Genomic DNA, 243,793 nt, shown 5'->3' with positions numbered 1-243,793 from the left:
TTAAAAGATACCCAGGAATCATGATCACTGTTATGTGTGGTTTGGAATCTGTGTTCAATTTGACTTTACAACGTTTGAATGAGCTCGGCTGTGGTATTGTATATGGAAATCCTTACTTTCAAGGACATTCAGAGGCTTGTTCCAAAGCCAGTTCTGCATTGTCTTGGCTGTGTGCTTAGGGTTGTTCTCCTGTTGGAAGGTGGACCTTTGCCCCAGTCTGAGGTCCTGAGCACTCTGCAGCAGGTTTTCATCAAGGATCTCTGTACTTTGCTCCGTTCATCTTTCCCTCGATCCTGACTAGTCTCCCAGTCCCTGCCACTGAAAAATATACCCACAGCATAATGCTGCCACCACAATGCTTCACCGTAGGGATGATGCCATGTTTCCTCCAGACGTGGCTCTTGGCATTCAGGCCAAAGAGTTCAATCTTGGTTTCATCAGACAAGAGAATCTTGTTTCTAATGGTCTGAGAGTCCTTTAGGTGACTTTTGGCAAAGTCCAAGTGGGCTGTCATGTGCCTTTTAATGAGGTGTGGCTTCCATCTGGCCACTCTACTATAAAGGCCTGATTGGGGGAGTGCCCCAGAGATGGTTGTCCTTCTGGACGGGTTTTCCAGCTCCACAGAGGAACTCTGGAGCTCTGTCAGAGAAACCATTGGGTTCTTGGTGACCTCCCTGACAAAGGTCCTTCTCACCCGATGGCCCAGTTTGGCCAGGCAGCCAGATATAGGAAGAGTTTTGGTAGTTCCAAACTTCTTTCATTTAAGAATGATAGAGGCCACTATGTTCTTGGGGACCTTCAAAGCTGCATAAGTGTTTTGGTACCCAATGGAAACAAGATGCACCTGAGCTCAATTTTGAGTCTTATAGCAAAAGGTCTGAAAACTTACGTAAATACGGTATTTCTGTTTTTCATTTTTAATACATTTGCACATTTTTTTAACTGATTTCGCTTTGTCATTATGGGTTATTGTGTGTAGACTGAGGATGGCTTTTTAATTTTTTATCCATTTTAGAATAAGGCTGTAACGTAACCAACCTTAGAAAAAGTCAAGGGGTCTGAATACTTTCCGAATGCACTGGATATCCTCCCATTTTCCCATCTCCAACTTTGTTACAACGTGTTTATGCATTGTTATACATCAATATCCATATCCTAGACCTAGAAGACTACTGAGACAGGAAAAACAAATAATTCATCCTCATAGATGTTTGAAGAATAAGGTTAATGAAATTGCAATGTTCAATGGACAAGATATAATAACAAAAATACGATAAGAGAAAAATATAGGCCTACCCTCTTTCCCCTGCCTCTAAAATGCTACTGTTCCACGGAGGTGTGGTTCCTACAATGGAACCTTCTCATACCTAAACCTGGCCTGTTGTTTTCTTGTTAATGCCAATTCCTTTCCTTGACACATTAATCTTTAAAAAGTTTAGTTTAAAAAAACTATGACTCAAGCTGCCAAAACCACAGGTGTAACTGAGCCTCGCTATTGGTGGCCTGATCTTTCCTCTGCCCTGACCAGAATGGTGTTCGTAAGAACCAGAGAAATGGACACATCCAAAAACCCTCCTCAAACCAACCATCATTTGCACATTGTCATTCTACACAGAAAAGCTAAAGATGTCAACCCTTTCAGTAGAAATACTTAAAAGGTATACACAAACACTGTTGTGTTTATTGTAGAACAGAAGAAAGGAACACACTCAAAATATCCCAGACAGGCATTAGCCCCTGACTCAGCACAGTAATCCTATTAACTAAATAGGCATCATATTTCCTTGAAAATTAAAGAATGAGCATCATAGTTGATCAACTATATTTAATATAAGTCCTTATGGAAGTAACGCTGCTCCGGAGAGTCAGGGGGTAATGGTCTCTCTACCAGGTGTGGGTTTCAGGAGTCAGGTGTCCTACAATGCTTTGTACTGCTTATTCATTTAGTTCACCTACAGACAAAATGGCCCAATGTTCCATTGTTAGGGATCAAATCATCTGAGACAAGTTCTGGGTATGTGTCAATGTACATGGCGAATAAAGGTGATTGTAATAGTAGACTGGTCATGGATATAGAGTGGGGCTGGTCTATGGCCTCAGGTCTACAGGGATAGCCTACCACTCATTTCTATTCCATTGACACCACAGATCCACCTCACTAATCCAGCCACGGTGACAATACACACTGCAACATCACTTTAGTGTGGGGTGACACGCCCATGCATGGCATTCTTTACTGTGCCATACAGAGTTAATTCTACAGTGTATTTCTTTAGCAGACTATGCCTTCATGTGTGATCGTGTTTGGCTCTGGTTATTCAAAAGCAGTAGTGTGTTTGTTTGTATTTTAGTTACTGGGTCAACATACTACGGCTGTGTGTGTGTTTAGTTGAGCCTGACTAGCTTTGAGTGTTTGTTGGGGATTCGTTGGCCTACATGCTTTTACACTTTTAGTATTTAAAATTCCTCTCCCCTCATATAGGGCCGTTTGCCATGTCCGTGTAAGCCATGTTGTACTGGACTGCTTATCACCATGGAAACTGTGTTATGGATTGCAGTGAGTTGGAGTACGTGTGTGTGCGCGACCCAGTTCTATGTGTTTATTTGCTGTCCACTTCATTAAATTGTCATGTGAGCTCTATTAAACTGAGGCTACAGTGACAGGCTTTCCAGAGTGGATATGGGGAGGGAAACAAGTTTCTTAGCTACCAGCTAAAGCACAGAAATACATAGGCCTATCTTTTCATGTAGAATGGCAAGCTGGATTCTTATTGTGTTACTTTTTATGATTACTTTTTATTTTAGCCTACTTGGTATTTTATTCTTCTTGAACTGCACTGTTGGTTAAGGGCTTGTAAGTAAGCATTTCACGGTGAAGTCTACACTTGTGGTATTTGATATGCTGTCTGTATCAGATGCTACCTCTGGGATGTACTGGGATAGATTCAGTTTTGGTTGAACCCACATTACACATGGTACATGTGCCTATGAGTATGTGGTGTGGACTGCATGGGTATGAGCATGTGAGTGGCTCAGTGTTTGTCCTGTCTATATACTGCTGGCTTGCTTCTGAAGCTAAGCAGGGTTGATCCTGGTAGGTCCCTGGATGGGAGACCAGATGCTGCTGGAAGTGGTGTTGGAGGTCCAGTAGGATGCATCCATTTCCTCTGGTCTAAAATAATAAATATATATCCCAACGCCCCAGGGGACATTGCCCTGTGTAGGGTGCCGTCTTTCAGATGGGACGTTAAACGGGTGTTCTGTCTCTCTGTGGTCAGAAAAAGATCCCATGGCACTTACCATAGGGGTGCTAACCCCGGTGTCCTGGCTAAATTCCCAATCTGGCCCTCATATCATCACGGTCACCTAATAATCCCCAGTTTACAATTGGCTCATTCATCTTCTTTCCCCTGTAACTATTCCCCAGGTCGTTGCTGTAAATGAGAATGTGTTCTCAGTCAACTTACCTGGTAACATAAGGGTTAAATAAATACAAATGTAGCCAAATGGTGCTTGTTGTGAAGTCATCCAATATAGATCATGATTCATTCATTGAGATTATTATTCATCTGTAAAATAAAACTTCCCTCTTCCATCTCCATGTCCTTTCTTCTTGTGTGCTAGCTCACTGTTTTTCCCCCTTCAGCATTCAACTCCTCCCTTCATATCTGCTGTGTTGGAGTTTGTCCTGGCTGAAAAATCTCTGACATTCTGTTGTTTTTAAACCATTGTTGTGTAAATTAATTCATAACATTGTCTGGGTCCATTATATGATTAATGATGCCCTGGCTTTAACAGGGCATTACATATTAGTGGTCTGTTTATAGCTCAGTCTCCCTTGTCTTTCTCCTGCCATCAGAAAGAAAAACTATTTGTCACAACTTGGAGACAATAGCAACAACACAAATTAATTATCTTGCAATATTCTCTAGTAAAGACAACCCCTCTAAAATAAAACTATGCATAGAAATGCAAAACTATGAGAATAGCATAATTCATTTTTCTAATATTCCATTATTTAGAAAATATCTTAAAAATATAAATGTGCATATTCATTTTAATTTACTTTGTACAAAACTATTATTTTTTAATGTTCTACTTGAATTATATGCTCTTTCGTTATTTACCATCATATGAAATACGGAACTTAAAAATGGAAAATCAAAATGGATGCTGCCAACAGCATATCACTGGAAAATGTCATCCTGGCACATTTTTGCAAAAAGGTACAATGTCACAGTAGCTAGATGGTAGTCAATGAGAACAGGGTTGACGTTTTTGTCAATACATTGCAGTCAATGGGATAAGATGAGTGTCACAGGGTTGAAGTTTTTTACAACACATTGCAGTCAATGGAAAAAGATGAGTGTCACAGGGCTAACATTTTTCTTGTTAATCTCATGTCTGTCTCTCTCTCACTTTCTACCTCCTCTTTATCCCCCCATTCTGTTCTCTCTCCCTCATCCTTCTTTCACCCCCTCCACCCTCTCCCCTCTCTCTCCACTTTTTTCCTCACTCTCCCACTTCTCTCTCTCTCTCCCTCCTCCCCCTCTATTCTCTCTCCCACCTTCTTTCCCTCCACCTCCTCTCATTTCCCTCTCCCTCCTCTCTCTCCCCTGTCCCTTCTTCCCCCTCTCCGTCCCTCCCCTTCACTCACACTCCCCCTTCTCTCTCTCTCTCCCTCCCTCCTCCCCACTCCATTCTCTCTCTCTCTCTCCCTCCCTCCTCCCCCCTCCATTCTCTCTCTCTTCTCTCTCCCACCTATGTCTGTTGACTCTCTCTCCCCCTCTCTTTCTCCCCGTCTCCTCTCCCTCCCCCCTTCCTCTTTCACCTTCTCCCTCTCTCTCTCCCCCTCTCTTTCTCCCCGTCTCCTCTCCCTCCTCCCTTCCTCTTTCAACTTCTCCCTCTCTCTCTCTGCCCCTCTCTTTCTCCCCGTCTCCTCTCCCTCCTCCCTTCATCTTTCACCTTCTCCCTCTCTCTCTCCCCCTCTCTTTCTCCCCGTCTCCTCTGCCTCCCCTCTTCCTCTTTCACCTTCTCCCTCTCTCTCCCCCTCTCTTTCTCCCCGTCTCCTCTCCCTCCCGCCTTCCTCTTTCACCTTCTCCCTCTCTCTCTCCCTCTCTCTTTCTCCCCGTCTCCTCTCCCTCCCCCCTTCCTCTTTCACCTTCTCCCTCTCTCTCTCCCCCTCTCTTTCTCCCCGTCTCCTCTCCCTCCCCCTTCCTCTTTCACCTTCTCCCTCTCTCTCTCCCCCTCTCTTTCTCCCCGTCTCCTCTCCCTCCCCCCTTCCTCTTTCACCTTCTCCCTCTCTCTCTCCCCCTCTCTTTCTCCCCGTATCCTCTCCCTCCTCCCTTCCTCTTTCACCTTCTCCCTCTCTCTCTCCCCTTCTCTTTCTCCCCGTCTCCTCTCCCTCCCCCCTTCCTCTTTCACCTTCTCCCTCTCTCTCTCCCCCTCTCTTTCTCCCCGTCTCCTCTCCCTCCCCCCTTCCTCTTTCACCTTCTCCCTCTCTCTCCCCCTCTCTTTCTCCCCGTCTCCTCTCCCCCCCCCTTCCTCTTTCACCTTCTCCCTCTCTCTCTCCCCCTCTCTTTCTCCCCGTCTCCTCTCCCTCCCCCCTTCCTCTTTCACCTTCTCCCTCTCTCTCCCCCCCTCCCTCAGATTTAGCTGTGACCGTTGATGATGTTCAAAATATTTATTGGTCTGATGTGATTAATAAGGGGCATCCATACACTGTACTTGATGAATTTATGAAATTGCTTCTTCCAATTATTGATAAACATGCACTTGTTAAGAAACTGACAGCTCCATGGATTGACAAGGAATTGAAAACCTGTATAGTTGAAAAAGATGGAGCAAAAGGAGTGGCTAATAAGTCTGGCTTCACATATGTCTAGCTGACTTACTGCAAACTGAGAAATTATGTGACTAAACTCAACAAAAATGAGAAGAAACTGTATTATGACGCCATGATAAATTATATAAATAATGATGGAAAAAAACATTGGAGTACTTTCAATTATATCATGGGCAGAAAGACAAATTCAACTCATCGAATCAGATGACTTATTCATCACAAAACCATTTGTTGGCAATTACTGAAATTATAACTTCATTGACAAAGTGGGCAAACTTAGGCAGGAAATGCCAACAATGAACAGTGAGCCATCGTGTTCTTGCTTAAAAATGTTAAAAAAGAGAAAAAAAATGCATTGTAAGTTCGAATTTTGTTAAGTTAGTATGGGAGAGGTAGAAAAATGATTGTTATTGCTAAAAAATGACAAACCTCCTGGCATTAACAACTTAGATGAAAAGCTACCGAGGATGGTAGCTGACTCTATAGCCACTCCTATCTGTCATATCTTTAATCTGAGCTTAGAAGAAAGTGTTTGTCCTCATGCCTGGAAGGAACCCAATTAAATTCTGCTACTCAAGAGAGGTAAAGAGGACCTATCACCTTGCTGTCAGCTCTTAGCAAACTGTTGGAAAAATGGTGTTTGACCAAATACAATGCTATTTCTCTGCAAACAAAATAACAACAGACTTTCAGCATGCTTATAGAGAAGGGCACTCAACATGTACGGCACTGACACTGATGATTGGTTGAAAGAAATTGATAAAAGAAGATTGTGGGAGTTTTATTGTTAGATTTCAGAGCAGCCTGATGTTATTGACCATAACCTGTTGTTTAGAAAACGTATGTGTTATGGCTTTTCAACCTCTGCCATATTGTGGATTCAGAGCAATCTATCGAAAGAACTCAGAGGGTTTTATTTAATTGAAGCTTCTCTTTTGTCAAACATGTAAAGTGTGGTGTACCGTAGTTCTCTAGGCCCTCTATTTTCTATTTTTACCAATGACCTGCCACTGGCATTAAAGAAGGCATGCGTGTCCATGTATGCTGATGATTCAACCATATCCGCATCAGCAACCACAGCTAATGAAGTCACTGAAACCCTTAACAAAGAGTTGCAGTCAGTTTTGAAATGGGTGGCCAGTAATAAAATGTCCCTGAACATCTCTAAAACTAAGAGCATTGTATTTGGTACAAATCATTCCCTACATTGTAGACCTGCAGTTCTAGACCTAAGTGCTGCAAATCAAATCAAATGTTATTTGTCACAGTGAAATGCTTACTTACAAGCCCTTAACAAACAATGCAGTTTTAAGAAAAAATAAGTGTTAAGAAAATATTTACTAAAACAAAAGAACAAAAAGAAGAAAATATGGGGGGAGGGTGTCAATGCAAATAGTCAGTGTAGCCATTTGGTTAGCTGTTCAGGAGTCCTATGGCTTGGGGATCTAGACTTGGCGCTCCGGTACCGCTTGCCGTGCGGTAGCAGAGAGAACAGTCTATGACTAGGGTGGCTGGAGTCTTTGGCCATTTTTAGGGCCTTCCTCTGCCACCGCCTGGTATAGAGGTCCTGGATGGCAGGTCCCTCCCTCACCCTCCTCTCATGTCTCCTTCTTCCTCCTCTCTCCCTTCCCCTCCATTATCTCAGTCCTTCTTTCCCTCCCCCCTCCCTTCCATGCCTCCCCATCCTCTCATCTATCCCTCTTCTTCCACTCTCTCCCTCCTCTCTCCCACAGACAGACAGACAGACAGACGGACGGACGGACGGACGGGCAGGCAGGCAGGCAGACAGGCTGGTTGACAGATAGACAGACAAACACAGACAGTTTCAAGTCAATACAAAAAAATTGAACAATATCCTCTTCAGAATTCATTCAAGAATTCATAACAAGGCTCTTAGCGTCTAGAACTGTAAGGCCATTGTGTCCAATGGATGTCAAAAATGCTTTTGGGTCGATTTACTTAAAATGTTATATGCCGGGTCCCGCGTTCACAAATATGTAACATTTGGGAAGTTTAAACCTTTTCAACACTTCAAAATCTCCCCTATGACCCCCAATTAAGTCACTTCTTGTAATCTAAGGAAGCTGAAATTCAATGTACAATGCCCTGAGTTTCTACAGTAGACCGTTCTACAGAGGATGGAAGACAGTGTTTTTGTGCTTAAGAGGGTTAAACCAAGGTCTTATACCTTTTTAAAGGGTTAATAAATTATGCTAAAATAAACTGTAAGTAAACTGTAAAATAAACGGTCTCCTCTTCAGGAGATCTCTGTGTGTGTTAAAACCTGTTTTGAGTGTTGTGACCTTTAGACACTATCAGAAGGCGTCTCTCTTCCTGTCTGGATCCCACCGTGGTTATCTGCTTTTCTGAGAACACAAGGCTGCCACAGACCTGATGAAACCAGCCCTCTGTCAGAAGAGGCTTGCACTTGTTCACCTTGTTATGACCCTATACTTGTGATGAAAGGTCAAGTTTCGGTCAAACCCACTTTGAGTTTTTACTTGCTTATAAGATGGTTCCTGCTATCAGGGGGAGGTTAGATGTATTAAAATGTTGTTGCCAGGGAAAGTTATGTGAGGGGGATTGGGGAGGCTATATAAGTTACAGGATGTGTCTTAGACATTTTGCAGAACTTGGGGTGAACTACCATATGCTGTTAAACTGTACTCTGTACCAGTTGTATTACTAAAAGGAGTATTTTAATACTTAAACAAAGAGTCTGTGTTTCCTTTCCATTACTAATGTATGTTTAATAATTATATAGACCTGATCATTTGTTGAGGAAATTTACCAACAGTGCAGCTACAGTGCAGAGCTAACTCTAACCCTGACCCTAACCTTAACCCTCACTTCATCTCTACATCTTGGCTCAACCCTTCTGCCGATGTCACTCAAAAGCACATTAACTCTAGGTCAGGCTTCAAGTGAGGCCTACCTTTCTGCCATGTAGTTGGGGGAGGGGAAATGTATCAACCTAATCTCCAAAGTGAACCCGTTGATATCGGTAGGTCTAGGCTGCGAAACAGAGGGGATTGCAGTTGAGAGGATGAGGGAGAGAAGTAAAGGTCCCGGGGTTGTGAAGGTGGAGTGTCGGTCTGTGGAGGAGAAAGTGGCTCTGTTATGGAAAAAACAAAAGCTGCGAGGCCTTCCTGATTATAACAAAGTCTTCCTTCGATCAGCCAAGTCCCACACCGATCATCTTATAGAACTGAGCTTCAAGATGCTGCTGAGGCAAATACCAGCAGGAAAGGACTATTTCGTCACGGGAAGCGCACAGGTCATGAAACGAGATCAACCAGAAGGACAACGCAGACAAGGACATGGGGTGGACAGACCTACAACATACTGAGGGGCTTTCCATCCCCTACAAGATTCAATTTCAATAGCGTATTGGAATGTTAACAGATGGACTACCTTGAACAATAAATTACGAATAACAATACTAAAATCCTTAGATGCAGACGTTATCTCAATAAATGAAACGCATTTGCGTCGACAAGAAATGATTGATATTGAAGGGTATGTATGGTATGGACACAACAGAAAAACTAATGTGAAAACCCCCAGGGGTTCTGGGGAAGTGGGAATATGTGTAAAGTCTGATATGATGAAAGCATATAAAATTGAAATGATCGATAAAGCCATAGAAGGAGTTATTGGTTTGCGCTTTGAACATAGGGAGTCAGATTATTGTTTTGTTGTGTTTTCATGCTATTTGCCACCTAAGTAGTCCACATGGGGTAGAGATGCATGCTCCTTCTATTGTCATATGTTAAGTCAAGTATACCGAAATGCAGAAGCAGATGCTATTTACATATGTGGGGATCTTAACAGTGGAATTGGGAGGTTAGATGACTATATAAATTATATTAATGATATTCCATCACGGGTTGCTTTGGATGGCTTTGTTAGTCATCATGGGGAAACCCTATTAGAATTCCTTTGGCACTCTACAATGTGTATCATTAATGGAAGGATATGCCCCTTAAGCGATAACTTTACATCCATATCTGGCAAAGGAAAAGCTGTGGTGGACTATATAGTTACCCTCCACGACTGTCTAGAAACGTGTTTGGAATTGAAGGTGTTATCTCCTAGACAGATGGTTGCAGAATGCAGATGTTCTGACTTAATTGGACAAAAAAAGTAGACCTCCTGATCATTCTCTTTTATTTATGATATTTTCTGTTGGCCACAAACTTTCTCATCCAGGTATTAATGTGCATCACTTGGGGCAAAATATACATACCCCGAATAGGCCTAAATGTAAGAAAAGAAATGTGCCAAATGACTTTCTATGTTCTGAAATGGTATGTAGAGCTCTGGTGGATGATTACGCTCCCGGATCCAGGTTTGAGAGTCGCAAGAAGTTAATGTGCATCACTTGGGACAAAATATACATACCCCGAATAGGCCTAAATGTAAGAAAATAAATGTGCCAAATGACTTTCTATGTTCTGAAATGGTATGTAGAGCTCTGGTGGAAATCATCAAAACTCTGCTAAGATGCAAAGAAACAACATTTGATTTAGATGTGTGGTATGAAAAATGTTGTGATATTATATATTCTGAAATGGGGAAAGAATTATGTAAATATAGAATACAGCCCCAAGTCCAGGAAGGTTTACAAACCGAGCAGCCTTATTGGAATGATGAGTTAAGGGATCTATGGTCAGTAATGCGCAAGGCTGAGTACTTATTTTTACAGTGACAAGATAGGAATACAAGAGAACAGTGTAGGAAGGAATTTAAGAAAAAACAGCATGTGTTTGATAAAAGACTGTGCCTATTTAATTAAACAACGATATCAGAGAGGGCAGTTATTACACCTTGAGGAGATACAGACAATAAATCCTCAACAGTTTTGGAGCCAAATTAACAAGTTAGGTCCAAAACGATATAAGAAAATTCCAATGGAAGTCAGGGAAGATCAGGATGGGCTGAACTCTGATATTACACAGGTACCTAAGGAGTGGGAGAAGGGGTTTGCTAGCTTGTTCTCAGGTAAAGAAAATGTGGCATATTTTGAGGAAGAATTTTATAAAGACATATGTTCCCTGAAAACTAAAATGGAAAATACAATGTTAGAACCCTCGTTTTTAAATGAGGAGCTGTCTGTGGCAGAAGTTAAGAAGGTGATTGACGCTGCAAAAATGGGAAAGCGTTTGACATCGATGAACTGCCTAGTAAGATTTTAAAATCCCCTAAATTAATTAATGTCCTATATGATTTGCTCTGAATTTGTTTTGAGTACAATATACTGCCATCCACTTGGTACAAGTCTATAGTGAATCCCATTCCCAAATCTTCTAAAAATTACCGAAGAGTGCCACAAGAGGCAGAAGTTTATAAAGTACGGTTTATACATTACATTCATCCATCCTCAACAATAGGCTAATTTGATTGTTGGAGGATCAAAACATTCTGGTGGAAGAACTAAATGTTTTTTGTCAATCCAGAGCCTGTATAGATCATATCTTCTCGGTCTGTACAATAATCAGAAATAAATCACATGAAGAGAAACCTACTTTTGCATGTTTCATTGATTTCCAGAAAGCTTTTGATCTTGTAAATAGGGATCTTTTAGCATATAGTTTGTTAAAGACAGGGGTTGATGGGACATTTTATCATGCAATCCAGTCTCTATGTGTGGGGTGCTAAGAGGTATTTTAAAAATGCACATGTCCATAACATACTTTTTAGGTGTCCACAAGTTTGCACCTATACTAACTGGGGATATGGGCTGGAAACCCTGTGAGGTGAGATGGAAGGCATGTATGGTGAGACTATAGAATAGACTGTTGGATATGCCAACTGCCAGAATAGCTAGTAAAGTTGTTCAATGGGATCTTTCCCTAGGGGGAGCCTGGACAACTAAAATGTCTGACATTTTTCAAGAGTCTGACTGTGAACATCTGTACGAAAACAAAATGAAGGGAAACATAGATATGATTAAAAAGCAACTGTTGACCCAATATATTTAAAAAATGGTTGGAGGAGATTAATTATAAACCCAAATTGAGAACCTTTTGTTTGATTAAGGGTAAATTCGTGTGTGAGAGATATATTATGTATAACCTACCTAAACGCAAGAGATCGCTATGTGCACAGGTAATATCAGGGATATTGCCTCTGCTTATTGAAACAGGTAAGATCAGGGATATTGCCTCTGCTTATTGAAACAGGTAAGATCAGGGATATTGCCTCTGCGTATTGAAACAGGTCGGTATTGTGGTGAAATGGAAGAGGAACTATTGTGACTGTGAAGAAATAGAGAATGAAACTAATTTTTTCCTCTACTGACCTTTCTACCACGATATACGCTTGCTCTTATTCCAGAAAACACACCAGATACACCCTGGCATTATGTGGCTGAGTGATGAGGAGAAATTGGAATGTTTTTTTGTCCATTGTGTATTTCCATTTGAAGAATATTTAAATAAAGGAATAAAATAAAATTAATTGTAAAAATATATATATTTATCTTCTATGTGGTTAATGTGTGTGTATATAGATTGTGTGTAGGCTTATCTCCCATATGAATCTTCTCTTTGTGCCACACTGGGTTCAAGTGACTTCTGTTTCTTTTTTCTTTTTTATGTTATGTATGTATGTACAGTTGAAGTCAGAAGTTTACATACACTTAGGTTGGAGTCATTAAAACTTGTTTTTCTACCACTCCACAAACTATAGTTTTGGCATGTCGGTTAGGACATCTACTTTGTGCATGACACAAGTAATTTTTCCAACAATTGTTTACAGACAGATTATTTCACTTATAATTCACTGTATCACAATTCCAGTGGGTCAGAAGTTTACATCAAATCAAATCAAATCAAATCAAATTTTATTTGTCACATACACATGGTTAGCAGATGTTAGTGCGAGTGTAGCGAAATGCTTGTGCTTCTAGTTCCGACAATGCAGTAATAACAAGTAATCTAACTAACAATTCCAAAACTACTGTCTTGTACACAGTGTAAGGGGATAAAGAATATGTACATAAGGATATATGAATGAGTGATGGTACAGAGCAGCATAGGCAAGATACAGTAGATGGTATCGAGTACAGTATGTACAAATGAGATGAGTATGTAAACAAAGTGGCATAGTATAGTATAAAGTGGCTAGTGATACATGTATTACATAAGGATACCGTCGATGATATAGAGTACAGTATATACGTATGCATATGAGATTAATAATGTAGGGTAAGTAACATTTATATAAGGTAGCATTGTTTAAAGTGGCTAGTGATATATTTACGTCATTTCCCATCAATTCCCATTATTAAAGTGGCTGGAGTTGAGTCAGTGTCAGTGTTAGTGGTGGCTGTTTAACAGTCTGATGGCCTTGAGATAGAAGCTGTTTTTCAGTCTCTCGGTCCCAGCTTTGATGCACCTGTACTGACCTCGCCTTCTGGATGATAGCGGGGTGAACAGGCAGTGGCTCGGGTGGTTGATGTCCTTGATGATCTTTATGGCCTTCCTGTGACATCGGGTGGTGTAGGTGTCCTGGAGGGCAGGTAGTTTGCCCCCGGTGATGCGTTGTGCAGACCTCACTACCCTCTGGAGAGCCTTACGGTTGAGGGCGGTGCAGTTGCCATACCAGGCGGTGATACAGCCCGCCAGGATGCTCTCGATTGTGCATCTGTAGAAGTTTGTGAGTGCTTTTGGTGACAAGCCGAATTTCTTCAGCCTCCTGAGGTTGAAGAGGCGCTGCTGCGCCTTCTTCACGATGCTGTCTGTGTGAGTGGACCAATTCAGTTTGTCTGTGGTGTGTATGCCGAGGAACTTAAAACTTGCTACCCTCTCCACTACTGTTCCATCGATGTGGATAGGGGGGTGTTCCCTCTGCTGTTTCCTGAAGTCCACAATCATCTCCTTAGTTTTGTTGACGTTGAGTGTGAGGTTATTTTCCTGACACCACACTCCGAGGGCCCTCACCTCCTCCCTGTAGGCCGTTTCATCGTTGTTGGTAATCAAGCCTACCACTGTTGTGTCGTCCGCAAACTTGATGATTGAGTTGGAGGCGTGCATGGCCACGCAGTCGTGGGTGAACAGGGAGTACAGGATAGGGCTCAGAACGCACCCTTGTGGGGCCCCAGTGTTGAGGATCAGCGGGGAGGAGATGTTGTTGCCTACCCTCACCACCTGGGGCGGCCCGTCAGGAAGTCCAGTACCCAGTTGCACAGGGCGGGGTCGAGACCCAGGGTCTCGAGCTTGATGACGAGCTTGGAGGGTACTATGGTGTTGAATGCCGAGCTGTAGTCGATGAACAGCATTCTCACATAGGTATTCCTCTTGTCCAGATGGGTTAGGGCAGTGTGCAGTGTGGTTGAGATTGCATCGTCTGTGGACCTATTTGGGCGGTAAGCAAATTGGAGTGGGTCTAGGGTGTCAGGTAGGGTGGAGGTGATATGGTCCTTGACTAGTCTCTCAAAGCACTTCATGATGACGGATGTGAGTGCTACGGGGCGGTAGTCGTTTAGCTCAGTTACCTTAGCTTTCTTGGGAACAGGAACAATGGTGGCCCTCTTGAAGCATGTGGGAACAGCAGACTGGTATAGGGATTGATTGAATATGTCCGTAAACACACCGGCCAGCTGGTCTGCGCATGCTCTGAGGGCGCGGCTGGGGATGCCGTCTGGGCCTGCAGCCTTGCGAGGGTTAACACGTTTAAATGTCTTACTCACCTCGGCTGCAGTGAAGGAGAGACCGCATGTTTTCGTTGCAGGCCGTGTCAGTGGCACTGTATTGTCCTCAAAGCGGGCAAAAAAGTTATTTAGTCTGCCTGGGAGCAAGACATCCTGGTCCGTGACTGGGCTGGATTTCTTCCTGTAGTCCGTGATTGACTGTAGACCCTGCCACATGCCTCTTGTGTCTGAGCCGTTGAATTGAGATTCTACTTTGTCTCTGTACTGGCGCTTAGCTTGTTTGATAGCCTTGTGGAGGGAATAGCTGCACTGTTTGTATTCGGTCATGTTACCAGACACCTTGCCCTGATTAAAAGCAGTGGTTCGCGCTTTCAGTTTCACACGAATGCTGCCATCAATCCACGGTTTCTGGTTAGGGAATGTTTTAATCGTTGCTATGGGAACGACATCTTCAACGCAAGTTCTAATGAACTCGCACACCGAATCAGCGTATTCGTCAATGTTGTTATCTGACGCAATACGAAACATCTCCCAGTCCACGTGATGGAAGCAGTCTTGGAGTGTGGAGTCAGCTTGGTCGGACCAGCGTTGGACAGACCTCAGCGTGGGAGCCTCTTGTTTTAGTTTCTGTCTGTAGGCAGGGATCAACAAAATGGAGTCGTGGTCAGCTTTTCCGAAAGGGGGGCGGGGCAGGGCCTTATATGCGTCGCGGAAGTTAGAGTAACAATGATCCAAGGTCTTTCCTCCCCTGGTTGCGCAATCGATATGCTGATAAAATTTGGGGAGTCTTGTTTTCAGATTAGCCTTGTTAAAATCCCCAGCTACAATGAATGCAGCCTCCGGATAAATTGTTTCCAGTTTGCAAAGAGTTAAATAAAGTTCGTTCAGAGCCATCGATGTGTCTGCTTGGGGGGGGGATATATACGGCTGTGATTATAATCGAAGAGAATTCTCTTGGTAGATAATGCGGTCTACATTTGATTGTGAGGAATTCTAAATCAGGTGAACAGAAGGATTTGAGTTCCTGTATGTTTCTTTCATCACACCATGTCACGTTGGCCATGAGGCATACGCCCCCCGATACACTAAGTTGACTGTGACTTTAAACAGCTTGGACAATTCCTGAAAATGATGTCATGACTTTAGAAGCTTCTGATAGGCTAATTGACATAATTTGAGTCAATTGGAAGTGTACCTGTGGATGTATTTCAAGGCCTACCTTCAAACTTAGTGCTTCTTTGCTTGATGGGAAAATCAAAAGATTTCAGCCAAGACCTCCGAAAAAAAATTGTAGACCTTCACAAGTCTGGTTCATCCTTGGGAGCAATTTCCAAATGCCTGATGGGACCACGTTCGTCTGTACGAACAACAGTAAGCAAGTATAAACACCATGGGACCATGCAGCCATCATACCACTCAGGAAGGAGACGCGTTCTGTTTCTTAGAGATTAATGTACTTTGGTGCGAAAAGTGCAAATCAACCCCATAACAAAAGCAAAGGATCTTGTGAAGATGCTGGAGGAAACAGGTAGAAAAGTATCTGTATCCACACTAAAACAAGTCCTATATCGACATAACCTGAAAGGGCGATCTGCAATGGGCCAAAATTCACCCAATTTAACGTGAGAAGCTTGTGGAAGGCTACCTGAAACGTTTGACCCAAGTTTAAACATTTAAAGGCAATGCTACCAAATACTAATTGAGTGTATGTAAACTTCTGACCCACCGGGAATATGATGAAAGAAATAAAAGTTAAGTGGTTATCCTAACGGACCTAAAACAGGACATTCTTACTAGGATTAAATGTCAGGAATTGTGATTAAACTGAGTTTAAATGTATTTGGCTAAGGTGTATGTAAACTTCCGATTTGAACTGTATGTATATAAATATTTATATTATTTTACCTCTCTAGGGATGTAATTTACTATTATGTATTGATTTTTACCTTTTTTATTCTTTAAAAAAAAAACATTTTTTACATTTATTTTTTACTATTTATGCAATGCAGAGAACCCCGGAAGCATAATTATCATTTAATTACCATAGTGAATCATTGTATTGTTTGTTTATCTGTCAAATAATCCCATAAGGGATTGGTTGCCAATTGGCGATTTGACACGAAAATACAATTTCATTCATTGCATTGATTCATTCATTCAATTGTTAATTGGATTATGGTTAAGGTTATGTCTTGGATTAAGGCCCTAGGTTCATGTCCACTTGCAGCTCAGCCCTAACCCTAGCCATAACTCTATCCCTCCACATCCTAGCTTCAGCTCTTGGAGTTAGGGTTGAGCGGACATGTGGACAAGAAGTTAGTGTTAGGGTTATGGCTAGGGATAGGGTTGAGCCAAGGTGTAGAGATGAAGCAAGGGTTAGGGATAGGGTTGAGCCAAGATGTAGAGGTGAAGCAAGGGTTAGGGTTAGGGTTGAGCCAAGATGTAGAGATGAAGTAAGGGTTAGGGATAGGGTTGAGCCAAGATGTAGAGATGAAGCAAGGGTTAGGGATAGAGTTGAACCAAGATGTAGAGATGAAGCAAGGGTTAGGGATAGGGTTGAGCCAAGATGTAGAGATGAAGCAAGGGTTAGGGTTAGAGTTGAGGCAAGATGTAGAGATGAAGCAAGGGTTAGGGATAGGGTTGAGCCAAAATGTAGAGATGAAGCAAGGGTTAGGGATAGGGTTGAGCCAAGATGTAGAGATGAAGCAAGGGTTAGGGATAGGGTTGAGCCAAGATGTAGAGATGAAGCAAGGGTTAGGGTTAGAGTTGAGCCAAGATGTAGAGATGAAGCAAGGGTTAGGGATAGGGTTGAGCCAAGATGTAGAGATGAAGCAAGGGTTAGGGTTAGAGTTGAGGCAAGATGTAGAGATGAAGCAAGGGTTAGGGATAGGGTTGAGCCAAAATGTAGAGATGAAGCAAGGGTTAGGGATAGGGTTGAGCCAAGATGTAGAGATGAAGCAAGGGTTAGGGATAGGGTTGAGCCAAGATGTAGAGATGAAGCAAGGGTTAGGGTTAGAGTTGAGCCAAGATGTAGAGATGAAGCAAGGGTTAGGGATAGGGTTGAGCCAAGATGTAGAGAGGAAGCAAGGGTTAGGGTTAGGGTTGAGCTGCAAGTGGACATGAAGCTAGGGTTAGGGTTAAGGCTCAGTTTAGGGTTGAGGTGGGATGTGGACAGGAAGCTAGAGTTAGGGTTAGGGTTGAGCTGGGATCTGGACATTAAGCTAGGGTCAGGGTTTTGTTTAGAGTTTGCCTGCCTGGCTGTCAGTGATTTTATATATCTGTCTGCTTTCCTGCCTGCCTGCCTCTCTTTCTGCATGTGAGTGGAGATGTCTTTCTGTCTGAGATAAAGAGAGATGAGGGAAAAATAGATAGAAGAGAGAGGAGATTGTCATGTCTGTGAAGCCTTTCTCTATGCGTTCATATTGTGATGCTTATCTTTGCCCATTGAATGCAATGTATCCACTTGGGCATCAACCCTGTGACACTCATCTTTTCCAATTGAAGATAATGTATTTACATAAGCTTCAACACTGTTTATTTATTGACCTAGGCAAGTCAGATAAGAACAAATTCTTATTTACAATGACAGCCTACCTAATGACGGCACTGGACAAAATGTGCACCACCCTATGGAACTCCCAATCACGGCCGGCTGTGATACAGCCTAGAATCAAACCAGGGTCTGTAGTGACGCCTCTAGCACTGAGATGCAGTGCTTAAGACCACTGCGCCACTTGGAGTGACAGTCATCTTTTCAACCCTGTGACACTCATCTTTTCCCATTGGCTGCAATGTATTGAGAAAAACATCAACCCTGTGACACTCATATTTTTCCATTGACTGCAATGTACTGAGAAAAACGTCAACCCTGTGACACTCATCTTTTCCCATTGATTGCAATGTATTGAGAAAAACATCAACCCTGTGACACTAATCTTTTCCCATTGACTGCAATATTAAATTAAACGTCAACCCTGTGACACAAACTTTTTCCCATTGACTGCAATATTAAATTAAACGTCAACCATGTGACACAAACTTTTTCCCATTGACTGCAATATTAAATTAAACGTCAACCATGTGACACAAACTTTTTCCCATTGACTGAAATGTATTGAGATAAATGTCAACACTGTGACACTCATCTTTTCCCATTGACTGCAATGTATTGAGAAAGACTACAACCCTGTGACATTCATCATTTCCCATTGACTGCAATGTATTTAGAAAGACAACAACCCTGTGACATTCATAATTTCCCATTGACTGCAATGTATTGAGAAAGACAACAACCCTGTGACACTCATCTTTTCCCATTGACTGCAATGTATTGAGAAAAACATCAGGTACATTTTTACCTTTTTGCAAAAATGTGCCAGGATGACGTTTTCAGGCTGATAATGGGCTGATGCTGTTTATCCCCTCCCCAGTAGCAACTGTGATTGGATATGATTCATGACAACCAACCACAACCACACATCTGAGAGAGTATTAAAACATAAAGGAACCTGGCTTATCCTGTTTTCTGTGTGTAAATATCACCTGTTTGCATAAAACCCCTCAAAAATCAAAAACAAACACATAAGTAAACAAACAAAACAACAACGAATACACTGTACAGAATTGAAAATATTTATCACTCATCACATTTTTCACTATCTCATGCCAGGAATAGGGCATGATGGGAATGGGGAAACAGACAGGATATGACAGTGGCTGTGTCCTCTGTAATAGCTGACCATTACAACAATGATGAAAGTTCACCTCTTAGACAGCATCACAAAATAACAGACCAAAGAAATTATGCTATTTACTTTTTTTTTTTTTTTTAAGAACGGAAAAATAATATACATAAAATGATGTATGCCTGTGTGTGTATGTGTATGTTTATCTGCCTATCATCATGCATAAACATACACTCACAGACATACAAGCACACGCACACATGCTATGCATACACACAGTCGCATATACTGTAACTAAGGCCAGTTTTGGGGAAGAAAACAAACTAAATTTCTCTTAACACAATGTTGATTCAGTAATGGCTAAATCTACAGTGCATGACCTGATTCTGCAGAGTTATGTGTATCCCCTTTGGACACAGCAATGCACCCTCTCTTTCTCAGTCCCACAGTAGCATCTCCCAATGCCTTCAGTAATTTTGCTGCCATCCTGACAGTCTATGCACTCAAGTAGCAGGAAAAGGAAGGAAGTGTAAGCTCCGTCCTGTGTACCAAAAGTTATACTTATTGGGCATTTGTTACAAACCAAAACAAAACGCCAAATGTGTTTTCAGTGCCTTTTACTCAAGGGAGTAGAGGTGCAGCTCCTGGTATGGGTTAGAGTTCATGTTTTCTTTTATTTCTCTGTAGTGTTTGCACCATGTCCTCCTGTTTAGGTGCTCTCTATACTACCTTTTCCCTCCTCCTGCCTCACTTGCTCTCATTATTGGTGTTTGAACAACTCCTCTCTACCCGGGAGAGCACATGGTTCTCCTGTCCCCCCCCTGGCCTGCCCTCCAAGGGGAACACACTATTAGCCAGCATCCTCTGGGAGCCCTCCAGGTGGTTGGCTGCAATGTGGTGGCTGCTATGGGAGCTGAGCTTGGGGCTGGCTTTTCCCAGGAGCCTCTGGGAAGGGTTGGTGCCTGAGCCATCATGGAGGTGCTCCTCCTCGTCTGTGTCAGCGTCGATGAACTTACTAATGGAAGCGTCGTGGAATGTGAAGACTGTGGGGATCAGGGTCTCATGGGGTAGGGTCCTGCTGCTGGCGGTGGTGTAGACAGACACCTCAGGACTCATGAAGGAGTGGTCAGAGAGGGCGGAGCTATCTGAGAGGGCCCCACCCACTGGACCCTGTGTTGAGAAGGAGGAGGAGGGGTCCGCGCCTCCACCTTTGAAGTTGACCTTGAGTGAGCGGTTCTTGAGAGGGTTACTGAAGCGCATTCCACGGGGGCTGTCAGGGAGGCCGCACTTAGAGCCTCGTCCACCAGGGAGCTTGGTAGCAGTGTGAGGGCCGTCCATGGCCTCATCCTCCAGGGTGATCTCAAGCACGGGGTTGGCGCTAACCCTCCCTGGTACACTGGTGCTGGGGCTGTGAGAGAAGCGGGCGCTTTCGGTGAAGTCGGCAGCGCAGCTCATGAAGCTGTCAATACTGGACATGCTCCTCATATCTGTGGTTGGGGCAGGCTCCATGGGGATGCTTCCCATCTCTATCTCATCTCTCTTCTTGGCTGCTTTAGATAAAGGTCCCTTGTTCTTGTTGTTAAGGTTAGGTTGAGATTGGGTCTTGGCCATCTTGTTGTACATCTCCTCCAGTTTCTGAGCGTTGAGGTGCTGAGGGCTTCCAGGACGGGCTTTGTCTGGTGAGCTGGGCTCCAGGGACTTGGCGGAAACCGTCTCTGAGGTAGTCCGCTTGGGAGTCCCTTTCCTGTAGCTGGGAGACATATGGTTGCCCTGCAACTTCCCCATGTTCTCTCCATTATTTTCTACCACTACGTCCATGAGCTCGACGCTACGTGCAAACGCCTCCTTCATGTTCATGGAGACGATGCTGCCGTTTCTCTTGGCTTTCTCCAGGGCCTCCCGCCTCTTGATGGCCTTTTCCTGCCTCTTCTGCTCCTTGTAGAACTCTGAGAAGTTGTTGACGATGATGGGGATGGGCAAGGCTATCACCAACACTCCAGCTATGCAGCACAGACCCCCAATAATCTTGCCCAATAAAGTCTTTGGGTATATGTCGCCATACCCCACCGTAGTCATAGTAATGGTGGCCCACCAGAAGGAGGCCGGGATGCTTTTAAACTTAGTGTCCTCTTCGTCCTTCTCAGCGAAGAAGACGAGACTGGAGAAGATCATGATGCCCATGGCCAAGAAGAGGATGAGCAGGCCCAGCTCGTTGTAACTCCTCCTCAGGGTGAAGCCCAGAGACTGGAGCCCTGTGGAATGCCTGGCTAGCTTCAGAATACGCAGAATACGCATGATCCTGAAGATCTGCACCACCCTCCGGACGTTCTGGAACTGTAGAACACTCTTATTGGATTCAGTCAGGAAGATGGTGACGTAGTAGGGCAGGATGGCCAGCAGGTCAATGATGTTCAGCGGACCCTTGAAGAACTTCCACTTGCTTGGCGAGGAGATGAAGCGGAGCAAATACTCCATTGTGAACCAGGCGATGCACACCGCCTCCACGTGAGCCAGCTGAGGGTTGTCTGTCACCTGGCCAAACTCGTCTATGTCCTGCAGCTCCGGGAGGGTGTTCAGAGACAAGGCAATAGTTGACAGCACGATAAAGAGGATGGAGATGATGGCCAGGACCTGTTGAAACACAACCAAGACAACACGTTTCAGTCAAACTTCAGTGCAGTGACATGTTGAACATTAATGCCAGAGCATTTCAAGGCCTTTTAGTCTGGATCCAAACTATGCGATTAAACAACTTTCAAAGATGCTCTAAATATCCTAAGTACGGCTGCAGCAAATAATAACAGTCATTATGTAAAGCTGACGCCTGAAAAATATGATTAATTCATGACCCACTTAGCTCTCTGACTAATTTCTCCTGAACATAATGAAAAGGCTACGGTCCTATCAGGACTGGCGGGTTTTTAAAGAGAAAAAAATGTCAAAGATAAATATCATCTAGATGGCCTGGTCATTCAAGTCTGACCAAAATAATGTTTAGAATGTCAGTGCCATTCCTTTTAAAAACGTGAACCAAAATACTAGTTTCCCTGGTAACCCACTTTCTTTGCCACCAAATGTTGTATTTTCTGTGGATTGTGATTGACAGAACACACACCATGAGATGAGGGTGCACATTGATCCTCAGATAGTGTGTGTGTATTACCAGCGTTCCCTATCACAGTAGGAGGGTGTGATGGCTGTCAGCTGGCTGTCAGCTGCAATCTCTTCAGCTATGAGTTGTGGTGTGCTATATCCCTGCCAAATGTGTGCCCTTGTTCCTATCCTGCTTTATGCCTCCTTTCAGTCCCTCCTCATCTGCCTCTCTCCTTCAGACTGACTCCCTCAGACTTATTGTCCTAGTTCTTCTACAAAGCACCTTGCAAAGTTAGTGTACTACTAGCAGACTACTAGAGACATAGATTCACAGCACAGTCTGCGACTCCACTGCATGATGAGAGCATTTGGACCTGTAAGAAGGTCACAGGGAACAGGATGATGAGTACTACATGCTGAGTACATCAGGATCTGGATAAGGTATTGTGGATTAACAGAGTGCATTCAGGGCTGTGTGTACCCTGCTTGTGGCACACCTATTATTCCTCTACCAGCCAGTGTGTGTCAATCCAACACAAGGTCACAGTGGAGGCTGTGTCCCTATCCATGTCCCAGGTCAGTGCAGTGCAGGATTACTCCCTGGCAGTGCTCAGCACTCATTAACTTTAATTAATCCTGGCAGGTGAGGTGCCTGCAAACCCACCCTGGCCTTTAGGGAGAGGCTGAGAGAGAGAGAGAGAGAGATAGGGAGAGTCAGAGAGAGAGAGTGCGAGAGAGTCAAAGAGAGACTATGGGAGACAAAGAGACAAAGAAAGACAAAGAGAGGTAGAGACAAACTGGACTAAAGCGTTTCAGTTAAAAGTTAAAGTTAAAGTTAAAAGAGAGTGAATTAAAGGCCAGACACGAGTTTAAACTCAATCAGGGCCACCCCTAACATGTCCTTCGTCTAGTCAGGATCCTGAGGGACCAGAGTGATGGATGAAAATCTACAAACACATTAGATCCAAAGTGGATTTGCTCCCATGAAAGATTCACTCAACCAATCACCATTAATGATTCAAGTTTCAAGTGTAAACTGCACATTACATATTTGCAAGGACAAATACCTTTTGAATATGCAGTATGTCACCGTATCCTTATATTTCCATTGTGTTTATAAGGATACTGTGTAGTGTTTGTGGTTCTTGTTTATTAAACTGACACACCAAAAACCTACACACGTTGGTTGTTAGGCATACTATACCTCATACATGACTAAGTGCACATTACGCCTGACATCCAGACATGAAATACTGTAACTCTGCCAGTGGGACAAACATAAACGACTTTTCACAATGACTTTCTAAAACTTTCCACACAATTTCACACATTGCACACTATATCACGTGAACGGTAACACCTTTAAAGGTGTTATACTACCATGAAATAAAACAGGGATATCTGCTTGTCCTACTGAAAGATTAATCTAACCTGCTCGCTGTGTCTAGTCTAGATGTTTATCTCTCACACAAACATACTCAGTGTTGGGTTACAAAGCAGGGATGGAGAGAGCTCACGATTGGTTAAAACAGACCATGGACCATGTGTAACCGATGTGAAATGCTAGCTAGTTAGCGGTGGTGCGCGTTTAGAGCCCGGGTAGGGACGAGGGACAGACTGAAGTTAAACTGTTACACATGTAATGGCACAGAGCCAGCTCCAGCGCTGCTCCCCACACACTGAGAATCCAGATAAATTATATCAACTACAATCCGAGCAGCACAGTGTGATGTGAATGGGAACTGCATGCACTCACATGCTCATCTCTCTGGCTAGTGTGTGTGATTAGAGTAGAGTACTAGGGATCACAGAGCTCTGGGCTCCCGAGCCCTGGCTCCAAAAAAGGCCTTTGAGGAGAGGCAGCTGTTTATTTTATTTTATTTTTATTTCACCTTTATTTAACCAGGTAGGCTAGTTGAGAACAAGTTCTCATTTACAACTGCGACCTGGCCAAGATAAATCATAGCAGTGTGAACAGACAACAACACAGAGTTACACATGGAGTAAACAATTAACAAGTCAATAACACAGTAGAAAAAAAGAAAAAAAGAGTCTATATACATTGTGTGCAAAAGGCATGAGGAGGTAGGCGAATAATTACAATTTTGCAGATTAACACTGGAGTGATACATGATCAGATGGTCATGTGCAGGTAGAGATACTAGTGTGCAAAAGAGCAGAAAAGTAAATAAATAAAAACAGTATGGGGATGAGGTAGGTAAATTGGGTGGGCCAGCTCAGAGTTACATCCAGCATCCAGCTCAGAGTTACATCCAGTGAGTGCTAGCTAGCTAGCTAGTACAATACTAGCTAGCTAGTGTGTAGTAGCTAGCTAGCTAGTGTGTTGTGACGTAATGTTTATAGTAACGTAATGCTTGTAGTGACGTAATGCTAATGGGCACGGCGTGTTGTGACGTAATGCTAATGGACATTATACTTTTACAAGTACCCTGAATGGCAGTTGGCGCGGCCTGTAGTAGGCGCGCCAACTAGTTAAAGTAGGTAGTTAATGTAGTCCGCAGATAGATATTATTGTAATGAACAAAGACAGTGTGGGCATGGATATGAGGATCTGCAACAGAATACATGTGCTAGAAGTTGTCAATGTAAAAGCTGTGAGACTCTAACTAACGTTACCTGACCATCGCTCCAGCTAGCTAGCTTTCGACAGGTTAGTAATAAGGGCCAACAACAAGTCAAGTCAAGCTAACTAGCTAGCTGCCTTCCTTCAATGCTTTGGTGGCTTACTGACAGACAAGACAGGGAGCTTATGTTAGAAGTCACCAAGTATCGAGCTTAAGGCTACAGCTAGCTAGCTATCATATCAAAGATGTGTGTACACGTGCACGCATGCGTGTTTCTGTCTGTGTGTGTGTACACACTGTCCAAGAATCGATCAAAACTAGCCAGACCCAGCTAACACTGCTTGACATACCAAGTTTTTACCTTCACCCTCTCTCTGACATCAGGTGAGTATGAAGTAATTATCAGCAATTGTCTATATCAGCGAGGGGCAACTCCATTCCTCGGGGGCCTGATTGGTGTCATACTTTTCCCCCAGCCATATAGCTAACACGCCTGATTAAACTAATTGCATTCATAAACAGAAAACCATGATTAGTTGATTATTGGAGTCGGGTGTGTCACTAATCAGGCCCCCAAGGACTGGAGTTGTCCATCCCTGTTCTATATGGTGTAGGTAGCTATAGCGCTCTCAAACACAACTGGACCTCGAAGCCAGTTCCACTGCTTTTTTTCATTGTTTCCCTCTAATCAGGGACTGATTTAGACCTGTGACACCAGGTGGGTGCAATTAGTTATCAGGTAGAACAGAAAACCAGCAGGCTCCTGACCTATAGCTGGTCCTTCCCTCTACCTAATAATGGAAGAGATGAAAGGAGAAGGGCACAGTATGGTATCTGAGCTGATCATCATGAACTTCATGTAATTACATGACCAATACAGTAAGTTAAAATTACTGTAGTTTATTTGCTGACATGACTGTAGTATACTGTAATATTTACTGTAGTGTTTTTGCGGACATGGCTGTAGTATACTATACTGTTTTTGCCGACTGTACTGTTTTAGCATACATGACCATAGTCTACTATAGTATTTACTGTAGTGTTTTTGCAGACATGACTGTAGTACACTTCAGTATTCACAGTAGTGTTTTTGCAGACATGATTGTAGTATATTATACACTGCTCAAAAAAATAAAGGGAACACTTAAAAAACATAATGTAACTCCAAGTCAATCACACTTCTGTGAAATCAAACTGTCCACTTAGGAAGCAACACTGATTGACAATAAATGTCACATGCTGTTGTGCAAATGGAATAGAAAACAGGTGGAAATTATAGGCAATTAGCAAGACACCCCCAATAAAGTAGTGGTTCTGCAGGTGGTGACCACAGACCACTTCTCAGTTCCTATGCTTCCTGGCTGATGTTTTGGTCACTTTTGAATGCTGGCGGTGCTTTCACTCTAGTGGTAGCATGAGACGGAGTCTAGAGCCCACACAAGTGGCTCAGGTAGTGCAGCTCATCCAGGATGGCACATCAATGCGAGCTGTGGCAAGAAGGTTTGCTGTGTCTGTCAGCGTAGTGTCCAGAGCTTGGAAGCGCTATCCGGAGACAGGCCAGTACATCAGGAGACGTGGAGGAGGCCGTAGGAGGGCAACAACCCAGCAGCAGGACCGCTACCTCCGCCTTTGTGCAAGGAGGAGCAGGAGGAGCACTGCCAGAGCCCTGCAAAATGACCTCCAACAGGCCACAAATGTGCATGTGTCTGTTCAAACGGTCAGAAACAGACTCCATGAGTCCATGGAGACAGACACAACAAGTGCAAAAAACATGTATATATTTTATTATTTTCCCCAAACCCTACCACCCCTCCCCTATTGGAGAATAATAATGGACAACAACATTTAGGTGTCTGCTCAAACGGTCAGAAACAGACTCCATGAGGGTGTTATGAGGGCCCGACGTCCACAGGTGGGGGTTGTGCTTACAGCACATAGATATGTTTTTGGCATTTGCCAGAGAACACCAAGATTGGCAAATTTGCCACTGGCGCCCTGTGCTCTTCACAGATGAAAGCAGGTTCACACTGAGCACATGTGACAGACGTGACAGAGTCTGGAGACGCCGTGGAGAACGTTCTGCTGCCTGCCACATCCTCCAGCATGACCGGTTTGGCGGTGGGTCAGTCATGGTGTGGGGTGGCATTTCTTTGGGGGGCCGCACAGCCCTCCATGTGCACGCCAGAGGTAGCCTGACTGCCATTAGGTACCGAGATGAGATCCTCAGACCCCTTGTGAGACCAATGCTAGACCTCATGTGGCTGGAGTGTGTCAGCAGTTCCTGCAAGAGGAAGGCATTGATGCTATGGACTGGCCCGCCCGTTCCCCAGACCTGAATCCAATTGAGCACATCTGGGACATCATGTCTCGCTCCATCCACCAACGCCACGTTGCACCACAGACTGTCCAGGAGTTGGCGGATGCTTTAGTCCAGGTCTGGGAGGAGATCCCTCAGGAGACCATCCGCCACCTCATCAGGAGCATGCCCAGGCGTTGTAGGGAGGTCATACAGGCATGTGGAGGCCACACACACTACTGAGCCTCATTTTGACTTGTTTTAAGGACATTACATCAAAGTTGGATCAGACTGTAGTGTGGTTTTTCACTTTAATTTTGAATGTGACTCCAAATCCAGACCTCCATGGGTTGATACATTTGATTTCCATTGATAATTTGTGTGTGATTTTGTTGTCAGCACATTCAACTATGTAAAGAAAAATGTATTTAAGAATATTTCATTCATTCAGATCTAGGATGTGTTATTTTAGTGTTTCCTTTATTTTTTTGAGCAGTGTAGTATTCACTGTAGTGTTTTTGCAGAAATGCCTGTAGGATCCTATAGTATTCACTATAGTGTTTTACAGACATGACTGTAGTGCACTGCAGGGTTTACTGTAGTTTATTTTGGGACATGACTGTAGTATACTGTAATATTTACTGTAGTGTTTTTGCAGACATGACTATAGTATATTGTAGTAACACCTGTCTACTAAGGTTAGCTAAAATGGCACATCTACCAGACTATGGCAGTTACTGTTTAATGAGGTGAACACCTCAACCAGAACATAAGACACCGGTTAGTAACAGGCCACCTATTGAGTTCGGTCAAAAGTTCTGAGCAATGCAACGGACCATAAAACACCTTAGCAAAAATATAAAATGTGTATTACAATTGCAACATCTAAACATTAGAGGTTCTAGGCCCATTACAGGGAAACAGTACAGAGGGAGAGAAAGAACAAGCAACGTTTATTAAATCTTAGAGGATTAGGTATGCTTGTTTGACACAGATAGATAAATAACACACATTAACAAGAGTAGACCATAATGACTTCTTAGATATTACTTCCACTAGATAGCTTTTTGAAATACAGGGTTTCACAGAGATTCAGCTGACCAAGTTCATAAGATGTCCAAAAACAGTGACAAATAATACTGCACTTCTGAATATACAAAATAAACAGTTAACCACTGCATTTACATAAACAATACATCTTTTTGAAATACAACTGACTTTACTTAAAGACAGTCACCTTATTGGAGGGCGCTACCATAAACTGCCTGGACCTCAAACCAGCAAAGTCTCTCCTAACAAACCCACTGAAAACAAAAGTACATTATAGCAGTGGCTTAACATAATAAACATCAACCACACCCAAAATATTCATTCAAGACAGCATGGCCACAAAATGGCTCACAGAAATAAACCAACAGCAACAACCCCATGCAGCCTGTACACACAAAGGATCTTCCCAGTACAAAGCTCTCACCTGAACATGTACAATGGGTGCTTGTATACATTTCCTGCATGTCCTCCTCTAATAAGGGTGCACAGGGAAACACTGACCAAAACTTTGCTTCCTAGCTTGTCACACAATATTCTTCAGTTACAAGACTGTAACTGATTGAGGATTAGGGGAAGGTTATGGTGATGCCCATCTACTGTGGGATTTCAGTTAAAGAGCAGGCAGAGGCAGAGATGCTTTTCAGTTTAAGAGTCTTATAGATTCAGGTAATCGAGATGATACATGGCAGGGAATGATTGACAGTTGTTGACATGTGATTCGTCTTGAATTGAGACTTGATTGGCTTTGTATGGAGTATGGTTTACCTAAAAGGAGACACAGAAAGGTGCAAATAATAAAGGAAAATAACATCAGTGAACATACCTCATTAATTGGCTGTTAATGGCAATAATAAATTACACTATAGCAATGCAATAAGCATATAACATGGGTAAAGCTATGCATAAATATAGCAGCAGTTAACAATGAACGGCCAGAAAGGGTGTGCAGTAGCATGTGGCATGGTAAGCAGAAGCCAGATATTTAATTTATCAATGGCTTCATAGCACATCATGGCAAGCAAACAAACAATATAAGCTAACAAATAGCAGGCCTAGTTAACATAACAAAGGCAATGCACAACAAGTGCAAAAAACATGTATATATTTTATTATTTTCCCCTAACCCTACCACCCCTCCCCTATTGGAGAATAATAATGGACAACAACACTTAGGCTTCTACTTCCAGCTTGGGGCAAAAAAGTATTTAGTCAGCCACCAATTGTGCAAGTTCTCCCACTTAATTTTCATCATAGGTACACTTCAACTATGACAGACCAAAATGAGAAAAACATTGTAGGATTTTTAATGAATTTATTTGCAAATGATGGTGGAAAATAAGTATTTGGTCAATAACAAAAGTTTCTCAATACTTTGTTAGATACCCTTTGTTGGCAATGACAGAGGTCAAACGTTTTCTGTAAGTCTTCACAAGGTTTTCACACACTGTTGCTGGTATTTTGGCCCATTCCTCCATGCAGATCTCCTCTAGAGCAGTGACGTTTCGGGGCTGTTGCTGGGCAACACAGTCTTTCAACTCCCTCCAAAGATTTTCTATGGGGTTGAGATCTGGAGACTGGCTAGGCCACTCCAGGACCTTGAAATGCTTCTTACGAAGCCACTCCTTCGTTGCCCGGGCGGTGTGTTTGGGATCATTGTCATGCTGAAAGACCCAGCCACGTTTCATCTTCAATGCCCTTGCTGATGGAAGGAAGTTTTCACTCAAAATCTCACGATACACGGCCCCATTCATTCTGTCCTTTACACGGATCAGTCGTCCTGGTCCCTTTGCATAAAAACAGCCCCAAAGCATAATGTTTCCACCCCCATGCTTCACAGTAGGTATGGTGTTCTTTGGATGCAACTCAGCATTCTTTGTCCTCCAAACACGATGAGTTGAGTTTTTACCAAAAAGTTATATTTGGGTTTCATCTGACCATATGACATTCTCCCAATCGTCTTCTGGATCATCCAAATGCTCTCTAGCAAACTTCATACGGGCCTGGACATGTACTGGCTTAAGCAGGGGGACACGTCTGGCACTGCAGGATTTGAGTCCCTGGCGGCGTAGTGTGTTACTGATGGTAGGCTTTGTTACTTTGGTCCCAGCTCTCTGCAGGTCATTTACTAGGTCCCCCTGTGTAGTTCTGGGATTTTTGCTCACCGTTCTTGTGATCATTTTGACCCCACGGGATGAGATCTTGCGTGGAGCCCCAGATCGAGGGAGATTATCAGTGGTCTTGTATATCTTCCATTTCCTAATAATTGGTCCCACAGTTGATTTCTTCAAACCAAGCTGCTTACATATTGCAGATTCAGTCTTCCCAGCCTGGTGCAGGTCTACAATTTTGTTTCTGGTGTCCTTTGACAGCTCTTTGGTCCTGGCCATAGTGGAGTTTGGAGTGTGACTGTTTGAGGTTGTGGACAGGTGTCTTTTATACTGATAACAAGTTCAAACAGGTTCCATTAATACAGGTAACGAGTGGAGGACAGAGGAGCCTCTCAAAGAAGAAGTTACAGGTCTGTGAGAGCCAGAAATCTTGCTTGTTTGTAGGTGACCAAATACTTATTTTCCACAATAATTTGCAAATAAATTCATTACAAATCCTACAATGTGATTTTCTGGATTTTTTTTCTTCATTTTGTCTGCCATAGTTGAAGTGTACCTATGATGAAAATTACAGGCCTCTCTCATCTTTTTAAGTGGGAGATCTTGCACAATTGGTGGCTGACTAAATACTTTTGTCATGTACTGTCATGTTGTGTCTTGTCTCTGTCCTTTCCCTTCACCCTGTCTCCCTCTGCTGGTCGTTATTAGGTTACCTTTTCTCCCCCGCTTTCCCCCAGCTGTTCCTTGTCTCCTCTGACTACCCATTCACCCCGTTTCCCACCTGTTCCCTTTTTCCCTCTGATTAGGTCCCTATATCTCTCTCTGTTTCTGTTCCTGTCCTTGTCGGATTCTTGTTTGTTGTGTTTCATGCCTGAACCAGACTGTCGTCATGTTTGCTGTAACCTTGTCTTGTCCTGTCGGAATCTGCCGGTCCGTCTGAGCCTACCTATGTTTGGTAATTAAAGAAGCTCTGTTTAAGTTAATTCGCTTTTGGGTCCTCATTCACGCACCGTAACAGAAGAATCCGACCAAGAATGGACCCAGCGACTTCGGATCCTCTCCACTCAGCCGTCGGGATCCAGGGAGCGATGCTAGGCAGACACGAGCAGGAAGTGTCTGCTGCTCGACATGCCGTTGAGACCCTGGCCACCCAAGTCTCCAACCTCACAGAACAGGTTCACCATCTCCGCCTCGATCCACCGGCCACTTCCAGGGCTTTCGAATCTCCGGAGCCCAGAATCAATAACCCGCCGTGTTACTCTGGGGAGCCCACTGAATGCCGCTCGTTCCTCACCCAGTGTGATATTGTGTTTTCTCTCCAGCCCAACACTTACTCCAGGAGCACTGCTCGTGTCGCCTACGTCATATCTCTCCTTATTGGACGGGCTCGTGAGTGGGGCACGGCAATCTGGGAGGCAAGGGCTGAGTGTACTAACCAGTATCAGGACTTTAAGGAGGAGATGATACGGGTTTTTGATCGATCTGTTTTTGGGGAGGAGGCTTCCAGGGCCCTGTCTTCCCTATGTCAAGGCAATCGATCCATAACAGACTACTCTATTGAGTTTCGCACTCTTGCTGTCTCCAGTGGCTGGAACGAGCCGGCCTTGCTCGCTCGTCTTCTGGAGGGTCTCCGCGCAGAGGTAAAGGATGAGATTCTCTCCCGGGAGGTTCCTTCCAGCGTGGATTCCTTGATTGAACTCGCTATTCGCATTGAGCGACGGGTTGATCTTCGTCACCGAGCTCGTGGAAAGGAGCTCGCGCTCTCCGTCGCCCCACTCTCCGCATCACTACCATCTTCCTCTGCCGGCTCGGGTGCTGAGCCCATGCAGCTGGGAGGTATCCGCATCTCGACTAAGGAGAGGGAACGGAGAATCACCAACCGCCTCTGTCTCTATTGCGGTTCCGCTGGTCATTTTGTCACTTCATGTCCAGTAAAAGGCCAGAGCTCGTCAGTAAGCGGAGGGCTACTGGTGAGCGCTACTACTCCTGTCTCTCCTTCAAGATCCTGCACTACCTTGTCGGTCCATCTACGCTGGACCGGTTCGTCAGCTTCCTGCAGTGCCTTAATAGACTCTGGGGCGGAGGGCTGTTTTATGGACGAGACCTGGGCTCGGGAACATGACATTCCTCTCAGACAGTTAAAGGAGCCCACGGCCTTGTTCGCCCTGGATGGTAGTCCTCTCCCCAGGATTCAGCGTGAGACGCTACCTTTAACCCTCACTGTTTCTGGTAATCATAGTGAAACCATTTCTTTTTAAATTTTTCGTTCACCTTTTACACCTGTTGTTTTGGGCCATCCCTGGCTAGTTTGTCATAATCCTTCCATTAATTGGTCTAGTAATTCTATCCTCTCCTGGAACGTCTCTTGTCATGTGAAATGTTTAATGTCTGCTATCCCTCCTGTTTCCTCTGTCTCTTCTTCACAGGAGGAGCCTGGTGATTTGACAGGGGTGCCGGAGGAATATCACGATCTGCGCACGGTGTTCAGTCGGTCCAGGGCCACCTCTCTTCCTCCACACCGGTCGTATGATTGTAGTATTGATCTCCTTCCGGGAACCACCCCCCCCCCGGGGTAGACTATACTCTCTGTCGGCTCCCGAACGTAAGGCTCTCGAAGATTATTTGTCTGTAGCTCTTGACGCCGGTACCTTAGTCCCCTCCTCCTCTCCCGCCGGAGCGGGGTTTTTTTTTGTCAAGAAGAAGGACGGGTCTCTGCGCCCCTGCATAGATTATCAAGGGCTGAATGACATAACAGTGAAGAATCGTTATCCGCTTCCTCTTATGTCTTCAGCCTTCGAGATCCTGCAGGGAGCCAGGTTTTTCACTAAGTTGGACCTTCGTAACGCTTACCATCTCGTGCGCATCAGGGAGGGGGACGAGTGGAAGACGGCGTTTAACACTCCGTTAGGGCACTTTGAATACCGGGTTCTTCCTTTCGGCCTCGCTAACGCTCCAGCTGTCTTTCAGGCATTAGTCAATGATGTCCTGAGAGACATGCTGAACATCTTTGTTTTCGTTTACCTTGACGATATCCTGATTTTTTCACCGTCACTCCAGATTCATGTTCAGCACGTTCGACGTGTCCTCCAGCGCCTTTTAGAGAATTGTCTTTTTGTGAAGGCTGAGAAGTGCACTTTTCATGCCTCCTCCGTCACATTTCTCGGTTCTGTTATTTCCGCTGAAGGCATTAAGATGGATCCCGCTAAGGTCCAAGCTGTCATTGATTGGCCCGTCCCTAAGTCACGCGTCGAGCTGCAGCGCTTTCTCGGCTTCGCAAACTTCTATCGTCGTTTCATCCGTAATTTCGGTCAGGTGGCAGCTCCTCTCACAGCCCTTACTTCTGTCAAGACGTGCTTTAAGTGGTCCGTTTCCGCCCAGGGAGCTTTTGATCTCCTCAAGAATCGTTTTACATCCGCTCCTATCCTTGTTACACCTGACGTCTCTAGACAGTTCGTTGTCGAGGTTGACGCGTCAGAGGTGGGCGTGGGAGCCATTCTTTCTCAGCGCTCCCTCTCTGACGACAAGGTCCACCCATGCGCGTATTTTTCTCATCGCCTGTCGCCGTCGGAACGTAACTATGATGTGGGTAACCGCGAACTGCTCGCCATCCGGTTAGCCCTAGGCGAATGGCGACAGTGGTTGGAGGGGGCGACCGTTCCTTTTGTCGTTTGGACTGACCATAGGAACCTTGAGTACATCCGTTCTGCCAAACGACTTAATGCGCGTCAGGCGCGTTGGGCGCTGTTTTTCGCTCGTTTCGAGTTCGTGATTTCTTATCGTCCGGGCTCTAAGAACACCAAGCCTGATGCTTTGTCTCGTCTCTTCAGTTCTTCAGTAGCCTCCACTGACCCCGAGGGGATTCTCCCTGAGGGGCGTGTTGTCGGGTTGACTGTCTGGGGAATTGAGAGGCAGGTAAAACAAGCGCTCACTCACACTCCGTCGCCGCGCGCTTGTCCTAGGAACCTTCTTTTCGTTCCCGTTCCTACTCGTCTGGCCGTTCTTCAGTGGGCTCACTCTGCCAAGTTAGCCGGCCACCCTGGCGTTCGGGGTACGCTTGCTTCCATTCGCCAGCGTTTTTGGTGGCCCACCCGGGAGCATGACACGCGTCGTTTCGTGGCTGCTTGTTCGGTCTGCGCGCAGACTAAGTCCGGTAACTCTCCTCCTGCCGGCCGTCTCAGGCCGCTTCCTATTCCCTCTCGACCGTGGTCTCACATCGCCTTAGATTTTGTCACCGGACTGCCTTCGTCAGCGGGGAAGACTGTTATTCTTACGGTTGTCGATAGGTTCTCTAAGGCGGCTCATTTCATTCCCCTTGCTAAGCTTCCTTCTGCTAAAGAGACGGCACAAATCATCATCGAGAATGTTTTCAGAATTCATGGCCTTCCGTCAGACGTCGTTTCGGACAGAGGTCCGCAATTCACGTCTCAATTTTGGAGGGAGTTTTGCCGTTTGATTGGGGCTTCCGTCAGTCTCTCTTCCGGCTTTCACCCCCAGTCTAACGGTCAAGCAGAACGGGCCAATCAGACTATTGGTCGCATCTTACGCAGTCTTTCTTTTCGCAACCCTGCGTCTTGGTCAGAACAGCTCCCCTGGGCAGAATACGCCCACAACTCGCTTCCTTCGTCTGCGACCGGGCTATCTCCTTTTCAGAGTAGCCTCGGGTACCAGCCTCCGCTGTTCTCATCTCAGTTCGCCGAGTCCAGCGTCCCCTCCGCTCAGGCTTTTGTCCAACGTTGCGAGCGCACCTGGAAGAGGGTCAGGTCTGCACTTTGCCGTTATAGGACGCAGACTGTGAGGGCTGCTAATAAGCGTAGAACTAAGAGTCCTAGATATTGTCGCGGTCAGAGAGTTTGGCTCTCCACTCAGAACCTTCCCCTTAAGACGGCTTCTCGCAAGTTGACCCCGCGGTTCATTGGTCCGTTCCGTATTTCTCGGGTCATTAATCCTGTCGCAGTTCGACTTCTTCTTCCGCGATACCTTCGTCGCGTCCACCCGGTCTTCCATGTCTCCTGCATCAAGCCCGTCCTTCGCGCCCCCGCTCGTCTCCCCCCCCCCCCCCCATCCTTGTCGAGGGCGCACCCATCTACAGGGTCCGTAGAATTTTGGACATGCGTCCTCGGGGCCGTGGTCACCAGTACCTCGTAGATTGGGAGGGGTACGGTCCTGAGGAGAGGAGTTGGGTTCCCTCTCGGGACGTGCTGGACCGTGCGCTGATCGAGGATTTCCTCCGTTGCCGCCAGGTTTCCTCCTCGAGTGCGCCAGGAGGCGCTCGGTGAGTGGGGGGGTACTGTCATGTACTGTCATGTTGTGTCTTGTCTCTGTCCTTTCCCTTCACCCTGTCTCCCTCTGCTGGTCGTTATTAGGTTACCTTTTCTCCCCCGCTTTCCCCCAGCTGTTCCTTGTCTCCTCTGACTACCCATTCACCCCGTTTCCCACCTGTTCCCTTTTTCCCTCTGATTAGGTCCCTATATCTCTCTCTGTTTCTGTTCCTGTCCTTGTCGGATTCTTGTTTGTTGTGTTTCATGCCTGAACCAGACTGTCGTCATGTTTGCTGTAACCTTGTCTTGTCCTGTCGGAATCTGCCGGTCCGTCTGAGCCTACCTATGTTTGGTAATTAAAGAAGCTCTGTTTAAGTTAATTCGCTTTTGGGTCCTCATTCACGCACCGTAACAACTTTTTTGCCCCACTGTACTACATACATTTTACAGACACGGTATATTTTACAATAGTTATCTTTTGTTTGTTTTTAGTCCCATCGTTCAGCTGCCCTCAACCCCTCCCATCTACCTCTGAACACCATCCTGTTTTCATTTCTATTTGCCATATATTTTCCAACTGTGCTGTTTCACAAAAGTTCTGAACCTATATACATTTTACGGACACAGTATTTTTTACATTAGCTATCTTGTTATTTTTAGTCCCACTCTTTAGCTCTACTCAACCACTCCCATCTATCTCTGAACGCTATTTGCCATATATTTTTCAACTGTGCTGTGATGATTCTGTTCTGAACCTTTCTAGTCTCATAGTTTCTACAGATTCTAAATTAAAGATTTTTTTTAAATCTAAGAGTAGTAGTGCAACAATTATTAAAATGCGTCCATTAACACTACAAGTACCAAAGACAACAGGGCCCTGTTGCCCAAAAGCATCTAAAAGGCTCTGTCTTATTCTCGTTAAGTTCATCATTAAAACCTTCGTAGGAGCATCGTTAAATCTCAGAGCCAACCCTGTTCCTTGAGAGCTACCCGCCTGTAGGTTTTCGCTCCATCCCCAGTTGTAACTAACCTGGTTCAGGCAATCAACCAGCTAATTATTAGAATCAGGTATGCTAGATTAGGATTGGAATGAAAACCTACTCTCCAGGAACAGGGTTGGAGAGCCCTGATTTACAGCCTGGTCAATCAAGTTACTATTTCAGACATTTTCAGACTACTAAACAACTATTGATCTAGAACACAGGAGAGTTACTGCAAGTTGCAAAGAAAACAGGACCTACCTCCACTATTCCAGCACTATTTCAACTTTAACATTTCAACATTTTTTTTAATACATGTTTTATTATTTCAATTCATATGATTAAAAAATAATTAATCAAATCACCTATGCTTAGTTTAATTCAGTGACAACTAAAATATTCCAAAAACAATATTTGTAAATGATTTAGTCCAATCAACGTAAACTAAATATCATGTGGCTGTCCATGGTACTGATTTGTGTGTGTGTGTGTGTGTGTGTGTGTGTGTGTGTGTGTGTGTCTGCGTGCATAAGAAGAAAACATGTTGACTCACCCTACTTGTAGAGAAACGCCAATGCCATCCTCTTCTCTTCTCCTCTCTCTCTTTCATTATGCCGAAACAGGCTACACTGAGTATACAAAACATTATGAACACCTACTCTTTCCATGACATAGACTGACCAGGTGAATCCAGGTGAAAGCTATGATCCCTTATTGATGTCACTTGTTAAATACACTTCAATCAGTGTAGATGAAGGGGAGGAGACAGGTTAAAGAAGGATTTTTAAGCCTTGAGACATGGATTGTGTATGTGTGCTATTCAGAGGGTAAATGGGCAAGACAAAAGATTTAAGTGCCTTTGAACGGGGTATGCTCAACAGTTTCCTGTGTGTATCAAGAATGGTCCACCACCCAAACGACATCCAGCCAACTTGATAAAACTGTGGGAAGCATTGGAGTCAACATGGGCCAGCATCCGTGTGGAACTTTCGACACCTTGTAGGGGGGTGCAACTCAATATTAGGAAGGTGTTCCTAATGTTTGGTATACTCAGTGTATACAGTACACTATTCCATACAGTACACGCTTTTTGTTTTTGTTGTCCTACGTTACCTGACTAAAATGCTTGCTCGCTTCCTTTTCATCGGCACCGATGAGCCAGCTAGTTAACATTAGCCAACTACAGCTAGCTACATATTGAACTTCCATCCTCTCAGGCCAGGGGCACAATGTATGAATTTATGGTTTGATGAGAATCATTGTTATAATCATTGGCCAGTATGGAGAATTAAGTAAAACCACAAGTTCATAACCTTATCTCCATCCATGGGTAATTTAGGAAAGGACCAATTTTAGCTAGCTAGCCACCGGTGGACAACAACACAACGAGATGCAACGATTCCATTTTGTTTGTCAATGACGTTTAGCTTTTGATGGGATGCGATTGGTGTGAAGCCAAATCACATCACTTGACACTTTTTTTTTGCTCAACGCTGATTGGCTATTGTTGCATATTTTTTTATCAAGGGAGGCCAAATGCTCACTGGCTTCCCTTACATTCAATGCTACGATTCACATCAATATCATACTCTTTTTGACCAGACAGCATCAGATAGATGGGCTACACATACAGAGACAGGGGAGCGTTTATCTCGCATGCTTTCTCTGGTGAGATACATTTAGCCTTTTTCGAATTGAAGGAAAATTATGAAATACAGAGAGATAAAGGAAAAATTACTTTGTTTAAAAAAATGTCTTCGTCAATTTTTGGGGAAGCCTGGCTTCCCTTGGCAGCCATGAATACACGCCACAGTGTAACTCTGAGATGGATGCTTTATATAACTCTGAGCTGGATGCTGGATGTAGCACTACTTTGAGCTGGAGGCCAGATGTAACTCTGAGCTGGATGCTGGATGCTGGATGTATAACACTACTCTGAGATGGATGTTAGATATAACTCTGAGCTGGATGCTGGATGTAACACTACTCTGAGCTGGATGTTAGCTATAACTCTGAGCTGGATGCTGGATGTAACACTACTCTGAGCTGGATGCTGGATGTATAACACTAGTCTGAGATGGATGCTGGATGTAGCACTACTCTGAGATGGATGCTGGATGTAGCACTACTCTGAGATGGATGCTGGATGTAGCACTACTCTGAGATGGATGCTGGATGTAGCACTACTCTGAGCTGGATGCCAGATGTAACTCTGAGCTGGATGTTAGATATAACTCTGAGCTGGATGCTGGATGTAACACTACTCTGAGCTGGATGCTGGATGTATAACACTACTCTGAGATGGATGCTAGATGTAACACTACTCTGAGCTGGATTCTGGATGTATAACACTACTCTGAGATGGATGCTGGATGTAACACTACTCTGAGCTGGATGCTAGATGTAACTCTGAGCTGGATGTTAGATATAACTCTGAGCTGGATGCTGGATGTAACACTACTCTGAGATGGATGCTGGATGTATAACACTACTCTGAGATGGATGCTAGATGTAACACTACTCTGAGCTGGATGCTGGATGCTGGATGCTCTCCACAAGACATCCAGGTCACTATGCCACATGGCTTGTTTTACTTCCACATCCCACTCAACATCCACTCCAGGGAGGGTGACGTCCATGTGCTCTAGTGTCCGTCTTACAGACCTACTGCCTTTGAGGGGAACTCACGCTCATCAGATTCTGGCTAATGTAGCCTGATGAGCAGACAGGGCTGTAGCAGCGTGCCTAATGAAGTGTGCTAAATAGGAACAACAGCATTGAAACTGACCCCAGGTGTGTGTGTGCTAACTATAGAAGAGCAGCTGAAGTATGACTGCTCTGCCCCTCTAATCTCTCTCCCATAATACATCTTCCCTCTCCAGTCTCGGTGCACTGCCAGCCTCAGCCAGCCAGCTAGGCAAAGAGGAGATTACGGGGACATGGACTCAAAACAGAGAGAAGTCTACCCAAGGCACTTACAGCAAAGACAACTCCACACTACAGGGGTAGAGGGTTTAAAGTGACTGATTGAGGCAGGGAAGCAGGCAGTGAGGCAGAAACGTGTGAGTTTCCTGGAGGAGGAAGTGTGTGGAGATTTCAGCAGGGTCCCAGAGGATGGTGACTCTTGTGGGTCTGGTTGCCAGAGCAGTGATGTGTGAGAGAGGAGTAGGGTTGAGTAGTGGGAGGTATTCCCGTGGGGACTGAATGATGGTATGTTTGTGTGTGCTTGTAAGGTGGACATGCGGGGCAGTGGTGAAAGAACCGCAGGGTTGTCTGAGTGTTACGTAAACAGGAAATGAGACGGGATGTCTCCATGTCCTCACTTTCAGTCATTAGGAGTGAATGATGAGGTAACAGAGCCTGCTGATCCACTAATACAACTATTCCCAACTAAGGTACGCGCAATACCGTTGGGGGTACCTCAAATAAAATGTGATTCACATTTTCAAACAGACCATTTAGATTTTCCAACGGGGTTATACATTTGGGTGATGTTTTTTTCTCACCTGAGTAGCCTTGTTTCACTGCCAAAAATCGAATTAAACCATCTAGTGTTCAGCGAAATAACAACACAATGTCAAATACAGGTAGCCTAGTCAAATAATTAACATCCAATCACATTAACATTAACCGTTACTCTCTCGCGGAAATTCCACAAACGAAATGTAGCCAAACGAAGCTGCTACTCATTCCGTTTGCTCGAAAATTGAAAAGTAAGGCCTGCGTCCATAGAGACACATACCAGCTGTACTGGTAGTACTGCTACTACCAGCAGTACTACATCTGCACTGTTTCACAACGCATCAGTGACATGGCTGGAAGAGTTTTGAAACAATTACTGCTTCGCATACAAGCCAATGAATTATATGTGTTACAGCTGGAAGAGTCAACAGACATGGCGGACCTGGCACAGCTCCTGGTATAAGTCCGTTATGTTTATGCGGGGTCAATTAAGGAAGACATCCTCTTCTGCAAACCACTGGAAACCAGGACAACAGGAGAGGATATTTTTTAAGCACTGGACAGCTTTATGACATCAAATGGACTTTGGTGGTCAAGATGTGTTGGTATCTGAACTGATGGCGCAAATGCAACAAGCGGTTCTGTGAAAATTGAATTTAATCAGAAGCCACTGCCAGATTTCTGGATAGGGCTGAGCTCAGCGTATCCTGCCTTGGCAAATCCCCTGTTAAGACACTGATGCCCTTTGCAACCATGTACATATGTGAGAGTGGATTTTTGGCCCTCACTAGCATGATCACTAAATACAGGCACAGACTGTGTGTGGGAAATGATTTAAGACTGAGACTGAACATTTATTTAAGACTGAACAAATAAGGTTTTATACTGTATGTAAGATGGTTAAATAAAGAGCAAAATTATTGATTATTATTATTTGTGCCCTGGTTCTATAAAAGCTCTTTGTCACTTCCCACGAGCCGGGTTGTGACAAAAACTCATACTTATGTTTAATAAATGTATCGTATAGTGTGTGTGGCAGGCTCACAATGATGGCAGAAAACAACATTGTAGAGTGTGCTGACCCTGGTGCTAGAGGGGGTACAGCTGAAGGTTGAATGTTTGAAGGGGTACGGGACTATAAAAAGTTTGGGAACCACTGCGCTAACACATCTGGTCTATATTCGCACTCAATAAACGACAAACATTCATTCAAGTGAGGTATAGACACATTCATTCCTGTACACTTGTGTGCATACCACAAACAGTACATGTCTATAAATTCAGTACAATACATACACACATGCAATCTCCCCCACTTTGACTACACATACTCTTGTTTTCAGTAATAGAGTGGTAAGAAGGAGCTCCGCAGACCCTCCATGTCCAGAAGTAATTTAGCCGTTCACTGTAGTCCTTGGCGCTCTGTAGAGTTGCTATTTTCTCATGTCCATTAACTTGTGACATTCCTGGATTATTCATTATATGAATAAAGTCTAATATAATCAACAAATCAGTGATTCTTGAAAGATGGGACAATCTCTACCTTTTCTTAATATTAATAACATTTGAAATATATGATCGACCAAAGTATCAGCTATTACACCACGTATTGGAACAACCCTTTAATTCTTACATTTTTTCATAATATGCAACTAAGTGGATTTATGTCAACTCTGTCAGACACCATAAAATACATTTCATTTGTACATGTATTGTCCAAAAGTGTTAAAGACCTTGAAACAATCATTTTAATATTATTCAAATATGTAATACAAATCTCCAAACTTCTTGTTTTATTTTATAGCACTATATAATGCTCCAAGGCTAATTTCGTTAGCATTTTGACATTTATTTTCTAGATTTAGAAATAAAACATTTATAAAGCAAACATTATCCCTTAGATCTAGCACAGCAAATACGTCAATAGTTTAAGCATGTTTCAGAAAAGTGATTAAAAAAAATCTCTGAATATTGAAAAATACATCTTAAGGAGTTTAAACGGGGTTAGCCATCAGTGATGGAGTTGACAACAAAATACTCAAAACAGACATTTTTGCCTTTAAAAATAAAAGTTAATTACAAACATTTGTAAAATATAGACAATTATTAGTTTGAAAATCCCCAATAAAAACAAAACCATTCTGTTAGATTTTTCAGCACTCTGACAGAGTTGACAAGCACTTCACTATTAGTTACGAAGTATGTGATGAATAAAATTTGATTGAATTGATGTTTTACAGCGTTGACATAAATTGCATTTTTCTTCTTCATTCAAGTGGTATAAAAAATATACATTTCTTTTTCCGTAGTTGCTTCATGACTCTAAAACACAAAATGTATATCCTATCAGGGAGATGGAGTTGTTGTGACAATGGGGATTTCAATATATATATTTTTATTCTATCAAAAGTAGAGAACTTTACAGACCATGAGTGGTCTTGTTGCACTACATGTTATGACTACATGAAATAAGGGTGCTTAAGGTGTAGCAGTCCCTACTCACTATTGATTAATTTAGGATTTTAGACAAATCTGACGGAGTTCACAAAATCTCTGGACATAATCTTTTTGGGAATCACAGTTTGGAGATAAATATTATTTGAAGTCAGAAAGGGCTATTTCAAGAAACTACACAAGATCATTTTTCAGTTAATATACATTATTGCAATTTGTCAAATTTTTAAATACTTTTTTTATTTATTTTTGTTTGTTTTGGAGAGTTTGAAAATGCGATCCTTTGCTCCAGACAAGGGCATTTCCCGGGCATAGAGCCAACATGGAAATTAATAATATAGAAAATATTTAGAAAATTACAAAAGCAAATCTTTCCCCTTATAAAATTCCCCTAAATGTAATTTTTCAGCCCAAATTGTCACGCCTGCTCCCGCTCCCCCTCTCTGGCGCTTGATGGTGCCAGAATGCCCATCATTACGCACACCTTTCACTATTGTTATGCACATCAGTGCTTCATTGGACTCACCTGGACTCCTTCACTTTATTGATTGCCTCCTCTTTATCTGTCTATTCCTCAGTTTGATCTATGTGTCAGCATTAATGTTGTTATGTTTCCCTTGTCCAGAAGCTGTCCGTGTCTTGTTTCATGTCTGTTATTTATTAAATATTCACTCCCTGTACTTGCTTCCCGTCTCCCAGCATCTGTCCTCACAGAATGCTGACACTAACATTGGAAGCATCAGGGAGTTTTTCGTTTTGGTTGGTGACGTCAGGTCCACTGCCGAAGGAACTGGGGATGCCTTTGCTGGCTCGTCAGGCTTCCATGCCTTAACTGGCTAGAGGTTTTCTTTCATCGGTTGGCTTGGCAGGCTCCCATTCCACATCATGCCTCAGCCGGCTCGTTGGGCTCCCACGCCTCAGCTGGCTCGTTGGGTTCCCACGCCTCAGCCGGCTCATCAGGCTTCCACGTCTCGGCTGGCTCGTCCTCATCCTATGCCTCGGTCGGCCCGTCAGTGCATTCGGAAAGTATTCAGACCCTTTGACTTTTTACACATTTTTCTATGTTACAGCCTTATTCTGCATTGTCTTGGCTGTGTGCTTAGAGTTGTTGTCCTGTTGGAAGGTGGACCTTCTCCCCAGTCTGAGGTCCTGAGCGCTCTGGAGCAGGTTTTCATCAAGGATCTTTCTGTACTTTGCTCCATTAATTTTTCCCTTGGTCCTGACTTGTCTGCCCAGCCCCTGTCACTGAAAAACATCCCCATAGCACGAGGCTTCCACCACCATACTTCACCGTAGGGATGGTGCCAGGTTTCTTCCAGACTTGACACTTGGCATTCAGGCCAAAGGGTTCAATCTTGGTTTCATTAGACCAGAGAATCTTGTTTCTCATGGTCTGAGAGTCTTAAGGTGCCTTTCGGTAAACTCCAAGCAGGCTGTCATGTGCCTTTTACTGAGGAGTGGCTTCTGTCTGGCCACTCTAGCATAAAGGCCTGATTGGTGGAGTGCTGCAGAGATGGTTGTCACTCTGGAATGTTCTCCTGGGTATTGTGTGTAGATTGATGAGGGGAAAACAACCATTTAATACATTTTAGAATCAGGCTGTAACATAGCAAAATGTGTAATTCTTGGTCACGTCCCTGACCAAGGCCTTTCTTCCCAGATTGTTCAGTTTGGCCAGGTGGACAGCTCTAGGAAGAGTATTGATGGTTACAAACTTTTTCCATTTAAGAATGTTGAAGGCCACTGTGTTCTTGGGGACCTTCAATGCTGCAGACATTGTTGGTCCCCTTCCCCATATCTGTGCTCTGACATGCACTGTCAACTGTGGGACCTTATATAGACAGTTATGTGCCTTTCCAAATCATGTCTAATCAATTGAATTTACCACAGGTGGACTCCAATCAAGTTGTAGAAACATCTCAAAGATAATCAATGAAAACAGGATGCCCCTGAGCTCAATTTTGAGTCTCATAGTAAATGGTCTGAATACTTATAAGTTATTTCGTTTTTTTTACTTTTAATACATTTGCAAACATTTCTAAAAACCTGTTTTTGCTTTGTCATTATGGTATTGTGTGTAGATTGATGAGGATTTGTATTCATTTAATCCATTTTGGAATAAGGATGTAACATAACAAAATGTGGAAAAAAGGGAAGGGGTCTGAATACTTTACAAATGCACTGTATATCCCATTGAGCAAAGCGGGTAGAGGCTGGCCGTTTTCACAGTTCCAAGACCAGTTAGAAATGTCCAGCTAACCCTAGAAGCCGTTGACGCCGGTGAATGTCAATACTTAACTTGGATCCGCACTAAGTAGCAATGATAACCTTCACCACCGTTGTCTTATGACAGACAATTAATAATTGTCAAGTTTCTTTCCATTGAATTTCTTAGTTACATGATTGTATAACTATCAAAGGAGTTTTGATGGTGAAGGTGCAGTATTTATGAAGTTTGGCAATGTGGACGACAACTAACATAGTTCAGCTAGCCAGCTAGTTTAGCCAGAGATACTGGATACAATGACGAGATTCTTGTCTCCACCCTAACAATGGGAAACGTCAACAGCCTGTATTCAATGGAGAGTGAGATGCTATGCTAGCCTCATGAATATGCATAGCCATCTCGAATTTCAACAGCGACAACTCTGATATCGTTTTTTTTCTCTCAAAGTTGCATCATACTTACATCAGTACACCTGTAACAACCTAAGCATTACGAAACTTCTACAAAATTGTTACCTTGAATAAATTTGACACTCTCGCATTGCCCCCCATACAAAAACTCTTCACTTGCTGTGACTGTCAATAGTAAAACAAAGTTTAAAATGACGTTTGAGTGTAAAATGAATCCAGAAAATGAATGGTGGAGTCGCTTCCGGACACGGTAGACTCCTCCTCCTCACCACTTTATGAGACTAAAGCGCCAGTGGCCCCTTCCCCGTCTCCTTGGAGGCAGAGTGAATATTTAATGCCCTGAAGTGTGAGCAGAACCATCCTCCTGTCCTACACAAGGTGTATGTCAGTGGGTTCTTAGTGGGGCATTTAAAAAAAAAAAAATTATGGTACCTTTATTTAACCAGGTAGGCTAGTTGAGAACAAGTTCTCATTTGCAACTGCGACCTGGCCAAGATAAAGCATAGCAGTGTGAACAGACAAAACAGAGTTCCACATTTTGTAAACAATTAACAAGTCAATAGCACAGTAGAAAAAAAGAGAGTCTATATACATTGTGTGCAAAAGGCATGAGGAGGTAGGCGAATAATTACAATTTTGCAGATTAACACTGGAGTGATAAATGATCAGATGGTCATGTACAGGTAGAGATATTGGTGTGCAAAAGAGCAGAAAAGTAAATAAATATAAACAGTATGGGGATGAGGTAGGTAAAATTGGGTGGGCTATTTACAGCTGCAGCGATCGGTTAGCTGCTCAGATAGCAGATGTTTGAAGTTGGTGAGGGAGATAAAAGTCTCCAACTTCAGCGATTTTTGCAGTTCGTTCCAGTCACAGGCAGCAGAGAACTGGAACGAAAGGCAGCCAAATTAGGTGTTGGCTTTAGGGATGATCAGTGAGATACACCTGCTGGAGCGCGTGCTACGGGTGGGTGTTGCCATCGTGACCAGTGAACTGAGATAAGGCGGAGCTTTACCTAGCATGGACTTGTAGATGACCTGGAGCCAGTGGGTCTGGCGTCGAATATGTAGCGAGGGCCAGCCGACTAGAGCATACAGTTCGCAGTGGTGGGTGGTATAAGGTGCTTTAGTAACAAAACGGGTGGCACTGTGATAAACTGCATCCAGTTTGCTGAGTAGAGTATTGGAAGCTATTTCGTAGATGACATCACCGAAGTCGAGGATCGGTAGGATAGTCAGTTTTACTAGGGTAAGTTTGGCGGCGTGAGTGAAGGAGGCTTTGTTGCGGAATAGAAAGCCGATCCTATAAAGGACAGCAGGGCAGCCCAGATAGTTAGCCCAGTTCTCACTCTGCTTCATCAAGCTTAGCCCTGCTTCATAGAGAAAGGAGGCATGAAAAGAGGAAAAACAGCAAGAGAGAACTCAGTGAGGAGAGCTACCCTCCATTCCCCACCAGGGCAGGTTATCGGTACTGGAGGGGATAATAAATATAATAGGATTGTATTGCTCTATAAAGCCTGCTATAGGATGGGATGTTTTCTATTTCTCTTTTTTATGGGCCTGTCTCCTGGGCCACAGAGAGTAAGAATTCAGTTGCACTGCGCTTTATCATGGCCCCGCTCGCTCATTTCACCACCTGATCTTGTCTGTAGAGGGAACTCTCTCTCTCTCTCTCTCTGTCTCTGCATGCTGGGAGTGTTTGGTGCATGCTGGGAATTGTATGAGTGAGTGTGAGTAGAGTTAGATCACCTGTGTTTTCTTCTTTGTTTCCTTTTCTTGGTGGTTTTCCTTTCTATGCATGATTAAGTTATTTATTTTTTATTTGTTGGTAGATTTAGGTATATTGTATTTCTTGTTGGAATTGTCCTGGTTTTGGTGGGGATGGTGACCCACATGGGGACGCCGTCCCTGTCACTTTGGTATGGCTTCAGGTGTGTTACTGAAGCTACTGTCACTGTGGAGGAGATTATGGTCGCCGTAGGAGAGAAGGTAGGCTATGAAAATGTTGCTTATGTGTAGTGGATGAATAAAGCAGTGGTGTTTTTTCTTAAAGTAGAGCGTCTTATCGATCAGATGGTTGAGCATGGCGTACTTCTTAAAGGTATGTTTATTCGAGTAAAGACGCTTTTTTCTACGTCAACAAGGGTAACGATTTCGAATATACGGCTGTTTATTCCCAATGAGCTATTAGAGCGTGAGTTATTGTGGTTTGGGAAGTTTGCAAGTTTAATTAGTTGGGTTGCAAACATCCGGCTCTGAAACAGGTTATGTCGTTTAGGCGACAGGTGTTTGTGTTTTTGGACTCACCGGAGCAGACTTTGATCGTTTAAAGTCAAGTATGACAACAGACTGCAAATGGCTTATGCTAGAATGGGTAGTCAACAGTGTTTTGAGTGTGGGGATGTTGGCCATAAGTGACATGCTTGCCCGAAAAGGAAGAAGGCGGAGGGAGGGACACAGATGGTCTTCGTAACGCCTGGGCCCACTAATGTAGGGAGAGGTGGGCCGACAGCGGCAGAGCAGCCACAAGCACCTGTTGCTGAGGAACAAGTTGTTTGTGTTGATGGTACTGAGTTACAGCTTGTACCAGAGGGGAACATAGCGTCTGATGTGCAGCAGAAAAATATTGTTGTAGGAGGTAAGGACGGATCTGGGGAGCTATTTCCCCAGACTGGTGAGGAGATGCCCTGTATGAGTAATGGGGTACAGGAGGGGGTTCAGGTGGAGCTAGTCTCACAGGTAGTTGAAGAGATGTCCATTATGAGTAATGGGGTACAGGAGCGGGTTTAGGTGGAGCTAGTCACCCAGGCAGTGGAGGAGATGCCCGGTACGAGTGATGGGGTGCAAAGTGGTGAGTGTTGAGAGGGATGTTACAGAGGGGAGTCAGGGGTCTGAGGATCAGGAGGAGGATATGGAAATTTCTGATATCCCAGATTCCCTCAAAATGGCACCGGAGAAGAAGGCAGACGTTTTACGTGTCTCCAACCGATTGTGGTTATTTTCTTTGTTTATTTGCATTTTTTGTAACTTGTTTTGTAAATTATTTTGTACATAATGTTGCCGCTACCGTCTCTTATGACCGGAAATAATTTCTGGACATCAGGACTGTGATTACTCACCACAGACTGGCAGAATCCTTTTTTTCCTTTAACGAGTCTGACGAGCCAGACGCGAACGATATACTGCTTTCTCGGGAACAAGCCCAGAACCCCGGGATTTGCGTGAAGAAAAAAGGGTGGGCTGACATCTGAGAATTCGTAGGCGATCGAATACACTTCCTTCCATTCTGCTTGCAAATTTGCAATCTTTGGAGAATAAAATAGATGACCTACGCGCAACTACCAACGGGACATTCAAAATTGTAATATCTTATGCTTCCGGGAGTCATGTCTGAACGATGACACTATCAACATACAGATGGCTGGTTATACGCTGTACTGGCAGGATAGAACAGCAACGTCTGGTAAGACAAGGGGAGCGGGCTATGCATTTTTTGTAAATAACAGCTGGTGTACGATATCGATGGAAGTCTCAAACAATTGCACGCCTGAGGTAGAGTATCTCATGATAAGCTGTAGACCACACTATCTACCTAGATAGTTTTCATCTGTATTTTTCGTAGCTGTTTACATAACACCACAGTCAGAGGCTGGCACTAAGACCGCATTGAATGAGCTGTATTCCTCCATAGGCAAACAAGAAAATGCTCACCGAAAGGTGGCGCTCCTAGTAGCCGGGGACTTTGATGCAGGAAAATTTTAATCCGTTTTAACAAATTTCTATCAGCATGTAAATGTGCAACCAGAGGGGGAAAAAACTCTGGACCACATTTACTCCACACACAGAGACGCATACAAAGCTCTCCCTCTATTTGGCAAACATTACCAATATTATATCCTCCTGATTCCTGCTTACAAGCGAAAATTAAAGCAGGAAGCCCCAATGACTAGATCAATAAAAAAGTGGTCAGATGAAGCAGATGCTAAGCTACAGGACTGTTTTGCTAGCACACACTGGTATATGTTTCGGGATTCCTCCGATAGCATTAAGGAGTACACAACATCAGTCATTTGCCTCATCAATAAGTGCATCGATGATGTAGTCCCCACAGTGACCGTACGTACATACCCCAACCAGAAGCCATGGATTACAGGCAACATCCTCACTGAGCTAATGGCTAGAGCTGCTGCTTTCAAGGAGCGGGACTCTAACCCTGCAACTTATAATTAATTCCGCTATGCCCTCCGACGAACCATCAAACAGGCAAAGCATCAATACAGGACTAAGATCAAATTGTGCTACACCAGCTCTGATGCTCATCGAATGTGGCAAGCCTTGCAAATCATCACAGACTACAAAGAGAAGCACAGCCAAGAGCTGACCAGTTACACAAGCCTACCAGACGAGCTCAACTACTTCAATGGTTGCTTCGAGGCAAATGGCACTGAAATATGCATGAGAGCACCAATTGTTCCGGAAGACTGTGTGATCCAGCTCTCCGCAGCCGATGTGTGTAAGACCTTCAAACAGGTTAACATTCACAAGGCTGCAGGGCCAGACGGATTTCTAGGATGGGTACTGAGAGCACGCACTGACCAACTGGCAAGTGTCTTCACTGACATTTTCAACCTCTCCCAGTCCGAGTCTGTAATACCAAAATGTTTTAAGCAGATCACCATAGTGCCTGTGCCAAAGAACACTAAGGTATCCTGCCTAAATGACTACCGACCCGTAGCACTCACGTCTGTAGCCATGAAGTGCTTTGAAAGGCTGGTCATGGCTCACATCAACACCATTATCCCAGAAACCATAGACCCACTCCAATTTGCATACCGCCCCAACAGATCCACAGATGATGCAATCTCTATTGCACTCCACACTGCCCTTTCCCACCTGGACAAAAGGAACACCTATGTGAGAATGCTATTCATTGACTACAGCTCAGCGTTCAACACCATAGTGGCCTCAAAGCTCATCAATAAGCCAAGGACCCTTGGACTAAACACCTCCGTCTGCAACTGGATCCTGGACTTCCTGACGGGCCGCCCCCAGGTGGTGAGGGTATGTAACAACACATCTGCCACGCTGATCCTCAACACAGGGGCCCCTCAGGGGTGCGTGTTCCCCATCCCTCTCACACACACTCACATCATCTCACGCAATTTAGTCTGGCAGAATGGGTGCACATAGGTTTTTCGATGACAACATAATGGAAAGGATGGAATTACCCAGCTACTGCCAGTAAACACAGAATTTTTCTATGGCTGATGTGAGAATACCATGGGTTAGAGTACAGTGTAGACAAAAACATTTACACCCATGGGGGACACAGTCTGTTAGGAAAGCTCCATATTGGGAGTGACCTAGGTGTTTGCAAGTCTACCCTCAAACTCCCCCAAACTATTCTCCACTCTTTCTCTCTTACTCCCTCATCGCCTCCCTTGTCACATTGAAGGGCTGACTGTGATTATGCAAATCACTGGGCAATGACAACGAACATCGCCTAAATCAACAAGAACCCAGACCTCATGCACAGATGTGACCCCCACCGAGCACGTATGAACCACCCCAACCTTCCCTTCCCACTTCTGTCCTGACCAATGGGTTGCAGCTGAGCAGCCCCATACAGAGGGGGAGACAGAGAGATGGATGGTTGGGCTCCCAGGCAGTGTCCACTGAAGCTGTGACATGGTGGTGCTGTTGCCGGGAAAAAGGTGTGTGTATTTGTGTGTGTAGGTTGGGTGGGTGGGTGTAACTCTGAGTGCATGCCTCTGCCTCTCAGCTCTGCTAAAGCTCATTAGCGGGTGTAGGCAGGTAAGAGAGAGAAAGTATGTGTTTGTGAATTAATGAGCATGCACCCCTGTGGGTGGTTTGTACAGTAGGGGCAAGGCCTCACTGCATGTCACTGGCCTGCACTAGATCAGCTGTATGACTGGTAAAGGATTTATGACCCCCCCATCTCTTTGTGCTGTATGTGGTATGGAGGAAGTGCCTGTTTGGCTGCCTTTGCAGTGGAAACCCTCAGTAGACTGTGAGTGAGGCTTTCCTCAGGGCGGTGGAAAAACCGACAGATTGTGAGGCCCAGTCTCCCTCTAATGGAAGAAGTAATGTGGCTGTGATCCTGATCTACGTGTGATGGGCGTGTGTCTGAGTAGGCCAGGAACAAACAACACCAGGAGGCTGACAGCACTCACACTCTTCCTGTTGAAAAAGATATCTCACACTGCTGAGACTGTGCTCAGATTGTTCTTTTTTCTAATTTCATGCAGGAAGTGCAGCTGTCTTGTTATGGTTTTGACACCCGTATGGTACACCAGGGCTGGCAGTAGTGTTTATTGCCAGTGTTTCTCTATCCAGAAGTAGTGAACTAAGTGGGACTATGAGATTTGAGTGTGGGCCATCAGATCTTGGAGGCCGTGTATAACATGGGGATTAGATGACTGACAATGTAAGGATTTGATCATGATTAAAGTGACTAAGGCATGTGGAAATATCTGGAGTGACAGAAGGGCTATCAAACACCCACTGGGCACAGATGTCAATTCAACGTCTATTCCAAGTTGGTTTAACATAATTCAATAGAAATTACGTGGAAACAATGTTGATTCAACCAGTATGTGCCCAGTGGGCAGCCATTGAGCCATTGTATGACCACAATAAGGTTCAATGCAAACATTGATTAGAATCAGAAGGCACATACAAGTTAGAGATTAAACTACACAGGGCTAAGGGAAAGGGTCATGACCCATGTTCAAATTTGTTTTGCAATCGCTTAAGATAAGGTACATTTCTTGGAATGACGTGGATGTTAGTGCTGAAGGTTCAGACTTAGATGGGCCGGAAACATTGGGCCAACATCACTTGAGATACAACAGAGACACTTGGTGACCACTAGATTCTTGCCGTTCTGTATCAAATGTAAATCTTAGAGTTCCTGTGACTAAATCCTGTTGTTTGATTACTGATCACAGCCTGCAGGCTATCGCTTGGCAGCATCTTCATCCTGAAGCTCGATATCAGCCACTGTGCCAAGCTGGAAACAACGTCAAGTGATAAGATGCCTCCGCTGATCATGTGCCCGTTGACAGCTAATTAACAGTCACCAATATGTTCCTCTCCGGTGACCCTAGCAACCTGTTCTGTCCTGTTTGATGTTTTTCATAAAGGGACTTGTCACTCGATGCCACAGCAGGTAGTTACAGCAAAACGTAGGATGGATGGACCCACAGAGTTTTTCCTGAAAATGGAGAGAGCTTTGTGCCCCAGAGTGACTAGCTATACAGTATGTGAGACAGGGGAGATGGTCATGGTTGGACACTACGTTTGGCAGGTGCATGATATTTTCCTCTAGATCTCTGACAATCAATGGCCCTGATGAGAGGTGAAGTGTTCTCCTGTCCAGTGAGCTGTAGCCTGTGGAGGGCCCATTCAGGACCGTGTCAATTTACCCCCTTAAAGCCTTATAGAGTTTATTTCAGATCCTCCAATTCACTAAAGGCAGTGTCTCTATAGCAGCCTTAGGGTCCAAATGAGACCCATTATTTCAGTAACACTGGTGTAGAGCTCCCACAGTGGTCTGTAACTATGAGCACATCAGCAGAAAATGATCAAGCTGTTCTCGGTGCCGCACCGGGCCGGTCTCTCATTGTAATCATGACAACCTACTCATGGCTCACCAGGTGGAGTTACTGGATCGTTACTAGTCTGACAACATCACTCTGGTCTTTCTATCTTTATCTCACCACTTTTATTGCTTTCCTATCCTGATGACCATCTTTTCCAGTGTATCCATTCTGTCTCAGATACATTTTCCTTTTCAAAGCCATTGTCTGTAATGGTTGGTATTGAAGCAATGATGGCACTTTACTCTAAGTGTCAGTTTGTCAGCCCTTTATAACATCTGTAATGGGAAGTAAACATGAGCAGACATACAAATAGCCTTCAGTCTGGTTCTGACATGTAAGAGCACTGAATACCTTCTCCGTTGGTATTATAATACCTCTGAACTAAAGACACATTTTACAGTGCGATCTCCTGTTACATGCAGATCAATTGTTCCATTTGTCTCTTACCAAGTCTCACTCTTACATTACTCTAGCCCTATTATTCACATATTTATATTATTCACATCTTGTTCCTATTCACATCTTGATATTATTCACATCTTGTTACTATTAACATCTAGTTATTATTCACATCTTGATATTATTCACATCTTGTTACTATTCACATCTTGTTACTATTCACATCTTGTTACTATTCACATCTTGTTATTATTCACATTTTGATATTATTCACATCTGACATTATTCACATCTTGATATTATTCACATCTGGATATTATTCACATCTGATATTATTCACATCTTGTTATTATTCACATCTGATATTATTCACATTTTGTTATTATTCACATCTGATATTATTCACATCTTGATATTATTCACATCTTGATATTATTCACATCTGATATTATTCAGACATTGATATTATTCACGTCTGGATATTATTCACATCTGATATTATTCACATCTTGATATTATTCACATCTGATATTATTCACATCTGATATTATTCACACATTGATATTATTTACATCTTCTTAATATTTACATCTTGTTATCATTCACATCTTGATATTTTTCACATCTTGATATTATTCAAATCTTGATATTATTCACATCTGATATTATTCACATCTTGATATTATTCACATCTGATATTATTCACACATTGATATTATTCACATCTTGATATTATTCACATCTTGATATTATTCACATCTTGTTATTATTCACATCTGATATTATTCACATCTGATATTATTCAAACATTGATATTATTTACATCTTGTTAATATTTACATCTTGTTATTATTCACATCTTGATATTATTCACATCTTGATATTATTCACATCTGATATTATTCACATCTTGATATTATTCACATCTGATATTATTCACATCTTGATATTATTCACATCTGATATTATTCACACATTGATATTATTCACATCTTGTTATTATTAACATCTTGATATTAAACACATATAGAATATTATTCACGCATTTATATTATTCACATCTGATATTATTCACATCTGGATATTATTCACATCTGATATTATTCACATCTGATATTATTCACATCTTGATATTATTCACATCTGATATTATTCACATCTTGATATTATTCACATCTGATATTATTCACATCTTGATATTATTCACATCTGATATTATTCACATCTTGATATTATTCACATCTGATATTATTCACATCTTGATATTATTCACATCTGATATTATTCACATCTTGATATTATTCACATCTGATATTATTCACACATTGATATTATTCACATCTTGATATTATTCACATCTTGTTATTATTCACATCTGGATATTATTCACATCTTCATATTATTCACATATAGAATATTATTCACGCATTTATATTATTCACATCTGGATATTATTCACATCTTGTTATTATTCACATCTTCATATTATTCACATCTTCATATTATTCACATATTCATATGATTCACATCTTGATATTATTCACATCTTGATATTATTCACATCTTGTTATTATTCACACATTGATATTATTCACATCTGGATATTATTCACATCTGATATTATTCACATCTGGATATTATTCACATCTTGTTATTATTCACACATTGATATTATTCACATCTTGATATTATTCACATCTTGTTATTATTCACATCTTGATATTATTCACATCTGATATTATTATTCACATCTGATATTATTCACACATTGATATTATTCACATCTTGATATTATTCACATCTTGATATTATTCACATCTGGATATTATTCACATCTTGATATTATTCACATCTTGATATTATTCACATCTGGATATTATTCACATCTGATATTATTCACATCTGGATATTATTCACATCTGATATTATTCACATCTTCATATTATTCACATCTGGATATTATTCACATCTGATATTATTCACATCTTCATATTATTCACATCTTGTTATTATTCACATCTTGATATTATTCACATCTGGATATTATTCACATCTGATATTATTCACATCTTCATATTATTCACATCTGGATATTATTCACATCTGATATTATTCACATCTTCATATTATTCACATCTTGTTATTATTCACATCTGGATATTATTCACATCTGATATTATTCACATCTTCATATTATTCACATCTTGTTATTATTCACATCTTGTTATTATTCACATCTGGATATTATTCACATCTGATATTGTTCACATCTGATATTATTCACATCTGATATTATTCACATCTTGATATTATTCACATCTGATATTATTCACATCTGGATATTATTCACATCTGATATTATTCACATCTTGTTATTATTCACATCTTGATATTATTCACATCTTGATATTATTCACACATTGATATTATTCACACATTGATATTATTCACATCTTGTTATTATTCACATCTTGATATTTTTCACATGTTGATATTATTCACATCTTGATATTATTCACATCTTGATATTATTCACATCTTGATATTATTCACATCTTGATATTATTCACATCTTGATATTATTCACATATTGAATATTATTCACACATTGATATTATTCACATCTGATATTATTCACATCTTGATATTATTCACATCTTGATATTATTCACATCTTGATATTATTCACATCTGATATTATTCACATCTGATATTATTCACATCTGATATTATTCAAATCTTGATATTATTCACATCTTGATATTATTCACATCTGATATTATTCACATCTGATATTATTCACATCTTGATATTATTCACATCTTGATATTATTCACATCTGATATTATTCACATCTGATATTATTCACATCTGATATTATTCACACATTGATATTATTTACACCTTGTTATTATTTACACCTTGTTATTATTCACATCTGGATATTATTCACATCTTCATATTATTCACATCTTGTTATTATTCACATCTTGTTATTATTCACATCTGGATATTATTCACATCTGATATTGTTCACATCTGATATTATTCACATCTGATATTATTCACATCTTGATATTATTCACATCTGATATTATTCACATCTGGATATTATTCACATCTGATATTATTCACATCTTGTTATTATTCACATCTTGATATTATTCACATCTTGATATTATTCACACATTGATATTATTCACACATTGATATTATTCACATCTTGTTATTATTCACATCTTGATATTTTTCACATGTTGATATTATTCACATCTTGATATTATTCACATCTTGATATTATTCACATCTTGATATTATTCACATCTTGATATTATTCACATCTTGATATTATTCACATATTGAATATTATTCACACATTGATATTATTCACATCTGATATTATTCACATCTTGTTATTATTCACATCTTGATATTATTCACATCTTGATATTATTCACATCTTGATATTATTCACATCTGATATTATTCACATCTGATATTATTCACATCTGATATTATTCACATCTTGATATTATTCACATCTTGATATTATTCACATCTGATATTATTCACATCTGATATTATTCACATCTTGATATTATTCACATCTTGATATTATTCACATCTGATATTATTCACATCTGATATTATTCACATCTGATATTATTCACACATTGATATTATTTACACCTTGTTATTATTTACACCTTGTTATTATTCACATCTGGATATTATTCACATCTGATATTATTCACATCTGATATTATTCACATCTGATATTATTCACATCTGATATTATTCACATCTTGATATTATTCACATCTGATATTATTAACATCTGATATTATTCACATCTTGATATTATTCACATCTTGTTATTATTCACATCTTGATATTATTCACATCTGATATTATTATTCACATCTGATATTATTCACACATTGATATTATTCACATCTTGATATTATTCACATCTTGATATTATTCACATCTGGATATTATTCACATCTTGATATTATTCACATCTTGATATTATTCACATCTGGATATTATTCACATCTGATATTATTCACATCTGGATATTATTCACATCTGATATTATTCACATCTTCATATTATTCACATCTGGATATTATTCACATCTGATATTATTCACATCTTCATATTATTCACATCTTGTTATTATTCACATCTTGATATTATTCACATCTGGATATTATTCACATCTGATATTATTCACATCTTCATATTATTCACATCTGGATATTATTCACATCTGATATTATTCACATCTTCATATTATTCACATCTTGTTATTATTCACATCTGGATATTATTCACATCTGATATTATTCACATCTTCATATTATTCACATCTTGTTATTATTCACATCTTGTTATTATTCACATCTGGATATTATTCACATCTGATATTGTTCACATCTGATATTATTCACATCTGATATTATTCACATCTTGATATTATTCACATCTGATATTATTCACATCTGGATATTATTCACATCTGAAATTATTCACATCTTGTTATTATTCACATCTTGATATTATTCACATCTTGATATTATTCACACATTGATATTATTCACACATTGATATTATTCACATCTTGTTATTATTCACATCTTGATATTTTTCACATGTTGATATTATTCACATCTTGATATTATTCACATCTTGATATTATTCACATCTTGATATTATTCACATCTTGATATTATTCACATCTTGATATTATTCACATATTGAATATTATTCACACATTGATATTATTCACATCTGATATTATTCACATCTTGTTATTATTCACATCTTGATATTATTCACATCTTGATATTATTCACATCTTGATATTATTCACATCTGATATTATTCACATCTGATATTATTCACATCTGATATTATTCACATCTTGATATTATTCACATCTTGATATTATTCACATCTGATATTATTCACATCTGATATTATTCACATCTTGATATTATTCACATCTTGATATTATTCACATCTGATATTATTCACATCTGATATTATTCACATCTGATATTATTCACACATTGATATTATTTACACCTTGTTATTATTTACACCTTGTTATTATTCACATCTGGATATTATTCACATCTTCATATTATTCACATCTTGTTATTATTCACATCTTGTTATTATTCACATCTGGATAATATTCACATCTGATATTGTTCACATCTGATATTATTCACATCTGATATTATTCACATCTTGATATTATTCACATCTGATATTATTCACATCTGGATATTATTCACATCTGATATTATTCACATCTTGTTATTATTCACATCTTGATATTATTCACATCTTGATATTATTCACACATTGATATTATTCACACATTGATATTATTCACATCTTGTTATTATTCACATCTTGATATTTTTCACATGTTGATATTATTCACATCTTGATATTATTCACATCTTGATATTATTCACATCTTGATATTATTCACATATTGAATATTATTCACACATTGATATTATTCACATCTGATATTATTCACATCTTGTTATTATTCACATCTTGATATTATTCACATCTTGATATTATTCACATCTTGATATTATTCACATCTGATATTATTCACATCTGATATTATTCACATCTGATATTATTCACATCTTGATATTATTCACATCTTGATATTATTCACATCTGATATTATTCACATCTGATATTATTCACATCTTGATATTATTCACATCTTGATATTATTCACATCTGATATTATTCACATCTGATATTATTCACATCTGATATTATTCACACATTGATATTATTTACACCTTGTTATTATTTACACCTTGTTATTATTCACATCTGGATATTATTCACATCTGATATTATTCACATCTGATATTATTCACATCTGATATTATTCACATCTGATATTATTCACATCTTGATATTATTCACATCTGATATTATTAACATCTGATATTATTCACATCTGATATTATTCACATCTGATATTATTCACATCTTGATATTATTCACATCTGATATTATTCACACATTGATATTATTTACACCTATTTATTATTCACATCTTGTTATTATTCACATATTGAATATTATTCACACATTGATATTATTCACATCTGATATTATTCACATCTTGTTATTATTCACATCTTGATATTATTCACATCTTGATATTATTCACATCTGGATATTATTCACACATTGATATTATTCACATCTGATATTATTCACATCTTGATATTATTCACATCTTGATATTATTCACATCTGATATTATTCACATCTGATATTATTCACATCTGATATTATTCACACATTGATATTATTTACACCTTGTTATTATTTACACCTTGTTATTATTCACATCTGGATATTATTCACATCTGATATTATTCACATCTGATATTATTCACATCTGATATTATTCACATCTGATATTATTCACATCTTGATATTATTCACATCTGATATTATTAACATCTGATATTATTCACATCTGATATTATTCACATCTGATATTATTCACATCTTGATATTATTCACATCTGATATTATTCACACATTGATATTATTTACACCTATTTATTATTCACATCTTGTTATTATTCACATATTGAATATTATTCACACATTGCATATTAATATACAATGCTATCTGTCCCCAACCACCCCGCATATCCATCACATTAATGTACCACGAGTCATGACATGTAAGCTACAACAGCCCTTTACATCGACGCCTCTTTCCACCCCCCCCCCCCCCCCCTCCCACACACACACACACACACACACACACACACACACACACACACACACACACACGCACACACACACGCACACACACACACACACACACACACAAAGTGAATATTACATTGTCTAGAAGAAACACACCTCTTCCGTGTAGCAGTCAGACTGTGGTTGAATAATTCAGTGGGAGAGAAATATAGAGAGGATAACTGGGTCTATATTTGAACCCTACTATCCTAGTAAATGGTCATAAATAGAAAGGGGATGTCTCTCTCTCTCTCATGGGTCAGTCTGAGACCACTGCCTCATTGTCTTTCTAATTCATATTCAGCTCCACCAGCTAGACAAGAGATTGAGCTCAGGTGCTCTCTAGTTAGTCTCTAGAAAGAATCCTGCAGTTACAAGTGCACACACAAACTTACACTGGGCTACAACCTCTGTTATACAGTCAGACTATCAGCTTTACATAAGTACATAATTAATAACAAGGACTGCATTGACAACCTGTGTGTGTGTGTGTGTGTGTGTGTGTGTGTGTGTGTGTGTGTGTGTGTGTGTGTGTGTGTGTGTGTGTGTGTGTGTGAGAGAGAGAGAGAAATGTTAGCCATAAGCCCAGCAGTACTTCATAGAAGCTCTTTTCAGGCAGGTGAGAAAAAACCTTTGGAAGTGACAATGAACATTTGAAAAGCAGCTTTTTAAATAATTACTAACCCACCAGCTGATGTAGAGAAGGAAGATAACGAAAACAAAACATGCTTTTTCAAGTATTTTCTGAGCTTATGGCCTGTGCCATCAGGGATGTGTATGGCCTGTGCCATCAGGGATGTGTATGGCCTGTGCCATCAGGGATGTGTATGGCCTAAAAAGAGCTAAAAACGGGAAGGAAAGAGTGTTACTCTGACCTTTACAATGGGAGCAGTTTAGAGGGATAAAACCTTTAAACATGAACACTCCTTGGCTTGGAAAGCAGCTGAGAGAAATGTAGTCGTTCATTACAAATTAGACATTAAAATGGACGTATTCCACATAGGCAGTGACTGTGAAGACAGTTCCCGCTCTGTCAAATACAGAAATTCAAAGACTTTGAGAACAGTCGCTTTGGATAAAAGCGTCTGCTAAATGTCCAGGGTTTTTCTTTATTTTTTGCTATTTTCTACATTGGAATCATGTAGTAACCAAAAAAAGTGTGAAACAAATTCAAATATATTTTATATTTGCAATTCTTCAAAGTAGCCACCCTTTGCCTTGATGACAGCTTTGCACACTCTTGGCATTCTCTCAACCAGCTTCACCTGGAATGCTTTTCCAACAGTCTTGAAGGAGTTCCCACATACAGTATGCTGAGCACTTGTTGGCTGCTTTTCCTTCACTCTGCGGTCCAACTCATCCCAAACCATCTCAATTGGGTTGAGGTCGGGTGATTGTGGAGGCCAAGTCATCTGATGCAACACTCCATCACTCTCCTTCTTGGTCAAATAGCCCTTACACAGCCTGGAGGTGTGTTTTAGGTCCTTGTCCTGTTGAAAAACAAATGATAGTCCCGCTTTGAGCAAACCAGATGGGATGGCGTATCACTGCAGAAAACTGTGGTAGCCATGCTGCTTAAGTGTGGCTTGAATTCTAAATAAATCAACGACAGTGTCGCGAGCAAACCACCCCTACATCACACCATAATATGGACTTGGTCTTTTACCAAATAAGGCTATATTCGGTATACCACCCCTACCTTGTCACAACACAACTGATTGGCTCAAATGTATTAAGAAGGAAAGAAATGAACTTTTAACAAGGCACACCTGTTAATTGAAATGCATTCCAGATGACTACCTCATAAAGCTGGTTGAGAGAATGCCGAGACTGTGCAAAGCTGTCATCAAGGCAAAGGGTGGCTACTTTGAAGAATTTCAAGTATAAAATATATTTTGATTTGCTTAACACTTTTTGGGTTACTACATGATTCCATATGTGTTATTTCATAGTGTTGATGTCTTCACTACTTTTCTACAATGTAAAAAATAGCACACATAATGAAAACCCCTTGAGTATGAGTAGGTGTTTACAAACTATTGACTTGTATATATGTATATATATGTGTGTATATATATACACAGTTGAAGTCGGAAGTTTACATACACTTAGGTAGGAGTCATTAAAACTCATTTTTCAACCACTCCACAAATTTCCTGTTAACGAACTATAGTTTTGGCAAGTCGGTTAGGACATCTACTTTGTGCATTACACAAGTCATTTTTCCAATAATTGTTAACAGACAGATTATTTCACATATAATTAATCCACTGTATCACAATTCCTGTGGGTCAAAAGTTCACACACTAAGTTGACTGTGCATTTAAACAGCTTGGAAAATTCCAGAAAATTATGTCATAGCTTTAGAAGCTTCTGAAAGGCTAATTGACATTATTTGAGTCAATTGGAGGTGTACCTGTGGATGTATTTCAAGGCCTACCTTCAAACTCAGTGGCTCTTTGCTTGACATCATGGGAAAATATAAAGAAATCAGCCAAGACCTCAGAAAAAAATTGTAGACCTCCACAAGTCTGGTTCATCCTTGGGAGCAATTTCCAAACACCTGAAGGTACCACGCTCATCTGTACAAACAATAGTACGCAAGTATAAACACCATGGGACCACGCAGCAGTCATACCGCTCAGGAAGGAGCCGCGTTCTGTCTCCTAGAGATGAACGTACTTTGTTGTGAAAAGTGCAAATCAATCCCAGAACAACAGCAAAGGACCTTGTGAAGGTCCATCAGTACGACCAAGAATATGTTTTTCGCGACGCGGATCCTGTGTTCTGCCTTTCACCCAGGACAACGGAATGGATCCCATGCAGCGACCCAAAAAAACGACTCTGAAAAAGAGGGAAACGAGGCGGTCTTCTGGTCAGACTCCGGAGACGGGCACAACGTGCACCAGTCCCTAGCATTCTTCTCGCCAATGTCCAGTCTCTTGACAACAAGGTTGATGAAATCCGAGCAAGGGTAGCATTCCAGATTCAAATCAGAGACTGTAACGTTCTTTGCTTCACGGAAACATGGCCCACTGGAGAGACGCTATCGGAGGCGGTGCAGCCAGCGGGTTTCTCCACGCATCGCGCCGACAGAAACAAACATCTTTCTGGTAAGAAGAGGGGCGGGGGCGTATGCCTTATGGCTAATGAGACATGGTGTGATGAAAGAAACATACAGGAACTCAAATCCTTCTGTTCACCTGATTTAGAATTCCTCACAATCAAATGTAGACCGCATTATCTACCAAGAGAATTCTCTTCGATTATAATCACAGCCGTATATATCCCCCCCCCCAAGCAGACACATCGATGGCTCTGAACTAACTTTATTTGACTCTTTGCAAACTGGAATCCATTTATCCGGAGGCTGCATTCATTGTAGCTGGGGATTTTAACAAAGCTAATCTGAAAACAAGACTCCCTAAATTTTATCAGCATATCGATTGCGCAACCAGGGGTGGAAAATCCTTGGATCATTGTTACTCTAACTTCCGCGACGCATATAAGGCCCTGCCCCGCCCTCCTTTCGGAAAAGCTGACCACGACTCCATTTTGTTGATCCCTGCCTACAGACAGAAACTAAAACAAGAGGCTCCCACGCTGAGGTCTGTCCAACGCTGGTCCGACCAAGCTGACTCCACACTCCAAGACTGCTTCCATCACGTGGACTGGGACATGTTTCGTATTGCGTCAGATAACAATATTGACGAATACGCTGATTCGGTGTGCGAGTTCATTAGAACGTGCGTTGAAGATCAATCCCTATACCAGTCTGCTGTTCCCACATGCTTCAAAAGGGCCACCATTGTTCCTGTTCCCAAGAAAGCTAAGGTAACTGAGCTAAACGACTACCGCCCGTAGCACTCACTTCCGTCTGCCTGTTCACCCCGCTATCATCCAGAAGGCGAGGTCAGTACAGGTGCATCAAAGCTGGGACCGAGAGACTGAAAAACAGCTTCTATCTCAAGGCCATCAGACTGTTAAACAGCCACCACTAACATTGAGTGGCTGCTGCCAACACACTGACATTGACACTGACTCAACTCCAGCCACTTTAATAATGGGAATTGATGGGAAATGATGTAAATATATCACTAACCACTTTAAACAAAGCTACCTTATATAATGTTACTTACCCTACATTATTCATCTCATATGCATACGTATATACTGTACTCTATATCATCGACTGCATCCTTATGTAATGCATGTATCACTAGCCACTTTAACTATGCCACTTTGTTTACATACTCACCTCATGTATATACTGTACTCGATACCATCTACTGTATCCTGCCTATGCTGCTCTGTACCATCACTCATTCATATATCCTTATGTACATATTCTTTATCCCCTTACACTGTGTATAAGACAGTAGTTTTGGAATTGTTAGTTAGATTACTTGTTGGTTATTACTGCATTGTCGGAACTAGAAGCACAAGCATTTCGCTACACTCGCATTAACATCTGCTAACCATGTGTATGTGACAAATAAAATTTTATTTGATTTGAAGATGCTGGAGGAAACTGGTACAAAAGTATCTATATCCACAGTAAAACGAGTCCTATATCGACATAACCTGAAATGCCGCTCAGCAAGGAAGAAGCAACTGCTCCAAAACTGCCATAAAAAAAACAGACTATGGTTTGCATTTGCACATGGGGACAAAGATCGTACTTTTTTGAGAAATGTCCTCTGGTCTGATGAAACAAAAATAGAACTGAAGAACACCATCCCAACCGAGAAGCACAGGGGTAGCAGCATCATGTTGTGGGGGTGCTTTGCTGCAGGAGGGACTGGTGCACTTCACAAAATAGATGGCATCATGAGGGAGGAAAATTATGTGGATATATTGAAGCAAAATCTCAAGACATCAGTCAGGAAGTTAAAGCTTGGTCGCAAATGGGTCTTCCAAATGGGCAATGACCCCAAGCATACTTCCAAAGTTGTGGCAAAAAGGCTTAAGGACAACAATCAAGGTATTGGAGTGGCCATCACAAAGCCCTGATCTCAGTCCCATAGAAACTTTGTGGGCAGAACTGAAAAGGTGTGTGCGAGCAAGGAGGCCTACAAACCTGACTCAGATACACCAGCTCTGTCAGGAGGAATGGGCCAAAATTCACCCAACTTATTGTGGGAAGCTTGTAGAAGGCAACCGAAACGTTTGACCCAAGTTAAACAATTTAAAGGCAATGCTACCAAATACTAATTGAGTGTATATAAACTTCTGACCCACTGGGAATGTGATGAAAGAAATAGAAGCTGAAATAAATCATTTTCTCTGTGTTCTCGGTGACAATGGTGTTATTCGGCTTGCAAGCTTCCCCCTTTTTTCTCCAAACATAAGAGAGCCGTGCTCTCTCAGCGCTCGGGTATGCCACCAAAGCTCCGCCCCTGTGCTTTCTTTTTTCGAAGAAGCTCAGCCCAGCGGAGCGAAACTATGATGTGGTGGACCGGGAGCTGTTGGCTGTGGTCAAGGCTCTGAAGGCGTGGAGACATTTGCTTGAGGGGGCTAAACACCCTTTTCTCATCTGGACTGACCACCGCAATCTGGAGTACATCAGGGGGGCAAGGAGACTGAACCCTCGCCAGGCAAGTTGAGCCATGTTCTTTACCCGTTCTCTTTTCACCCTGTCCTACAGACCAGGTTCCCAGAAAGCTAAGACAGACGCACTGTCCCGGATGTATGACACAGAGGAGCGGTCCATGGATCACACTCCCATACTTCCGGCCTCTTGCCTTGTGGCACCGGTGGTGTGGGAGCTGGAAGCGGACATCGAGGGGGCGTTACGTACAGAGCCCACTCCCCCTCAGTGTCCAGCTGGGCGTCTGTACGTTCCGTCTGCTGTCCGCGACCGTTTGATCTATTGGGCCCACATGTCACCCTCCTCTGGTCACCCTGGCATCGGTCGGACGGTGCGCTGTCTTAGTGGGAAGTACTAGTGGTCCACCTTGGCCAAGGACGTGAGGGTTTATGTTTCCTCCTGCTCGGTGTGAGTCCAGTACTAGGCTCCTAGGCACATGCCCAGAGGGAAGTTACAGCCCTTACCCGTTCCACAACGGCCGTGGTCACACCTATCGGTGGATTTCCTCGCGGATCTTCCTTCCGTCCAACACCACAATCCTGGTGGTTGTGGATCGGTTCTCTAAGTCTTGCCATCTCCTTTCCTTCGGTCTCCCTACGGCCCTACAGACTGCGGAGGCCCTGTTTACACACGTCGTCCGGCACTACGGGGTGCCTGAGGATATAGTGTCTGATCGAGGTAACCAGTTCACGTCAAGGGTCTGGAGGGTCTGGAGGGCATTCATGGAACGTCTGGAGGTCTCTGGTTTTCACCCCGAGAGTAACGGGCAGGTGGAGAGAGTAAACCAGGATGTGGGTAGGTTTCTGCGGTCTTATTGCCAGGACCGGCTGGGGGAGTGGGCGGCGTTCATCCCCTGGGCAGAAATGGCCCAAAACTCGGTTTGCCACTCCTCCACTAACCTCTCTCCCTTTCAGTGCGTACTGGGGTATCAGCCGGTTCTCGCACTTTAGCATCAGAGCCAGATCGAGGCTCTTGCGGTGGACGAATGGTTTAAGCGCTCCGAGGAGACCTGGGACGCTGCTCATGTGCATCTGCAACGGGCTGTGAGGCGTCAGAAGGCGAGCGCTGATCGCCACCGCAGTGAGGCCCCGGTGTTCACACCAGGGGACCGGGTCTGGCTCTCGACCCTCCACCTGCCCCTCCACCTGCCCTGCCGGAAGCTGGGTCTGTGGTTTGTGGGGCCATTCAAAGTCCTGAGGAGACTGAACGAGGTTTGCTGCAGGTTAACCCCTCATTCCATGTGTCTCTCCTCAGGCCGGTGGTGGCTAGTCCACTCCAGGAGTCTGAGGTACGGGAGGTTCCTCCGCCCCCTCTGGACATCGAGGAGGCCCGGGCATATGCTGTTCGAACCATACTGGACTTGAGGCGTTGGGCGAGGGGCCTTCAGAATCTCGTGGAGTGGGAGGGGTACGGTCCAGAGGAGAGATGCTGGGTGCCGGTGGAGGACGTTTTGGACCCTTTGTTGCTGCAGCATTTCCACCGTCTCCATCCTGCGCCTTATCCTCCGGGTTGTTTCCGAGATCGGTGTCGACTCGCTACTGGAGCCATGCATCGGGGGGGTACTGTCACGACTTCCGCCGAAGTCGGTCCCTCTCCTTGTTCGGGCGGCGTTCGGTGGTCGACGCCAATGGCCTTCTAGCCATCGCCGATCCACTTTTCATTTTCCATTTGTTTTGTCTTTGTTTTACACACCTGGTTTCAATTCCCCAATTACATGTTCATTATTTAACCCTCTGTTTTCCCCATGGTTTTTGTGCATGTTTGTTTGTTGTATTTACGGTCTGTATTGTGGGCTCCATATTATCGACTTGTATTTGAAAGTCTTGAGTAAATTTACGTGTATTACTCATCTCTGTTGTCCTGCACCTGACTCCTCTGCACCAGCTACACCCAGACCCATTACAGGCTGAATGAGCAGCTGGAGGTGTGTTAACAGACACGGGCCAGATGCTGCTGGGAGGAACACAGCTAATATAGCCTGTGTCCAGGTAAATAGACTGGGTCCAATCTCTGCAGTACATCACATCTTCTAGAGGCCCCACTTGAGATAAGACTGTCTGTCATTACAGCGTTGCATAATATTACCTGGAGTAAATCTGGGTTTTTTAGTGTCAAGCACGTCTGAGAGTAACCACCACACCCTTATACAGATACCGCTATCAGTACACCTGCTGCCCATAACTTCCCCTGACCTTTGAACTTGACCCCAAGTCCAAATGTCTTGAAATGTAGAGTCTGTCTGTCTGTCTGTCTGTCTGTCGGTCGGTCGGTCGAGGGGAACTCTCCAGTTGTAGCAGATCAGGACATACAGCCAGCCCAGTGAGCCTTGGACTGCAGAGTGTGGCCAGCTAGCTGTCACAGTCTTTATTTAATCTCTTAAGCAATGCCGAGCCACTCGATGGGATGAGCATGTGATGGGCATGGGGTGGGTTTGTTGTATTTTACTGTGAAATCAAGCTGTGTTTGCCCTCTGAATAAAAGGGTAGGGTCTAATCTAATGAATTGCAATGGAATAAAGAGGCTTTTTGGGTGGCTATTGTTTAGAGTAGGGAAAACAAAACAACCACATGCACACACCATGTGCTACAATTTGGAGCGAGGCCTTCAGCGAGACTGCAGTATCTTGGCTATAATTGAAGTAATAGTTGCCATGGTGATGCTTATTTTGTGCATAGGAAAGGCCTTCACAAAAACGGGACAGAACAAAACAAAACACAGAGGGAAGAGGACGGCCTAGAGCAGGGATGGGCAACTAGGGGGGAACTAAGTCGGGTTCTCAACTTACTGTTGAGAGTTAGAATAATAGAATACACAAGTTACATTTTCAAAATTTGGTTGTGCATCAGCAGTCACTTAATTAGTCCATGTCAGCAATTTTTTTTAGATGGGTAAGTTAGTCTAGCGGTCAGCTATCTAAACCTGTAGTAATCATGTTCGAATTACCGACCAGGGTGGGGCCCATTGATAATCAGTTATCACATTAAAAACGGCAAACATTTGCCTACAACCTATGGCAAAATGTGTAGAATTGCAGGATATTCGCTGTAAAACGGCTAATCTTTGACTCCGCCCCATTGTAAAATGTGTAGAAGTGCAGGAAATTAGTTATAACATTGCAAAATCTTCTCTCTGTCCCATGGCAAAATATGTAGGATTGCAGGGAATTAACTTTAAAATGTGATTTTTTTTCTCTTCGCTGTCACAAGGGGGGCGCTAAAATGTTTTACTTGAAGGGGGGGGGGGGGGGGGGGGGGGACAGAGAGAGGAGTGGGATAAGGAAAGAGAGGGAGAGAGAGAGAGCGCAAGAGAGAGAGCGAGAGAGAGCGTGAGAAAGAGAGAGAGAAGCGCGAGGAAGAACGAGAGAGAGAATTCCACAAAGAATTTGAAAACAAAGCCAATTTTGATAAACTCTCATATCTACTGGGTGAAATACCACAGTGTGCCATCACAGAAGCAAGATTTGTGACCTGCTGCCACAAGAAAAGGGCAACCAGTGAAGAACAAACACCATTGTAAATACAACCCATATTTATCTTTATTTATTTTCCCTTTTGTACTTTAACTATTTGCACATCGTTACAACACTGTATATAGACATAATTTGAAATATCTTTATTCTTTTGGATCTTCTGTGAGTGTAATGTTTACTGTTCATTTTTATTGTTTATTTCACTTTTGTTTCTTATCTACTTCACTTGCTTTGGCAATGTTAATAAACATATGTTTCCCATGGCAATAAAGCCCTTAAAATTGAATTGTATTGAATTGAAATTGAGAGAGGGTGGTGAGATATAGCAGCAGGAGAACACCTCTCAATCTCTACAGAAAAACAAACGAAGGCTAAAAGGAGTGGAAAGAAACTCTATTTAGAGTGGAGGAGAGATTACTGTGATAACTCTGGCTCCGGGGAGCTAGTAGAGCGCTCTGATGAATGGGAGCTGGTAAGTAAGATCAGTAGTACCTAAGTGGACCAGAACACCCTGCAGAGACTGTGTCAGAATGACTTTCTGATCATCTCTCCCAAACCTCAATCTCAATCGAAGATAAAGAAAAAGAGGAGAGTTTTGATTCCGCCACTCAATTAGTGCCCTTGATTGAATGATTAAACCTAAAGCTTCTGTTGCCTCGTTGAGAATGTGACGGCACACACACACACAAATGGAGGTATAAACAGAGTCATTTAATCCTTAAGAGTCTATTGACGCACCTGTGAGTCAATCTAAGTAACATACACCCTCCACCAATGGCTTAGACTTTTAGAGGTTAAAGTTTTCTACTCTCCGTTGCCAATCTAAATCTGGCTGTGTCATATGGTTGTGAGAGTGAGAAGTGGTCGTAGTGGCCCCCAGACTGGCAAGGGGCCAGGGTAGACCATGGCAGGCATCCCGTCTCCAGTCTGAACGGCCAGCGCATCCCGCTTGTATAAAGAGTGAGAAACAGGCAGGGTGATTTGCAAACGGAACGGAACACTAAATTACAACAGGATGTGTGTAATGCAGTTGTCATCGCAAGGATCCTGGAGCTGCTGAGACAGAGGATGGGATGGAGTAGAAAAGGGAGAGGGAGAACGTAACTGTTTAAGAGAGAGAGAGAGATTCGCGTCCCTAAAAATAGGGATACAAGACAGAGGGGGATAGAAAGGCAAGGAGAGAGAGGAAAGCCAGTCAGAGAGCCCTGTTCTCTAGCCCTAACTGTAGCTCTCCAGTCTCCCAGACATAGTTCGCTAAGTGGGGTCGCCACACTCCGTCAGAGGGAAGGTTAAACAGACGTTAGACTGAGGGTGACACACAGCACACTGGTCACATCCATCCAGCAGCGAGTAAACAGCTTGTCACTCCGGCATGCTGGCCCAGACAGCCCATGCCATGGATGGAGACCCCGACAAGGCCGGGCTGTAACACTCCCTCAATAGCCCCCCCCCTCCTCCCCGCCGCGCAGAGACTTTTAATTTGCGGCTGTCATCCTCCTCTCCCACCCCTTCCCCACAAACTCCTACTCATCTGCCTTCTCCCTGCTGTGCTGCTGTGGCACAGACCACTGCCTGCCTGCCAGCCTGCCAGCCTGCTTGTCTGTAAGTCTGAAAGTCTGTCTGATAATATGTATGTTACTGTGTCTGTTTGGTATTTGGGTCTGTCTGTCAGTTGGTCTACCTGTTAGCCTGCTTGTGTTTGTCTGTTTCTGTATCTATCAGATAGAATTTGTCATTCTGCAACTACGACTGGTATCTTGACACCTCTAGCTCTGAACTTTCCTTGACTTACTGCACACAGCAGTGTTCTCACTACATGAACCCATCAACTCACTGCATTATTGGACATTTGTCTTACTTGCAGAGAATGTTAGATTTTGACAGAAAAGTCCAACTACCTGACTTGAAGTGACTTGCCTTGTCAAAATTGTGATGTTAGCTCCTCAGAATGATTCCTTCCCTCACGCTAGAACCCTACATTGGTCATGCTCAAGAACCCTGTCCTGTTCTGAAATCAAGCCACTCCTCTAAGCCCTCTTTCTTAGCCTTGACTTCCTGACTAGAGACCATTATCATTGACCTGTCCTCTCAGAGTGAGATGCTAAGAAGCTGTTGAGAAGCTGTTGATACTGTTACTGTAATCCCTGATCCTCTAGCTACATCTGTTTCTCCTCACAGTCCATCTACGTGGCTTCTCTCTACTTACAAAATCAACATGCTATTTATTCACTCTGTGATCTTAATTTCCTGCCTATTGCTTTCTAGCTCTCATTAGTAACAACTACATATCGTGTCGGCTTTTATTCAAAGCTGTCACTACATTTCTTTCCAAGTAAGATATTATGCCAAAACATGAGCCATTGCCGGCATTTCTCTAATCACTTTTTGGCATTAGACTCAGAGAATACGAGATCAGACTAAGATTAGAGTGCAAATCCTTGGATATTTTGTAACACTGTGGCAGACATAATCCATGCACCCAAAGTTTTCATGGAATAGACCCGGAGGACTTCCCTGTAAATACTGAGTGTGATCTGGGCTGAGGGGTGATGAACACTATCTAATCACCAGCCTTATCCTCTCATTTCCTCAGACCCACGTCCTGTCCTAATGGAAACTCTGCACCAGTGGGCAAAGACTACAGTACACAGCATTACATAATAGCATTATTATGCAAAGTCTTCAGTTAAAGTTGACCTTTCAGTCGCAAGTAAATATTCCCTTTGAGGTGGCTATTCAGTATTGAGGATGAGTAAAATAGATACCAAGAGGGAGATTGACGTGAATGTTTGATGCAGGTCTTTTTGTCCTCTCGTGGGTGACTAGATGACAGTGGAGTGTCCTCTCACAATCATGGCTTTGATTAAGAGGTAGCTCACCAGTCTCTAGTCTCCATGTGGTTACTATGGGCTCAGTCTATACAACTCTGTGGTGTCCTGACAAAGCTATAGATAGTATAGGACAGGGCTCTCCAACCCTGTTCCTGGAGAGCTACAATCCTGTAGGTTTCCATTCCAACCCTAATCTAGCGCGTCTGATTCTAATAATTAGCTGGTTGACAAGATGAATCAGGTTAGTTACAACTGGGGTTGGAGCAAAAGCCTACAGGAGGGTGAGTCTCCAGGAACAGGGTTGGATCGGCTGATGTAAAAAGCTTTATAAATACATTTGATTGATAGGCTAATATGCAGAGACATTTTGTAGAAGCAAACTAGGAACAGACATGCACCAATGTAATTATTGTGATGGCTCTGGGATCTTTATAGAAATGCTAGGCTGTTAGTCAGACAAAATGAGAGAGATTGATCCCTGGCTTAAGCATGTATTGTATGTGACTGTTTATTCACACACGTTCTAATTATTATTTTTTTTTTTAACCTTTATTTAACCAGGCAAGTCAGTTAAGAACAAATTCTTATTTTCAATGACGGCCTGGGAACAGTGGGTTAACTGCCTGTTCAGGGGCAGAACGACAGATTTGTACCTTGTCAGCTCGGGGGTTTGAACTCGCAACCTTCCGGTTACTCCAACACTCTAACCACTAGGCTACCCTGCCGCCCTCATCAGATAAATCAACAAATACTGAAGTTATGTCAGTTATGTCCCAGTTGAGCAGTCCCTCAGCTCTCCATCGGGCTAGATTGTTTGCTCTTTGGGCTACCTCAGGATCCACGCGTGTGCTAATGTAATGGTTGGTAAGGGAGTCGAGTTTCCCACAGATCTCTAACCCTTTCTATTGAAATCACACTGCTCAGTTTACCTAAGGCCCATCCACTCAGAGGTCTCATTCTCCTGGGCTACAATACACAGCTACTGATAGCCTGGGAAACCAAGCTCCACTCACAATAGACTGCCAGACAATGACTTCTGGTCATTTACGAGGACAAATAATAAGAACACCAAATCAATATCTGTAAACACATGCCATATAAGAGATTTGCAGAGCAGCGATATTCAATGCATGTTTTGAGTCAGCAATGTGGCTGTGTAATCTTCACTACACAACTGTCGAGGTGGAGGATAGGCTGGGAAGGAAAATCAGAGGAAAGATATGTAAAAAGGCATAATGGAGGCTGGGGGTAGAGATTGGAAGGGGAGGGAGGGATGCAGGGATGAGAAGGAAAAATGACAGAAAAAAAGAGGTGTAAGACATTCAATAAAGACAGGGAGATTGTTGGAAGAACAAAGAGATTGAGGAATGTACATGAAGAAGAGAGGGGAGAAAAGGGAGAAATATATGGAGAAAATAAAGGGGTGAAGGAGGACAGAAAGACAGAGTGAGGAGCGTGCCCACAGTTCAGGGTCACTCATTGGTCAAGTGCCTCTGCCCATGGCGTTGCAATTCCCCCTTTCTTCTGCTTTCCTCTCTCTCTCTCTCTCTCTCTCTCTCTCTCTCTCTCTCTCTCTCTCTGTCTCTCTGTTTCTGTCTCTCTCTCTGTCTCTCTGTTTCTGTCTCTCTCTCTGTCTCGCTCTGTCTCTCTCTCTCTGTCTCTCTGTTTCTCTCTCTCTCTCTGTTTGTTTCTCTCTCTCCTCTGTTTCTCTCTCTCAATTCAATTCAAGGTGCTTTATTGGCATGGGAAACATGTGTTAACATTGCCAAAGCAAGTGAGGTAGATAATATATAAAGTTAATATATAAAGTGAAATAAACAATAAAAATTAACATTAAACATTACACATACAGAAGTTTCAAAACAATAAAGACAATCCAAATGTCATATTATATATATATAGTGTTTTAACAATGTACAAATTGTTAAAGGACACAAGATAAAATAAATAATCTCTTTCTCTGTTTCTCTCTCTCTGTTTCTCTCTCTCTGTTTCTCTCTCTCTCTCGCGCTCTCTCTCGCTCTCTCTCTATCTGTCTCTGGTTCTGTCTCTCTGGTTCTCTCTCTCTCTCTCTGCCTCTGTTTCTGTCTCTGTTTCTGTCTGTCTCTCTGTTTATCTCTGTATCTGTTTCTCTGTCTCTCTGTCTCTCTATCTCTCTCCCTCTCTCCCTGTCTCTGTCTCTCTGTCTGTCTGTCTGTCTCTCTCTCTCTCTCTCTCTCTCTCTCTCTCTCTCTCACTACAACCACTCTCCTTCCCTCATCCCCAGCCTCCACCACCTTGCCTCCCTCTCTCTTCCTAATCATTCATCACATTTTCCTTTTTCTTTACACCTTTATTCATTCACCTCCTACACTTCCCTCTCCTTCTCTTTATCCTACTTCCATTTTTTCACTGTCCTTCCCCATTTCCCCTTCCCTCCACCTTCACTGTCTCTCTTTCCTTTCTTTCTCTAGAGAAGCATCCTATCTCCGGCCAGCCCCTGATCTTCCACTGGCTACAGGCCCAGCAGTACATAGCACAGTGACAGGAGCTGGCATGGCATGGCCCACTTAGCTCTAGACATGCTCAAAGAAACAGGCAGGAATATCCCTGTGTCCTGGCTGCTCCATGGTGACTAGGGGAGAGGGGTTGGCGGGGGCTGGAGATGGAGATGGGGGGTAGAGCAAAGCCTGAGTGGGATGGAGGCTTTAGCTGTCTGCCTGGGAAGGGAAGGAAGGGGACCACTGGGACTCCTGCCTGCCTTCAGAGTAATGGGATTGTGATTGTGTCTCACACAGTCAGTCCACCCACACTACACTGTCATAGAGTCATACAGACACACTACACTGACTCTCACATATTGTACACTATAGTAACAACATCTTTACCACTGTTTCTAATGGGCAGTCACTTTGGTTGGCTTTAAGAGCACTATTCAATCAGAAAGATAATTGAGTTCGACCTCTGAGAGCATATAATTGAATGAGTAACGCCTTCTGATGTCAATCATTCCCTGTGCAGAGTTGCCTTAGGGTTCCAGGTGGGTAGTACCCTACTTTACTGTAACTACAGGATACTCCTCCCTGGAGATTGCCTTAGGGTTCCAGGTGGGTAGTACCCTACTTTATTGTAACTATAGAATACTCCTCCCTGGAGATTGCCTTAGGGTTCCAGGTGGGTAGTAGCCTACTTTACTGTAACTACAGGATACTCCTCCCTGGAGATTGCCTTAGGGTTCCAGGTGGGTAGTAGTCTACTTTACTGTAACTACAGGATACTCCTCCCTGGAGATTGCCTTATGGTTCCAGGTGGGTAGTAGTCTACTTTACTGTAACTACAGGATACTCCTCCCTGGATATTGCCTTAGGGTTCCAGGTGGGTAGTACCCTACTGTAACTACAGGATACTCCTCCCTGGAGATTGCCTTAGGGTTCCAGGTGGGTAGTAGCCTACTTTACTGTAACTACAGGATACTCCTCCCTGGAGATTGCCTTAGGGTTCCAGGTGGGTAGTAGCCTACTTTACTGTAACTACAGGATACTCCTCCCTGGAGATTGCCTTAGGGTTCCAGGTGGGTAGTAGCCTACTGTAACTACAGGATACTCCTCCCTGGAGTTTGCCTTAGGGTTCCAGGTGGGTAGTAGTCTATTTTACTGTAACTACAGGATACTCCTCCCTGGAGATTGCCTTAGGGTTCCAGGTGGGTAGTACCCTACTTTACTGTAACTACAGGATACTCCTCCCTGGAGATTGCCTTAGGGTTCCAGGTGGGTAGTAGTCTACTTTACTGTAACTACAGGATACTCCTCCCTGGAGATTGTCTTATGGTTCCAGGTGGGTAGTAGTCTACTTTACTGTAACTACAGGATACTCCTCCCTGGAGATTGCCTTAGGGTTCCAGGTGGGTAGTACCCTACTGTAACTACAGGATACTCCTCCCTGGAGATTGCCTTAGGGTTCCAGGTGGGTAGTAGCCTACTTTACTGTAACTACAGGATACTCCTCCCTGGAGATTGCCTTAGGGTTCCAGGTGGGTAGTAGCCTACTGTAACTACAGGATACTCCTCCCTGGAGATTGCCTTAGGGTTCCAGGTGGGTAGTAGCCTACTGTAACTACAGGATACTCCCCCCTGGAGATTGCCTTAGGGTTCCAGGTGGGTAGTAGTCTACTTTACTGTAACTACAGGATACTCCTCCCTGGAGATTGCCTTAGGGTTCCAGGTGGGTAGTAGCCTACTTTACTGTAACTACAGGATACTCCTCCCTGGAGATTGCCTTAGGGTTCCAGGTGGGTAGTAGCCTACTGTAACTACAGGATACTCCCCCCTGGAGATTGCCTTAGGGTTCCAGGTGGGTAGTAGTCTACTTTACTGTAACTACAAGATACTCCTCCCTGGAGATTGCCTTAGGGTTCCAGGTGGGTAGTAGCCTACTTTACTGTAACTACAGGATACTCCTCCCTGGAGATTGCCTTAGGGTTCCAGGTGGGTAGTAGCCTACTGTAACTACAGGATACTCCTCCCTGGAGATTGCCATAGGGCTCCAGGTGGGTAGTACCCTACTTTACTGTAACTACAGGATACTCCTCCCTGGAGATTGCCTTAGGGTTCCAGGTGGGTAGTACCCTACTTTACTGTAACTACAGGATACTCCTCCCTGGAGATTGCCTTAGGGTTCCAGGTGGGTAGTAGTCTACTTTACTGTAACTACAGGATACTCCTCCCTGGAGATTGCCTTATGGTTCCAGGTGGGTAGTAGTCTACTTTACTGTAACTACAGGATACTCCTCCCTGGAGATTGCCTTAGGGTTCCAGGTGGGTAGTACCCTACTGTAACTACAGGATACTCCTCCCTGGAGATTGCCTTAGGGTTCCAGGTGGGTAGTAGCCTACTTTACTGTAACTACAGGATACTCCTCCCTGGAGATTGCCTTAGGGTTCCAGGTGGGTAGTAGCCTACTGTAACTACAGGATACTCCTCCCTGGAGATTGCCTTAGGGTTCCAGGTGGGTAGTAGCCTACTGTAACTACAGGATACTTCCCCCTGGAGATTGCCTTAAGGTTCCAGGTGGGTAGTAGTCTACTTTACTGTAACTACAGGATACTCCTCCCTGGAGATTGCCTTAGGGTTCCAGGTGGGTAGTAGTCTACTTTACTGTAACTACAGGATACTCCTCCCTGGAGATTGCCTTAGGGTTCCAGGTGGGTAGTAGCCTACTGTAACTACAGGATACTCCTCCCTTGAGATTGCCTTAGGGTTCCAGGTGGGTAGTAGTCTATTTTACTGTAACTACAGGATACTCCTCCCTGGAGATTGCCTTAGGGTTCCAGGTGGGTAGTAGCCTACTGTAACTACAGGATACTCCTCCCTGGAGATTGCCATTGGGCTCCAGGTGGGTAGTACCCTACTTTACTGTAACTACAGGATACTCCTCCCTGGAGATTGCCTTAGGGTTCCAGGTGGGTAGTAGCCTACTTTACTGTAACTACAGGATACTCCTCCCTGGAGATTGCCTTAGGGTTCCAGGTGGGTAGTAGCCTACTGTAACTACAGGATACTCGTCCCTGGAGATTGCCTTAGGGTTCCAGGTGGGTAGTAGTGTACTGTAACTACATGATACTCCTCCCTGGAGATTGCCATAGGGTTCCAGGTGGGTAGTACCCTACTGTAACTACAGGATACTCCTCCCTGGAGATTGCCTTAGGGTTCCAGGTGGGTAGTACCCTACTTTACTGTAACTACAGGATACTCCTCCCTAGAGATTGCCTTAGGGTTCCAGGTGGGGAGTAGTCTACTTTACTGTAACTACAGGATACTCCTCCCTGGAGATTGCCTTAGGGTTCCAGGTGGGTAGTAGCCTACTGTAACTACAGGATACCTCCTCCCTGGAGATTGCCTTAGGGTTCCAGGTGGGTAGTAGCCTACTGTAACTACAGGATACCTCCTCCCTGGAGATTGCCTTAGGGTTCCAGGTGGGTAGTACCCTACTTTACTGTAACTACAGGATACTCCTCCCTGGAGATTGCCTTAGGGTTCCAGGTGGGTAGTACCCTACTTTACTGTAACTACAGAATACTCCTCCCTGGAGATTGCCTTAGGGTTCCAGGTGGGTAGTAGTCTACTGTAACTACAGGACACTCCTCCCTGGAGATTGCCTTAGGGTGCCAGGTGGGTAGTACCCTACTGTAACTACAGGATACTCCTCCCTGGAGATTGCCTTAGGGTGCCAGGTGGGTAGTACCCTACTGTAACTACAGGATACTCCTCCCTGGAGATTGACTTAGGGTTCCAGGTGGGTAGTAGTCTACTGTAACTACAGGATACTCCTCCCTGGAGATTGCCTTAGGGTTCCAGGTGGGTAGTAGTCTACTTTACTGTAACTACAGGATACTCCTCCCTGGAGATTGCCTTAGGGTTCCAGGTGGGTACTAGTCTACTGTAACTACAGGATACTCCTCCCTGGAGATTGCCTTAGGGTTCCAGGTGGGTAGTAGTCTACTGTAACTACAGGATACTCCTCCCTGGAGATTGCCTTAGGGTTCCAGGTGGGTAGTAGCCTACTTTACTGTAACTACAGGATACTCCTCCCTGGAGATTGCCTTAGGGTTCCAGGTGGGTAGTAGCCTACTGTAACTACAGGATACTCCCCCCTGGAGATTGCCTTAGGGTTCCAGGTGGGTAGTAGTCTACTTTACTGTAACTACAGGATACTCCTCCCTGGATATTGCCTTAGGGTTCCAGGTGGGTAGTAGTCTACTGTAACTACAGGATACTCCTCCCTGGAGATTGCCTTAGGGTTCCAGGTGGGTAGTAGTCTACTGTAACTACAGGATACTCCTCCCTGGAGATTGCCTTAGTAAAGTCATTGGAACGGAATAAAGTAGACTTAATCATCTTTAATTGCGTTGGGATAGATGAGCCTCACACAGGCCACCCACCAGTGAAATGACAGTGTTTCAGGTATTTCTCTATCTGCTCCAAAGCAGGTCTATCACAGCAGTGACGACGACTGATATACCACACACACATCTCTTTAACATACATACTACAGATAACTGCCAAAATAAAGGAAACATCAACATAAAGTGTCTTAATAGGGTGTTGGGCCACCACGAGTTGCCAGCACAGATTCCATGTGCCTTGGCATGGATTCTACAAGTGTCTGGAACACTATTAGAGGGATGTGACACAAGTTTTCCACAATAAATTCCATAATTTGGTGTTTTGTTGATGTTGGTGGAAAACACCGTCTCAGGCACCGCTCCAGAATCTCCCATTAGCATTCAATTAGGTAACTGAGACCACACACACACACACACACACACCATTTAAACACCCTATGCTTCTTTGAGACCCCTCTTTCAGTCACTGAGATCTATGGTAGCCAAAATAACGAGCAACTGGGCATTTTTACACCCTATGTATGATGGCATGTTATTGCTTAATTAAGAAACAGAAAAATAACATTTACATAACTATTCAGACCCTTTACTCAGTACTTTGTTGAAGCACCTTTGGCAGCGATTACAGCCTCGTGTCTTCTTGGGTATGACGCTACAAGCTTGGAACACATGTTTTTGGGGAGTTTCTCCCATTCTTCTCTGCAGATCCTCTCAAGCTCTGTCAGGTTGGATGGGGAGCGTCACTGCACAGCTATTTTCAGGTCTCTCCAGAGATGTTCGATCGGGTTCAAGTCCGGGATCTAGCTGGGCCACTCAAGGACATTCAGAGACTTGTCCCGAAGCCACTCCTGCATTGTCTTGGCTGTGTGCTTAGGGTCATTGTCCTGTTGGAAGGTGAACCTTAACCCCAGTTTGAGGTGCTGAGTGCTCTGGAGCAGGTTTTCATCAAGGATCTCTCTGTACTTGGCTCCGTTCATCTTTCCCTCGATCCTGACTAGTTTCCCAGTCCCTGCCACTGAAAAACATCCCCACAGCATGATGCTGCCACCACCATGCTTCACCGTAGGGATAGTGCCAGATTTCCTCCAGACGTGACGCTTGGCACTCAGGCCAAAGAGTTCAATCTTGGTTTCATCAGACCACAGAATCCTGTTTCTCATGGTCTGAGTCCTTTAGGTGCCTTTTTGGCAAACTGCAAGCGGGCTGTCATGTGCCTTTTACTGAGGAGTGGCTTCCGTCTGGCCACTCTACCATAAAAGCCTGATTGGTGGGGTGCTGCAGAGATGGCTGTCCTTCTGGAAGGTTCTCCCATAGAGGAACTCTGAAGCTTTGTCAGAGTGACCATCGGGTTCTTGGTCAGATCCCTGACCAAGTGCCTTCTCCCCTGATCGCTCAGTTTGGCCAGGAGGCCAGCTATAGGAAGAGTCTTGGTGGTTCCAAACGTCTTCTTTTTAAGAATGATGGAGGTCACTGTATTCTTGGAGTCCTTCAATGCTGCAGAAATGTTTTGGTCCCCTTCCCCAGATCTGTGCTGTGACACAATCCTGTCTCGGAGCTCTACGGACAATTCCTTCGACCTCATGGCTTGGTTTTTGCTCTGACATGCACTGTCAACTGTGGGACTTTATATAGACAGGTGTGTGACTTTCCAAATCATGTCCAATCAATTTAATTTACTACAGATGGACTCCAATCAAGTTGTAGAAACATCGCAAGGAGCTCAATTTCAAGTCTCATAGCAAAGGGTCTGAATATATATACCTGAATAAGGTATATATATATATTTAATACATTTGCAAACCTTTCTAAACTGTTTTTGCTTTGTCATTATGGAGTTTTGTGTGTAGATTGATTAGGACATTTTTTAAAATCAATTTTAGAATAAGGCTGTAACGTAACAAAATTAGGAAAAAGTCAAGGGGTCTGAATACTTTCCGAATGCACTGTATGTAATTCTAATTGAAAGTAAGTCTAAGACGCTGTAGATCTGTTTATATATATATTTTTTATAAACAATACAAAACATACACACAAACAACAACATCATACAACATCACAACATCACACCTGTCCAGACCCACTAGCCCCCACCTCTATCTCCTGTCCCCATGTCCCTTTCTGCCACATGGCCTAAAAACTGCATAATTTTGTTTCTCTCCGTCGCCCACACTCTTTCAATTTTGTAATAATAAAGCATTTGATGATCTGAAGTGGCTCGGAAAACACACGTTTGTGATTTTTGTAGCTTAGTACAGTATAGGCGCAGTTACGTTCCATATGCGAACACACGCCGTTTCCTACTCACAACACTGATCACCTAGTTGTTAGCTGGCTAGCTAGCATCACTACCTACTTCGATGACTGAAGGCAAAGAAATCTCAAATTCCATTGCTTTGGCAGCGAACATTCCGCCACCAAATCCCATGGTTCTCACAGGGGACTGGAATACTAATTGGGACAACTTCAGGGATGAATTCGAGGACTATGCGCTGGCGACCGATCTACATGAGAAGCCCAACGAGGTACAAGCTGCAACTTTGAGGAGTTTAATGGGCAGCGAGTGCTGGCATATCTACCGGCACAATCTCACCCTCACAGCATGACAATGGTGTGAAGCAAAGGCTATATTGGATCCATTGGAGAATTACTTCAAACCCGCCAGAAACGTCATTTACGAGCGGTTTGTTTTCGGAAGCTGCAAACAGGAAGAGGGTGAGTCAGTACACAACTTTGTAACCCGTTTGAGAGAGAAATCCGCCACTTGTGAATACGGGGGATTGAAAGATGAATTGATTCGTGACAAAATAGTACTGGGAATTGCAAATGAGGATACACGCCGGCGTCTACTGAGAGAGAGAGACTTAACATTAGTAACTGCCATCGAAATGTTCCGCACTGCTGAAGTCACTGACATGAGAATGAGAGCAATGGAAATCGAAACCCCACGCTCCGACGTTGATACTGTTCACGCTGTTGCTAGGCAGACATTCAGACTAAACCAATCGAGGCAGAGCAATTCACCACAAACGGTGAACACAGAGAGCCCCGTAGCATGTATATACTGTGGGAATACACACACACACACGTGGCAAAGAGCACTGCCCTGCCTACGGAAAACCATGCAGAGCTTGTGGAACTAATAATCATTTTGCAAAAGTGTGTCTCAAAAGCAAAAGAAGGGTGAGTGAGGGCAAGATTCTCTGTGTTGATGATGTCACTCAATGTTCAGAGCTGAACAGTGAAAGTGACATTTACATGCATGAATCCATTGGGGCTGTACACTCAAGAGGGAAGAAATGGTTTGTGACACTACGATTACACAACAAGCAACAACAATGTCAACTGGATTCCGGTGCTACATGCAACGTAATGAGCTACAAAGACAAAATCAATCTGGCACCTGACACACATCTATTGCCCAGCGATACTAGACTAAAGCTGTACTCAGGAGAGCTAATGAGCTCTATGGGCACCTTTGAGACCGAATGTGTTATTCGGGGACGCAAACACAAGCTGGGGTTTGAGATTGTAAAAACCTGTCAACATCCTCTCCTCTCAGGCTCTACATGCGAACGCCTGGGACTGATGCAGTTCACTGTACCAAATGACCTGCACATTGTGGATCATGTCAAGCATGGACCCCTGTCCAAAGAACAACTACTCAGCAGATATGATGATGTATTCAACATGCCCGTTGAATCAGTGCCTGGGGAGGTACACTTTGAAGTGGATGAGAGCATCACTCCAGTCCAGTGTGCTCCTCGCAATGTGCCCATTGCAATGAAAGTGGCTGTGAAGGCCCAGCTGGACAAGTATGAGGCCGATGGCCACATGACATCTGTGACTGAACCAACTGACTGGATCAGCAATATGGTCATAGTGAAAAAACCAGAGAAGCTGATGGTCTGCATCGACCCAAAGCATCTGAACCAAGCACTAAAACGATCCCACTGCATCATGCCGACACTAGAGGATGTCCTCTATAAGCTTCCCAAGGCCAGGATCTTCACCTTGGTGCATGCCCGAGATGCATTCCTTCAATGCAAGCTGGGCGTAGAAAGCAGCTTCATGACTACCTTCTGGACCCCCTGGGGTCGGAAACACTGGCTCAAGCTCCCGTTTGGTGTCTCAGTGGCGCCTGAGATATACCAACGCAAGCAGCACGAGATTTGATTTGATTTGATTTACTGGCTGGGCTCAAGGGCATTGAACCCATCGCCGATGATGTCCTGATCAAAGGCTGTGGTGACACAGACGAAGAAGCAGAACGCGACCACGATGTGAAGCTCCTGGCACTGATGGAGCGCTGCCGATCAGTTAAGCTTCGCCTTGGCCTGAAGAAGCTGCAGTTCAAGGTGAAAGACGTCCACTTCCATGGCCACATTCTCTCGGCAAAAGGCCTGAAGCCGGACCCAGACAAGGTCAGAGCGATCCTCGACATGCCAAACCCGTCTGATGCAAAAGGCCTGAAGCCGGACCAAGACAAGGTCAGAGCGATCCTCGACATGCCAAACCCGTCTGATGCAAAAGGAGTACAGCGTCTCATCGGCTTTGCAAACTATCTTGCAAAGTTCATGCTGGACAAAGACACACCATGGCACTGGCTACCCAAGCACGAGGCCGCAGTGCAGGAGATGAAATCTCTGGCTTCATCCATGCCAGTGTTGTGCTACTACGACGTCATGAAACCTGTCACAATCCAGAGCGACTCCAGCCAAAGGGGACTTGGATGCTGCCTTATGCAGGAAGGCCAGCCCGTTGCGTTTGCCTTGAGAGCGCTCACCCCCACCGAACAAAACTATGCACAAATTGAGAAAGAGTGCCTCAGCATCGTCTTCTCCTGCCAGCGATTCCATCACTACTTATATGGGTGAGAGCTGGTCACCGCTGAAACTGACCACAAACCACTCATTGCCATATTCAGTAAACCTCTCCTCAACGCGCCCAAGAGGCTTCAAAGCATGCTCCTGACTCTGCAAAACTACAGCCTGAAGGTCATTTACAAGCCAGGACCAGAGATGTACATCAGCGACACACTGAGCAGGGCAACAACACAATGTACAGGCAGAGGCACTGTCTATCAGCGGCAGGCCATCTGTTTGCTACAGCAGGAACAACAAAATGTTCAACAGATCAATCAGTCAGACTACTTAAACGTCACAGATCACCGCCTAGCCCAGATAAGGCAACACACTGACAAGGACGAACACCTACAGTCACTGAAGTCCATGGCTCTCGCAGGTTGGCCATACCTGAAAGAGGAGACACCTTTCACAGTGAGAGAATACTGGACCTTTCAAGATGAGATCAGCATGCAAAATGGCGTCTTGTTCAGAGGTCAGAAGGTCATTATTCCCAAATCACTACGTCCAGAGATGCTTACCTGCATACACTTCAGTCACGTTGGAGGTGACGCATGCTACCGCCAGGCTCGTGAAACATTATACTGGCCAAACATGCAAGCAGAAATTAAAGACTTTGTCAGCAACTGTACCACATGCAACGAGTACGTTCATGAACAGCAAAAGGAAACCATGATGTCACACGAACTGCCCACAAGGGCCTGGCAAATCGTCAGCATGGACTTATTCAGCCACAGACAAAAGGACTATCTTCTCTTCGTTTATCACTACTCTGACTTTTGGGAAATTGAACTGCTCCCTGACTTGTCTGCAGAGACGGTCATAAAGCGTTGCAAGGCGCAGTTTGCAAGGCAAGGTCAGCCTGACAAGGTAATCACGGACAATGGCCCACAATTCACTGCACAGTTCAAGCATTTCACCTCAGAATGGGAGTTCCTAACGGTAAGGGGCGCAGAATTGAGACATGGGCCAACTGAAGGTGAGGCTTCTACCCAACCAAGCTCTCCAGCTCGTGCCCCTAATCCTACCCCTGTCAGAGCCAATACTTACTCACGGGTGGGTCGGCTGTGCAAGCCACCGGACAGGCTTACTCTGTAAGCAAGGGACTGTTAACTTGCCCTCGGTTAATTAAAATATATATATTTTCTTAAATAATTAAATTAAATTAAAAAAGGAAGATGACAACTGAAGTAAAAAGAAAATGCTTTTTCTATTGTTATGACCTGACTGTTAAGAACTTAATGTTGTGCCTTTATGTTTGCACTTTCTATTGAAAAGGATGATGTTACTTATTGAGTCATTAGTAGTTTTACACTTCAGACATGACCGCCAATGAGCTGTAGAATTAGTGAATTTTGACACTTGTTAATAAATTCTATACATTAATTTATATTGGATTAAGTGTACATTTTTGTTAACTGTAATCTCATTAGTTATTTTCTAACATGTCCTCCATCTTGTGCCAATATAATTTTTTAAATCTTTAAATCTGATGTCCAAAAGATTTATAATCAAAATGTTGTGATATAAAACTATATCTACACTGGTCAACCCATAATCGCTTTTTAAAGCTGTCATGGAAATAAATGTATTTCCCATTACCTAGTTATTTATGCCTTTAGTTTTCCATGTGGGCTATTTTATCGATGAATTCTGAAAAGCTATCCAACGATTGTTCCATGAGGTTCCATAAGTTACATTTTATTCCATGTCATAATAGTGTTCTTAACTGTGAAGTTGTTAATGTTCTTAGCTTTTTTCTTTGAAAGTAGACACTTAAAAATATTCTGGAGATGAGCATGCACAGGTTAATCACCCTCAGGCTTCGGAAGATGAAAAACGTTCCTTTTTATTCTATGAATTTTATTTGCCCATATAAAGTCTGTTATGACCGAGTATTATTTTTTAAAGAATGTGTCTTTGGTGGGACTGTGGATCTGTTCTATGTACACTATTTCTATGCTTCCCATTCTTAAGTTTTGTTTTTGTATCTTTTACTATAGGTTCTGTACAACAACTTCAAACAGCTGAAAATACTATATTTTTGGATAGTGAAACTATATTTTAAGGCAGTTTAGATGATGATACAATGTTTCTCTACACTAGTTATGTCACATAAACTGAAATTAGGCTATTAAACTATTAGAATTGTAGCAACCAGGAAAGGGTTTCTGGATATTATATCTTTAAATAGAAACGAAACCAGATACAACGCTTCCCTGTGCTGACCTAGAAAAGTCTCTCTCATTCTCTCACCCCGTCTCTCTCACACATAGGCACACACACATAGACACACACACACACCATTCTTCATCTTATGATCCATGCATTGTCAGGCTGTGAAGTTTTTCCCTTAATTCTGAGCCCAGTGTTGAATTTTGGCCAGTGTGCCAGCCCCTGCAGTGTGAGCTGAGCTCTGTTTCCAGACAGTCTCTGCTGCCTGTCTGTTTCTCCTTGCTTAATGGCCCCAGGCTGGGCTAAAGTTACCCAGTAGCCAGCTAGTTGTCTATTACCTATCTTGTTGTCTAGACACTTTCCCCTACCTATATGTAGAGTACATCACCCTGGTCTCAGAGAATTTCGTATTATTCTTTACGTAAGTCCCAGATACTCCATTTAGCATGATATGTTACGTTTGGTATGCGACATAAGACAGATGGTTACTTAAGGCAAAAATGAAAGGAAAGTGGTTGGTCGGGGTGAATGGGTAGGCATATATAACTGCATATATTTAACGGGTGGATGGGTAGGCATACACAACGTGACAGTTGCAAGTTCGAATCTCATCAAAGACAACTTTAGCATTTTACCTAATTAGCAGCTTTTGAGCTACTTCCTACTTTTGAGCTACTTTGCAACTACAGTGGCAAGAAAAGTATGTGAACCCTTTGGTATTACCTGGACTTCTAAATTGGTCATAAAATTTGATCTGATCTTCATCTTCATCAACAATAGACAAACACAGTCTGCTTAAACTAATAACACACAAACAATTACATTTTTATGTCTTTATTGAACATGGTGTAAACCCTCAGTGCAGAGGGTGGGAAAATGATGTGGACCCTTGGTTTTAATAACTGGTTGACCCTACTTTGGCAGCAATAACCTCAACCAAACATTTTCTGTGGTTGCGGATCAGACCTGCACAACAGTCAGGATGAATTTTGGACCATTCCTCTTTACAAAACTGTTTCAGTTCAGCAATATTCTTGGGATGTCTTGTGTGAACCGCTCTCTTGAGGTCCTGTCACAGCATCTCAATCGGGTTGAGTTCGGGACTCAGACTGGGACACTCCAGAAGGCATATTTTATTTTGTTGAGGCCATTCTGTCGTTGACTTACTTTTGTGTTTTGGGTCATTGTCCTGTTGCGTCACCAAACTTTTGTTGAGCTTCAATTGGCAGAAAGATAGCCTTACATTCTCCTGCAAAATGTATTGATAAACTTGGGAATTCATTTTTCCATTGATGATAGCAAGCTGTCCAGGCCTTGAGGCAGGAAAGCAGCTCCAAACCATGATGCTCCCTTCACCATACTTTACAGTTGGGATGAGGTTTTGATGTTGGTGTGCTGAGCCTTTTTTTCTCCACACTTAGTGTTGTCTGTTCCTTCCAACAACTCAACTTTATTTACAGCTGTAAACAGAATATTTTGCCAGTAGCGCTGTGGAACATCCAGATGCTCATTTGCGAACATCAGACGTGCAGCAATGTTTTTTTTGGACAGCAGCGGCTTCATCCTTGGTGTCCACCCATGAACACCATTCTTGTTTAGTGTTTTACGTATCGTAGACTCGTCAACAGAGATGTTAGAATGTTCCCGAGATTTCTTTAAGTATTTAGCTGACACTCTAAGATTCTTCTTAACCTCAGTGAGCATTCTGCGCTGTGCTCCTGCAGTCATTTTTGCAGGACAGCCACTCCTAGGGAGAGTAGCAACAGTGCTGAACTTTCTTCATTTACAGACAACTTGTCTTACCATGGACTGATGAACATCAAGGCTTTTAGAGATACTTTTGTAACCCTTTCCAGCTTTATGCAAGTCAACAATTCTTAATCTTGGGTCTTCTGAGATCTCTTTTGTTTGAGGCAATGTGTGTTATTATTTTAAGCAGACTGTGTTTGCTTGTTGTTGTGACTTACATGAAGATCAGATCTTATTTTATTGCCAATTTATGCAGAGATCCAGATAATTCACATACTTTTTCTTGCCACTGTACTTAGCATGTTAGCTAACCCTTCACCTAACCCTAAACCCTTTTAACTAACCCTTCACCAAACCCTAACCCTTTTAGCTGACCCTTCCTCTAACCTTAACCCTTTAACCTAGCTCCAAAACTTAACCCTAACCTTAACCCTAACCCCTAACCCTAACCCCTAGCCTAGCTAACGTTAGCCACATAGCTAGAATTCGTAACATATCATACATTTTGCAAATTCGTAAAATATGGTGTATTTTGTGAAATTCATAACATAGAAAATTAAATGTAATTTGTAACATATCATACGGAATGGGTGATGGACATCCACAATTAATACATACCATATAATACTGAATGGAGTGTCTTGGCTTTACGTACAGAATAATACGGAATGCTCTGAGACCAGGAGTACATCGCTACCTCAATTACCTCGTAAGAGTTCCTGATCAAGTCATGTCGTTAGGCAAAACTCAGGGCCCTATTTTGATGGTAGATTTCGGATTGTGTTATCGTCTGTCATGTCTAGACTAAAGCCTAAGTACCAATGGACATTACTGTGGAGTCAGAGGACATTATTAAATGCCAGAGCCTCTCTTCTGTCACCATGGACACCAGTCTGTCTCAGCCATTAACACCTACGTACAGTCTGTCTATCCATTTTGACTAGACTGCCTCTCTCTCTATCTCTCTGCCAATGAGCTCATTCAGGTGTCATGTTAAAACAGACGCTGTCCCATCTTCGGGACCAATTCAGCAGGCTTTTTACGGTATTTAGTTGAACATGATGTGCTACCTTTGGGAAATCAGGTGATTGCCAAACAGTTTCATGCAGCGTGATCGAATGCTTCCATCCCTGTCACAATGAATTAGTTAAGTTATAACCTGGATGTGTCTATTTATGTGTGTGTGCTTACCTGAGTCTGTATACGTGTGTGTGCGAAATGGAGGGGAATATATTAGCTAGATCTCCACATGTGTGTGTGCCTGTCTACGACTATGTATTTATAGAAGCACCGCGGGAGAGTGTGTTACTTACACACACACACACACACACACACACACACACACACACACACACACACACACACACACACACACACACACACACACACACACACACACACACACACACACACACACACACACACACACACACACACACAGAAGCCTCTCCCAGGTAGAGGCTTGTTGCTGTGTAGAGCTGTCACACCAGGGAGGCTGCAGTCTACAGCAGTAGAATATTTACAGTGCACTCTTGGGATTCTAAAAATTGCCACACAGGGGGATCCTTTCCAGTTCAAAAAGGTTCCTTGTGGAACCCCTCTGAAAAGGGTATTTTAGGAACCCCTGTCCAAAGGTTTAAACCAGAACCTTTTTGTGATGGCAGGGGTTACATTTTTAACCTTTTTAATAATATATTGTAGAGGTGGCAGCCTATCAGAAGATTGAAGGCGTGGCTTATTGGAGGTGTGGCTCTCAGATAGCTATTTTTGGCTCCCCATTAGAGTAAATGTCATTCCTGTTAATCATGTTAAGTTTGTACACTGCAAATAACAATGTTTCTTTAGTATTTATGCACATTGCATATTCTAATATAATATTCATCATTTTAAAATAGCTGATTACATATAGTAATAAGGTGGTAACTATTCCAACATTGGGATTTGCATAGGCTCTTGAGGAATTCATATACCTCTGTAAGCCTCATTGAAGCTACAACACATCAGTGTTCAACCTTAACATGGGATGGCAATACAACAGAACAGATGAAAAGGAATTACTTTTACTCCAAATGGTGGCCTAAAAAGATATATCTGAAAGCCACACCCTTACTAAGCCACACCTCCAGTTTAGGGTTCCTCTAGGCTACATTGAAACATTAAAGATTCCGCCAAGAACTCGTCAAAGGTGCAAATATGAACCCACTGCTGCAATGGTTCCTTGAGGATCTCCTGGGTTCCTTGAGTCACCTCTACGAGTGTACCAGGGCTCTCCTCTCCTACATGGTTCTTCTGCATCTCCTTGAACACACATCACATTAATAATTTACTGGACCAGGGAATAGGAACTAGAATCATCACACAGATACTTCCCATGTCCACCAGGTCAGAGTTTCGTGAGTGCCCTATCTGGAGTGTGATCTGTCAATACAGAAGTCATCAGACATTCAAACACAGGCAGATTGTTCCTGTTTCCCTCTCTCTTACTGACTTCATCCTGTTTTCTATCCATCATTATTGTATTTCTTTGTTTAAATGGGCAATTCCCCTGAAGAGTGTAGCTCTTTCCTGCAGTCAATGACCAAAAGCGCCTTCTTTGGCCTCATGGGTGGAATGTTATTACTATTTTTCATAATTTCATCATTAATAAAGATATTTTTTTTTTTTTTAAAAGACAAAAATCCGGTGTTCTATGTCAAACAGTTTTCTTATATTTCAATCTTCTGTGATAAAATGTAATATTGGGATGCAAACTCAAAGTTGAATACATTTCAACTCTCTATCTAACTAGGTTAAGAGGGATTGGAGGAGGATGAGGCATTGATTGAGATTTTTTTTAAGACTAACAAGAAACATTCTGTGTGACCCTGATTTAGCCCACTGCAGTAAAAGGTTAAGAGGGGATGAGGAGGAGGAGGTATTGATTGAGAAATCCAGTTGAACTCCCTCTGACTGTTTCCCTTTCACCAGCAGGCCCGAGCATCACCTTCGAAACATAGGCCGGTCTCTATAGCAACCGATATTCTTCCTGAGTCCGTGTAGGTGAATGGAAAGTCAGTAGATCAATGAAGGCCTACACAGGCACCCCTGGACCGCATTATCGCCCATACTGGCCTAAATCTGGATCAGAGCTGATCTATAGTTCTGGGACTCACTGTGAGGTCCCCTGACCCCACTCCCCTTCACACACAACCAACATGAAGACCACCATTACCCCACTAAAGCCTTCTGGAGCCTTGCTTAGCAACAAACCATAAACAGCTCCATTGATGTTGTCACTAACCATTTTCACTTTTCATAAAGGAATATTTTGTATGTCCAAGTACAATGAAATGCATTGAAATGTATCGTTGGAATCAGTGTGCAGATTTCCCTCCAAATCTACATTAATTCTGTCAAATTTGACTGTGTGGGCTGGGCTGTGTTTTCGCTTATAAGTTGTGCTTGATGATGTTGACAGGGCTTGTGTGTTTGCTGTCTGCTCTGTCTTCTGTATGCGTGTGTTTGTCTAAGAGCAGAGGCCATAGAGATAGCCCCATTTGGATAGGAGCAGGTGTCTCTCTCACCCATCTGTCTTTACGCCTGCTCTGCTCTGCTCTCTCACCCACTCTGCTATTTTCCAGTGTGGCTGGAAATATTTTTATGCTCTAACTAACTCTGATTGGCTTTCCATTTGCACTTTAGGAACATTGCTTAGTAAAAGGGGAAAAGCAACCAAAAAATCCTACTGTATATTGCTGCCAACTGAGTTTGACTGAATGTAACTAAAATATGGAGAATTCTCTTGAACATTTATACATAGGGATGACAGGAGAGTATGAAAAATGATTGAACATACATTTCAGTTGTTATATATCCCCAATAACTAACAACACAATGGATGATGATAAGATCAGTCCACCATCACCCTCAGCAAAACGGAAAGAGCCCGATTTTGGACGTTAACACTGCATCTTAACTCCTCCTCCACATTTACTGGATTGGATGAACACTGCAGAAAAGAACCTCCCCCAACATTTTTTTTCCTTATCAGGACCAGAAAGAAAGAAACGCAGCTCAGGCGTTTATAAACGCCTGCTATGTCAGGCAAGTCCAAAATCAAGCTTTATTTAATCTAAATTCTCTGCACCAGAAACATGATTCCTTACAGCTTTACTGTAAGTCTGCAGGTGATCTTGTTTTAATTGAACCACGTTGTTGATTGTTCCTTCATGGAGTTTAACGGCATTGGGTTGTGTGTCAGTTTCAGGTCATTACAGTTGCCAGGCTGGCAACCACTACAGCACTAACCCCAACATCGCTGAAGGGAGGGACAGCAGGTAGCGAAAAGGAATGGGAGAAACAGTGTGTTATTTTAATAACAACACTCTAGGTGATCTCCCCCATACACAGTAAAGAACAAAACAAAACAGAAAGTGGCAGAGTACCGTTATTCTAAAACAACATTTAGCTCAGTGCTCATCCACTGAAGCACAATAGCCAAACAGCAGGGATATGGCACTGTGTTTAGTTGAAGACGTACATTTATATACACTTGGAGTCATTAAAACACATTTTTCAACCACTCCACAAATTTCTTGTTAACCAACTATAGTTTTGGCAAGTCGGTTAGGATATCTACTTTGTGCATGACACAAGTCATTTTTCCAAAAATTGTTTACAGACAGATTATTTCACTTATAATTCACTTGACTGTGCCTTTAAACAGCTTGGAAAATTCAAGAAAATTATGTCATGGCTTTAGAAGCTTCTGATAACTGAGTAACTGAGTAACTGTGGATGTATTTCAAGGCCTACCTTCAAACTCAGTTCCTCTTTGCTTGACATCATGGGAAAAATCAAAAGAAACCAGCCAAGACCTCAGAAAAATAATTGTAGACCCCCACAAGTCTGGTTCATCCTTGGGAGCAATTTTCCAAACGCCTGAAGGTACCACGTTCATCTGTACAAACAATAGTACGCAAGTATAAACACCATGGGACCACGCAGCCGTCATACCACTCAGGAAGGAGACGCGTTCTGTCTCCTAGAGCTGAACGTACTTTGGTGCGAAAAGTGCAAATCAGTCCCAGAAAAACAGTAAAGGACCTTGTGAAGATGCTGGAGGAAACAGGTACAAAAGTATCTATATCCACAGTAAAACAAGTCCTATATCGACATAACCTGAAAGGCCACTCAGCAAGGAAGAAGCAACTGCTCCAAAACTGCCATAAAAAAAGCCAGACTACGGTTTGAACTGCACATGGGGACAAAGATCGTAGTTTTTGTCCTCTGGTAGGGTGAAACAAAAATAGAACTGTTTGGCCATAACAACCATCATTATGTTTGGAGAAAAAAGGGGGAGGCTTGCAAGCCGAAGAACAACATCCCAACCGTGAAGCACTGTGGTGGAAGCATCATGTTGTGGGGGTGCTTTGCTGCAGGAGGGACTGGTGCACTTCACAAAATAGATGGCATCATGAGGAGGAAAATGATGTGGGTATATTGAAGCAACATCTCAAGACATCAGTCAGGAAGTTAAAGCTTGGTCGCAAATGGGTCTTCCAAATGGACAATGACCCTAAGCATACTTCCAAAGTTGTGGCAAAATGGCTTAAGGACAACAAATTCAAGGTATTGGAGTGGCCATCACAAAACCCTGAACTCAATCCTATAGAAAATTTGTGGGCAGAACTGAAAAAGCGTGTGCGAGCAAGGAGGTCTACAAACCTGACTCAGTTACATCAGCTCTGTCAGGAGGAAATTCACCCAACTTATTGTGGGAAGCTTGTGGAAGGCTACCCAAAATGTTTGACCCAAGTTAAACAATTTAAAGGCAATGCTACCAAATACTAATTGAGTGTATGTAAACTTCTGACCCACTGGGAATGTGATGAAAGAAATAAAAGCTGAAATGAATCATTCTCTCTACTATTATTCTGACATTTCACATTATTTGAACAATGTTGTGATCCTAACTGACCTAAGACAGGGAAATTGTACTAGGTAAATATCTGGAATTGTGAAAAACTGAGATTAAATGTATTTGGCTAACGTGTATGTAAACTTCCGACTTCAACTGTATCTGCCTTTTCCTCTAAGAGAACAGCACAGTCTTAGACATGATCTTCACAATGACCGGAATGCCTTTATGTCAAACTGCTCTTCTTTCATATCCTGTCCCAGATACCTCTCTACACTCTGAAGGTTTTGACATTTTTACTTTGACCTTTCTCTCGGCCACACCACACAACCACACCACACAACCACACCACACCACACCACACAACCACAGCATGTCATGGATTGAGATGTGAAGCAGACAGTGTGTGATGACACCCTACTTCTGGAGCTGTACAAAGGAAACTCTTCTAGACTGATCTAGTGGAGGTGTAGCTCCAATGTCACACTAGAGCTGGTGCTTGACAAAGCATGTCAACCTGAATGGGGGTGTTGTGTGGTGTGTAGTTGTTGTGAGCAAATTCAAAATACTCTTCATTACACTATCACAGGCTGATGACAAGTAGGTTAAATTACATGTTGCTCTTTGGCTTACTGTAGATAGGAAAAATCAGCCGTCAGACAACAATGTAATCAGAGTGCATGCTATTTACAGCTGTGATTCAGATTCCTGTAGAGTGGTGCTTGATCGTGTTTTAAATGCACCAGTATAGTTAAAAAGCCATTTAGTTTACACTATTTCATAACTAAATGCTAATGTATGGATTTACTACCACAGTATATTTCTGTGGGACTTTCCACATCACCTCATACCGTGAGGCCTCTTGAGCATCCTGAGGAACCCTGACCCTTGGCTGTCACAGTAAGTGCCTGGCTATACTCCTAAATGGGATTGTGCTAGTTACAGTCACCCTTTGTGCTAGTTACCGTCACCCTCTGTGCTAGTTACAGTCACCCTTTGTGCTGGTTACAGTCACCCTCTGTGCTAGTTACAGTCACCCTCTGTGCTAGTTACAGTCACCCTCTGTGCTAGTTACAGTCACAGTCTGTGCTAGTTACAGTCACCCTCTGTGCTGGTTACAGTCACCCTCTGTGCTAGTTACAGTCACCCTCTGTGCTGGTTACAGTCACCCTATGTGCTAGTTACAGTCACCCTCTGTGCTAGTTACAGTCACCCTCTGTGCTAGTTACAGTCACCCTCTGTGCTAGTTACAGTCACCCTCTGTGCTAGTTACAGTCACCCTTTGTGCTAGTTACAGTCACCCTCTGTGCTAGTTACAGTCACCCTCTGTGCTAGTTACAGTCACCATCTGTGCTAGTTACAGTCTACCTTTGTGCTAGTTACAGTCTCCCTCTGTGCTAGTTACAGTCACCCTCTGTGCTAGTTACAGTCACCCTCTGTGCTGGTTACAGTCACCCTCTGTGCTGGTTACAGTCACCCTCTGTGCTAGTTACAGTCACTCTCTGTGCTAGTTACAGTCACCCTCTGTGCTAGTTACAGTCACCCTCTGTGCTAGTTACAGTCACCCTTTATGCTAGTTACACTCACCCTCTGTGCTAGTTACAGTCACCCTCTGTGCTGGTTACAGTCACCCTCTGTGCTAGTTACAGTCACCCTCTGTGCTAGTTACAGTCACCCTCTGTGCTAGTTACAGTCACCCTCTGTGCTGGTTACAGTCACCCTCTGTGCTAGTTACAGTCACCCTCTGTGCTAGTTACAGTCACCCTCTGTGCTAGTTACAGTCACCCTCTGTGCTAGTTACAGTCACCCTTTGTGCTAGTTACACTCACCCTCTGTGCTAGTTACAGTCACCCTCTGTGCTGGTTACAGTCACCCTCTGTGCTAGTTACAGTAACCCTCTGTGCTAGTTACAGTCACCATCTGTGCTAGTTACAGTCACCCTCTGTGCTGGTTACAGTCACCCTCTGTGCTGGTTACAGTCACCCTCTGTGCTAGTTACAGTCACCCTCTGTGCTAGTTACAGTCACCTTCTGTGCTAGTTACAGTCACCCTTTGTGCTAGTTAGTCACTCTCTGTGCTAGTTACAGTCACCCTCTGTGCTAGTTACAGTCACCCTCTGTGCTAGTTACAGTCACCCTCTGTGCTAGTTACAGTCACCCTCTGTGCTAGTTACAGTCACCCTCTGTGCTAGTTACAGTCTACCTTTGTGCTAGTTACAGTCACCCTCTGTGCTAGTTACAGTCACCCTCTGTGCTAGTTACAGTCACCCTCTGTGCTAGTTACAGTCTACCTTTGTGCTAGTTACAGTCACCCTCTGTGCTCGTTACAGTCACCTGCTTCAGGTTCCATCTCCTATTTTTCTCCTATTCTTCTGTTTTACTCAACCTCCATGTCTGTCTTTGGTTGATGATTAGGCCTACATTACTGCCAGGTTGACTGGACCTCTGCAAATAATGAACGAGGGGCTGCAGCAGCATGCAATACAGCAGCCATGTTCACATCTTCTCATGTTTTACCTCTCACCTTCTTATGTCACCATTGGAACTTACCTGCAGTACATAATGCTTCTACCCACAGTATGTGAATAGCAGATAGGAGCCCCTACATACTGTAAGGTATTTAGGCAGTCTTAGAATACACTCTCTGTATTATAAGGTGGTTGGTCAGTGTGTGTGTGTGTATTAGGGCAGAATGGCGAGAAACCAGTTTCTGGGATTTACCGCACAAAACCACTCAAATTGTAATACATTATATGAACAGCATGGCGCGAAATGGAACTGTTAAATTATATTTGAAGTCTAAATTTGGCTTCTCTACGGCCGCTGCATGATGAATCAACTCTCAGGGTGTGGACAGACAGCCCATCTCAGTATGGAGCACACTTCACAATGCATGTAGACCTGTCATCTCATCATGGTAACTGTTTTTATTGTGACAGGTAGGCCTACATTTGATGCAGAATAGCCTATGTTACAGTAATGTATACATGTCCATCTGGCTTTCGCAGGTCACCTTGTTTTTTAATTGTACAGATGTTTTACTTTTATTGCAGCTGCAGATTTTTTCAACAGCCTATCACTCGAATATCGTTGCTTTAAATCAGTGCACGCGTGACCACTCTCTCGCAGTCTTTCTCTCTCTCCATCAACTCCCTTCAAATTGCATCCAAAATAGATAATCCTGTTCTAGATTGATATATAGCCCGATATAGTGGCTGCGAAAGTATTCACCCCCCTTTGCATTTTTCCTATTTTGTTGCCTTACAACCTGGAATTAAAATTCATTTTTGGGGGGTGTATCATTTGATTTACACAACATGCCTACCACTTTAAAGATGCAAAATATTTTTTATTGTGAACAAAAAGAAATAAGACAAAAAAACTGAAAACTTGAGCGTGCATAATTTTCACCCCCCCCCCCCCCAAAGTTAATACTTTGTAGAGCCAACTTTTGCAGCAATTACAGTTACAAGTCTCTTGGGGTATGTCGCTATAAGCTTGGCACATCTAGCTACTGGGAATTTTGCCCATTCTTCAATGCAAAACTGCTTCAGCTCCTTCAAGTTGGATGGGTTCCACATGTTCCGCATGATGCTTTAGCAGTATGCTTAGGGTCATTGTCCTGCTGGAAGGTGAACCTCTGTCCCAGTCTCAAGTCTCTGGAAGACTGAAACAGGTTTCCCTCAAGAATTTCCCTGTATTTAGCGTCATCCATCATTCCTTCAATTCTGACCAGTTTCCCAGTACCTGCCAATGAAAAACATCCCACAGCATGATGCTGCCACCACCATGCTTCACTGTGGGGATGGCGTTCTCAGGGTGATGAGAGGTGTTGGGTTTGCGCCAGACATAGCGTTTTCCTTGATGGCCAAAAAGCTCAAGTTTAGTTTCATCTGACCAGAGTACCTTCTTCCATATGTTTGGCGAGTCTCCCACATGCCTTTTGGTGAATACCAAACGTGTTTGCTTATTTTTTTCTTTAAGCAATGGCTTTTTTCTGGCCACTCTTCTGTAAAGCCCAGCTCTGTGGAGTGTATTGGAATGTTGTGAACCAAGAGGTTGTGAGTTCCAGGTGTGGACATCGATGCCATTTCCGGTCACAACTTGCAGACTTGTTTACGTGTTGCTGTGCGTTTTGTGCATTTTGTTGCCAACCTTAATTTGCTACCTGACAACTTTCCGTTTTTTACTTTTTAATTACCGTTTATATTTTTGATTTTTTTCCCTCACTCAACTTTTTTTCATTCAACTTTTTCACTCCGGACGCTTTATCTGGACGTGGTTCGTCAGGACCTCCAACAGCCGAAGCTAAGTAGTAACATTAACATGATGCCTTCTAATTGCAGTCGCTGTACTCATAATATACAGGAGAACGATCGCTTTACGGCGATGATAGCTGTGCTGCAAGCCCAGCTTCAGACGCAATGTTGTAGGAATGCTCAACCGGTGTCGCTCATTCAGCCGACAGAAACTTTCAACTGGTTTTCCCCATTAAGCAGCGAATCGGAGTCTAGGCTGAGCCTTCTCTTGTCTCTACCCCGTTACGGGGTCTGAGATGCCGAAGCTTCCCACCATTAGCTCTGACAAATTGAAAACCCTAGTCATTGGCGACTCCATTACCCGCAGTATTAGACTTAAAAAGAATCATCCAGCGATCATACACTGTTTACCAGGAGGCAGGGCTACCGACGTTAAGGCTAATCTGAAGATGGTGCTGGCTAAAGCTAAAACTGGCGAGTGTAGAGAGTATAGAGATATTGTTACCCACGTCGGCACCAATGATGTTAGGATGAAACAGTCAGATGTCACCAAGTGCAACATAGCTTCAGCGTGTAAATCAGCTAGAAAGATGTGTCGGCATCGAGTAATTGTGTCTGGCCCCCTCCCAGTTAGGGGGAGTGATGAGCTCTACAGCAGAGTCTCACAACTCAATCGCTGGTTGAAAACTGTTTTCTGCCCCTCCCAAAAGATAGAATTGTAGATAATTGGCCCTCTTTCTGGGACCCACAAACAGGACCAAACCTGGCCTGCTGAGGAGAGGGGGACTCCATCCTGGCTGGAGGGGTGCTCTCATCTTATCTACCAACATAGACTGGGCTCTAACTCCTCTAGCTCCACAATGAAATAGGGTGCAGGCCAGGCAGCAGGCTGTTAGCCAGCCTGCCAGCTTAGTGGAGTCTGCCACTAGCACAGTCAGTGTAGTCAGCTCAGCTATCCCCATTGAGACCGTGTCTGTGCCTCGACCTGGGTTGGGCAAAACTAAACATGGCGGTGTTCGCCTTAGCAATCTCACTAGGATAAAGACCTCCTCCATTCCTGTCATTATTGAAAGAGATCGTGATACCTCACATCTCAAAATAGGGCTACTTAATGTTAGATCCCTTACTTCAAAGGCAATTATAGTCAATGAACGAATCACTGATCATAATCTTGATGTGATTGACCTGACTGAAACATGGCTTAAGCCTGATGAATTTACTGTGTTAAATGAGGCCTCACCTCCTGGTTACACTAGTGACCATATCCCCCATGCATCCCGCAAAGGCGGAGGTGTTGCTAACATTTACGATAGCAAATTAAAATTTACAGAAAAAATAATGACGTTTTCGTCTTTTGAGCTTCTAGTCATGAAATCTATGCAGCCTACTCAATCACTTTTTATAGCTACTGTTTACAGGCCTCCTGGGCCATATACAGCATTCCTCATTGAGTTCCCTGAATTCCTATCGGAACTTGTAGTCATAGCAGATAATATTCTAATTTTTGGTGACTTTAATATTCACATGGAAAAGTCCACAGACCCAATCCAAAAGGCTTTCGGAGCCGTCATCGACTCAGTGGGTTTTGTCCAACATGTCTCTGGACCTACTCACTGTCACAGTCATACTCTGGACCTAGTTTTGTCCCATGGAATAAATGTTGTGGATCTTAATGTTTTTCCTCGTAATCCTGGACTATCGGACCACCATTTTATTACGTTTGCAATTGCAACAAATAATCTACTCAGACCCAAACCAAGGAGCATCAAAAGTCATGCTATAAATTCACAGACAACACAAAGATTCCTTGATGCCCTTCCAGACTCCCTCTGCCTACCCAAGGACGTCAAAGGACAAAAATCAGTTAACCACCTAACTGAGGATATCAATGTAACCTTGCGCAATACCCTAGATGCAGTTTCACCCCTAAAAACTAAAAAAAATTCTCATAAGAAACTAGCTCCCTGGTATACAGAAAATACCCGAGCTCTGAAGCAAGCTTCCAGAAAATTGGAACGGAAATGGTGCCACACCAAACTGGAAGTCTTCCGACTAGCTTGGAAAGACAGCACTGTGCAGTATCGAAGAGCCCTCACTGCTGCTCGATCATCCTACTTTTCCAACTTAATTGAGGAAAATAAGAACAATCCAAAATGTATTTTTGATACTGTCGCAAAGCTAACTAAAAATCAGCATTCCTCAAGTGAGGATGGCTTTCACTTCAGCAGTAATAAATTCATGAACTTCTTTGAGGAAAAGTACTTGATTATTATAAAGCAAATTACGGACTCCTCTTTAAATCTGCGTATTCCTTCAAAGCTCAGTTATCCTGAGTCTGCACAACTCTGCCAGGACCTAGGATCAAGAGAGACACTTAAGTGTTTTAGTACTATGTTAAAAATAATCATGGCCTCTTAACCTTCAAGCTGCATACTGGACCCTATTCCAACTAAACTACTGAAAGAGCTGTTTCCTGTGCTTGGCCCTCCTATGTTGAACATAATAAACAGCTCTCTATCCACCGGATGTGTACCAAACTCACTAAAAGTGGCAGTAATAAAGCCTCTCTTGAAAAAGCCAAACATTGACCCAGAAAATATAAAAAACTATCGGCCTATATCGAATCTTCCATTCCTCTCAACATTTTTAGAAAAGGTTGTTGTGCAGCAACTCACTGCCTTCCTGAAGACAAACAATGTATATACGAAATGCTTCAGTCTGGTTTTAGACCCCATCATAGCACTGAGACTACACTTGTGAAGGTGGTAAATGACCTTTTAATGGCATCAGACCGAGGCTCTGCATCTGTCCTCATGCTCCTAGACCTTAGTGTTGCTTTTGATACCATCGATCACCACATTATTTTGGAGAGATTGGAAACCCAAATTGGTCTACACGGACAAGTTCTGACCTGGTTTAGATCTTATCTGTCGGAAAGATATCAGTTTGTCTCTGTGAATGGTTTGTCCTCTGACAAATCAACTGTAAATTTCAGTGTTCCTCAAGGTTCCGTTTTAGGACCACTATTGTTTTCACTATATATTTTACCTCTTGGGGATGTCCTTCGAAAACATAATGTTAACTTTCACTACTATGCGGATGACACACAGCTGTACATTTCAATGAAATGAAGCCCCAAAATTGCCATTGCTAGAAGCCAGTGTTTCAGACAAATGGAAGTGGATGGCTGCAAACCTTCGACTTTTAAACTCGGACTAAACAGAGATGCTTGTTCTAGGTCTCAAGAAACAAAGAGATATTCTGTTGACTCTGACAATTAATTTTAACGGTTGTACAGTTGTCTCAAATAAAACTGTGAAGGACCTCGGAGTTAATCTGGACCCTGATCTCTCTTTTGAAGAACATATCAAGACTGTTTCAATAACAGCTTTTTTTCCATTTACGTAACATTGCAAAAATCAGAAACTTTCTGTCCAAAAATGAAAAATGTATCCATGCTTTTGTTACTTCTAGGTTAGACTACTGCAATGCTTTACTTTCCGGCTACCCGGATAAAGCACTAAATAGACTTCAGTTAGTGCTAAACACGGCTGCTAGAATCCTGACTAGAACAAAAAAAAGTGATCATATTACTCCAGTGCTAGCCTCCCTACACTGGCTTCCTGTCAAGGCAAGGGCTGAGTTTAAGGTTTTACTGCTAACCTACAAAGCATTACAGGGGCTTGCTCCCACCTATCTCTCTGATTTGGTCCTGCCGTACATACCTACATGTACGCTACGGTCACAAGACGCAGACCTCCTAATTGTCCCTAGAATTTCTAAGCAAACAGCTGGAGGCAGGGCTTTCTCCTATAGATCTCCATCTTTATGGAATGGTCTGCCTACCCATGTGAGAGATACAAACTCGGTCTCAACCTTTAAGTCTTTACTGAAGACTCATCTCTTCAGTGGGTCATTTGATTGAGTGTAGTCTGGCCCAGGAGTGGGAAGGTGAACGGAAAGGCTCTGGGGCAACGAACCACCCTTGCTGTCTCTGCCTGGCCCGTTCCCCTCTTTCCACTGGGATTCTCTGCCTCTAACCCTATTACAGGGGCTGAGTCACTGGCTTACTGGTGCTCTTTCATGTCGTCCCTAGGAGGTGTGCGTCACTTGAGTGGGTTGATTCACTCATGTGATCTTCCGGTCTGGGTTGCCCCCCCTGGGTTGCCCCCCCCCCCCCCCCCCCCCCCCCCTTGGGTTATGCCGTGGCGGAGATCTTTGTGGGCGATACTCTGCCTTCTCTCAGGATGGTAAGTTGGTGATTGAAGATATCCCTCTAGTGGTGTGGGGGCTGTGCTTTGGCAAAGTGGGTGGGGTTATATCCTTCCTGTTTGGCCCTGTCCGGGGGTATCATCGGATGGGACCACAGTGTCTCCTGACCCCTCCTGTCTCAGCCTCCAGAATTTATGCTGCAGTAGTTTATGTGTCTGTGGGCAAGGGGCAGTTTGTTATATCTGGAGTACTTCTCCTGTCTTATCCGGTGTCCTGTGTGAATTTAAGTATGCTCTCTCTAATTCTCTCTTTCTTTCTTTCTCTCGGAGGACCTGATCCCTAGGACCATGCCTCAGGACTACCTGGCATGATGACTCCTTGCTGTCCCCAGTCCACCTGGCCGTGCTGCTGCTCCAGTTTCAACTGTTCTGCCTGCGGCTATGGAACCCTGACCTGTTCACCGGACGTGCTACCTGTCCCAGACCTGCTGTTAATGATGATGATCGGCTATGAAAAGCCAACTGACATTTACTCCTGAGGTGCTGACTTGCTGCACCCTCGACAACTACTGTGATTATTATTATTTGACCATGCTGGTCATTTATGAACATTTGAACATCTTGACCATGTTCTGTTATAATCTCCACCCGGCACAGCCAGAAGAGGACTGGCCACCCCTCAGAGCCTGGTTCCTCTCTAGGTTTCTTCCTAGGTTTTGGCCTTTCTAGGGAGTTTTTCCTAGCCACCGTGCTTCTACACCTGCATTGCTTGCTGTTTGGGGTTTTAGGCTGGGTTTCTGTACAGCACTTTGAGATATCAGCTGATGTAAGCAGGGCTAAATAAATAAATTTGATTTGATTTGCTACCACACCAAAGCTACTCGCTGTTTATCATATATGCGTAGTCACTTTAACTATACATTCATGTACATTCATGTACATAACTATACATTCATGTACATACTACCATACTATCAATTAGCCCGACTAACCGGTGCCCCCGCACATTGGCTACCCGGACTATCTGCATTGTGTCCCACCACCCACCACCCACCACCCGCCAACCCCTCTTTTACTCTACTGCTACTCAGTTTATCATATATGTGTAGTCACTTTAACCATACCTACAGTGCCTTGCGAAAGTATTCGGCCCCCTTGAACTTTGCGACCTTTTGCCATATTTCAGGCTTCAAACATAAAGATATAAAACTGTATTTTTTTGTGAAGAATCAACAACAAGTGGGACACAATCATGAAGTGGAACAACATTTCTTGGATATTTCAAACTTTTTTAACAAACAAAAACTGAAAAATTGGGCGTGCAAAATTATTCAGCCCCTTTACTTTCAGTGCAGCAAACTCTCTCCAGAAATTCAGTGAGGATCTCTGAATGATCCAATGTTGACCTAAATAACTAATGATGATAAATACAATCCACCTGTGTGTAATCAAGTCTCTGTATAAATGCACCTGCACTGTGATAGTCTCAGAGGTCCGTTAAAAGCGCAGAGAGCATCATGAAGAACAAGGAACACACCAGGCAGGTCCGAGATACTGTTGTGAGAAGTTTAAAGCCGGATTTGGATACAAAAAGATTTCCCAAGCTTTAAACATCCCAAGGAGCACTGTGCAAGCGATAATATTGAAATGGAAGGAGTACCAGACCACTGCAAATCTACCAAGACCTGGCCGTCCCTCTAAACTTTCAGCTCATACAAGGAGAAGACTGATCAGAGATGCAGCCAAGAGGCCCATGATCACTCTGGATGAACTGCAGAGATCTACAGCTGAGGTGGGAGACTCTGTCCATAGGACAACAATCAGTCGTATATTGCACAAATCTGGCCTTTATGGAAGAGTGGCAAGAAGAAAGCCATTTCTTAAAGATATCCATAAAAAGTGTCGTTTAAAGTTTGCCACAAGCCACCTGGGAGACACACCAAACATGTGGAAGAAGGTGCTCTGATCAGATTAAACCAAAATTGAACTTTTTGGCAACAATGCAAAACGTTATGTTTGGCGTAAAAGCAACACAGCTGAACACACCATCCCCACTGTCAAACATGGTGGTGGCAGCATCCTGGCTTGGGCCTGCTTTTCTTCAGCAGGGACAGGGAAGATGGTTAAAATTGATGGGAAGATGGATGGAGCCAAATACAGGACCATTCTGGAAGAAACCTGATGGAGTCTGCAAAAGACCTGAGACTGGGACGGAGATTTGTCTTCCAACAAGACAATGATCCAAAACATAAAGCAAAATCTACAATGGAATGGTTCAAAAATAAACATATCCAGGTGTTAGAATGGCCAAGTCAAAGTCCAGACCTGAATCCAATAGAGAATCTGTGGAAAGAACTGAAAACTGCTGTTCACAAATGCTCTCCATCCAACCTCACTGAGCTCGAGCTGTTTTGCAAGGAGGAATGGGAAAAAATGTCAGTCTCTCGATGTGCAAAACTGATAGAAACATACCCCAAGCTACTTACAGCTGTAATCGCAGCAAAAGGTGGCGCTACAAAGTATTAACTTAAGGGGGCTGAATAATTTTGCACGCCCAATTTTTCAGTTTTTGATTTGTTAAAAAAGTTTGAAATATCCAATAAATGTCGTTCCACTTCATGATTGTGTCCCACTTGTTGTTGATTCTTCACAAAAAAATACAGTTTTATATCTTTATGTTTGAAGCCTGAAATGTGGCAAAAGGTCGCAAAGTTCAAGGGGGCCGAATACTTTCGCAAGGCACTGTACATACTACCGCAATTAGCCCGACTTACTGTATATAGCCTCCCTACTGTTATTTTTTACTTATCTATTGTTCACCTAATACCTATTTTTTTACTTAAATTGCACTGTTGGTTAGGTCCTGTCAGTAAGCATTTCACTGTAACCTGTTCAGCGCATGTGACAAATCAACTTTGATTTGATTTGAAATACTTGTTAATTTTAATACACCCCAGCAGAAGGGTCATTTCAGCCTGGCAGCTCATTTTCCAACTACACCCCAGCAGAAGGGTCATTTCAGCCTGGCAGCTCATTTTCCAACTACACCCCAGCAGAAGGATCATTTCAGCCAGACCCAGGACAAGGCCATGTATATTACCCAGTAAGGTAATCAATTAATTACAGTACTAGCCTTATATATTTAGCTAATTAATGATGGGTTATGCCTAATAAGCTTCTAACTTATAGCCTCTGTCTTTTGCGCAAAACGCATGCACCTGTGCACCGCTGGCCTTTCCTTAGAAAACCCTCCTTAGCTTTTGGAGTCCCATGCAGGAAAAACTAGACTAGAATAGCTTGCTGGACATATTTTTTTTATATCAATAGACTATTCGAAGAGGGATGCAAGCTCTTTTTTGCTGAATGTTAAATACAACAATCAATGGAATGGGTGGTTTGAAAGAAGAGCAAACGCGTGATGGCTGTAGGGTATAGCAGTTATTAACTCAGCCCCATAACCCTTCAATCTTCATGAAGAGAAGTGATGGCCTTCTGCATCTAATTCTAGTCCTACAGCATATTATTCAAGGATGTCATCAGAATGAGGAAGATAAATTAAATAAGTTTCATTGTCCTTAACTGTTGAAAGCGAGGAAGGAATGAAGCAACAATAGAGAGAAATAGGAAGTCGGCCAATAACATTAGGGGAAATATTATGAAAGGTATATATGCTTCAGCCTACTAATTATATAAATAGGCTATATTATATTTACAAATTTAAATCAAATTCGCTAGCCTATACTTGTAAGGCCGCATGTGCTGCACCAGAATCGCACCTTCTCTTCTGCTTTATCATGGTTTGTACGATGTGCATAATTCCATATCATACAGTACAGTAACACAGTTCAAACTCAAAGATTAGCCTACTAAATCCAGCTGTGATGGCAGGTATCTACAGTCAGTCAGCTGTTGAAGGCCAATCCTGATGTCCTAATTAGAAGGTGGACCTCACCATTTGTAAGGAAAGCCTTCCCATTCAAAAGGTATTACCATCAGAACATCAGCCTGTGTCTAGCCTATATCCTGCGGATACAAGGTACATTCTAGCCTAACTGTCAATTAGTCCTTTCCTCTTCTGATCTCAGTCCACATCAGGAAAAACTTTTGGGTCATTATCAGAAAGTGCATTTAGGACGGAAATAAACTATACGTAATTAAATAATGATAAACTATACTAGTGAGCAGTTGTGTTCCCATTTCCATAGTGATAAGATACATGTTATCTCTTTCCTCTGTGTGTTGTTTGTATGGTTCTCTATATAAATGTTTGTCTGTTTCCACCAAGAATCACATTGTCCTCAGGCAACAGTGTCTGTGAGATAAAAACCCCCATCTCAAATAACATCAATCAACAGCCAATCAATACATCACAAAAGGGTGGACAAACAGATAAAACATCTTTGTGTGGTTAGTCATACGCTCATCTAAACACAAAGCCTGCCCTAAGGATCACAGTGAGCCATGCAGTAGCTGCTGTCCATACTGGTAATAGAGCACCTCCATCAATACAGGAAGTAATTAATAGATTACAGACATTGAGTCGTGTCCCAGGGAACTGCTTTCTTCACCACTCATAATCTCGATGGAGAGGAAACCGTAGCCCAAAGGTATGACCTCAATTTCAATGCATTAACAACACATTTCTCCAGGACCCCACTCTGCCAAATAGCCACACACGTTTTTTTTAAATAAGGGAATGTCTCATATTGTATGCATCTGAATGTCTGCATGACATATGTACAGCAGAATGTGACACTATTTCCAAAATGCTACATCCACAATTTTTTCACATTTTGTGTTTTTTCATCAGAAATGATTTCTGTGGTTACCTTCATGTGTGTAAAACTATTACTGTTCTCAGATTTTTTATTAATAGATTTTAGATGTTTTGCAAAACAATATACAGTGCATTTGGAAAGTATTCAGAGCCCTTGAGTTTTTCCCCCAAAAATTGTTATAGCCTTATTCTAAAATGTATTAAACATTTAAAAAAATGTCTCAATCTACACACACTACCCCATAATGACAAAGAAAAAACAGGTTTTTAGAAATGTTTGCTAATTTATAAAAAATACAAAACTGAAATATAACATTTACATAAGTATTCAGACCCTTTACTATGTACTCTGTTGAAGCACCTTTGGCAGCGATTATAGCCTTGAGTCTAACAAGCTTGGCACACCTGCAAATCCATTTACTAACACCGGCCATATTCAACGGGTGTTTTGTCAGTTATTCTGTACTCAGGCAAATTCAGACGAGAGTAGCCTGAAATCGGAGTAGATAGACAAAGCAAATTTACCAGCTACAGTATTAGTCAAAAGCTTGGACACACATACTCATTCAAGGGTTTTTCTTTATTTTTACTATTTTCTACATTGTAGAATAATAGTGAAGACATCAAAACTATGAAATAACACATATGGAATCATGTAGTAACCAAAAAAGTTTTTAAAAAATCCAAATATATTTCATATTTGAGATTCTCCAAAGTTTGGTATTGGGTATTGGTATTTTATTAGGATCCCCATTAGCTGTTGCAAAAGCAGCAGCTAATGACAGTTTACAATCTAAGGTAACGCCAAGTAATTTAGTCTCCTCAACTTGTTCAACAGCCACACCATCATGCACGTGACTGAGAGAGTGTCTTTCTTGTTTATCTTTTATATTGACAACGTTATTGTTCGGTTGAAATATTATCGTTTGACATGTTTCTATGAACTTTACGGATACAATTTGGATTTTTTGTCTGCCTGTTTTGACTGCGTTTGAGCCTGTGGATTACAGAAGAAAACGTGTGAACAAAACAGAGGTTTTTGGATATAAAGAGACTTTATCGAACAAAAGGATAATTTATTGAGTAAATTAATGTCTTCTGAGTGCAACCATATGAAGATCATCAACGGTAAGGGATTAATTTTATCTCTATTTCTGACTTGTGTAACTCTTCTACTTGGCTGGTTACTGTTTGTAATGATTTGTCTGCTGGGCTATGTTCTCAAATAATCGTAAGGTATGCTTTTGCCGTAAAGCATTTTTTAAATCTGACACCGTGGTTGGATTCACAAGAAGTTCATCTTTAAACCTATGTGAAATATGTTTTGTTTTCTGAATTTTTATAATGAGTATTTCTGTATTTGAATTTGGCGCGCTGCAATCTCACTGGATGTTCGCCTAGAGAGGTTAAGCTTTATGTTGATGTATGACGCTTATATTTTCATGAATGTTAAATATTTATATTTCTGTCATTTGAATTTCGCGCTCTGCAATTACACCGGATGTTGTGGAGGTGGGTCGCTAGCTTAACGCCTGCGCCAGAAAGGTTAAGGGTTTCAGTTACTTAATTAGCTCTGGTTGCTGATGTGTATATGGTTGAATCATCAGCATACACAGACACACATGCTTTATTTAATACCAGTGGCAGGTCATTGGTAAAAATAGAAAAGACTAGAGGGCCTAGAGAGCTGCCCTGAGGTACACCACACTTTACATGTTCGACATTAGAGAAGATTCCATTAAAGAAAACCCTTTGGGTTTTATTAGATAGATGGCTCTGAATCCACATTATGGCAGAGGTTGAAAAGCCATGGCACATACGTTTTTTCAACAACAGGTTATGGTTAATAATATCAAAGGTTCAACTGAAATCTAACAGTACACCTCCCAAAATCTTCTTGTTATCGATTTATTTCAACCAATCATCGGTCATTTGTGTCAGTGCAGTACATGTTGAGTGCCCTTCTCTATAAGCATGCTGAAAGTCTGTTGTTAATTTGTTACCAGAGAAATAGCATTGTATTTGGTCAAACATAATTTTTTCCATCAGTTTGCTAAGAGCTGGCAGCAAGCTTATAGGTCTGCTGTTAGAACCAGTAAAGGCCACTTTACCACTCTTGTGTAGCGGAATTACTTTGGCTTCCCTCCAGGCCTGAGGACAAAGACTTTCCTCTAGACTCAGATTTAAGATATGACAGATAGGAGTGGCTATAGAGTCAGCTACCATCCTCAGTAGCTTTCCATCTAAGTTGTCAATGCCAGGAGGTTTGTCATTATTGATCAATACCAATAATTTTTACACCTCTTCCACACTAACTACAAAATTCAAACTTGCAATGCTTTTCTTTCATTATTTGTTTTTTTAATGCATGAATACAATTGCTCACTGTTCGTCGTTGACATTTCCTGCCTAAGTTTGTCCACTTTGCCAATGACATAATCCTTAAAATAATTGCCAACATCAAATGGTTTTGTGATGAATAAGCCATCTGATTCGATGATGGAGTTGAATTTGTCTTTCTGCCCATAATTTAATATATCATTGATCTTGGCTTCATAATAAAGTTTATTATTCTTTTTGTTGAAATTTCTCAATTTGCAGTAAGTAAGACAGTCATATGTGCAGCCATACTTATTAGCCACTCCCTTTGCCCCATCTCTTTCAACCATACAGTTTTTCAATTCCTCATCAATCCATGGAGCCTTAACAGTTCTAACAGTCAGTTTCTTAACTTCTTATGGCTGCAAGGGCACTATTGAGTAGCTTGGATGAAAGGTGCCCAGAGTAAACGGCCTGCTCCTCAGTCTCATTTGCTAATATATGCATAGTATTATTAGTATTGGATAGAAAACACTCTGAAGTTTCTGAAACTGTTTGAATGATGTCTGTAAGTATAACAGAACTCATATGGCAGGCAAAAACCTGAGAAGGAATCCAAACAGGAAGTGAGAAATCTGAAGCTGGTATATTTTCAAACCATTCCCTTTTGAAATCTCTGTTAGATATGAATGAAGATTCACTTTCTAGGGCTTCCACTAGATGTCAACCATCTATAGAAATTTGAATGAGGCTTCTGCTGTGATGTGGGGCTGAATAAGAACAGAATGCACCAGACTACTGGCAGAGAGCCAGAGCCAGTTCCAGGTCATGCGCAAAGCACATGATATCTTCCTGCGTTCCGTTCCTCCTCTAGACACAAAGGAATTCTCCGGTTGGAACTTTATTGAAGCTATATGTTAAAAACATCCTAATGATTGATTCTGTAGTTAGTTTGAAATGTTTCTTCGACCTGTAATATAACTTTTAGATTTTTTTGTCCGAAGAAACTGTCATCCAGCTCCAGCGTTTGGATATGTGTACCAAACGCTCTAACAAAAGTAGCTAATTGGACATAAATAATGGACATTATCGAACAAATCAAGCATTTATTGTGGACCTGAGATTCCTGGGAGACTTTCTGATAAAGATCATCAAAGGTAAGGGAATAGCATGTAGCATGTAGCATGGTTATAGTTGACTCCAACATGGCGGCTATGCAACTATTTTTCTGAGCGCCGTCTCAGATTATTGCATGGTTTTCTTTTTCCGTAAAGTTTTTTTGAAATCTGACACAGCGGTTGCATTAAGGAGAGGTATATCTATAATTCCATGTGTATAACTTGTATTATCATCTACATTTATGATGAGTAATTCTGTTGAATCGATGTGGCTATGCAAAATCACTGGATGTTTTTGGAACTAGTGAATGTAACGCGCTAAGGTAAACTCAGATTTTTTGATATAAATATGAACTTTATCAAACAAAACATTCATGTATTGTGTAACATGAAGTCCTATGAGTGTCATCTGATGAAGATTATCAAAGGTTAGTGATTAATTTAATCTCTATTTGTGCTTTTTTTCTCTCTCTTTGGCTGGAAAAATTGGCTGTGTATTTCTGTGAGTTGTTGGTGACCTAACATAATCGTTTGTGGTGCTTTCCCGTAAATCCTATTTGAAATCAGACACTGTGGTGGGACTAACAACGAGAATAGCTTTAAAATGGTATGAGATACATGTATGTTTGAGGAATTTAAATTATGAGATTTTTTATGTTTTGAAATTGGCGCCCTACACTTTGACTGGCTGTTGTCATATCGCTCCCGTTAACGGGATTGCAGCCATAAGAAGTTTTTAACAGGTGCTTGTTTATCAATAATTGGAAGAAGCAGCTTCATGAGGTAGTCACCTGGAATGCATTTAAATTAACAGGTGTGTCTTGTTAAATGTTAATTTGTTGAATTGTTTTCCTTCTTAATGCGTTTGAGCCAATCAGTTGTGTTGTGACAAGGTAGGGGTGGTATACAGAAGATAGCCCTATTTGGTACTGTATGTCTATCGACAGTTGTCGTAGTGACATCATTAACATTCTATTGAAATGGTGCTTGCATAGTGGAGTCTTCTGTTTAGACATGTAGCTAGCTAAACAATTAACCATAATCCCAACTCATAACGTTACTACTGCATGAATCTACAGGTAGCTAACCAACCAGGTTCAATGTTAGCTAGCTAGCTAACATTAGGCTATAACTAGCAATGCAAATGGCTCTCCAACAGAATTTTCTCCATCTCCTTTGCTATCAAACTCTAATTCTGTGCATTCCACTGATTTCAAAACTTGGTCCTCCAGAAAGTGGAGAGCAACACTTTTCCAGTTCTACTAAAGATTACCTACACATACTGACCAGCTCATGTTATAAACAGAAACATGCTACATGGCAGACCAATCCAAACTCATCTCTCAGCATGTCCAGCACATCCATGATCTAAGCCAATCATGGCTAGCTGGAAAATTCCTGTCTTTTTCCATGGCTAAACCAACTGAGCTCATAATTTAACAAATGAATTCTTATTTACAGATGGCATACAAGTTTGTTAATAAGGCACATGAAAGTTCACATGTTCCAGAAGGCATTTCTCCCCCAAAATGCATTTTGATAAAACATTTAACAAAGGTTCCGTTTAAATGGCTCGCCTGTGAAGTAGTGACGCGCGACATATGCCTAGTTTCCTGAAACAAGTCACATATTTGACTATGTAGTTGTTTCACCTAGCTACAGTATCTAAACATGAATGCACTAACTGTAAGTCGCTCTGGAAAAGAGAATCTGCTAAATTACTAAAATGTCAAATGTATAGTAAATGTTCACTTACAATTCTCATATTACTGTATTAAACAATAACATTTTAAATTATTTAAAATTGATGTCAACAAATGGATCATTTGTACAGTTCTTTATTAAAAATGAAGTTATTTGTTTCATTTGACTGTATAAATCCTAGCAGGACTACTTATTTCTCTGAGAGGGAGGCAAAAAAATATGATTATTTGTCTGAAACGAAACCATCAAGTGATAGATTTTAAACAAATACATGCCTGTCATTGAACAACCCTATGCCATGATTAAATAGTGAAAAAACACACCAGTGAATCTGCATAGCAACTGACTATGTACCTACCCCCTTTACCTTTTCCTTTCTTTCATAAGTTCTTTAAATAATAAAAGCTAATTTACCTACATTTCAGAAAATGGATATATACTGTAGCGTTTTAGAATTAAACTCTTCTTGCAATCTCAGTAGTTTTCTGTGATTGCAGTGAAATGCAGTCTTTTAAGACTTGAAAAAATCAACCAGGAAACTGCACTGCCCGCAACCGCAGTGCTCTCCAGAATGTGGTGCGGTCTGCCAAACACATCACCGGGGGCACAATGCCTGCCCTCCAGGACACCTATAGCACCCAATGTCACAGGAAGGCCAAAAATATCAAAGGCCATCAACACCCGAGCCACGGCCTGTTCACTCCGCTATCATCCAGAAGGCGAGGTCAGTACAGGTGCATCAAAGCTGGGACCGAGAGACTGAAAAAACGCTTCTATCTCAAGGCCATCAGACTGTTAAATAGCCATCACTAGCCGGCTACCACCCGGTTACTCAACCCTGCACCTTAGAGGCTAGAGAAGAATCACCTGGAGAATCACTGGTTACTTTAGTAATGGAACACTAGTCACTTTAATAATGTTACACACTGCTTTAGTCATTTCATATGTACATACTGTATTATTTTCTACTGTATTTTAGTCAATGCCACTCTGACATGGCTTGTCCTAATATTTATATATTTCTTAATCTCATTATTTTACTTTTAGATTTGTGTGTATTGTTGTGAATTGTAAGATATTACTGCACTGTTGGAGCTAGGGACACAAGCATTCCGCTACACCCGCAATAACATCTGCTAAATATGTGTGTATGACCAATAACATTTGAATTGATTTGAAAATGGTGTGCGGAACAGACATTGGCAACAACACAAACAATTTAATCCCCTTCTCAGCAGCTTACTGATGGGAGAGATTTCCCCATCAAGTAGAGGCTCCTTTGCTAGGGCTTTTTAGTTTCTTGGGCCTATCTCCTCCATCCATGTGCTGCTACACATTGATCAAATGCTATCAAAGACATGTCAAAAATCTAGAATGTAAATGTTGGTTTGTGTACAAGTCGTGGTGAAGAGGAGCATCTCTGAAGGCTGTGCCCTTGTGGTCATGGATTTCAAATGTAAACAATAAAAAGACACAGGTTAAAGATATGTCAGTAACAGGCAGAATCGAAAGGTTAAGAATCTCAAAGATTAAGCTATGCTTTAGGGGCACATTGACACAATGTGAGTAACCTACGAGAACCACAAAGCATTTCCACCAAGGCTGCACATTCCTATAGGAATATGGGACAGTTCTAATAGCAGACAAAATATGTAAATTAATTTGCTTTGGCTTTCAGCCGTCAGAAAAGAGATTCATTCAAATTCTTCCAACACCATCTTTGCTACCTGGAGAAAACATTTGCGAGGTTAGGCTGCATCAATAATCAATGCACACTTGTTCTTACATGTACATTGCAAGGGAATGATCTCAGAGGCAACCATCACAAATAAAGCTCAAATGCTATGGTGGGTCAATATGAAAGTCATGTCTCAGACCTCATCTATGAAGCATACGCAGGTGCAGGAGGCTTGGCTTTAAGTGTGGGGAATGGTGCTGCATCAGAAGGTGAATTATAAATATGTACCCCCATTCTGTACAGGGAGAGCACTGAAAGTGAGACATAAGAAATTACATGAATAATTAAACAAGACATCGACATCGGAGCGAAACAAACCGACTGATGAAGAAGACTCTCTTAATAGATCCAGTGTTATGGTGATTTTACATGATTAGGCATGTTTGTATGTTTACCTCATATCTGTGTAAGGGTTTGTATTAATTACTGTATTGTATTTATTGTATCCTTTCATCTCTGTTAGTTGATAGTTGATATGTTATATCGTTATCTCTGCTAAAGAATGCTGAAATGCTGATGAACTTATTCTGATCTGAATAATCAGAGCAGAGAAGAGAGAATGAGAAACAGGGACGGCAAGAGAGACAAGAGTAAGCGTTTAAAGGGAGAGGAAAGAAACGGGTGATGGAGAGTGAAGAGGAGAAAGGGGTGAGATAGAGAGAGCTTGGGGAATAGAGCATGGCCCTCAGTGATCTCTGTCTGTCTGTCGGTGTGCCAAGCGCCCCCCCTGCGTCAGGCTGGTAAGAGATATATGGTGATTGAATCAGCCAGGCAACAGAAAGGTTGTGTGCCATGGATTTATAGGCATTCAGAAAGCACAGCAAGACTACCAGACACCATCGACCTCTCAAAAACATCCCCTTCAACACACTTCATAGGACAGTCTCTCACACATCCTCTCAGCACACAGTAAACACACACACACACATTCAAAACCATCCATCCCTAGGCTAATCTTAGGTCCTAGTAGTCATAAAGCTACTGCGACAATCACTTAAATAACATAAACCCCACCATGCTACTGTACTGCTCTTCTAGTGTGACCATCCATCCTCAAGTCATGCTGGGCTCAGTGTGAGAGAGAGACGGGTTGGCCTGGAAGTTAGCATGTGAAGCCACACCCCCTCCTGTGGAGAAAGAAATCTCCTCGGCCAGCGGTCCAGTGGTCCACACACGCTACTCTGCCTCTCAGCTTCTCTCTCCCCTGCCTGCCTGTCCAGGGTGTGTACTGTCCTCACCCAACCCGACTTACCTTTTATCTTAATGCAATTGTCATTGATTTCCTTCCCCGGCTTAAAACAATTAGTTTGTCAGCCCATACTGGATGAAAATATATGGGACCTGGCGGGAGCTGTAGAACACTGTTGATGGCTTCACCCTGACAGGGCACATAGAGCTGTCAACCTCAGCCCAGACGGATGCTCAGTTAACTCCTCACTCACTAGTTGGCTGCTCACCATGAAGCAATATCGTCTCAAAGTGAGGTTTATGATCAGATGTGAGCAGGTCAGGGGTTCTAATGTAAGGTAAGATGTACAGGTTACAACCATCTGATACACCGTAAGCCTGTCTTATTGCATAGCCAAGGTTCTTATGCACTAGAGCGTGAACTGCAGAAGCAGAAACATGCTGAGACATGCTTTAGTGCAGCACCAGCAAGGTCTTCCTGTGGGTGGCAGGTAACCTAGCGGCTAAGAGCTTTGGGCCAGTAACCAAAATGTTGCTGGTTCAAATCCATGAACCGACCAGGTGAAAAACGTGTTGTTGTGCCCTTGAGCAAGGCCCTTAACCCTAGACACTCTGGATATGAGCATCTGCTAAATGAATGTGACGTGAGGCAGGCTGTCTGCAGCTGAAGGGAGAGGAGGCTGTTATGTAATTAGTCCTACAGAGTCAGTACTGGCTGGGCAAAAACACAGCATCCTTTTTCATAGCTCAAGTCCCATTCTGGGTCCAAACTGCCATAGTTTCTGGGTAGAGCTTTGCACACCTGGAGTTTACAATATTTGCACATTATTATTTTTAAAATTATTCAAGCTCTGTCAAGTTGGCTGTTGATCATTGGTAGACAGATATTTTCAAGTCTTGACATAGTTTTTCAAGACAATTTAAGACAAAACTGTAATTAGATCACTCAGGTACATTCAAAGTTGTCTTGGTAAGCAACTCCAGTTCATATTTGGCCTTGTGTTTTAGGTTATTGTCCTGATATAAGGGTCATTTGTCTCCCGGTGTGTGTTGGAAAGCAGACTGAAACAGGTTTTCCTTTAGGATTTTGTCTGTGCTTACCTCATTCCGTTTCTTTTTATCCTAAAAAACATCCCTAGTCCTTGCAGATGACAAGCATACCCATAAAATGATGCAGCCACCACCATGCTTGAAAATATGAAGAGTGGTGTTCAGTGATGTGTTGTGTTGGATTTACCCCGAACATAAGCCTTTGTATTCTGCAAATAAAGTTAATTTCTTTGCCAACTTTTTTTTACAGTTTTACTTTATTGCCTTATTGCAAACAGGATGAATGTTTTGGAATATTTGTACTATGTACAGGCATCCATCTTTTCACTCTGTCATTTAGTTTAGTATTGTAGGGTAACTACAATGTTTTTGATCCATCCACAATGTTTTCTCCTATCACAGCCATTAAGCTGTAACTGTTTTAAAGTCACCATTGGCCTCATGGTGAAATCCCTGAGCGGTGTCCTTACTCTCTGGTAACTGAGTTAGGAAGGAAGCCTGTATCTTTGTAGTGACTGGGTTTATTGATACACCATCCAAAGTGTAATTAATAACTTCACCATGCTCAAAGGGATATTTAATGTTTTTTTTTTTACCCATCTCCCAATAGGTGACATAATTTGTGAGTTATTGGAAAACCTCCCTGGTCTTTGTAGTTTAATCTGTGTTTGAAATTCACTGCTCAACTGTGGCACTTTACATATAATTGTATGTGTGGGGTACAGAGATGAGGTAGTCATTCAAAAATGGTTAAACACTATTACTGCACACAGAGTCCATGCAACTTGTTATGTGACTTGTTAAGCACATTTTTGCTCCTGAACGTATTTAGGCTTGCCATAATAAAGGGGTTAAATTTTACAGACAAAATTACACTCTGACATTATGGGGTATTGTGTGTAGGCCAGTGACACATCTCAATTTAAACCATTTTATATTCAGACTATATAACACTTTTTTTAAAGTCAAGGGGTGTGAATACTTTCTGAAGGTACTGTACATACATATTCACATGGTGATGTTTCCGTTTGTTAAAAACACAAACAATTTGTTCTTAATGTTCGAAAAAGGGCTTTTTTTGTGATTTTAATTCCCTGATCTCGACAGGTAAATTATTCCAGTCAGTTGGGCCTTGGTGTCTGAAAGACCTTACTCCAACATCCTGATGCAGCCTTGGAATTTATAATTGCTGCTGTCGTTGACAGGAGTAGTTTGAGTCTTGTAAAGTTAGGTGTTCCTTAATATATACAGGGAATTTAAAGTTCATACATTTAAAATGTATAAATCAATTTAGTGATTCATACATTGTACAATGATGTGTCTTACAATGGCATCCAATACTTCATCTGCAAAGATGGTTATAAATGACATCTCATTCATAAAGTAAGGTCTTGGTTGTGTTTTAATAGATGATGTCACCATAGTCTAGGATAGGAAGCAGCAGTTGGGTTACTAAGGTCTTTCTAATGGATACAGTAAAACCATTCTTAGATCTGTATAGTAACCCAAGCTTATAGTTAATTGTTTTTCTAATATAATATGCTTTCCAAAAGATAATTCCCAATCTTTCCTCAAACCCAGATGTTTCAAACAATCAACACTTTCAAGCATTGTTCCATCACTTGCATGAATTTTGAAATTGCCAGCTGTGGAGTTTATTCTTTGCCGTGAACCGAAGAGCATGAAATCAGTGGCGTGTATTCATGAATGCCAAATAATTGAAAAATAATAATAATAAAAATATCTATTTATCTTTCGTCTCTCTGTGTTTCATAATTTTCCTTCAATTCGGAAGAGGCTGAATGTATCTCACCAGAGAGAGCATTCAAGTGAGCGAAATAGTGCCCCTCTGTCTCTGTATGTGTAGCCCATCCAGCTGATGCTATCTGGTCGAGCATTTGGCCTCCCTTGATAAAACAAATCTGCAATAATAGCCAATCAGCATGGAGCTAAACTGAGTGAGCTCAACTGTGAATGGTCCTGGCGCACCAAAAAAAGTTTAAAGGGAAGCCAGTTTGGATTTGGCTTCACTCCAATCACATCACATCGAGAGCATAGGTAATTGCCAGAAACTCGCTGTGCATCTCATTGTGTTGTTGTCCTCCGGTGGCTAGCTAGCTGGCCAAAATTGTCCCTTTGCTAAATTAGCCATGGATGGAGATAGTGATTTGGACTTGTGGTTTTACTTAATTCTAAGTACTGGCCAATGATTATAAGGAAGATTCTGATCCAACCATAAATTCATACATTGTACCTCTGGCCTGAGAGGATGAAAGTTCCATACAGTATGTAGCTAGATGTAGTAGGCTAATGTTAAATAGCTGGCTAACCGTTGCCCATGAAACGAAGTTTGGCTAGCGAGCAAGCATTTGAGCCAAGTAGCCTAGGACATCAAAAACTAAAAGTGTGTACTGTATGATAGAGTCATTGACCATTTCGACAACATGAAAGGATGAGAGGATGGCACTGGTGTTTTTCTACAAATAGGGTGAGTCAATGTGTTCTTTCTACTTACACACACTTACACAAATCAGTAACATGGACAGCCACATGGCATCCGACTGCAATGCTCTACAGTACATCACTGGGGCCGAGCTTTATGCCATCCAGGACCTCTATATTAGTCAGTGTAAGAGGAAGGCCATAAAAATTGTCAAAGACTCCAGGCACCCAAGTCATAGACTGTTCTCTCTGATACCGCACCGCAAGCATTACCGAAGTCTGGGACCAAAAGGATCATGTTTTGCACTGACTCTTGCACAAGCTCGATGTACACTCACTGGACTCTAACCACACACACACACACACACACACGCACAAAACACCCACACACATGCATTTGATAGCACACACACACACACACACACACACACACACACACACACACACACACACACACACACACACACACACACACACACACACACATTCACATTCCTTCACACTCGTCACATATGCTGCTGCTACTCTCTGTGTATTACCTAGTATTATTACTACTAGTATTAGTCACTTTACCTCTACGTACATATACATTTTACCTCAATTACCTCGACTAACCCCTACCCCTGCACATTGACTCAGTACCAGTACCCCTTGTATTTATCCTTGTTAGTGTTATGTTATTGTGTTGCTATTTTTCCTTTAGTTTATTTAGTACTTTTTTTTAACTTACTTTTTTAAAGCTCTGCATTGTTGGTTAAGGGCTCATAAGTAAGCATTTCACGGTTGTATTCGGCACGTGACAAATCAAATTTGATTCGAATTTATATTTAACTTACTTTGATTGGACTAAATTGTTTTTGGTATCTTTTAGTTGTTACTGTATTAGACGTTGCATAGGTGATTAGATGATGTTGAAATGTTGAAGTTGAAATGGTGCTGGAATAGTGGAGGCAGCTCCTGTTTTCTTTGTGACTTGCGATAACTCTCCAGTGTTCTAAATCAATAGTTGCTTAGTAGCCCGAAAATGTCGGTAATATTAATTTGATTGACCCTGCTGTAAGTAAGGTAAATGTTTTTTTTACATGCAATATGCTTTGTGGACTCTGACACCAGACATATGTTGCTCTACGGTTTTGTGATGAAACAAAGGTGTGGTATTCTGCCACTGTGTCTTCTTATTGTCTCGGCCTTAGACCTATGTATCACTGTGTTAAGGCATGTGAACTAAGAGGTTATAGAGCAAACAACACAATTATCACAACATATTGGTTGTAATATGGCTTTTTTCCCCCTGGCTTGGCTTCCCCAGTGATTTTACCCATGCATCGCTACTGCATGATATAGGACTTTGTTTGATTTTAAAACAAAATTATTTGCTAGAAACCATTTTTGCAAAGTGTTAAAATCATCATGGAGAGTTGCTTGTATCTACAAATATTTGAACCTGATATATAGAGCACTATCATCAGCATATAAGGGATTATGTGTATTCTGACAAATTAGAGGCAATTGATTTCTGATTATAGAGAAAAGAAGGGGGGGCCAATACTGAACCTTGAGGTACTTCTTTACTGAGTCCAAGAAGATGTGATTTGGGTCCTTCTATGGAAACATTGTTTTCTATTGCTAAGATATGCATGGAACCAGTTTAGTGATATGTTAGTGAAACCAATGTTTTGAAGTTTTGCTAGTAAGATAGAATGATCCTTTTGATAAATCAAAAAAGATGGTACCAGTTAGTTTGCCTTGGTCAGATGAAGAATGTATATCATTAGTAAGTTTCACTAATGCTGTAGTGGTATAATGTTTGGGTCTAAATCCAGATTGAAAGGGTGAAATTAAATTAAATCTATCTAGGTACTGACACATTTGGGAATGAATGAATTTCTCAAAGATTATTGCAATTCAACATATTACTGATATAGGACTATAGTTATTTGAGTCTAAGGAGTTTTCAGCTTTAAGAAATAGGGTTCACTCAGGCACATTCACACACAAAAGGTATTTCACAAGTCGGTAAAGACAAGTTGAATAGATCTGCTAGGGCAGGGGTCCAAACTGGCTCTGGAAGTAACGTCAGCACAAGAACTGTTCATCGGGAGCTTCATGAAATGGGTTTCCATGGCCGAGCAGTCGCACACAAGCCTAAGATCCCATGCGCAATGCCAAGCATCGACTAGAGTGGTGTAAAGTTCGCCACCATTGGACTCTGGAGTGATGAATCACGCTTCACCATCTGGCAGTCCAACAGACAAATCTGGATTTGGCGGATGCCAGGAGAACGCTACCTGCCCCAATGCATAGTGCCAATTGTAAAGTTTGGTGGTGGAGTAATAATGGTCTGTCATGTAGTGTATGTTACAAATTGCAATTTGTACAATATGCAAAACGACTGATACGTTACGAATTCCAATTTGCTGTGGCTAATGTTAGCTAGGTGGCTAACATTAGCTAGGCTAGGGGTTAGTTAAGGTTAGGGTTAAGAGTTAGATTAAAGTGTTGAGGTTAGGGAAACATGCTAAGTAGTTGCAAAGTAGATAAACAGTAGTAAGTAGTTGCAAAGTTGCTGAGAAGCTAAAATGCTGAAGTTGTCTGTGATGAGATTCAAACACGCAACCTTTGGGTTGATGGACATTTGCGTTATACGCTTACCCATCAACCCCACCAACCACCCTACTTTCCAGATGTACATTTACCATGTTATGTCTAGTCTATGAGACCAGGCTGGGCAAATACCTGACAGAGGACATGGCCCTTAGCTTCTTTTTTCAGCCCTATTGTATGTGTGTATAAGTCCCTTGGGAGGGTCTTCTCAGAAACGAAAATAACATCTAATACACAGTAGGCAGAGCAGGCCAAGTTCATTGCCAGTACAAATCAGGAAGGGAATGATCCATAAACTCTACAACGTCTTCATAAAAAGTTAATGCTGCATTGGTTACAAGTAAGTGGAAAAAGGTATAGAAAAACAAAGCAACACTCACATTTGCCATGCCAGCTATATAATGATACCTGTACAATATTGATTCCCACTTTCCAAATTATTACTATTTACAGTTGTTGTGTTCAGAACATGTTATTGTATTATTATTATTAATGTAAACTGAATATTGATATAATAAAACAGTAGTTATCATAACACGACTGTGTCCATTGGTCCAGCCCAGTGAATGTGTTGCTTTGCTTTACGGCTGCAGCGTGAGCTATGAGCCGATAAATTTCATTATGGATCATTTTACCAGGAATAATTTCCCAACTACATACATTACATTCATTATGACATCCAAAAACAAGAATAAGTTTGTATTCTCGATTAAACTGACGATAATCAGTTGAAGAGTTACATTTATGTATTGGTTTTGAATCATGCATCGATTTTCTCCTGTCCCCTGAGATGCATATCTCTAGTAAGATATATTTCGCACTCCTTCCTCTTTCAATTTGCCAATAAAAATATGAACTAACATCCTGAAACAGGTTGCCTCTTCAGTTCAAGAGACCTTTATAAGAATCACACTGGGTTTGAAATCAAAGAGACCGTTGGAGTCTGAAACTGACAGAGTTTCAGATCATTAGACAAGATCATTAGAACTACATGCATTCAATCACACACTGATCACCAACTGGTCCTTGTACCTGTGCTTCCCACTTCCCAGTTGGCTACTGCCCACTTGTCTCCAGACAAAAATCAGTATTCTAAGTTTTAAATATGAGGGCAACATCAGCTATATGCATAACATCAGATCAGTCTGTCATGATGGACCTAATGCTCTGTTCAATTGGTATTGAGAGGTGGCTCCGAGGTGATGGGAGCCACCCATGCATCAGAGGCCACAAAAGGCTTTATTTATGTCAACCTCATGAAGTCAACCTGCAATGACATGCTACCTCACAAACACACTCATAGTACGAGTCCTACTGTAGCACTTACAAGTATAGAAACTTAAAGTATTCAATGCAACACTGTTCGTATTGCTTGAAGGCTTATGTTGATTAAATAAATAAATCAAAGTCAATATTTGTTAGTTATGACTTTCCTCTTCAGAACAACTCTCACCCTCAAGGACAGGCCATGTCATTGTTGAAAGATTAACAATGTAATAAGTAAATAATTTGTCAACAAAATGTGGCACCTTTTTATTACTTGTTGAATGTAATACAAATTACTAAATTGAATTGTGTAGACTGGCAGTAAGCCACCAATAATGTTACCTAGGAGGACCTAGGTCAAGTTACATTTGCTTATTCATTGCTGATCCACTTAAAGTGAGATGACACGCAATGCATGGCAGGGCTATAAGCCCATGCAGGAAAACGTTCAGATAAACTTGAAGAGATAGCCTACCTGTCTTAGTGCTTACCTTAGCAGCTAACGATGAACTAGGCTTCTCCAGGAGATCCCAAAGTTTCTTTTGCTTCTCAAAACAACATGTGGTATCAAAATCCTCGCCTTCCCTGGTCTTCATAGACTCAGCCTCTCGTTTGAGCTCCTCATTCATCTGTTCCTTCTTCTGGTGGTACCTGGCCTGGCAGCAGGACTCCAGGTAGATCTCATCTATACCCCAGTAGTCCAGCTCCTGACTGAAAGACAGAGCACACATCTCCTCCATCATGTGCAACTTTCCCGTGCGGGAGAAATTCAGAATGGACGTGAAAGCCCCAGGGTGTCTGTCGAAAAAATACTCATTATCATCCAAACTGTAGTCATCGCATATCTCCATGAGAGACTCGTGGGTGTTACAGTCTCGTAGCTTGCCCAGCCTTGTCCGGGGCAACCTGTCCAGCGTTCTCCATAGAACTTCGTGGAGAAGACCACCAACATTGAGTGTCACCCGACGGGTGTGCGACTTACTACGGATGATTTCCACCGGCTCCGGTGGAAGCGATGTGGTCGACCGAGGGCCCCCTTTATTCATTCTCATTCAAGACGTTCGGCAACTTGAAATTGAATAATGTCCAAAACTATAGGGTCAGACAGGTCCAGAAGACACGATCCTACATTAGGGTATGTTCTCCCCCATTACCGTGGCTGCGAAAAGAGGAAAAGAGGAACATCAGTGCTATATCAAATTACCATCGAATATGATAACCTACAGACCTGATAGAGAACGTTTCTCACACAATGTCAGGTGGTTTATCCATTCATTAGAGAACCAAACAGACTATTTAATCAGCTTTAAGATGCACAGCCGCTTTCCTCGCTGATGAGTGAGCAGAGTGAGGGAAGCCAATGATTAAATCGGCTCCACTCGCGAGCGCTGTCTAGTGCTGAAAACACCTAAAACTGTTAATACAGAAAACCATCAAATTTCCCCGCTGTGTGCTGTCCCCAAACTTCGGCGCTGAAATCATTTAACTTCAGCACCACATAAAAGAGCGGGGTTTCACGAGAGCGAGGAAGCTGCGACCTGACATTTGAAGGTGTTCTTGAACTCATCTCACTAAAGAGATACAGTATTAGCCCTACTAACACAGATAAGCAGGGGAGTTCAGACTCAGCGAAAACTAAATTAGGCCTACTCTGCAAACAATGCTAATTATTATCTTGACCAAGTTTTCTATTTACTTTGAGCAAATAACGAAGGTTATCATAAACAAATTTTACATTATGTATATTTTGTACATTTCACACCATTTAAATCACACCAAAGTTTTGAAATGTATTTAGCGCAACAAGCAACTTCCATGTGCCTTACTTAACCTACAATAATTTGCGCAAAACAGACTCGACATTAGTGTGATAATTAACCAGTGGTTTGTGAGTTTTAATGAAGAGAATTCGAAGCATTGCTCGTTAGGCTTTGGCTAAAACATTTGGATCAGTCAAATAGTGTTCCTAAAAGTGCATGTAATTCTAAAAAGTAAAATGTTTCACAAAAGCGAAAGAAATTACACAATTTCCAATCACATTTTGAATTCCTGCAATCGATGGTCTGATCATAACCATGATAGGCCTATAGATGGGTTAGCTACAACATTATGGTAGTCAAAGTGCAACAGATTAAGACGAAAATAATGACAGATATTATAGTCATGATACTTACATATGTTACTTTTAGCCTGAGAGTGTAAGAAGAAACATTTCAACATCTTAAAAAAACATTGTGCTGAATTGTTGCTCCGCTCATCGCCTGCCTATTGGAGGCTGTTTTTAGAGACATCACCCCCGCAACAGACATGTTTAAAATGGGGTTACACGTGCTGTAAAATCTCAAGTCGAACCAGTGTCCTGCTCTTCCCTTACGGAACGGATCAACAAGTATGATGTGACGATGTGAATGCACCGATTCCTCTCTACCTGGTTGCTGAGTTGTGTGCCTGTACCGTGCGTGACGGGCTACGCTCCAGCGGGGTTCTGCAGGGGCTGATTTTGCCGAGGCTGCGCTCCTCCAACCAGAAGCTGCACTGCCGGGGGGATGCTGCTTAAACCCATTCGGTATGAAAGGGGCTGCTCTTGCACATCCTCTACAACCCAGAGTCTTCCAAAAGCCAGTAAACACAAAACAATCACGAGGTAATAGATTTACTACATAAATAGGTAACCTTCAGGCTTCAGCTGCAATGATTTATTGTAAAGCGCTATAGGGTGATGAGAAATTACGCAGTTGCTCTCTCTTTGTGCCCCACTCTTTGCGACATGGAACAACAGTGTGCATTGGAGTATAGTTTTTTTTAAACGATGTTTACAGTCTTGGCAGGGCAGAGTTGTTTTGGTCTCCCCTGCAGTGGGCATGATCAATGGCCAACATATACACAATGACACAAAACCATAAAGACTACAAATCAAGCAGCAATCACTGGGTTCAGCACTATTGTGCGCAATAGAGGACAGGTGTTTGTAAGTTTCCATCTATTTTTTCACCATAGGTGTGTTTCCTTCAAATTGACTTGTTCCGGATAAAAGGCTTTTTTTGTGGTTGGTTACATTCCCATGTACCGAATTAAAAAATACAAGTTAAATCGGTTTCGATCGTATTTTCAACTCTACAGATGGTTTTGCCACAAAAAAGGTTGCATTTATGTGCCCACTCTGGTATTGGCAAGTGTGCTCTAGTGTGCTCCACAGCTTGCAGATACATTGCGGATATAACCTACATGATGAGATTATTCGGGACGGATCGAAATTTACAGAATGGTCACATGGAAGAAAATGGGGGAGGGTCATGCTTTTTCAATTTCAGTCAAGGGGAGGGTTTAGTATTTTTAAAATATAGTCCAGGGGAGGGTCATATAATTTGTAATTGGTGAAATTTCAATATTTCTTAATGTTTTAGAATTAGTTGTTTAATTAGGCTATATCAGTGGCGATTTTAGCATGTGAATATTGGTGGGGCAAACATAAGACATGTGTTTTAGTTGCATGCCAGCAAAGACACTACACAACACAACATTAATTGCACTATTAAGGTGGCACACAAACTGTTAGAGCTTACATAAAGCTGTCCCAACATCAGAGTCCCAACACCTTACCACTGCTAGACCTGGCTATCAGCAGAGCCTTGTCTGGCAGTGAAACAGTTAGTTCAGCCTCATTTACTGCCTTTAAAGAAAACATAGCTGATATGGCTGACTTGCTTCAACAAATGTGGTTTCAACTGTACAAACTATCGCATAAGGGGAAGACAAGCGAATAAGAGGCAATCCTTAATTTTGATTAAGACATTAATGAGCGAGCTAGGAGAGACTAGTCAATATAACTATTTGTTTAGCACTTTTGAAATGTACAGGATAGAATTCAGAACATGGGCACTTCTTACAGTATTCTCCCTGTACACCAAAACAGAACCATGTGATAAATAAAGGGGGCATATAAGCAGACGATGAAAGCTCAATATTTGATGAAGACATTTCTCTAAAACAGGGCTATAGGCTACTTGTGCACCACTAAGTCAGAACGGCAGGCTAAATTATGAGGGTGAGGCGCATGGGCTACTAACAACTTACTACACAACATACACATAGTATTACTTTCTTAGCTACAGTACACATATCTCCCTGGCATATTACATAATTTATGCAGCAGCATACAATACGTTTTTGGACTCACCTTGATGTGATGTGGTGGGCACATTTTGTCATCAAAGTCTGGCATTCTCTGGATTTATGGTGCTTTCAAGACAACTGGGAACTCTGGAAAAAAACAAGGTTGAATCATGATGTCAGTAATCTTCAGGTCGGAGCTCTAGAAAGCGGCCTGAGTTCCCAACTTGGTATTTTGAGTTGGATGACCGTTCAAAACATTTTCCCAGTTGGAACTCACTTAAGTCTGAGATTTCCCAGCTCTGAGTTTCCAGTTGTTTTGAACGTGGCAGAAGTCATGCTGGATTGACAGCATGGCCAATGTTGAATATTTATCCTTTTAAAAAAGTGAGATTTTTGAAATAGCCACCCTTTGCCTTGATGACAGCTTTGCTTGGCAATCTCTCAACCAGCTTCATCAGGAATGCTTTTCCAACAGTCTTGAAGGAGTCCCCACATATTCTGAGTACTTGTAGGCTGCTTTTCCCTCACTCTGCGGTCCGACTCAATTTGGTAAATCACAGACAGTGTAAGTTTATCGATAGTCTAGCATAGCATTATGTCCAGCTAGCAGCAGGAAGCTTGGTCACGAAAATCAGAAAAGCAATCAAATTAATCGTTTACCTTTGATGATCTTCGGATGTTTTCACTGACGAGACTCCCAGTTAGACAGCAAATGTTCCTTTGTTCCATAAGGATGATTTTTATACCCCAAATACCTCCGTTTGTTTGTCACGTTATGTTGAGAAATCCACCGGAAATAGCGGTCAGGACAACGGCGAAAAACATTCCAAATTATATCCATAATATCGACAGAAACATGGCAATCGTTTTTTTATAATCAATTCTCAAGGTGTTTTTCAAATATCTATTCGATAATATATCAACCGGGACAATTGGCTTTTCAGTAGGACCAAGAGGAAAAATGGCTACCTCTGTCTTTTACGCAAGAATCACTCCGAGAGCCCTCAGCTGGCCACTTACGCAATGTGGTCCTTTACGCTCATTCTTCAACATAAAGGCGTGAAACTACGCCTAAAGGCTGTAGACACCTTAGGAAATACATAGAAAAAGGAATCTGGTTGATATCCCTTTCAATGGCCAATAGGAATGCATAGGAACACAGCGGTTTCAAAATATGAGTCACTTCCTGATTGGATTTTTCTTAGGCTTTCGCCTGCAATATCAGTTCTGTCATACTCACAGACAATATTTTTACAGTTTTGGAAACTTTAGAGTGTTTTCTATCCTAAGCTGTCAATTATATGCATATTCTAGCATCTGGTCCTGAGAAATAGACCGTTTACTTTGGGAACGTTATTTTTCCAAAAATAAAAATAGTGCCGTCTAGCTTCAAGAGGTTATTAAGCTTAGAAAAAAGACCCTTAAAACCAGACTTGGACCACACACCCACTCCACTGAATGGCATTGGTTTGCATTGCCTTGCAACGCTTGCAGTTAGCCACTGATTCCTTCCAAGCCACTCATTTTGGAATTTGCAAATTCCGACTTGTTGTGTAATGTTTATGTCCAATGGCCAATCATCACCAATATGTTTTATCTATAATTTCTCTTCATATGACAAGGATCGAAAAGGATTTACCAGTAGATTGTCGATTTGATTCATGATGATGACTGCTGGCTTGCTAACTAAGATTTTGAAAGTATGATGTTGACATGATTAGTCCAATCAAAGCTACAGTAGATATAACGTGATTTGATAATTTTATGTGTGGCCAATGACCTTGAGCCTTCTTGGATGGGCACATCTTTATTTTTCTCCCCAATCTCGATCTTATTTCATCGCTGCAACTCCACAACGGGCTCGGGAGAGGCAAAGGTCGAGTCATGCGTCTTCCAAAACATGACCCGCCAAACTACGCTTCTTAACACCCGCCCGCTTAACCTGGAAGCCAGCTGCACCAATGTATCAGAGGAAACACCATTCAACTGACGACCGAGGTCAGCCTGCAGGCGCCTGGCCCGCCACAAGGAGTTGCTAGAGTGCAATGAGCCAAGTAAAGACCCCCCGACCAAACCCTCCCCTAACCCAGATGATGCTGGGCCAATTATGTGCCACCCTATGGGACCTCTGGCCAATTGTGACACAGCTTGGGATGGGACCTGGGTGACGCCTCAAGCACTGTGATGCAGTGCCTTAGACAGATGCGCCACTCGGGAGGCCGGGATGGGTACTTCTAATGTAGTTCTATGGCAGCACCCAAGGTGCTTGAATTTCCGAGCTCTCCCTGTAGATTTTGCGGTGGCGTTGTGTCCCCATGAGTGACAGAACACTGAGCCAATCACAGCACAACTAGAGAACCGCTACACTCCATATATTCCGCTTGCTGCCCCACTACCACAGAAAACACTGAGCTAGGTTCAAACACCTGCATTTTGGAGCTTCCTTACTCAAGAAAGCAAAAAAGAGACCATGTTTGTATGCAGCTTTATTAACTCAACAATGTTTGTTTTTTTACATTGTTTGCAAACTGATTGGGTTGATGTCGAGTGATTGTGGAGGCCAAGTCATCTGATGCAGCATTCCATCACTCTCCTTCTTGGTCAAATAGCCCTTACACAGCCTGAGGTGTGTTTTGGGTCATTGTCCTGTTGAAAAACAAATGCTAGTCCCTCTAAGCGCAAATCAGATGGGAGGGCGTATTGCTGCAGATTGCTGTGGTAGCCATGCTGGTGGTTAAGTGTGCCTTAAATTCAAAATAAATCACCAGCAAAGCATGCCGACACCATCACACCTCCTCCTCCATGCTTCACGGTGGGAACCACACATGCAGAGATCATCCGTTCACCTACTCTGCGTCTCACAAAAATCTCACATTTGGACTCATCAGACCAAAGGACAGATTTCAACTGGTCTAATGTCCATTGCTTTTGTTTCTTGGCCCAAGCAAGTCTCTTCATCTTATTGGTGTCCTTTAGTAGTGGTTTCTTTCCAGCAATTCGATCATGAAGGCCTGATTCATGAGGTCTCCTCTGAACAGATGATGTTGAGATGTGTCTCTTACTTGAATTCTGTGCATTTATTTGGGCTGCAATTTCTGAGGCTGGTAACTCTAATGAACTTATCCTCTGCAGCATAGGTAACTCTGGGTCTTCCTTTTCTGTGGCGGTCCTCGTGAGAGCCAGTTTCATCATAGTGCTTGATAGTCCAAACTTTTGACTGGTACTGCATATGTATTTTTATTTTATTTTTACTAAACAGGTGGGGCTCAAAAACGGTGGGGCTCGATATATAGCCACTGGGCTATATATCGATGTGTGCCTGATGCTGCCCCTCATCCCTGATTCTCCTCTGTACGCGCAATATCAAGTGGGCCTATAAGTTATTTAGTGTGGTCTCAATCAAATTATCCATAGCCTATAGTACATAGCAAAGTTATATTTCTAAGATAACTGCTGGGATAGTGTACATAAAACCAGGTTGCATTACACACAGCAATGGATATTCCAACCCTGTGACCCGGCCAGCTCTGCTCTTGCTGATGGTAAAAAAAGAAAAGTGTGTCCTGCCTAACCAATGGCTGTGCTGTGTAGGGCTACGGTGGCAGTTCAGGAGAGTCAAAGGCTTTTTCAGAAAATGTTTTGTTTATTAGGCTTAGTCCTAAAAATGTGCTAACTTGCGCACAGACCAGCCTATAGCCTATGTTATGTTCAGTTTTAGAAGGAGAGTGTGGAGATGAGGAAGACCAGAGGTCAACTTTGATAGCTTACTACTACTATAATTTATTTGATTATAAACAATGTTTCTTGGCCATTATGTATTTATCAGAGTTATTGACCTCACAATAAGCCAGGTTCGAGTAATCTATATTGTGGTGCTGAAACATGAAGCAGCAGTTGCGGCACAATAAACCAGGAATGGACAGCTCATGGTGCTGAAAGTAGGAAAATTTGAGTACGCATAATTCATTTAATCGTCTTCATTTTAATTAGACTTTACTAACAACAAGAGGGTTTTGTGTTGTAGCCTATTTCTTCCTATTTAATAAATAATAGGCAGACCTACCTGTTTGATAGATGAAATTAGGAGGCTGCTCTATCCATAGATTTCTCGGTCAATTCCTCCACCCAGCTGCCTACCTCCGTGTCAGCGAAGGGCTTTTAAGTTAAAACCAAGACTCGAATTGAGGGGGTATGAGAGGGTACGCTGTAGGCCTACCTATAATTAAAGAAAATGGCAAAAAGCACAGGCTTGTTAGTTTACGATTTTGAATAAGATAAAACGGATCCGATTACATAAAGCGCTTTGGTCCGAGATGGTTTATGCTAGAAACAAACTGTAAAATACCCGGGAAAGACGTGACTCTGATATGGGGATATCAGAGGCTAGACAAAAATGGACTTTGCTTGGGAAGTAATCTAACTCTGTCACTATCTATTAATTAAGATATTCACTTTCTGTACAATAGAAGACTTCTTCGATATAGGGGGCGCTCTTTTAATTTTTGGATGAAAAACGTTCCCGTTTTAAACAAGATATTTTGTCACGAAAAGATGCTCGACTATGCATATAATTGACAGCTTTGGAAAGAACACACTCTGACGTTTCCAAAACTGCAAAGATATTGTCTGTGAGTGCCACAGAACTGATGTTACAGAAAAAACCCAGATAAAAATACAATCAGGAAGTGCTGCATTTTTTGAAACCACCTCATGGCAATGACTCCTTATATGGCTGTGGAGGAGCTAGGAGTCAGCTTACCTTTTCCACGTTTTCCCCAAGGTGTCTGCAGCATTGTGACGTATTTGTAGGCATATCATTGGAAGATTGACCATAAGAGACTACATTTACCGGGTGGTCGCTTGGTGTCCTTCGTCACAATTATTGCGTAATCTCCAGCTGCAGTATTTTTCCATTTGCCTCTGATGAGAAACCGACTGCCAGGAATGATTTTTCATCGAATAGAATTGTGAAAAACACCTTGAAGATTGATTCTAAACAACGTTTGCCATGTTTCTGTCGATATTATGGAGCTAATTTTGAAAACAGTTTGGCGTTGTAAGTGACTGCATATTCGTTTTTTTTCCTTAGCCAAACGTGATGAAAAAAAACAGAGCTATTTCTCTTACACAAATAATATTTTTGGAAAAAATGAACATTTGCTATCTAACTGAGAGTCTCGTCATTGAAAACATCCGAAGTTCTTCAAAGGTAAGTGATTTTATTTGAATGCTTTTCTTGTTTTTGTGAAAATGTTGTCTGCTGAATGCTAGGCTTAATGCTATGCTAGGCTATCAATACTCTTACACAAATGCTTGTGTAGCTTTGGTTAAAGCATATTTTGAAAATCTGAGATGACAGTGTTGTTAACAAAAGGCTAAACTTGTGTTTCAATATATTTATTTCATTTCATTTGCGATTTTCATGAATAGGAAATGTTGCGTTATGGTAATGAGCTTGAGGCTATGATTACGCTCCCGGATACGGGATTGCTCGATGCTAGAGGTTAAACCCAGACAGGTTTTAGGGAAACACGTGTGACCTCTTGTTAGGGTAAGCCATGTAACCAGCAGTTAAAACCTCTTTGGGCTGAGATCCCGCTAACGGGATCGATATGACAACAGCCAGTGAAAGTGCAGGGCTCCAAATTCAAAACAACAGAAATCTCATAATTAAAATTCCTCAAACATACAAGTATTTCACACCATTTTAAAGATCCACTTCTTGTGAATCGCACCACAGTGTCCGATTTCAAAAAGGTTTTACGACGAAAGCACCACAAACGATTATGTTAGGTCAGAGCCAAGTCACAGAAAAACACAGCCATTTTTCCAGCCAAAGAGAGGAGTCACAAAAAGCAGAAATAGAGATAAATGAATCACTAACCTTTGATGATCTTCATCAGATGACACTCATGACACACAATACATGTATGTTTTGTTCGATAAAGTTCATATTTATATAAAAAAATCTCAGTATACATTGGCGCGTTACGTTCAGTAGTTCCAAAACATCCGGTAATTTTGCAGAGAGCCACATCAATTTACAGAAATACTCATAATAAACATTGATAAAAGACAACTATTATGCACAGAATTATAGATACACTTCTCCTTAATGCAACCGCTGTGTCAAATTTCAAAAAAGCTTTACCGAAAAAGCACACCATGCAATAATCTGAGTACGGCGCTCAGAGACCAAAACAACCCAAACAGATATCCGCCATGTTGTGTAGTCAACAGAAGTCAGAAATAGCATTATAAATATTCACTTACCTTTGATGATCTTCATCAGTCTGCACTCCCAGGAATCCCAGTTCCACAATAAATGTTTGTTTTGTTTGATAATGTCCATCATTTATGTCCAAATACCTCATTTTTGTTCGCACGTTTAGCCCAGTAATCCAAATTCATGACACGCGATCACTAGGAGCAGACGAAAAGTCAAAAAGTTCCGTTACAGTCTGTAGAAACATGTCAGACAAAGTATAGAATCAATCTTTAGGATGTTTTTAACATAAATCTTCAATAGGGTTCCAACCGGAGAATTCCTCTGTCTTCAGAAATGCAATGGAACTCAAGCTAACTATCACGTGAATGCGTGTGGCTCTCTGGCAGACCTCTGACTCATTCCCCTCTCATTCGCCCCCATTTCACAGCTGAAGCATCAAACAAGGTTCTAAATTCTGTTGACATCTAGTGGAAGCGTTAGGAAGTGCAATTTGACCCCATAAACACTGTGCATTCGATAGGGATAGAGTTGAAAAACTACAAACCTTAGATTTCCCACTTCCTGGTTGGATTTTTTCTCAGGTTTTTTCCTGCCCTGTTATACTCACAGACATCATTCAAACCGTTTTATAAACTTCAGAGTGTTTTCTATCAAAATCTACTAATAAATGCATATATTAGCAGCTGGGCCTGAGTAGCAGACAGTTTACTCTGGGCACCTTATTCATCCAAGCTACTCAATACTGCCCCCAGCCATAACAAGTTAATTAAAGCTTACATTCTGCATCGGTAGGCCTACTCTGCCTGGGGTGGAAATGTAGGCCTTGCTTTTGAAAGTGCCATGCTTAAATTCCCAATGACATCTTAGATGAAATTATTTGCAAACAGGGACAGTTTCGTTGCAACTCAATATTACAGTAGGAGGTGTTCTTAATGTTTGAACACTGTGTATTATGCTGAAGGGGTGGCCAGCCATTTTCATTTCAGAGGTTTGATTTTCTCCATGTAACCCTTATTATAAATAACGTTCACTCCCGAATGAACAAAAGAGCGAGGTTATAAAAAAAAAAAAATAGCGGACAATTTTCATGGGTATATTAAAAAAACGGTGTTATATGCGCATTTCCCCTACCAGTGGTGTACCTCCACCAAATGGACTTGTGGATAAAAATCCCTGCGTGGTGATGTAGAGCACACAAAATGTACTTATTCACTTAAGTTTTCATGTACTGAATAAAAACCTAAAGTTAAATGCGTTTCCATCGCAATTTCACCTTTACGGATTGTTCGGTCACAAAAAACTGTTGCTAAATAGTAAATGTGTGCCTAATATGGTCTTGGCACGTGCGCTCTAGCCAACAGTTTGCAGATACAGTGCAGGTAGACTAGTCTACATGATATGATTATGGATAGTCTAAGAGCAAGAATATTTGTATTTGTCAAATGGCAGTCAAGCATCTATTATCATGTCACTAGAATAAAACCCTAGGTATGTATTGAAAAGCAGCATCAATATCACCATGCACTACCATCCCCCTGTGAAGTTCAAGTTATTCAATCCGTAGCCTAATAAACTGTATGGTTTCCCGAGTCGTAGTGGGAGGACTACACACCCTATCATCTTGAGACTCCAAATGTACTTCGATATGATAGTTATAGCAATATTTGAAGCATAAAGGCATTACCACTGCCATTTATCGCATTGACACAAAAAGATCCCACCATGTCGAATGAACAAGTTATCCGTCTGCATTTTAAAATGTTTTACCAATTATTAGAATGGTTTTAATATGTATGATTTTACTCTCTGCCTATGGAAACATGGTTAGTGTGACAAATGTGTGGTTTGATCTGTTTAAAGAGCGCCAGCCGCCCAATTACTCCACCAAATACATAAAGGGAAAAGGGGCTACGTAGTCAGTTGTACAACTGAATGCCTTGAACTGAAATGTGTCTTCTGCATCTGAATCAGAGAGGTGCAGGGGCTGCCTTAATCAACATCCACATCTTCGGTGCCCGGGGAACAGTGAGTTAGATCCCCTGATGCAATGGACACCATCATGGGACTGGAGGGGATTTAGGACACTTTCATCACTAGGATAAGCTCCAAATTGATGTTTTGTTGTGAAAATGTTTTTACAAATATTTCTAATTAAGGTGGTGCAATAGTTTATACATAATGCACTTTAAACACTTGAAGCTGGTTTTATGGAGCCAGGTTAATCATTGATACAACTTATTTTACAAACAAAATAGTCTAGAACAAAAAACAATTTTAATGTTATGAAGTGACAATTTTAAAGTGAAATATATACATTATAATTAAAGATAAATAACACATTACACTGTACATTTGTGCTGATACAAAAATAGATACAATACATTATATGGACATATTGTCATACATTTTTTGAAATTAGCCTAAACTTCACAAACCAGACTTCACGTCTGGTTTGAGAGATCTCAACATCATGTCTTCAATGTGAATGTCTAGGTTTATATCTGATGGCCAGGTCTCCTTCAGGCTGCAACATTCCAAACCCATAGCGACTGGAGTTCACCTCTGGCATCTGAGCCTCTGAGTCACACCGCTCCAGTTCCAGATGAGACAGGACCAGATACACAAACCTGAACACACAGATAAAGACACAACAGGTGAGTTGTTGGCATTAATACATTATAAATGTGCCTAAACTGTAACATTGACCATTGCACACACCAGTTTTTGTAGAATCCATTTGTATTTTATTTTGGCATGTTCTATCTGCATAGCAGTGAAATTCATGTCACTGTAACCCAATCTTGCATAGACACCTGGAGAAGCCTGTGCAGTAAAAGTCAGCTGCTAAGCCTTCCCTCTTCCTATAATGGCATTTGCTGTGAGGTGAGCTAATCAATCCCAGAATTAAGTCTGTCCTTGATTCTGGTGAAGTGGGGACCTCTGACTCCCTCTGACCTCCTCTGCCCTCCCCCTAAGACCCATAAGGAACACTCAGAGATACTCACTGTCTGATGGAGTTGATGGCAAAGCGTTTGCCCACACAGCCATTGGTGCCTGCGCCCCATGGCATGGTGTAGTACTTGAGCCGTCTCCCTCCTTTAAAGAAGTCCTTCTTCACAGATCCGTCCTTGTTGAGGAAGCGTTCATACTTGAATCTCTATGACAGGAAACGCAGGGAGGTAAAGCAGTGAACCCAGGTCATACTGACAAATGATGATCACACATGACTGTTCCCCCACGCTTCCTGCTGCACACAACCATATCATATCAGATGGCAATAATAGCCTGGGACTACCCAATCATTTACTACAATTTCCATGTGTATTCCACTAACTGGCTGGTACTGTAGGGTGAAGGACAAAGCAATGATTCAGCTGTGTAACAAACTAACTCCCTTCCCACTCCTATTTCTATTTGTGTTCAAGTGCCTTACAATGTCCTAGGTTTAACCCCTCTCTCTGTATCTTGGGTAATCCAGGGGCACTTTAGAAACTGTGTAGGTGTGCTTCCTCCTTACGTAAACAAACGTCAATACTTATTACTGTACCTTATCTTTAACCTGTGTTACACAATTAATACAACTAGGGTTGTGGGATAGACAGAACATGCGCAGATGGATTTGAAACTCAAATCAAATCAAATGTATTTATATAGCCCTTCGTACATCAGCTGATTTCTCAAAGTGCTGTACAGAAACCCAGCCTAAAACCCCAAACAGTAAGCAATGCAGGTGTAGAAGCACGGTGGCTAGGAAAAACTCCCTAGAAAGGCCAAAACCTAGGAAGAAACCTAGAGAGGAACCAGGCTATGTGGGGTGGCCAGTCCTCTTCTGGCTGTGCCGGGTGGAGATTATAACAGAACATGGCCAAGATGTTCAAATGTTCATAAATGACCAGCATGGTCGAATAATAATAAGGCAGAACAGTTGAAACTGGAGCAGCAGCACGGTCAGGTGGACTGGGGACAGCAAGGAGTCATCATGTCAGGTAGTCCTGGGGCATGGTCTAAACTTTATTGTCCATTATTAGGGAGCTATTATTTGTTCATGTGTGAGAGGCAACTAACATCCATACCTGTGGTTCCTGGTGGATCTCAGGATCCATCTGAGGGCTAATGAAGGGGAACAGACACACTCTGTCCCCCCTCCTGAGCTGGTACTCCTGCCCATTGGCCATTTGCAGGGTCTTTTCCTGCACTACCTCTCTGGTGATGAACGGGGCAGCACTGAGCCTCAGAGTCTCCTCTAAGGCACTGTCTGGGATAGAGTAGACAAAGAAAAGAAGACGATGAACACTAATATACACAGACTCATTAAGCATACAGATGTTATGTCCTCGTAATAGATTCGCTAAGGTCATTCTCATTTGAGGAGTCCCTTAAGAATAGTTATGAATAGACTTGCCTAGTTAAATAAAGGTTAAATACAGGCAGGTTTCTATATTCAGGTAGGTGGCACTTTCCTTATGTGCTCATTATTTGCACCAGAGGTTAGAGCACCTGTTGATGGTGACATGGGAGCCATTAGATCATTGAGAGCAACTTTCAGGGCCTGAGCAGGTGGATCTGCCCTGGTCCTTTAGTCATTGAGCTCATTAGGGTCTCAGGCAAAGACTACTGTATGTGTGGCCACTCACCTGGGAACAGTGTGTGTGTATATATATATGTGTGTCTTCAACTGCCCTCTCACCCCCCCACCCTCTTTTCTCTCTACTCTGTTCATTAAGGTACATTTGCCCATAGGGATGAAGCTCCTTGTCTTTGTGGATATACCCAGTAAACAAAAAACACTCACCAAACACAGGTGTGTGCTGCAGCCTATCCAGTAGGGGACACTTTGCAGAGTCCTGCTCGGAGATGCTGCTGAACTCTCTTCTCACCGCCCTCATGGCCTCAGGGTTTGTCAACAGGAAACCTAACAGCCAGAATGCAGCAGGTCCAACGTTACCCTGGCAACAAATGAAGGTTGACATGAAGGCAATGACACAGCGAGTTCCCTTTCCGATGGTTCTCACAGTGAGACTGTGCAGGTAGCAATTATGTAACCGGAGAAGAGAACATTACACACCACATGCCAGCTCTTACTATTTTCTCTCATAGGGGAAAGCATCACTTGTTCATATAGTTAAATCACAAAGCCTAATGAATTAGACTGGTTCCTTTCCTGTGTCTATGATAGAGCACCGTGTTATGGCTTCTGTCAGAGAGTAGGTGCTGTAATGGTTACTATAAAAGACAAGCCATTAGACATCAAAGAGACTCAATATGGAGTGTTCGGGGCACACTGGGCTGTCCTGGCCATCTGTCTGTGTTTGTACATGAGTGGAAAGACCACTGAATTTACATCGACTCCAGAATAAATAATGTTTGCCATGTGTAGTGCTGAGCGATTAGTGCTTTTTGAGGTCGGTTCGGTTTTGGTTCGATCGCGAAAAAAAAGAACAGGCTACTATATATATATTTTTTACATTACATGCACTATGCATTATGTGGGTTGAAAGCTGTAACACAGAATTAAATAATGAATAAAAGTCCCATGGTGGTGGTGACTGCCCATTATTGCTTATCACTAATTAACTATAATTTATTCACATTACTTTAACAAAATATTTGTTTTATTTTATTATTTCATTCCACGTCATCCGCCAACGCGGTTCTTCAAAAGGAAATAAGACATACTTTTAGGACTGCTGAATGCCAACTATCACTCCGCTTTCTATCCCTCTAGATAGTACGTTCTCAGTCTCTGTGTCTTGCTCTGCACAGACCGGACAAGTTTAAGCAGGTGCGTAATGGATTATGGTCCTTGTAGTTTTTTACCACTACAACTCCATCGCACAGTCCAAGCTTGATCTGATTTATCCCTACAGAAACTGTACATCGAGCTCACAGAAAAAAATGAAGGAGATGGAATTCAAATAATTGAACAGACGTCGGTCAATTAGTTGATTTTGGTTAATCTCTCAGCACTAGCCATGCAATATGCTGGACTATACATTATCCAGGAATTACATACAATATAATACACAGATTATTTGTTGTGGTAACACCTTATGTTCTTCACTACATTCTTAGGGGAACTGAAAAATTACAATCAAGAGTTGCATGATGATGGTAGATCATGTGGCTGTGTGACATTGTAGATGCAGTTATTAGTGCTCAATGAGTGACGTGACACGTCTAAGCAGCAAGGTTGGGGTAATTCCATTTGAATTCCAGTAAATTCAGAAAGTAAACCAAATTCCAGTTCAGAATGTTCTTCATTGAAAAGTTTTGAAGACAATTGGAATTTCAGTGTACCTTTTGAACTGACTGGAATTTAAATGGAATTAACCCCAACCATGCTAAGCAGGAGCTGAGTACTCAGAGTCTACTCAGAATGTTCTTGGTATCATAGTGTGTACTTTTGCCATCTTGGGATTCCTCCAAAAAGTATCTGTTTAGCTGGAGTCAGACCCTTTTATCTAAAGGACATAAACAGGCTACTAGTGCACTCTTGTGGTAAAGATGCGTATTACACTCATTACCATCTTTTATTAGGGAAGTCCTTGTTTGAGCAGGAGGAGCAGGTAACAGTAGCTCTGTAACAACCATTCTAGCAGCAAAGAGAGCTTGAGAACATCCCACTGAGGCCATGTTTAGTTGGAGCCCACTGGAACTTGCAGTAGTCTAACATAGGGACAGGATGTCTGTCCCCTCCAAGATAACACTAAAATAAGGTCTAACAGTTCTAGGGTTTTTCCATACACTCCAGTGGTTGAGAATACAGCATTAGTATTTATCTTAAAGAACTGAATGTGCTAGTATTTATTTATAGTCTTTCAAAAATAATCACTAACCACAAAAGTATTCTACAGTGGTTGGACAAAGCGTAAGGTGTGGTTGACAAACAGGTACAGTATAAACAGAATTTGAGAGGCACACCGTGTGGGTAGCTGAATTTCACAAAGGGTAACATCTTTAACCAGTCGAGTCTAGCATCTGACATTGGCATGCAAGTGTCTTTGTATTGGAAAATGTTCATGTTTAAGATGGCTGCTAGCCAGGAGGGCATGCTGCTGTATTACCAGGTATCATTGTTGGCCCACCTCCAAAAATCTATTGAATAGAAAGGAATTTTTCTATGGGTGCAATGGAACAACAGGGATTTTCACCAATCGTTCACAAGATCTATTCAGAACAGCTTTAAATAGCTGGGCAGCCCTTGCTTCGTGACAATGACAGGCCACTACTCCTCTTAGGGAGGTGAGGTGAGATGGGGGAGTGCCTATGACTCACCTGTGTGGCCCACAGCTGCAGCAGCAGGGCTCTCCTCTGAGTTTCCTCGTCAGCTCCCTCTTCCTGCAGAAGGTGCCTGTAGTCTCTCAGCCAGGGGCTGGACCCGGAGCCCTCTCCCAGCCCCGCCGGGGCCAACAATTCCCACAGACGCCCCCTCACACTCTGGGCGGTCCGCTTCTCCTCTGACACACACACACAGACAGGAACACACAGGCAGGTGAGTCAAGAGTAAACACAGACACACATGGGTAAAACAGATGAGATCAGACTGAGATAATTTGATTAGTGAGTCAAGTGTCGATAGAGAGATACAGGCGACATAATCCTGAAAACAGAGACGGGTGGGAGAGGTGTGTAACATGAACATGGGAAACATGAAGAGTGAGTAATAGGTGTGACATGCAAGATAAGACAGATGAACAAATATGCCATTTGAATAGAAAGAGGTGACATCAGTGACACGGGTGGGACAGAAACAGGAGATATGTGGGAGTAAGCTGGGAGGAACAAACAAATATAATATGTATAGTTAGAGAACAGTAAGATCAGATATAAGGAGGTGAAAAGGACAGACAGGTGTGTCAGGTGACATCAGATAGAGCCTGTAGATGAAGCAGGTGTATGACTGAGAAGAAATGACATAGGGACCATGAGTAATTAAGCCAATTGGAGTCGGAAATTAGATTCAAACATATGACCCGCTTAGATAAAGTAATTCACTGCAGTGACCGCAGGGGCAAGCAAGAAACAAACTACTTATATTTTATTTAACTAGGCAAGTCAGTTAAGAACAAATTCTTATTTTCAATGACAGCCTAGGAACAGTGGGTTAACTGCCTGTTCAGGGGCAGAAAGACAGATCTGTACCTTGTCAGCTCAGGGGTTTGACCTTGCAACCTTCCGGTTACTAGTCCAACACTGTAACCACTAGGCTACCCTGCCACCCCACAGTGAGTCCATACAATGACAAATATGACAAATCACAAACAGCCAGCCGACTCAATGATATATATAAAAATCGGAGTCATAAAGTGATCGGGGATAATACAGATTTAATTATTCCTCTATTCAGTCTTTATAATAAACTCAGCAAAAAACGAAACGTCCTCTCACTGTCAACTGTGTTTATTTTCAGAAAACTTAACATGTGTAAATCTTTGTATGAACATAACAAGATTCAACAACTGAGACATAAACTGAACAAGTTCCACTGACATGTGACTAACAGAAAGGTAAAAATGTGTCCCTGAACAATGGGGGGGTCAAAATCAAAAGTAACAGTCAGTATCTGGTGTGGCCACCAGCTGCATTATGTACTGCAGTGCATCTCCTCCTCATGGACTGCACCAGATTTGCCAGTTATTGCTGTGAGATGTTACCCCACTCTTCCACCAAGGCACCTGCAAGTTCCCGGATATTTCTGGGGGGAATGTCCCTAGCTCTCACCCTCCAATCCAACAGGTCCCAGACGTGCTCAATGGGATTGAGATCCGGGCTCTTTGCTGGCCATGGCAGAACACTGACATTCCTGTCTTGCAGAAAATCACGCACAGAACGAGCAGTAGGGCTGGTGGCATTGTCATTCTGGAGGGTCATGTCAGGATGAGCCTACAGGAAAGGTACCACATGAGGGAGGAGGAAATCCAACCATCACCCATGGTGAGACGAAACCGTGACTCGTCAGTGAAGAGCACTTTTTGCCAGTCCTATCTGGTCCAGCGACGGTGGGTTTGTGCCCATAGGCGACGTTGTTTCCGGTGATGTCTGGTGAGGACCTCCCTTACAACAGGCCAACAAGCCCTTAGTCCAGCCTCTCTCAGCCTATTGCGGACAGTCTGAGCACTGATGGAGGGATTGTGCGTTCCTGGTGTAACAGTTGTTGTTGTTGCCATCCTGTACCTGTCCCGCAGGTGTGATGTTCGGATGTACCGATCCTGTGCCGGTGTTGTTACACGTGGTCTGCCACTGTGAGGACGATCAGCTGCCCATCTGGTCTCCCTGTAGCGCTGGCCACATTTATTTCCCTGGCCACATCTGTAGTCCTCATGCCTCCTTGCAGCATGACTAAGGCACATTCACGCAGATGAGCAGGGACCTCGGGCATCTTTCTTTTGGTGTTTTTCAGAGTCAGTAGAAAGGCCTCTTTAGTGTCCGAAGTTTTCATAACCGTGACCTTAATTGCCTACCGTCTGTAAGCTGTTAGTGTCTTAACAACCTTTCCACAGGTGCATGTTCATTCATTGTTTATGGTTCATTGAACAAGCATGGGAAACAGTGTTTAAACCCTTTACAATGAAGATCTGTTAAGTTATTTGGATTTTTACTAATCTTTGAAAGACAGGGTCCTGAAAAAGGGGCATTTCTTTTTTTGCTGAGTTTAAATTAGGGTAAAACAATCAAACTATAATACCACATCCAAACTGAATTAAGCCCTAAGATCGGACACACAACTTTTTTTGATAAACTCCCACACCCAGCTGCCACTGTACCTTTCCACAAATGTAAAACCTTGTGGCTCACAATGTTTCTTTCAGAGACCATGTTTCATGTAGTCACCTGGTTTCAGTGTGGTCCTGGCCATTTTGGTCAGGAGGTTGTCAAACTTCCGGTACTCCTCATAGACGTCAGTGGGGTCTGTTCTGTTGTTGTTCTGCTCCCCTCCAAAAAGTGTGAGGTACCCTGCCCTGAAAGAGAGAGAGAGTGGGATGGTGAGTGTGGTTGTAGAGTGGCATGTTGAAAAAAACATTTGGTTGCTAGTAGCAGTTAAGCTTAGGAAAACATGTCATTGAGTGATCATTAAATATATTGAAGATGTTGCCTTAAAGATGGAATCCGCAGTAGGCGGAAACAGCACCATGGCTCTGCCACCACCGTTGTTATTGTTTTTGTTGCCCAGCTGAGGAGATGTCGCGTAGCATGGTAGAAATAATTGCAGTACATAATAGTGTGCTCTTCTATCTCCCATGCAATTATGTCCGAGGGGAAAAAACTGTTTTCGTTGTTTCCACTAACTTCTTTGTTCCTTGTATTTAAAACAGGCATGGCAGTTTCACCATTAAGCATTTCAGTTTTAAGTGATTGTTAAGAACCGTTTCCGATCGATGGAGGAATACCTTGCCCACAGTGGCGTCCTCCCACTGAAGGTCAACAGGAACACTTCCTGTGTCACACCTGCCACTGCCCACCCACCTAAACTGTTCACAGTGTGGGGTATTACTAGTATAAACGTCTTATTTAGTATAAATCTTCCTCATCCTAGATTACTTCACAGCAGGGTTTTTCAAATGTTTTGGGGCCAGGGACCCCTTTTGTGATAGTAAATTCATCAGGGACCAGACATAATTAGAACACAGCTCGAGTGACATAATAATAGCATACAAGGACTTCTACCAAGTCTCAGTCCCTGGGAAGGAACATTACATTATAAAGGCACGCCTCTTGGCATTGGAGAGAAAATGAAGCCGTTTTCAAGGTAATATTCTGCAATTATACCCATAATGCCATTTTTTTAAAGCTTACATTACAGTGCATTTATGTTAACAAAACATTTTGGGGAAATACAAGAAGTATCCAGTTGAAAAATGTATAACTTGTAGATTATAAGTATTTTGGCCAAGGGATATATTCATCTGTTGTTGTTAGTAATATTAATGAAAAATTCAACTTAATTCATGTTATATTTTGAGATCTGCCTGTGGACCCCATGCAGTACGGCCGCAGACCCCACTTTGAGAACCCCTGCTTCACGGTGTCTGATCTATTAAGTAATGATGTTGCCTAATGTTAACATAAGTAATGACTAAATCCTCTGGTCCCCATTAGGATGCTGAATGTTTAAATGACCATCTCAAACATCTCTGGCAACACTATAAATAAAAACCCTTTTAAAGTGTGTAGCCGGGGGAGTTCTACAGGAAGGGCACCCTGAAAGAGGAATTTCATGAGTGGCACTGCTCTTTCTTTTCATTAGATGCCTCTTATGTGTCACTAAACATTCTTACTGGTGTATTTACAAACAAGTGGCTTGTGGAACGGGCTGGTAAGTAAACTGTTTATCCCAGGCGTTTGACGTAGGCCCTTGGGGACGCGTGGGTGAATGAGTGAGTGAAGAAGGGAAGGAGGTATAGGAACTCTTCCGTTCGTACCTGAAGAGAAGACTGTAACAGAAGCTGAAGAGCCCGTCCGTGTTCCAGTCAGTCTGGTTGTGACAGGGCCTCTGGGCTTGCAGCAGCAGGGACTGGATGTGGCGGTGCATGGTGCTGCTCAGGCAGGATAGGCTCCCGCCCTCAAAGTGCCTGAGGGTACAAAGGTTTAAGGTCAAGAGAAAGGAATGTTTGTCATATATGATGTCATAAAGGCCAAACCTGTAATTCACTTTTACCTAATTGTGTAAAAGACTAGCATTCTGTTCCGGGGTTTACTATGGGTTGCTTTGGCTCGGACAATGCTTATTTACTTAAGTAGTGGCACTGTGAAGACAGGTGTAGTATCACGCCTCTATGGAATAACACCAAAAAACATAGGTGTTGCCTGTGGCAATACTGTAACTGATCAGTCTGAACTATAAACTTTGGGCTGGAGGATATGTCAGTGCAGTACACCTGTGTGGCAGGGTACAAAATGCTGCTCTGTAGATTCAACATCCATTACAGAGAGCTTGACATCTATGCTCTATAAAGCCAGAAGAAAAGGACTATAGCACTGTAACCTACACAACGGCCTAGATATTCTGCAAGACAATATGACTGTGAGAGACTGAGATAGTTCCACAACAGTGCCAATCAACAGAATGGTGGGAGGTGAGTGCATTTGCTCCGCACCCTGACACAGTATGCATTTATAAACAATAACATGAGGCTAATCAGGCCATGGTGATGGTAGTGATATCTGTGATGGTCGATGTGGTAATCCCTGATCTCAGGCACCTCTCTGTCTCAGGGAGTGAAACTTTTGAGTTAGACTACGGTGGAGCCAGGAAGCAACATCCCACAGTAGCCTATTATACCTGTGTAAGGATCCAGTTATTGGCTGGACAATGCTGTCCTTAATCGTTTATATGTCAAAACTTTAATTTGTCATTCTCTGACCGTATCAATGGGCATGTACAGCTGTTTTTGGGCTGACCACACAGAAAGGAGTGTGTGATAAGGATAGGGACGTACTGTTTTGTTAGGACCTTCTCTACAGCAGGGTTGTGATGGGGGAGCTGCAGGCTGAATATTCTGTCCATGAGAACCTGTGCGTAGCGTGTGAAGTCTAGGGACACAGAGTCCTCTATCACAGCATCATAAGAGCTGGGGTCCAGTAGCACTGTCACATAGCGCCCAGCCACACGCACCTACACACACACACACACAAAATCAAAAAGTGGAACACACCAACACACGCATCATGAACGGTGAGGAATTTACATCTACTATAGATGTATTCAGGGATTTAGGCAAGAACAGATGATCAGATTCAGGTATAGATATTAGGTTGATGATGTTGAGGAAAGTGTTTCATACCACCACTCTTACCGTGAAGATATCACCATGCTTCACCTTCATACGGTTTAGAAACTTGGCAGCATCTCTTCCAAACTCAAGGGCGTGGCCTAACCATGGAATAACTCCTTTGTCTAAAGGTGGCTCTTTCTCTGACCTGTTTAGAAAGAAAACCCATGTAATTTTGAATAGCTAATATTCAAACCTATATATTTGTCTGTTGATATAGTATCTGTATCCGAAATCAATTAACTATTCAATATTCACATGCCTGGCTCTTATCAGTACATTGCGTGACACAGCTGTGAGTAAAGTAGAAACAGTTTAGCAAATAAATTATAAAGCCAGAACTCTCCCAATAACATTTATAGTAGAATGAGCCCATCAATTTATCCAGCGATATAGCAATAAACAAGGATGAAAACAGATGTGACTTTATGATCTTTGAGACACAAAAGTTGACATTTAAGACTGGCCAGTGAAAATAGTCCTTAATAGCACTTGAATGTTGGTTAATCTCGGGATTATTTCAACCTTCCCTCTCAAAAAGGATTGACAGGCGACAACTCATGTAACTCATCTACTGCTCAATACAACTATGATATTATTAAAATGTATTTGGATTACTTTAGGTTTATGGTAAATACAACTTTGTGCTGGGTTAATTTATGCTAGGTAGGCAATACACCTATTAGATAAGTAGGCTAGTGTGCTAAACAAATATGTGCACAGGTGAAAACGAGTTCGAAATGCCCACAATATAATACAGAATGCATCAAATCAAATCAAATGTATTTATATAGCCCTTCGTACATCAGCTGATATCTCAAAGTGCTGTACAGAAACCCAGCCTAAAACCCCAAACAGCAAGCAATGCAGGTGTTGAAGCACGGTGGCTAGGAAAAACTCCCTAGAAAGGCCAAAACCTAGGAAGAAACCTATTCAATGTATGCAGTGCAAGCATAGACATTAGCCTAATAGAACATTCATTTTAGAAAAGGGTACTCACCTGGAGCGTTTCGAAACAAGTACGAATAAGAGAAGCATGCCCTGGACAAGCAAAAGTATCGTCCAAATCATAGCGCAATTTCTAGAAAGATGTACCTGCACGTTGGTGCGCAACAGTGAATATATGTGAATAATTTAAGACTACAGGCTTGATCAGATATAGTGCTATTTATTTTGTCATCCGATGACGGCGTTGCAGGGTGTACCCTGACGTCATATGATCTCATCCATCTTCCTATTTGCACGAGTTCACGTAGGACCCATGACTAGGGAGTTTATTCATTTCGTATCGCAGGAGATCCGTGTTTACCGTGAATGTTGTCTCCGCGACCGCGGGAACATGGCCTTTAATTGTTAACGGTGCTATAAAGCTGATACTCAGGGCTAGGAATTTAATGGAGCCGTAGTTTCATTTCCAGATACATCCAAGCCTAAACAAAACAAACCCACCCATGTGTCTAAATTTAAATCAGATTAGGTTTGATAATATCCCAAATAATGATATTCCAATGATATCGTGTCTTCATGGGTTGCCTCCATAGAGTTGAGCGCAGACTATTTGAAATAAATGTACCTTTGACTCACTATGCAGTCGATACTTCAAAAATGTACATTCTTAAACTCTTACCATGTACCTAAGTTTGTCCTGTTGTTGCGTGCCTTTATCTTTGTTTACTAAAATCATATTTTTTTTTAAATAAAATGTTAATCAAAAACAAACACGGACTGTTTCCTCATTGATATTCAATTGGCACATTCACATTCGAGTTGCCATCTTAGAGCAACAGCAATGAGGAAACAGTCAGTGGTTATATTTGATTGACGTTTTATTAAAAAAGTATGGATTTCAGCAAACAAAGGTGTGTATTTACTTGGCTACGTCATGGGTTGCCTACCTCAAAAAATGACACTTACTTACATGTTATTCAGGTCAACATTTTGAAACGGATATTTCTATAAAATAAGCTGAAATGTACCTAGTCTGTCATATTTAGACAAAGCTTGCATAGCCACTTTTATTTCAGTGATTATGGTGATGTGTCAAACTCACAAATGTAAAAAATAGGTCAACTGATGTCACATCAATGGTGTATCTGTTTCACAACAGCAGCAGACATAACTGATGTTAGGATGAGACAATGTTGTCATTGAAAATACAGCTGGGTGATGCATGAGAATGAGTGTGTACAGTCTGTAAGTGTCATAAAAAAGTCCATTACATCAACAACTGATCTAGGCATGTTTGAATACAAGTTTTAGTGACCATAAGAGTCATCGTACAGAACCTACCTACCTACCTACAAGTCGTCAATGGAGTGGAGAGGTGTGGTAATTTGAACTCATTCCCTCAACAGCACAATTGGGGTGTAAATCAATATCCTTGCTTACCTACTGTAGCTAAAAGAACCATGGATGATTAATGAATTGCATTTATTTAACTGGCACTCAGACGTACCCCAACAACTTCTTGTAACGCTGGGGTTTAAAATTAAAAGGAAACTGGTTGTATAAATAGGCCGTTAACCCAAATGTCATCTGTCAATAAAAATACAGTAAAACTTAGGAAATGCTTCCCTATGAGACACACTCACTTTTGTACCTTCAACAACATAAAACAGCAAAATAGGTTAACCAAATAAATACATAAATGTCAAAAGGTAAATTTTTCAGCCATTTCTAAAATATATTGCTGTATAGGTGGTGCTTAACTTGGCCACTTATCCTCCTTTTCCTTTGCTGCCTTTTCTTCTCGTGGTTCCCGGACGTCTTCTGGGGTTTGGCCAAAGATCCCTGCTGTCTGTTTGAGGAGGAACACCCCTGCGTGTAAGCCACCTACATTGACCCAGGCAGTGTGGTGCTTCCAATCCTCAATATGGCATGAGGAAGACAGATACACCCCATCACAAAACATTAACGCTAAAACACCACAGTATAGCTTGGAGAAAAGCCATCTGGCCAAGGGCCCATCTACACCAGAAACAGAGTAGACTCAGTCCATACTATACTCTCACAATAGAGGTTTGTTCACACAGATAATATTGTTGTGGATTAATGAAATCAATATGATCCAACTTCCTCAACTACTCATTTTTTGGAAACCCTGGAATTTTCCAGATGCCTTCCAGAACAGACAGGTTAGGACACGTCTGTCCACCCCACTCCACCACGAATTACACAGTCTTACTGTGTGTGTGGTGCATTGCCTTTTGAAAACATTTCTTATCCTGGGTCAGGATGACAGCCTTCCCTGAGCCTGGTCGGGACACCTGGGCCATCTCTCTTACACAGAGCGGATACAGGTCCCAGTTCTTCTTTCTGGAGCCCATTCTATAAGAAAACTACACAACATACACATCAGCCATGTAAACAATATGAATACATTCAATTAATAAATGACTCCATTGAAGACTTGTTGGTAGGTTCTGTCTTTGTTGAGTGTCCTAATTGAAACAGTACAGTGGTATCTACCTCTTCCCAAAGGCCATGTCAGTGATAATGATGTTCACTGAGCTGGTTCTCATGGGTAGATGACACAGGTCCCACTGCACCTTGTCTATGGGCAGCCCTGGTGTACTGCAGAGGTGGGGAGTATATACAGTGAATTCGGAAAGTAGTTAGACCCCTTGACTTTTTCCCCATTTTGTTTGGTTACAGACTTATACTGAAATGGGTTTAATTGTTTTTTCCATTCTTCAACCTACACACAATACCCCGTAATGACAAAGCAAAAACAGGTTTTTAGACATTTTTGCAAATGAATAAAAAATGAAAAACGTAAATATCACACTTACAGTTGAAGTCGGAAGTTTACATACACTTAGGTTGGAGTCATCAAAACTCGTTTTTCAACCACTCCACAAATTTCTTGTTAACCTCTCTTGGGTAGGGGGAAGTATTTTGATGTTTGGATGAAAAGCGTGCCCAAAGTAAACTGCCTGTTACTCAGGCCCAGAAGCTAGGATATGCATGTAATTGGTCGATTTGGATAGAAAACACTCTAAAATGATGTCTGTGAGTATAACAGAACTGATATGGCAGGCGTAACCCCGAGGACAAACCATCCCTAGGAACTGCAATCTGGGATTGCAGTTCCTAGGGCTTACACTAGATGTCAACAGTCTTTAGAAAGAGTTTCAGGCTGGTTTTTGGAAAAATGAGACAGAAATGGTAGTTTTTTAAGTGGATCTCATTTTGGCTGTAGTGTTTCCAAGCTCGTGGAAGAGAGCGCATTCTTTGGTATTTTTCTCCGGTAAAGACAATAACGATTCTCCGTCTTAAATTGTATCATTTATTTACGTATTAGGATACCTAAAGTTTGACTATAAATGTTATTTGACTTGTTTGGAAAAGTCTATTAGTAACGTTTGGGATTCATTTTGTATGCAGCCTGATGGAGGGAAACTGGGTGGATTATTGACTGAAGCGCGCCACCTAAACTGAGTTTTTATGGATATAAAGAAGGACATTATCGAACAAAATGACCATTTGTGATGTAACTGGGACCTTTTGGAGTGCCAACAGAAGAAGATCATCAAAGGTAAGGCATTTTTTATATCGCTATTTCTGACTTTCGTGTCGCACCTGCCTGGTTGAAATATGTTTTTCATGTGTTTGTATGCAGAGCGCTGTCCTTAGATAATCACATGGTTTGCTTTCGCCGTAAAGCCTTTTTGAAATCTGACACAGCGGCTGGATTAACAAGAAGTTAAGCTTAAGTTAAATATTTATAATACTGTAGTTTGAATTTCGCGCTCTACAATTTCACCGGATGTTGGCCAGGTGGGACGCTACCATCCCACCTGCCCATAAGAAGTTAACAAACTATAGTTTTGGAAAGTCGGTTAGGACATTACTTTGTGCATGACAAGTAATTTTTCCAACAATTGTTTACAGACAGATTATTTCACTTATAATTCACTGTATCACAATTCCAGTGGGTCAGAAGTTTACATACACTAAGTTGACTGTGCCTTTAAACAGCTTGGAAAATTCCAGAAAATTATGTCATGGCATTAGATGCTTCTGATAAGCTAATTGACATAATTTGAGTCAATTGGAGGTGTACCTGTGGATGTATTTCAAGGCCAACCATCAAACTCAGTGCCTCTTTGCTTGACATCATTGGAAAATCAAAAGAAATCAGCCAAGACCTCAGAAAAAAAATTGTAGCTCTCCACAAGTTTGGTTCATCCTTGGGAGCAATTTCCAAATGCCTGAAGGTACTACATTAATCTGTACAAACAATAGTAAGCAAGTATAAACACCATGGGACCACACAGCCGTCATACCGCTCAGGAAGGAGTTGCTGTGTCCTAGAGATGAACCTAATTTGGTACGAAATGTGCAAATCAATCCCAGAACACAGGGTACAAAAGTATCTATTTCCACAGTAAAACGAGTCCTATATCGACATAACCTGAAAGGCCGTTCAGCAAGGAAGAAGCCACTGCTCCAAAACCGTAATAAAAAAGCCAGACTACGGTTTGCAACTGCACATGGGGACAAAGATCGTACTTTTTGGAGAAATGTCCTCTGGTCTGATGAAACAAAAATGGAACTGTTTGGCCATAATGACCATCGTTATGTTTGGAGGAAAAAGGGGGAGGCTTGCAAGCCGAAGAACACCATCCCAACCGTGAAGCATGGGGGTGGCAGCATCATGTTGTGTGGGTGCTTTGCTGCAGGAGGGACTGGTGCACTTCACAAAATAGATGGCATGAAGTGGAAGGAAAATTATGTGGATATATTGAAGCAACATCTCAAGACATCAGTCAGGAAGTTAAAGCTTGGTCGCAAATGGGTCTTCCAAATGGGCAATGACCCCAAGCATACTTCCAAAGTTGTGGCAAAATGGCTAAAGGACAACAAAGTCAAGGTATTTGAGAGGCCATCACAAAGCCCCGACCTCAATCATATAGAAAAATTGTGGGAAGAACTGAAAAAGCGTGTGCGAGCAAGGAGGCCTACAAACCTGACTCAGTTACACCAGCTATGTCAGGAGGAATGGGCCAAAATTCACCCAACTTATAGTGGGAAGCTTGTGGAAGGCTATCCGAAACATTTGACCCAAGTTAAATAATTTAAAAGCGATGCTACCAAATGCTAATTGAGTGTATGTAAACTTCTGACCCACTGGGAATGTGATGAAAGAAATAAAAGCTGAAATAAATGACTCAACTATTATTATGAAATTTCACATTCTTAAAATAAACTGTTGATCCTAACTGACATAAGACAGGGAATTTTTACTTGGGTTAAATGTCAGGAATTGTGAAAAACTGAGTTGAAATGTATTTGGCTAAGGTGTATATAAACATTACGTGACCATAACTATTTATTTTGATGGAAAATATTTATACTCAGAACTGTTATTTCTTCCCTCTTTGTTTTCTTTGTAAAGTAATCATTTCAAGAGTTATGTGTCTCAAAGGATTATCTTAACAAGCATGTGACCGTGGGGGTTTCTTTTGGTTAGGGCAGAGGAATTCAGTGGGTGCCTTTCCCAATTGAACAGGCTGCAATGTTATGTTATGTTTACAATGATATCAAACTTGGTCATCTCCGCTTTCCACTTGAAGAAGTCTTGCATGGCTCCACCAAAGTCCCTTGCAGTCTCGTTGGAGAAGCTGTGTTTTTCTCCTGCACGTCACACTGAACTTCAGCACCTTAACCCCTGTGCTCCTGCCCCTCCACCGCCGGCTGCTCAGCCTGGGTGCTGTTCTCCAGGTCAGGAGGCCCGGCCTTCCCTGCCTGACACTACTCTGGCCTGCAGTAGGTACCTCAGGCTCCAGCTTCTAGGTCTCTGTGGTGACAGTCTCATTGGCATCCTTCTCCACAATGTCTTTGTTGGCTTTGCCTTGGTCTCTATCTCACCCTCCTCTCCCCTTGGGGCCGTCTATGGGGTCGCCTGTTCTTCTTCAGAGAGGTGTTCAGTTTCCAGACCTTCAATGCATTGGTCCATGGCAGCTTGGAGGCCAACTTCTGCAAGTCCTCCAATGACAGAAAGGGTAGTGCTTCTATCAAATACCTTAAGAGGGAGAGGCGTGTTATACAGTGTAGGTGACTGGTCTTTCATGCAACGTGAATGTTGTAGTTGAAATGAAAGTGCAAGAATTCAGGTTCCTTATTGGCTGTGCTGTAATGAAGAGAGATACACCTTTGAGTCTTTAAACTGATAGTTGTCATACTCTTCATTCACAACAAACAAGTTGTCCACAGACATCAGATTATGCACCTAGAAAGAGGAGGCACAGGTTAAAAAAAGCTAGGCTTTTGTGATGTGTGCAAAGTTAATCAAAGGTTTTATGAACACATCAAGATTTTAAGATGGGTTTAAAAAAACATTCTTATTTCATTCTAATCACAACACTCTTGTGATAGTCTACCAAAATAGTGCAAATAGTGCATTTTGGGAAGTGTAATTGGGTATTTTGTTTTAATAAATAATAAACCTAATTTCAACATTCTGTCATAAAGAGCACATGTTCAATTTAACTAAAAATAATAATAATCCAGCTCTAAATTAATAAAAATTAATAAAATTACTATAGTTGGTGCCAATTAAAGTAACAGGGTTGAAATGTCCACCATAAATTAGCCATACAGTACCTTTAGATTTAGTTTACAGCTGTGAGCATTTCTAGGTAAACTTGCCGATGACAAGCATACCTATAACATGATGCAGCCACCACCATGCTTGAAAATACAAAGAGTGTTACTTTGTGATGTGTTGTGTTTGCCCCAAACATAATGCTTTGTATTCAGGACATAAAGTTAATTTCTTTGCCACATTTTTTGCAGTTTTACTTTAGTGCCTTATTGCAAACAAGATTTGGAATATTTTTTATTCTGTACAGGCTTCCTTCTCACTTTGTCAATTACGTTAGTATTGTGGAGTAACTACAATGTTGTTGATCCATCCTCAGTTTTCTCCTATCACAACCATTAAACTCTAACCGTTATAAAGTCACCATTGGCCTCATTGTGAAATCCCTGAGTGGTTTTCTTACTCTCCGGCAAACTGAGTTAGGAAGGACGCCTGTATTGACTGGGTGTACTGTTACCATCCAAAGCGTGATTAATAACTTCACTAGGCTCAAAGGGATATTTAATGTCTGCTTTTGTATGTACACTATTATTGCACACTGTGACTTCTTAAGCCATTTTCTACTCCTGAACTTATTTAGACTTGCCATAACAAAGGGGTTGAATACTTATTGACTCAAGACATTTCAGCTTTTCATTTTTTTATAAAAAATGAAAATCCTAAAAACATAATTACACTTTGACATTCTGTGTTATTTTGTGTAGGCCAGTGACACAAAATCTCAATTTAATCAATTTTTTAAATCAGGCTGCAACACAACAAAATGTGGAACAAGTCAAGGGGTGTGAATATATCCCCTTGTGACAGCGGGAATGGATGCTTGTTATGTGCAACAGAGGGGCAATTTAATGCAAGCTACACAATTGTTTTTGAAATTGTTAAAACATTTCTAGGTCAACTGTCTATGTTAATAGGGTTGATATGTTATTCTCGACCCCCTACCTGGGGAGGCAGGTAGCCCAGTGGTTGGAGTGTTGGGCCTGTAACTGGAAGGTTGCTAGATCAAATCCCCGAGCTGACAAGGTAAAAATCTGTCGTTCTTCCCCTGAACAAGGCAGTTAACCCACTGTTCTTAGGCTGTCATTGTAAATAAGAATTTGTTCTTAACTGACTTGCCTAGTTAAATAAAAGGTTAAAGAAAAAAACATAAAACACCAACAATTGAACAACAAGAGTAGAACCAGCTCAGCTGCTTTTACACAGATTTGACTATTAGATGTTCAATGCTTCTTTTGACAAAGTTATTAAAAAAACTGTAAACAAGAGTTCAGTTCACGTAACAGTGTTGACTTTAACATGATTACTAATCACATGAAATAAATAAGAATTTACAGAAATTACTTTGTCTAAGCAACAAAGTAGCTAGGGCTGAATGCACTCATGACTCAATTCTACGTGCAACAAAATGACTATGTGTTTCTCTAAAGTGCTTTGTGAAAGCAAACCACTAAGATTGTATTTGATAACTTAGCTAGTCATGCTGGCAATAGAATAGGTTTTCAAATGATGACAACCTGACGCAGATTGCGATTTCTAATGGACCGTTATCAGATAGCGTAAATAATAACAGTAAGAAACAAAAAACTGCAAGTGTGCTCGCTTCAGTTTCTGAAAAGCACAGCTAGGGGACTTAAAGAAAAGGTTCACCCATTTTGAATGTTATATTGTTTTTGTGCATCTCTGAGTGATGTTCTATTAATTCCCTCGGTCATTTAATCTTTTCACGTGTTTCTGAGTTATTGGAATTCAAGCACGTGGAAATCTGGCTTGGATATGACGTAGCACCGTGATAAAGTCTCACCACACCGGAAGTCAATAGGAATAAGACTTTTAGATCTCGAAAACATCTATCATACATGTCAAATTTCAACACTGGCAGATGTCACAACTTCAGAGGATGTCTTCTTTCGAATGAGCCATCGATCAAATTTTCGGAATATTCCTACCTCAAGATAATTTGTAATTTAATGGAGGGTCTAGCAATTTTTCCTATATGTCTACCTCTTTGGTTCTTGAAAGAGAGCGTTCCTTTTCCCAGAATCGCCCAGAATGCACCGCGCTGCCCACGTAGCATGGGAAACGTTTACCATCTCCTCAAAAGTATATTTGCCGCTGCGAATGTCAGACTCCACTCTGAGGCACATCTATCTGCAGGTTGAACATGGTGAGATTGTAGACTCCAAAATTGATAGTGCAGTTTGTTTAGGAGATTTTACAGCCAACTAGCTACTTTACATGCGGTTATTGTCTTACTGGTATTATTGTGTGTAGCTACGTTTGCTAACTACCTACCTAGCTAGTGTCGTGGAAATTCTACACACTAGGTCAATCTTAAATGAATTATTGTTTATTAACAGCAAGCTGGAGAGGTCTGTGATGGAAATGTTATCTTGTGAAGAGACAACCTTGAAAATGATGTTAATCATAAATAATCCTTGGTTTCTACCTGTGCTTGGTAAAGATATGAGGGTGAGGGGCGACATGACCCCCTCCTTAGGACTATCTAATAATATGTTCTATAAAGATAGATGACAGAACACATGACAGAACCAACCCTATGAACTATACCTATGTAACATGTCTGTAACCAGTATATAAGAGATGTAACGGGACTGCTCTGAGAGAGCTCCTGATCGACATGTGTACATGGAGCATTGAGTTGGTTGGAACCTCTCCAGCGCACTGATAATAAACAATGATTTGTTTAACAAACAATTTAAGCTTGACTTCGAGTTTCCCATGTGTAGAACAGGATGATGTGAGGAAAACCGGTGGCACATTTTATGACCGGTGGCACATAAAATGAAGCGTGAGGGAAATTCCCATCTGACCAAAAGACCAGACCCTTACTGTGAGCTACCCATTAGGAGACACAACATTCACAAACAATTGAGGGACGTCTTCTGATTTCAGTAAGTCAATTTAAACTAATTTGTATAAAAAATAACAAAATCAATAAAACTAAACATAAAAATGGAGGAGGGTACCACTAGTCCTAAGTCAAGTAATAGCACAAAGCGAATGTGGATGTGAGTTGTGTGAGTGTGGAAAGTATTAAGCTGATTGAAAATGGGATAATAACAGGATTTAAATTAGGCTATTAAGCCGATTGAAAATGGGATAATAACAGGATTTAAATTAGGCTATTAAGCTGATTGAAAATGGGATAATAACAGGATTTAAATTAGGCTATTAAGCTGGTTGAAAATGGGATAATAACAGGATTTAAATTAGGCTATTAAGCTGATTGAAATTTGGATAATAGGTACTGAGTGAATGTATGAAAGTGTGTGTGTTATTCTATATGTATGCGACAAGACTATAGAGTCTATAGAGACCATAGCATTTATGACTATATAAACTATTGATACTATGGATGCTTAGGGACTATAGATGCTGTAGGGAATATGATGCTATAGGGACCATAGCTACTATGGATGTGATGCTATAGGGACTACTGATGCTCAAACTATAGCTATTGTAGAGACTATGGTTAAATTTAGACTTTATTGGAACCTTGGCAGTGATACATATGATGTAAGAAGGCTAGAGCTAGTCTTATAGAAAAGACTAGAGCAAGTAACGGTACCATGGAAAGCATGGCATTTATAAGGGATGTGTCTATGTGGCCTGCAGCCACTAGTAATAGCACATGGTGTTATTGTGTATTTTTGTAAAAGATATATATGGTGCAGAGATGCACATAGGGTAATAAGGGAGATTACTGAGTGTGTTTGGGAATAGTGAATTTGGATGTGAGAGTTGTGTGAGTGTGAAAAGGATGTGTTAAGATGATAGAAATGTGGATAATAAGCTGATTGAAATCTGGATAATAAGAGATTTAGAACAATCAGATATATTATTACTATTAAGTACTGAGAGAATGAGAGCTGTCAGGGAACATGCTCCGGTGTGAAAGAGGTAATATGGGAGATTACTGAGTGTGTGTCTGAATGGATACCCAAACCAGTTCTATGAGCTGAGTTCTTCAATCTATAGTGTTATCTACGGTTATTATATATGTTTAGGAATTAGCGGCAAGCTAGTCTTAGGAGAAGGCTAGAGTGAGGGCAGGAGGCGCCACTGACAATTGTCTGTAGGGATTTATAAGAGAAGTGTCTACGTGGTCGGAGAATCACTGGAACTGTTGAAGATACATATGGTGAATAGCTCAGAAGTGTCTACATGTGTCTGCAGTTACTACTCACATGTGTAACGATAGTCTACATCAGGGGTGTCAAAGTCAAATGGACGGAGGGCCAAATAAAAAAATCAGCTACAAGACGAGGGCCGGACTGTTCGAATGTTCATTGAAAAATTTTTAAATGACGCATATAGTCTAGTGAACCTAATTGAACCTACTGAAAACCTAACAAATATATTACAATATGATCAGATAAATAAAGCAATATTTTCTTATGGCTCTGTCAGTAATCTTTAATTTTCAACAGACACAAAAGACAAATTTCCTTTATATAAATATCCCCATAACATGAACATTAAATGAAAGAAACCGGTATTCAAGGCACCATCAGTAGACTATATTTTCTATTTTAGCAAAAGTGGGCTAAATTTACTTCAAAGAAAAAACAATAATAGCAATTTTCTATCATCCACTCAACTGAAATATTTTTAAAATATAATTGGATTGAAATACAAAAAAATAAAGTGCAAAAATCTATTAATCAAAAACAACACTTTGTTTAAGGAGAAGTAACATGCAGTGAAAACAAATATTACATTTTAACTTTTAAACTTGAACTGAGTAAAAACTCTAAATATGTGATTGCACAGTAATGTTCACTTGTTTGAGGTTGAGGGTGATACTTGGTGGTGTCCCATCTTTTCCACAAGTTCATCAATGTTCGGGGTAAGGCTCTGAGCTGAAGAAATCCTCAGAATTGAGTGGAGGTGTTCAGCAGTAAGTCGACTTCTGTGTGATGTTTTGTTCAGGTTCATCAAAGAAAACAGTTGTTCACACAGGTATGTGCTGCCAAACATAGACAACGTTTGAGCAGCCTGGATGCGCAGCTGGGGCATTGTGCCGGGGAGGAAACGGGCGAACTCCGCAGCACCCACTGCCGCATATTTTGCCCTCAGTGCATCATTGCATTGGAGGTCAATCAACTCCATTTGGAGGTTTGGTGGTGAGCTTTCCACGTCAACAGCAAATGGGTTACCGAGCAGTTCCAACCTGCTTTTTTGTGCTTCAAAGTCAGCAAATCGGCGTCGAAAGTCAGCGGCAAGCATACCTATTTTATCAGCCAACTGTGTGCTCGGGAACGCACTGGTAGAGAGCTTCTCTTTCATGGTCTGGCAGCTGGGAAAGTGGCTCAAATTTTCTTTCCGCATCTGCGTCTCCCACAGAGTCAGTTTGGTTTTAAATGCCTTCACTGTACTGTACATATCAGAGATGACACGATCCCGACCCTGCAGCTGCAAGTTTATTGCATTCAGATGACTCGTAATGTCACACAGAAAAGCCATTTCACACAGAAACATTTCGTCTCGGAGTTGTGTTGTGTCTTTCCCTTTGCTGTCCAAGAACAGACAAATCTCCTCACGAAGCTCGAAACATCTTTGAAGCACCTTTCCCTGGCTTAGCCATCGCACCTCTGTGTGATAAGGCAAATCACCATGCTCCGTTTCTAACTCCGTCAGAAATGCCTTGAACTGGCGGTGATTCAAACCTTTGGCTCTGATAAAGTTAACTGTGCGCGTGATGATGCTCATTACATGCTCCATTTTCAAGGCTTTACCGCACAACGCTTCCTGGTGTATGATACAATGATAAGCTGTCAGCTCACCTGTCGCGTTTTCCTCTTGCATCTTTTCCCGTATCTTCGCCACCAGTCCGCTCCTGTGTCCACACATCGCAGGTGCTCCGTCGGTTGTCAAACCCACGAGTTTTTCCCAAGGCAGCTCCATCTCATTTACACATCTTGACACCTCTTCATACAAATCATGCCCCGTAGTTGTGCCATGCATAGGACGTAAAGCCAAAAACTCCTCTGTCACGCTTAGGTTGGAGTCCACTCCGCGGATGAAAATTGACAACTGGGCAATGTCAGAAATGTCGGTGCTCTCATCCACAGCCAAGGAATATGCAATAAAATCTTTTCCCTTTTTCACAAGCTGCTCTTTTAGATTGATGGACAACTGGTCTACTCTCTCGGCAATGGTGTTTCTGCTCAGACTCACATTTAAAAAGAGTTGCCTTTTTTCTGGGCAAACTTCGTCACAAACTTTAATCATGCAGTTTTTGATGAAATCCCCCTCCGTAAATGGCCGGGCTGATTTAGCGATCTCTTCTGCCAAAATAAAACTGGCCTTTTGTAGCCTTTGTTCCATGTCCATATTCTTGTTTTTGTCCGCGTGTTTCGTTTCATAATGTCGTCTCAGATTATACTCTTTCAGTACCGCCACACTTTCTCCACACAGAAGACACACAGGTTTTCCAGCTACCTTCGTGAACATATACTCCGACTCCCACCTTGTTTGAAACCCCCGGTTCTCAGTATCCACCTTCCGTTTTGCCATTTTTGATGGGTATCTGAAAGTTAATTTTACTGTGATGCTGACGACTGCTGTGCCAATAAATATTGAAATGAAGCAGCCTACTGCTCGGTGCGTCACCTTTGCATTGTGGGAAATGTAGTATTGGTGCGTGTAAAAGATCTGCGGGCTGCCGGCTTGCTGCGGGCCGGTTCTAATAATAAATCAAGATCATCCCAGGGGCCGTAAAAAACCTTCTTGCGGGCCGGATGTGGCCCGCGGGCCTTGACTCTGACATATGTGGTCTACATGGTCTGAAAACCACTGATAATAGCAAGAGGTGTTATTGTAGGCATTTAGAGTTGTTGATGCACATCAGTGGTGTGGATGTCTGTAGGCATTCATGATCTGTAACGTTATGTAGGGAATCTGTGTATGTGAGAGATATGAAAGTACTATTCCCAAATATGCTGTTAAATAGAACAACTAGTGTAAATATCTAAACCCCTGTATGAATAGAACTTGTTCTCAACTGGCCTACCTGGTTAAATAAAGGTGAAAAAAAGTCTAAAGGACGAATTGGTGAAGTAAACTCGGTTACTAGAGTTTTGATAAAGTCACAATGGAGAAAAATAGTAATAACTATATACAACTTGCACACCCACACGTAGACGTACGTAAGTGGTTTAAAAAGCGTTAAGAGAAATTAATATATAATGATTAACGAGATTTGATAAAGTAACAATGTATGAAAGTATAATGGGTTACTAGAGTTTAACTTGTTAGGTAGAGACTTAGTAGGGGACATCGATAGGGGACTGATCGACAGCGCAAGCCCAGGTATTGTGAAAGTTCATCCCAGAAAGAGTCTCTATTCTCAAGTGCTAACTTAAAAAAGGAAGCTCCCTCCAAAGTTTCTCTTTCTTTCTGAATTGGCAGATGTATTTTATAAATTCAGCACATGTTAATCTTAAAATAACATACATTTAATTTGTTTCAATATAAGGTCACATGACGAACAGAGCGTTGGGACTGATTTTAAATTAGAGGCCACCATTTGGTGTTTGGGTTAGAGATAAGTTTCCTGTGGAACAATAGATAGCAGCCAGAACTAACTGAACTCAAACAGGCTGTAAGGGACACAGTGGGGAAATTTGGGACAGAGGTATGAATAAGACACATTTTTGACAAGATCCAATTATTATTCAATTTAATAGTTTTAAACTTTTATAGTTATAGTTTGGGTAGCACAAATTATTTAAGTAAGAAGGTAATGTCAGAGGTTTCATATTTTGACTACTTTATGTCCCAGGGACAGTTAGTGCAGAACTGTATGTCAATGCAACAGGTCAAAAAAGATTACAATTACAAGTGAGGGGACCTGGGATTGTTTCCTTTAGAAGGTGCCTATTCCGCTTTACAGGAAACCGTATCATCTGTTGTGTCTGAAGTCTAATTCTGTATATACATGGTTTTACCAAGACTTCAAATCAAATCAAATTTTATTTGTCACATGCGCCGAATACAACAGGAATACAACCTTACCGTGAAATGCTTACTTACAAGCCCTTAACCAACAGTGCAGTTAAAAAAATAGTTATAAATAAAGTAAAAATAAAAAGTAACAGAATTACATGACAATAACGAGGCTATATACAGTGGGATTTCTTAAAAGCGTCCGAATTAGTCTCCCACTCCTTAAAGGCAGCAGCTCTAGCCTTTAGCTCGGTGCGGATGTTGCCTGTAATCCATGGCTTCTGATTGGGCTATGTACGTACGGTCACTGTGGGGACAACGTCCTCAATGCACTTATTGATGAAGCTGGTGACTGAGGTGGTACACCCCTCAATGCCATTGGATGAATCACAGAACATACAGTGCCTTGCGAAAGTATTCGGCTCCCTTGAACTTTGCGACCTTTTGCCACATTTCAGGCTTCAAACATAAAGATATAAAACAGTATTTTTTTGTGAAGAATCAACAACAAGTGGGACACAATCATGAAGTGGAACGACATTTATTGGATATTTCAAACTTTTTTAACAAATCAAAAACTGAAAAATTGGGCGTGCAAAATTATTCAGCCCCTTTACTTTCAGTGCAGCAAACTCTCTCCAGAAGTTCAGTGAGGATCTCTGAATGATCCAATGTTGACCTAAATGACTAATGATGATAAATACAATCCACCTGTGTGTAATCAAGTCTCCGTATAAATGCACCTGCACTGTGATAGTCTCAGAGGTCTGTTAAAAGCGCAGAGAGCATCATGAAGAACAAGGAACACACCAGGCAGGTCCGAGATACTGTTGTGAAGAAGTTTAAAGCCGGATTTGGATACAAAAATATTTCCCAAGCTTTAAACATCCCAAGGAGCACTGTGCAAGCGATAATATTGAAATGGAAGGAGTATCAGACCACTGCAAATCTACCAAGACCTGGCCGTCCCTCTAAACTTTCAGCTCATACAAGGAGAAGACTGATCAGAGATGCAGCCAAGAGGCCCATGATCACTCTGGATGAACTGCAGAGATCTACAGCTGAGGTGGGAGACTCTGTCCATAGGACAACAATCAGTCGTATATTGCACAAATCTGGCCTTTATGGAAGAGTGGCAAGAAGAAAGCCATTTCTTAAAGATATCCATAAAAAGTGTTGTTTAAAGTTTGCCACAAGCTACCTGGGAGACACACCAAACATGTGGAAGAAGGTGCTCTGGTCAGATGAAACCAAAATTGAACTTTTTGGCAACAATGCAAAACGTTATGTTTGGCGTAAAAGCAACACAGCTCATCACTCTGAACACACCATCCCCACTGTCCAACATGGTGGTGGCAGCATCATGGTTTGGGCCTGCTTTTCTTCAGCAGGGACAGGGAAGATGGTTAAAATTGATGGGAAGATGGATGGAGCCAAATACAGGACCATTCTGGAAGAAAACCTGATGGAGTCTGCAAAAGACCTGAGACTGGGACGGAGATTTGTCTTCCAACAAGACAATGATCCAAAACATAAAGCAAAATCTACAATGGAATGGTTCAAAAATAAACATATCCAGGTGTTAGAATGGCCAAGTCAAAGTCCAGACCTGAATCCAATTGAGAATCTGTGGAAAGAACTGAAAACTGCTGTTCACAAATGCTCTCCAATAATTTTGCACGCCCAAATTTTCAGTTTTTGATTTGTTAAAAAAGTTTGAAATATCCAATAAATGTCGTTCCACTTCATGATTGTGTCCCACTGGCTGTTGATTCTTCACAAAAAAATACAGTTTTATATCTTTATGTTTGAAGCCTGAAATGTGGCAAAAGGTCGCAAAGTTCAAGGGGGCCGAATACTTTCGCAAGGCACTGTATTCCAGTCTGTGCTAGAAAAACAGTCCTGTAGCGTTGGACCACTTCGGTATTAAGTGAGTCACTGGTACTTCCTGCTTTTGTTTTAGCTTGTAAGCAGGAATCAGGAGGATGGAGTTATGGTCAGATTTGCCAAATGGAGGGCGAGGGAGAGCTTTGTATGGGTCTCTGTGTGTGGAGTAAAGGTGGTCTAGATTTTTCCCCCTCTGGTTGCACGTGACATGCTGGTCAAAATTAGGTCCAACAGATTTAAATTTGCTTGCATTATAGTCCCCGGCCACTAGGAGTGCTGCTTCTGAATGAGCATTTTCTTGTTTGCTTATGGCCTTCTACAGCTTGTTGAGTGCGGTTAGTGCCAGCATCGGTTTGTAGTGGTATATAGATGGCTACGAATAATATAGATAAGAAGTCTCTTGGTAGATAGTGTGGTCCACACCTTATCATGAGGTACTCTACCTCATGCGAGCAATACCTCAAGACTTCTTTAACATTAGACTTTGCGCACCAGCAGTTATTGACAAATAGACACACACCCCTGCCCCTTGTCTCATCAGATGTAGCTATTCTGTCCTAGCGATGCACAGAAAAATCAGCCAGTTCTACATTATGTCGTTGTTCAGACACGACTCGTGAATCATAAGATATTACAGATTTTAATGTCCCGTTGATAGGATAGTCTCGACTGTAGATCATCGAGTTTGTTTTCCAGTGATTGAACTTTGGCCAATAGAACCGATGGAAATGGCGATTCCCTCGCTCGCCTAAGAATCCTAACAAGGCATCCTGACCTTCTCCCTAGGTATCTCCACCTTTTCTTCACGCAAATGATGGGGATTTGGACCTGTAAACTCAATTAAGCTTAAGATTTTTTAGGACTGATTAAGACATTTATTTTCTTTCTTCCAGGACTTATGGAATGTCCTCTACCAAGTTTCTTTGACATGTTTACCAATGATTCTGTATCTCTCCCTTTGAAAGGCTTCCTGAGGCAGGTGCCTTAGGAGAGCAGTCGATGAGCCTGTGCACTATACACTATAAAGGTAACCGAATCCGGTTGTTAAGGGAGCTTTTATATGTTATGAAACTTTGTTAGTGGTGTTAAATCTGATTTATTGTGTGGGGTCTTTTTCTTTTGGTTTAAGTGTGGATTTCACAGGTTATAAAGGATGCACCTTAAAGGGCACACAAATGAAAATGTTCTGAAGTATCTATTGTCTATTGAGTTTTGGTTGAACACATGTAAATTCTCTTGATAAAAAATGTATTGAAAAACCCAAATGTAAACCTTATACACAATATGTTTGAAATATCTTTAAATAATGTCTGAGGTACAAGTAAAGAAACACTCACTTAAATGGGGATGAATGACCTCTGTCCTGACTTTCTGGTGAGGCCTGATCACCCTCACTAGAAAGACTAGAGATATTGGGTGAGATTTAAATGGGATATGTAAACACTAATAATTAGGAAGTAGTTTATAATTTATCAACAGTCTTGTGTGATTCAGAACATGAGAAGGAGAGAGAGTGCTGCCCCTGAATGAGATACACCTGTCTCTAGTCCATTTTACTATTACCTTACGGGATACAATTACGTTAAGATGGAGTCATCAAGGGTTGTAATTCAAATTTTATTAGTTATTTTGATGAGGCAGTGAAGTTTTCCCCACCTCTATTTTTATATGAAGAAGTGTATTGTTGTGTTGTTTGTTTATGTCTTGCTTCAATACAAATCTCACCAGATTGGGTCTTCTGAATGGTCGGGATTTCTCCCTAAGGATTAGCCCTCTGACTCCCTGACCCTGTAACTCTGCGGTGAGATCGCCAAGATGGAGTATAAGCTACTTTGGAGAAAAAAATGGTTTCAACTGTGTGTTGTTATTCTCTTTGACATTTGTCTTAGACATTTGTATTAAGAATATTAGCAGTAGTAATGTCATACAGTGAATTGTCTGGATTTCCTGAAACAGAAATGCCCTAAACTAAACTGTTGTTCTGGTCTGTCTTCTCTCGAGGTTATGGCGAAGGTGACCACAGATGATATCTAGATGCATGGAAGGGATAATTAATCTGAGAACAGTGTGAACCTCACCCCTCTAACCGGCTAAAGTAATGGCGACAATGGCGTTCACTATGGTTCTTCACCACTTCTACCGTGGGATCGGAGTCCAAGCCAGCAACCTATACACAGCATCCAGTCGAAGCTATCAACTGCCTTCTCTCTCATTCCTTTTCTCTCTGGAGTGCGCCATGAGTCCACGTGGAATGGGCATGGAGAGAGATCCCGTCCAAACTTCTCTCATGCTGCTGGTGTACTGGTAGGAAAATGGACAAGACTTAATGGACTGTAAAGGACAGTGGAGGCTCAGGTGAGAAAAATGAGGTCATTATCAAGGGCCATCCACTTTTAACATGTGCCATTGGGAGGTCGAACTGAAACGCTAGAAGAATGAGTGCTGGGAGGGAAGGGGGTGGTCAGCAATGCCCATAATTCATTTAGACTTATCCAAAATTGTTTATTTGGGGTATCAGGTTGATTGTGGAGGTCCGCACACTGCGAAAGTTATAGTACTTTAGACTAGAAAAGCATTGAAATACCGATTGGTCATTAACAAGCCAATCCATAAAAAAAATAGTGTAATGAAGCATATGTGTAACTGTATGAAGTGAAAGTCTTAAGCCATGGTTTTGCAAGTTGGATTGTACAACCAAGAATGAAGGGTTTGAAAGTTTTATGCGTTGATTTTGTTTACTTACTACTTTGATTGTAGATTTTAGCTTTGGTATTATGATTATGATGTCACGACTTCGGCCGAAGTCGGTCCCTCTCCTTGTTCGGGCGGTGTTCGGCGGTCGACGTCACCGGCCTTCTAGCCATCAGTGATCCATTTTTGAATTTTTTATTGGTTTTGTCTTGTCTTCCTTCACACCTGGTTCCAATCCCATCAATTACATGTGTGTGTATTTAACCTTCTGTTTCCCCTCATGTCCTTGTCAGAGATTGTTTGTTTGTATGTGATGTGCATGTATTATGTTGGTGTGCGACTGGTTTTGTACCCACTTTTGTTATTTTGTACATTTTGGTTTTTGGAGTTTTATCAGCATTTATTAAACAACAACGTTTTTACCAAGTTCGTACTCCTGCGCCTGACTTCCCTGCCACCAACACGCACCCATTACATATGAATGCAATTAGATTCACTCCTGTTAAGTATAACCTTTATTATGATTTATGACAATGATGTATTTTGATACAGAAGCTAAAATCTAATGCTTACCTTCACATTTTATGATTATTATCACACAAGTGATGAGCAGATGGAATGTGATTTCTTGCAAAGAGACAGCCTTGAAAATGTTCACATTGTCTTAGTGGCATAACCAATCCTTGGTTCCTGCCTGTGCTTGATAAAGGTATAAGGGGGAAGACATGACACCCTCCTTAGGAACATCTGTCAGAACGACCAGAATTTGTTCTAAGATAGGAGTCGGTGCCAGACAAATGCCGGAACCAACCCTATGAACCATGCCTATGTAACGTGTCTGTAACCAGTATATAAGAGATTTAACGGAACTGCCCCGACAGAGCTCCTGATCGACATGTGTACTTGGTGCATTTAGTTGGTTGGAACCTCTTAGTAACATTTTATTAATTTGGTTATTCCATAAACTATCAAATGAGTAAGTAAACAAAATCAACGCATAAAACCACACACTTTCAAACCCTTCATTCTGGTTTGTAAAAAAAATCAACACATAAAACCAAAGACAAACCCTTCATTCTGGTTTGCACAATCCAACTTGTAAAACTATTGCAGTAGAATGTTTTAACTTAAGACCTTCGCTTCATACAGTTACACATATGCTTCATTACACAATTTCATTTATGGATACTGGCAATGACATTTCAGCATGTTAATGACAGATTAGTATCTCAATGCATTTGTGTAAATAACAATACATTTTGTAGAGTGCAGACCTCCAAATGTCAAAGAGAATAACACACTGCTGAAACCTTTTTTTGCAAATTGGCTTGTACTCCCCTATCACATTGGGGACCTCACTGCAGCCTTCACTGCAGTTACAGGGTCAGGGAGTTGATGGCTAATTCATCCAGCAGACACAATCTGGTGAGATTTGTATTGAAGCAAGACAAAAACAAAAAAACAGCAATACACTTCATATAAAACATATATATATGAATATATATATATATATATGAATATAAAACACCTTATCCTTTACCCAATCAAGCTCTCTGTCTGTAAGGTTACCTGCTTTGGTCCACATGGCAGTCTCATCACTGTCTGTTAGCAATCCACAAATCCAACAATCTGATACATTCTGTAGTACAGAGACATTACTAGCTATTAGTAAGAAAGTGTTTGACCCCGGAAAACTGTCGGGTTCACCTAGGGGTCATGAAAAGAGTAGTACCAAAATGTTTGATGTATGAGAATAATTGATTATTCTTATGTTGAATTAATACAAAGGGAGGGGTTATAAGACCTCTCCCTCCTTACATTAATAGGGTCCTAGACTACAGATGAACAATAAATATACATTATGAGGTTTTAATATTGTTCCACAGTTGTTTTCTAAGTCTCTCTCTCTGCCTCATTAAAAAGAGGCCCCTCTGAGTAATGTGTGACTGTGAAGAAGGAGCTCTGCAGGGGAGTGGAGGAGATAAGACTAGTCAAACATTCCACAATAAATCAACTTTGGGGAGTGGACGTTTACTGCTGAGTTTTAGATAACATTAAAAGCCACCTTTTATATAACTTGGTAGGCAGGGTGTTGGTCTCAGGAGTAAAAAGGTAATGACGTAGGTAGTGACATCACCAGGCTAGACTGAGGGTGTAACAAAACAACTTGAGACTTTTTGTTTGATGCAGAACTTACTCTGAAACATGCGCGGTAAGTTACTAATTGTCAACTTCTGTCTGCAATTGCATTAATAAAAGGTTTTTGAATTATTTAATTAAATATATTGTCGTAATGCTAATTTCACCAATGAGCCAATGATGATTGACAAGGACGAAAGGAACGAACCCTAACAAAAACTTAAATCCATTTAGAATAACTGTCACCCATTACCAACATAAACTCAAAAAGAAACGTCCTCTCACTGTCAACTGGATTTATTTTCAGCAAACTTAACATGTGTAATTACTGTACATTATTTTTTGTTAACTAGTAAATAGTAGCTTACAGCAAAGTGTGTTTTAAATTGAAAAAGTGCGCCGACAGAGTTGGTCGCCTCACTTTGTGTTCTTAGGGAACTATGCAATATGTTTTTTTTAATGTAAACTCAGCAAAAACAGAAACATTCTTTTTCAGGACCCTGTGTTTCAAAGATAATTTGTAAAAATTCTAATAACTTCACAGATCTTCATTGGAAAGGGTTTAAACACGCGTTCTTTGGTATTTTTCTCCGGGAAAGACAATAACAATTCCCCATCGTAAATTTTGTTTATTTACGTATTAGGGTACCTAAGGTTTGATTATAAACGCTGTTTGACATGTTTGGAAAAGTTTATTAGTAATGTTTGGGATTCATTTTGTATGCGTTTTGATGGAGGGAAACTGGGTGGATTATTGACTGAAGCGCGCCAGCTAAACTGAGTTTTTATGGATATAAAGAAGGACATTATCACAAAATGACCATTTGTGATGTAACTGGGACCTTTGAGTGTCAACAGAAGATCAAAGGTAAGGCATTTTTTATATCGCTATTTCTGACTTTCGTGTCGCACCTGCCAGGTTGAAATATGTTTTTCATGTGTTTGTATGCGGGGCACTGTCCTCAGATAATCACATGGTTTGCTTTCTCCGTAAAGCCTTTTGATATCTGACAAGGCGGCTGGATTAACAAGAATTTAAGCTTTGTTTTGATGTATTACACTTGTGATTTTATGAAAGTTAAATATATATAATACTGTTGTTTGAATTTCACGCTCTGCAATTTCACTGGATGTTGGCCTGCCCATAACAGCTTACAGACAGTAGGCAATTAAGGTCACAGTTATGAAAACTTAGGACACTAAAGAGTCCTTTCTGCTGACTCTGAAAAACACCAAAAGAAAGATGCCCAGGGTCCCTGCTCATCCGAATGGCACAAGGAGGCATGAGGACTGCAGATGTGGCCAGGGCAATAAATTGCAATGTCCGTACTGTGAGACGCCTAAGACATCGCTACAGGATGGACAGGTGATCGTCCTCGCAGTGGCAGACCACGTGTAACACCTGCACAGGATCGGTATATCCGAACATCACACCTGCGGGGCAGGTACAGGATGGCAACAACTGGCAGAGTGTTACGAACTCCTCTAGGAAGAGGGAACGCAACACCCTGCTACAACGCAACTCCCCGTGGAGTGAAAGAGGTATGGGACTGTAGGTGCGAGTAAGGATGACAAAGGCAGAGAATTTACCGTTTACTAGGAATTTATTTAATCACACGGTAATGTTGAGAAAATAGGCTGAACGGAACCAAAGCAAAGAAAGTAAATGTCAAAGCCCCCTCTTCTATCTTACCTGTCTAACAACTACTTACCTAACTAGCATCACCTGGTGCACTAACCAAAATATGGGGGTGGTCCACCCAGGTCTTACCTAGTTTGCATAGACAGTAAACTACTACGGGTTATGTATGCCCGCAGGCCTCTTGCCTAAGCACTCCCTAGGTGCCTTCCCCTTCCCCCCTGAGAACAAACATAATAATTCCTAATCACAAACACAGTCCTTTTGGCATACATATACCTTTGCAGGACTGGCTACAAAATACTACACACACTATTTGAGCAACAACCAACACAAAATATCAAAGAAACTCTCTCTGAACAACAACCAATACAGGTTATAACAATAAGCTCTTTCTAAGACACAACCAACACAGGCTATCACCCTTAGCTCTATTCTCTCAGCAATCATCTCTCTTCTGAGCAACAGAACACTGGCTTATATAGCTGGAGAAGGAGTTGGTAATTGAAGGCAGCTGCGTCCAATTTGCCATGGAGTCGGCCAATCAGCTGCTAGGGGGATTCCAGGAAGCCATTTTCCTAAAACACACACATACAAACCACAATACAGAAACTGGGGAACATAACACCGAGTTACACCAGGAACGCACAATCCCTCCATCAGTGCTCAAACTGTCCGCAATAGGCTGAGAGAAGCTGGACTGAGGGTTTGTAGGCCTGTTGTAAGGCAGGTCCTCACCAGACATCACCGGCAACAATGTCGCCTATGAGCACAAACCCACCATCGCTGGACCAGACAGGACTGGCAAAAAGTGCTCTTCACTGACTAGTCACGGTTTTGTCTCACCAGGTGTGATGGTCAGATTTGTGTTTATCATCGAAGGAATGAGCGTTACACCGAGGCCTGTACTCTGGAGCGGGATCAACATGGAGGGTCTGTCATGGTCTGGGGAGGTGTGTCACATAATCATATGACTGAGCTTGTTGTCATTGCAGGCAGTCTCCACGCTGTACGTTACAGGGAAGACATCCCCCTCCCTCATGTGGTACCCTTCCTTCAGGCTCATCCTGATGTGTCCCCCTCAGGACACATCATTCGATTTCTGTTAGTCACATGTCTGTGGAACTTGTTCAGTTTGTTTCAGTTGTTGAATCGTATGTTCATACAAATACAGTGCCTTGCGAAAGTATTCGGCCCCCTTGAACTTTGCGACCTTTTGCCACATTTCAGGCTTCAAACATAAAGATCTAAAACTGTATTTTTTTGTGAAGAATCAACAACAAGTGGGACACAATCATGAAGTGGAACGACATTTATTGGATATTTCAAACTTTTTTAACAAATCAAAAACTGAAAAATTGGGCGTGCAAAATTATTCAGCCCCTTTACTTTCAGTGCAGCAAACTCTCTCCAGAAGTTCAGTGAGGATCTCTGAATGATCCAATGTTGACCTAAATGACTAATGATGATAAATACAATCCACCTGTGTGTAATCAAGTCTCCGTATAAATGCACCTGCACTGTGATAGTCTCAGAGGTCCGTTAAAAGTGCAGAGAGCATCATGAAGAACAAGGAACACACCAGGCAGGTCCGAGATACTGTTGTGAAGAAGTTTAAAGCCGGATTTGGATACAAAAATATTTCCCAAGCTTTAAACATCCCAAGGAGCACTGTGCAAGCGATAATATTGAAATGGAAGGAGTATCAGACCACTGCAAATCTACCAAGACCTGGCCGTCCCTCTAAACTTTCAGCTCATACAAGGAGAAGACTGATCAGAGATGCAGCCAAGAGGCCCATGATCACTCTGGATGAACTGCAGAGATCTACAGCTGAGGTGGGAGACTCTGTCCATAGGACAACAATCAGTCGTATATTGCACAAATCTGGCCTTTATGGAAGAGTGGCAAGAAGAAAGCCATTTCTTAAAGATATCCATAAAAAGTGTTGTTTAAAGTTTGCCACAAGCCACCTGGGAGACACACCAAACATGTGGAAGAAGGTGCTCTGGTCAGATGAAACCAAAATTGAACTTTTTGGCAACAATGCAAAACGTTATGTTTGGCGTAAAAGCAACACAGCTGAACACACCATCCCCACTGTCAAACATGGTGGTGGCAGCATCATGGTTTGGGCCTGCTTTTCTTCAGCAGGGACAGGGAAGATGGTTAAAATTGATGGGAAGATGGATGGAGCCAAATACAGGACCATTCTGGAAGAAAACCTGATGGAGTCTGCAAAAGACCTGAGACTGGGACAGAGATTTGTCTTCCAACAAGACAATGATCCAAAACATAAAGCAAAATCTACAATGGAATGGTTCAAAAATTAACATATCCAGGTGTTAGAATGGCCAAGTCAAAGTCCAGACCTGAATCCAATAGAGAATCTGTGGAAAGAACTGAAAACTGCTGTTCACAAATGCTCTCCATCCAACCTCACTGAGCTCGAGCTGTTCTGCAAGGAGGAATGGGAAAAAATGTCAGTCTCTCGATGTGCAAAACTGATAGAGACATACCCCAAGCGACTTACAGCTGTAATCGCAGCAAAAGGTGGCGCTACAAAGTATTAACTTAAGGGGGCTGAATAATTTTGCACGCCCAATTTTTCAGTTTTTGTTTTGTTAAAAAAGTTTGAAATATCCAATAAATGTCGTTCCACTTCATGATTGTGTCCCACTTGTTGTTGATTCTTCACAAAAAAATACAGTTTTATATCTTTATGTTTGAAGCCTGAAATGTGGCAAAAGGTCGCAAAGTTCAAGGGGGCCGAATACTTTCGCAAGGCACTGTATGTCATATGTTTTTTTTAAATCTGACACGCCAGGTGGATTAACAACAAGCTAAGCTGTTGTGTTTTGCTATATTGCACTTGTGATTTCATGAAAATTACATTTTTTAGTAATTTAATTTGAATGTGGCGCTTTGCAATTCAGCGGATGTTGACGAAAATGATCACGCTAACGGGATGGGTGCGCCAAGAAGTTAAAGAAATTTCAAAAATGTTATGTACCAGGTTTACATAGTTTTTTGGGGGTACATTTCTTATCAGGAGAATTGACATGTGTGCAAAACTCTGACAATAGATACTTCAGAATTTAATTTGTTATGCCCTTTAAGGTGCATCCTTTCCTCAGGAAGTCTTTCAAAAGGGAGAGATACAGAATCATTGGTAAACATGTAAAAAAAAAAACATGTAAAAAAACAAACACACTTGGTAGTGGACATTCCATCAGTCCTGGAATAAAGAAAATAAACATGCATTTAGTTTGCACATCTTAAATCAGTCCTAAAAATTCTTATTATTAATTGTGTCTACTGATTCTTGGACAGGACGTCTTGATAAAACCATGTGTATAGAGAATTATACTTGAGACACATCAGATGATATAGTGTCCTGTCAAGCGGAATAGGCACCTTCTAATGTAAACAATCCCAGAGCCCCTCTCTTCTAATCTTATCATTTTGACCTGTTGCATTAACACGTCCCTGTGACATCAACTAGTCAAAATATGAAACCTGTTTAACAAATCTGATAGGACCTTCAAAAAGTTGGTGCTGGCTTATCAGCTCAATATTCAGTACTAAAAACATTTACTTGGATCTACTTCAATTCTGGACACAGTTCCAAGTGTGGTTTAGGTGGCATTACCTTCTTGCTGAAATCACTGGTTCTACCCAAACTACAGAATTGAGTAACAATAATAATAATAATAATAATAATAGGAAATTGTCAACAATGTCTCTTATTCAATTATTCATACCTCTGTCCCAAATTTTCCACCGTGTCCCTTACAGCCTGTTTGAGTTCAGTGAGTACTACTTTTTTTATTTTATTATTGTAACATTCTCTGTTTCACGGAAACATGGCTTTCTCGGGATATGTTGTCGGAATCGGTTCAGCCACCGGGCTTCTCCATGCATCACTCCCATAGAGATAAACACCTCTCTGGGAAGAGGAAAGGCGGGGGTGTATGCTTCATAATGAATGACTCATGGTGTAATCATAACAAAATACAGGAACTCAAGTCCTTCTGCTCACCCGACCTAGAATTCTTCACAATCAAATGCCGGCTATATTACCTTCCACGAGAATTCTTGCCAGTTACTGTCACAGCTGTCTACATTCCCCCTCAAGCAGACCGGGCTTCTCCATTTATATGAAAAATGTGTATGGCTCTAAAGGAACCTCACTGGACTCTACGTAAACTGGAAACCATATATCCTGAGGCTGTATTTATCGTAGCCGGGGATTTTAACAAAGCAAATGAGAACAAGGCTACCTAAATTCTATCAGCATATTTATTGCACTACGTACGGGGGTAAAACACTCGATCACTGCTACTCTAACTTCCGCGATGCATACAAAGCCCTCCCCCGCCCTCCCTTCGTGTAACGGTTTTCTGTATGAGAAGGAGAGTCGGACCAAAATGCAGCATGTAGATTGCGATCCATGTTTTAATGAACAAACGTAAAACACGAATCAATGCAAACACTACAAAAATAAAGAACGTGATGAACGTAACGAAAACCTAAAACAGCCTATCTGGTGAAAAACACATAGACAGGAACAATCACCCACAAACACACAGTGAAACCCAGGCTACCTAAATATGGTTCCCAATCAGAGACAATGACTAACACCTGCCTCTGATTGAGAACCATATCAGGCCAGACAGAAATAGACAAACAAGACATCCAACATAGAATGCCCACTCAGATCACACCCTGACCAATCAAAACATAGAAAATACAAAGTAAACTATGGTCAGGGCGTGACAGTACCCCCCCCCCAAGGTGCGGACTCCGGCCGCAAAACCTGAACCTATAGGGGAGGGTCTGGGTGGGCATCTGTCCGCGGTGGCGGCTCTGGCGCTGGACGTGGACCCCACTCCATGACAGTTTTAATCCCCCTCCTAAACGTCCCTAAATAGGTTACCCACCACAATGATAACATGGGACAGAGGGACAGCTCGGGACAGAGGTAACTCGGGACAGATGGGTAGCTCAGCCCTGAGAGGAAGCTCAGCACTGAGAAGAAGCTCAGCACTGAGAGGAAGCTCAGGCAGGTGGTTAGATCCGGCAGATCCTGGCTGGCTGGCGGTTCTGGAAGATCCTGGCTGACTGGCGGATCCGGAAGATCCTGGCTGACTGGCGGATCCGGAAGATCCTGGCTGACTGGCGGATCTGGGAGAATCTGGACGACTGGCAGATCTGGGAGAATCTGGACGACTGGCAGATCTGGGAGAATCTGGACGACTGGCAGATCTGGGAGAATCTGGCCGACTGGCAGATCTGGAAGATTCTGGTCGACTGGCAGATCTGGAAGAGTCTGGTCGACTGGCAGATCTGGAAGAGTCTGGTCGACTGGCTGCTCTGGCTGCTCCATGCTGACTGGCTGCTCCATGATGACTGGCAGCTCTGGCTGCTCCATGCTGACTGGCTGCTCCATGCTGACTGGCAGCTCTGGCTGCTCCATGCTGACTGGCTGCTCTGGCTGCTCCATGCTGACTGGCTGCTCCATGCTGACTGGCGGCCCTGGCTGCTCCATGCTGACTGGCGGCCCTGGCTGCTCCATGCTGACTGGCGGCCCTGGCTGCTCCATTCTGACTGGCGGCCCTGGCTGCTCCATGCTAACTGGCAGCTCTGGCGGCTCCTTGCAGACTGGCAGCTCTGGCGGCTCCTTGCAGACTGGCAGCTTTGGCGGCATCCTGCAGAAAGGCAGCTCTGGCGGCTCCTTGCAGACTGGCAGCTCCTTGCAGACTGGCAGCTCTATGCAGACTGGCAGCTCCTTGCAGACTGGCAGCTCCTTGCAGACTGGCAGCTCTATGCAGACTGGCAGCTCTATGCAGACTGGCAGCTCTATGCAGACTGGCAGCTCCTTGCAGACTGGCAGTTCTGAACAGGCGGGAGACTCCGGCAGCGCTGTAGAGAAGGAAGGCTCTAACAGCGCTAAACAGGCGGGAGACTCCGACAGCGCTGGAGAGGAGGAGGGCTCCGACAGCGCTGGACAGGCGAGGCGCACTATAGGCCTGATGCGTGGTGCTGGCACTGGTGGTACTGGGCCGAGGACACGCACAGGAAGCCTGGTGCGGGGAGCTGCTACCGGAGGACTGGGGTGTGGAGGTGGTACTGGAAAAACCGGACCGTGCAGGCGCACTGGAGCTCTTGAGCACCGAGCCTGCCCAACCTTACCTGGTTGAATACTCACGGTCGCCCTGCCAGTGCGGCGAGGTGGAATAGCCCGCACTGGACTATGCAGGCGAACCGGAGACACCGAGCGCAAGGCTGGTGCCATGTAAACCGGCCCAAGGAGACGCACTGGGGACCAGCTGCGTAGAGCCGGCTTCATGGCATTAGGGGAGCTGGAATATACCGCACCGGGCTATGCACCCGCACTGGAGACACCGTGCGCACCACTGCATAACACGGTGCCTGTCCGGTCTCTCTAGCCCCCCGGTAAGCACAGGGAGTCTGCCCAGGTCTCCTACCTGGCATAGCCATACTCCCTGTTAGCCCCCCCCCAAGAAATTTTTGGGGCTGCCTCTCAGGCTTCCATCCGCGTCGCCGTGCTGCCTTCTCATACCAGCGCCTCTCTGCTTTCACCGCCTCCATTCTACGGTAACCTTCCTCGCACTGCTCCAGCGAATCCCAGGCGGGCTCCGGCACTCTCCCTGGGTCGGCCGCCCACCTGTCGATCTCCTCCCAAGTAGTATACTCCATACTGTACTCCTCCTTGGGCTGTTCCTGTTGTTTCTTCTCCCGCTGCACCTTAGTGCGGCTACACTCCCCTGGTTTAGCCCAGGGTCCTCTCCCGTCGAGGATTTCCTCCCATGTCCAGAAATCCTTATTGCGCTTCTCCTCGCGCTGCTCCTGCCTGTTGACACGCTGCTTGGTCCCTTTGTGGTGGGTGATTCTGTAACGGTTTTCTGTATGAGAAGGAGAGTCGGACCAAAATGCAGCATGTAGATTGCGATCCATGTTTTAATGAACAAACGTAAAACACGAATCAATGCAAACACTACAAAAATAAAGAACGTGATGAACGTAACGAAAACCTAAAACAGCCTATCTGGTGAAAAACACATAGACAGGAACAATCACCCACAAACACACAGTGAAACCCAGGCTACCTAAATATGGTTCCCAATCAGAGACAATGACTAACACCTGCCTCTGATTGAGAACCATATCAGGCCAGACAGAAATAGACAAACAAGACATCCAACATAGAATGCCCACTCAGATCACACCCTGACCAATCAAAACATAGAAAATACAAAGTAAACTATGGTCAGGGCGTGACACTTCGGCAAATTGAGCCACGACACCATTTTGCTCCTACCGTCTTATAGGCAGAAACTCAAACAGGATGTACCAGTAACAAGAACCATTCAATCCACACTTCAATATTGTTTTGATCACGCGGACTGGCATATGTTCCTGTCAGCCTCAGAGAATAACATTGACCTATACGTTGACTCTGTGAGGGAATTTATAAGGAAGTGCATTGGAGATGTATCCATTGTGACTTAAAATCTACCCTAACCAGAAACTGTGAATGGATGGCGGAATTTGTGCAAAACTGAAAGAGCGAACCACCGCATTTAACCATGGCAGAATATAAACAGTGTAGTTATTCCCTCCGCAAGGCAATCAAACAAGCGAAATGCCGGTACAGGGACAAAGTGGAGTTGCAATTCAATGGCTCCGACACGAGACGTATGTGGCAGGATCTACAGGAAATCACGGAGGACAAAAAGAAAACCAGCCACGTCGCGGACACCGATGTCACACTTCCAGACAAACTAAAACACCTTCTTTGCCTGCTTTGAGGATAACACGACCCCCCCCCCCCCCTCTTCTTCTCTGTCGCCAACGTGAGTAAATCATTTAAACGTGTTAACCCGGCATCCCTAGTCGTCTCCTCAGAGCATGCGCAGACCAGCTGGCTGGTGTGTTTACGGACATTTTCAAAATCACTTTCTATCCCAGTCTGCTGTCCCCACATGCTTCAAGATGCCTACCATTGTTCCTGTACCCAAGAAGCAATGATAACTGAACTGAATGACTACTGCCCCGTAGCACTCACTTCTGTCATCATGAAGTGCTTTGAGAGACTAGTCAAGGATCATATCACCTCCACCTTACCGGCCACCCTAGACCCACTTCAGATTGCATTCCGCCCTAACAGGTCCACAGATGATACCAATCGCCATCACACTGCCCTATCCCAACTGGACAAGAGGAATACCTATGTAAGAATGCTGTTCATTGACTACAGCTCACCATTCAACAACATTGTACCCTGAAAAGCTCATCATCAAGCTGGAGGCCCTGGGCCTCAACCCCGCACTGTGCAACTGGGTTCTGGACTTTCTGACGGGCCGCCCCCAGGTGGTGAAGGTAGGAAACAACATCCACCTCGCTGATCCTCAACACTGGGGCCCCACAAGGGTGCGTGCCCAGCCCCCTCCTGTACTCCATGTTCACCCACGACTGCGTGGCCTTGCACACCTCCAACTCAAACGAGACAGCCTACATGGAGGAGGCGACGGAACTCCAAGTGTGTCAGGAAAACAACCTATCACTCAATGTCAACAAAACAAAGGAGATGATCGTGGACTTCAGGAAACAGCAGAGGGAGCACCCCGCTATCCACATCAACAGGACAGTAGTGGAGAAGGTGGAAAGTTTTAAGTTCCTCGGCGTACACATCACAGACAAACTGAAATGGTCCACCCACACAGACAGTGTGGTGAAGAAGGAGCAACAGTGCCTCTTCAACCTCAGGAGGCTGAAGAAATTTGGCATGTCACCTAAAACCCTGTAACAAACTTTTCCAGATGCACAATTGAGAGCAACTGCACTGCCAACAATCGCAGGGCTCTCCAGAGGGCAGTGCGGTCTGCACAAAGCATCACCGGGGGCAAACTACCTGCCCTCCTGGACCCCAACAGCACTCGATGTCACAGGAAGGCCAAGAAGATCATCAAGGACAACAGCCATCCGGGCCACTGCCAGTTCACCCCGCTACCATCCAGAAGGTGAGGTCTGTACAGGTGCATCAAAGCTGGGACCGAGAGACAGAAACTATTTTTCCATATCAAGGCCATCAGACTATTAAACAGCCATCACTAACACAGAGAGGCTGCTGCCTACATACGGACTTGAAATCACTGGCCACGCTAACAAATGGATCACTAGTCAATTAATGTCACTTTAATTATGTTACATATCTTGCATTACTCATCCCATATGCACTTAGGCAGGACATACAGTTGAAGTCGGAAGTTCACATACACCTTAGCCAAATACATTTAAACTCAGTTTTTCACAATTCCTGACATTTAATCCTCGTGGAAATGCCCTGTCTTAGGTCAGGTAGAATCACTACTTTATTTTAAGAATGTGAAATGTCAGAATAGGAGACAGAATGCGTCTTCTTCCTGAGCGGTATGATGGCTGCGTGGTCCCATGGTGTTTATACTTGAGTACTATTGTCTGTACAGATGAACGTGGTACCTTCAGGCGTTTGGAAATTGCTCCCAAGGATTAACCAAACTTGTGTTGGTCTACAATTTTTTTTCTGAGGTCTTGGCTGATTTCTTTGGATTTTCCCATGATGTCAAGCAAAGTGGTACCGAGTTTGAAGGTAGGCCTTGAAATATATCCATATGTACAACTCCAATTTTCTCAAATTATGTCAATTAGCCTATCAGGAGCTTCTAAAGCCATGAAAACATTTTCTGGAATTTTCCAAGCTGTATGAAGGCACAGTCAACTTAGTGTATGTAAACCTCTGACCCACTGGAATTGTGATACAGTGAATTATAAGTGAAATAATCTGTCTGTTAACAATTGTTGGAAGAATTACTTGTGTCATGCACAAAGTAAATGTCCTAACTGACTTGCCAAAAGTATAGTTTGTTAACAAGAAATTTGTAGAGTGGTTGAAAAACTAGTTTTAATGACTCCAACCTAAGTGTATGTAAACTTCCGACTTCAACTGTACCAACAACGAACAGTGAGCCATCGTATTCATACATAAAAAAATAAAAATCATGAAAAGAAAAGCATTGTAGGGTAGAATTTTGTACAGTTAATGTGGGAGAGGTGTAAAAATGGTTATTGACCAATAATGACAAACCTCCTGGCATTGACAACTTTGATGGAAAGTTACTGAGGATGGTAGCTGACTATACAGCCACTCCTATCTGTCATATCTTTAATCTGAGTTTAGAACAAGATGTTTTTCCTCCGGTCTGGAGGGAAGCCAAAGTCATTTTGCTACCTAAGAGTGGTAAAGCGGCCTTTACTGGTTCTATCAGCAGACATATCAGCTTGCTGCCAGCTCTTAGCAAACAATGCTATTTCTCTGAAAAACAAATTGACAGACTTGCAGCATGCATACAGAAAAGAGCGCTCATTATGTACTGTACAGACACAGTGGGAGTTCTGTGGTGGCTTTTGGCCATTCATTGGGATTCCTCATGTTTAACTCATTGCTAATAAAGTTAGGTCCAAATCTGATGTCAGATACTATATTTATTGGATATTATAATAATCCTATAAATTAAAATGGCCAATTTGGGTGCAATCAATTAGCTTAATTTCTCAGAGATCAAATTATATTTCAACAAAATGTTTCCGGAAGGCTTATCTTCTCTGCTTCTAACTACAGAAACAATTTGGGAATAATCTGAGATGATGGGTGTCATGGCTTGCTGAAATGACATGGAACGACCCATAAGATTTTTAAAAGCAATATTGGCGTACAATTTCTATTTAAAATATTAAAGGGATGCAAAAGGCACTCTATTCGTGGAACGACTCATGCTACCTTCCATGACTAAATAAAATCACAATGAGATATCCTGAACTTCAGGTTTGGGTGGCAAACCCCTTTTCTTGGGAACACAAGTAGGAAATGGTTTTGTTACATCTGCACCTATTATCTTCTCGTGTGAACAGAATTGTTTTCCAAATGGTCCTTAGTAGCGCAGTTGGTAGAGAATGGTGCTTGTACCGCCAGGGTAGTGGGTTCTATTCCCAGGACCAACCATACCTCAAAATGCATGCATGACCAAGTCGTTTTGGATAAAAGCATCTAATAAAATGGCATATATTATTCAAAGCGATAGTAAATCTCAGTTACCACAAGCTGCAGTTTATGTGATATCTGACACTTACTGGGAATGTCATCCAAATTACATGTGAGTCATGACATAGGTTTCACACACTCCATTGTAAATATATCTGTTGGCATCTTACCTGAGAGTGCAATCTGTGGTTATTTGGAAATATATTCGACAGCGGTCCTTGCTTATTGTGTCATCAGTCCCAATCTTCTGGAATTCATCTGCAGCAGTGTTTTGCTCCAATAGTGACAGTGATGACCTCACAGGTTATCTCATCATCACTGGCAGACTGGCTGCTTGTTTCCATGGTACTTACTATAGGCTGTTGGTCAATGGATCAAATCAAATGTTATTGTCACATACACATATTTAGCAGATGTTATTGCGAGTGTATCGAAATGCTTGTGTTGCTACCTCCAACAGTGTGGTAGTATCGGGTGGGTAAAATTTGTGGAACGTTCCAACAGGAATCCGTTCCAAAAACTTTGTAAATATCAAGGTTGCCCACAAACAACACATACACAGTCATATAGCGGTAGAATGAGATACCGGGTAGGGAGTGAGCTATGTAATTTATGTTTTTCACTCACCACCTTTATTCGGAAAAATACCTCTCTTCAGTTTAGTAGCCTCCACCATTTCTTGTTTGTTGGTTTAGTTATTAATTCCGGTGTTCCGGCATTCGCCGATGAACTGTTGCGCCTCAATTAGGGAATCGCTGGTACATGGTTGAAATGTAACTAATGACCGCTAGCCCCAGTATTTTATTAGCTAGGAGGCTTGTACACAATTGTTACCGATGATACTGTATATACCAGCCTACTCGTACTACAGAAACACACATTGTATTTTGCTAAATTCTCTCTGTGTTAATCCTGTTTCCCAAATATAGCAGGTAACTTGTGTCTGTGTCGACGTTGTTGAGTTCAATTTGCCTAGTTAAGGAAAGATTAAATACATTAGAAAATGTAAAATATATGCTTTGACGGTAACCTCAAGATGCTTGATTCACTACAGCTGCTTTTGAATAACTTTCCAGCCGTTTGTGCTTTACATTCCGACTTTTGAACGTCTGTTTATTGGACATATATGTTAGTGTCTAATAAAAAAGAGCAACGTATGTAAAGCATCCCATCTGTTATAAGGTTATAGTGTGTGTATATATATATATACTGCTCAAAAAAATAAAGGGAACACTTAAACAACACAATATAACTCCAAGTCAATCACACTTCTGTGAAATCAAACTGTCCACTTAGGAAGCAACACTGACAATACATTTCACATGCTGTTGTGCAAATGGAATAGACAACAGGTGGAAATTATAGGCAATTAGCAAGACACCCCCAATAAAGGAGTGGTTCTGCAGGTGGTGACCACAGACCACTTCTCAGTTCCTATGCTTCCTGGCTGATGTTTTGGTCACTTTTGAATGCTGGCGGTGCTTTCACTCTAGTGGTAGCATGAGACGGAGTCTACAACCCACACAAGTGGCTCAGGTAGTGCAGCTCATCCAGGATGGCACATCAATGCGAGCTGTGGCAAGAAGGTTTGCTGTGTCTGTCAGCTTAGTGTCCAGAGCATGGAGACGCTAGCAGGAGACAGGCCAGTACATCAGGAGACGTGGAGGAGGCCGTAGGAGGGCAACAACCCAGCAGCAGGACCGCTATCCTTCTTTGTGCAAGGAGGAGCAGGAGGAGCACTGCCAGAGCCCTGCAAAATGACCTCCAGCAGGCCACAAATGTGCATGTGTCTGCTCAAACGGTCAGAAACAGACACCATGAGGGTGGTATGAGGACCCGATGTCCACACGTGGGGGTTGTGCTTACAGCCCAACACCCTGCAGGACGTTTGGCATTTGCCAGAGAACACCAAGATTGGCAAATTCGCCACTGGCGCCCTGTACTCTTCACAGATGAAAGCAGGTTCACACTGAGCACATGTGACAGACGTGACAGAGTCTGGAGACGCCGTGGAGAACGTTCTGCTGCCTGCAACATCCTCCAGCATGACCGGTTTGGCGGTGGGTCAGTCATGGTGTGGGGTGGCATTTCTTTGGGGGGCCGCACAGCCATCCATGTGCTCGCCAGAGGTAGCCTGACTGCCATTAGGTACCGAGATGAGATCCTCAGACCCCTTGTGAGACCATATGCTGGTGCGGTTGGCCCTGGGTTCCTCCTAATGCAAGACAATTTTAGACCTCATGTGGCTGGAGTGTGTCAGCAGTTCCTGCAAGAGGAAGGCATTGATGCTATGGACTGGCCCGCCCATTCCCCAGACCCGAATCCAATTGAGCACATCTGGGACATCATGTCTCGCTCCATCCACCAATGCCACGTTGCACAGACTGTCCAGGAGTTGGCGGATGCTTTAGTCCAGGTCTGGGAGGAGATCCCTCAGGAGACCATCCGCCACCTCATCAGGAGCATGCCCAGGCATTGTAGGGAGGTCATACATGCACGTGGAGGCCACACACACTACTGAGCCTCATTTTGACTTGTTTTAAGGACATTACATCAAAGTTGGATCAGCCTGTAGTGTGGTTTTCCACTTTAATTAATTCCAAATCCAGACCTCCATGGGTTGCTAAATTTGATTTCCATTGATAATTTTTGTGTGATTTTGTTGTCAGCACATTCAACTATGTAAAGAAAAAAGTATTTAATAAGAATATTTCATTCATTCAGATCTAGGATGTGTTATTTTAGTGTTCCCTTTATTTTTTTGAGCAGTGTGTCTGTGTGTGTGTTGTGTAGTTTCTCTTGGTGTCCACTAGGTGTCAGCACAGGTTCGATAATGTCACACCAGGTTAACAACATTTTTCATGTGTAACAAATCAAATTGTGTTTGTCACATGCACCGAATACTACACGTGTAGGTAGACCTTACAGTGAAATGCTGACTTACAAGCACTTTACCAAGAATTTTGTTTTGAGAAAAATATGTGTGAAGTAAAAAACAAGAAATAAAAGTAACAAATAATTAAAGAGCAGCAGTAAAATATCAATAGTGAGGCTATATACATGGGGTACTGATATAGAGTCAATGTGCGGTTAGTCAAGGTAATTAAGATGTTTCTTTCAAGTCCAGTGGTGTAAATGACTTTTAACCAAAATGTATTTAAAGTACTCCACTCCACTACATTCCATTTATATATCTGTTCTTTTGTACCTGTACCTTTACTCTTTCTGTTTCTTTAAAACTTTAAATTTTACCTCACTACATTTCTAAAGAAAATTATGTATTTTTTACTCCATACAGTTTCCCAGTCACCCAAAAGTACTTGTTGCATTTCGAATGCTAAGCCAGACAGGAAAATGGTCCAATTCACACACTTATCAAGAGAACATCCCTGGTCATCCCTACTGCCTCTGATCCCATGACTCACTAAACACATTCTTTGTTTGTAAATTATGTCTGAGTGTTGGAGTGTTCCCATGGCTATTTCTTAAATAAAAAAAACAAGAGAATCGTGCTGTCTGGTTTGCTTAATATAAGGAAGGTCAAATAATTTATACTTTTAACACTGATACTTAAGTATATTTTAGCAATGACTTTTACTTAGTATTTTACTGGGTGACTTTTACTTGAGTCATTTTCGATTAATGTATCTTTACTTTTACTCAAGTATGACAATTGGGTACTTTTTCAACCACTGTTCAAGACATTTAGCACCCAAAACCCAACATTCATTTGATGGCTTGAAGTAGGAGTGCTGAACTAGGATCTATTTAGAATTTCTGAGTAGAATGAATAACATGACTTTGACGGGGGGTGGGGGGGGACTGATTCCAGTTCAGCATTCTTAGCCTGAGACATTTCATAAATGCATACAGAGGAGTATTGTTCTACGATCAGCTTTGCCTAGATCATTCTGAATCATTTGTGTCTGGAATAAGATTATATGTGCGGGGCTGGGTTTGATTGTAGATCAGCACTCCTACTCAACACCAGTTGCTGTAACCTAACATTTTATAATCCAATTTCCCTTGCTGTCTAATGTCCTTCCAGAACCCCACCTCAACATTGTTCTGTCAAGGCAACAAAAGCAATGCTCTTGCAAGGATTTTAACTCACAACCTCTCCTTTGGGAATTCACCACCATAACCACTACAACAATTTATAAACTATCTTAACATGTGGGTTTCTTCAGGGGGACCAAGATTAGGAACGCCTTTGAATGGTCTACAAAGCATACCCCCAGGTAAAAGTAGGCAGTTGCAGAGGAGGGTTGTACTGCTACTCCACATCATAATATGTTATCACAACTCTATTGAAAGGACATTTGAAACAAGGTGTCACTTCATTCTTGCTATTTGATGGGAACTAGCCCCTGTCCCACTACATACCTCAAGTTTGCTCTTTCAGGCCCACAAAGGCAACAAGAAAAATGTTGCCCCATTAACTGCTCCTCTGGGCTTAGAACTCTCAAACCCTCCTTTGGAGATCAACCACCATAACCACTACTCTACCGGTCAGACAGTCAAAATGTTAAGGGGTACTTAAAAATGCACACACCAAAGACAAGATTTCAGAGGTTGGAGAATGGTGTGGGGGCTTGTACTTCTTGGATCCACCTGTCACGGTCGTTGTATGGAGGAGACCAAGGCGCAGCGTGATATGCATGCATTCTTCTTTAATTAAGAAGAAAACACTGAAAAAACTAACAAAATGAACCATGACGCTAATATGAGAAGTGCAGACAGGCATCTAAACATAGAATAGAACCCATGAAACCAAAAGGGAAAATGACAACCTAAATAGGATCCCCAATCAGAGACAACGATAAACAGCTGCCTCTGATTGGGAACCAATTCAGGCGGCCATAGACATACAATTACCTAGACTTACAAAACCCTCTAGATATACAAAAACCCTAGACAAGATAAAAACAAGCATACCCACCGTCGTCACACCATGACCTAACCAAAATAATATTGAAAACAGAGACAACTAAGGTCAGGGCGTGATAGAACTTATAGGGGAGGGTCCGGTTGGGCATCTACCCTCGGTGGCGGTTGTGGTTCTGGACGCCGCCCCCCTTCTTTACACTGGTCCCTCCGCCTTTGTAGAGCTGAACCGTGGCTCATCGCCGGAGACCCCTGGCTGGGGACCGTCGCCGGAGGCTCCGGACTGTGGCCCGTCGTTGGAAGTTCCGGACTGTGAAGCGTCGCTGGAAGCTTTGGACTGGGTACTGTCGCCGGAAGCTCTGGACTGGGTACTGTCGCCAGAAGCTCTGGACTGGGTACTGTCGCCGGAAGCTCTGGACTGGGTACTGTCGCCGGAAGCTCTGGACTGCCGAGTTGCACTGGATACCTGGTGTGTGGTTCCGGTACTGGTGGTACCGGGCTGGAGACACGCACCTCATGGTGAGTGTGAGGAGCAGGCACAGGATGTGTTGGACTGCCGAGTCGCACTGGATACCTGGTGCGTGGTGTTGGTACTGGTGGTACCGGGCTGGAGACACGCACCTCATGGCGAATCATGTTCTTTACATTCAATGTCAAAGTCTGCATACTGATTATTTCCATTTAAAAATAAGTAACTGATGTAGAATGTAACAGGTCTCAATTTAATTCTGAATGGACCCCAATCTGGCTTGGTAAACTATTTGAAGCACTAGGGGACATTTTTCCATATAACATTCCATATAGTTAGCCTGTATTTGTCTGGAAAACTTGTGCTATGTGTCATCTCCATACTTATCAGAATGCCAATAAGAAAGAGGGCCCCACCTTTTGATGACATTGCCTCAGTTGTTAAAAGGCTAGGCCTCTCACCAGATGAAGTTACAGTAGCGTGCTACCATCAGGAAAATGTATTATTTTCTGTGCTGGTCATTGAACTGGAAAGGTCGAACACCCTCTGCTATCGTCATTAACTCTACGACGTGTGGAGTAAGGGAAGGATAGCCAATGCGCAACCCCCCTCCGTTTATCAGATTGTCCCAGGTCCCCCAATAAATACCACAGAAAGTATACACCACACGCCTGCTGCCTTTAACATCAGCACAAGCAGCTGAAATGTTTGAAACGGTTGATCCCTCTAACGTATCCCACCTTCCACCACTCCACCCCATCCTGGAGACATTTTTGTGTTTGCGGGTAGTTCCTTGCCATGTGATGACTGGAAGGTGGGATCATTTCACTCCTTCCCCAACTATCTACAGCAATCTTCTGCACAGACCATGAGGCGACTATTGAGGGAGCAATCCAGACTGTGCTCCCGCAAGACAGGATTGTCAATTGCTGGAACCACGTCTCGAACAATGTGAAGCACAAGATGGGGTCAGACGTTCCCAAGCTGTAGCAGATTACCAGCATGCCATCAAAAAGCTCTTGGCCTCGAAATCAAGGAGTGACTACAAATGCACACTGGAGAGTGTGTGTGTCCACTGGAGCCCTGATCTCGAGGCTTATTTCCACCAGTTGCTCTCCGACGCCATGGACAAGAGCGCCCAATATGTGCTAAACAGCTTTGGCATCCAGTCAGACGGAATTACCAACAACTGCTGTAGTGGAAATGTCAGTACTGAGAGAGAGACTTGGACAATTATTCAAACAATCATCTTTATTCAACATCAATTAATTATTGCAATAATGAAACCGTTGACCGCATACTCTAAGTTGTGTTGCCGAGAGCTTAACTGATAATGAAAAAAAGAGATCTTCTATAGGCCATAAATGCTCAGTCAGTCATTTCTACCCTTCCCAAAAGCCACCTTTGTCCATCTCCTGGTTATCTGCACTGGATGTTGTTTTACTTCCAACCTGGCTTAGTTTCCCAGATGCCAGAAAGATGAGACAATGAGGTATTGTTTTAAACTATATCGGGTCACACACACCACATCTCGTCTATAGAATGCCAGCTTTTAGATTTTTATCACTAAGTCATTGTCAGCTCAAGCTATCCCTAGCAAAACCCATTTCCTTAACCAGACACCCAGACTAACTGCAGGAAGCTAGAGTGGACAATATAAAAACTCAGCATTAACAGGCCAGTCTTAACATTTTTTTTTATTTCACCTTTATTTAACAAGGTAGACCAGTTGAGAACAAGTTCTCATTTACAACTGCGACCTGGCCAAGATTATGCAAAGCAGTGTGACAAAAACAACTACACAGAGTTACACCTTGTGATAAAATGCTGGGTTCGTTGTCTTAGTCAGGCGCAGGACACAGGTTTGAGAAAACACAAAAGTCTTTACTCAAAATATTAAAAACCGGAATATCTCCAACAAGGAAACATAACGTCTAGAGAAAACCCTCCAACACACACAGTAACACAAAACAATCACGGACAAAACAGAAAGGTAGAAGAGAGGGTAAATAAGGAACATAATAAGGGAATAGAAATCAGGTGTGCGTAATCAAGACAAAACAAAAGGAAAAAGGAAACATGGATCGGTGATGACTAGAAAGCCGGTGACGTCGACCGCCGAACGCCACCCGAACAAGGAGAAGAGCCGACATCTGCCGAAGTCGTGACAGTACCCCTCCCTTGACGCGCGGCTCTAGTCGCGCGCCGACCCCGGCCTCGGGGACGACCCGGAGGATGGGACGCAGGGCGATCCGGAAGGAGACGGTTAAACTCCTGAATTAAAGATGGGTCTAGGATGTCCTTCGCCGGTACCCAGCATCGCTCCTCCGGGCCGTACCCCTCCCACTCCACGAGGTACTGAAGGCCCCTTGCCCGACGCCTTGAGTCCATGATGGCTCGTACGGCGTACGCCGGGGCCCCCTCGATGTCCAGAGGGGGCGGAGGAACCTCCCGCACCTCAGACTGCTGGAGCGGACCAGCCACCACCGGCCTGAGGAGAGACACATGGAATGAGGGGTTAAATTGGTAATCAGGGGGAGTTGTAATCTATAACAAACCTCATTCAGTCTCCTCAGGACTTTAAATGGCCCCACAAACTGCGGACCCAGCTTCCGGCAGGGCAGGTGAAGGGGTAGGTTTCGGGTCGAGAGCCTGACCCAATCCCCCGGTACATACACTGGGGCCTTACTGCGGTGGCGGTCAGCACTCGCCTTTTGCCGCCTGATGGCCCGTTGTAGTCGCACATGGGCAGAATTCCAAGTCTCCTCCGAGTGCCGAAACCATTCATCCACCGCATGAGCCTCGATCTGGCTCTGATGCCATGGTGCCAGGACCGGCTGGTAACCCAGCACAAACTGAAAAGGAGATAGGTTGGTGGACGAGTGGCGGAGGGAGTTTTGGGCCATCTCCGCCCAGGGGATGAACACCGCCCACTCTCCCGGCCGGTCCTGGCAATAGGACCGCAGAAACCTACCCACATCCTGGTTGACTCTTTCCACCTGCCCGTTACTCTCGGGGTGGAAACCTGAGGTAAGACTGACCGAGACCCCCAGGCGTTCCATAAACGCCCTCCAGACTCTTGACGTAAATTGGGGACCCCAAACAGAAACTATATCCTCAGGCACCCCATAGTGCCGGAATACATGGGTGAACAGGGCCTCCGCAGTCTGTAGAGCCGTAGGGAGACCGGGCAAAGGAAGAAGACGGCAGGACTTAGAAAACCGATCCACAACGACCAGGATCGTGGTGTTACCCTGCGACGGGGGAAGATCCGTCACGAAATCCACCGATAGGTGTGACCACGGTCGTTGCGGAACGGGAAGGGGTTGTAATTTCCCTCTAGGCAGATGTCTAGGTGCCTTGCACTGTGCGCATACCGAACAGGAGGAGACATAAACCCTCACGTCCTTAGCTGACGTGGGCCACCAGTACTTCCCAGCAAGACAGCGCACTGTCCGACCGATGCCAGGATGACCAGAGGAGGGTGAAGTGTGGGCCCAACAGATCAAATGATCGCGAACATCAAACATAACGTACAAGCCCAACTGGACACTGTGGGGGGTTAGGCTCTGCATGTGACGCCCGCTCGATGTCCGTGTCCACCTCCCATACCACCGGTGCCACCAGGTAAGAAGCTGGAATTATGGGAGTGGGATCCGTGGACCGTTCCTCTGTATCATACAGCCGTGACAGTGCGTCCACCTTAACGTTCTGGGAACCTGGTTTGGAGGACAGGGTGAAAACAAAGCGGGTAAAAAACATGGCCCACCTTGCCTGGCGAGGGTTCAGTGTCCTCGCTGCCCGAATGTACTCCAGATTTCGGTGGTCAGTCCAAATGAGGAAAGGGTGTCTAGCCCCCTCAAGCCAATGCCTCCATGCTTTCAGGGCTCCGACAACAGCCAACAACTCCCTATCCCCCACGTCATAGTTTCGCTCAGCCGGGCTGAGCTTCTACGAAAAGAAAACACAGTTTTAGTGGCATACCCGAGCGCTGAGATACCACAGCTCCTATTCCAGCCTCGGACGCGTCCATCTCAACTATGAACGCTAAGGAGGGATCCGGATGCGCCAGCACGGGAGCCGTAGTAAACAAAGCCTTCAGGTGACCAAAAGCCCTGTCCGCCTCAGCTGACCACTGCAGTCGCGCCGGTCCCCCCTTCAGCAAGGAGGTAATGGGAGCCGCTACCTGCCAAAAACCCCGGATAAACCTCCGGTAGTAGTTGGCAAACCCTAAAAAACGCTGCAACTCCTTTACCGTGGTTGGAGTCGGCCAATTACAGACGGCTGAAATGTGGTCATTCTCCATCTCCACCCCTGATGCGGAAAAGCAGTAACCTAGGAAGGAGACGGACTGCTGGAAGAACAGACATTTCTCCACCTTGACGTATAGGTCATGCTCCAACAGTCGACCAAGCACCCTGCGCACAAGGGACACATGCTCGGCACGGGTAGCGGAGTATATTAGAATGTCATCTATATACACCACTACACCCTGCCCGTGCAGGTCCCTGAAAATCTCATCCACAAAGGATTGGAAGACTGATGGAGCATTCATTAACCCATATGGCATGGCGAGGTACTCATAGTGCCCAGAAGTGGTGCTAAATGCCGTCTTCCACTCATCCCCTCCCCGGATACGCACCAGGTTGTAAGCGCTCCTGAGGTCCAATTTTGTGAAGAAGCGCACCCCTTGTACTGACTCTGTCATACTGCCGATGAGAGGCAGCGTGTAACTATATTTTACCATAATTTGGTTCAAAGCTCGATAGTCTATACACGGGCGTAAACCTCCCTCCTTCTTCTTCACAAAAAAGAAACTCGAGGAGACAGGTGAAATGGAATGTCGAATGTATCCCTGTCCCAGAGATTCGGTGACATATGTCTCCATAGCCGCCGTCTCCTCCTGTGACAGAGGATACACGTGACTCCTGGGAAGTGCTGCGTCTACCAGGAGATTTATCGCACAATCCCCCGGTCGATGGGGTGGTAATTGAGTTGCCTTCTTTTTTACAGAACGCAAGTGCCAAATCGGCATATTCGGGAGGAATGTGCATGGTGGAAACCTGGTTTGGACTTTCCACCGTAGTGGCACCTAAGGAAACACCTACACACCTCCCTAAACACTGACTGGATTATCCCTTGCCACGAAAGATTAGGCCAACCAGGGAAGACCCAATACAACAGGAAACGCAGGAGAGTCGATAAGAAAGAGATTAAGTCTCTCCTTATGACCCCCCTGCGTTGTCATAGCAATGGAAGCTGTGACCTCCCTAATTAGACCCGACCCCAAAGGACAACTATCTAGGGCATGTACAGGGAAGGGAACATCAACATTGGCCACATTGGCCACATATTCTAACTCAGAACCGTCCAGAGTAGTGATGCTAGTCGGGCGGGTGGGTGGGTGCAGGCAGCGATCAGTTGAATGCATTTAGTTTTACTAGCGTTTAAGAGCAGTTGGAGGCCACGGAAGGAGTGTTGTATGGCATTGAAGCTCGTATGGAGGTTTGTTAACACAGTGTCCAACGAAAGTCCAGAAGTATACAGAATGGTGTAATCTGCGTAGAGGGGATCAGACAATCACCAGCAGCAAGAGCGACATCATTGATGTATACAGAGAAAAGAGTTGGCCCTAGAATTTAACCCTGTGGCACTCCCATAGAGACTGCCAGAGATCCGGACAGGCCCTCCGATTTGACACACTGAACTCTATCTGAGAAGTAGTTGGTGAACCAGGCGAGGCAGTCATTAGAGAAACCAAGGCTGTTGAGTCTGCCGATAAGAATGCGGTGATTGACAGAGTCGAAAGCCTTGGCCAGGTAGATGAAGATGGCTGCACGGTACTGTCTTTTATCGATGGTGGTTATGATATCGTTTAGGAACTTAGGAGCGTGGCTGAGGTGCACCCATGACCAGCTCAGTAACCAGATTGCATAGTGGTGAAGGTACGGTGGGATTCGAAATGGTCAGTGATCTGTTTGTTAACTTGGCTTTTGAAGACTTTAGAAAGGCAGGGCAGGATAGATATGGGCCTGTAACAGTTTGGGTCTAGAATGTCTCCCCCTTTGAAGAGGGGGATGACCGCGGCAGCTTTCCAATCTTTAGGGATCTCAGATGATACAAAAGAGAGGTTGAACAGGCTAGTAATAGGGGTTGCAACAATTTTGGTGGATAATTTTAGAAAGAGAGGGTCCAGATTTTGCAGCTCTTTCAGAACCCGGGTGTTTATTGAAATTGAAATTCTCAATTATCGTAGATTTATTGGTGGTGACAGTGTTTCCTAGCCTCAGTGCAGTGGGCAGCTGGGAGGAGGTGCTCTTATTCTACATGGACTTTACAGTATCCCAAAACATTTTGGAATTTGTGCTACAGGATGTCAATTTCTGTTAGAAAAAGCTAGACTTTTCTTTCCAATTGACTGTGTATATTAATTCCTAACTTCCTTGAAAAGTTGCATATCGCGGGGGATATTCGATGCTAATGCAGTACGCTACAGGGTGTTTTTGTGCTGGTCAAGGGCAGTCAAGTCTGGAGTGAACCAAGGGCTATATCTATTCTTAGTTCTACATTTTTTAAATGGGGCATGCTTATTTAAGAGGGTGAGGAAAGCACTCTTAAAGAATAACCAGGAATCCTCTACTGACGGGATGAGGTCAATATCCTTCCAGGATACCCGAACCATGTCAATTAAAAAGGCCTGCTACCTGAAGTGTTTTAGGGAGCATTTGACAGTGATGAGGGGTGGTCGTTTGACCGCTGGCCCATTACGGACGCATGCAATGAGGGACTGATCACTGAGACCCTGGTTGAAGACAGCATAGGTGTATTTAGAGGGCAGGTTGATCAGGATGATATCTATGAGAGTGCCCATGTTTACGGATTTAGGGTTGTACCTGGTAGGTTCTTTGATAATTTGTATGAGATTGAGGGCATCTAGCTTAGATTGTAGGAGGGCCGGGATGTTAAGCATATCCCAGTTTAGGTCATCTAACAGTACGGACTCTGAAGATAAATGGGGGGCAATCTATGGTGTTCAGGGCACAGCTGGCGGCTAAGGGGGGTCTATAACAAGCGGCAACAGTGAGAGACTTATTTCTAGAAAGGTGGATTTTTAAAAGTAGAAGCTCAAACTGTTTGGGCAAGTTTCTTTAATTTGGTGTATTGCACTTGTGAATGTATGAAAGTTACATATTGCTAAAAAAATATTTTTGAATTTCGCGCTCTGCCTTTTCGGCTAGCAGAACCCCTAGCCGTCAGAAGTTTTAAGCTATTGTTGTTGAAAGAGACTCTAGTCTTGAGAGCTACTTTAAAAAAGGAAGCTCCCTCCAAAGTTTATCTTCCCTTCTGAATTAGCCGATATATTTAAAAAGTAATGCGCCAAATTTATCAATCTCAAAATAATAGACATTCAAGTGTGAAGCAGAAAGTCAATAACCAACAGAAATTGGTAAGAAATATTGAGTAACATTGTTAGGGTAGACTAAAATAAAAACAATGCATTCCAATACGGAGAAAGTTCTCATGTTTTGTTTTAAACCTTACAATAGGGGTGAAAGCAGAACATGGTTTGAGAGTGATCTTTGTGTATTAGCAGTAGTGATTGAGAAGGCCTTTCTATTGGAAAGAAGGGAATCCTAGTTGAAGGAAATAGATATGGAGATTAGTGAAAGTAACAAAGTGAATGGTAATTTGACTCGTTTCAGGAAACTAGACGTATGTTGTTCATCACTATTTCACAGGAGAGCCATTTGAACGCAAAGTAAAAAAAAAAATCAAAATGCTTTTTTTGTCAGAAATACCTTCTGGAACATGAACTTTCATGTGCCTTAATAACCAACTTGTATGCCATCTGTAAACACAAATACAATTGTTCAATTACGAGCCTAGTTGGTTTAGCCACAGAAAAAGCGGGCAACCTTCCCGCTAGCCATGATTGGCAGAGATGATAAGTGGGCTGGACATGCCATGAGAGGAGTTCAGATTGGTCTGCCATGTTGCACTCTTCTGTCTATAACATGAGCTGGTCTGTCACGCTCGTTGTTGGAATGAGTAGACCAAGGTGCAGCGTGGTAAGTGTACATCTTTCTTTATTTGACCAAACAAACAACAAAATATAAACGGACGTAGCGTTCTGCAGGCTACACAGTAACGATTTAAAATCAACATTCCACAAACTAAGGTTGGAAAAAGGCTGCCTAACTATGATCCCCAATCAGAGACAACGATAGACAGCCGCCTCTGATTGGGAACCATACCAGGCCAAACAAAGAAATAGGAAAACTAGAATGCCCACCCAAATCACACCCCGACCTAACCAAATAGAGAAATAAAAAGGCTCTCTAAGGTCAGGGCGTGACATGCAGTTGTGTAGGTAATCCTTTCTAACGTGGATTTTTTTTTAAAGATATCACGTAGCATAACTGCATAAGTATTAAGCTAACATTTCTGGAGGTTCGAATTTTGAAATCAGTGGAATTAGAGTGTGATAGCTAAGGAGATGGAGAAAATGATCCATCTCCTTAGAAAAGAGAGAACACGGAAGGCTGTTGTATAAAATACCTGTCTCCGGATTACTAAAGCCCACCATGGCATCCGTGACAGAGAGGGAGAAGCGTTCATCCATGTATGCGGGTAAGATTTTTAGATATTACACATTTCTAATTTTGTCAGAAAGTTGTTTTCATTTCAAGTTAGTGTACTGTTAGCTAGCTAGCTAATGTTACGTGTGTGATCTGTGTAGTAATATTATTCATATCTCAGAGCCATTTGCAATGCTAGTTCTAGCTTAATGTTAGCTAGCTACCTGTAGATTCATGCACTGTAGCAACGTTATGAGTTATAGTTCATTGTTTAGCTAGCTGGCTGGCTACATGTCTACAGAAAAGACTCCACTATGCAAGTAACCATTTATAATAGAATGTTCATGATGTCACTGCGACAACTGCCGATAGACGTAGCCATAGACACTGCCTCAGCATATGACAACTTCTGCATTACTCTAACCCTGGAAACCTCAACCTGCCTCTCTCGCACGGGGCAATTCTAAGCCCCATGGGTACCCCTACTATTAACACATACCACCTATATTTAAATGACCTTGATAAAACTACTATAATTTCTATACGAGCATAATAGCTGTACTTTTAGTTTACGGTTGACTCAGCTTTTTCTTAATGGCTGTGCTCAATGCAATGGCACTTATAAATGTAGATCCTCTATTGTGATGGCGCCGAAGAACATGGCTGACGTTTTACATTCTCCCAACCAATTGTGCAATTTAGTAATTTTTTTGGCGTTTTGTGTAACTTATTTTTTTACATTATGTTGCTGCTACCGTCTCTTGTGACCGAAAATAACTTCTGCACGTCAGAAAATCAATTACTCACCGCGGACTGGAAGAAACCTTTTCCTTTAATGAGTCCGACGAGAAGGATATCCTGCTTTCACTGCAACAGGCCCAGATACACGCCATTTGCGTGAAGAAAAGACGCCGGAAAAGGAGACTTAGATCGGGGATCCTTCTGAGAAGCCGGAGGCGACCATTCTCCTTGCTAACGTGCAATCATTAGAAAATAAAATTGATGGGGAGCACGTGATGCCGCGGAGCTGAGCAGACGTTGACAAACCGAGCTCTTCAAAGTTATTATATTTTTTCCTAAATAACAACGTTGAAACAATATTCTAACATCGGCTGATAAATTGTCAAGTACTTACCTTCCCAAAGAGCCATGGACCTCCGACCGAGAGGCAAGAAGGACGACCAAAACGTAGTTGATTCCCAAGATAACGATAACGCTACAGCTAGCAAGATTAGCATTAGCCCTCATAACTTAGACGACAGTTCCAGACTGTTGCTCTCAGCAGCCTCTTGCGAGCCTGCCGACATGCTGGCTACTCACCTCCGGGAAATTCAGGATGGTAACAGATGTCTTTCTCTGAAAATTGATAAGAAATCGGCTGAACTCCATTCTTCCATTGACGACCTGAAATCCTCCATGAATGATCTCCTTTTGAGAACGACTGAGGCTGAGTTGCGCATTAGCACAGTTGAAGATACCATCGCTAGACATGACCAGGTCTTGATACAACTGCAAAAGGACAATGCCTACCTCAAAAACAAGGTAAATCAGATGGAGAACCAGAGTAGACGTAGTAATATCCGTGTGGTGGGATTGAAAGAGGACAGCGAGGGCCGTGACCCGGTCCGTTTCTTCACTCAATGGATCCCGGAGGTCCTAGGCATAATCAACTTCACCAAGCCGCTGGAAATCGAACGCACCCACAGAACATCAGCGCCGAAACCCCGGCCAGATGAGCCCCCACGAGCCGTCCTGATCAGGTTCCTCCGTTTCCAAGACAGAAAGAAGATACTGCAACTCGCAAGAGCCAAAGGGGACATCACCATCGATGGAAAGAGGGTCAGCCTTTTCCCAGATATGAGCGCGGATCTCGCCAGACGTCGCAAGCAGTTCAGACCTGCCGTCAAAGCACTGAAGGAGAAGAACATCACCGGCTACCTCATCCACCCTGCGCGGATGAAATTTCAGTACAAAGGCTGAAGCCATCTCTTCAACACACCGGGAGAAGTGGACACTTTTCTCAAAGAACTGAGCAACGTCTGAGCCAGGACGGTCTCTCTGGGGGATAAAATGCAGTTCGTTTGTTTTCTCTTATCCGGATTGAACTGCTGGTATCTCCCGGTCACTATAATTGATTTGTACATTTTCAACTAACCGTATCTTTCCGGGGTGAGTTCTATTACATTTACAGGAGAGTATATTTTGGTTTAGTCCATATCTACTGGGCGAAGCAATAAGTGGGCTTAGGCCCACTGCTTTCCCCCTCATTTATGTTAATCTTTCGAAAAGAGACTCAAGCATCCCTTACCGTGGGCAGTAAATATTCAGCCATAAATATCTATTCACAACGTTTGTTTTCAATTTAGAGAGCTCGCAGGTTTTAGTTTACGCCAAGGTTTAGCTAGTAAGAGCAAAATGGAAAGCGAGCAGCAACGTATCTCTACAAGTGTATTCATGTTTGATTGTTGGGATTGTTGTTTTAGTCTGACAATCAGGGTGGGTGGGATTTTTATTATTTTTTTCTTCCTTTTTTCTATGATTATTGTTTCCTTCCTAAAGAGACACATGGGTCACTTTTGTGCTCAAACCAAAGTTGAAACATTTCCTATTATCTGCATATGATAGATTTCTATTCAGTTACATATTTGAAACCCAACCTATGCTTAATCCACTAAAATATGTCACATTCAACATAAAAGGTCTTAACAGCCCGATTAAAAGGACAAGAGTCTACACATACCTTAAGAAATTAACACAATTGACATTGTGTTTTTACAAGAAACACGCCTTACAGCCAGTGAACACAAGAAATTGAAGAGGGAATGGGTAGGACAAGTTTTTGCAACCTCCTTTAACTCCAAAGCAAGAGGAACTGCAATTTTGATAAGTAGACACATCCCCTTCTGCGTCAACAACACCATCTCTGATCTCTCTGGCAGGTTTGTTTTGGTGCAGGGGCATATGTTTTCCATATGTTTATTCAGAATGTCTTCCTTCAGGTTGCTCAAGCACCACCTGGATGGCTACTGGTTGGAGGAGATTTTAATTTTTGCTTAGATACAGTTCTTCATAGGTCTTCTGATAAACCCTCACTTCTTACCAAAGCCGGCAAGCTCACCCTGTCATTCATGAAAGATCTCAATTTACTAGACATCTGGAGACAGTTGCACCCACAGGATAGGGACTACTCTTTTTATTCACACCCACACAAGACACACACACGCATAGATAACTTTTTACTTTCGACACAACTGTATCATAGAGTGTTAGATGTTGAGTATCTCCCCAGATTGCTTAGTGACCATTCTCCTCTGGTATTATCAATCTCCATTCCTACCAAGGTAAATTGAGCATATAGATGGAGACTAAATTCTACACTCCTAAAGCAACCTGAATTTTGTGCATTCATCAAAGAGCAGATCAATATTTTTACTTTGACAAACAAACCCTCTGCTCCTGACAGCTTCATTCTTTGGGACACATTGAAGGCCTATCTGAGGGGACAGATTATTTCCTATACTAAAGGGCTGAAGAGAAAACACGGTGCGGAACTGAGTGCCCTTGAATCTGAAATCTCCGAGCTAGAGAAAACCTACCAAAGAGGCCCGACTAAAGATCTATACAGGCTTTTGGTAAATAAAAAACTTAAATATTATATTCTGAACACATATCAAGCTGAGAGGGCCATCACTAAATCAAAACAGCGTTATTACGAGCTTGGATAGAAAGCTCACAAAGTATTGGCATGGCAACTGAAAGCAGAGGAAAGTAAGAGGACAATTAATGCCATAGAAACTTTTACTAATGAGATATCTTTCGACCCTACTGAAATTAATAATACTTTTAAGAAATTCTATGAAGACCTCTACACTTCCCAATCAAGCGATGATCTATCAGAGATCGACTCCTTTCTCTCCTCTCTCAACCTCCCATGCCTGTCAGGGGAAGACAGCGAGCGTCTGAGTGAACACTTCTCAGTTCCTGAATTGTTGGAGGCCATTAAATCCTTACCTTCTAATAAATCTCCTGGGGAGGATGGCTTCTATTTCTATAAAGTATTTAGGGAGCTGTTGGTCCCCTACCTTATGGAGGTACTTTAAAAAGCCAGAGAAGACAACTGCTTTCCAGAGTCCTTCTCTCAAGCAGTGATTACTGTAATCCACAAGAAAGGGAAAAACTCGCTAAAGTGCACCTCCTATAGACCAATCTCTCTCCTTAACACAGATTGTAAACTGGTCACCAAGATGCTATCTAAGAGACTGGAGTCATGTCTTCCCCTGTTGGTCAACCCAGATCGGACTGGCTTCATAATTAATAGATTGTCCTCCAATAATCTCAGAAGGTTCTTTGATATAATTCACCTTGCTACCAAAAACAAAATACCTAGTGTCGCAGTCTCCCTCGACGCTGAAAAGGCCTTTGATAGGGTTGAATGGCCATACCTCTTTCGCGTCTTGGAAAGGTTCGGTTTAGGTACCGTGTTTGTAAATTTGATAAAATCACTCTACAAATCTCCTAAAGCTAGGATTGCTACCAATGGGATTACTTCCTCCTCTTTCCCTCTTTATCGGGGGAACAGACAAGGTTGCCCAATTAGCCCCCACCTCTTTGCCCTCGCCATCGAACCGTTGGCTGAGGCTATTAGAACGTGCCCTGACATACATGGCTTTGAGGTGGGCCCCCATACCCATAAATTATCACTCTTTGCGGACAACCTTATCTTATTTCTAACAAACCCAGAACACTCTCTCTCTCACTTGCAGATCCTACTACAGTGTTATAGTTCTTTCTCTGGATATAAGGTAAATTTTGATAAAAGCGAAATCTTACCGTTGTCTGTCTTTGACCATCATACCATCAAGCACAAGTTTCCTTTTAGATGGTCGCCTATGGGCTTCACATATTTGGGCATAATGGTGGATGGTAATCTGAACAACCTCTATAAACTCAATCTGGCCAGTTTGTTGCAAAAGGTGGAGGTTGACCTTTGTAAATGGATGGACTTACCTCTCACTCTACTGGGTAGAATCAATGTAATTAAAATGAATGTCCTGCCCAGATTTCTATATCTGTTTCAATCTCTCCCTATCCCTGTTCCCGCAGCATTTTCTTCCTCTCTCGACAAGCTGACCAGATGGTTTATCTGGCATGGCAAAACCCCTAGGGTTGGCCTGGATAAACTGACCCTTGATTACAGTCAAGGGGGCTTAAACCTCCCCAATTTTAGAATGTACTACTGGGCTGCACAGTCTAGGTTTCTGGCTCAGAGGTTTGACAATGGTCCCTCTCCCTCATGGTTGAACATTGAAAAGCTTTAGGTAAATGATGACACTGGGGCAGAATTGTTTTACAAATGGGACAGAAAATCTATAAAAACCATCACAGACAACCCTTTAATCATACATTCTGTCCTGGCATGGTGCAAACTGCATGAGCTGTTCGGACGAGGGGGATTCCTTTCCCCTAAAACCCCTTTATGGAACAATAGATTGATCCCTATGTTTTTCCAGAATAGTAACTTTCGACCATGGTCTGACAAGGGGATCACTCTTCTGGAACATTGTTACGAGGAGGGAGTTCTTATGTCTTTTGATCAGCTGAAACAGAAATACCACTTGCCTAACAGGGACTTCTTTAGCTACCTACAACTACGAAACTTTATTAGGGTGACTCTCAAGGGACAATGGAACCTACCTAAGATGTCACCTATTGAACAACTCTGCCACGCAGACCAACCACTGTTCAAGACCATTTCCCATGTATACGATGCTCTTATGTCAGGGCTAACACTGCCTGGGCTAGATAAACCCCGACTTAGATGGGAAAAAGTTCTGGGTATTGATCTTGATGAGGATCTATGGAGTGACCTATGCAGGGATGGTGTTACATCCACATACATCCTTGCTGTCTCTGCCTGGCCGGTTCCCCTCTTTCCACTTCGGATTCTCTGCCTCTAACCCTATTACATGGGCTGAGTCACTGGCTTACTGGGGCTCTCTCATACCGTCCCTGGGAGGGGTGCGTCACCTGAGTGGGTTGAGTCACTGATGTGATCATCCTGTCTGGGTTGGCACCCCCCCTTGGGTTGTGCCGTGGCGGAGATCTTTGTGGGCTATACTCAGCCTTGTCTCAGGATGGTAAGTTGGTGGTTGAAGATATCCCTCTAGTGGTGTGGGGGCTGTGCTTTGGAAAAGTGGGTGGGGTTATATCCTTCCTGTTTGGCCCTGTCCGGGGGTGTCCTCGGATGGGGCCACAGTGTCTCCTGACCCCTCCTGTCTCAGCCTCCAGTATTTATGCTGCAGTAGTTTATGTGTCGGGGGGCTAGGGTCAGTTTGTTATATCTGGAGTACTTCTCCTGTCATATTCGGTGTCCTGTGTGAATTTAAGTGTGCTCTCTCTAATTCTCTCTTTCTCTCTTTCTTTCTCTCTCTCGGACCTGAGCCCTAGGACCATGCCTCAGGACTACCTGACATGATGACTCTTTGTTGTCCCCAGTCCACCTGGCCGTGCTGCTGCTCCAGTTTCAACTGTTCTGCCTTATTATTATTGGACCATGCTGGTCATTTATGAACATTTTAACATATTGGCCATGTTCTGTTATAATCTCCACCCGGCACAGCCAGGAGAAGACTGGCCACCCCACATAGCCTGGTTCCTCTCTAGGTTTCTTCCTATATTTTGGCCTTTCTAGGGAGTTTTTCCTAGCCACCGTGCTTCTACGCCTGCATTGCTTGCTGTTTGGGGTTTTAGGTTGGGTTTCTGTACAGCACTTTGAGATATCAGCTGATGTACGAAGGGTTATATAAATACATTTGATTTGATTTGAATTATAGATACACTTCTCCTTAATGCAACCGCTGTGTCAAATTTCAAAAAAGCTTTACCGAAAAAGCACACCATGCAATAATCTGAGTACGGCGCTCAGAGACCAAAACAACCCAAACAGATATCCGCCATGTTGTGTAGTCAGCAGAAGTCAGAAATAGCATCATAAATATTCACTTACCTTTGATGATCTTCATCAGTTTGCACTCCCAGGAATCCCAGTTCCACAATAAATGTTTGTTTTGTTCGATAATGTCCATCATTTATGTCCAAATACCTCCTTTTTGTTCGCACTTTTAGCCCAGTAATCCAAAATCACTAGGAGCAGACGAAAAGTCAAAAAGTTCCGTTACAGTCCGTAGAAACATGTCAGACGAAGTATAGAATCGATCTTTAGGATGTTTTTAACATAAATCTTCAATACGGTTCCAACCGGAGAATTCCTTTGTCTTCAGAAATGCAATGGAACTCAAGCTAACTATCACGTGAACGCGTGTGGCTCTCCAGATACAGACTGATCCAGTTTAATTTCCTCCATCAGCTCTATATCACCCCATCTAGTTCAACCCAGATATATCCTCCCTATGTTTTAGATGTGGCTCAGATGAAGGAACATTCCTCCATTCCACTTGGCAGTGTTCAAAACTACACGGTTTCTGGCAGGGGGTATGCGATACCATATCCTCAATTCACGGGGTTGCATTCCCTTTAGACCCCGAGGTCTGTCTACTGGGTAACTTTACTAACACCAATCTTAGGCAAAGCCATACTATAAAGCTAACAGAAATATTGCTAGCGATTGCCAAGAAATGTATTGCCTTGAAATGGAAATTGGATTCCTCCCTGCCAGGTGCAATGTGGCTATCGGAAGTTAATAGTTGTATCCCTTCGGAGAAAATCACTTACTGCTTGAGGAATAAGTTAAAGACATTTTACAGAATTTGGCAACCTTTTATTGACTATATGGAGAATCTCCCCCCACATCTCATTGATTGAATCTATATATAATCCTCACATAATGTTTCACACGTAATGTATAATATGTAGCCTACGGCAGGTGATCCAATGTCTCGTTATTATTTTTGTTTCCTTATTGTATGTTTGTTTATATAATTATTTTTATATTTTATTTTTTTGTTACGCTCGTCGGTTACTGTCACTTTGTCCTATCGTTCTCTAATGTCTTTTCACTTTTGTTTTGAATGTTCTTAATTGGAAAATGCAAAAAGAAAATATTCAAAAAAAATAAAATAAAAATGATGACCTACTATTATGCTTATCCTACCAATGGGACATTAAAAACTGTAACATCTTATGTTTCAACAAGACATGGCTGAATGAAGAAATGGACAATATAGAGCTGGCGGGATTTTCCATGCACCAGCAAAACAGAGACGCTACCTCTGATAAAACAAGGGGTGGGGGTGTGTGTCTTTTTGTCAATAACAGCTGGTGCGTGATATCTAATATTAAAGAAGACTAAAGGTATTGCTCGCCTGAGGTAGAGTACCTTATGATAAGCTGTCGACCACACTATCTACCAAGAGAGTTCTGATCTGTATTATTCGTAGCCATCTATTTACCACCATAAAGCGAAGCTGGCACTAAGACCGCTCTCAACTAACTCTATAAGGCCATTAGCAAAGAAGAGAATCCTCAAACAGAAATGGCGCTCCTAGTGGCGGGGACATTAACTTCTTAAGGTATAGGGGGCAGCATCTTCACTTTTGGATAAATAGCGTGCCCAATTTCAACTTCCTGCTACTCATGCCAAGAATATAAGATATGCATAGTATTAGTAGATTTGGATTTTTTCAGATTTGATTTCTTTTAGGTATCTGTCTGTTCACTGAGTTCTCATTGGCAAACAATATTTCTTAGGAACTTGTTTTCAGTTTCTACCGCTTCCACTGCATGTCACCAGTCTTTGGAATTTGTTTGAGGTTATTAATTTGTGCAATGAAGAAGTAAGGCCAACTAGGAACTGCGTAACACTGTTGAGAGTTGCACAAGACTTTGAAAGTAGCGTTAGTTTCCTCTCGTCCTCTATTAAAAACAGATAGACCTGTCTTCAATTTGATCGATTATTAAAGTTTAAAAATACCGAAATTTGTATTACAAAAGTAGTTTGAAATATTTTGGCAAAGTTTATAGGCAACTTTTGAAATATTTTGTAGTGACGTTGCGCATTTTGGAAGCCGTTTTTTTCTGGATCAAACGGGCCAAATAAATTAACATTTTGGATATATATGGACAGAATTAATCGAACAAAAGGACCATTTGCGATGTTTATGGGACATATTGGAGTGCCAACAAAAGAAGCTCGTCAAAGGTAAGGCATGTTTTATATTTTATTTCTGCGTTTTGTGTAGCGCCTGCAGGGTTGAAATATGCTACCCTCTTTGTTTACGGTTGTGCTATCATCAGATAATAGCTTCTTATGCTTTCGCTGAAAAGCCTTTTTAAAATCGGACATGTTGGCTGGATTCACAACGAGTGTAGCATTAATTGAGTATCTTACATGTGTGATTTAATGAACGTTTTATTTTTATATCAATTTATTTGAATTTGCCGCGCTGCATTTTCCCTGGTTTTAGGCCAAGTGGGACGCAGCGTCCCCTATACCATAAGAAGTTAATGCAGGCAAACTTAAATCAGTTTTACCAAATTTTTACCAGCATGTCAAGTGCAACCAGTGTCATGACAATTATGTTCTCAATGTTCATAAACCAATTTAATTCAACTACTCAGTCTGCTAATCAGGATTTGTAAGATACTGATTGAAATGAAACAGACGGAGGCCCAGCTAAAATAGTCAATAAGGTTTATTCACGAGAGCGCTGGTCTGTTGTACAAAACCATTCATTTTATACTGGCTTCTTACGCACATACTTTCACACACAAACATTAGGTATCTTACGCACACACTGTCCTGCTACCCAGCCGACAAAGATTATGGGAGTCCGTGAGAATCACTCCCCGTCTTCCCTCAAAATAGGGAGACCCTGGGAAGTACTCTCAGTGGCCCCCAGCCAAGGTCGGCACCAAATCTTGCTCAGACAGTCTGTGTTTAGGATACTGTAGAGACATATTTGAACAGATATATTGTTTTACTGACTAAAACTACACCCATCATTAATTCATTATGATTCTAATCAATTTCATACAATTATATGGTTTCAGGATGGAGTATTCTAATCATTCATTTAAACCTATAAATTCCATCAACAACCAGGGGGGAAAAAATCCTGGAGCACCTTTACTCCACACACAGAGATGCATACAAAGCTCTCCCCCGCCCTAAATTTGTAACATATGACCACAATTCTATCCTCCTGATTCCTGCTTACAAGCAAAAACTAAAGCGGGAAGTACCAGTGACTCGCTCAATACGGAAGTGGTCAGATGACACGGATGCTACACTACAGGACTGTTTTGCTAGCACAGACTGGAATATGTTTCAGGATTCATCCAATGGCATTGAGGAATACACCACCTCAGTCTTTGGCTTCATCAATAAGTGCATTGATGATGTTGTCCCCACAGTGACAGTATGTACAGTACATATCACAACCAGAAGCCATGGATTACAGGCAACTTCCGCATCGAGCTAAAGGCTAGAGCTGCCGCTTTCAAGGAGCAGGAGACCAATCCGGATTCTTATAAGAAATCCCGCTATGCGCTCAGACGAACCATCAAACAAGCAAAGCATCAATACAGGATTAAGATTGAATTCTACATCACCGGCTCTGATGCTCGTCGGATGTGGCAGGGCTTGAAAACTATGACGCGAGCCTACCAGATGAGCTAAATGCCTTTTATACTCGCTTTGAGGCAAGCAATACAGAAGAATGCACGAGAGCACCATCTGTTCTGGATGACTGTGTGATAACGCTCTCAGTAGCCGATGTGAACAAAACCTTTAAACAGGTCAACATTCACAAAGCCGCTGGGCCAGACGGATTACCAGGACGTGTGCGCAAAGCATGCGCAGACCAACTGTCATGTGTCTTCACTAACCTTTTTAACCTCTCCCTGACTGAGTCTGTAAAACCTACATGTTTCAAGCAGACCACCATAGTCCCTGTGCCCAAGGAAGCGAAGGTAACCTGCCTAAATGATTACCGCCCAGTGGCACTCATGTCGGTAGCCATTAAGTGCTTTGAAAGGCTGGTCATGGCTCACATCAACAGCATCCTCCCGGACACCCTAGACCCACTCCAATTCGCGTACCACCCCAACAGATCCACAGATGACACAATCTCAATCGCACTCCACACCACCCTTTCTCACCTGGACAAAAGGTGAGAAATACCTAAGTGAGAATGCTGTTCATTGACTACAGCTTAGCGTTCAAATCAAATCAAATTTATTTATATAGCCCTTCTTACATCAGCTGATATCTCAAAGTGCTGTACAGAAACCCAGCCTAAAACCCCAAACAGCAAGCAATGCAGGTGTAGAAGCACGGTGGCTAGGAAAAACTCCCTAGAAAGGCCAAAACCTAGGAAGAAACCTAGAGAGGAACCAGGCTATGTGGGGTGGCCAGTCCTCTTCTGGCTGTGCCGGGTGGAGATTATAACAGAACATGGCCAATATGTTCAAATGTTCATAAATGACCAGCATGATCAAATAATAATAATCACAGTAGTTGTCGAGGGTGCAGAAAGTCAGCACCTTAGGAGTAAATGTCAGTTGGCTTTTCATAGCCGATCATTAGGAGTATCTCTACCGATCCTGCTGTCTCTAGAGAGTTGAAAACAGCAGGTCTGGGACAGGTAGCCCGTCCGGTGAACAGGTCAGGGTTCCATAGCCGCAGGCAGAACAGTTGAAACTGGAGCAGCAGCACGGCCAGGTGGACTGTGGACAGCAAGGAGTCATCACGCCAGGTAGTCCTGAGGCATGGTCCTAGGGCTCAGGTCCTCCGAGAGAGAGAGAGAAAGAGAGAATTAGAGAGAGCATACTTAAATTCACACAGGACAACGGATAAGACAGGAGAAGTACTCCAGATATAACAAACTGACCCTAGCCCCCAACACATAAACTACTGCAGCATAAATACTGGAGGTTCAACACCATAGTGCCCACAAAGCTCATCACTAAGCTAAGGACTCTGAGACTAAACACCTCCCTCTGCAACTGGATCCTGGACTTCCTAACGGGCCGCCCCCAGATGGTAAGAGTAGGCAACAACACGTCTGCCACACTGATCCTTAACACTGGGTCCCCTCGGGGGTGTGTACTTAGTCCCCTACTGTATTCCCTGTTCACCCACGACTGTGTGGCCAAACACGACTCCAACACCATCTTTAAGATTGCTGATGACACAACAGTGTCAACAGACAACAACAGTTGACTGCCTGATCACTGACAACGATGAAACGGCCTATAAGGAGGAAGACAGAGAACTGGCAGTGTGATGCCAGGACAACCACCTCTCCCTCAATGTGAGCAAGACAAAGGAGCTGATCGTAAGCTACAGAAAAACGACAGGCCGAACAGGCCCCCATTAACATCGATCGGGCTGTAGTGGAGCGGGTCGAGAGTTTCAAGTTCCTTGGTGTCCACATCACCAACGAACTATCATGGTCCAAACATACCAAGACAGTCGTGAAGAGGGCAGACTGAAGGAGACTGAAAAGATATGGCATGGGCCCCCAGATCCTCAAAAGGTTTTACAGCTACACCATCGAGAGCATCCTGACCGGTTGCATCACTGCCCGGTATTTATTTATTTATTTCACCTTTATTTAACCAGGTAGGCTAGTTGAGAACATGTTCTCAATTACAACTGCGACCTGCCACGATAAAGCAAAGCAGTGTGACACAGACAACAGCACAGAGCTACACATGGAATAAACAATAAACAAGCCACAATAAATATGTCAATGGCACAGTAGAAAAAAAATAAAGTCTATATACAGTGTGTGCAAAAGGCATGAGGAGGTAGGCAATAAATAGGCCATAGGAGCAAATAATTACAATTTAGCAGATTAACACTGGAGTGATTACTGAGCAGATGATCATGTGCAAGTAGAGATACTGGTGTGTTAAAAAGCAGAAAAGTAAATAAAAACAGTATGGGGATGAGGTAGGTAGATTGGGTGGGCTATTTACAGATGGACTATGTACAGCTGCAGCGATCGGTTAGCTGCTCAGATAGCTGATGTTTAAAGTTGGTGAGGGAAATAAAAGTCTCCAACTTCAGCGATTTTTGCAATTCGTTCCAGTCACAGGCAGCAGAGAACTGGAAGGAAAGGCGGCCAAATGAGATGTTGGCTTTGGGGATGATCAGTGAGATATACCTGCTGGAACGTGTGCTACGGGAGGGTGTTGTTATCGTGACCTGTGAGCTGAGATAAGGCAGGGCTTTACCTAGCAAAGACTTATAGGTGACCTGGAGCCAGTGGGTCTGGCGACGAATATGTAGTGAGGGCCAGCCGACTAGAGCATACAGGTCACAGTGGTGGGTGGTATAAGGTGATTTGGTAACAAAACGGATGGCACTGTGATAGACTGCATCCAGTTTGCTGAGTAGAGTATTGGAAGCTATTTTGTAGATGACATTGCCGAAGTTGAGGATCAGTAGGATAGTCAGTTTTACGAGGGTAAGTTTGGCGGCGTGAGTGAAGGAGGCTTTGTTGTGAAATAGGAAGCCGATTCTAGATTTGATTTTGGATTGGAGATGTTTAATATGAGTCTGGAAGGAGAGTTTACAGTCTAACAAGACACCTAGGTATTTATAGTTGTCCATATATTCTAGGTCTGGCAACTGCTCGGCATCTGACCGTAGGGCGCTAAAGAGGGTAGTGCAAAAGGCCCAGTACATCACTGGGGCCAAGCTTCCTGCCATCCAGGACCTACAGTTGAAGTTGGAAGTTTACACTTATGTTGGAGTCATTAAAACTTGTTTTTCAACCACTCCATAAATGTATTGTTAACAAACTATAGTTTGGCAAGTCGGTTCGAGCATCTACTTTGTGCATGACACAAGTAATATTTCCAACAATTGTTTGCAGACAGATTATTTCACTTATAATTTACTGTATCACAATTCCTGTGGGTCATAAGTTTACATACACTAAGTTGACTGTGCCTTTAAACAGCTTGGAAAATTCCAGAAAAGGATGTCATGGCTTTAGAAGCTTCTCATAGGCTAATTTACATCATTTGAGTCAATTGGAGGTGCACCTGTGGATGTATTTCAAGGCCTACCTTCAAACTCTGTGCTTCTTTGCTTGATATCATGTGAAAAACAAAAGAAATCAGCCAAGACCTCAGAAAAAAAATTGTAGACCTCCACAAGTCTGGTTCATCCTTGGGAGCAATTTCCAAACGCCTGAATGTACCATGTTCATCTGTACAAACAACAATACACAACTATAACCACCATGGGACCAAGCAGCCGACATACCGCTCAGGAAGGAGACGCGTAAAAGACAAAATCAGCATTACCCTCCCCTCAGCCTTGCATCTCAAGAAATAGGAGACGGCAGTTGTTTGATTTGTGGAGATGTGTGAAGAGTTTTGTGTATCCAAAGCATATTGGGAAACAAATACTTTCTGGAGAACAGATCAACAGTGCATACTATGTGATTTCTACCTTCTCACACCACCTCAATCTTTAAGAAGGCAAAGTTTTGGCGAGTCTGGCAAGGTTCTCTTTCAAGCAAGGCCTTTGGAATGGAGATGGGATATGGCAATCATGCCAGCACATTTCTCCATTCTTCTGGTGGAAGGGGCTATGTGCGTCTGAGGCACATTACCAACCGCCTCTATGATCCTTCAAATCCCACCAACAGCAACAGCCTTTCGGCGCCACAGAGCACTCTTTGGGAAAACCCAGAGAAAGGTGTGCAACAGTCTAAAAAACAATAGAGTGGAGAAATTGGTGGCTACCAGGGTGAACCTAAACCTTTTTGAGCCAGAAGTACAGAAGGGTTCACCAGACAGATTCACAGTACAGAAGGGTTCACCTTACAGATTCACAGTACAGAAGGGTTCACCACACAGATTCACAGTACAGAAGGGTTCACCAGACAGATTCACAGTACAGAAGGGTTCACCACACAGATTCACAGTACAGAAGGGTTCACCACACAGATTCACAGTACAGAAGGGTTCACCACACAGATTCACAGTACAGAAGGGTTCACCACACAGATTCACAGTACAGAAGGGTTCACCACACAGATTCACAGTACAGAAGGGTTCACCACACAGGTTCACAGTACAGAAGGGTTCACCACACAGATTCACAGTACAGAAGGGTTCACCACACAGATTCACAGTACAGAAGGGTTCACCACACAGATTCACAGTACAGAAGGGTTCACCACACAGGTTCACAGTACAGAAGGGTTCACCACACAGATTCACAGTACAGAAGGGTTCACCACACAGATTCACAGTACAGAAGGGTTCACCACACAGATTCACAGTACAGAAGGGTTCACCACACCAGTTTCACAGTGATACAAAGGAGTTAATTACAGACATGTCTGCATGAGCAACTAAGGATGAAAAAAGAACAAAATAAGGACAGTGAGCTAAATAAGTACATTTTTTGGAGGAGTGGGTTAGATAATAATAATAATAATAATTTGAAATGGATCATTTGGTTAAATTATAATTTTGTTCATTGGATGGATAATTTGAGCAATATTACAAAGTAGGCTGCAAGTACAATATTAGGCTATTTCATTGAATTTCAAAACCTAAATAAAGCCTCTTATTATTTGTTTGGAAGAGTATGTCTTATTTGATGACAAAGAAAATAAAAGTGTCAGTCGGTGTTAGAGGAAATTCTAAATTCCTATATGTTTTATAGCCAAAATCAAATTCGCACTCTCTCTATTTCATTAATGAGTTGTAAATTCATTAATTATGCATGAAATAGATCGAGACCAGTCTTAAAAGTCAGGTAACAGCGTTTATTGCAAGAGAGTACTGCCACATACACATATTTCCACAGGTTATAAACTGAAAATGACGTCAGCGTTTTCTAAACGTTCTATCTCTTTTCACCAGTAGAGAGGCCCTATAGCTCTCGAGCCTTCGCTCCACGCCTGAAGTCAAGGTCAGTCAGTATAAATCAGCATTCTAGACAGTCTGGAGATAGTCCGTTCCTGCCACCTGGAGATTGTACAAATAAATGAACTAAGGAACAGACCTTCATTGTTACTAAACTCCTGACTACATTATATACAATTGGGAATGGGAGCAAGAGAGAAAATTCATATGTACAGTCCATTATAGCATTTGGACTAGTCAGTTCTGATTGGAATGTATACATAATTAGTCATTTCAACCATAATTTCCTCTAACAGTCGGTGTGCATAAAATCCCCACACATCTTTCTCATTTTGTAAATTCCCAAGATTTCACAACCCTGGGCAAAGATTATAGGAAGCATGCAATTAGTTTACAATATCACCGATAGAGGGCATTAGTGAAGCACAGGTGAATAACCTAGACTTAAAGCCTACAGACCCGGGAAGCGGATATCAACAGTTGACTGCAACTTAAAATATTGAACTGTTGTTTAATTTGAAGATAACACCAACAAGGGACTTCACATGTTAGCTATAGTGACAAGAATGGGATTATACCACAAATAGCTTTACATGCTGTAGGCCTAAAGTTATTTGCAATCTATCCGGTGGATAATGGACGCTGCAAACTTTCTACTTCTAAACTCGGACAAAACAGAGATGCTTGTTCTAGGTCCCAAGAAACAAAGAGATCTAATGTTGAATCTGACAATTCATCTTGATGGTTGTACAGTCGTCTCAAATAAAACTGTGAAGGACCTCGGTGTTACTCTGGACCCTAATCTCTCTTTTGACGAACATATCAAGACTGTTTCAAGGACGCAGGCCTCTGAATTGTCCCTAGAATTTCTAAGCAAACAGCTGGAGGCAGGGCTTTCTCCTATAGAGCTCCATTTTTATGGAATGGTCTGCCTACCCATGTGAGAGACGCAGACTCGGTCTCAACCTTTATGTCTCTACTGAAGACTCATCTCTTCAGTAGGTTATATGATTGAGTTTAGTCTGGCCCAGGAGTGTGAAGGTGAACGGAAAGGCTCTGGAGCAAAGAACCTCCCTTGCTGTCTCTGCCTGGCCGATTCCCATTTCTCCACTGGGATTCTCTGCCTCTAACCCTATTACAGGGGCTGAGTCACTGGCTTACTGGTGCTCTTCCATGCCGTCCCTAGGATGGATGCGTCACTTGAGTGGGTTGAGTCGCTGACTTGGTCTTCCTGTCTGGGTTGGCGCCCCCCCCTTGGGTTGTGCCGTGGCGGAGATCTTTGTGGGCTATACTCGGCCTTGTCTCAGGATGGTAAGTTGGTGGTTGAAGATATCCCTCTAGTGGTGTGGGTCTGTACTTTGGTAAAGTGGGTGGGGTTATATCCTGCCTGTTTGGCCCTGTCCGGGGGTATCATCGGATGGGGCCACAGTGTCTCCTGACCCCTCCTGTCTCAGCCTCCAGTATTTATCCTGCAGTAGTTTATGTGTCGGGGGCTAGGGTCAGTTTGTTATATCTGGAGTATTTCTCCTGTCTTATCCGGTGTCCTTTGTGAATTGAAGTATGCTCTCTCTAATTCTCTCTTTCTCTCTTTCTTTCTTTCTTTATTTCTTTCTTTATTTCAGGACCTGAGCCCTAGGACCATGCCTCAGGACTACCTGGCATGATGACTCCTTGCTGTCCCCAGTCCACCTGGCCGTGCTGCTGCTCCAGTTTCAACTGTTCTGCCTGTGGCTATGGAACCCTGACCTGTTCACTGGACGTGCTACCTGTCCTAGACCTGCTGTTTTCAACTCTCTAGTGTCCGCAGGAGCAGTAGAGATACTCCTAATGATCGGCTATGAAAAGCCAACTGACATTTACTCCTAAGGTGCTGACTTGTTGCACCCTCTACAACTACTGTGATTATTATTATTTGACAATGCTGGTCAATTATGAACATTTGAACATCTTGGCCATGTTCTGCTATAATCTCCACCCGGCACAGCCAGAAGAGGACTGGCCACCCCTCATAGCCTGGTTCCTCTCTAGGTTTCTTCCTAGGTTTTGGCCTTTCTAGGGAGTTTTCCTAGCCACCGTGCTTCTACATCTGCATTGCTTGCCGTACTGATTGTAACGATCTGGGTGTCGTGGGTGTGAAGTCAGGCGCAGGAAACAGAGAGTTCAAGGTAGTGCTCTTTAATGCACACACGGCGAACATAGGCCACCCCACGAAACACTGGGTGCTAAAAACAAATGCCCAAAACACGGGGACTAAAACAGTCCAGCAAAACCCACGAACAGGAACAAACACGTTCGTCTCCAACATACACAAATGTTACAACAAACAATCCCGCACAAAGAAACAGGCGGGCCGGCTGACTAATAAAGCCCAACTAATCACCACAAACGCATAACAGGTTTAACCAATAAACAGACAAGAAGGGGGAGGAAAGAATCAGTGGCAGCTAGTAGGCCGACGACTACGACCACCGAGCGCCACCCGAACGAGAAGGGATGCCACCTTCGGTCGGAGTCGTGACAGTAATGTTAGGTAGATAGCTAACATACCAGTACATACTGCTGTAATGATATGCTATGTGGTTCGTAAGGACAGCGTAGCAAACAAATAGTCAGCCAACATAACGTGTAAGGTAACTTATTTGAAAAGTCATTACTTTATTACATTGAATATCAACGAGCGATAGCATTCTAGCTAACAACTGCTGAATCCAAAGTAGTTATTTTGCAAAGATCACAACCAAATATAATCTGTTCAAGCAAGTATCGAAACATAATTGCAAGTGTATGAGAAACCCAAAAGGTTATTTAGTTTAGAAGTAATAAAAACATCAATCTAGGCTATGTTGAATTGGCGCAAATGGCGATGGCTTTCTTAAGAGTCGCGCTCATCTGAGAGTGACGTCAGTGGGTTGTGTACTGGGAAAGGGTCTATACTTATTTGTCATACTTCTCTCTCCATAGTCAGTGTACGTTTCTTAGCTTACGTTGTGTTTGTTATTAGGGGAACTTAAAGGCTTGCCAGGGAAAATTAGCTCTCATTAGATGGGTAGCCATGAGGACTATATTTCCTCTCAGTCTAACCATTGTTTACAGAACAGTTCAGGAATATTTATGTTTGATAACGTGGCTTCTTATTAGGCTGTATAAGACATCCCATATCCAAGAGGGGGAGATGAAAGCCTAGAATGTTTTAACAGTGTTGCCTCTGCTCTCTGGAGAAATCATACATTTGTATTTTCCACACTTATATTGCATATACTATACTGTCACACCCTGATCTATTTCACCTGTCCTTGTGCTTGTCTCCACCCCCTCCAGGTGTCACGCAACTACCCATTATCTCCTGGGTATTTAAGCCTGTGTTTTCTGTCTGTCTGTGCCAGTTCGTCTTGTATGTTCCAAGTCAATCAGCGTTATTTTCCCGTGCTCCTGCCTGTTCTATTATCTTTTGCTAGTCCTCCCAGTTTTGACCCTTGCCTGTTTTCTGGACTCTGTACCCGCCTGCCTGACCATTCTGACTGCCCTGACCTCGAGCCTGTCTTCCACACTGTACCTCCTGGACTCTGTACCCGCCTGCCTGACCATTCTGCCTGCCCTGACCTCGAGCCTGCTTGCCACACTGTACCTCCTGGACCTTTTGCCTGTTCACGACCATTCTCTTGCCTACCCCTTTTGGATTATTAATAAATATCAAAGACTCAAACCATCTGCCTCCCGTGTCTGCATCTGGGTCTCGCCTTGTGCCCTTATATATACGTCTTTGTTTGTTCAGACCATAGTTGTAGTCAGGTCAGTTTTATACATCTGGAGTTTTGAAAATCCATCATCACCTTTCTTTCACCAGGCACTCTTAGCAGTAAGGCATGCTTATCCAGTGAATGGGGAGTGTCTGTTCCTGTGTGTCACATCTCCATCTTTGATTCATTGTCCCGAGTGAAAGTTTGAGAGATGAGCAGCAGAGCTTGTCATCGGCTGGAAGTCTGGGTCAGTGCTTGAGAACTCATCATCCAACACCAGGCCAGCTGCATGTACTCTATATGTTGGGGAAAGTCATCAGATTTTTTTCTTTGTGAAAAGTGGTGAACAGATAGTGAGTGGTATTGTAACTATGTCTTCTAACTAGCTATAGGTATAATAAGGGCTCACAGTTTCTCCTGGTCATGTCACACGAAAAATGAATCTTAATTACAATTTTACATTTGCATGAACCACACCATCCTGCGGTACTCTTTACATGTTAAGCCAAAATATGAAACATAAGTTGAGTTTGCTAATCAAGCTAAGACAGTTGTGTACTCCTACATATTTAAATGTATATCTCTTACACATACTGCAGATTAGTCAGTGTAGAGTCTGAGAGGTCCGTGGGTGTGTGTTGACATCAAGGAAAGAACACTCCCACACAGCAGGTGGCTGTATGGTGCTGCAGAGGGTCAGATATATATTTTCTCAGGAACTTTGTACAAAAACAATATCAAACTGCAGGAGCTTTAAACAGATAGGTAAGTTCTAAATAAGATACATCAGTATTATGTTAAAAAATGTTATTACAGCTAAACAAATTATGAGAGGCGAACACTGTAGATAGAGGCATATAAAAACCCAATAGAACATAGGGTGAACTCTGGTAACTCATCTCAGGGTTAAGTATAAAGAACCCCTGTGTGTTTGTACCAAACAGTCCTGTCGATCCCTATTATAGTAATCTGTCAGCGTCCCACAGCCCTGGGGCCACTCTGCGGTCACTCATAAGGGGCCATGGTCACACTCCTTTTGTCTGCCCCTCCCCTCTGATCCAGGGGTAATCCATTTAGCACAATTTGAACACACTCAGGATGTGTTCCAAATGGCACCCTATTCCGTATGGACCCTGGTCAAAAGTAGTCCAATATAATAGGAATAGGGTGCCATTTGGGAGGCTCTCCAGAGGGTAGTGAGGTCTGCACAACGCATCACCGGGGGCAAACTACCTGCCCTCCAGGACACCTACACCATCTGATGTCACAGGAAGGCCAAAAAGATCATCAAGGACAACAACCACCCGAGCCACTGCCTGTTCACACCGCTATCATACAGAAGGCGAGGTCAGTACAGGTGCATCAAAGCTGGGACCGAGAGGCTGAAAAACAGCTTCTATCACAAGGCCATCAGACTGTTAAACAGCCACCACAGTGGCTGCTGCCAACATACTGACTCAAATTTCTAGCCACTTTAATAATTAAAAATTGGATGTAATAATAAATGTATCACTAGTCACTTTAAACAATGCCACTTTATATAATGTTTACATACCCTACATTACTCATCTCATATGTATATACTGTACTCTATACCATCTACTGCATTTTGTCTATTCCGTTCGGCCATCACTCATCCATATATTTCTATGTACATATTCTTATTCATTCCTTAGTTGTTGTGAAATTGTTAGATTGTTTGTTAGATATTACTGCATGGTGGGAACTAGAAGCACAATCATTTCACTACACTCGCATTAACATCTGCTAACCATGTGTATGTGACCAATAACATTTGATTTGAACCTCTGACACTTCTCTATTCTCAGTGTTTGGACTATACTCTCCCACTGAGTGAAGTTGAGAATGCATACTCTTGGTCTCCAGTGTCACTTTATTCACTAACATTCACTAACATGAAAGGGAGCTCTAAGCAATCTCGTATGATGAAGGAAAAACCCTCAGGGATTTAGAGGGTCTTTGTTGAGAGTGTTCCTCGGGTTCTCTCAATGTGGTATTACTCATAAAGGGATAAGTGACTGCTAGAAGAGCTGTGCTAATAAGCCTCTATACGTACAGGCTCTTTCAAGTCAATATGATCACATATGCACTTCGTTTCTGGATTGTGGCACTGACCAAACATTGCATAAATAAGTATATGTCTTTGTTATAAAAATCAATGAGGAATGCTATGAATTCTAGTTTCATATGAATCAGCTAATTTAAAGGGTTTATACAAGTGATTAAACAAACTGTCGATTCAAGTTGGTTGCACTGGATGTTTTGTGATGTCACTGTATTTACTTGTACTTCATGTACAGACGTGCTCACTCTTTTTATCTTCATACACAGGGCTCCTCTCAACTGTTCATGTGTCATCTCATCTGGGGGAGTTGAGTAATGAGAGCAGAACACAAATGTCCATTATTTACTGTACCATGAACAATAAAGTTGTATTGTAAGCATTGGCCGACACCTGGCATCAGGGTTATACTATAGTTTAGGCCTCCCCTTTGGATTTCAGTCAAGGCCTCAGATTACATTAGCCAGAGTTCCGAGTCGCTCTCACTGAGTTCAACAAATTAAATCAGTGACTCAATGACCTGAATGTACTTATCAGTGACAAAGAACAATACATAGCCCACTGCAGCTGAGAGACAGATGTGCACCATCAAATAGAAACGTTCAGGCCAGTTTATGATGCAGGAAATATTTCAGATTTCTGAAGAGTGTACGGCGGCACGTACATCTTTTGTAATGACTATTAATGTGACCGTAACAAGACATGTTACTTTTATGTATTTTTCGAATGTGGAAAAAATATAAAAGAATCGGTCACTAACAATTGTTTTTTCTTCTGGACACTGAAAACATTATTGTGGTAATAGGGGAGCAACAAAGTTCCGGTGAATATTGTTATTTTATACTAATGATTTGGCATGGATTTATTTACATTTTTTACCAAACATAATTTGTCAGCATTCAACTCATGCATTCCAGAGACACAAAGCTGAGAATCTCCTCTCACTGGAGTAATATTTCTCAAATGTCAGGATTGTTCTTGTCACCCTGTAAAGCAGACCTTGGCGAAAATGTAATTTCAATGAACTGAGAGCTAATCTAAACTGTATCTCTATGATCCAAATGCTGGCACCAACAGTATAGAATCAACAGGCAAAAAGCCACAGCATACATTTTTGTTTTCCATTCAAGTATGAAATGTCTCTTTTAAGAAACAATGTTTATGGACTGTGTGGAAAACAATACTGCAGCACTATGCATAGCCACTTTAATAACTATACCATCATGTACATATTACCTCAACTAACCGGTGTACCGGTACCCCCTGTCTCGCTATTGTTATTTTACTGCTGCTCTTTAATTATTTGTTACTTTTATTTCTTATTCTTATACGTATTTTTTTAAACTGCATTGTTGGTTAGGGACTCGTAAGTACGCATTTCATTGTAAGGTACACCTGTTGTATTCGGCGCAAGTGACTAATACAATTTGATTTGATGTGGAGACAGTATCTAGCTCCCATTAGGGATCCCTCTGAGCCTGGAAGTGCACCGAGCTTTAGCCATTTCTCAGGTATTATTAGCGATATGAAAGGCTGTAATGTCCATTCAAATCCATCCATGGATGGATGGAGGGAGCGAGAGGAGTTAAGAGGAGAACTGTGGGAAGGTGCTCTCCTGGCAGCTAATCCCCCTCTCTGCAATCTCAGAGCTCTGACAAGCTCCCTGACTTCTGACTTTCAGCAGTCAAAGGTCAAGTTGGGTATTCACTCTCACACTCCTACCTCTTTACTTCGACAGAGGACTACATTTTTCCCAGTGGTGTAATATGTCAGAAATCTGTTGTTTATTTAGCTACTGATCCCAAGGTGTAATATTGCTGGATTGTACACTATTTGCTTTTTAAGCATATTGTACATACAGTATTCCGAAGCAGAGTTAGTTTGCTGCATTTGTAGAGGCACCACTTTTTTGTGTACAGTTGTAATAAAATTGTTTTTTTCGTAGGAAGTTAATCATGTAGCATATTATAAAAAGTCTCTACAGAGAGATCCAGTTGTTTACGCACCACAGGAATGAACCTCATTATGTAGTGGGGGAATTTTCAAATACTCTGACAAGTCCCAGACAGAATCCCTGGGTACGGATATTGTTTCCCTTGTGCCTCAGTTTGGTGTGGAGACTAGCAGCGGCTCCCAATCTGGCCCTTTAGAATGAAATACTGAAGGGGGCTTCACAATGGATCTTTGTGCCTGAAAAACAGTGATGTCATAGTTTCCCAGGCTTTCCCCCCTGAGACGCCTAGCAATAAGGGGGAGAGGAGAGGTGGGGCTAGGCTCCAACTTTTTTATGGTAAACAAAGGAGCAGAATCCATTGTGGTGTTACTCTGGCCTTCTAGGGGTCTTCTTCTCTAAGTCTGGCAGCGCTCCAACACAGCTGGTCAGCGTCACAGGTGAATTACGGGTATCCCTCTCCTGTTTTCCTTGTTTCCCCCATATCAGATTGACCAGTGACCAGTTAAGTTTAGAAGCTGTTTTAGAGAACAACTTCACTTTCTTCATGATGAAGGTGTCTGCCCTACGAGGTAAGTACAATGACTTCGGAAGGTTTTCTGACCCCTTGACTTTTCCACATTTTGTTACATTACAGCCTTATTCTAAAATGGATTTCAAAAATAATAATCCTCAGCATTCTACACACAATACCCCATAATGACAAAGTAAAAACAGGTTTTCAGACATTTTTGCAAATGTATTAAAATGACAGAAAAAACTAATTTACATAAATATTCAGACCATTTGCTATGAGACTAGAAATTGAGCTCAGGTGCATCCTGTTTCCATTGACCATCCTTGAGATTTTTCTACAACTTGATTGGAGTCCACCTGGGGTAAATTCAATTGATTGGACATGATTTGGAAAGGAACACACCTGTCTATATAAGGTCCCACAGTTGTCAGTGCATGTCAGAGCAAAAACAAGCCATGAGGTCGAAGGAATTGTCCACAGAGCACCGAGACAGGAATGTGTCGAGGCACAGATCTGGGGAAGGGTACCAAAACATTTCTGCAACATTGAAGGTCCCCAGGAATACAGTGGCCTCCATCATTCTTAAATGCAAGAAGTTTGGAACCACAAATACTTTTCCTATAGCTGGCCGCCCAGCCAAACTGAGCAATTGGGGGAGAAGGGCCTTGGTCAGGGAGGTGACCAAGAACCCGATGGTCGCTCTGACAGAGCTCTAAAATTCCTCTGTGGAGATGGGAGAACCTTCCAGAAGGACAACCATCTCTGCAGCACTCCACCAATCAGTGGCCAGATGGAAGCCACTCCTCAGTAAAAGGCACATGACTCCGCTTGGAGTTTGCCATAAGGCACCTAAAGACTCTCAGACCATGAGAAACAAGATTCTCTGGTCTGCTGAAACTAATATTGAACTCTTTGACCTGAATGCCTAGCATCACGTCTTGAGGAAACCTGGCACCATCCCTACGGTGAAGCATGGTGGTGGCAGCATCATGCTGTGGGGATGCTTTTCAGCAGCAGGGACTGGGAGACTAGTCAGGATCGAGGGAAAGATGAACGGAGCCAAGTACAGAGAGATCCTTAATGAAAACCTGCTCTAGAGGGCTCACCTCAGACTGGGGCAAAGTTTCACCTTCCAACAGGACAATGACCCTAAGCATGCAGCCAAGACAACGAAGGAGTGGCTTTGGGACAAGTCTCTGAATGTCCTTGAGTGGCCCAGCCAGAGCTCGGATTAGAACCTGATCAAACATCCCTGGAGAGACCTGAAAGTAGCTGTGCAGCAACATTCCCCATCCATCCTGACAGAGCATGACAGGATCTGCAGAGAAGAATGGGTGAAACTTCCCAAATACAGGTGTGCCAAGCTTGTAGCATCATACCCAAGAAGACTCACGGCTGTAATCACTGCCAAAGGTGCTTCAACAAAGTACTGAGTAAAGGGTTTGAATACTTATGTAAATGTAATATTTCATTTTTTTATGTTTTAGCAACATTTTCTAAAAACATGTTTTTGCTTTGACATTATGGGGTATTGTTTGTAGATTGTTTATTTTTCCCCATATTTAAAAAAAATACATTATAGAATAAGGCTGTAACCTAACAAAATGTGGAGAAAGTCAAAGGATCTGAATACTTACCAAAGGCACTGTATATATTTAACCATTATCATTCACATATTTCTTATTCAGACATTCACAATTATGTTCATGCATCAGCTAATACACTATGGCTAACATCTCCACTGAAAGGTTAATCCAGGGCGACTCTTAGGCCCTCCACTGGAGATGCAGTGCACACACACACACACACACACACACACACTGGGAACCGTGCTGTTTATTCTCCTTAGGCAGGTAGGTGTTCATCAGCCAGGAAATGTTTTCAGACAGCACTGGGCTGGCCAGTCGGGTGGAGGGAGAAACCACATCCTATTTCTACAGTCATTATTCCTGGGGAGGCATCAGGGTCATGTTAAGAGTGTGCCTAAATGAGTGGGAATTTATGTTCTGGGGCTTAGAGAGACACTTTCTGTCTCATCTCCGCAACAGATCAATTAGACTCTCCAGACTGACTTATCTCCACGCCTCATTTATGCACTAGAATGTCCTTATTGATGGAAGCACTGTGCCAAACCTACTTCCACATCCACTGACATAAGGCTCAGACACAATTATGAGCTTTACTTTCGAGTGCCATCAGGGTAATCTAAAAACCATTAGCTGACTATCTTCCAAGAATCAATGGAGGGTGATACGTAAAACCATTTGTGCACCTGCTAAGACAACTTCAGACAAATCTTGTGGGTTGGTAAAGCGATTAGCGAGGTCAAAAACGATGGACATTATTTTCCATTTCAAAGTGTCTAGAGAGGAGGTTCTTGAATCATTATAACATCACATTTTTACTGTACCTTACATTGGTCTGCAGAATCCACATCTGGAAGAATTGCTGCATAAAACCTAATGTATTTCAAGATGTAAGACACTAACGCGTCTCATGGTCAAGAGAGATAGCAGGAAGGTGGTGGACAACAGTCTTTCAGGTGTTAATAAACTGTCTAGTAAACACTTCACAGTGTGCTGCAGCTTCTTTATCTTAAAAGCTGCACTTAAAGATGCCTCAACATGCCTCAACATCTTCTAGCATATACATGACAGACGGAAACTAAACCCCTGTACCAAACTTTGCGCCTCCAAACTGCGCATGAATAGTCACCTAATCAGTTACATCTGTCACGCCCCGGTCTTAGTATTTTGTGTTTTCTTTATTAATTTGGTCAGGCCAGGGTGTTACATGGGTTTTGTATGTGGTGTGTTTTGTCTTGGGGTTTTTGTTAGGTGTTTGTCTTTGTATTATAGTTGGGGTATCTAGCATTGTCTATGGCTGTCTGGAGTGGTTCTCAATCAGAGGCAGGTGTTTATCGTTGTCTCTGATTGGGAACCATATTTAGGCAGCCATATTCTTTGAGTGTTTCGTGGTTGATTGTTCCTGTCTCTGTGTTTGCACCAGATAGGACTGTTTAGGTTTTCACATTTCATTGTTTTGTAGTTTATTCATGTATAGTTTTCCTTTATTAAACAAACATGAATCATCGCCACGCTGCGTTTTGGTCGGCCTCTACTTCACCGAAAGAACCGTTACAACATCGTCTTTCCCTAGAACAGGAATGGGCAATAACTTTGGCTTGAGGGCCACATCGGTATTTCAAAATTTAATGGAGGGCCTTTTAATTTGTTTGTCAAAATCAGCCAGAAAAAAGGACAGTTATTTCTAAATGTATAGGTCCGTTATCATTTCCACATAGCATAGCCTGGAGTCATTTTTTAAAATCCAAAATAAACATTTGTAGTGATGGTTTATTTTAAACCATTCTAGCACAGATACAAACTGCAACCAAGTTTCTACGTTCATAATGGTAATAAGTCACAAAACTGTTGCTTCTCATATTCCCAGAATCATCTGCTTGTGTGACGCACCCAAAGAAGACATTGATAATGATGAATGAGGAGGAGATGAAAACAGAAGGAACCACCCAGAACAGAGTTCGCTGGAGATGCACCGTTGAAGACCTTTGCTTCACTAGGAGCTGAAAGGAATGATATAAGTAAGTACATTATACTGTACCACTGCCATCCCCAATTTAACATAGCAGAGGTGTGCAGGAAGACTAACAAACATAACTCATTTTGGCACTACTGTAACAGATTTAGAAGGCTGCAAATGTTGTGGACAGCGCAAATGTGGTATAGCTTTAATTGGCTACGAACAGTTGAACCAAAAGTGAGAATCAGGTGTGTGTGAATGATTTAGAATGGAGGACTGTTACTTTTCATTGCATTGTTTAGAATACTGTAAGAGTTCTTTATATTTTAGCTGTCTCTAATGAGAGTTTTGAGTTCCATCAATCCTATTTTCTTTTGTTTCTGTGTTCTAGAGCATTTTTCACACTTGGGTCCTGTGCCAACACAATGTTTAGGGCTCAGTTACAATAACATTGGCACAGCAAGCATTACATTCACATCTCTGGTGCCATGCCTAAAACCAATCTTCTGCTGTGTAACACATTGTACCATTTGTGTCTAATATCTCTATTTAGCAAAACAACAGCAAGGAAACTACAGATCCAATATATGTTGAGTGTGTGGAGAACACATGATTAATTTTCCTCTAACATTTATTTGTATTTATTTTTCCATCTAACCAGAGAAAGATTGACTTCTCCTGGAATGAGAAGAAGACTGCCCAAAGTAAAGTTCGCTAGAGGCATAGTTGATGGCCTATGTTCCCCACAGGGCGATGGGCCTAAGTAAGCAATTAACCTTTATTTAAAGCAGGAAAAACCATGAAGAAAAATGTGTTTTCCAACAGACTTGGAATGAAGTTTCATTGGCATTAAAGTGGTGCAGAGGGTGTTAATGAATAATCCCAATCACAGTGAATTATTGACAAGCTTTTTTTTCAATTTTTGCCTAAAATGACAAGGATATGCATATTCTTGATACAATTTGAAAGTAAACACAATGCAGTTCGTAGAAATGTGAAATAAATGTAGGAGAATAACACATTAGATCTGGTAAAAGATAATACAAAGAAAAAAAACATGCACTTTGTAATGGTTGTCGTTGGTGGAAGAAGGAGAGGACCAAGGTGCAGCGTGGTACGTGTTCATGATCTTTTAATTACACTGAACACTAGAACAAAACGGAACAAACAAAACAGTCCTGCTTGGTACAGAGACAACTCAAGGGTGAAATCAGGCTGCCTAAGTATGGTTCTCAATCAGAGACAACGATTGACAGCTGCCTCTGCTTGGGAACCATACCAGGCCAAACACATATAAATACAAACATAGAACAAAACATGGAATGCCCACCCCAACTCACACCCTGACCAACCTAAAATAGAGACATAAAAAAAGGAACTAAGGTCAGGATGTGACACATTTTCTATTTATTTTTTGTTCCATAATTTTTGAAACGCAAGAGAAAGGCCATTATATACCATAGGAGTCCAGGCCAAATTTACATTTTGGCCACTAGATGGCAGCAGTGAATGTGCAACATTTTAGATTGATCCAATTAACCATTGCATTACTGTTCAAAATGTTGTATTTATTCTGCCCAAATACGCCAAATTGGTCAATTGATACATTTTCATGCATTCCACCTGGCTACCCCTAACCTGGCCAAAAGCTCTGAAACCCCCACAGCAACTTGCCCAAGCCTCCCCCCGCTTCTCCTTCACCCAAATCCAGATAGCGGATGTTCTGAAAGAGCTGTAAAATCTGGACCCCTACAAATCAGCCGGGTTAGACAATCTGGACCCTCTATTTCTAAAATGATCCGCCGAAATTGTTGCAACCCCTATTACTAGCCTGTTCAACCTCTCTTTTGTATCGTCTGAGATCCCTAAAGATTGGAAAGCTGCCGCGGTCATCCCCCTCTTCAAAGGGGGATACACTCTAGACCCAAACTGTTACAGACCCATATCCATCCTGCCCTGCCTTTCTAAAGTCTTCAAAAGACAGGTTAACAAACAGATCACCAACCATTTCGAATCCCACTGTACCTTCTTCGCTATGCAATCTTGTTTCCGAGCTGGTCATGAGTGCACCTCAGCCACGCTCAAGGCTCTAAACGATATCATAACCGCCATCGATAAAAGACAGTACTGTGCAGCCGTCTTCATCGACCTGGCCAAAGCTTTCGACTCTGTCAATCACCGCAATCACTCTGTCAATTATCGGCAGACTCAATAGCCTTGATTTCTCAAATGACTGTCTCGCCTGGTTCACCAACTACTTCTCAGATAGAGTTCAGTGTGTCAAATCGGAGGGCCTGTTGTCCGGACCTTTGGCAGTCTCTATGGGGGTGCCACAGGGTTCAATTCTCGGGCCGACTATTTTCTCTGTATATATCAATGATGTCGTTCTTGCTGCTGATTATTCTCTAATTCACCTCTACGCAGACGGCACCATTCTGTATACTTCTGGACCTTCTTTGGACACTGTTAACAAACCTCCAAACAAGCTTCAATGCCATACACCACAACTGCTCTTAAATGCTAGTTAAACTAAATGTATACTCGTCAACCGATCGCTGCCTGCATCAGCCCGTCCGACTAGCATCATTACTCTGGACGGTTCTGACTAACAATATGTGGACTATAAATACCAAGGAGTCTGGTTAGACTGTAAACTCTCCTTCCAGACTCACATGAAGCATCTCCAATCCAAAATTTAGAATTGGCTTCCTATTTCTCAACAAAGCCTCCTTCACTCATGCTGCTAAACATACCCTTGTAAAACTGACTATCCTACCGATCCTTGATTCGGCGACGTCATTTACAAAATAGCCTCCAACACTCTACTCAGCAAATTGGATGCAGTCTATCGCAGTGCCATGCGTTTTGTCACCAAAGCCCCATATATTACCTACTACTGTGACCTCTATACTCTCGTTGGCTGGCCCTTGCTACATATTTGTTGCCAAACCCACTGGCTCCAGGTCATCTATAAGTATTTGCAAGGTAAAGCCCTGCCTTATTTCAGCTCACTGGTCACCATAGCAACACCCACCCGTAGCATGCGCTCCAGCAGGTATATTTCTGGTCATCCCCAAAGCCAACACCTCATTTGGCCGCCTTTCCTTCCAGTTCTCTGCTGCCAATGACTGGAACGAATTGAAAAAAAATCACTGAAGCTGGAGACTTATATCTCCCTCACTAACTTTAAGCATCCGCTCTAAAAGCAGCTTACCGATCACTGCACCTGTACATAGCCCCTCTGTAAATAGCCCACCCAACTACCTCATCTCCATATTTATTTTTGCTCTTTTGCACATCAGTATCCCACCTTGCACATCATCTGCACATCTCTCACTCCAGTGTTAATGCTAAATTGTAATTATTTTGCCACTATGGCCTATTTGTTGCCTTACCTCCCTAATCTTACTAGATTTGCACACACTGTATATAGAATTTTATATTGTGTTATTGACTGTAGGTTTGTTTATCCCATGTGTAACTCTGTTTTTTTTTGTCAAACTGCTTTGCATTATCTTGGCCAGGTCGCAGTTGTAAATGAGAACTTGTTCTCAACTGGTCTACCTGGTTAAATAAAAAAATATAGAAAATAAAAAAAACTAGAGAACATACACATTTTTTATTACCATATAATTGTTGTGTGTGTGGGGGGGGCAGACACTACAGGGGTTCAAACTGTAGTACCCAGTTCCTACATTTGAATATAAAATTAGGTTTGATCAAACAAAACTATGCTACATTTTATCTCTGGGACCCTCAGGATGACAAATCAGAGCAATATTACTGAATGTATGTACATTATTTTCCTTCAGAGGTGAATGTATCAAACCGGTTGTCGTGATAAAAGTTTTGTTGTGCACTCTCCTCAAACAATAGCGTGGTATTTTTTTCACTGTATTACACTCTAAAAAGTAAAGGTTCCTGGAGTATCCTTTATGGGTTCTTCAAATTGAACATTTTGGGGTTCATTTTTTTAACTCCTTGTCCACCCTCCCTCCATTATAAAGAAAATATTTTAATAATAATAACAAAATTGACAATACTGATTTAAATAATAGTTTTTTTAGTGGCACCACAAATGCAAATTAATTTTACAAAACAATTTACCAAACCAAACACATTACAAAATCTTTCTGTTCTGGTTAGAGACTATTTGCGCTGTTCTGTGAAGGGAGTAGTGCACAGCATTGTACGAGTTTCTTCAGTTTCTTGGCAATTTCTCACATGGACTAGTCATCATTTCTCCGAACAAGAATAGACTGAGTTTCAGAAGAAAGTTATTTGTTCCTGGCCATTTTGAGCCTGTAATCACACATGCTGTGGTCTCGAGTCCTAGTAAAGTAGAGCAATGATCTTAACATGATTTTATTACAAGATACATTAGAGAAATGGAAAGAATAAGAGCAAATACCCCTGTTTTGCCTCTTCTGTATTGTCCTTCAGGGACTGTCGAAATAGCAGGATGATGTCCTCACCCCTGCCTCTCTACCTCTGCTAGTCCTTGAATTATATTTTTGTCTATATCCGTTCCATGGACTTGATTAATTTCTGAGAAGATCTGAAAAGATAATTTGCACATATTTGTATGCTAATGGATTTCAGTTTTGTATTGACTGCTATGTAGGTTAAATGTAAACCTCAAATGCAGCTGTCCTACAACATCTCCTTACCTACTTCTTGATCCCAATTGCATTGTGTCTGTTTTCTCAAGAATTTCAAAGGAAGAGAATTTGTCAAAGAATAGTCTTACAAGCATTTAAATACATGTGTGTGTATGTGTGTATATATAGAAAAATAAATGCCATCGACATACAATTGAATGCCAAATAGAATAACCTATTGGAGAAATCCTTTGCCAATACAGTACTGCCGTACAGTAAAAGTACTGCCATACAGGCCTAATATCTTATTTCAAGCTATCTTTGCACACAAATTGTTCACTATTTTATCAAGCTGACTTGAAAGATTATACGCAACATTTTGCTGCGTGCCAATACTGTGTTTGGATTCTGAAGGGCATGCATGTATACAAAAGAGGTCTAGTCACTGTAATAATACCATTATGCATTTGAATCCCATCAAAAGCTACCATCAAAGCTATTAATTTCCTTCCACAAGGGGACATACATGTAATGTTTCCAAAATGGGATAGTATTGTACATGTAATGTTATACCCCCAATGGGAGTTCATAATAGTATTGCATGCTCTGGCAGGCTAAATAAAGAGGAACCCCTCCATTGCCGATTCAGTTTGTTGTAACATCTCATCTGGACAGGTCACCAACCTTAGTTAGTTAGCTAGCGTCAATGAAGCTAATGTTAGCTAGTTAATTCTCTCAAAAGTGAGAACTGCTCTAGATTGGAAACTTGCGTTAATGAGTGTGAAACCATGTTGGCTTTATGGAAACGATATACAATGTATGGAACAGAATATAGTTCAGGAAATAATACAAACCTAGTTCTGCCTAGTTAGGACATAACGTTAGCTCATGTTAGCTAGCTAGCTAACGTTATTGTACTGTATGTAGCTCATACAACGACAACAGTCAAACCCGGCTTTCTAATATTTACGTTAATTATTCTGAACTATTGCTAACTAATGTGACAGCTAACGTTATGGAAGCTATTCACAGAAGACCAAAATTGTCTTCATTAGTATTTTATATTACTATATAAATTATTTCGATACATATTCAGAGCCAAACATCAACCCAATTTACCTTTTGAACTGTTGTCGCATGAGCGTTTGCAAAGTTTCCTGAAGAACTCCAGCAACAATGGGGGTTCCTCGATGAACTCCACCTCCTAAGAAGTGTTTTGAAGAACATTTTGGAGCTGTTTTTCATTGCCAAGAACCCTAAGGATCTTAGAAGAACCAATCATGTTTTAGAGTGTAGCTACTGTAAATTGGACAGTGCAGTTAGATTAACAATAATTTAAGCTTTCTGCCCATATGACACTGGCCTTGCATATCTATGTCCCCCTAACACACACACACACACACACACACAGGGTCCCTGGTTCGAGCCCAGGTAGGAGCGAGGAGAGGGACGGAAGCTATACTGTTACACACACTGACCTATAAACCCCCAGGCAGGCATTTCCCCCCTCACATCCCACCCCCAGTACATGACTGCTGCCCTCCCACCCAGCTACAGGACTTGCATATCAAGTGCATGTGATATAACAGTGTGTGGTGTCTGCACGCATTAACCTGGTAGTCAAAAGACAGCAAAGGCTCTCCCTTGCCACAAAGGAGGAACTTTAGTGCTGTTGATATTGTGTGTTAGTACTGCTGGAGGTTGGTTGCCATGGCAATGAGCACTAAAAAGTGTGTTTGCTATGTTTCTCTCTGAATAGATGATTAGAAATATGTTTGGACCAATGCACCTTCTAATAAAAACATAAATCTGAAAAACCAAAGCAGGATACCATTGAAAAATGTACTGACAGGCGCTGCTATTAAAAGCTCCCAATCACCTAATCATGTCCATTAATTACATTTAAATACTTACAGGATAATTAACAACCATTTATGACAGAATAAGACTCCAGAATGAAAGAATAAGACACGATTTAGCTAATATTGAAGAATATGCAAGATATATAATTTTTAAAAAAAAGATACCACATTTCATGCAGCAAAATATGTGAGTGTGTGTGATAGAGAGAGAGAGAGAGCGAGCTTCAGGGAGGGGGTTCTACAATGGGAGGAGACTCGTATGATGTTCGACTCAATTCATCTTTCCCAGCAGCGCAAATTTTCAGAGCGCGCACAGCTAATCATAGAATAATCGGTGTCGACTGCGCACGCTCAACAATTCATTTTTGGGCACTCTAGAAAACACCAACCACCGGAATGAGTGAACGATTTGCCTACACTCCCATCATTTTATGTCCATTATTTTATTGCTTTGAGTAGAATGATTTTGCTTTTCTCCGCTGCAGCTTTTGCTTTGGATGGCATTCTATCTCAAGAAAGGACGAGCCCCTCTTCTCTCACAGAAGCATAGCATTTCTCTGCAAGAGAGAGACATACAAGCCCTATGCAGGTGAGCATTAGGCGAGCTAACTATAGAATGTCGCTTTGCATTTCTTTATTTAGTGTCTAGTGTTACTTGGAAAGTTAGGATTTTTGTTGTTGTTGCATTGAGCAAATCGGACACACAAAGAATACGAAGAAAAGCGCAGCAAGAGTCGAAAATCATAAGAGGACCTCTCGCGCAAGCCTCAACATCTCACCGAGTCTCACCCTCATACCTCAGGAAAAAATGTCATCTCAAACTAGAGTCAAGAAGGACAAGGAGATCATAGGAGAATATGAAACGCAAGTCAAAGGTGGGTAATAAATGATATGCAAATTAAGAAAGGTTTTGATCTTGTGTATGCATAAATAGCCGTGCAAGCTAAATGACACATGGAACACAAGTGGGGACGCATATAGGCTACTGTATTTTGAAACAAATAGTTGCAATACTACATTTCAATGAATCATAAGTAAATAACGTTTTGCTTTTGAGACTTTGCCTACTTTGTCCCCTTACCAGTTCTGAGTGCAGCAGACTGAGAGTCCATCACTAGTTGGATCTTTTATGCCTGCTATAAGTTAGGCTACTCATTGGGTCAACCTAGTCTCAGAGCATTTCATATTATTCTGTATGTAAATCAGATTATGATATGTTAAGTTTCATATGGTATGTATTCATTTGTGGATTTCCAAATCTATTTTGTATGATATGTTACGAATTACAATTCATATGATATGTTACCAGTTTGAAAAATGTACAATATGTTAAGAATTTGCAAAACCTCTATGTTATGAATTACAATTTGTTGTTGCTAACATTGACTAGGTGATTAATGTGAATGTTAGCTAGCGGGCTAATGTTAGCTAGGCTAGGGGTTAGTGTTAAGGTTAGGAATTAGATTAAAGAGTTAAGGGAAGGGTTAGATAAAATAATTAGGGGAAGGGTTAGTTAACATGCTCTGTAGTTGCAAAGTTGCTAAAAAGTAGTAAGAAGTTAAAGTTGTCCGTGATGAGATTTGAACAAGCAACCTTTTGATTGTTAGACGTTTGCGTTATATGCCTAGCCATCCACCCCGACCAACCACCCTACTTTAGTTTTTGCCTTAAGTAACCTTCTGTCTTATGTAACCCTACCTAACATTAAATATATTGTAAAGACCCTGGGTTTATAAGCGCGGATATCGACTCTGCCGCTCGAGCATGCTTTTGCGACACAGTCGATAGCGCTATGGACTTCGGGCTAGAACGTCGAGGGTTCGAGACCTGCTCCCTGCCTGTTTCATTACAATATTACTCATTTGAGTGTTCAAAATGTATGTTTACTATGTTACGTCTAGTCTATGAGACCAGGCAGATTGGGTTGGCATTGGTGGTTGGTTTGGTCACCTTCATCATCAGCGTCACTATTCTTTGTAGCTATTTTGCAGGTGATATGTCAATGATCTTCTGTCGGCCTATTGATTAGGGCCCATTAATAAGGCCAGTGGATATGTGGGAGAGACCACAAATGTTTGAATGTTTCCTCCTTATGATGACGGCCGGTTCTGATACAGTCTGGATTCGAACCAGGTTGTCTGTAGTGATGCCTCAAGCACTGAGATGCAGTAGTACCTTAGACCACTGCACCACTCGGGAGCCAGATATGACAGCTATGATGGTATGAGGGCCAGATTGGGAATATAGCAATGACACCGGGGTTAACATCCCTATTCTTACGATAATTGCCATGGGATCTTTAGTGACTACAGAGATTCAGGACACCCATTTAATGTCCCATCTGAAAGACGGCACCCTACACAGGGTAATGTCCCCAATCACTGACCTGGGGCATTCAAATATTTTCAGACCAGAGGAAAAAGTGCCTCCTACTGGCCCTCCAACACCACTTCCAGCAGCATCTGATCTCCCATTGAGGGACCAACCCTGCTTAGCTTCAGAGGCAAGAAAGCAGTGGTATGCAGGGTGGCACGCACACACAGACAGACAGATTAATGATTAATAAAGTAATCTACATAATATTGCAAGTGTCACCTTCGGAATAGGGTACAAACAAATATCCCAGCCCTCTGATTGTCATTATAATTAAATATAAACATACATACCCCTACAGTATGTGCTTTTCAGCAATCTGGCTGATGCTTATCAAGTGACAGAGCACCCTCGGAGCATCAAGCTAGTGTGTGTGAGAGAGAGAGAGAGAGGGGGGGCGGGGAAGGGGGTCTTTGCTATCTGTGCTGTCACTGAACAGCATTGCAGGTCTTGTGGGGTCTGTATTCAGGCTTATGTGGCTTCTGCTCTGAACAGATGTTTTACCCTATCATGGCATCTAACACGTCTACCCAGAGTCCAGGCAGCTGACACTCACAGGGGACATATCTAGGTCTGGCTGATGGGTCTTCTCATGTGGATGATATGCTCTTAAGGTGTTATGAAATAAAAATATGTTTTTTTTCATGCTGCTTATAGTGAAATGTTATGATAATGTCTTTGAAACTTTATGCCCTGTTGTGTTTTTGCCTCTTGGTTCTTTTGACCAATCACATCAGATCTTTTCACGTAAGCACTTTTTCAGAGCTGATCTGACTGGTCAAAAGACCAATTAGTGAAAATAACATCCAAATTGGGCTGCCTGTCTAAACACAGCGTTAGAGAATCTATATTATGGTCACATACACCAGGTAGGTGCGTGTGTTGTTTTACAAGATCAGCCATAGTAGTAGAGCAAGTTAGGTTTAAGTGCCTTGCACAAGGGCACATCAGCAGATTTTTCACCTTGTCAGCTCTGGTTTTTGAACCAATGACTTTTCTGTTACTTGCCCAATGCTCTAACCACTAGGCTACCTCACTAGACCCTAATTAGGCAAAAGTAGGTTTAGTTTATTTGACAGAATGTCTTACTCTGGGCGATACAGTATTAAACGCCTGGTGACAATACTGTAGCTGTTCATATGATCTGTGATCAATTAGACTGAATGTGTTTACTCTCACTGTTCACACCCTATAATAGTGTGGACGAACACACTTTGGCTGGCATCAACTGGCCTTCTGTTGCCTGGACCTGCCTCACTGCACCTTTCTGTACATAGTTCTGTTTCATTGATTTCAAAGTCTGGGATTATCTCTAATTTAGTAATGGATCACTGACTGAGAGGTTGGATTTGTGATTTAGGCCTGAGATTAAGACTGTTAGGGAATTCTGTTGGGGTTGACGCTGGGGATTTTGTATCTTATTATTGTGAAGCATGTCAATCTGTTATTCACCATGTTTATCACTGGGCTGGGCGAGACATGTTTTCAATGATGATGATATCAATTAGAGGTCGACCGATTATGATTTTTCAACGCCGATACCGATTTATTGGAGGACCAAAAAAAATCCGATAACGATTAATCGGCCGATTTGTAAAAATGTATTTGTAATAATGACAATTACAACAATACTGAATGAACACATATTTTAACTTAATATAATACATCAATACAAATCAATTTAGCCTCAAATAAATAATGAAACATGTTCAATTTGGTTTAAATAATGCTAAAACAAAGTGTTGGAGAAGAAAGTAAAAGTGCAATATGTGCCATGTAAGGAAGCTAACGTTTAAGTTCCTTGCGCAGAACGTGAGAACATATGAAAGTTGGTGGTTCCTTTTAACATGATACTTCAATATTCCAAGGTAAGAGGTTTTAGGTTGTAGTTAATATAGTATTTATAGGACTATTTCTCTCTATACCATTTGTATTTCATATACCTTTGACTATTGGATGTTCTTATAGGCACTTTAGTATTGCCGGTGTAACAGTATAGCTTCCGTCCCTCTCCTCATCCCTACCTGGGCTCGAACCAGGAACACATCGAGAACAGCCACACTCGAAGCAGCGTTACCCATCGCTCCAAGTCTCAGAGCGAGTGACGTTTGAAACGCTATTAAGGCTCACCCCGCTAACTAGCTAGCCATTTCACATCGGTTACACCAGCCTAATCTCGGGAGTTGATAGGCTTGAAGTCATAAACAGCGCTGTGCTTGCGAAGAGCTGCTGGCAAAACGCACAAAAGTGCTGTTTGAATGAATGCTTACGAGCCTGCTGCTGCCTACCATCGCTCAGTCAGACTGCTCTATCAAATATCAAATAATAGACTTAATTATAACATAATAACACACAGAAATACGAGCCTTTGGTCAATAATATGGTCGAATCGGGGGGGCGGAGCTAGCATGTTGGAGTGAACGGCTGTGTGTGAGAGGCTCCTGCAACTTTTTTGCGAAATAATCTAATTTAACCTACTTTATGGCACTTTTTACAACAAATGTTTCTTTCTAATACAAGATTTGTAACTTTTTATATGAAAATGCAGAGTAATAAGCGACCAAAGGACAATAAATTCACAGCGGAGGCCTACTCCCCACTAAACAACGAGACAGACATGGCGGGAGGCACATGCAACAACGTGACACTTACAGAACTTACCCGGGTTTTGGGGGAGCTACGTGTTGCTATAGCTGAGGATCTTAAGGCCACTATTGCTGAACTGGACACCAAAATCGAGAGCATCATTCGAACGGTCGCTTCGCATGGCCAGAGTATTGTGGACCTTGAGACCTATTGTGGACCTCTGAATTCAACGCTGGCAGGATCGACGAGTTAGAGAAGCTATGCACGTCATTGCAGGATAGTGTGCAGAGGCTTTCTGTGAAAGTGGTGGACCTGGAGGGCCGATCCAGATGTAATAACCTTTGCGTTGTTGGTCTGGCAGAGGGGGTAGAGGCGGGCTCTCGCCCCACCGACTTCTTCGCCAAGCTATTGAAGGATGCAATGGGATCGGATGTTTTGGATTCGGATCCCCAGCGGGACCGCGCACATCGCTCCCTTGTCCCAGTGCCTGGACCGGGCCAACGTCCTCGCCCAGTAATCATCTGTTGTCACAGTTTCAAGACCAAGGATCTTATCCTGCGTGAAGCTCGAGTGAGGGGCAACCTGTCACATAAAGGGCATCCATTCCGTGTATATGAGGATTATGCGCCCGATGTGGCAAAGCATCGCGCCGACTACAGAGATGTCATGACCAAACTCTACAAACTCCATCTTTGCCCAGCCTTACTCTTCCCTGCAAGACTAAGAATTACCCCGCCTTCCGGTGAGAAGATTTGGCTCTCCTCGGTTTTGGACGCAGAGAAGTTTACCATTTGTACTTTATTACTATTTTCTCTTAGCATTTTAATATTATGTATGTGTATATTTTAAATCAGTGTAGATTGTTAGTCTGGGGTATGAATGTTTGTATGTGATGTATATACATATTCTTTAAATATATATTTTTATATATGATTTTTCTGTGTGGGTATGTATACATACGTATGTATGTATGTATGTATGTGTGTATATATGTGTGTGTGTATGTGTATGTATATATATATATATATATGTGTGTGTGTGTGTGTGTGTGTGTGTGTATATATATTTTTATTTATTTTTTATTTAAAACATTTTTGTTAATGGGGGGGAACGTTTTAATTTAACAAATCCTTGTTCCGATCTCCTGACCCACAGTATGTAAAGGTTGTATGTCGGTTGCGGATGGTTTATTTTTTGACCGGCAGTGCTTAGCAATATAATCTTGAGGCTATATCTTGCTTATCTCTGGGATTGACCCAGGATGACGCTTAAATGCGCAATATGTTTAAGTTGCAACTTATTCTGTTTAGGTTTATTAGATGCTAACTGAACACTTAACTCGCGGGAGCCTCCTCAGTTCATATGTTAGTAGAAGTTCTAGGATAATGAGAGTTGAACGTATAGTTGGGATTTTATTTTTGTTTTACCTCTTGTTCGAGGTCGCGCCGTGCTTTTTTGGCAACGGCCAGACAATGTTTTATTATTTTAATTTTTCCTTTTTTTTCTCTCCTGTTTGTGCATGCCTGTTAAATGTGGGTTGATTGGGGGGGGGGGGGGGGGGGGGGTGTAAGTGTTGGGGAAATTAGGGGAACAGGGTGGGAAGTAAAGGTGCTTGCAGGGGGGGAGGGGTGGGTTGGATACTGCTCGGGTGTAGGTGCTACATATGCTGATCGTGATGGTTTGGTGCGCTTTCTTACCTTTTTATCAAGTTACATGGTATGCAGGCCACCATAGGAACTACAAACGAGAGGAGGGCGGGGCTTACATTCACTTCCTGGAATGTCAAGGGTTTAAACGAACCAATTAAGGGGCAAGGTCCTAGCCCACTTGAAAGCACTCTCGTCTGATATTATATTTTTGCAAGAAACCCATCTGAAGAATAACTCTCATAGCAGACTTAAGTGTAGGTGGGTGGGGCAAGTGTATCACTCTAACTTCTCTGCCAAAACGAGAGGCACAGCGATTCTGGTACGGAAAGGAATTCCCTTTCTACATAAAACCACTATTGCGGATAAAGAGGGTCGGTATGTGATCGCAATAGGAGAAATCCACTCTACCTCAGTAACTCTACTAAATACCTCTGGGCCAAACATTGACAACCCCTCTTTTTTCAAAAGAGTCCTTGCCCTGATTCCAGATATCTCCCATACTAACCTGGTCATTGGAGGGGACCTTAACTGTGTGCTAGACCAATATTTGGATAGATCCTCTACCCGGCGAACCCCTACCTCCTATTCAAGCAAATTCTTGAATACCTACATTAAAAAATTCAAACTTATTTGATATATGGAGGATCGCTAATCCTACGGGTAGGGAATACTCCTTTTACTCTCATGTTCACAAGGTTTACACTCAAATTGACTACTTTTTGTTGGATGCTAGACTACTCCCCTATACCTGTAATGTGAGGTATCATGATATTATAATCTCGGACCACAGTCCACTCACCTTCTCCCTGAGATTGGGTGACATTGTACCAAACGAGAGGGTCTGGAGGTTGAATCCTCAGCTCCTCACAGAACCAACATTCTGTGAATATCTTAAAGACCAAATTACATTTTTCTTTGATACCAACGACAACAGAGAGACCTCCCCGGCATTATTGTGGGAAACACTGAAGGCTTATCTGAGAGGCTGTATCATCTCCTTTCAGGCTGCCAGGAGTAGGCAAAACAGAGTAAAACTGGAAGAACTGGAGGGACAAATTCACTTACTGGATAGGGAGAATGCTAGCCACCCATCTATGGAGAAACATAAAAAAATGACCTCTTTAAAATTGGAATATAATCAGATTCTCTCAGCTAAAATTGCTAAATCTTTTCTCTATGCCAAGCAAAAATATTTTGAGTTTGGTGACAAACCACACAAATTACTCGCCAGACAACTTCGAACAAATGTGAGTGACCGAATGATTCACAGGGTTAAATCTGCATCTGGGGAATTACTCTCTTCCCCCAAAGACATCAATGACAGATTCCGGCAGTTTTATGAGACTATATACATCTAAAGCGGATCCTAACCCCTTAATTATGCAAACATTTTTGGAGGACTGTAATCTTCCTGCCCTGAACCAGGAAGATTCTAACTTCCTGAATAAGGAAATATATCTTGATGAAATTCGAGAAACAATTAAATCTCTAAAGAGTGGCAAGACCCCGGGCCCAGATGGATACCCTGGTGAATTCTATAAAACATTCAGCAACATGCTCTCTCCCTACCTGCACAAAATGTTGGTTCAGGCCAATGAAGATGGAGCTCTCCCTTCTACTTTGGACGAAGCGTTCATTACAGTTATACATAAGAAGGGTAAAGATCCAGAAGAGGTAGGGTCATACAGACCAATATCTCTCCTTAATACAGACCAAAAGATTTTAGCAAAAACTCTGGCTAACAGGCTTAGCACTTTAATTGGCAAATTGGTCCATTCGGATCAGACCGGCTTTATCCCTAACAGAAACTCATTCTTCAATCTCAGGCGCCTCTTCAATATTATGTATTCTCAGAGGTTACCCAACGTGGACCTTGCCGTCATATCTCTTGACGCCGAAAAGGCCTTTGACCAAGTTGAGTGGCCCTATCTATTCAAGGTCCTACAGAAATGTAATATTGGAGATAGGTTCATAAATTGGATCCAGCTTTTATATAGGAACCCCTGTGCCAGAATACTCACTAACCAATCATTGTCGCCCCGATTTAACCTCAACAGGGGTTGTGCGCTGTCGCCTATGCTCTTCGCCCTAATTACCGAACCGCTCGCTCAGACGATTAGATCTCATGCACCAATACATGGCTATAATACTAAAGATCTAAGACTAAGATCTCCCTATACGCAGATGACATCCTCCTCTATGTAACAGAACCCCAGGCTAGTATCCCAGCTATTCTGGATGTGATCAATTTGTTTGGTACCTTCTCGGGATACAGAATAAATTGGAACAAGAGTGAATTAATGCCCATACGGTCGCAAAATACCTCCTGGCTAGAACATCTCCCATTTAAGTTATCTTCAGAAAAATGTACCTACCTAGGAATTGTAGTTACCAAACAATACTCCTTACTATTTAAAGAGAATTTCCCCTCTCTGATACAAAAACTCAAAGCAAACATACTATTTTGGAGAACTCTCCCAATTTCTCTGCTTGGAAGAATTAATGCCATTAAAATGGTCTTCCTCCCACAACTGCTCTACCTATATCAGAACATCCCAGTATTCATACCTAAATCCTTTCATAAACAACTGGACTCAATTATCAATCCTTTCATCTGGGATTATGAAACACACAGGATAGGTAAAAAACACCTCTGTAAATCCAAGATGGAAGGAGGATTGTCTCTCCCAAATTTTATATTTTATTACTGGGCCGCTAACCTCCGCGTTGTTACGTTTCTGTTGGATGACGTACTTCCGGCATCCAGCTGGCTTAGTATGGAGCGTGAGTGTCGTCACCCCTTCTCTATTGGCGCTGTGATTTTGTCGCCTGTCAATCTGGAGATGTCACTTTATTGTAACAATCCTATTATACATAGCACAGTCCGAATCTGGAAGCAAATTAAAGTCCACTTTGAGCTCAGACCAATGTCATTCATGCTCCCTGTCACCAGGAATCCCTCCTTTGCCCCTTCTAACCTTGATAACACCTTTGAGCGATGGGGAGAGTTGGGGATAAGTACCATAGGGGATTTATACATAGAAGGGATCTTTGCTTCCTTTGAGTTGCTGAGGGAAACTTATAATCTTCCCAGAAGTAATTTTTTCAGATACCTACAAATTAGAGACTACGTTAGAAAACACCTCCCAACATTTGGGAATGCTAAACCTTCCATGTTTGACGGATGCATAAAAATATGCCCCACCTCAGACAAACTGATATCTTGTCTATATGATGCTTTTCAATCTGTTAGCACACCTTCTACAGATGCCATCAAGGCAAAATGGGAGGAAGAACTAGGGACTGACATCTCGGTGGCAGACTGGGAAGAGAGCTTGGAGTAGATCCACACATGCTCCATTAATTCCAGACATCGTCTCATACAATTCAAGGTGTTACACAGATTACACTATTCAAAAAAAAAACTGCATAGGATATTTTCTGACATCCCCTACATGTGATAAATGTCAGGCTGTGCAGGGTACACTACTCCACTGCTTTGCCCTATGCTCTAGCTTGCATGGTTATTGGTGTGGAATTTTTGGGATCCTCTCTCTGAAGTTTTGGAGACTTCAATAGATCCAGACCCGCTTCTGATAATCCTGGGAGTATCTGAGTCCCTAAACGGATTAACCAACCCCCAAAAACAACTAATCTCGTACGGTCTCATCTCGGCAAAAAAACTAATCTTGTTGTTTTGGAAAAGGAGGGAAGCGCCCTCTACCAAATTATGGCTCAGTGAATTGGCAAACACTGTACACTTAGAGAGAATTAGATATATTCTGAACAATAAATTATCAACATTTGATCAAATCTGGCAGCCTTTCCTCTCCTACTTGGACGAGTCGGCGCTGTGAATTTGTACTTATTAACGCACTCTCAATTGTAATATTTTAATCTACCTTTGGGCAGCATGTGCTGGCCCTGCCACCCGAGCAGTTGGGAGGGGGGGGGGGGGGTTGGGGGAATAAGGGGGGGGGGGGTAGGGGGGACATCTTCCCTCTTTCTTTCTACGTGTCCTTGTTTTGTATGTCGTGTTTTGTATTATTTGTTCTGCACCAGGAACTCTGGGTCTTGTTGTTCCTGTATGCTCTTTTATGTTTAGATAAGAATTGTATACCTGTCTTGTATACCTATACACTATTCTTGTGTGTGTTTAATAAAAAATATCTGAAAAAATAAAAAAATAAAAATAATAATAATAATATGGTCGAATCGGAAACTATCATTTCGACAACTAAACGTTTATTATTTCACTGAAATACGGAACCGTTCGGTATTTTATCGCAAGAGAAGTGATACAATTTCACCTGGTTAATATTGCCTGCTAACCTGGATTTCTTTTAGCTAAATATGCAGGTTTAAAAATATATTCTTCTGTGTATTGATTTTAAGAAAGGCATTGGTGTTTATGGTTAGGTACAGTCGTGCAATGATTGTGCTTTTTTCGCAAATGCGCTTTTGTTAAATCATCCCCCTGCGTTGCATCGGTTATATGCAACACAGGACACGCTAGATAAACTAGTAATATCATCAACCATGTGTAGTTAACTAGTGATTATGATTGATTGATTGTTTTTAATAAGATAAGTTTAATGCTAGCTAGCTTCTACTGCATTCGTGTAAGAGGCAGGCTCTTCGTGGAGTGCAATAAAAGGCAGGTGTTTAGAGCGTTGGACGAGTTAACAGTAAGTTTGCAAGATTGAATCCCAGAGCTGACAAGGTAAAAATCTGTCGTTCTTCCCCTGAACAAGGCAGTTAACCCACCGTTCCTAGGCTGTCATTAAAAATAAGAATGTGTTCTTAACTGACTTGCCTAGATAAATAAAGGTGTAAAAATGTTTGGGGGCAAAATCGTCTTCAAAAATACAGATTTCCGATTGTTATGAAAACTTGAAATCGGCCCAACTTAATCGGCCATTCCGATTAATCGGTCAACCTCTAATATCAATGATGCAATTTCACCCAGTGCAGTCCTAGATAATCCAGCCCTGTGCTGCTGTCACTGTGTTCCCTGCATTTCAGGGTAGTGGCCTGTGAAATTCAAAGGAGGCAAATAAGAGATGGAGCTTGATCATTAAGAATAATGAAGAGGGAGAGAGAGAGAATCTGTCTTGATCAATGTGAACTGTATTCTACTACTGTAAAATTGGGAAGACAGGGAATATTTTAGCATGCTTCATGAAATGCTGTAAATAATGTAAGCCATCCAAATGAACCATGAAGGGAGAGAGGCTGCAGGTTGCCTAGCAGTTAGAGCACCAAATGGTTGCTTGTTCGAATCTCCAAGTTTTATTTTTAAACAACTCATATAGCACTGTAACAGTAATCAAAATGCAATAAATACAGTGCCTTGCGAAAGTATTCGGCCCCCTTGAACTTTGCGACCTTTTGCCACATTTCAGGCTTCAAACATAAAGATATAAAACTGTATTTTTTTGTGAAGAATCAACAACAAGTGGGACACAATCATGAAGTGGAACGACATTTATTGGATATTTCAAACTTTTTTAACAAATCAAAAACTGAAAAATTGGGCGTGCAAAATTATTCAGCCCCTTTACTTTCAGTGCAGCAAACTCTCTCCAGAAGTTCAGTGAGGATCTCTGAATGATCCAATGTTGACCTAAATGACTAATGATGATAAATACAATCCACCTGTGTGTAATCAAGTCTCCGTATAAATGCACCTGCACTGTGATAGTCTCAGAGGTCCGTTAAAAGCGCAGAGCATCATCATCATGAAGAACAAGGAACACACCAGGCAGGCCCGAGATACTGTTGTGAAGAAGTTTAAAGCCGGATTTGGATACAAAAAGATTTCCCAAGCTTTAAACATCCCAAGGAGCACTGTGCAAGCGATAATATTGAAATGGAAGGAGTATCAGACCACTGCAAATCTACCAAGACCTGGCCGTCCCTCTAAACTTTCAGCTCATACAAGGAGAAGACTGATCAGAGATGCAGCCAAGAGGTCCATGATCACTCTGGATGAACTGCAGAGATCTACAGCTGAGGTGGGAGACTCTGTCCATAGGACAACAATCAGTCATATATTGCACAAATCTGGCCTTTATGGAAGAGTGGCAAGAAGAAAGCCATTTCTTAAAGATATCCATAAAAAGTGTTGTTTAAAGTTTGCCACAAGCCACCTGGGCAATGCAAAACGTTATGTTTGGCGTAAAAGCAACACAGCTGAACACACCATCCCCACTGTCAAACATGGTGGTGGCAGCATCATGGTTTGGGCCTGCTTTTCTTCAGCAGGGACAGGGAAGATGGTTAAAATTGATGGGAAGATGGATGGAGCCAAATACAGGACCATTCTGGAAGAAAACCTGATGGAGTCTGCAAAAGACCTGAGACTGGGACAGAGATTTGTCTTCCAACAAGACAATGATCCAAAACATAAAGCAAAATCTACAATGGAATGGTTCAAAAATTAACATATCTAGGTGTTAGAATGGCCAAGTCAAAGTCCAGACCTGAATCCAATAGAGAATCTGTGGAAAGAACTGAAAACTGCTGTTCACAAATGCTCTCCATCCAACCTCACTGAGCTTGAGCTGTTTTGCAAGGAGGAATGGGAAAAAATGTCAGTCTCTCGATGTGCAAAACTGATAGAGACATACCCCAAGCGACTTACAGCTGTAATCGCAGCAAAAGGTGGAGCTACAAAGTATTAACTTAAGGGGGCTGAATAATTTTGCACGCCCAATTTTTCAGTTTTTGTTTTGTTAAAAAAGTTTGAAATATCCAATAAATGTCGTTCCACTTCATGATTGTGTCCCACTTGTTGTTGATTCTTCACAAAAAAATACAGTTTTATATCTTTATGTTTGAAGCCTGAAATGTGGCAAAAGGTCGCAAAGTTCAAGGGGGCCGAATACTTTCGCAAGGCACTGTATATACAGTGGGGCAAAAAAGTATTTAGTCAGCCACCAATTGTGCAAGTTCTCCCACTTACAAAGATGAGAGAAGCCTGTAATTTTCATCATAGGTACACTTCAACTATGACAGACAAAATGAGGAATAAAAATCTGGAAAATCACATTGTAGGATTTTTAATGAATTTATTTGCAAATTATGGTGGAAAATAAGTATTTGGCCAATAACAAAAGTTTATCTCAATACTTTGTTATATACCCTTTGTTGGCAATGACAGAGGTCAAACGTTTTCTGTAAGTCTTCACAAGGTTTTCACACACTTTTGCTGGTATTTTGGCCCATTCCTCCATGCAGATCTCCTCTAGAGCAGTGCTGTTTTGGGGCTGTTGCTGGGCAACACAGACTTTCAACTCCCTCCAAAGATTTTCTATGGGGTTGAGATCTGGAGACTGGCTAGGCCACTCCAGGACCTTGAAATGCTTCTTACGAAGCCACTCCTTCGTTGCCCGGGCGGTGTGTTTGGGATCATTGTCATGCTGAAAGACCCAGCCACGTTTCATCTTCAATGCCCTTGCTGATGGAAGGAGGTTTTCACTCAAAATCTCACGATACATGGCCCTATTCATTCTTTCCTTTACACGGATCAGTCGTCCTGGTCCCTTTGCAGATAAACAGCCCCAAAACATGATGTTTCCACCCCTGTGATTTACAGTAGGTATGGTTTTCTTTGAATGCAACTCAGCATTCTTTGTCCTCCAAACACGACGAGTTGAATTTTTACCAAAAATTTATATTTTGGTTTCATCTGACCATATGACATTCTCCCAATCTTCTTCTGGATCATCCAAATGCTCTCTAGCAAACTTCAGACGGGCCTGGACATGTACTGGCTTAAACAGGGGGACACGTCTGGCACTGCAGGATATGAGTCCCTGGCGGCGTAGTGTGCTACTGATGGTAGGCTTTGTTACTTTGGTCCCAGCTCTCTGCAGGTCATTCACTAGGTCCCCCCGTGTGGTTCTGGGATTTTTGCTCACCGTTCTTGTGATCATTTTGACCCCACGGGGTGAGATCTTGCGTGGTTTTCCATTTCCTAATAATTGCTCCCACAGTTGATTTCTTCAAACCAAGCTGCTTACCCATTGCAGATTCAGTCTTCCCAGCCTGGTGCAGGTCTACAATTTTGTTTCTGGTGTCCTTTGATAGCTCTTTGGTCTTGGCCATAGTGGAGTTTGGAATGTGACTGTTTGAGGTTGTGGACAAGTGTCTTTTATACTGATAACAAGTTCAAACAGGTGCCATTAATACAGGTAACGAGTGGAGGACAGAGGAGCCACTTAAATAAGAAGTTACAGGTCTGTGAGAGCCAGAAATCTTGCTTGTTTGTAGGTGACCAAATACTTATTTTCCACCATAATTTGCAAATAAATTCATTAAAAATCCTACAATGTGATTTTCTGGATTTTTTTTCTCATTTTGTCTGTCATAGTTGAAGTGTACCTATGATGAAAATTACAGGCCTCTCTCATCTTTTTAAGTGGGAGAACATACACAGTTGGTGGCTGACTAAATACTTTTTTGCCCGACTGTATGTACCCTGTAAGAATTTACTAAGAATATACTAAGAATACTAAGATAAACTAAGAATGATGTACAGCACTAGATACAGTATATTAGAGTGAGCTTCATATGTCAAGAATCCAGTATATACATATCTGGTGTGTATAAACAGTGTAACTAAATACAAAGAACAGTGGTAGAAATATTAGAATGATGGAAGCCTTGCTCTTGTTCCATAAAGCCTGGCTGTGTGTAAGACAAGAGAGTAAGGGAGAGACTGATGTTAATTTATGTAGAAATCCTCCTCATCACTCTTTCTCAGCTGCTCAAACACACGGAGGGTCTCCAGCCACCAACACAGGGGGCTCTGACAGCAGTTGGTTAACAATGGCAGCTTTCCCTTTCTCTAGTGCCCA

General features: G+C 42.3%; 3 protein-coding genes, 1 long non-coding RNA gene and 1 pseudogene across 5 annotated transcripts in view; 2 read left to right on the top strand and 3 right to left on the bottom strand.

The window, feature by feature from the left end:
• Positions 1–19,112: 19,112 nt before the first annotated feature.
• On the bottom strand, positions 19,113–123,434 carry LOC110528168 (potassium voltage-gated channel subfamily B member 1-like). The gene is made up of 2 exons (XM_021609995.3): positions 122,577–123,434; positions 19,113–21,817 (listed from the first exon to the last, which is right to left on the bottom strand). Exons 1-2 carry the CDS (start codon positions 123,135–123,137, stop codon positions 19,934–19,936), a joined length of 2,445 nt encoding a protein of 814 aa, XP_021465670.1. The 5' UTR covers positions 123,138–123,434; the 3' UTR covers positions 19,113–19,933.
• Positions 123,435–134,682: 11,248 nt separating this feature from the next.
• On the bottom strand, positions 134,683–146,480 carry LOC110528167 (prostacyclin synthase-like). Its single transcript, XM_021609994.3, has 10 exons — positions 146,198–146,480; positions 145,222–145,345; positions 144,865–145,040; positions 143,848–143,997; positions 142,259–142,386; positions 139,703–139,884; positions 137,220–137,373; positions 136,501–136,682; positions 135,433–135,584; positions 134,683–135,054 (listed from the first exon to the last, which is right to left on the bottom strand). Exons 1-10 carry the CDS (start codon positions 146,266–146,268, stop codon positions 134,904–134,906), a joined length of 1,470 nt encoding a protein of 489 aa, XP_021465669.3. The 5' UTR covers positions 146,269–146,480; the 3' UTR covers positions 134,683–134,903.
• A 5,060-nt stretch (positions 146,481–151,540) lies between these two features.
• Positions 151,541–152,834, bottom strand: LOC110528992 (tRNA (guanine(6)-N(2))-methyltransferase THUMP3-like; annotated as a pseudogene).
• A 1,539-nt stretch (positions 152,835–154,373) lies between these two features.
• Positions 154,374–167,225, top strand: LOC149982604 (uncharacterized). Its single transcript, XR_016497325.1, has 4 exons — positions 154,374–154,967; positions 163,627–163,688; positions 164,390–164,517; positions 164,663–167,225. It is a non-coding gene; the product is annotated as an uncharacterized LOC149982604 (long non-coding RNA).
• Positions 167,226–228,585: 61,360 nt separating this feature from the next.
• LOC110528991 (SLIT-ROBO Rho GTPase-activating protein 3) overlaps positions 228,586–243,793 on the top strand; it is a 120,619-nt gene continuing 105,411 nt past the window's right edge. For both annotated transcript variants that reach the window (XM_036983710.2, XM_036983709.2), the window contains exon 1: positions 228,586–229,196. In XM_036983710.2, the coding sequence (XP_036839605.2) occupies positions 229,130–229,196 (67 nt within the window). In that variant the 5' untranslated portion in view covers positions 228,586–229,129. The remainder of the gene's footprint in view (positions 229,197–243,793) is intronic.

Source organism: Oncorhynchus mykiss, chromosome 7 (genome assembly GCF_057628025.1).
Source record: "Oncorhynchus mykiss isolate SJ-2025 chromosome 7, ASM5762802v1, whole genome shotgun sequence".
NCBI classification, from domain to species: Eukaryota; Metazoa; Chordata; class Actinopteri; order Salmoniformes; family Salmonidae; genus Oncorhynchus; species Oncorhynchus mykiss.
The sequence above is the reverse complement of the archived record's forward strand: the minus strand, read 5'-3'. Positions and strand labels throughout refer to the sequence as shown.

Excerpts from the sequence above, each read along its gene's own strand:
- LOC110528168 (XM_021609995.3), bottom strand. The coding sequence starts at position 123,137 with ATGAGAATGAATAAAGGGGGCCCTCGGTCGACCACATCGCTTCCACCG. Across the intron at positions 21,818-122,576 it reads GTTCATCGTTAGCTGCTAAG|GTCCTGGCCATCATCTCCAT; the intron begins GTAAGCACTAAG and ends GTGTTTCAACAG.
- LOC110528167 (XM_021609994.3), bottom strand. The coding sequence starts at position 146,268 with ATGATTTGGACGATACTTTTGCTTGTCCAGGGCATGCTTCTCTTATTC. Across the intron at positions 142,387-143,847 it reads TGTTACAGTCTTCTCTTCAG|GGCAGGGTACCTCACACTTT; the intron begins GTACGAACGGAA and ends TCTCTCTTTCAG. Across the intron at positions 135,055-135,432 it reads GCCATCAACTCCATCAGACA|GTTTGTGTATCTGGTCCTGT; the intron begins GTGAGTATCTCT and ends CTGTGTGTTCAG.